Source organism: Barbatula barbatula (assembly GCF_947034865.1).
Source record: "Barbatula barbatula genome assembly, chromosome: 20".
Taxonomy (NCBI): Eukaryota; Metazoa; Chordata; class Actinopteri; order Cypriniformes; family Nemacheilidae; genus Barbatula; species Barbatula barbatula.
Window position 1 is genome coordinate 14,561,967 of NC_136783.1, and position 288,358 is coordinate 14,850,324.

At 38.7% G+C, this 288,358-nt stretch overlaps 13 protein-coding genes across 25 annotated transcripts; 6 read left to right on the top strand and 7 right to left on the bottom strand.

Annotated features, from left to right (window-relative positions):
* Positions 1-25,272: 25,272 nt before the first annotated feature.
* Positions 25,273-36,915, bottom strand: prdm2b (PR domain containing 2, with ZNF domain b). The gene is made up of 8 exons (XM_079483109.1): positions 36,733-36,915; positions 34,742-34,862; positions 33,962-34,065; positions 33,697-33,849; positions 33,008-33,134; positions 30,880-30,984; positions 25,746-30,325; positions 25,273-25,547 (listed from the first exon to the last, which is right to left on the bottom strand). Exons 2-8 carry the CDS (start codon positions 34,854-34,856, stop codon positions 25,524-25,526), a joined length of 5,208 nt encoding a protein of 1,735 aa, XP_079339235.1. The 5' UTR covers positions 34,857-34,862; positions 36,733-36,915; the 3' UTR covers positions 25,273-25,523.
* An 11,972-nt stretch (positions 36,916-48,887) lies between these two features.
* Positions 48,888-123,080, bottom strand: foxj3 (forkhead box J3). Its single transcript, XM_079483717.1, has 12 exons — positions 122,769-123,080; positions 92,711-93,158; positions 70,981-71,055; positions 66,289-66,372; positions 64,039-64,140; positions 59,902-60,030; positions 56,820-56,994; positions 54,504-54,887; positions 54,024-54,116; positions 53,076-53,264; positions 52,903-53,004; positions 48,888-52,760 (listed from the first exon to the last, which is right to left on the bottom strand). Exons 2-12 carry the CDS (start codon positions 93,029-93,031, stop codon positions 52,648-52,650), a joined length of 1,767 nt encoding a protein of 588 aa, XP_079339843.1. The 5' UTR covers positions 93,032-93,158; positions 122,769-123,080; the 3' UTR covers positions 48,888-52,647.
* Positions 123,081-123,659: 579 nt separating this feature from the next.
* ppcs (phosphopantothenoylcysteine synthetase) lies at positions 123,660-125,773 on the top strand. Its single transcript, XM_079482840.1, has 4 exons — positions 123,660-123,840; positions 124,145-124,677; positions 124,763-124,866; positions 124,953-125,773. Exons 2-4 carry the CDS (start codon positions 124,152-124,154, stop codon positions 125,271-125,273), a joined length of 951 nt encoding a protein of 316 aa, XP_079338966.1. The 5' UTR covers positions 123,660-123,840; positions 124,145-124,151; the 3' UTR covers positions 125,274-125,773.
* utp3 (UTP3 small subunit processome component) lies at positions 125,151-129,330 on the bottom strand. The gene is made up of 17 exons (XM_079482839.1): positions 129,203-129,330; positions 128,962-129,117; positions 128,603-128,690; positions 128,447-128,503; positions 128,301-128,357; positions 128,065-128,182; positions 127,815-127,883; positions 127,579-127,700; positions 127,329-127,481; positions 127,144-127,215; positions 126,949-126,989; positions 126,751-126,847; positions 126,537-126,659; positions 126,324-126,457; positions 126,188-126,242; positions 125,948-126,055; positions 125,151-125,870 (listed from the first exon to the last, which is right to left on the bottom strand). Exons 2-17 carry the CDS (start codon positions 128,976-128,978, stop codon positions 125,781-125,783), a joined length of 1,401 nt encoding a protein of 466 aa, XP_079338965.1. The 5' UTR covers positions 128,979-129,117; positions 129,203-129,330; the 3' UTR covers positions 125,151-125,780.
* Positions 129,331-130,570: 1,240 nt separating this feature from the next.
* Positions 130,571-144,832, top strand: cpne1 (copine I). 5 transcript variants are annotated; one of them, XM_079482624.1, is made up of 16 exons: positions 130,603-130,996; positions 140,038-140,169; positions 140,268-140,447; positions 140,605-140,679; positions 141,252-141,323; positions 141,518-141,601; positions 141,719-141,808; positions 142,134-142,229; positions 142,545-142,631; positions 142,804-142,863; positions 143,069-143,202; positions 143,410-143,464; positions 143,714-143,765; positions 143,845-143,978; positions 144,089-144,325; positions 144,436-144,832. In XM_079482624.1, exons 2-16 carry the CDS (start codon positions 140,038-140,040, stop codon positions 144,547-144,549), a joined length of 1,602 nt encoding a protein of 533 aa, XP_079338750.1. In that variant the 5' UTR covers positions 130,603-130,996; the 3' UTR covers positions 144,550-144,832. The 5 variants fall into 5 exon arrangements, with proteins under 5 accessions (XP_079338746.1, XP_079338750.1, XP_079338747.1 ...); XM_079482621.1 differs by lacking the exon at positions 142,134-142,229 and adding an exon at positions 142,305-142,403 and having other exon boundaries at positions 130,871-130,996; XM_079482623.1 differs by lacking the exon at positions 130,603-130,996 and adding an exon at positions 139,255-139,464.
* Positions 144,833-146,117: 1,285 nt separating this feature from the next.
* Positions 146,118-167,315, top strand: fer1l4 (fer-1 like family member 4). The gene is given in 47 exon segments (XM_079483874.1): positions 146,118-146,417; positions 146,873-146,928; positions 148,143-148,231; positions 148,396-148,495; positions 148,586-148,680; positions 148,807-148,848; positions 148,969-149,139; positions 149,279-149,339; positions 149,473-149,604; positions 149,696-149,758; positions 149,903-149,987; positions 150,236-150,398; positions 150,724-150,907; positions 151,547-151,733; positions 151,899-152,177; positions 152,330-152,433; positions 152,555-152,663; positions 152,762-152,951; positions 155,412-155,529; positions 155,531-155,536; positions 155,678-155,775; positions 156,065-156,152; positions 156,344-156,460; positions 156,558-156,710; positions 156,863-157,046; positions 157,188-157,312; positions 157,780-157,914; positions 158,129-158,302; positions 158,676-158,786; positions 159,004-159,165; positions 159,594-159,759; positions 159,936-160,048; positions 160,737-160,853; positions 160,938-160,977; positions 161,383-161,483; positions 161,602-161,736; positions 161,838-161,954; positions 162,242-162,369; positions 162,594-162,764; positions 163,099-163,253; positions 163,380-163,561; positions 164,070-164,155; positions 164,329-164,427; positions 164,912-165,153; positions 165,379-165,674; positions 165,782-165,882; positions 166,093-167,315. Coding segments are annotated over 47 exon segments (6,090 nt in total). The 5' UTR covers positions 146,118-146,338; the 3' UTR covers positions 166,274-167,315.
* A 1,031-nt stretch (positions 167,316-168,346) lies between these two features.
* unm_sa1614 (un-named sa1614) lies at positions 168,347-195,383 on the top strand. 4 transcript variants are annotated; one of them, XM_079483866.1, is made up of 29 exons: positions 168,443-168,752; positions 176,356-176,428; positions 176,707-176,852; positions 177,135-177,209; positions 177,554-177,603; positions 178,148-178,277; positions 178,440-178,525; positions 178,952-179,027; positions 180,301-180,387; positions 181,093-181,104; positions 181,501-181,601; positions 181,881-181,950; positions 182,658-182,745; positions 183,201-183,249; positions 184,072-184,235; positions 185,365-185,498; positions 185,716-185,807; positions 185,931-186,117; positions 187,693-187,778; positions 188,219-188,334; positions 188,970-189,037; positions 189,296-189,403; positions 189,704-189,941; positions 190,017-190,199; positions 190,603-190,663; positions 192,007-192,068; positions 192,159-192,340; positions 193,089-193,208; positions 194,151-195,383. In XM_079483866.1, the coding sequence occupies exons 1-29, from the start codon at positions 168,627-168,629 to the stop codon at positions 194,286-194,288; spliced, it is 3,108 nt and encodes a 1,035-aa protein (XP_079339992.1). In that variant the 5' UTR covers positions 168,443-168,626; the 3' UTR covers positions 194,289-195,383. The 4 variants fall into 4 exon arrangements, with proteins under 4 accessions (XP_079339995.1, XP_079339992.1, XP_079339994.1 ...); XM_079483868.1 differs by having other exon boundaries at positions 194,195-195,383; XM_079483869.1 differs by lacking the exon at positions 181,093-181,104 and having other exon boundaries at positions 168,347-168,752; positions 194,195-195,383.
* st3gal8 (ST3 beta-galactoside alpha-2,3-sialyltransferase 8) lies at positions 194,744-206,626 on the bottom strand. Of its 4 annotated transcripts, none has more exons than XM_079483870.1 (8): positions 206,482-206,593; positions 205,042-205,194; positions 199,780-200,448; positions 198,196-198,380; positions 197,924-198,103; positions 197,790-197,835; positions 197,599-197,718; positions 194,744-197,040 (listed from the first exon to the last, which is right to left on the bottom strand). In XM_079483870.1, exons 3-8 carry the CDS (start codon positions 200,260-200,262, stop codon positions 196,873-196,875), a joined length of 1,182 nt encoding a protein of 393 aa, XP_079339996.1. In that variant the 5' UTR covers positions 200,263-200,448; positions 205,042-205,194; positions 206,482-206,593; the 3' UTR covers positions 194,744-196,872. The 4 variants fall into 4 exon arrangements, with proteins under 4 accessions (XP_079339996.1, XP_079339998.1, XP_079339997.1 ...); XM_079483872.1 differs by having other exon boundaries at positions 205,042-205,292; positions 206,482-206,584; XM_079483871.1 differs by lacking the exon at positions 205,042-205,194 and having other exon boundaries at positions 206,482-206,626.
* Positions 206,627-210,230: 3,604 nt separating this feature from the next.
* Positions 210,231-211,743, top strand: dynlrb1 (dynein, light chain, roadblock-type 1). Its single transcript, XM_079483967.1, has 4 exons — positions 210,231-210,351; positions 210,696-210,771; positions 210,922-211,089; positions 211,280-211,743. The coding sequence occupies exons 1-4, from the start codon at positions 210,349-210,351 to the stop codon at positions 211,321-211,323; spliced, it is 291 nt and encodes a 96-aa protein (XP_079340093.1). The 5' UTR covers positions 210,231-210,348; the 3' UTR covers positions 211,324-211,743.
* A 929-nt stretch (positions 211,744-212,672) lies between these two features.
* map1lc3a (microtubule-associated protein 1 light chain 3 alpha) lies at positions 212,673-216,351 on the top strand. Its single transcript, XM_079483906.1, has 4 exons — positions 212,673-212,861; positions 213,801-213,856; positions 214,034-214,140; positions 214,752-216,351. The coding sequence occupies exons 1-4, from the start codon at positions 212,822-212,824 to the stop codon at positions 214,912-214,914; spliced, it is 366 nt and encodes a 121-aa protein (XP_079340032.1). The 5' UTR covers positions 212,673-212,821; the 3' UTR covers positions 214,915-216,351.
* A 331-nt stretch (positions 216,352-216,682) lies between these two features.
* efcc1 (EF-hand and coiled-coil domain containing 1) lies at positions 216,683-230,583 on the bottom strand. The gene is made up of 8 exons (XM_079483907.1): positions 229,741-230,583; positions 229,217-229,632; positions 219,630-219,778; positions 219,293-219,428; positions 219,028-219,196; positions 217,681-217,839; positions 217,339-217,408; positions 216,683-217,056 (listed from the first exon to the last, which is right to left on the bottom strand). The coding sequence occupies exons 1-8, from the start codon at positions 230,503-230,505 to the stop codon at positions 216,920-216,922; spliced, it is 2,001 nt and encodes a 666-aa protein (XP_079340033.1). The 5' UTR covers positions 230,506-230,583; the 3' UTR covers positions 216,683-216,919.
* Positions 230,584-238,184: 7,601 nt separating this feature from the next.
* Positions 238,185-245,801, bottom strand: acad9 (acyl-CoA dehydrogenase family, member 9). The gene is made up of 18 exons (XM_079483702.1): positions 245,342-245,801; positions 245,049-245,142; positions 244,715-244,816; positions 244,534-244,640; positions 244,361-244,461; positions 244,210-244,288; positions 243,953-244,127; positions 243,532-243,605; positions 243,382-243,457; positions 243,225-243,295; positions 243,018-243,137; positions 242,779-242,907; positions 242,289-242,368; positions 242,073-242,199; positions 241,724-241,801; positions 240,700-240,828; positions 239,702-239,774; positions 238,185-239,452 (listed from the first exon to the last, which is right to left on the bottom strand). The coding sequence occupies exons 1-18, from the start codon at positions 245,510-245,512 to the stop codon at positions 239,352-239,354; spliced, it is 1,887 nt and encodes a 628-aa protein (XP_079339828.1). The 5' UTR covers positions 245,513-245,801; the 3' UTR covers positions 238,185-239,351.
* A 3,467-nt stretch (positions 245,802-249,268) lies between these two features.
* iqsec1b (IQ motif and Sec7 domain ArfGEF 1b) lies at positions 249,269-270,538 on the bottom strand. Of its 3 annotated transcripts, none has more exons than XM_079482474.1 (14): positions 270,474-270,537; positions 265,287-265,560; positions 263,248-264,506; positions 261,755-261,916; positions 260,609-260,731; positions 259,885-260,051; positions 259,186-259,325; positions 257,780-257,809; positions 257,092-257,217; positions 256,594-256,693; positions 256,128-256,289; positions 255,196-255,372; positions 253,994-254,043; positions 249,269-251,964 (listed from the first exon to the last, which is right to left on the bottom strand). In XM_079482474.1, the coding sequence occupies exons 1-14, from the start codon at positions 270,530-270,532 to the stop codon at positions 251,416-251,418; spliced, it is 3,378 nt and encodes a 1,125-aa protein (XP_079338600.1). In that variant the 5' UTR covers positions 270,533-270,537; the 3' UTR covers positions 249,269-251,415. The 3 variants fall into 3 exon arrangements, with proteins under 3 accessions (XP_079338600.1, XP_079338601.1, XP_079338602.1); XM_079482475.1 differs by lacking the exon at positions 270,474-270,537 and adding an exon at positions 265,650-265,783; XM_079482476.1 differs by lacking the exon at positions 253,994-254,043 and having other exon boundaries at positions 250,799-251,964; positions 270,474-270,538.
* Positions 270,539-288,358: the final 17,820 nt, after the last annotated feature.

A 288,358-nucleotide genomic window follows, 5' to 3' on the forward strand; every position in this document is an offset into this window, starting at 1 on the left:
CTATACTAAACATATTAAATCCATATGAATAGTAGACAATCCTAGATTCAAATTTCACTATCCTCTGATCGTATATCTGATACTTTCAAAACAAAAGGATCAATAGATCAGAGCAGGAAGGAAAGAAAGAAAGAGAAGATTTTGAACACTATTATGTTCAAGGGAAGATCTGATGAGCGCTTTGATTCCTCTGTAGCAGCTGGTAGCATGAGGAGTCACTACGGGGCTCCGGCTGCCAGGGCAATTTGAGAGCTTTCCAACGACTTCACACTTCAAAAGTGAGGAGCAGAGTTAGATGAATGGATGTTTGGTGGCTTGCAGTTTTCGGAGTGCACCAGGGAACGCATTCAGCATCACCCTATTACCAAAGAAAAGCACAACCAAATCAAGCCAAAGACAAAACAGAACGGAAATAAGAATCAGCTAAACTACATTCAAAGAGAAAACATGATTCCGCAAACAAACACTGTAATCAAGATTTGGCAATTGAGATATTCACGCTAATTGCCAGCCTAGACATTTCTGACAGTTTTATAATTTCCAAGTCTTTGTTTTGCATATTATAACAGAATTCCACACCATTTGCATCTTTTCCCTCGCAAACCTGCAATTTTGTTGTTTACATCACGGTAATACATAGCTATGTTTGACAGCATGCAATCCGTTCCCTGAGTGCCTCTGATTGTACGGTCTCCAGAGAGGCAAATTGTGCGCGTCTGCACCTGCGTTTCTGCCACAAAGACAGTTAATGCATTTGCAGTTTGGACTTAATGAACAGGACGGGGGAAAATGAAGATAAGTACCACAGATTATACATGTGACATTCAAAGACTACTTTCACGAGTCGGGTTTTTTTAGCATGTGTTATCCATCTGTGACCGGTGACCACTTAGACCTCTGCACCTTAGGAATTAGCTTTGAGCGATAAAGCGAGAGAGAGGCAAGAAAACTTGAAAAAATGGCTGTCATATCGTAAGAGCTGTGATTTTCAAAAGCATGCACATTGGTTGGAATCGTTCAAGGAAAATTTGGTCCTTTTCTAGTCATTAACAAAAGGGAAGCGGTAACAATTCAATTCAAGGGACAATCATTTTCACCACTAGAGGTAGCATAACAAAAGTGAAGCTTATTCCAATGCTGATGGAAAACATTTTCATGGAATGAAATACATCTTTACATCTTTATGCATTTGGCAGACGCTTTGGACAAATATATAGTATAATGCAATGTATCTATGTGCAATCCCCTTGGATCGAACCCACAACATTGGCATTGCTAGCGCCATTCTCTAACCACTGAGCTCCAGGAAAGCTGAAAAACACACTTTAAATAACCCAACAAAAAGACTTGAAAACAAGAACAAAGTGGTGTGCTAGATGCTGGTACTGCGCTTTTAATGACATTAATTCTTCTTCTTTCCTAGTTATGTTAGTGTTGTTGACTGTACTGCACAGATCAATTGCTGTGACATCACAGAATCGCAAGAAATTCGACAGTCCTGCTATCGAGGTTTTCTCGTGTTATCAATTAAAGGACTTACTTCATTAAAGGGGTTAAAAGTTCGGCTATGTGTCATTCCAAACCTGTATAGAGATTCAGTTGCAACAACAAAAACGTTATGTGGCCCCAACTTTACTTGCGGTAGACCTCTACAAAGAATCAAAAACTGTTGCATAGTTTTAATTTAACTTTATATAGTCAATCAATATACAATTAAATATGAAAACAAATTCATATTAATATAATTTAAATTGAAAATAAATTGATATATTAGAGCCAACAGACCGGAAGTTACCTTCGGGCCAGTGCGTGTGTCCGATAATACTTTCTATAATATTTTGATTTTGGACATTGTAAAAACGTGCCAGAATGGATTGTTGGAATGAACCACTCTTAAAGATTATGTAGTCAAGAAATTCAATAACTTTAGGCAAGAAGTCTCTCTAACTTCATTCACAATCTATAACCTCAGACTTCTCCAAAGCAAAGTAAAGCAAGTCAGCAGTTACTGCACTGCTCGGCCTGTTTCCATTTCCCCAGCCTGTCAGGGGGCTCCACTGAGGCCTCCTCAACCACACCGACTTACGCCCGATTCACACATACTCCTTATGCAGTGTGTAGAGCACCGCATATGCAGTGCAGATCCGTCATGCAACATTGTGCTTCTACATACTACGTTTGTAGCATGCTGGCGCTCCACGTCTTCTGTGTGATTTAGTCAACCATGGGTATTTCCGATATATGATTAGTCGAAAAAATCGTTTTTAAAAAGTCATTGTGATTCTGTTTTATGTTTAGTGGTTGATATTCACCGTAAACTTCCATGATGTATCCAAATTCTAGAACATCACTTTGAATTTAGTGTAGGACAACACAGATATAAAATCAAAAACCTTTTCAGGACTAAACACAATAGCTGAAAACAACGTACTATTTAAATGATATTTTATCTGTAGTTTTGATGTCAGGAGGGTACTTCAAACGCCTTGATGCTTACATGAAGTTATATTAAGCCTGTCCTATTAAAAGGCGGGTGTGTGTCCTGTGCACCTTACTGCTGATTGGCTACAAGGTTCTTTCGGCACTCGGTCCGACTTTGTCTAAACAAGCGTAATTCGGAAATCGGACACTTAAAGGAGTTTTAAAATAACTTACCATCCATTCCAGTGGCTGATGAAACTGCTTCCCATGCCTTTTCTTTACTGTCCTGTCATAAATCACTTTGAATATTTCTACCTCAATAATTATGCGTGTCATCCATCACGCTGCCGTCTTGCACTTTCTGGACCACATGCTTGTCACTATCTGCATAGGAGCACCTTCCTCACACAATATAAACACTGTAGAATATTTGTACTACACGACATTTCAAACGGCTTTTATTGCTTGATTAAACAAATAACAAAAATGGTAGTTAACTTCATTTATATGCATTTAAGTTCAAGAAGTTCTCTAACTTCAAGGCGGACCCTCTTCTCTCAACAGGTAGTGGTCTAGCTTTGGTTGAAACTAGTAACTTTGTATTAGCACCTATTGCACTATTGCTCTTTGTATGACATATCGCTTATTGCTCCCCGAACTCTTTGTAAGTCGCTTTGGATAAAAGCGTCTGCTAAATGTAAACTACTGCATTTCTGTGTCAATTCGTGTTCATTTTGAGCATGATAGGTGTGCTATCACTATAAAACACTCTATGAGTAAACGATCGCTGCACTGATGTTCCTCATCTGCACCGGACGGACCGCATCGCATCCGCATGCTGTGTGAATGATCTAATCGGTTAACATGGGCGAGTGAAAAAATACGCACCGCATACATACTACACTGTACAACGGGCTGCTTTTACTTTGAGAGAAACAGGGTGCTGGTACTGTAAGTCCCTCCACAAAGCCTCTAATCAGTGGCATACACAAACTGCATTCCCTCCAGAGCCCTCTGGCTCTTACACACCACAGCCTTGACCGTTGAATGCAACCGCGCTGTCATAAACATTTACTATGCTCAGGCAGAATTAAAGAGAAGGAATAGGCATTAAAAAGTTTGTGTCAGCAGTTGTGCGCTTTGAAACCTTTTGCAAAGCAGATCTAAATAATGACATTGCCTAAAAGTCAACAACATTACATCTGATTTGACAATCTTGAATAAGTCCATCGTGGCAGCAGCTGTCCATGTGACGCAGACAAAGAAATCTGATGAGAGGAAGTATTTTCACAGAGCGAACGTAAGGTTTTCTAAATGTGTCCTTATCATTTCGGGTACATTAGGAGGTTTGCTGAGTCTTAAGTAAAGTTGCACAGCTTTCAAGATTCATACAACCAACTTTAAATTGAATTTTCTTGATGTTTCCCTCTCCGCATTTAGCCCTTCCGGCTCTCTGAATTTCTGTGCATGAATTGTTTCCATGAGCCTGAGATTTCTGCTTATTAGATTTTATGCTTCTGACCACACATTTGATAAAAATTCCCAACACAAACTCAAATATTTCTTAATATAACAAATATGACGTAATTTAATGGCTTGTGCATAACCTTATAGAAAACAAACGTTTTAAAATCTTGTTGGCAAGATCTGTCTGGTGTAATTTTGCATGGGTCTGTGTAGCTGGAGGAGACAGACTGAGTTTTTTACAATGTAAATGTATATATTAGCATATAGACGACCTTAAAGCTCAAAGATATAGACTAAAACCAGCAAAACTTTAAAACACAGTTTTGAACTGTAACACAACAAAATAAAACTATACGATCTATAAGCCACTTAGTCTCAAATTTATGAACGAATCATCCCTGGCTTATGGCTTTAAACAAATTCCCTGCATGGGACATTTCTGTAGCCTCATGCTTGCGACTTCCAGTAATTGTGTTGATAATTATTAAAGCAGAAAAAACAAGCTCTTCCCGATAAGACCGCAGAGGGCCCTGCTAGCTCCTCTATCAACAATAATACAAGCAGATAAGTAAACTTCATCTTTATACCCCACAAAATTCAAAGAATTACAATGGCCGCTGTAATCAAAATTCAAATGAGTGTGGGGAAAACTCCCTACATCAATAAATGAAAGTTTAACTTAAGACCGTCTCAGCACCGGTTTCCATGGTGACAAAGCAGCCCTTCTTGGCTCTCAGATCAATGGTAATGTCACACATGCCGCGAGGCTTTGCTCTTATCAGTAAGAGAGCCTTTTCCCATGGCTGTTCTCCAAAGATTGCTTGACTGCTTAATGCTGAGAATTATACAGAACGTTACGTTATTTGAAGGGACAGTGTGTGTCATAAACAACTTTCATCATTGTGCGCGATTAGACAAACATGGAATTCTGCATCCTCCAAAACCTTCTTCTTTCTACATTCTTCTCGTTCCTATTTTTAGAGGATAATTGCTGTTCTTCTAAGGTAGATGACTGAATGTGCGCTAAACAACAGAAAAGTGAGAAGACCTAGCTAATGTAATGACTTTAACTAGTGTTATTAAAGGGACAACACTCCCAGAATAAAACTTCTGCCATCATTTATACACCCTTGAATTGTTCTAAATCTGTATACATTTCTTGGTTCTGATGAACAAAGAGAAAGATATTTGGAAGAATGCTAGTAACCAAACAGTTCTTGGCGACTATTGACAACCATAGTAGAAAAAATTATTAGTCAAAAGTGCCCCAGAACGGTTTGCTTTCCTACATTCTTCCAAATATCCTTTTTTGTGTTCAACAGAACAAAGCAATGTAGAGAGCTATTTTTCCTACTATGTTATCCAATTAAATAAACTGTGAAAAATATTTATTAAATGAATTTAACTAAATAAATAAAAATACAGGAAAAGGTACGGTCGCATTTTATGAAAAATGCTATTTTGATTTCTTTTACAATTACACTTTAACAAAAAATCTATACAAACAACTAAACACCACATAAACTAAAGTAGGAAGCTATAACGTTTTTAAATAAGTCTCCTTTAGAAAGCAATAATGTTTTAATGCAGTTGTTTAATTAGCATTAATTATTATGGAAATTTAAGAGGAAAGAGAGACACAAATAAATGAGGCAGTCTGCAGTGTTTTTGTAATGAAGTAACATTTAACAAATGTCAAGCAATCAACTCTGAAGACCTGCAGCTCAGGTACTTTAACCAGAGACTGAAACATTAGTATCAAGGCCATAGACAATTACTCTCTACCTGTCAGACCAGAGCATGAATGCACTTAGACCAAGTTACCTCATCTTTTTTTCGCTGACCCACTCTTCAAAGCAGATTAACCCCACGGAGCAAACTAAATGTGTGGGATTTTGTAACCGGCGTTGGAGGACACAAAGGCCGATACTGTAGTTTTGATTTCTCTACATTAAAGCTTTCCAATTTGGACCTTTAGATCCTGATATGTTTTTCTATATGAATTAGCATCTGCTTAGATCTTATGGCCTTTGAAAGCAAACACATCCTGACATTTTGTCAAGGCAACAAATCACTGTTGACTTTTGTCAGAGTTCACTGTAAGGTTTATTTGAAAAGAGAATTCCGTGGCTTATATTTCCCATCTTTCTGGGAACTTCAAAGGAGGAATGTCTGGTATGTCAAGAATCCCAAAGAAGGGAAATGTTTCACAGAATCAAGCATGGCCGAGCAAAAACGAAACGCAACATCAAAGATCATTGCAAATCAGCAATTGTGAATATTTTTGGGATCTAATCAACAAAAGATGAAATGAAGATGAATGAATGTGTCAAAATAGCTGAAATGAAATCAGAACTTGGCACATTTTCTCTCACTCAGCACTCTGTCATTATTCAAACACAGTAGGAGGCAACAGTTATACAGCATTTGGATGAGAAGGAGGGGTTTATAATTTGGTAAACCGGAGTTTCCAAAATTACAATACTGCCCCCTTATGGCTCTTAAAGGGTGTAGCAAGACAGGTATGTACATGGAGGAATGAAATGCATCACCACTCGATGAAGAAAACAAATGTTGAATAATTGTTAAAACTGAAGGTAAAACCAACCCTAATTGCACAAGTAAAATAGATATTTAACACAGGTGTACAGGTGTTCAAGTGTTGCCATAACCCCACCCCCCCTTATTCATGTTTTGTCATCATTCTGGCAAAGGCTACTGAACAGAACACTAGCACACTGCTTACTATGGTGTATACTGTGTGCTGTTCATACTGCCTACTATTTTTAAAAGGAATTTTTTTTTTAAAAAGTCATTATTTTAATTACAAAGTTTATTTTATACAGTATGGGTAGTTGACTAACCGTAAATCTATCCTATGGTTTGGGTTTGACAGGACACATTTAGAAAACACACTACTAATAATGTATTATTTTATGTAATTTATTATATTACACGGGGATAAGAGATATTTTCATTGTAATTCGTTTTAGCTCGATTTTTGCTTTCCCACCGTAAGACACATTTACAGTTTATTTGGCAACTAACCATATGAAAAAGTAAAACAAGTGTAAGCCACTGCATTGCGCTATAGAGTTTCCTAATATTTTTGTAACATACATTTTTTTACATTCAGTTCAGTATATACTGAAGCCAACATTAATGATGATCTCTCCTATCAAAGCTGACCTTCAACGGTCTCATTTTAAGGCTGACAGTCGTTGTATACAATATTTGACACCAGTGCTTTATAATAAACTTAACCTCGGTTTCTCTACCACCACGAGTAAATCAAATATAAACTCCACGTTGTCCCTAATCCAGCGGTATCCCCCTAGAAGCAGACGCTCTGCCCTCCTCAGGTGAATTCTTTGATCAGTCTGCCACCTAGTGAGACTTCAAGCAGTACAGCCTCTCTTTAGACACTTTCTTGCTGAATTTAAGCCTGTGGAAAAACAGATTCCAATACAAGCCCTGACAACGCTTTTGAAGATAAAAGCCTCCTCTGACCCTTTGATAACCAGCCCAGGGCTTACAGTGGGCTAACAAGATGCCTTTGAATCGCATTAGACATATTCCCCTTTCCCCATATGCCCTATTAGAGAGAAAAAGAAACCGAGAATTAAATTGACACCACAGCATCAATTACACTCGTAATGAAGCATGTAACAATAGGGCAGATAAGCAGCTGTGCGCTCTCGTGTCGGACAGGCCGTTTGCCTAATCATCCATATTGATCCAAATAAACAAGAGTCAGAGTGCATTTGCATACAAACGGAAACACGGCGACATCTGCTTAACTGGAGTCAAACGCCGGAAATCTTGCTGCTGGAGGAAGATCATTATTTTTCAGCAATACTAAGTGACACAAATAAAGTTTAAATAGGTCTTGTCATGGGGATTTTTGAATATAAAGTGCAAAGCCAAACCTCAAATACGCGCTGACATTCCGTTCACACCGAGACGTGGCAGCGAAACTGAATTAAGGTTTGATATAGCGGAATACTCGACACACAAAAGTTATTTATGAGATTCGAGCTGCGCTTGGCTTTAACATATACAGAACGTGAAAATTAAAGAGCATCTGACAAAAAAGTATACAGTGTTGACTGCTAAATGAATTTAAATGCAAATGCAAGGAGGCCTATATACGCCCGTCTCGGGGAATGCTTCGAATGAGGATGAGGAACGATCGCAAGGCAATTTCAGTTTGTACATGCGAGGCAAAGATAAATAAGCCGAGGTAGAGGCGTCCCTGAAGGAGATTAGCAGTGCCACGCTGCGTGTCGATTTTTAATGCCTCGATGATGCGCCTTTGGAATAAAAAGACTACAGGGGGAACCTGTGACAGGGCTTGAGCCAATTAAGGGTGTTTGTGTGCGAATGCCAGCGCCTGTCATATTCAGAAGAGGAAAGTGGGTCAGCACTTCTCAACAGCTTCCAAAAAAGAATGCAAGCTTCAAAACTTTTCCTGACAAATAAGATCTCACGAAGCGACACGGAATAACCTTGTTTTTGTTTTGGGGGTTAAATGTGTAACCTGTGCATTATACACAGTGTGATGTGTTCCCCAAATTATTATTATAATATTTCGAAATTATGTTTTTATGTTTTAACCTTTCTGGATTATATCGTCTACTGTGCAACTGCAATATTTGCAGTATACAGCACAAACATTTTTAAGCAAAGTATACTTAAGTAAAAAATCATTTTTTCCATGTTCGTAATAATTTTACTTGAACATTTATCTTTATTTTCTAAAGTAAAAATATTGTATACTTTTTTTTCTTGTGGCTTTATTTTTACAGCTCATCCCCATAAGGTGAGACACTCTATGAGCATCACTCTTTCAGTACAAAGAACCATTCCTGTCATCTAGTAAGTAAGAGTCAAGCAGACCACATATTTAAACCGCAGCTAAATAAATATTGACATTATTTTTAGCCCAATTTGAGTTTTATAAGCTGTTCTACAATACTGTCTGGTTGAGAAATACAAAATTTGCCAAATTCTATGCCTTTCCACGTTATACAGTAAATTAGGTTTTTATGCCCATCCATGCCCCTAGGACCCTACTTACAGCATCTTTAAACAAGAATAAGTATTGAATGACAGAAAACTTTTCAAACGGACAGATCTGTGCTGTATTTCAATTAAATCATCTGTGGACTTTGTGGCATCCATCCACAACCACTCTGCAAAGTCACGAGAGCGCGAAATGAAAGCAGTCTGGTGCAAGGGTTGGGTTAAGGAACACTGCTTCCTTGATTTGCATAATTCATCTACAACAACAGACAATACATGAAAACAAACAACGTTATAAGAGTGCACAGCTGCTTCCTAATGAATTAGTTTGAGTAAGACTCAAGTTATTTCAGTCCACACATCAGACCTCTCTACTTAAAGTGCAAGAAGAGTTCTCAGTTACGTGATGGGTGGTTCACCCATCCTGCAAAAAACCTAGCCCTGCATTAATTAATCTCCCATCTCATTTTCCTTCTGTCTGGTTGCTGAATATGACCTCATCTTCCTGTTATTCAACAGGACAGAGAGAAGACAAAAGAGATTTATGTAGAGTGCCAAGGGTCGGTTATCCTGTTCCATAAATATGACATGAGGAATCTATAGGGTACCCGTACTATGGATTGTGATCGTTTCTCTCCATCCATATCTGAGAAATGCTGATTTGAAAGCTGGGCTATTGCCCAGAGTTTACCGTATGTCAAAATCAAAATGTTACTGCCATGTTGAGTCAACAGTCTAACAAGCCATTAAAACACCTCGATTGGCACTTTAAAATACTTTCACCAGCTTTAAATACAAACACAACAAGTAAGCAATTGTGGTTTTTACTTAAATATAGAAAGACTGTGGTTCTTCAACTTGAACGGACCAACCCAACACATTATTAGTGCCTGAACAGTTAGCATAAGTTTGGGGCTGGCCAGACTGTTTGACCAAACAATGGAAGACAGTGTTATCTAATTCAGAGTTTCAGAGAAATTAAGAGCATCAAAATAGTCATAGACAAAACAGTAAGATTTTTAAACATTATTTATGTTATTATAAAGCTAAATATATTTTCATTCTGTTATTCGTTGTTATGTTGTGTTACTCTGGGACCCGAGTACATCATTTTGTTCCTTGCATGTGCTGGAATGGCAAGAACCTTATACGACATCTGAATTCACCTGTGATTGTTGTAATGATTTGAAATAAGTGCGGCAGCTCTCTCAAATGTCTAAATCAAGTATCGCCAGGAGGGATTGCAAAGTGTGACTGACTACTAACACGCTTTAGTCTATTACATGTCATCCAGCAAAGCCAACGCGCTGCTGATATCAGAACTCATATGCAGCATCCCGGTTTTCTTTCATCTCGCTTAAAATAAACCCCTTTTGTAATACCTTTCGATCCCCGCGTGTCAACACAAGTTGAATTGTTAGCTAATATCAGCCATTTTGAAAGCAAATGACACAAACACTCCTCCTTGGGCAAAAGATGAAGGAGAACAGGACAAGAAAAAGCTTAAGACTCGAGTCAAATGAAAGTCAAAGCGCATAACATTCAACACATTTTTCTTAATACATCTCGAAAGGGCAGACGGAACATTTCACACGTCGTCTTTAATATGTCCCAGTTATACCGGCTCTGCCAATCCTGTTTGACGAAGAGAAAAACATGTCTACCCTAGTTGATGTCAAGAGTCTCATCACTATTGAATGGTAAAATGTTACATTTTAATATTATAGTCACGTCTTGCACACAGATGGAGAGCTGTGTGTCTAACTGTGAAAACTATAATAACAGCGTTAAGTAAGCAGCCTCTCTACATGATAAAAGACGACAAAAACTGCAAATGTGCATTCTTTTAGCAAACCAGAATACAAGCACTCGATGGAAAAGTACAACAAGCATGCAACCTTAAAAAGGTTCAAGCAAAGTGGCAAACAATATCATGTTAATGTCAATCATTGATGTGCAAAGGTCATTTCACTTTCACGATAAATTGCTATATTTCTTTTATATATTCCAACACTGCATTTATAGACACACACACATATATACAGATATAAAACTCTTGACATTCAGACTATAATAAAGTTGTGTTTAAATCCAAATAGGCTGCAAGTGATTAAAAGGACTCTTCATGTAGAGGACAGAGCAGAATAATCTCCTGTTGCAGAAGTAAAAAAATTATGCTTGGCTACTTAAGCATGAAAGATTAATCTCATAACAATACCATTCCTATAAAGCTGTAGTACAGCAGTTCCCGTACAAAAAGAGTCCAATTGTTTGTGAATGAAAAATTCAGAAAGGTGTGATATTGACCTTTCACAAAACCTAGTAAGAAAGACACGCGAGTTTAAAGGATCTGATATATTAAACAAGACTTCAAGTTACATAATGAATAAGAACTGTGGATTTAATCCCACATTCCGGATTTTCGAAATAAATAAATTAAAACTTGCCACAGACATATAATATGATCCCTTTGAAGTGGTTTCAGAAGAAAACAAATTTGCATGCAGGAAGTTCTTAGCTGCTCAAGTCTTGCCAGCTGCCTCTGTCAAAATATATTCCCTCTGATATAAATACAAATTCAGAGAAGTACAAAACATTGTGTGTAGGGACTGATATCCAAAAGCAATTTTACGGCTCCCATGTAACCTGTCAATCGGATAAAACTAGCATGCCAACTGTTAGACTATCCTACATTTACACCTGATGATAAACAGCATCCGGCAAATCCACTGCATATGTATTGGCATATAATATTTAGATTTCTTCCTTATAGAGAGTCTGCAGGGAGAAGGCTGTGCGTACTTCATGCAGTTTAGAGAGAGTTGCATCACTTTTCTTATTAAGAGTGAAATAGGTCAGAAATCTTCCAACTCCAAAGCTCAAATTCAAACAAAACTGGCCCCTGCTTAAAATTCACGAGAACACTTTAATAAACCCGCTCTGCCTGTTCTGCTCGAAGCCTTTTCTGCACTAACAGTTGCGTTGCTACTTAAGGCTTGTTTCTTTTTAACAGACTTCACAGCTTTACACAATTTTTTTGCTTTTAAGATAACTCTTGAAATGAATGTTTATGCCATTCAGTCAGCAAATTTTCACTGGCATAACCGGCCACCTCACAAGACATGGCCACATTACTCTTTACACTTTACTGGAAGGAAACTGACATGATGTCTAGCTATTGCTGTTGCTTTCTGAGAGATTCAATAACAAGGATTAAAATTAAACTCTGAAATTAACCCTCTATGGAACCTGATGGATTGATAACGGAGTCCTGTGAGAGACATATAAAGACTCCAGTCTATAAAGATTTGTCAGATACAACCAAAATCAACTTTTGCAGTTTCAACTCTTCACCACTTCCTGCTTCAAATAATGCTAATACATTTACATTAACATGTAGTCATTTTTTATCCAAAGCGACTTACAGATGAGGAAACATCGGAAGCAATTATAACAGCATAGGCAACAAAATACATAAGTGCATCAAACTAGTCCATTAAAGCCTAGCACAGTATAAAAAGCTAAGAATAGTGAGGTTAGAAGTTTTTTTTTATTATAAAGAAGGAAAGGGAAGAGAAGAGAATTAGGAAAAATCAATCAGTGACGTGTTGAAGGAAGAGATGCGTTTTTAGGCGTTTTTTAAAGATGGCAACCGAGTCTGCTGATCTTGTAGCAGCTGGTAGATCATTCCACCAATGTGGAACAGATCCAGAGAAGGTACGGGAGAGTGACTTTTTTCCTTTTTGGGATGGTACCACTAGTCGTTGTTTCTTTGCAGACCGCAGTGATCTGGCAGGAACATAGATCTGCATTAGCGAGTGGAGATACGATGGTGCAGATCCGGTGTTGGTCTTGTAGGCCAGGAGCATAGCTTTGAACTTTATGCGGGCGGCAACAGGGAGCCAGTGTAACCTGATGAAGAGCGGAGTTACATGCGCTCTCTTCGGTTCATTGAAGAGGTTTGATTGTGCAAGCAGGAAGTCCAGCCAGAAGCGCATTGCAATAATCCAGTTTGGACAGGACAAGAGCCTGGACTAGGACTCAAGTAGAGTTGAGTGTCGTCGGCATAGCAGTGATAGGAGAAGCCATGCTTCTGAATGACCGAGCCGAGGGATGTCATGTAAATGGAGAAGAGTAGCGGTCCAAGCCCTGAGCCCTGTGGCACCCCCGTGTTGACCTGTTGGGACGCGGAGACCTCATCTCTCCAGGATACTCTGAATGACCTACCCGACAGGTAGGACTCAAACCATTGCAACGCCATTCCAGAGACACCCATAGCACTGAGAGAAGCCAGGAGGATGTGATTATTGACAGTGTCAAAGGCAGCAGACAGATCCAGTAGGATGAGCACAGATGACATGGATGATGCTTTTGCCAGTCTCAGGGCTTCGATGACTGAGAGAAGTGCAGTCTCTATGGAATGACCGGTCTTGAACCCAGACTGATTGCTGTCTAGGAGGTTGTTTTGCATGAGAAAGGAGGAGAGCTGGTTGAACACAACTCGCTCCAGGGCTTTGGCGATGAAGGGAAGAAGGGAGACAGGCCTGTAGTTTTCTAGCAGTGTAGGGTCCAGGGTGGGTTTCTTTAGAAGCGGTGTGATGCGGGCCTCTTTGAACGCTGTGGGAAATGTCCCAGTGGTGAGCAAAGAGTTGATGATGTGGGTCAGAGCAGGCACAACCGTTGGAGAGATGGCCTGGAGGAGATGGGTGGGGATGGGATCCAGTGGGCAGGTGAAGGGAGGAGAAAAGGTGGGGAGCACACACGTGTCAGGGATGTGGGCGGGTTCGACAGGTGGTGGCGTAGAGAACTGGCTGCTGATGGCAGTAGTTTTCTTTACGAAGAACGATGCAAAATCAGCAGCTGTTAACTCCGATGAAGGTGTGGGAGCAGGCGGACAGAGAAGAGCAGAGAAGGTTTTGAAGAGCGTTCGAGAGTCCGGAGAGTTGCAGATCCTCGAGTGGTTGTAATCTGTTTTTGCAGAGGTGACATCTACAGAGAAAGAAGAGAGAAGAGATTGGTAGAGAGAGAGGTCTGCAGGGTCTTTTGACTTGTGCCATTTTCTCTCAGCTGACCGGAGGCTGGCGCGAATTTCACGCAGTACATCCGATAACCAGGGAGCCGATGGGGATGCACGGGCTGGTCCAGATGCAAGAGGGCATAGGTTGTCCAAGCACGATGAAAGCGTGGAACACAGAGTGTCTGTGGCATTGTCTGTATTCAAAAGAGAGAGCTCATCAGAGGGGGGAGTGCAGAGAAGACAGCAGAGGAAAAACAGGAGGGAGGGAGAGAGAGACCGCAGGTTGCGTCGGAAGGTGACCATCGGTAAGACATCTGCGATATCCGGAGCAGTGAGGTCGAGGTCGAGGGTGACGAAGAAGTGATCAGACGTGTGCAGCGGGGTGACCTGAGAGTGATGAGTGGAGCAGTACCTTGTGAAGATCAGATCTAGATGGTTTCCAGACTTGTGGGTTGCTGATGTGGAAACCTGCTCGAGGAGAAATGATGCGGTCAGGTTGACGAAGTCAGCAGCCTGTGGCTTTCCAATGTGGATGTTGAAGTCACCTAGTACCACCAGGGGAGTACCATCCTCAGGGAAGGATGAAAGAAGCACATCCAGCTCCTCCAAGAAATGTCCAAGCTGACCTGGGGGACGATATATAACTACAAAATGACTTTTAACAGGGTGGGTGATAGTAACAGCATGAAACTCGAAGGAGCTGTTGTCACACATGGGTGTTAGCTGATTGAATTTCCAGTCTTTGGGGATGAGTAGACCGGTGCCTCCACCCCTTCCTGTGATGCGAGGGCTGTGGGAGAAAGTGTGGTTATGGGAGAGGGCAGCGGGAGTGGCAGAGTCCTCTGGTTTGATCCATGTTTCTGTAAGTGCTACAATGGAAAGACCAGAATGTTTAACAAAAGCTGTAATGAAATCAGCTTTGTTCACAGCAGATTGGCAGTTCCACAATCCTATTGGGAAAGTAGAAGGGGCAGTTGCTAGCAGTGATACATTGTGAAGATTATTAGCATTGCGTCGCCTTCGGCATGCGGCAGATGATTTATGTGTTGTGATAACAGAAAGGATTTTAAAACACATATTTAAGAGAAGCAGAAAGAAACTGCCGCGGTGGGTAGACGCTTTTTAAATATGCGCCTAATTACTTAAATTCAACAGGCCCCGCCCTCAGATGACACGCGCACACAAAGCAAACAAATTAAACTAGCCCAAGAACGAACGAAGGAACGATACTACACGCGGTTTCACCACGTGACAGAGCGGAAGTAAATACAAAGCGCTTTCTCAGTTTAACACAGTACTAAAACTCAACAAGACACAATTTAAATACACTTACACAGTTCTGTACGCTTCTGCTGCTAAATTGCTTCTCCTGAAGCAATAGAAATGATACAGTACATTCTGCTGAAGTATGGTGAACAGCAAGTGCGCTTATTAAAGTGACGGTCTGCAAGCATCTAATGTTCCTTGAAAACATGCTTGAAAACATATGGGTGGCATAATTATAGATTAATAGGACAGCAACTCCACTCTGCTTTATTTTGCGTCTATGTGCAATGTGGAGTTTAGCGACATCTAGTGGTAAGGTTGCGAATCTCATCAAATGGCTCAGTCCACCACTCCCTTTTAAAGCAATATGGTGGCTGACACAGCACAAAGATGTTGCAACGTCTTCGCTTCTTTGCCGAGAGAGATACCGTATGTACAAAATCCACTCTGTAGAGTCTTTTTTTCCGTTTAGGGATGCTGTAGAAACAACAAGGCGAATTCCATGGAAGGGATGCTGTATGTAGAACAAAATAGCTCATTCTAAGGTAATGAAAAAATGATGTAAGGTCTTTATCCACCTCTGAAGGGATAGTTATGTATATTATATTTCATTTCGATCAATGGATACAAGAATTATACACTGGACCTTTAATGTAATTATTTAATATTGCAACATAATCCTATTCAGATAGTATAACAGCTTCATTCATTTATTCTGAATTTTCATATACTTTTTGGGGGCTCTATAGCAATTTTGCTTTCCAGTGTATCCGGAGATTTCTGATAATGCTGTGTCAGCAAGAACGGAGTCCTTTAGCACAGGTTCATGACTTCTCTCTGTAGGGACACAGACTAGCCCTCTCATTATTAGTGACATTAGAAACTTCTAGACAATTCTGCTGATGCTATTCTTCCTCCACTGCCATACTACCTTTTTAACACTGGGCCAGTGATGCAGAAAGGTGACTTACTCTTAGTCGCTGCACAGCCGTAGACACTCTGCGTCTACGGCTTCCTCGTGTCATGCCGGGGAATGTACGAATGTACGATTACAATTCCGTGATATCTTTTGAACTGTATGATATATCGGCACCAAATTACAGTCCCAAACGTACTCTTAAGTTTCAAGAAAGCGCCAAAAGATATTATGCTTGAATTGCCTATAACCCTTGAACGCTGCTGGGTCAAGCACGCCAACTGAGTGGCAAACAAATCCGGGGGCAAGAGGTCGCTTGTTCGAACCTTGTGTTGTGGATATACATTTCATTTGGCAAGTATATAAACAAACGGAATGTAATGTCATTTTAGTAACTTAATCAAATAAAGTGAAGTGCGATGTATGTAGTGCAACTTAAAGTGGTTTATGATAAATGTAAACATATACAAACAGAAACAAGGAAAGTACAATATGACATTCTTTCATTGTCACTTCTGACATCTGTTCCTCCTATACACTGTATTTCTGCTACTTTGGCTCTGGGCTTGGCCCCGGTGGTACTGCTTGCAGTTCTTGTTATTACATTTATTGTTCAGATATGTGCAAAACCCATTCACACAAATAAAGAGTGACTAATAAAAAGGATTTATAGCAAACAAAATGTGGAGATACAAGGTTTCAGAAGCAATAAGTCATAAGCTTTTTTGTTTTAATTTTATGGCTATTCAGGAATTAATTATGGGAAAATACAGATGTGCTTTCTCGGCTGTCTTTTGAATTGTTAATTTACTGTGACTAATAAACAAAATAAAAGCATAAAAATTAACATGCCAAATTATTTCATTGCCACAAATGAAAGTTGAATTATAAGTCTGGTGTACATAAACTATTACAAACATTGCTGGATTAAGTACAAGAACAGCTCTGTGAATAGTGGAAAACTACTCGGGTGAACTGAGAAATTCAATGAGAATTATTTATAACTGGCCTACAGTAAAGCAGAGAAAAATATAAAATAAAGAGAAAATGAACAAAAATCTCAAAATGTGTGTTCTATTAATTACCCATCTGGCCCAATAACGTAAGCTTTCTCAACAAAGATTGATATGTCTTAAATCACAACTAATAAAATGAATTAATCTGCCTATCATGTAATAAATTTTGGTCTGGCGCATGATCATGCATTCACTTTTATGCTGTTCTTTTATAACCAATCACATTTTAGATGGATTGACAGCCCCCAGTTTGTGTTTATACATATAGGATAAGCCTGTCAACATCATGGCTCATTTCCACAGAGAGCATTCCTTATTCAAACAACAAGAATAATGCAGTGGGAAAGGAGATCCTTACATCCTGAAACCGTGAGACACAGTTGGCTCTGTGGGTAGATACTGGTGCCATACTGTGCTATCAGTAACATCTGTACACAAGATCTCACCCGTACTCACTGCACTAGCCAGCCACGACCGTTACGTCAGCCAAAACAGTCTGTGTGCCGTCGGCTGAGTGCACAGACTTGGATCTCAGCCATGCTCATGCATACCCCATTTAAACACCATCACAGAACATAAAAGTGTTGGCTCGCCGTGCCAATGAAATCTATGCTGCAGCTGATTTTGCGTTGCTTGAAGACACACACAGGCTCCAGGGCACTTTGATCCGTGTTAAAACAAAACATTTTCAAGGCGAAAGAGCATCGAAATACACCACCACTACCTCCCGCAGGAAGCCTTTTCTTAAATAAGAATTTCCTTTTTTATTTGCATGAAAGAAATGAAAGATTCCCAAACCAGTTCATTGTTTATATAGGCAGAAACTTCAGAAAAATCCACGTCCAGCCTATTCACAGGGAATGACAAATCAGAATGTTTGAGAATACAAAATCTCATTATTATGGATGATCCAGAACGCAAGACATTCAAAGCAAAGAGAGAGAGACGGTGTGTGCGTATGATGGTAATACAGTATTTCGGCGCTGTTGAGAGTCTGATATACGAGGAGTCTCATCTACAGGCACTTCAGAAACACAAATTCAGTAAAGAGGCTTGCAAAAGTCCAAAGCCACACGCAGAATATTAATCCCGGCAATGTCACAAACGCTACAGACACTAAAACATTCATGCATACCAAACACAGGAGCTACACTAATGACTTCACTGATATAAGCCAAACAAAAGGCATTATTTATACATGGTTTTCTTCTATTTCTGTAGAGAAAACAGAGACGTTGTCATCCGAGCAAATCCCACTCCTCGCTCTTCCAGGGTCAGGAATGAAAGAGGGCTTTAGTTCTGAAAGTGCCCCAGACATTAAAACTGTGAGGGCATATAGGGCCTCCGTAGTGAATTACAGTTATTTTTATTTCATATATTTCTATGCTATTTTAGCTCTACATAATTAAAGGTATAGTGTCTCTTCAGACTCTGCAGCTGACAGACCCTGAAGCTGACAGATCTGTATTCACCATCTTAGATATAGCTGTTATAAAATCATTTTGGATAGGGAAAAACTCAGCTTAAACATCATGAAGAGTATTGAAATCACATTTCATATTTCTAAGCAATTGGCATATATTTCTATAATAATTATGACCTCATAAACATACATTTGCCCTTGAAAAAAAAACGAATTGTCCTACTAATAAAAATGTTAATTTCTTCTAATAAGAATGGTAATTTCTGACATGGACACTGCCCCTTTTCATTAGGTTTTAAAGTGACTTAGTGCATTCAAGCTATAAGTTCAACGTGTAAGGTTATCAACGTGTATTCAAAACTATGACCTTGCCATTAGCAACATGCTCTACACACAAAGTTACACGACCTACCGGAACTACAGTACACATTGCCGATAAAGCAATATTTCACTCCTACCTTAAATCAACTTTTCCTGTAAACAAGCAATATTAAGTTACTCTGGGTAAAGACAAACCTGAAATTATATTTTGATTTAGGTGCAATTCACTCATCCCAACATAATTTAATGACATTTCCACACAAATAAACTGAGAATCATGTTGTGTATTTAATAGTTGGAAGTAAGCTCGACGCAATTTACATCATGAAGCCAACGTCCTTGGGTGTCATCTACACATATGCATGCCATTTCACACTACCCAACAAATACATTACACTGAACAAAAAAAGCAGTTTGTCTTAGACAGCATTAAAGTTTTGTTGCCGCTTTTAAGCCCATCGCTTTTTGCCTTATCGTGTCTAGGATACAATTGCTATGCACTTTTCATGATGATACGGAAGCACGGCATCGCTCTTCAAACTGACATTAACATGCAGAGAAATTGAATTAAACATCCAATTAAAATCCGCTTGGATTGTCATTACCAGCAGTACGTCTGCCATTTACAAACTGCTGTTTGAATAACAGAGATTTTCTCAGAGCCTCCATTTAATTCAATTTAAGCTGGAAGTTTTAAAATGTGGTTTAGAAGCGTGACATAAGCCACACAAAACGATGCAAGTCACAGGTACTGCCAAAAGCATTCTGGAAATCTGAAATCTGGAAAACTGATTTTTAGGGTGATTTATTAAAAACATGAAAAACAAGAATATGGGGACAAGAAAATGGGGACAGAGCATTTTTAGTTCATATTTTAATAAAATAAGGTTACGTAAATAAGGTTGGCATGCTCTTTGTTCCGCGAAATCTGTGGTTCGTCTATATAAAGACCAGAACAGAACATAGTTCGGAAATATCTTAGTACGTTTTTAGAGACCGCCGCCACATGATCCATGTAAGATATCTTTAAATGCAGAAGTACGGTGTGTGAGACACAAGTTTACAAACCAGCATGATTCAGTTGCTCTATTTATAGAATCTTTTTTCTTCCCTTTCTCGTTTTTAAATAGATAAATGCATAATTCATCAATGCTCAGAAGTACAATATTTATGAAGCTGTCAATGAATTCTTTTCCCAATTTCACCAGTGAGCTTCTCCATAACAACGCACTTTGAAAAACCATGAAAACGTTCATGTTTTTATACTACACCCGGCCCTCGTGACTGACTTATTAAGATCACATCCACAAGCAAGGAAAAATACACACCAGCCGTCACATTTCTTGTCTGTGTGCAGCTCATTAGAGGGTTGAAGCGGCAGGAAACACAGGCTGCTTCTCTCTCTGCATGCTGGGTGCTTAAGAGATGATGATCTGCAGTGGACCACGGGCTCACCAGCGGAGCTTTCACGGAACGTAAGCAAGCACTCAGCCAGGGCCAGTTCATTTCATTTTTTCTGCCTTAGGGCCTGACGGACAACTGTACACTACGTTTTGACATTCTGCAGAAATAACCTTGCAAAATGTCAGGTTTGTCATAAAAACACAAGCGGCATTTACATCTTGCTGACTAAAAACAGACCCAGATAAGAGACTAAAAGGATCTTTATCTAAAATACTTCACAACTATATCAAAAAATCATCAATCCCCTGGGTTGGTCCATATAACATACTTACTAGCTTGCATTAGTTGCCCTTGGCGACCGAATACCTGGGAGAAGGTGGTGGGAGTACAGGTGAGTGTGTCCTCCATAGCTGGGATGTCCCACTGGACTAGACGGATCACTCCGTGAGCTGCACGTCAGAACCGTCGGGCAGAAAAGCAATGGCACTTCAGTCTTCTTTGAAAACCAGCAGGACACTGGAGCAACGTTGCAGCTGTTTAAGAATAGCACAGAGGTTTGGGATGAGAAATAGCCACACACAACATGCAAGGTAATGAGGGAGTGCGTCTGTGTGTGCTCTAGGGAGAGCGAGAGCGTACGCGCGGATAGAAAGCACGAAGCGGGATAATAAGAGCAATGATGTCTTGCCTTTCCAGCTGCTCTGTGATCATGTGTTGAGGTTGCGCGTCGCTGGCAGCTCTGCCTGCATTCTTGTCCAGTCTCAGAGAGTTGTGTGGAAGCTTAAGGGCTGAAGCTGAAAGCAGGTCCGGGTCTATGGCACACTGTCCTGCTGAGTGAGAAAGCTTTGGTCCCCCAGACTCAGGGCGGACTGCCGTTTGTTATGCTCTTATCCGATGTGCGTGCACTCTTCTCTCCTCCCTCTGCCTGAGCTCTACCCCTCCCTTTCATTGCTCTCTCTTCTCTCTCTCTCTCTTCTCATTTTAACTTGATACGTTTCGTAAGAGGAGCTGCTGCAGGGAAGAGATTTTTGCAACTCTTGCAGCTCTACTTTTAATTCCTCTTGCTTTGGAGGAGAGAGAGGAGGATGGAGAAAAAGTTTTTAGATAACTCAACTAAGGGTGGTCAAGGGGATTTACAACCATGGGTTTATTAAGGCCAAGTAAGGGAATCGGTCAATAAATGTACGTTCCTTTATATACAGTAAGATTGAATATCGCGTGTATCATTGACACAGTACATTTGAATGTGGTAAAGTGAATATGATTTTAGAACTAGGGCAGTCACATCCTTACAATGACCCTGTTTCACCTCTAGGTGGTGCGGCACACTCTCATATCGACTGTACTACATAATAAAAGCGTGATCGAATTTTTTTAATAAATTGCTAAAGGATTTGAACATGATCAAATTAAAGCCTATAAAAAGCATACGCATATTTTAAAAAGTTTGTATTTTTGGTACATGGTTTTATTAACCGCATTTAAACTTTGAAGTAAACCTGGTCCAGCAAAAACACGGCTACTAATATACTTTTACTATGATAAAATCACAAAGAAAGTGCTTAGATAAATATGGCAACATTTACATGTTAAAATTACAAATTATATTACAATTCAAATCAAATATTACAATGAATACTATTATTTTGGCTGTTCTGTCAGCTTTTATAACGTTTTATACGTTTTTTTGGACCAGTACAAATCAAACCATGGCAAAATAAAACGGAGATCAAACCTCTTTTGAAAGCACGGGCCACTTCGGAGGCTCCACAAAACCCACCGGAATCGTGTCACTTCTGTACGGGTGTATACATCTGAAGAAAAACTGATGGATTCTTAAACGTACATTTTCATGTGATCTAACCTATATGGAGGTAAATCAGCTGACACGGCAGCCATATTGGGAAGCTGCAGCTCCTCATCAAATGGGGAAATCCCTGGACTCAAAAACACTTCAATATAACATTTTAAATCACCAATGCACTATTAATGAGGAAAACCAAGCACAAAAACCTCAGTTTTTTTGCAACAAAAATGACGCTACAAACGTATAACGTTATAACCGCAACGTCAGCTGATGGCGTCACGTTAATTGAGTGTTTAATTGAGTTAGTTTGAGTTGTGACACGATGGCGCTTCCAAGTTTCACAGCTGTAAAGTGACAGACGACACATGCGCAAAGTGTCTGGAGCATTAAATCATCGCTTCAGTCTCACCAAAGCTTTCCGAACGCAAACAAGAGAGACATGCAGATGTCAACTGGGAAGAATAACGTAGAGATGCTCCTCTGTCAAAACAGATCTAGCTTTCTCCTCAGAGGAGTGAGGTTCTCTCCATCTTCACTGTTATTATGTTTCCCAACACGAGATAACATGTATAGATCATTTTACCCAGTATAAAAAGCAACAATATTCACAGTGCTATCTTTTCACACAGAGAATAACTTTGCTGCGATAAATAAAGCAATATAATATAAGTCAGAGAGCGCTTGAAATCGTCTTAATATATTTGAAGGGATAGTTGAAAATGATCAACAAAATGTTTGATTTGGTATCAAGTATCAATTTCCCTGCAGCTTGTATGAGTGTATACAAGCTATTCGTGAATATAGTTTTCATTTTCAATGTAAAAAATATTTTCAAATATTATAAATAAATAAATGTTTCTTAGTCATGAATATAAAGAGATTCTCAACCCGAACAAAATGCGCATAAAGATGTAAAAGTGTGTTTGAATGACCTTGACAGTCATGATGGCATACAATACTCCTACGTCACAAAAACAAAATGGCACTGGCTTGTTTTACAAATAACTTTTATCCTTTTAAAATATGTGATGGCACACCACATGTTTGATGATCAAGTGATGTGATGAATGCTTTAATCAGTTTAAAAGTCAAACTCCTTGTGCTTAATGTGTATATCTTAGCTTCATTTAGCATCTCATGTAGTACAGAGAGCAGCTTGGAAGCTGGACGAGGATGCATTTTTATTACTAGAGCTATGCCATCTTGCACAGCAATCGGGATTAAGTGTGGTGATATTTCATGCTGTCAGGGTGAGCATAGCATTGTGCATCTCTTCTCTCCCAAACACAGCATGGAGGAACTATAAACCACACCATTGGCCCACGGAGGAACCATAAAGAACTGTGGCATTGAGAAAGCGTAAACAAGATGTACTTTCCCCGTTACACAAAGATCTATCCTGTGTATTGGCACATAACTCTACACAGTATTCAATTTTTTCATTAGAAAATTGTCACGCCAGACACATAGGAAGGTAACTTACAGCTTCAGAAGTATTTAGACAGATTTTGCTATCAAAGAGACATCTATTCTTTTTGTTGGTTTGTTAAAGATGACTTTCTGAAAGAAACAATACAAAACAACACAGCCATCTGGTCCTGCTGGAGAGATCAAGCTTTCAATAGAAACAGTACAGTATAACAAGTCAGGTGGTTGCATTCTTAAATAACACTGGAAGTCATTTTTTAACGTGCAAGGTAAGCATTGGAAATAGCAGCCTGTGGATATTTTACCTTTATATATGGAATCAAACATAAATATTGCTAATTTATTTCTTTATATAATTGTTGCATCATTTCTAGACCTATTCTGAAGCAAATAATGTCAAACTAAAATCATACTGTATCTACGTGAAGAAAAAAACTATTTAATATATCATTGAGAACAATGCATTTTACATTTGTGAGGATTATCACAAAACACCGTCAACATTGCATTCTCAAAAATATATCAATGCAGGACAGCAAAGATATACTGCAAAATGAAAATCTGGAAAAAGTTCTTTTTCGAGCGCCTTGCTTAAAAAACATTTCAAGCATAAGGATCTTGTTCAGACCTCTGATCTGTCCAGGTTGTGAAGTGGAAATGACAGACAGAGACAGGCTTGGGAGTGAAGATCACACTGTCCAAAAGCAGAAAACGCATCAGTTCAAAGCTTGCCAGGAGGTAGACCACTAAAGATTTCAAGAAGTCCAGTTAGATGTTCTATTAAAGCGTAAGCCTCGTCCATTTTATAAAAATGAGAAACAATAAAAACAGGATGTTTGTGTAATGCGGTGGGTGAAGAGACACAAGCTGTGTGCTTATAACAGCTACAAGGCAAAAACGGACAAATTATATTTAAAAAAATGACACATTAACAGTCTTAATAGGCTGGAAGCAAACTTTGGAAGGTGGTTGTCACTTAACGTATCAGTGAAAATTAATGCTAGTTTTACATATTTTTCAAGCAGGTGTCATCACAATGTAAAATGGCTTCACATCACTTTTGGATATTCATAAAAGGCAAATTAGCCTAAATAAAGTGCTTTTAATTAATAACGAGCAACCTGATCATTCAGATTACTAATATGCTAACAATGTGGGTATTATTCATGGACTTACAACTGTTTCAATTCATTTCCATGCCAGTGCAGAAGAAAAATTCTTCATTCGCAGTTGTAGGTTTAGTGTCATTTTAATGGCAAGCAGCCCTGCTGTAAATGCTGAAGATTAAAAACATTGAGGAAAGAAATCGAAAAAGGCTTAAGATTTTGGCTGGTTCAGGTGAAGTTAGAACACCTAACAGCAAACAATTCTCCTGCTCACTCTGACTGTATCAAACAGCTCAATTCATTGACTATAACAAAACAACAACAAAGTAAAACAGAAAAGCCTCTCAAATGATGAGAGCCTTAAGATAAACAAACCCTGTGGAGGATTGCATTTACTTAAATATACATATATATATATATATATATATATATATATACTCTTCTTCAAATAATTTCTCTCAGTAAAAGAGGAGCAGGTCAAAACGGAGTCTAGACTTGGAAAAAGAAGATCAATCCGATCATACTGTGTACGGAGCACATGCATTAGGAGGCCGCTGGATAACCTTACAGATGAAAAACAGCCCATCTAAAAAAAGAGCATCTGGTAAATGATTGCCTCTTGCAACACCTTACAAAACCAAAAGGTCAACATTTATAAATCATAAAATATGTTTGATATAGATTTATTATTAATCATATTTTTTCATCCATTTTGGGGTTCCACATCCAAAGGCTTGTTTACAAAAGTGCACCAAGAAGATACTTCCAAGGGGCCAAAAGTATGTCAAAGGAAAGAACTCCCAGTCCCCAACCGAACATTCAGGCCCTGATCAAGATATTCAAATTTTGTTGAATACACTCCCCCGTCCAGACAATGACACGCAATCCTTTAAAGGATGTTGGTTTCTACCTAGCCAACTTCAAAGACTCCTGAAATAAACAAAATGTATAAATTATAAAATTGAACATGTTAGCAACATACACCTATACCGTTTAACATTCATAAGTGCATTAGCTATGCATTAACTTAAAATATTTATTTATTACATTTTATTTGTCTATACATTATAAAATTCAAACAAATAAAAAAATATGACATGTAGTTTGTTTCACAAAACATTATATTACCTCAGACAGTTCTGGCTCATGGTTTAAGGGCTCTTCAGTCTTCACTTCCACAGGAGCTGAAGCACTAGCCATCTGGGTGCTACGTGTGACCGGCCCACCCATCCTCTCCCGTGACCTCACCGAAAAACGATCCTCCTTCTTAGACTGTGTTGTTTTCACTACAGCCTCTTTCTTCACAGCAACATCTTTGGGTCCCCGTAGCATTTTTGACTGTGGTCGTGTCAAAGTGTCATCAGTAGGTACAGAGGTTATGGATGTTTGTGGGTCGTTGCTCTTTTTGCCTTTTTTAATTTGGGGGGCAGTGGCATCTGCGTTCAATGCTGGCCTCTTGGTGCGTACCTGAGGCGATTTTCCTTTATTTGCAGGTTTAGCGTCACTTTCAACAGGCTCTGAGCTCTGTGCTCTTGTCTTCCCTAAGGTCTTAGTGCCCGGACCAGATCCTGTCTCTTGTTTGATTTCAGAGTCAGTGGCTCTACTCCGGAGATTCATGTTTTTATCTTGAGGTGTCAGTGCTCCTTTTTTCAACTTCTTGGGAATGGGTCTCTGTGGACAGCTGCATGCGATGTGCTTATTGAGGCTGGCTGGGTACGTAAACTCTCGGCTACAGTATGGGCACATATGAACTTTGTGGGTCTCCTCTTGCTTGACCTGGGTTGTTGATTTCATTGCAGAAGCAGCAGACTTGTTCTTCTGAAATATAGCTTTCTGGACCAACTGGTTTTTCTTCTTGTTCAAGGCTGTTAACTTTGATTTGGAGGAGATGTCTTGGTTGAAGTTAAGCCTTTTCGGCTGACCCATCCTGCGGAAGGCATTCTGTCCAGCAGCAGCTATTGTGGTAGAAGGCACACCGTTGGGAGACTGCTTTACGATCTGTTTGAGAGGTATAGGATTCTTTTTCGGGGTGTAACGCTTTTTATCACTAGCATTAGCACAGACTAATATATGTTTGTGGAGCTCGGGCATGTTGTCAAAGCCGTTTCCACATTTTGTGCACCGAATTGCAGTGCTAAAAGTTTGTGGGATGTTGTGTGTAGTGAAATGAGTTGCTGAAGCAACCGAACCATCAGGTGAATGGTTGTGATAAGGGAACGGCGGAGGCTTAAAGCTGGGGTAGTGCTGATTGATTCCAAGCCGTACATCTGGACCTTTCGGTTTACCGGCCTCAGATGCCATAATCTTTATTGTAGTGTACAGTTCCTCTGTCGGGTCCTCGTGGCCATTTTCTTTGTCTCCCGTCATCCTAGTGTCACTATTGCTTTGCTCCTCAGAAGAATCCTGATAGGGGGCACCAGCAGTTGAGTCAGCAATGGTGTCACTGGACATTTTCTCCAAATTTGCCTGAGCAGGATCGGTGTAGTTCTGAGGTCTGAGCTTGCCATTTTCAACGGCAGTGTGAGTGCAAGCCTGACTCGGATGTAGGTCGCTTTGATGTTGATGGAGATTGCAGAGGAAGGCAAACTCCTTTGAGCAAACAGAGCAGATGTAAATTCTCCCAACCCCGTGAAGAGAGGAACGATGCTCGAGAAGAGCGGTAGCGTTCCCGAATAACTGCACGCAAAACTCACACTTAAAAGGCCACTCAGATGCATGTTCTATTATGTGGCCACTGAGGTCTTTAATGGAGCGGAATGGCTCTTTGCAGACGTTACACACAAAACTTTTGATGAATGTCTCTTTCTCAGGGGTTTCAAGTTCTTCACAACTTGAGTTTCTAGCAGGAGTTCCAGGTGATGCAGAAACTCTGTTGTCGTTCTCTGCAACATCATCCGGCTCCTCTTTTATCCCTGCATCCTCTTCGACTAAATTATAATCTATTATTGTTTTCTGAGTGGATTGCATTTCAGGGGGTGAGAGTGATTTCTTTTTAGGGGTTGATTGTACGGTAGAATGAGAAGACTTTGATTTGGGTCGCCCTTCTGTTTTAATATCGAGGTCATGAGGCAAAGTTCCTTCACAGGAACGACTTTGGCTGGTTTCACAGGCAGTATCCCGCTCAGAGTTAGAACAACATGCTTCATCTGCATTTTTTAACAACTGAGGTTTAGTATCATGGGTTGAGCCCTCGAGTAGTGTTTGAGACTTTGAGGAGGATTCTGCTTTACAATGTCTTTTCGTATCCTGAGGTGATCCACAAATGGCAGTGTCTAACTGCTCAGCAGTTTGGTCCAATTCATTGGGATTTAATGCATCGTGGTGTGTGTCTGTTAAGTTGGCTGTATCCGAACCTTCCTCTGAACTGTGGTCAACAGCCTTGGGGGACAACATAGGGAACGGGGAAAGTGATGCAGTGTCTGACATCTGTACATGATGTGAGGAGAATGGTAGAGGAGAAGGGACAGAGGGTAGGACAGGTGGAGGTGGTGTTGATGATGCTACACTAGAAGATGAAGGAGAAGATGGATTAATAGTCATAGGGGTCAATGAGGGAGGAGAGGTGGATTCACAAGCGAGGTGCTCTGAACCGGGACTAGACGGCTCCATGCCCGTGGCACTCTCCGAAGGCGAAAGAGCATCAGGGCTTTCGAGAGTGTTTGAGCTCTCTTCCTGCTCCCCAGGGGAGCTTAAACCAGCATATTCATTCATCAGCACTTTCTCTAAAATGCTGGTGTTGGGTTTCTTCCTCTTTACATGTGGCAGGATGGCTGAGCTTGTTTTCCCCTCATCAACAACACTTTTACGACTCATACTTAAGTCTAGTACAGACTCTCCGGTACTTTTGCTTGCAGTACTGTCTGTTTTACTAAAGGAATTGGAAAGGTCAAGCGGTTGCTGATTACACGAATTTCCACCACTTCTTGAAGGAGAACAGTCATTTCCGGTTAGGTTCATGGCATCACCATGACCTTGGCTGGATGGACTCCAGGCATTGGACACGCAATGGCTTTCGATCTTTGGCACCTTCAGTGAACAAGAAACCCCGGTTGTGTTGCTTATACTGTCGTTTCTTTGCGAAGGGCTATTCTGTACGGTAGTGGGAGGTGAGGCGGTTCTTCTTTTAAATCGCCCTTGAACAGCAGGCAGTGAAGTTACAGTAAGTGGGGTGGTCAATCTATGGCTATCTGCAACGAGACCTATGGCTGGTTTTTGACCATCTGGAGCTTGCAGCAGTTGTTTAAGTTTTGGAGAAAGATAAACCGTTTTTTCTTTTGGAAAAGCTAGCGTGTCTGTTGACTGGGGGAAAATGTTTCCAACCAGCAAAGGGGATTGAGAGGAAGGTGAAGAGAGGGAGGAAGATGACGACCCAGCTTCTGGCTCCACTTTGACAGTCGGCAGCAACGGCGGCGTAGCCGTTCGTCTTCTAGAAACTGATTGAGCTGCACACGAAACGTCTTTCACTGGACAAGTCCGCATTTCAACTTTAAGGGCTTGACGAATTGGTTTAGGATTTATAATGAGAGCATCAAGGCCAAACAATGCTGCAGTTCTTGAATCGACCTCTATGACCTCACAGTTGCTTACTGTGCTCGTGGACTGGATCTTTCCATCTATATAATGGCTGAGATTTTCAGAAATATTGTTCGAGATGTCAACCATATAATCCTCCTTCTCGCCTTCATCTTCTGTATCCACACTGGGCACATAAACAGGTGGTGGACTGGCACTTGGCGACTCTTCCTGAACCGCAACAGACTGACTTTGTTGATGCTGCTGTTGGGAAGAGCCATCCGGCATAAGCATGCCTTTTTTCCTAACACCTTTCGGCATAAGGTGCCGCTCATGGATTCTGCGCTGGTGCCTGCGCATGTTGGTGTGTGTGCTGAATGCTTTGTTACAGTACTTGCAACGGTGAAGCTCTTTTGACTCTCCGCTTTCATCCACTACAAAAGGCCGGTACGAATCAGCACCAGGATCTTTTTTCAGACTGTCAGAGCTTTGGTGAGGTGGACCGTTCTGCGGACTCATAACAGTCGCTTGGCTTGGAGAGGAGACGCTGCTGGAGGTAGCAGAATCATTGGGTGCGGAGGGACTGTGGAGAAACGCTGTTCCAGTAAGTGATCCTGGCCTATTTAAAGTTTTACTTCCATTCTCATGCCTTCGTTCATGTCTACGCCTGCCTACCTGAGAGCCAAAGGGCTTGGTACAGTACCTGCACTTAAAAGTATGTGTTTGATGGTTAGAAGTAGTGTGAATGTGAGCGTGGCGCTCTAGACCCTGTTTGGTGGAGAAATGACGTTCGCAGTGCTGACAGGGGTACGTTCCTCCCTGGGCGTCCTCTTCGAATTCCCCTTCTGCTTCTAACTCAGGATTCGCTAAAGAAGAGCCACACTCGGTGTCACAAAGTGGACTCTCAGAGTCATCTTCTGCAAGGCTGCCAGTCTCCACTTGCAGGTCAGACTTTTCATTGCCATCAACTGACTCTGCTTCAGAGGGGCGATGAGGGCTCTTATTTAACTTCTGCAGTTGTCCTCCATGTCCTTCAGCCGCTGTATTTTCCTCATCCAGTTCCTCTGTCTGATCCATTTCTGTTGTTGGAGCATCAGACAGGGCTCGATTTTGCTCTTCTGTGGAGGATGACTGGGAAGGTGGATTGTCCTGTTGTAACTCGGAGGGTGACACTGTTCTTTCCTCGCCATTAAGCCCTGGACAACAAGAAATGTATACTTATTTAAAATACAGTATGCTATTTTCTGATTGTAAAGGCTGCTTAAAGGGATAGTTCGCCCAGAAATGAAAATTCTGTAATCATTTATTCACCTTCTGGTTATTTACCAACATTCTTTAAAATATATTTGTTGTGTTCTGCAGAAGAAAGTAAGTCATACTCATAATGGCTATGGAAGTATGACTTACTTTCTTCTACAAAAGAAGATATTTTAAAGAATGTTGGTAACCGAACAACGGCAGTACCCACTGGCATTGGTTTTATGCCCATACAACAAAAGTGAATGGGTATCGCCATTGTTCAGTTACCCCAGTCTTCAGAAGTCATACAGGTTTGAAACAACAAGAGGAAATTTCATAATATTTATTTTGGGGTGAACTATCCCTTTAAACGACAAGCCGAGCAGTGAAGCTGATGATTTTTATCTGTAACTGTCTTATGTTCCACTACGAATGTGATCTATAATAAATATAAAATGGAGGATGAACAGATACTTATGAACAAAATAAAACCCCACCAGAGGGTTCTTACCTTCTTCTGAGTCCCGCATTTCTGTGATTGAGGATTCTGTAGCACTTGGATCACAGAATCCACCCAAATCAGCCAGTCTGTTTTTATCCAAAAGCTTCCTCCTTGCTAGAAAAATGCATCAGAAGATTCTGAGTTAAGAGACCACTTTTAACTATAACGTCAACCAAAAGCTATCATTGTGGAGATCTAAAGTAAACATTTCCTGTCAGACTTTTAAAGTAGTCGTAACTGCTACCAACAGAACACTCTAAAACACCTTTTACATTTACTAGAATAAAGAGCTCCACCTGCACGATCCCAAACAAAAGTAGTATGTCATGACCTTCTTTTTCAAGCTTGTTTTTCACCACAAAACCAGAATGACTGCTATGGTGAGAGCAGGATTGTGCATGAAATAAGAATTTAAAAAGTACCATGCTTACTTCAGAATCGCTCTATATCCATGCCCACAATATCTATACTTGTTAAATGCTAAAAATGTAGTGATTTTAGTGAATATAAGTAATACGTTTAAAACAACAGCATAAAATTAACCTTATAATAAATTTGATGCAAGTTCATCTCTTTGCGCAGATTACAGGGATAACATCTTTACGTGTTAAAGGCGGCAATAAAATAGCTATCAGATGCTGTCCTTCTGACAAGGTCATCTAGAAGCATCTTATAAAACTTGATTCATAAACAGACAAATGCTACTAACTAGGTCTCCTAAGCACACACATTGACATCCTTTTTCTCTTCTAGTAATCCATTCCATTTATGTACTCACTGTTGTGAGTTCATTTTTACTTGTCAATATTTTTGAATGTGCATTGACTTTGTATTGATATCCACAAACAATCATACCTTTAATGCATGCAAAGACATTTGCTAAAAATGATTTTCACGAAGACTATTTAGATTTTGCTTTCTAAAAACATGAAGCAACTTAGACAAAATATAAATTTATAGGAGTTTAGTAGTACAAGAGATCACCCTGCCAAGACCTTGCCTCTCACAAGGTGAAAACAGACAAATGGTTCAGACAGAAGGAAACCTCAAAAAAGGTCAGAGCTTTTCCAAAAGAAATCCTTGTCACCGTTTAAACAAGCACCGTCTGTATTAAGCTTAAACTTTCATATACTAACATCCATTCGAAGTGAAAAGCATAGCGACAGTCAGAAAATCAAACTGCTTTTTCCCAACAACCTTTAATCAACCTTAAGATTCAGACTAAATGATCCTTTCTATGTCATATTCTTCTGTTTTAAGAATACATGACAGCAAACTATGGATTCAACATTTAAATATTTCTAGCTCTTATGTATAAGCCATATTCCAAAAAATGCACATAACTTTGTGGTATTCTCATTAAACGAAAATGTTTTTAGAAACTGAGAAAGTGTGAGGTGTCCTGTCGTTGTTACATTTGTTCAGAAAACTTTTCAGATCAGATGCACCCACTTAAAATGGATTACAAATTCCCAAAGTGCATACAAAGATCAAAGGATTTATTTCACGAGTCAACTGACAATTGAATAAAATGGGTTATGTACCAATGCACAGCACAAAAGACGGGACTTTCATATTTGAGACTTTATAAGTGAGACTGTTTATTACACGTCTCGAGTCTCATTCAAACTCCTTTACGAGGAGGGTCTGGAAGGTCATTTCTGTCAGACATGGGCTGTGGCTCAAAACCGACCTAGGCAGCGTTATAGGTGCATCGTGGGCTCGATCGAATCGATTGTTGCGAATCGAGCTGTCAGACGCCCCTAAGATGCTTAAAAATGCAGTCTAGTTGGGCATCTTACTGTATTTTAAGACGCAGCCTCACTGTGAGGCGACTAAGTGACCTGTCCATCAACATGAGCGAAACTGCGCTATATTTTTTACTGTTTTACTATTCAACAAATGGATTTACAACTCAGCATAAAACACACAACCCCATCGTGCGCCATGATTTCTTCTTTATCAATAACCTGCGTTTGAAATATGCGATTAGCCAGGTGGCTAACTAGCGACTTCGAGCTAACGACGACTGCGAACACGTCCAAATAGCTTAAACATAGATTTTCGGATATAAAGTAGATACTTATACAGACACAACGCTCAATGCGAGCAAAGGAAGACACCGTTTTAATACTACCTCGCTTCGCTCTGGGCGAACTCTTCTTGTTCAGACTGCTAGTCCTTTCTTCCTCTAATGCAGCTGCTATCTCAGGATTGTCTTCCCCATTGTACCACACGAGAAGTTCTTCGTCCGGTCCGATTGGCTGACAGGAAGGACACGGACCAATAAGAGTCCATCTTTTTGGTATGCCATAAGAGGAAATATTATCTAGGCCTTGACGCTGTGGCAGGCATTAAGGGAAAGACCCTCATAACAAATAGGAGAGAGCTTATACAAATAAATAAAAAATGTTTTTAGCCGTCAGTTTACATTACGTTCTTATTCATATTAAATAAAATGTATGTAACAGAAGTAATCTGCATAGTTCTATGAGAAAGTCTTAGGATACAAAATCCACATTTAAAATGTATGAAAGTGATTTCATTAAGTTAGATAAAATACATTTTATTTTACTCGTACGGTTACAAAAGCACTCCTAGCGGAGAATAACCACACATTTGAAGTGTTGTGTAAATATCCCAAATACATTCGGGGTCACGGTAATCATATTTTAGGTATCCGTACATTTTTAAACATACAGGTCTCAATGTGCCCCAACCCATTTTTATTCAATACATGCGTTTAGCGTTCTGTTTTCCATGTTAAATTACACAACCAATCTAATTCTAATCCAATGCATTTTATCTACATAAAATGTGTCCTACCCTTAACACTTTGTAGTAAATTGCTCTGTTGATTTCCAGAGGAAAAAGGTTTTGTTCTTGAGAGGAGTGCGCCCAGTTCACATACCGCAGCCAGTTTCCTTTCATTGGATCTGTGGCATCTACACACATCCACCCCCAGGCTGGAAAATACACCTGGTGATGGTCAAATAATGTGATTTAATTATAGACTAAATAAATGTTATGCTCATCAGTAAATTGAGGCCTGAAACTGCAGTAAATGTTTTATGGGATTTTTTTGACAAACCTCCCACATGTAAACATTGCTGGTTACTTGAGATCTCTTCTTTCGTTCTCCTACAAATGGTCCAAACCGTTTACCTTTAGGTATTAGTCTTGATGCCCAGACACCTGTAAAAAGTTTCATGTAAAAAGACAGCAACAGCATGTCAAGAGAAATTTTATGTAAAGCACATGGATTTAAAACATGGTGGTGACAAAGTGGAGACACTCAGAGTTTCTTGTGGTATGTGGTAAAATGCATTATGTATATAATAAATGCATTATAAATATTAAAGATTTTCAAGTTTCCATAGTTTTTTTTTTTAATGCCCCTTTCAAGTGATTACAAAAGGTGAAGTTGGCTGAAAGCGGAGTAGTTTGCATCTCTGTAAATGAAACTAACACTTTGTGATAACCACAGACAGTGTCCTGTATTAAACATTTATCTGTTTTTAGGGCACCACCAAAGTATGTTTAACTGCTGCAAAATAAGCCTGTAGTTCCAATGGCAACTCTTAGTTCTTTAGGACCGTAAACCTGACCAATTAAACCAGCAGACAACAGTGAATATTATTTGAAAGTAAAAACACAATTAGTAAGGTACACCATAAAATGTATAAGAAATTGCACCTTTTTATGCAAGGAAACCAACTTTATATTTTGCCATCAGAGTTACAAATACATTTAATACTACAAATGTTAACAATTCTCTTGAATGCAGTTTAAAAGTCATTTCATACCTAATTCAATAGATTCATATACAAATATTTTACATGTGATTATTTCACAATGTCATCCTACTCACCAATACGATTTGGGTTGACAGCTGATGGTCCCAGCCTCATGCTGTTCGGCAGACCTCTCCACACACGAGCTGGGATGTCATTCAACGTTTCATATGCTCCTCCAGGCAAAGCCATTACGACCTTAATAAATAAACAAACACTTATTTTACAAAGTATTTTTTTGTAGCCACCCAGTGCTCATGATACCTGCTGTTCCAGCAGAGATATTCATTTTTTTAACCAATTCCCAAAGCAAGATTTTTAATCCCGCCATACCTTAGGATTTCACACGTGACTGAATTTTGGGTCTCCTAAGACCTTACTTACTTCATGAAATCTATAAAACGGAAAAATAGGAGCTGCATTTTTAATAAAGGACCAGATAAGAAATCCTCCACGTTTAAAACGCAGGAAGGGACTTGTTTAATCTCAAAGACAGAGAGAATGGAATGACTGTGGTTCAGCGTGCTGTGGTTCATGCATTGGCTTTTCTCAGCCAATGCATAATGCTAGTCAGAGGCAAGACGGATAACAGCCACTTCTCATTACTTGAGTTTATTGGTAGTGACAGTGTCTTATTACCAGGGGCCTCACTATCATTACAAGCTATGTGTCATGAACCCAGCATTACGCCAAACCCCAAGGTTAAACAAACCACCTGTGAGAAACCCATTCGAAAAACGCTAAATAATTCAGCCAAGCACACAGTCATGTGTGATCCATTTTATTATTATGGGTCTTCAGAGATTTTTTGGTCTAAGAATGGTGCAATAACAGAAGCTGGCAGGACGGGAAGTAAAACACCATCATCAGGTTTGGATGACAGGTACTGAAAATGAGGGGAAATTGACAGGGGATCTCTGACGTGACGCATTACGTAAGTCTGCAGGTCAGACTTCTCAGCTTCCGCTGCCTTACACATGGGCGCACACGTATACATAAAACAGAAAGTCAGTGAAAACAAGCTTCGGAAATTAAATAAAACATCAAAATTCTGACTGCTCGTCTTTAGGGTTTTGTCATAGATGCATGTTTGCTGATAAAAGTAAACCATTACACTTGGATCCAATTGAATAAATAGGTTAAAAAATAGGTTTCATTTACAAAAGCTTACACAGAGCAAAAAAAGAAGGCTTCATCTTGGTCCGTAGTCTTTCCATTCAATTACTATAGTGATTAAAAATTCATATGTACAAAATGACTTGGCTCCTCTATATAGCTGTGTGGATTAACTCTAACATGGACATTTTTTTAACCACCTTTAAAAATATGACTTGACATCAGTGTGTTCTTAAAGTTCACCGGAGCAATTTCATCTCCTCATCTCCACTTTTCCTTTGCATTTCATCTCAACACCCCCACTTTTCCTTTGCTGTACGGAGTTGTGCGTCTTCGTTTTCAAGATCTCATTTTGAACTGTACGTTAAATGTGTAATAATACGATAAATAAAAGCAAAAGATGAATGAGAAATTGAAGTTTTCACAGTTCTTATATTCAGCACTCGCATATTTACGCATGCGTTGTGATGTACTGGAAATAGGCTACTCATATACACACGTGATAAACAACTTAAGAAACGAAAAATAAAACGTAAAGCACGTGTGCTTTTTATATGCAAAGCAACTCTCAAATACATTTAAAACGGGACTAAAATGAGTGTCATGGACGATGTTAATTCGTGAAATAACCCGGTTAAGTGGTTTATTCATGCAGGGCTGTTTGAAGCAAACAAACACGCATCGCGCTCAAAAACACACGCGCATGATTTGATGTACAGAATGTTCTAGAAGAAATCAAAAAGTTACACAATGTCTCCGAGCTCTTACTTGAGAAGAGATGAGAGCCGGCAGGACAAACCCATTTTATTATTATCATCAATCCGGCCACTCACTCAAAGTGCCATGCGACGCAACTCTTTCGTCCGAGCAAGGTGCTTCCGAGCCATTCAGTGATGCGAAGCAAATGGGTGGAATGAAATAAAACGTGAGCAGGTTTTCATGAAACACTTACCTGTTGTTTTCACCGGCACTGTGCAGTTTTGGGTCTACCTGCTTTCCAGTGTGCTGAAAATGGCGGATGAACACTGGAGCTTCCCAATGTAACTGGACGGTCAGGTCGCAGATTTGACCGCGGTCAAGCCAGCCGCAGTTCGAAAATACACGGTCAAGCCAGCCGCAGTTTGATTAATTATGCGCGCATACTTCGTAAACTACGGTAATTTCTAGAAACACCGCTTTTAAAGCTTTATTTAAATGCGGATCGTCTGTGTGTCTCCTCAATATTATATATTGCGTTTTACGTTTAGAATTTCCGTAATTGAAGAACATTTTTATCAGAATGTTTGCTTATGCATGTTGTGAAAGCAATGTCTCCGTCTGCAACTTTTGTTTAACAGTTACTGTTACTGATATTTCCATCAAATAAAACGGGTTAAAATTGTTTTACCTGTAGCCTACTCCTGTGAAATTATTTTTTTAATGTGTATCCTATAGTAAATGTGTTGTAAGTGTCTAAATGATTAGCTACAAAATGCAAATACATTATTTTAATACAGTAACATGAATTTGTACAAGTTTAACTGTGTAATGGCTTTTGAAAGCGTATTATAGCGTTTTGAAAAACCATGCTTTCATACTATAATGACTTATAACTAATGGTAATGGTTTACTGTAGCATTTGGGAGAAATTGTCATTTATCCAATTTAAATGCCTATAGAAACATGATTTCCAATAAGTTTCACAAACGGATGGTCGGATCCTGTAGGGGGCATCCCATACTATATGCACACCATATATGGACTTATTTTACTGTGCCGTTTGGGAGAAATAGTCATTTTTCCACTTTAAATGCCTATAGAAAAATGATTTCAAATAAGTTTCACAAACGGATGGTCGGATCCTGTAGGGGGCATCCCACACTATATGCACACCATATATGGACTTATTTTACTGTGCCGTTTGGGAGAAATAGTCATTTTTCCACTTTAAATGCCTATAGAAAAATGATTTCAAATAAGTTTCACAAACGGATGGTCTCTTCCTGTAGGGGGCATCCCACACTATATATACACCATAAATGGACTAATTTTACTGTAGCATTTCAGAGAAATTGTCATTTTTCCACTTTAAATGCCTATAGAAACATGATTTCCAATAAGTTTCACAAACGGATGGTCTCTTCCTGTAGGGGGCATCCCACACTATATATACACCATAAATGGACTAATTTTACTGTAGCATTTCAGAGAAATTGTCATTTTTCCACTTTAAATGCCTATAGAAACATGATTTCCAATAAGTTTCACAAACGGATGGTCTCTTCCTCTAGGGGGCATCCCACACTATATATACACCATAAATGGACTAATTTTACTGTAGCATTTCAGAGAAATTGTCATTTTTCCACTTTAAATGCCTATAGAAACATGATTTCCAATAAGTTTCACAAACGGATGGTCGGATCCTGTAGGGGGCATCCCATACTATATGCACACCATATATGGACTAATTTTACTGTAGCATTTCAGAGATATTGTCATTTTTCCACTTTAAATGCCTATAGAAACATGAATTCCAATAAGTTTCACAAACGGATGGTCGGATCCTGTAGGGGGCATCCCACACTATATATACACCATATATGGACTCATTTTACTGTAGGATTTCGGAGAAATTGTCATTTTTCCACTTTAAATGCCTATAGAAACATGATTTCCAATAAGTTTCACAAACGGATGGTCGGATCCTGTAGGGGGCATCCCATACTATATGCACACCATATATGGACTAATTTTACTGTAGCATTTCAGAGATATTGTCATTTTTCCTCTTTAAATGCCTATAGAAACATGAATTCCAATAAGTTTCACAAACGGATGGTCGGATCCTGTAGGGGGCATCCCACACTATATATACACCATATATGGACTCATTTTACTGTAGGATTTCGGAGAAATTGTCATTTTTCCACTTTAAATGCCTATAGAAACATGATTTCTAATAAGTTTCACAAACAGATGGTCTCTTCCTCTAGGGGGCATCCCACACTATATATACACCATATATGGACTTATTTTACTGTGGCATTTCAGAGAAATTGTCATTTTTCCACTTTAAATGCCTATAGAAACATGATTTCCAATAAGTTTCACAAACGGATGGTCGGATCCTGTAGGGGGCATCCCATACTATATGCACACCATATATGGACTAATTTTACCGTAGCATTTCAGAGATATTGTCATTTTTCCTCTTTAAATGCCTATAGAAACATGAATTCCAATAAGTTTCACAAACGGATGGTCGGATCCTGTAGGGGGCATCCCACACTATATGCACACCATATATGGACTAATTTTACTGTGGCATTTGGGAGAAATTGTCATTTTTCCACTTTAAATGCCTATAGAAACATGATTTCTAATAAGTTTCACAAACGGATGGTCGGATCCTGTAGGGGGCATCCCCCAGTATATGCACACCATATATGGACTAATTTTACTGTAGCATTTGGGAGAAATTGTCATTTTTCCACTTTAAATGCCTATAGAAACATGATTTCCAATAAGTTTCACAAACGGATGGTCGGACTCTGTAGGGGGCATCCCATACTATATGCACACCATATATGGACTCATTTTACTGTAGCATTTGGGAGAAATTGCGATTTCCCCCATTTAAATGCCTATAGAAACATGATTTCTAATAAGTTTCACAAACGGATGGTCTCTTCCTCTAGGGGGCATCCCACACTATATATACACCATATATGGACTTATTTTACTGTGGCATTTGGGAGAAATTGTCATTTTTCCACTTTAAATGCCTATAGAAACATGATTTCTAATAAGTTTCACAAACGGATGGTCGGACTCTGTAGGGGGCATCCCATACTATATGCACACCATATATGGACTCATTTTACTGTAGCATTTGGGAGAAATGGCGATTTTCCCAATTTAAATGCCTATGGAAACATGATTTCTAATAAGTTTCACAAACGGATGGTCGGTTCCTGTAGGGGGCATCCCACACTATATGCACACCATATATGGCGTCATTTTACTGTAGCATTTGGGAGAAATTGTAGTTTCTACACTTTAAATGCCTATAGAAACATGATTTCTAATAAGTTTCACAAACGGATGGTCTCTTCCTGTAGGGGGCATCCCACAGTATATGCACACCATATATGGACTCATTCTACTGTAGCATTTTGGAGAAATGGTCATTTTTCCACCTTAAATGCCCATAGAAACATGATTTCTAATAAGTTTCACAAACGGATGGTCGGACTCTGTTGGGGGCATCCCACACTATATGCACACCATATATGGACTCATTTTACTGTAGCATTTCGGAGAAATTGTCATTTTTCCTCTTTAAATGCCTATAGAAACATGATTTCTAATAAGTTTCACAAACGGATGGTCGGACTCTGTAGGGGGCATCCCACACTATATACACAACATATATGGACTCATTTTACTGTAGCATATGGGAGAAATTGCGATTTCCCCAATTTAAATGCCTATAGAAACATGATTTCTAATAAGTTTCACAAACAGATGGTCTCTTCCTGTAGGGGGCATTCCACACAATATGCACAAATAATTATTATTGTGACATTTTTTTTCAGCCCGTAACTAGTCGTAACAAATCGTCTAGCTTATTGAGGAATGGTGAGCTATGACTTTTATAAGCGATCAGGCGTAGGGGGTATGATAGGGGGGCAAAAACTCGACCCAAAAATCCCATTGACTTAACTTTACGACAAATTTCGGCGGGTCGTAGCTCCGAGCGAGAATTTCGTTGAGAAACATGCTGGTAACGACATTTGAAGAGGCTGGCAGGCCCTTTAAGAACATACCTCACAATGGGGTGTAAGTTGCACCCCTGGGGTGTAGGAGCCCCCCCAAAAAGCCCCACTGACTATAATGGATGCCCATATAAGGAGTTAAAATGTCCCGCATGATATAACTTAGCAGTACCAGGCAACGAATCAGCATCCCAGGAACTTCAAAAAGATATGAAGCCACGCCCATAGTAGCCATTTACATGGACTTAGCAACCGATCCTATAGACTTCCATTATAAATGGCCCACATTGATATCTTGTCCACACAGTGTCGTAGAGACAAGGGGGTGGTCTCATTTGACTCAGGCATTCAATTGGTCTGTCACAGGATCATTGTGGAGCTTTTAAGCCACGCCCATTGCAACCAAATAGGTTTACTTATTTTACAAGATGTATATCTCTGCATCAGAACATCGTAGAGACATGGGAGTTGGTTAATTTCAGTTATACCTCAGAGTTTTATAAATTGTTTAATGCCAAGCCACGCCCATGGCAACCAAACAGCTTAGCTTAGCAACTGTTAGGGCCAATAGCAAAACCTTCATCTTTGCATCAGAACATCGTAGAGACATGGGGGTTGGCTGTTTCACAAGTGGTTTGAATGGTCATCCCCCTAGCCCAACACCAGCATTTTGCCACATTAGCACCACTTTACAATTTCTTCAGAGAATGTACCTTTCAGTTTATAATTAATGTGTCTATAACTTTTGAAGCAGAAAAATGACAATTTTGGCCATCCGTTTTTAAAACTTATTAGAAATCGTGTTTCTATAGGCATTTAAAGTGGAAAAATGACCATTTCTCCCAAATGTTACAGTAAAATGAGTCCATATATGGTGTGCATATAGTATGGGATGCCCCCTACAGAGTCCGACCATCCGTTTGTGAAACTTATTAGAAATCATGTTTCTATAGGCATTTAAATTGGAAAAATGATAATTTCTCCCAAATGTTACAGTAAAATGAGTCCATATATGGTGTGCATATACTGTGGGATGCCCCCTACAGGATCCGACCATCCGTTTGTGAAACTTATTGGAAATCATGTTTCTATAGGCATTTAGAGTGGAAAAATGACAATTTCTCCCAAATGCCACAGTAAAATAAGTCCATATATGGTGTATATATAGTGTGGGATGCCCCCTAGAGGAAGAGACCATCCGTTTGTGAAACTTATTGGAAATCATGTTTCTATAGGCATTTAAAGTGGAAAAATGACAATTTCTCCCAAATGCTACAGTAAAATTAGTCCATATATGGTGTGCATATACTGGGGGATGCCCCCTACAGGATCCGACCATCCGTTTGTGAAACTTATTAGAAATCATGTTTCTATAGGCATTTAAAGTGGAAAAATGACAATTTCTCCCAAATGCCACAGTAAAATAAGTCCATATATGGTGTATATATAGTGTGGGATGCCCCCTAGAGGAAGAGACCATCCGTTTGTGAAACTTATTAGAAATCATGTTTCTATAGGCATTTAAAGTGGAAAAATGACAATTTCTCCCAAACGCCACAGTAAAATTAGTCCATATATGGTGTGCATATAGTGTGGCATGCCCCCTACAGGATCCGACCATCCGTTTGTGAAACTTATTGGAAATCATGTTTCTATAGGCATTTAAAGTGGAAAAATGACAATTTCTCCCAAATGCCACAGTAAAATTAGTCCATATATGGTGTGCATATAGTGTGGCATGCCCCCTACAGGATCCGACCATCCGTTTGTGAAACTTATTGGAATTCATGTTTCTATAGGCATTTAAAGAGGAAAAATGACAATATCTCTGAAATGCTACAGTAAAATTAGTCCATATATGGTGTGCATATAGTATGGGATGCCCCCTACAGGATCCGACCATCCGTTTGTGAAACTTATTGGAAATCATGTTTCTATAGGCATTTAAAGTGGAAAAATGACAATTTCTCCCAAATGCCACAGTAAAATTAGTCCATATATGGTGTGCATATAGTGTGGGATGCCCCCTACAGGATCCGACCATCCGTTTGTGAAACTTATTGGAATTCATGTTTCTATAGGCATTTAAAGAGGAAAAATGACAATATCTCTGAAATGCTACGGTAAAATTAGTCCATATATGGTGTGCATATAGTATGGGATGCCCCCTACAGGATCCGACCATCCGTTTGTGAAACTTATTGGAAATCATGTTTCTATAGGCATTTAAAGTGGAAAAATGACAATTTCTCTGAAATGCCACAGTAAAATAAGTCCATATATGGTGTATATATAGTGTGGGATGCCCCCTAGAGGAAGAGACCATCCGTTTGTGAAACTTATTAGAAATCATGTTTCTATAGGCATTTAAAGTGGAAAAATGACAATTTCTCCGAAATCCTACAGTAAAATGAGTCCATATATGGTGTATATATAGTGTGGGATGCCCCCTACAGGATCCGACCATCCGTTTGTGAAACTTATTGGAATTCATGTTTCTATAGGCATTTAAAGAGGAAAAATGACAATATCTCTGAAATGCTACAGTAAAATTAGTCCATATATGGTGTGCATATAGTATGGGATGCCCCCTACAGGATCCGACCATCCGTTTGTGAAACTTATTGGAAATCATGTTTCTATAGGCATTTAAAGTGGAAAAATGACAATTTCTCCCAAATGCCACAGTAAAATAAGTCCATATATGGTGTATATATAGTGTGGGATGCCCCCTAGAGGAAGAGACCATCCGTTTGTGAAACTTATTAGAAATCATGTTTCTATAGGCATTTAAATGGGGGAAATCGCAATTTCTCCCAAATGCTACAGTAAAATGAGTCCATATATGGTGTGCATATAGTATGGGATGCCCCCTACAGAGTCCGACCATCCGTTTGTGAAACTTATTGGAAATCATGTTTCTATAGGCATTTAAAGTGGAAAAATGACAATTTCTCCCAAATGCTACAGTAAAATTAGTCCATATATGGTGTGCATATACTGGGGGATGCCCCCTACAGGATCCGACCATCCGTTTGTGAAACTTATTAGAAATCATGTTTCTATAGGCATTTAAAGTGGAAAAATGACAATTTCTCCCAAATGCCACAGTAAAATTAGTCCATATATGGTGTGCATATAGTGTGGGATGCCCCCTACAGGATCCGACCATCCGTTTGTGAAACTTATTGGAATTCATGTTTCTATAGGCATTTAAAGAGGAAAAATGACAATATCTCTGAAATGCTACGGTAAAATTAGTCCATATATGGTGTGCATATAGTATGGGATGCCCCCTACAGGATCCGACCATCCGTTTGTGAAACTTATTGGAAATCATGTTTCTATAGGCATTTAAAGTGGAAAAATGACAATTTCTCTGAAATGCCACAGTAAAATAAGTCCATATATGGTGTATATATAGTGTGGGATGCCCCCTAGAGGAAGAGACCATCTGTTTGTGAAACTTATTAGAAATCATGTTTCTATAGGCATTTAAAGTGGAAAAATGACAATTTCTCCGAAATCCTACAGTAAAATGAGTCCATATATGGTGTATATATAGTGTGGGATGCCCCCTACAGGATCCGACCATCCGTTTGTGAAACTTATTGGAATTCATGTTTCTATAGGCATTTAAAGAGGAAAAATGACAATATCTCTGAAATGCTACAGTAAAATTAGTCCATATATGGTGTGCATATAGTATGGGATGCCCCCTACAGGATCCGACCATCCGTTTGTGAAACTTATTGGAAATCATGTTTCTATAGGCATTTAAAGTGGAAAAATGACAATTTCTCCGAAATCCTACAGTAAAATGAGTCCATATATGGTGTATATATAGTGTGGGATGCCCCCTACAGGATCCGACCATCCGTTTGTGAAACTTATTGGAATTCATGTTTCTATAGGCATTTAAAGTGGAAAAATGACAATATCTCTGAAATGCTACAGTAAAATTAGTCCATATATGGTGTGCATATAGTATGGGATGCCCCCTACAGGATCCGACCATCCGTTTGTGAAACTTATTGGAAATCATGTTTCTATAGGCATTTAAAGTGGAAAAATGACAATTTCTCTGAAATGCTACAGTAAAATTAGTCCATTTATGGTGTATATATAGTGTGGGATGCCCCCTAGAGGAAGAGACCATCCGTTTGTGAAACTTATTGGAAATCATGTTTCTATAGGCATTTAAAGTGGAAAAATGACAATTTCTCTGAAATGCTACAGTAAAATTAGTCCATTTATGGTGTATATATAGTGTGGGATGCCCCCTACAGGAAGAGACCATCCGTTTGTGAAACTTATTGGAAATCATGTTTCTATAGGCATTTAAAGTGGAAAAATGACAATTTCTCTGAAATGCTACAGTAAAATTAGTCCATTTATGGTGTATATATAGTGTGGGATGCCCCCTACAGGAAGAGACCATCCGTTTGTGAAACTTATTTGAAATCATTTTTCTATAGGCATTTAAAGTGGAAAAATGACTATTTCTCCCAAACGGCACAGTAAAATAAGTCCATATATGGTGTGCATATAGTGTGGGATGCCCCCTACAGGATCCGACCATCCGTTTGTGAAACTTATTTGAAATCATTTTTCTATAGGCATTTAAAGTGGAAAAATGACTATTTCTCCCAAACGGCACAGTAAAATAAGTCCATATATGGTGTGCATATAGTATGGGATGCCCCCTACAGGATCCGACCATCCGTTTGTGAAACTTATTGGAAATCATGTTTCTATAGGCATTTAAATTGGATAAATGACAATTTCTCCCAAATGCTACAGTAAACCATTACCATTAGTTATAAGTCATTATAGTATGAAAGCATGGTTTTTCAAAACGCTATAATACGCTTTCAAAAGCCATTACACAGTTAAACTTGTACAAATTCATGTTACTGTATTAAAATAATGTATTTGCATTTTGTAGCTAATCATTTAGACACTTACAACACATTTACTATAGGATACACATTAAAAAAATAATTTCACAGGAGTAGGCTACAGGTAAAACAATTTTAACCCGTTTTATTTGATGGAAATATCAGTAACAGTAACTGTTAAACAAAAGTTGCAGACGGAGACATTGCTTTCACAACATGCATAAGCAAACATTCTGATAAAAATGTTCTTCAATTACGGAAATTCTAAACGTAAAACGCAATATATAATATTGAGGAGACACACAGACGATCCGCATTTAAATAAAGCTTTAAAAGCGGTGTTTCTAGAAATTACCGTAGTTTACGAAGTATGCGCGCATAATTAATCAAACTGCGGCTGGCTTGACCGTGTATTTTCGAACTGCGGCTGGCTTGACCGCGGTCAGATTTGGGAGAGGCATAAAAAGCGTAACGGTGGGCCATCGGTGCAAGTGGGCTGGCGAAGCTTGGACCGTCGAAAATCACATTGTTGAATGGGCCATGTTGGTCCAAAAATGTGAACATAATTTAACTAATATGTTCTTTTTTTGTACTTTGTGTAGACTGTAACTGTAAGTGATGCATTATTGATAGACCGTGTGACCATATTCAATGGGACTTTGGGCACTGTGCAATATGACTACCTTTTTGATATTGAAATAAGCATTAAAACTGCTAAAGAAAGCAATTTTAGCTTATTTAATAAATAAATAAAAAAACGAAATAGATTATGACAATTGCTTTTAGTTCTTATTATAGACCCGACCTTTTTTAAATGTCCACATTCTTGCAGTTTGGCTAAACAAAGAATATATTCAATTCTGAAACCATCTTGTACTGGACATAAGTTATGTTTATAATTTAACTCGGATCAGACTATATTTTTAGGTTAATATGCAATTAAACATTTAATTGGTGCAGCATTTAAAAGGTTATAGAAATGTTTTAGATACCGGTGTAGTATGAAGAAGTTTCTCTTTGTAAAGCATTATAGCCACTAATGCCATTTATAAAATGAAATGTAATGTCAATTCATTGGTTTTCCTAAACTGTGCATTTTTTATTATTAATACATGATAACAGTATTAACCTTTTCTAGAGTCAATCATTTCGGATGCTAAAATTAGTAACAATATAGTTTTCTCAAGCGGTCTAAATGTTTGCTGTAATTTAAGTTAAAGGCCACTAGAGGGCAGTCCTGGTTTCAGTACTTGAACTGGGTTTTATTATGTAGTTCCTTTCATTTTAGCTCCAGACGAATATTTTTGCAGGTATTTCGGCACATCACTTATAGGTTAACACACTACACGAAGTCATAACATCTCATCTAACTTGACTGTTTAATAAATGTTTTTTATAAATTACCTGCACACCGCTTGAGTCATATCCTTTTTCTTTATTCTGCAGTGCATATGGATCTTTTTTGGGGTGATCATCACATTAACAGTTCAATGGTAACAATGGTCACATTAACAGTTCAATCCACCTCATGTGTGTGGAAACATTTGTCTCTCAGGATATGTACACAAGCTTTTTCACAAGCCTATGTTGTACGGTTCTATCTTCTATTAACAATACAAGAAAGATTAACATTACCACACTAAGCAGTGACTAACAATGATTTTACAAATCCCATATCTTTTACAAAATTATTTGTAAAATAATTTGTATTTTACAAATTATGATCTCAAGCATTCCATAATATGACAGAGCTGCAATGACCTGGTTGATGAATAGTACACATCCATTCATATGCATGCAAAGCACAGACTTTTAACAAAGACACATATTTGCAGTCAAGGAGAAATATGGAGAGTTTGCATTTTATGTTTATTGACAGTTTGCATCTTTTACATGTTGGATCAGTAAAATAACTTCCTCTGTTTGGTCAGTTGCAATAAAAAAAATCCTCTGTTTGGTTTAGTCAGTGCATCTCACTTCTAAAAAGAAAAAGTTATCTAAAAGAAAACATTTTGATTTAACGAGAGTAATTTAATGAAGTTTAAAAAAGTTTTAGTGACAACCTATCCTCTTATCTGACATAATTAAAGTGCTTAACTTTCCTTTTAATACCATCTTTACAACATGATACGATGCCTTGACCCTCAATTGTTGGGGATGGGATTATGATGTTTATTATGATGATTATGATGAATTATAATGGAAAACAATACAGCACCCTGAAGATCTTTGATAACTAAAACCCAAAGCACACTTAAGACATAAGATAACATTCAAGGCATAAAGCATGTGGCACCAATGAATTGCATTACAAATAAAAACTGGTTATCAGTTTGTAAAATATAAATAAAGTCCTTAGAAAAGTTTTCACTTTTAACAGTGTAATATTGTTTGCATTATCCTATATACAACTCTGCACCAGTTCCATTTGACACCATAAAGCTAAAATGTATTAGCATTTAGTTATGTAATATTTGGTCTAAGTTTGTGCAACATTTAGGATCATGAATTTTTAAAAATAGAGCACAAAGAAATGGACCCCTGGGCTTCCGCTGAAGAAGCCCCTTAAAAAGCATTATACAGTATTTGCAAAGGTTACAGGTTATTTAGAAGCACAATGTTTTTCCAGAAAAGCTGAACGGTATGTGTACAGTATGCATGACTGTACCAGACCCAAAGACCCAGCACTGTAAAATCAAATACATTCCCTAAATAACACTTTATACCTGTAAAATATGTGGTTTATGATTTCATTGGTAAGCATTCTTGACGAAAGTAAATATTTCCATAATGGCTTTTTTTATTAAATGAGCTTATTAATTATCAACCTGCTGTTGGCCAACATTTGCAAAAATGATTTCTGCCAGAATCTGGAAGGGTTTTTATTTTGGAGTTTTTAATAAAAGGATTTAGAGGATATAGCTTGAATGAGCTTTAGTTACGAGAAATAGGTTGCCAAGTTAGCGACAGCACCAGTTTGCAAAATTTGAAATAGGTCGGTGAAGTACCAAGGGACTGTGTGCGCACGTCAGGAAGAAACGGAGATTACAAACACTTCCGATTTCAAAGCAGCGTGGTGCCAGAAAACATAAGTGTAGTGAAATGCTAACTTTTAGGGGGCTTCAAACACAGCAGCGGCTCGGGTAAAAAGTGCAAAAAGTTCACAATTTGAGGAACATCGATAGCGGTCTTATCATCAGAAGTATAATATACATAGCTGTCTTCAGATGTGTATAAAGACCTTACATAATGAAGCGTTATGTAATATATATATATAGATCATATTCATATTTATTTTGATTTATGATAGGAAAAAACAAGCCTGTGAAGTACAGAAGTTTTTAATGAATTGTCGTTTACCTTACAAATAATTTTCTGAATATTTTAGTGGACATAGATTGAAAAAAAGTTGTCTGCGAAATAAATTTCACAAAGCACGAAAGATTCCACAGTGAAGTTAACATATTTTATTTCTTTAAGTGCCATTCATGCATATCAGGGGAAATGGGGTATTGACAATCCTAATGACACTTCAGAGTTATTTTACAGCACTAAAACCAATACAAAGAGAAGCCGTGTCATCTTATCGGACAGCAAAAGTAATAAACCGTGCAATAACAAAAAGGACAAAACGGGGAAAATAAAGGAAACAACAAATACAAGTAATGACCAGGACAAAATCAAACGGAAAACAAAGATTAAAATAGAATATAAACATTGAAACACTGAATGTTGAACCATAGTACAGGTAAAAGGTAGTGTCACACAAAAAGCCAACGCATTTTCATCACATATATACAATATAGATATATACATACTGTGTCACCCTTGGATTAGACAATAACAAAATACTCTGTATTCATCTCCCTCTTTTCTTTCACAGGTGAAACCGAGCCCTTGCCTTGACCCCTCACCACCCCAGAGGAAAAAGGACAATTGAAAAGACACATATTTACAATAAGCACAACAACACACCAACAATGAATAAAATAGGCTCCAAATACCAGAACTTGTTGGCAGTTTTCTCCCGCAAATGTAACAAGGCTTCTCAAACCTTCCTGTCATTACAGTAATCTCTCTGGCAGATGCATCTCCACTTTATTTGTATTTTTCTTTTCTTTTTTTGTTTTGTTTTACGAAAACCGAGTCGAACAGTTAAAACTTTCACACAACACTAACACAAAATCAAAGGAGCAATGTTTCCTTTTTTTCATTTTTGAGAAAAAGAGAGAGAGAGAGAACATCTAATCATCACCTGTCCACACTCACATTCTCTCCCGTAAGCTTTCCGTTCAGTCCGATCCATCAGACTTACTTTTCCCTTCAACTGGGAAGGACGCCCATTACCTGCGACCTTATATATTACAAAATCGAGCTTTCTCTCTTTGGCAAACAAGAGATCCAAACACATCACTACCACAAATAGATTGGCAATACATACAAAATATTTTCAACTTAAAACGGACAGTCCTTCTGAGGTCAACATCGAGACAAACCATGATAAAGGGTGTACACCACAGTATGCAATCAAAGTTCACACTGAGGATGGGCTCAACATGCGCTTGGCGGCGGCGAGCGAGCGGACACTTTGAGATCCTGCTTCGGTTAATGAACCACATGAGCGCTTGTGCTTCTTAATTCTTTTTAGTGCACGTATGACCGGTCTGAAAGCTATTCGTATGACAAACACTGAGGCTAGTTTAACAAGGCATGTGAACACTTGAACAGCATTCAAGTCACACAAAAAAAAGAGAAAACAAGGAAAATGTAGGGAGCTCAAAACACAATGTGTACGGCATAACAAACACAAACAGATGCAAATCTAGACAATGAACTATTGGTGTGGGGTGAAGTGGAAAACAGTTCTGTAATCTTTTTCTCTGTTGTAGGCAATGTGAGCAGACTCACAGATTCAGCATCACTGCATACTGAATGAACATACATTGAAAAACAGATTTTTAAGGGTTAGGTAAGGATTCGACTTTGCAAACTTAAATCCCATCAGCTTCTTTGTTTCTTGGTTATGTATGGATTCGTTTTATAGCTATGTAACACAGTACATAAAGAGATGAAAAGTAAACAAAAAAAAGATAACCAGAAAAAACTGACTGGGTTCCTTAACTGTGAAAATCTTAAACCGGCCACAAAGCATCAAATCATATTTGTCCTTATGAAACAATAATGCACAGTATTATTTGTAATTATAAGCCTTTGACATTTGATTTAGTTTTTTTGTCACCCTCGCATTTTAAATGACTATTCGAAGGACATCGATGACATTAAGGTTTTGCGATCTATTCATGCCCAAGAAACCAATACATGTCAAAGACCTCTAGAAATACTTTTTTAATACTGAAACAAAAGAAAAAAAATGATTGTCGTTAGATCATTTTACTGCACTTTACCGAGTCAAATCTGTCAGCACATACACGTGCATAAATAATTCAACAAAAGCGCAAGTATGATGAATGAAAAGCGTAAACATTCGAAAACAGATCCACTATTTCCCCATTCGACTGCACTCTATGGCTTTAAATTGACATTTTTAAATCATCTTGATAATTTCCCAAATCCGACCTACTCAAAGTGCTCATCTCAGCGATATATACCCTGACAAAGGTAAATGTCTGGATCTATTCTGGGACACTCTAGTCTAGATCTTCAACAATTGTGCATTGGTTTTGTGCTCTTTAAAAGAGATGATTGTGATCACGGATAGCCCTAAATAAATTACATTGCACAAAACACCTAAGGATCCTCTATAAACCATTATAAAGGGCATTCGAGTATGCTTGAATACGTTTCTTGTAATAGAGCAGATTTTGTTAAAACTAAAGACTGCAGATACAGTACAATCCCCTGGAGCAAGCATTCGACTATCTTTTTCAAGAGCATTATACAATAGATCTTCTCTGGTTCCTGCCATCCTATGACATCACTATTCTGGATTGACTAAGCATACGTTTTTTTTTATTACAAGAACTAGTGGACTAAACAAATGTTGGGTTGTACTGTAGTTCAAAATTAGGTTATTAGTGTATTATCTAATCATCATTTACTTTCTATTAGCATTACGCTACACCCTGAACTCACAGTCCGAAACCGCTAAACCTCTCTTCTTAAAAGTTTGTGTCTGTGCAGCAATGAGCAAGCGCTCGAGTTTATGCTAAGCAAAATAACACATAAAAATTCAGTGACATGTGTCCTGAGGGCATTAAATGAAGTGCAGTCCAATCGGGAGACTATCGGAGTCGATTCATTAAAAAGAAAACATACTGAAAGGTGAATAGACAAAAAACGAAAATGAGGATTGTACATGCAAACGTAAACTAATGATAGAGAAACTGCTAATAGTGAGGTTTGGATCGATATCACTTCCTGTATGCTTCCAGACTCACCTAAAACTAGTAAGTGACAAAAACATGATACACTTCAGACAGCAAAGATACACGAGTACAAATACTGCAGGTAATGTGGTTTACACGTCTTGTTATGAGCCATACAAAATTCTAATCTGTAAGAATCAGATTCAGATGCCTGGCGACTTTTCTACATATTACAGTGTGTAGGGTCTGAGGAGCAAAATTTTACGGACAACCGGTGCTGTCTCACCCATCAGAGCGACCGCCTAACGTCCTTACTCGAAGACAGACTACGTCACCTGCACGGTCGTCCCTCTTCCAAAAAAGTGCCCTGCATCTCGAACGAACTTTCAAAACACAAATGAGAGAGCCGATCTTGTCTGATAGGCAGTCGAGGCCTGAGTAAGTCATCACGAGAGGGGAGAACAAGCCGGACATATCACTCGAAAAATCACAGAACAACAGTTGAAGAGCAGGGGAGAGCTTGGCAATCGAGTGGGCTCGCAGAAAGGCTGTGGGTGGGGAGACATTTCGACATAAAAATGAAACACTTGCCCTTCGGACAAGTATAAAAGCGATCACTTAACCGTCCTAGTAAATGTGATTGTCTTCAAAGTAATAGATTTTTTTCGTTTTGTTTCATAAAAACACCAGGAACACAGGAGTCTCTTTCAGGTCATACAGAGCAAAACCTGCACTGTTCAAGTGTCCCGTTCCAATCTGCCTTCTGTCACGGGCGTGCAGACGCGCCAGGTCCAGCCCTCTCGCACTGTAACACAAACACTCTGCTTCCATCCGCTCTTCACTCGTTTGTCTGCAACACTCTTGGCGTTCGGGGACTGGGTTACACGATCGAGTCCCAGTCAAAGTCGTCCTGGATGTCGTCGGCGGGCATGCGACGCATCTGGAAGTTTCCGGCAGGCATCATGTGCTGCTGGTTCATCTGAGCGTGATGGCCTGAGTGGCAGAACAGAGCGAAACTGTCACTACGTGGAAACGTCTCGAAAGGGATGCTAATGAATCACCAAGTGTTTAACACAATTGATTGCAGCAAGTAGCAATTCATCTGTCTCTAAGAGTGAGGAAAAGAGGGACGGACCTGTCATAGTAGGTCCAGCGCTGCTCATGGGGGGCATGTGTGGATAGCCCGGTGGACCCATCATAGAACTCATGCTCTGTCTCGTATCCATGTACATGTTTCCTGAAAAACAGACTGTGTTACGACGGATCTAATCGCAGCTGTGGGTTAACAGGACGGCTGAATCCACTCACCTGCATTGATGTGTGGACTGGGCTTGTTTGGATGCATGGAGCCATGGCACACCGGGGGCTGCACTGCCCCCTGTGGCTGGATTCCAGTGCGAGCAAAGAACTGATTGATGGAGGAGCAGAGGTCTGCCATCTGAGTGGGCTCGAGGGACCAGTTATTCAGCTCAGCCTGCCTCATGCTCTCTTTCAAACCTTCGGAAAAATGAGACACAAGATAATTTATTCGGTTGGTGGAGCCGATTTCACGAAACTGAAAGAAAAAAGCATGCCTGTTGTTTTAAATGAAAAGCACCGGAGTGACCTACACGGAATGGCAGGAAATTGCTAGTCGTTGGATTTTATAAATAACATTTTGTTTTGGTATTTAATTAAAACACATGCCATTTGATAGCACGGTTCGCTACACCGCGACTCAGTAAGCGTGAGGAATTAGGCAATTAAACTTTAAACAATGGCCTTTATTTAGGAAGCTAGATTAAAGACAGGTCTTTATGTATTCATTTAATTAGATTTATTTTTTTATTTTACAATTAATCATTTTAAGTTAAAACCAAAAAATATTGAAATATTGTAAGTGTGTCTTAATAAATTAATATCCATAATAAATGAATAAATATCCATGATTCAAATAATCAAGTAAATGTACTATATAGAAGAAAATGTTTGTATATTAAAAGTGAGGCTAGACTGCGAAACATTATAAGTTTTGCTTTAAAATAAAAAAATCACTTTACGAGTAATTTCAACTTCCTATTTACAATTTTGACCAGTCTGGAGTTGCTGTAACTTACAAAAATAAGCTAAATTGCTACACTTATTATGAGTTGGAGTTTTTTTTTTTTTTTTAAATGACACAAAGCAAAAAAAGGTTACAGTGTAATTACAGTGTAGTACCAAACTGTACATAACTGTTCGACATACAGCATACCAACATAAAACTGTAGACAATACCTTGAAAAGGTGACAGGTCCACATCAGCCCAGTTGTAGCTGCTGGCAATGCGGCAGCTTTTTTTCAGTGCATCCAGGTTGGGGTACCAGTCACCTGGAAGACCAGGTGAAAACAGTGATACATTACAGTCAAAACAATGTTGCATTAGGCCACATCAGACAGCACATCCACAGTACAGTTCCTGCCGGAGCCAGCAGGGGGAGCCATGGCCCTCTGGTTCATGCCTGTAGGGTTGCAGCTCTGAATTGTGGTGCATTTGCTTTGTTCTCATTAGAGGCAGCGGTATAAATCAACCTGTGATTTACTGCTGACTGCTCCAAAGTTGCCATTCATTTTTTAATCTAAAATAAATGACTGTTAGAAGAGGCCTGAATAAATCGGCCTGTCAGTGTTGAGGGAAGTATGCGGAGACAGAGGATTTGAGAGAGGAAGCGCGAAGAAAAAGAACTAGACCAAATCATGGCAGATGCAGATTCTTACCGGTGTTGCACTGCATCTGTTGCTGGGCAGGATGGGGCTGATGGGACAGATTCTGGTGTTGGTGTTGCTGCTGTTGCTGACCGTGGGCCTGGTGCTGGCCGTGCTGGCTGTGTTGGGGATGTTGGCTGTGCTGCGGGTGCTGGCTGTGCTGGGTGTGCGAGCCATGCTGGGAGAGGTGCTGTCCGTGGGGGGAGTTGTGGGAGGAATGAGGGGGGTGGGAAAGAGGCACCTGGCTACCGCTGTTGGGGATGCTGTTGGGGTGAGAGTTAGTGATGCTGTTCTGGTTGTTGTGAGGGTGGCTGCTGATGGTGCTGCTGGGGGAGTGTTGGTAAGAGCAGGAGGTGTGGGTCTGCTGAGAGGACTCCGACGGCATGCCCATCAGACCTGTGAGGATCAAACAGATAGTGCGCGTCACACAGCTTGTTAAAATTTGTAATATGCAACCCATTTACTACAACTACAACTTAAAAGCCTAAAACTGTGTTTCTGGATCTATTTATTTTAATAGTATTAGTATTATTTTATTAAAGTTTGTACCTAGCACCTTATTGTAATTCCACCTTATTATTTGTTGTTATTGTAGTATGTTTTTTGTGTGTGATGCCTTGGCAATATTGTAAATACCCAGAATTATGCCAATAAAGTACCTTTTAATTTTAAATTAAATTAACTCCACATCAAATTGTATTGGTTGCCTGGTTATTTAGGTTTGTAGTTGACCTTGTACCAACTAGCCCCACCCAGACCAAAAACTCAGACCTAAATCCCACTTCTTGTGCATATTAAACATCAAACATGGACAAGAAGAGACTGATTATTGAGGTGTAGAATGAAAAATTCCTTAAGGTCTAAAAGGAATTATGAAAAGGATATAACATAGTAAATCAAGTATTACACATTGGCAATCCCATGCAAATGTCAACATTAAGATGAAAACAAATCCTGATAGGGCTGATGTCAAAATTGGGTGGTTTAAAGCTTTTTTTGTGGGTTTTTAAAGTATGGTTTTCATAGTCATGTAAGTGAATTGTCACATCCATAACTTTCATCATAAATATGAAACATGTGCATCCTTTTTTGTCATTTTCCTCTTTTAAAATAGAAAACTTGTGCACAGACAGATCTTTTTTTGATGTCTGGACTCTATTAGTAAAAAAAAAGGATGGTTTATATATTGCAAACACATTCTCTGAAGATGTATATTTCAAGTTTTGACTGAAAAACGCTGCAATTGCCCATTTAATAAAAATATGAAATGTTATGTTTTAAAATCTTTATTGCTAGGACATTATATTCTAAATTAAAGGTCAAGGCTTTATAAACCACAGTTTTACAGATAAAAGTGACAGAAATACCGAAACTAATTGAAATAAACCTGTCCCGATTCCTCTCTTAACTTCCCATTTGTGTAGCGATTGTTTCAAACTAGTTTCTAAAAACGCCTGACAAGCCTCCAACATCTGCACACTCAATAGAAATAATTGAAGCGTGTGTCTGGCGGTCTTAAGAGGCCCTGTCCATCATGGCGCTGGCGCTGTAAAGCTATTCCGGTGGAGAGCTTTTAAAGCAGACGGCGGGCCTCACATCGCCGCAATCGCCAGAGAGCACTCATCGATGGGGTGACAGGGGTGCATCTCTTATCAGCAGGGAAAGTCTATTGTCCAACCATGGGAGAGCAGAGAAAAAGCAATTAGCCAGCAGCCCCCCTGAATAATAATGCGAGTTCATTACCTATTATCAAAGCCAGTGAATTAGCTCAGTGTCTCCAGCAGTGGGGTGTGAAATCCTCTTGCCGGCTTTATTTGCTCATTTTAATTGCTCGAGCTTGTCTGACTAAGAGATTTCACTTTTATGCACATAAAAAGCCAACAACGTTCAGCTAATGAAACATAGATGATAGATTAAAGAAGTTCACTTTGGAAACCTTTACATCAAAAGCGCTTGAGTCGCACGACTGGGTTAGACGCGGAGGTGTGACGTTGCGCCTGTCAAATGCTTTTTGTACATCAGTCAATCAGATTACAAACAGGCATTCATTTCGAAGACGGGAAAGCCTGCCGTGAACTAAATCCAGCAATGTGAATGTTCCCGACCGTGACGTATTTCATACCGTTAACGCTTTCCAGTCACCTTTCTTAGTAGACGAACTGTTCAACGTGACCTGAAGAATGAAGTTGAATATGCTTGGAAAACCCGATGGTGACAAATATTCCAACGTTATTTGACTACAAACCATATAAAGTAAATACAATTATTAGCTATTTTTGTTTCAAACAAAGATGGCGAAACAACCGATTGCAACTTGCAAAAACTCACCCTGTGTGTTGTAGGACTGCTCGAACACACTCTTGTAAAGGCTGCGGAAGGAGGCACTAAGATCTTCGAAGTCCGAGAAGAGCAGCTGCTTGTCGCGGTCCGGTATGCTGTACTGGCCCTGCGGGGCCTGCTGCAAGCTCATGGACTGGGATACCGGCTCTGGATGAGTAGTCACCTGAAAGACAGGACAGAAGGACGATCAAAATATTACGAAAGACAGAAATTGGCATTGCCACTCTTTAACAGGCGGCACAGCTCAGTTCAGCCCAGCCCAGGCCGAGTGACCGGCAGATTAGAGCTCAGATAGAACATGACAGCACTGACTACAGCACTCAGCATCACAGCACAGGAAATGAAGTGCCTTGCACACCGCAGGAGCGGGCAGCACAAGCCTTCCGTATTCTTGACCGCTTATTTATGAGCCCAGCTGAAGCTGTACATAACCACACAGCCATGATCAAAACAGACGTGTCTCCAGAGAGACTCTGAAGTTGTTTTTTACAGCAATTTATTTTGTAATTAAAGGCTTGGCAAAACTAACTGAGTGATACGGCTGAAATCGACAGCGAGATCATAAAAGATTGCCTGCAATAACAATATGTACAAACGGGCATTGATTCATACAACAAAATGAATCAAATGATTTATATCTTTCCAAGAATATATTTTGTTATCCAACACTATAGTTTTCCAGGTTTACTGTGGCTTAAACGTTACCATCAATTAAATTCTAAGTGTGAGACTCGAAAGGGAAGCAGCGTAATGTTTTGAATCTGCAGAAATGCCTTTCATGCCCAGAATGACTGATTCATTGAACGGCTCCCAAGGCCTCCATAATGCCGAGCATATTTGTGGCTTACACAAGGACAGAGGCTGTGCCATCTTGAGCTCGAGACAACAGTGTTATACACACTGGAGAGGCAGGCAAAACGGAGTCATCTGCCACTCCTGCGAAGTCGAATTCTAGCTGTCGGTGAAAACTGGTGAGGGCAAATTTATGGATCTGAAAACGTTGCAAAGCTAATGCAAACAAGTACTGAGGTGCGAGAATTCTTAGCCACTCGCCACTTGTTCCAACAGTGTCAGACTCAATAACTGATTATAACTTTATTAAATTCTTTTTTTATTTTTACTTTATTAAGTTCATTTTTGTATCTATAATCACATACACACACATGAATACAGATTTAGGAAATACTTACATCTATTTATATTTAACAATCATTTAAATAGTATTAAAATCGTAATTTTTATATTTTTTATTAAATGTTTACATGTATGTGTTTATAAATAGAAAATGATTATGCTCAGTACACAGATGTGTACTATGTAGGGCTATCAAACGATTCATGCTACTAAACTTAGCAAAATAAAGGTTTTTGTATACATGAAATATGTGTGTGTACTGTGTATAATAATTATGTATATAATAAAACACACACATCCATGTATGATTTTAAGAAATATATACATTTATATATTCAATATATAAATATATATATATATACAATATAAATTATATATAACTATAAAAATGTATGAACATGTGTAAATATATATATGTATGTCTTTTTATATACATAATTATTATATACAGTATACAAACATATTTTATGTCAACAAAAGCAATTAATCAGTCGACAGCACTAATACTATCTAAACACATTTCAGTACCTAAAAACTTTTATTCTGGATGTGGGAACAAAACGGGAAGTGCTTCTGGACCAGTGTTGTTTACATCTTGCAAAATAGGCTATATATAGTAGTTTTTTAAGTCTGCTTCAAGCTAATAACTTCTAATTCAAAAGTCATATGTTTATGATTTTAACTTCGACTAACTATGGCATGCTTATTATTGTTGAAGACAACAAATATTTTTTACTATGGATTTATTGTCCTTAAAAAAATAGCAGTGTTGCCACTCCACAGCGATGCAGGACTCGCTGGTTACCGCTGTTTAAAGAGGCTCCAAAAGCAAAGACATGAAGTCACCTGCTCGCATGTGACATTATCAGCAGACAGTACTAATTGCACCCAAGAAATATGTGCAGCTGGAGTGAGATGACACGCTGTGCATCACTGTAACGACGGCCGCATGTAATCTGGTTAAATTCAAACAGATCTCAGTGTTTGTATCAGCTGGACTAGAGAAAGACAGAGTAGAATAGACAGACAGAGAAAGAGAGAGAGAGAGAGAGAGCACTGTCTGGCCTGCTGAAGTGAATCTATCAGTGTCTGTGCGGGATCAATGCTGAGAGCCTGGAGCGAGGTGCATGCAGGGTTCTGGGGGACCACAACAAAGAGGCAGCATCTCTGGTGGGAGGACATCAGAAGCAGCGTCTCTCTTTAGCAGCGCTCCAGCGGTATGAGCACTGCCTTTCATTTCCTTAACCCCTGCGTCAGCACGCTCCCATGCACAGACCTCCGCACACCAGCATTCTGACAATCGCATTCTGGATTCTCATAAACTGAGCTCCAGAAAAAGACTGGGTAAATAAAGAGTCCTCCCCAGGTTCTGGAGAGGTTAAAAGGAATACTTCTCCCGAAATGCAAACATTCTGTCGTTATTTACTTATTCTGTAGAAGACAAGCAGGGAAATGTGCTGATGGCCCATTTCCATGCTATTTAATGAATGGGCTATTTATGCCTTTCCAAAGGGGCACGAAAGCATTATATGACTGCTGTCCATTTCCAATACAATGCTATCATATGGGGCTGTTAAACGATTAATACAAAAAATATTATGTATTTATAACCAAACACACATGCACAAATATCTGCATTAAACTACAGCCACGGAAACTATTAAAAGACCATTTCATTTTTAAAAGACCATTTTTTAAAAATGTACTATCTATAGGTATGCGTTCTGTGAACTACTAACAATATTTTATAATGGAAATATTGTATTTATTTGCTGAAAATTAAAAACGGAGGGAAACATGTCAAAATAACAGAAAAGATGATCTGTATTTTTCAGATTAAAAATTCACTATAAAAATGTTCTCCGAAATGGTCTCTTAATCTTTTCGTACGGCAGCAGGTGATGGAAAGTTTGAGTGGCAGTGAATGTGATCTTACCGGTGTGTAGCTGTGCACGCTGCCCACACTGTTGAGATTAACAGAGGCCAGACTCTGGTCAGATAGACTATTGTTAAGGCTGCTTCGAGGGCTGTCACTCCCATCCTGGTCAGGGTTGTACAATGCCACCTGGAAATCAAATGAAAGTGAAAGTGACCTATTTGTCAAATATGGTGACCCATACCCAAAATGTGACCTCTGCATTTAACCCAGCAAGTCGTGAACACACGTAAACCCAGAGCAGTGGGCAGCTATCACTGCAGCGCCCGGGGAGCAAGTAGGGGTAAGGTGCCTTGCTCAAGGGCACCTCAGTCGTTACCCGCCGGCCCTGAGAATCGAACAGACTACCTTCTGGTCACAAGCCAGAATCTCTAACCATTAGGCCACGACTGCCCAAGTAAAGAAGGAAATAGTATTCCAAAAGTTAGCCTGACATACGACAATTAAACAGAGTTGGGGTACAAACAAATACAAGCTGTCTGGTTTCAGAGGTCTGATGGAAATGAACAGGCTCAGAGACGATGTGTTTTTATATAAACCATAATAAAAACCATAGACTTCAGCTCGATGAAACCGGAAGTCACATCCACAATTGCATACAAAAATGTGTAATTCTCCAAGACTCTGAATTCTCATCTCTTTTAATAATTCCTCTGGTAAGGAAGTAAAGAACTGTAGGAAAGCAAGGTCAGCATTAATGTGCAGTGCCCCACGCCATGTCTCATATGGAGGGAACATGGCTGTTGGCCAGCAAGATGATCTGCAGTCTTGGATGGCCGAAAGGCCGAGCGCTCTCCTTCAGTAAAGGTCATGCTGCTGGCAGCGTCAGGCCCATCAACTTGCAGAGCTTAAATTGGTTTGGGACTGCTCACAAAGGTTCCCAATGCTACAGAGACCCTGACCTTTCTATGCACGCCAATGAATGCGCAGTTTTCCACGGCGGATAACCTCCACTTCAAAACGATAATCCCAATTATCATTTGAAAAGCTGAACTGCAAATATGTGCTGGCTGCAAAACGAGAATAAATAAGGCATCGAAGGGACGGTAAGGGAATAAATATAATGAGCTCCTGGGAGAATAGTCCTACATTGAGTTCGGCGTGGTAGAAAAGGATGAATGGAATCGCAACAATGCTGGCTGAGAAAGTATCGTACGCCCCGCGTCTTGGCAGGCACGATGTAGTGTTAAAACCCTGCAACAAGTCTCAACGTTCACCTGCTTGAGCGAGACAAACCGGGCTGTGGGTATATTAGGTCATACAGGGTTTTTGTTGTGGCGGCGAATGCTTGTCAGCCCCCTTGACTCAAGACGACAGCAGAGAGAAAGACACATTACGGCTCACGGTCTCTTACAGAGAATTGTCATTCAAGCAGAATAAATGTTTCCCAATCCTATTATTCCCTGTTCATCAAAAGAGTCGAGCATAGCAGTTGCCAGAGCTGCACTGGATTGAGGCGAGATGGGGGGTTAATGTCATGGAATGATTTGCATATTACCGCTTTTCATCTTTACAGCTTTCGTTGGGGCTGGGAAACAACACGTCAATATGTGCAACTATGACACTGGACGACTATGGGGGTTCAGACATGTTGAAAATTGTATCATAAACAATCAAAACCTATTGCGAAGAGCAAGTCTAAATGTTATGTGTAATTAAGTCATAAAAGAGGCTTTTAGTCACGAGCCTTTCACCACAAATCTATTTTTATTCCCTCTATCCATAAAGTGAATCCGCAACAAACCGCGGTTTGTTCAATGCCCGAAACGTAGACGCCTACATACTAACACAGCGTACATGTTTGAACGCACACACATGCAGTGTGAAACTGACACGCAGAGAGAAGGTAAGGGGTGAACAAATCCATTGCAAATACTCCTGTGTGTTTGCTGCGGGTGGAAAAGGAGGGCTATATTTAGCCGTGAATTAAAGTCAAAAGCCAGTGGAGTCTTTCATACAGGAGACTAATCTGCAACATGAGACAAGGATTATGAAATCAAAGAGAAATCCACCCAGGTGTCTTTAACAATGATTTACACTGGAAAGAAAGAATTTTTTATTATAATAAACAGGATCAAAATAAAATGTGTCTTTTAAATTATTTTTGAAATAAAGAAAGAATTAATAATTAAAACAAACAAAAAAACAAATAAATAAATAAAATGATTAATAAAAATAAAAGGTATTACAATGACTTGGAGAAGGAATTTAAAGAAGGAAAGAAACAAACAAAAAAGAAAGAAGAAAAGAAAACTATTAATACAAATTATTAAAATAAGAATGATTTACACCAAACTATTTAAATAAATAAATAATAAAAAATAAAAGGTGTCCTACAACGATTTACACCAAAAGCAATTTAAATAAACGAACAAACAAACTAATACAATTATTAATACAAATTATTAAAAATAAAAGGTGTTTAACAAAGATTTACACTAAAAGCCATTTAAAAGAAAAGATAGAAAAAATAAAATAAGCTAAATCCACTTATATATTCTTAATAGTCAGTATTATTTTGAAGAAATTACATGCAACTTTCTCCTTTCAATAAAAAACATGCAAGCCTTGAAAAATCTTGTGTGAATCAAGTCTAGCTTCAAAATGACAGTGTTGCATGATCATGATCATACAGTTAAGAGTGTGCTGAATAACCAGGCTTTCCTGCTGCATGATAGACAGCACTTGCCGCTTTCCCATTGGCTTGCTCTGGCAGGCGGGAAAGTCTAAGAAAAAGGGAATTCCTGTGGTTTGGCATGATGCGCTCGAGGGGCGTCACCTGTGCTGTTTACAGGGCCCACACGAAGAAACGGCATCTCCAAGGAGCCACCTAACACGGCCCTCTTGTTTTCGTCTTCTACATGTCTGGTTTCAAGTTCATTAGTTTCGAAGAGGAGGGCAAAGAAAACAAGCGCTCACGGGATAACCTTGAAATCCCACGATGGGTGGATTTTTTACATTCTTCCCATATGAATCAGTCATACCTTATACTTGAAGACATGACATTGTTTTGCTGCGTGAGATGCTTTGAATGTGGAGCAGCGCTTTGAGGTGTTTTTAAAGTGTAACGATAACGCAATCAATAAAAAGTGCCCTGGATTTATAGTTTATTGTGTTGATATTATAATGTACAAGTCAATAATAAATGTACAGATTATATTAGAGTGTTTAAAATAAATTTCAGGTTGGATGTTTCCATAGACTGCGGTTGCAAATATAGGCAAGCATTAGATTTTGGAACAGAGCCGTTACGAGGCCGCTCAATTTCAACAAATCCAACAATTCCTCACCAATCTGATTTTCAAATCTGCTCATACTGTATTCCAGCCAAATGAGCCGATCACAAAAGTTAAGTATAATTCAACCCAACTGACAAAACTACGAACAAAATTAATTCCCCAAACCCCCTTACATCCCCCCTCGATCCACAAAATGCATAATATAAAATCGTATTGGTTTAATGCCTGAAGTAAATTAATAACTGATGCTGTTGGGTTTTTTAAAAGCACTCCAGAGACAAAGCGGCTCGCACCAGGCCAAGAGCAGAACGCTTGAGGTTAAAAAGCCTATTTAAATTTCAGAGTGTTTTGCCTCATTCCTTTTTACATACTACTCCGTGAAGTCATGCCACGGAGGGCGAGTTACAGGAGCGGGTTATTCCGTACGCTCCGCCTGAAAACATAAAGCAGGTAATGAAACCGCTGAACAAACTCGCAAGCTCTTGTGCAGATTGTGTTGTAAGTGTTTACCGCCGCAAAACAAGACGCTTAAGACATAAAAACCAACCACAAACCCAAACCACATTACAAGACGATAAATGCTGTATCATCTTTCTCTATTTGTAGTACCAAACCTCATATTTATTTTTGTGTGTGCTCTTTCCAAACATTTGGAATAAGGGAATTAAGAGATTTACAATTAACTCCATATTCACATAATGCCAACCGAACAGAACAAAATCCTTGCATGGGGATGCTCTAATGTAGCCTCCATTTAAACAAAGGCATCACATGTCAGTCCGATTGTGTCATGCATGTATGTAGTCATGCCAGGACAAATATAACATAAAATGGGCATATAGGCCTGTGGTGTCAGCTGCTATTTGAGACCCTTGTGGAGTTGGAGATTGAACTCTACCTTGTTAGTCACAGTGTTGATTGCCAGCGTTGGAGAGGCATTCCCAGAGATGATGCAGTCCATTCCCAAGTTATCCGACTCCAGGCTGTACGGTGTTGATGCCTGCAGAAAAACAAGGCACGTTCAGCCACCACGCAGAATCGAGATGAGCAATCTGAAGTGACTTTGATTTCTACATATTCAAATGGATTTGATGTTACTTTGCGAGCGCATGTTTAAGAGCAACGGCGGCGAGTGTTTATCAACAACAAAGGAGCAACACCTTTTATTTAGGTCAAAATTTGAGGCAGTCTGGGAAGAGATGAGCCGGAGCGAGGAACGGCTCCCCCGTGCTCTCTCTGCACTTGCATGGGTGAAGATAACTTTGCCCGCCTGTCTCCCAAAACTGCTTATTGTAAGAGGATTGCCTGGCAACAATGTGATTTTTAATTTGTGATAAACATAAATGAGATTTAGCTAAATCACAATTTTTAATGTCAAAGAATTTCTAAGAAGACAGCAGGATGAGAGAAGATGAGAGAAAGAGAGAGAGAGAGAGAGCTAATGTCTAATGCAATGTGCTTTAATAGCGAGCTTGCGCACGTCGCAAAGACAGTTCCCTGTTATTTCTCATGCAGCAGGATCAGGTTGGGAGAGAATGGGTCTAATTGGAGGGTTTTGATATGAGTGAAGTAAGTGTCAGTGTGAAAAATGTTTGTGTGTAGCCCGAGGGCAAGAGCTGTGTGCCGAGGCAATAAGCCTCTCGCTGGAGCGTTGCAATTATAAATGACACTGGTCTAACTGCCTGGCCATACAAAAAACGCACAACACCAACACAAATCACTAGCACATCATGGTGGGGAAAGATCCCACATCATATATCACAGGTATTTTTAAGCTTTAGCATCGCGATGCTTCCGTAGCACCAGTACACCGGGCAACCTAAATAAGTATGTATGTTCCCTGGAAATCAAACCCATGACCTTTACGCAATGCTCTTATAAATTGAGCTTTTGGTGTTCCTCACAAGCCCTGTCTTTGTTCATATGGCCTCCAGTCATATATTCATGTCTTTATATATGGTTGCATATCTGCAATCTCTGCCCCTGATATGACTATAGGTGAATCTTATCGGTTGGTCTTCCTCCGACCCACAACACACGGATGGACAAAATGACGCAAGGAGACCGGCGTTGAGCGCAGCCGTGTTGTATATTCCGGTGAGCGCCGCTCATAAATAATGGAAGGAAAAAGCTCTGGCTGAAAATAACCAGTGCAGAGGTTCGGCATTAATTGATGCTTGCTAAAAAATGACTGCAGAACGCAATATACGTAAATGCTGCCTGGGGCACAGTTTATTAATAAGCTGGACCCCCTCTACAAGATAAACCCAGGAACACCGAGAATGACGGTTATATATAAAGATATGAGCATGCAATCATTAAACCTGCACGTGTGAGGCGGTAAAGCGCAGACTCAGACACGGAACAAAGCCGCGGTCTCGGCTCAGGAAATATAACATCCAGTCTCATTCCCTTTCTATCACCACAATAATCCTGTGTTTTCACATATTTCCGGCCTCGTGAAGCAACAACGAGAGCATCTTTCTCTCCCATAAAATAGTGTTTCTCACAGATTTCTGCTTTACAGTGGGGAGCCATAACGGATCCAGACTAAATACTAGACAAAAACAATACTATCTTTGGTTAATAATGTTTTTAATTAAATCGCATTGCAACAAAAGTTTCCCTTTAAATGTTTATTTTTAATTACATATTGTCACATAATATTCCAGTCTGTGAGATAAAGAGAGACTGACCACCTAACTTGACCGATTCAAACCATTACTGCTTGCACAACTCTCTATGAAAACCAGCACTTAAGAGCCATTTGTCTGTAAATCGAACTGGCCACACTTTTTGTTTTTGTGTGCAACCGCTAAATGCAACACAGCAGAAACGTGTAGTCTATTTAATGCTTTCTGATATTTTGAATAAACCGGAAAACAAGTCGATATTTTACACAGATTGAGCAATGATGCAGAAAACACATTTAACGGTAACTTATATGCTTTAAACAACCCCAACGTCAAGTGAAGTGATGGAGCGTATGAGTGACATTGAGTTGAACTGAACGAGTGAAACACCTACTGTGTTGAGTTCTTTGATCACTCTCGGATTCAGAGTAATGAGCTCGCTTCGGCCAAAGAAAGTGTGAACGTATGAAAACTAATCACAAGGGGGTCTGCGAGCACACACACAGAACACTCACCCGCTCTCCAGACCGTGGCCTCTTCTTGGGCCGTGTGGGCAGCGTGTCCTCCTTTGGATTTGTGTCAATTGCCCAATATGAACCCTAGAAAGGGGAGAAAAAGCAATGTCTTAAAATAGTGCATTTATTATGTCCATTCAATAAAACATGATATAGATGAATGTTTAAAAAGTCACAGCTGTTGTTATAAACTCCAAAAATGTACACAAGGCAGCTCAGGAAGCTACATAACTGTCAGTTTCATAAGATTTCAGATAACATTCTCTAGAGAAACCTTTTTGTAATCAGACACTGCGGTGCTCTCAGTGCATTCGCCGTCAATCACGCAGCACTTTTAGTTCATCAAAGTTTCACACAGATCGCATCTGTATGCCCGTCACGTCAGTCAGAACCTATATGTTGAGATGTGAAGAAGTTGGTTCTTTCGCTACCCCCATTTCTTTCTCTTGCTCTCTCCCGCTTCGCAATCCTCCTGAGCCTTGGCAGAGGCAGGTAAAATGTTAAGACCCTCCTGAAGCCCCTCTTCCTCAGCTGTGGGTTTATCGATTGCTCCTGTTCAGGGCTGGACACAGAGGTGTTGGATTTCTGGTCAGGTCTGTGCTCTGATAATCAGGCAGAAAATAGCACACCTTGGTTTGGGGCTGCCGGTATCCAGGCACCCAAGACCCTGGCTGAATAATTTATCTTTGCATTCTTCCTGTTTAATTTATTTTTCAATAGTGCTGCTCTTCCCAGAAGCTGAAGGCAACTCTGGCTCCCAAGCCAAAAAGAAAAAGAAATTAACCCCCGGGCTTGGGCTTGATTTTAAAAGATACTTTTTTCTGAGGGATAAGATCTCAATTGTCCAGAGAGTATGCGATCAGGACCTTTAAAATTACTTGTGCACATCTTGTGAAAAAACCTAAGCAAGAGGAATACTTGAAATCGCCGAAGGATTTGTCTAGACCACATGCAGCATGTTTTCCTCAAAAGATTCAGCCTCCAAATACATTGATGAAATGATGTAAATCTCTGCATTTAAACAGCAATACAGCAAAGGTTATAAGTCATTGCAATAACCAAACATCCAATGTTTTTCACACCTTAACGAAGTTTTTCTCAGCTTCCCACACGGTTGTTACAGCAATTTTTCTTAAGTTATATGACAGCTACAAAATAATCCAACCAATCACAGAGCTTATTTCCTTATCACTTCTTGCTTTAAAAAGCAATTTTTTTACTGCACACTAAACCTGTCCTGATGAAAAGATGGGGCATCATTAACATTAATCAATTGCTAAACTAATCAATTAGCCATTCAGATTATATGATTTATGAATGTTGATCACTTTTGAGCAGTCAACCGAACTCGTCATTACCGCCATTAATGAATCCCTACAACTTTGAATAGGGGTCTACGGGCTCATCTTAAAGGGCACAGGACAATTATGAAAGCTATTAATCCCACGTCTGTCAAACCTACAATAATTTCCCATTTTAGCTATATCTTATTGGAACTGGATCAACACACAAGGCAACAATCAAAACATCGTAGTTCAAACAATTTCACCTTTGACCTCCAAACAATGAATAAACATGACATGGAATAGTGCGTATCTATAAACTGTGTCCAAGACATATCATACAAATTAGAGGCAAATGGTCATACTACCTGTAAATACATCAAGTACTTTTTCACCATAGGTTGACTATATAAATATTACATTTCTATTCCATGACACTATCTGCAGCACTTCTCATATGAAGGTAAAAGTGCCAAATGCACTTGTGTTGGGAGGTGCAAGGAAACCTTGATGCAAGTCGTTCTTGTTGGCTGCAAGACAACCATCTCTCTATAAATTCTATTGTATCATAAGTATAATTACATACAGTCACAAATATTACGGTTGTATTGTTTAAGGGAATATGAACTTGTTTTCCTGCAGTATTTTAGGTCTGAAAAAATACAGTGCATCTTTTCTATTATTTGACCTGTTTCCCCAGTTTACATTTTCTATAAATAAATGGGCAATTCTTTGAAAATGTCAACCTTAAAATGAAAAACCTTTTTTTAACCAAAGGTTTTTTACTATACTCACAGCACATATATTAACATTTGGTGGTTTTAATACCCACGTGATGTCTCTACTCAAGTTTTGATCGCATGTTTTTTTCTAAATCAGTTAAGTGCCATTTTCAGGATTGTCACATCCATAACGGTACATATAAAAATGTACTTTATTATGTTCTATAAAGAGTCATCTCGTCTCCATTTGTTGGGTATAATCGCTTCAGGTTTGCACATTTTTACTCACAGAAATCCTACAAAGTTTGTCGTCTCCCAAAAATAGTGTCCCTTTTTGACACATCCATAACGTTTATTTACCCATTTAAAATTGATGTTTAAACTATAACAACAACGGTTTAGTAAAATGTAAACAAATGGTTCAATATATGGGTAACAAACACATTCTCGCTTGAATTTCCCAAATAAAAAAATAACTTTTATTTGGGATCTGGGAATACTGTTGGCACCTGACGGAATGAAACAGAAATTACCATTTTACTTTCACATGGCTATGAAGAGTAAATTCAGAAAAACTTTTTTTAATAGGTTCTCTTTTTTTTCCCCACAGCTGTATGTTACAGATGTAACATGATAAATGAAGATAAGCTCATCGCCAACGAATCATTTCACCGACACCTAAAACACATTTACGCAATGCATTTAAGCATCATAAACTACTATTTAAAGCGGAAAAATATCACACTGTACACAGAGTACGATCTCGTCATCGACGCATTAACAATGAAAGACAGCTGAAGGTGACAGAGAGACCGCCGGACGTCATTTAAATTAAATTGACCTGCAAACAACTTAAAAACTGTCAATGCAAAAAACTGTTAGCGTTCCTTTTAATTAGCATAAAAGTCTTGGAAACGTGAAAGCCCTTGGGAAGGGAGTATCTGTAGGCTGCAACACAATCCCTTGAGAGGTAGCAACATTTCAAGAAATGTATGTAAGGAGAGTAGATAAATCGAAAATATTTGACATTATAATAAGGTTATAATAATGTCAGGGCTGATACATATCTTGTTTAGATTATGAACTCAACGTTTTAAAGTCTTAAATGTAACAGACAGAAAATGAAAATACTCCTTCACATAACTTGCATTTCCAAACAAATTTGAGAAATGAGTGGTGCTTGCCTGTGAAAAGCTGTTAAGTCAATGCTTGACCCAAGCCGAAAGAGCCTACATACGTGTACAATCTTCATTTCCCTTGATATAGCTCAGGTCACTCCTTCAATATAAATCTAATGGATTTTTAATCACACTGCAGATGAAAATCATCTGTCGGATTGCCAGCAAAGCACAATGCACACATCTCAAAATGCAGGATTCAATGCATCATTCAAGGCCACTGTGTGTTGCAGGGCAGAAATATTCAAAAATGTAATTATTGTCATTTCTATTAATATTAATATTTTTAATAAAATTTTCAATCAATTACTTAGTTACAGTGTAACACAATATAAACTATGCGCTGCTTGAACATGAGAGCAATGTTGCAAACACGGCAGCCTCATTCTAAAAGAAACATTTATGACCCGGCTTACAGTGTGGTCTCTAAACTAGACATAAGACATACTGCCCTACTCAGACCTCCCTGACTAGAACCTCCATGAGTCCACTCAAAGGTGAGTCTGATTGCATCTTGCTCGGAGCTGTTGGGGCACAGACGTAAGGGGAACAATCTTTCTGAGAAACATGCCTCAGTTCCTATCTCCCGCAAACAGCAGAGTCCATATTCCCGCCACATTACAATATTGATGGAACATATCAAGAGACCCCTGCGCAGCTTTGAAGCTCCTCTTCCAGGGGGAGGGCTGCGTGGAAGAAGGCAAATTCCAAATTGAACATTAGAGATGCAAGCATGTTGGCCGCGCATTCGCAACAGAATCCATCCAGCGATAGATTATTTTGTATTTAGTGGAGCAGATCCCAGGAGTGTCAATATCAGAGGATTACAGCAAAACATGAAATTAGCATTCAGTCCCATTCCCCTGCATGCCTCTGCTCTTCTCTTTATGTCACACTGCGTGAGTGAGTGTGTGTGTGTCTCTGTGTGTGAACGCATTCGCACAAGATGGCTGAGGATACAAAGAAAAATGGAAGTGTTCTGTGGTGGTGCTATATGGAAAAGAAGGTTAACCGAGGGCCTGATGGTACATAGAGCTGATGTTGCATTGATTGATTGTTTGTATTGTGTATATTTCAGAATAAAAAAATGTATACGTTCATTTTTATATGTATTTATTCTCCAGCCTTCCGGTCAAAACTTGGTCAGCCTGGGATGTGTTTGTTTGCAGAAGGTGCAGACTCGTCCGTTTTGTTGTGAAGAACCACTGGTCGCCTGCAAGCTGCATGCCGACTAAGGGGAAACAGGTGTTGGTCTTCCCCTCTTGCGGTGTAAGTGCTGGGCTGAAGTGCTTTCTCCTCCACCCGAGAGAGCTCCGGAGAGCACTTTTAATACGTTAGCACAAGTGCTCGCTCTCATCTATTTTCACAAGGATGCGTATGCATTTTTTAACGGCCGAAGCTGCCAACACTGTCTGCTAGCAGCCTTTTTGTATTTAGCCGATGTACAAAACGAGCATTTCTGAATAAAACAGCACTACATGAGGAGGAAACAGAGATGGAAAAGCTTACCTTTCCTGGGTCATCTTTGGAGCGAGGCACTTTGAGAAAACACTTGTTCAACGAGAGATTGTGCCGTATTGAGTTCTGCAGGAGGAAAAAGAGACAGAGGTGCGTTTAGGTTGCTTAGAAGTTAATGAGACTCCAGAAAGCACAACGATCTTATATTACACAACAACACACAGGAGCACCAAAAAACCTAATTTACATGCAGCCTATACTGTGCTGTCAGACAGCGGCGTAGCAATAGTGAGCGTGTGGAGTCCCTGCAAATAACAGAATATGAATAAAACACTGGGGTGTTATAGCACAGATCCTGCGTCATCTTTCCGCCACTATGCAAAGCAACCGGGCTGGAGAAATATATTAAAGAGATTCATCTTGCTGAAGACGACAGCCACAAGAGGCAGGAAGATTAGGACCACCAAAATATTGAGATTCCGAAACTCAATAATAAAAATCCCTGACTCGACAATTGTTAACTATGGAGCGCTGTTTCATAACTTGGGTGATTCCTAGAAATGTCTGAATGCAAATTTGCAGTTGTTTTGTTTCAAATACTTCACATCAGCCCAACGCCAGAGCTCAAACGCCAACAATAGCCTAATGTAAACGAAAAATCTAGTTTTTGTAACTGTTGTAACAATTGTAACTGATTCTCAGGGGGAAATAAATTATGCAAATTATTTTTTTTAATGTACACAATTCTTTCACAAGCTAAGGTAATTTTTCAACATGTGAGGCATAAAGCACAGAAAGCTGTCTTAAACAGAGATCGTGCCTTTATACTTGCTGTGTTCCAGCTGAAGTTCAGCCAGCCTCTTGGCTTAAGGTGCAATAAACGCACCGGTTTTTAGATCATTTGAACAAATTGTATTGACAGATGGCTGCGATACAATAGCTCTGGGATCTTCGCGTGAGCTGCTGCGATGTGGCATGAGACTGTGACGGTGGGAGGCGACCGCATCGTCACGAGAATGTCACAATCTATGTTAATATGTGATGAATTTGTGTGTGAAAGATCTAGCGCACAACATCTAATGAGGCCGGTGATGGGTCATTTCCTGCGGGCGGTAAGAGGTTGAAGCAGGATCGTGTTGGATGTTTCACAGCAGACCATGGGGAACAGCAGGTCAAGGTAAGGTAGTCTCCAACTACGTTAGCAGTAACCGGAGCTATTAGAGCCAATAAAGGTGAGATCTGGTGGACAGCTTAACTTATATTGCAGGGAATTTAACCCTGTCAGCGCACGCAGCTTTATGCTTTTATAGAGGTTTACAGACCACAGCTGATAACTCACGAACAGATAGGCGGGACAGAACAGTTAACTTAACCCAGAGATGAACCCTACGGCCTCGACATCTATCCACAGACTCCAATCTTGTAGGACATTAAAACTTTAGCAGCCACAGCGGCTCTGTGCAATGGAACACACGGGGAGCCGATGGTTTGGTCTCGCCCTGGAAAGGTACAAACACAATGAAAACCACTTGAAAATGTTGTCTGCTTGACTGCTTGATAAATCTGGGTACAGAGTATCTGATCATATTAGTAATATTAATAAACAAAATAAATGTAAGTAAATAAATAACTAAATACTGTAACTTAAAAACGTAAGCCAATTGAAAAATGACCAGGGCTTTAATAGGAAAGATGTTTATGACACCACCGGACCATGGATACTTTATATCAAGCTGGGTGACGATTTAAGCGAACATGCGCGTGAAATGGAAACTTTCTATCTCTAGCTCTCACTCTCTCACTTTTGTCTGTCACTGCCCAAACAACCCCCCCCCTCTCTGCTGGGGGCCGCAGGGTTCACGGCTAGCTCAGCAGGGTTCCTGCAGACAGACACCACTAATAAGCACTACCGCACCAGTCCAGTCTGTCTCCAGATCTCTATCAGGGGAACTAACCAGGAGAGCCGCAGGGCCAGCTGCCTTTCTGACACACTGAGTCCGAGTGTGTCTGTGAGAGAGAAAAGGGAATGACCGAGAGAAAGTAGGGATGTGACAGCTTGGGTGTGTATAAACAGACACTGGATGGATCAAACGGATCCTGTGGAGTAGAGCCTACCAAACCCAAATCGCATTATAAACATTGGCAAGACTTATAATTGCAACATGAAAAGTAATATGAAATGGAATCTGACCGAGTTTTAAATGTTCCATGTCTTATCGTGCACAATTCAACGTTTTTCCAAAAAGGGGAAAAGTTTGCCTTTAGAGATTTTCATTAAAATGTAATAACTTGCACTGCCTCTGAAATGACTTTCTTGTTCTGCTGATATCTCACAGCCCGTATGCGTTATTGGTTAATGTTAACCAAAGTAAGGGTAATGCAACCATTCTAAAATGTTGGCAAATGTTATCATGGTTATTTAATGCTGCCTAATGCTAATGTTTTAGAGATTACGGCAATAACAGTGAATTATGATGGCTATGAAAAAGAAACCTAACGAATGGGATGCTCTCGAGAGGGAGGCAAGCAATCTTTCCACAATCCCAACAAACTCCCAATCAGGTCTAGCTCAGTATGGCTACTTTTCACAACCCAATCACTTCTGGTAGATAACATCCTCTAATCAGCCATTTAAGAGATGCCTGTTAGTACACATACACACACACACACTGAATATGTTATGCTTAACGGCATAGTTCAAAACACAAGTGATGAGGAGTGATGAAGAGGAGGAAAGCAATTGGGGTGAGAACGTTAAGAGGGTCAGACACAGAGCACTGTGTGAGCGTTTGTCCATTACCGCCTTTGTAGACCACAATGTAGCTGGAACCCACAGCAGGATCCCTTCTTTCATAACCCCCTGTAGAAACCACGCTCTCTGACAGTCGGAGCACCCATCCGCCCACTCAGCCCACTCTCTCGCCCACCTCTATGCATACGACAGGCAGGCAAAATTGGGTCAGGCTGACCTCCTCGTCCCGAGTATCAAGTGCTCAGCGTGAGTCAAAGGGACAGGCCATGTCGCAGCGGAGTTCTTCATCAAGAATGTTCCGAGGTACCCCGCCTGCTCAACCCAGGGAGTCCAGGTTACAGCACAACCATGCCATCACTGCCAACAAATCCATCCTGACATCTTCACTGGGGGGTTGACCTCAACTGATGATGATTTGATTAAAACCTGATCCGCATTCTAACATTTGAACGACTTGATGTAAACAGTCTCAATCTGACAAAACAAAAAGAGCATCTCATTGGTGCTACACTATTATTATTAACAGCTATTATAAAGACAGTAGAAAGATTCAACATTGAAACATTTGTGTGGTTACTCTGGACGCACAGTTCCCTTGTAATTGAGTTCTTAAAAGAAGTACTAAATAATATGAGCTGTTTTTTTCTCTAAATGGAGTGTTTCATAAAAAGGTTGGAGGAAGGAGGAGAAAATGTGAGCTGTTCAAAAGTCACATCCACTTGAGGGGTGTTGTGGGTGGTTGTTAGCACTTTTCTATGTGGTTTGTAAGAGTGTGCTGAGTAGTTGCGATCACAACAGCTCAACTCCAAGTCCAATATTTGTAATATTATTCATAATAGCTAATGTTAGTGCTGGTCCAGACACCAGAATATAGAAATGCTATTGGTTGAGTTATGTGCCAACATATAACACTTAATTTATTTTGATCTATTGACAGAAATGCAATATAACATCCATAACTATGTCTTCAGAGGTGTAAAAGGCCTTTCATAATGAAGCATTATGCTTTATTTCCTTAGACATTTCTATCTACTTACACCACCCTTTGTATGGAATTTGCCATGTTGTTTCTACAGTAGCCCTAAATGGACAAACTGCTCTGAAGAGCGCTTTTCGTAAATATGTTATCTCCTTCGAAAAAGAAGTGAAAACATGATGACATCTTAGTTCTGTGTCAGCCACCGTAGTGCTTCGAAAAGTAATGGGTAAGTGGTGGAGTGAGCCGCTGGTTGCAATTTGCAACCTCGCTGCAAGATGCCGCTAGGTTAAATACACTGGACCTTTAAAGAGATAACTCAAAAATAAAATCTGTAATCATTTATTCACCCTCATGTCATACAAAACCTGTGCATGACTGTTTCATCTTTGGAACCCAAAAGAAGATATTTTGAAAAATGTCTCAGTGGTTTTGTGTCCATAGAAGTCAATGGGAACCAATGATCTAGTTTTCAACACTGTGTTGCAGGGTCCTTTGATGGACAGAATACCGCTCAAGCGCAACGCATCTAGTAATCTGTGGTAAACCATACCCATGACCCTTTATTTCTTACAGTAAAATCCTTGTTAAATTAACACAAAGGCACAAAGCAAAGAACAACAATTAGCACATTCAGAGTCTACAGAAACATGCCTGCCAAAGTAACTGCATCAACAACAGCATTAACATTTGACTGACAACCTTTCATTGGAGACTAAAAGGGATAGTTTGCCAAAAAATTAGAAATCTTTTATGATGTTCAAAACAGTAAAACTAGATCATTGATTCCCATTGACTTCTATGGACACAAAAATACTGAGACATTTTTCAAAATATCTTCTTTTGGGTTTAATCTTTTAAACATTCATGCTCAGGTTTTGTATGACATGAGGGTGAATAAATGATTACATATTACAGAAACATGCCTGCCAAAGTAACCGCATCAACAACAGCATTAACATTTGATAGACAACCTTTTATTGGAGACTTAACCTAGCATCTGCTCACTGTCTTAGTCACATTGCAGTTGGTTGTTTTGTGTCTTGTGTGACTTAAGCATGAACTGCTAATTTGAGGGCATGTGTCCAGCCAGCAGACAAAATAATTTTCAGCACAAAGCTGCTATTATATTTATTATGCAAGTGGTGTGGAAAATAAGAGGGTTGATGGAGAGAGAAGCACAACACTCAGGTACTGAGCAGAACGAAGGACACTTTGCCATGAAACATATTCTGGAATTCCCAGCATTCCACCTTCGAGACTGTCATTTTTGCCTTGTACCTAAGCCCACTCATACCACATCATATTTTATATCCTCTCTCACCTAAGCATTGAATATCTCTGACAAATGGGCATTTTCTGCAAGCCGCATTGGGTTTACTCACCCACTGCAGTTTCTGACAAACCTTCTGCAAACACACAGACGTACGCAGGCATTTCTTAAGCTTGCAGTATCTCTACACAGTTTAGGGAATGTAACACGTTGGCAGGGTCTATTTGTAGTGGCCGTGGGAAGATGCCCCGACTGGCTTTTCATGTACATGGTGAGCGAATGGACCTTAGAGAAGCATACTGTACCATCCGGCTCGAAAACCCAAAATCTGAAAATAATCCCCATTTTTGACTGGCAGCCCATGTGACTGATGGGTGTTAATGGATGGAGTAAAGTTTTAATCCACTTAGAGCGTGGACAATCCCTAACCTTAGGCCATGGTGAGGTTTGAGGACAGCATGACAATGTGCGAGAGAGGCTGGAGCTGATAAGGTGGTATGAGGATGAGCATCATACTGTAGCTGTAACTGTACCTGCCCTGTTTACATCTGTCTTGAGAGGTCTGATCATAGTCACACAAACACGCACGTAAAAGCATTGAATTATAAATATACATTTTGCAATGGTTTATAATTTTACTTTATTTGCACTGAAAACCCTGTGTTTCTAAAATAATGTTGATTGATATTTTGAACCTCAGATGGTAACTGAACCTCAGATATGTTGGTATCATAACTGGGTGGATATTTTCGTTTTAAAGCCACATACACACAAAAAGATTTTAAACTTTCTGCTTTATTTTAATGGATGATGAAGCACATGGCACTTTTACCCAGGAGGTATCAAGCCACAGCTCAGACTTTCCACTAGAAATGCATTTTGGTCACATGCATTTCTGAATTCCTCCAAATGTGGTGGCTCTTTTAGAAATGTATTTCTGCTTTTATTTAACAAACGTTATTCTTCATTTAAATGGTTATCCTTTAAGAACGCACAAGCCAAGCAAAACTGCATTTGTAACTTCAGCTTCCAGACATACAGCCCACAACTGACAAGCCATGGACGACTAGTTGAACTTTTTCTACGTCTTTTCAAGGACTTCAAAGGTATTTGATCTCTTTTCTCTTGGCATCTAGTAGCAATGTGTTGGCATGCATCGGTTTCAAGCTCATTCATTCTCTGATCTTTACTCGCTTATATGTTGTTTTAATAAAACATGAAGCCTTTGTGAGACGCAGCAAAAACGCATGCCAAGGTGAACAACCGCGATAAACATAAAGAGCCCCATTAAACGGCGCAATCCCAATAAGTCGCAGTGAGAACGAGAAGCAGCGTGGTCAATACCAGCTTGATGTAATGCTGTTTGTGGTGTTACTCGCTGAGGTATTGCAATAATTAAAATGTGCAGATCCCATACAAAATAATATAACACCGTGGGGAACGGACTAATTCTGCGTTTAAATTAAACTCATCTTTCATGTAAAGTATGTTAATTTATGAGACTAATAATACATGGATACAGTGTTAGGTGAGCTCCAAACAGAATCTAGGCTAAACAATGAAGTCACCACTGGTTCTTTAACATAGGGATGCTCCGATCCACCTTTTTTGCTTCCGATACCGATTCCGATACCTGAGATTCAGTATCGGCCGATACCGAGTACCGATCCGATACTAAGGTAAAAATTTTAAAGTGCACAATTACTTAATAAACTATGTGCATTGCTGTGCAAGACATCAGGCTCGACTTAACATAAATTTCCTGACCCCGTAAAACAAAATAACAAACTAATGATTCACAAATTTAGTAAATAGTTTATTAAACCAGCACCGGTGCAAAACAAATGAAAAATAAAACAAAAGTGTTCACTATCTTTGGACAAAAGACATTCAAAATTAAAGTGCAAATTAAGCAGCTGAATATAACAACAGCTTCACTAGCTTGATAAACGGGTATAAATAAATGGAAACAAAATCTCTTAATAATTTTTAAGAAAGTGCAAAAATAATTAAAAAGTCAATTCGCAAAAAAGCTGCTGAAATAGAGCAAAAAAGTACTAGCTTTACTGCTTTAGATATTCAAAATAACATGAATCAGATCTTTTTAATGCTTTAGTCACTAAAGCAAAGTCCACTTAACTAAACTAAAGTTTAGTGAAAATAAAATTTAACATCCAACACAGAAACAGATGAATAAAACACTAGCTTCCCTAGCTGAGTAAAACTGCACATGTTTGTTGCATTTAACGTGGCATTTTGTGGCACAAAATTCTCATCCAACCAGTCCGCGGTTAAACTTAAAAGCGACACAGGGGACACGTCGCAGCTCCAGATATCTGTTGTAAAACTCACCTCATTGACATCTTTAATTTTTTCGGATATGTGTTTGCTTTTTGACTTTTCGGTACAGTTCAAGGTAGAGTTAAATATTTACGCTTCGGCGTGTCGTACTGCGGCTCCAGGTGGTTTATAAGGAGTCTGAAGCCATTATTCGCAACGACGGACAGCGGTTGCCCATCCATAACAATGAAAGCGGTGGAACTTATTGGCGTAGCTGTTGTAAAATAACTCCAAATGACAGATATTTTGGCTCGCTCCATGCTGTTCGCTGCTATATGTTCACTTGTTCACGTGCACTACGTACAGAGCACGTTGCTAGCGTATGATGTCGCACGTTGCTAGCGTATGATGTCACACGTTGCTAGCGTATGATGTCGCACGTTGCGCAAAGCACAGCCGCCCACGAGAGTGTTTAAGCGCCGGTGTCTCCATGAACTTTTACATCGTCTAGCACAAATTTTATGTCAGATCGGGTATCGGTGACAAATTGCACCGATACCCGATCTAGAATTTTATTACGTATCGACGCCGATACCCGATACGAATATCGGATCGGAGCATCCCTACTTTAACATACTTGAAAAATGCTACCTTGAGCAAAGAAATCTGTTTACAGTTGAAGAGATATTGAGGAGATCAAATATCAAGAGAAGTTCCCTTCTTTCACAAACGTATAGCCAAATGCAAATAAAAGAAATAAATTGCCTCGATACAACATCTTCAAGAATCCTAAGGGCTTGCTGCATGATCCTCTTTTCAAAGACTAATATATATATATATATATTTTTTTTTTACGTGGCCATGACAGTCTTTCAAATGGTCTTCCTCTTGTACACAAAAGCATAGTTGTGGCATGATCTAACCCACTTACTCTCCAAGTTTTTGCAAACCAAACTGTGAAAAGTTTTCAATAGAAACCCAAACATTAGTGTCCTACTGTGTGGTCAGGGTTCAAAAAGAGACAAGAGATGACCATTCATTCAGAACGTTACGCTGGCTTTGTCACCCAAGGTGCTTTTAAACCTGAAGACAGTGCTATTTCATGTGACCTGACCCTTTCTAGCGATTTCAAAGCCCTCTGTATCATTTCCTGCATCTTTTCAAGGCTGCAGTATTTAGTACCTCAGATGAGAGCCGGAGAGCCCAATTTAAAACAGCAGCCATTTACCATGGTTTCTAAATGCTGGTGGGATTAATTCTGAATTCTGAACAACGGGTCAAAAATACTAATAAAAGATACAAGGAGTTTTAATCAACGTCCTGTAAAGCTCTCCTTTTTCGGAAGGCACACTCTTACATCAGTGTTAAGACCTTAACAAACAGCCAAAGAGGTTTTTTCTGAATTTTCAATCAACCTTGGAGAATGGTAAAATCCACTGAATACGGCGCTGCTGTCCTATAGCTCTGGATAAGAGAGAAGACATTCAGAGGATTGAATTTCTCCGTCCTTCATAGTTTCGGCTAGTCAAAACGAAAGAAAATCTTCAACGGTATATCAACTATGGCTTGAGCCTGAAATGTGTCACTTGGGAACACAATATAAAACAACATATGTATAAAAAAATCTTTCATTATAAATAAATAATAATAAATAAATGAGACGATGTGTATGATATGATTTCATCATATTCAGTTTCAGCAGTTTAAGGCCTACAGGCATGCCAGATTAACACAATCCTGTCGCATCTCTATTAAATGTGCTATGGCAAAAGAAAAATCTAAACCAATCAGAACCACGTGCAAAAGCATCATATCCAATTGACCAGCTGTCAAGTTTAATCTCTATCCTACTGTTGTTTGACTTATAATAATATTCCTGCTCTGCATCCACTCTTGTGGATCTACTAAAACCATTGTTGTAGGTAAACTGTATGCAATCATTTTTTAGGAAGCACGGTCACCAAATATAACTGTATTATTTTGACAAAATTTAAGAAACCCCCCCATGAGAACTGGAAAGTAAAAGCCTTTTTAGTATGCGAGATGATAAAACTGATAGGAACAAGTTTAATTATTCAACTTATTTAACATGCATTCTGATTTCCCATCATTCTTAAAACTATTCTCTGCTGTAAACAAATACTATTTCACCATGCTCACTAGGATACAATTAATCTATCAAGTTTTGACAGAATCTGCACAGAAATGTTGTTATAATACACACAAACAAACATCTGTACATTAAATTTTGTTTCAATTAAGTACATTTGAGCAACTGCAGAAACTGCAGCTGGTGTACTAAGAAAAACATAAAGGGGAAGATGCGAGAGGTGAGAAATGTCTATAGCATTCAAAAATGTCTCCACACAAACAAGCATAAAACAAAATGCATTAAGCACAAGCCATCTAATGCGAGTTATCTGGTAACTCTGAGCCGTCTGCTGTATAAAACATAAAAGCCATTGTGTATCAGTCGCGTAAACATCGAGAACGTCTCACTGAGGGAGACGAAAAACTTGCCACTTATGTGTGGCATAGCTGCATGCGCCATTAAAGAAAGCTCTCTGCCCCGCTCTCCTCACAGGATCTGCAGAAGGTTATGAAAGATTGGAAGCAAAGAGATATCTCCCGGTTTACCCTCCCTGAAAGCCTTCGTGTGCTCTCAGTTCCAGATGAGCGATCTGATGAGAGCCATTTGTCAGACCCTCCTCTTAATTATCAGCCGGCTCAGAGCGGCATCCTGGAGCAGTCACTGACAATGGCACTTTAGGGCCTTATTCAGCACTGCCTCAAAACTGCTGTCAGACAGAGACATGGGGGGAGAAATCTGCATCGGTGACAGTTAAGTGAGCGCTCCTGTGGCCTGAATTAGTTTAAAAATGTCATGAGTTTTAAAACACACATTCCTCTATTCTATTATAGCCGTTTAAGATAAAATTGACTTTTCCCCCACATCTTTGATTCTGTGACACATGGATCGTTGGGTAGAAAAAATTATTTAAATGCTATAATTTAGGTCCATGCCAACAGATAAAACACAGGGTTATAGGAGTTGCGTGGGAGAGATCCCTTTATAATCAGGGCTAAGAGCAAGACAATTTGAAGACAGTTAGGCAGAGTGGAGAAAATATTAATGCTAGGGGAAATATATATTTGTACTTAGCTTCCAACAGTGTTTAAAACTGCAAGGGGTCAGAAAACAGACGGACCAAAGAGAAGCAAATGTGCGTTTAAGGTGCTCTAAGGGTTGTTTACTATTCCTCATTTGCTATTTAATTTTTTTTATTACACTTTTACTATATAGCAAAAATTTTATGTATAATAATTAAATAACCTTATGCTCTCAACATAAGACACAGGATAATTTTAGTTTCATTTAAGGAACAGGGATTGCAGTTTAATAGCTCTCATAAAGGCCGCCAGCAGCTTGTACATTTGCGGAGAGTGCTAAAATAAAGTGAAATAATATTTGGATACCACTAAGAATTTTAACACTTACTATGAACATTTAAAATGTAACTAAACGAAGAACCTGCCATTCACAAGGGGACCAATGACCACGGTTCTCGTTTCTCATTTTGGAAAGAGATTACCAGTAAATTAGTTCTTTAAAGTGGCCGTATCTCAGACAGGTTCTGTATATCTCATGTTAATCTTGAGTACTTACAGAATACCATCGAACCCTTCAAATATCTGCAGAGTCTTTTATAAAAGACAAATACATCTGTACGATTATTTTCGAAAAAATATGACGGTGTTGGGGGGGGGGCGAGTCGGGGCGGAACTAAAGCATTTGGGCACACATTGCCAAGAAAACCCTGATTCACGGGTCTGTACGGTGCTGCAAGCGAGCCACAAATGGACAGATCAGCGTGTGTCTACCCGTGCACCGAGAGGCGTGGGTAACCCACCACGCGTGATCGTGACAGGGAATTGCAACGCTTTCCCTAGAAAGAGGAATTCCTGGTAGGCACGGGTCACAAGCCTGCGTCGATTAAGTCCCTGCCCTTTGAACACACCGACAGTCGCTAGTGCTGATCGGATGGTTCAGCGAGATCAGCAAATCGGCCTTGCCAGGGCTCCTCGCGGAGAAAGTTAACTCACTTACCGCATGCTGTTCATGTCCGGTATCTTTTAGCTCTGGGACCACCGATCCATTTATTAGTTTCAAACGATCTCCAAATCCAGCATTATATCTACCATTTAAATATCCTTCATCATTCAAATGCAGCGAACAAACTGAACTGAACAAAGCTGAACTTCACGAACATAGTGCTCTCTCTCTCTCTCTCTCTCTCTCTCTCAAGAACACAAGTTAAAGTGACTTGTGCGCAAGAATTGTCCAATTAGGGACCAAGAAAAGTTGTTACGTTACGATTGCTTTTTTACTTTACACTAGTTAAAGATTATTTAACCTTCAAACTTTTCTAGTATATTTTTTATTCACCAAACATATCATAGATGTTTTTCCGAGCAACCCATCAAAAATGTCTTAATAGCCAAATGTCTAACAGGTCTCAAGACAAAGCATTCAGACAATAGTCGGATTCAAACAATATGCTTTTGTACCTATAATTTACACATTGATGTACATCGATGTTTTGCTAATAGCAATAAGTGAATGATCCCGACAGAAAGACAGTATTGTAGAGTATTTTAACTGAGAGCAGCAAGCAGCTGAAGAAGTTTAACCAGAGGAAATGATTTTTCTATAATTTATAGGCCTACATTTTATTATCGACCAATACCGACAACACTAAAAATGACAATTTATCGCCCGATTCCGATATGGCCGATAATTTATCATGCATCCCTACTTTATATTAATGAACGCTTCATTATGTAAGGTCTTTAAACACCTCTGAAGACTTAGTTATATATAATATATTGCGTTTCTGTCAATAGATCCTAGAAGTACACATTGGACCTTTAAACGTCTGCTTCTATTTGATCAGATTTTATTGTTCCTTTATAAAAAATGTAAAAACGAAAACAAATAATTTAAAGAGTTTATATTTGAAGACAATGTGTCAATTTAATACAGTCACAAAAGTATGACAATACTACACACATTTAACTCCAGCATGCTTCAAACGCAAGAAAAACCCTCATATAATCACTGGTGCTCCAAATTCTCACATTTAACAAAATGAGAGCCAGCCTGAATACGGTGGGGTCACCGACAAACAGTGAGTTTGGAACGACTGCTGTAGACGAGTGGCTGATGAAGCACTGACAGAAGAGCGTCCTCAGCACCGCTAGCAAACGCACCTATCATCACCACTGCAACCGGGAGAGCTGCCATTAATATTACAGGTGCTTAAAGATCCATCCAGTCAATAATCGCTATTACAGCCAATGGAGCTCATGAGGGGACCAGAGGTGACTATCTACTTACCATATGCGAGCTGGGCTGTGTATGAACACTTCATTGTACTAGTGTTCTATAATGGGCATGGGAGGATCCATGGAAACGCACCTGTAAAGTCAATGCCGACAATTAAGCTCTTTGAAAACAAAATTGATCTACTAGATGCTTTGACTGTGGTGCACTGCGCGCTTTCAAGATACTCAAACGCAAGAGTTTTTGCCAAGTGAAAGGAAACTCCGCATTCATCTGTGACTGGTGACAGAAGACTCCCTCACACAACAGAGGCAGTCGATCAATCAACAGAAGCACACGCAGACGTACTGAAGAGGGTGCCGAGGGTGGACAGGGACCCGTCTTTTACACCTTTTTTTCATCTGAAACTCATACGCCGGCTTTCCCTTCAGGCACTGTTCTCCTTTAAACAGCAGTTGCCCAGATGACAAAGCATATTCTTTGTGATTTGACAAAGAGGGAGGGGGCCTTCCCATTTGTATTCAACTTAACACGGATCTAAAAGTCGCAACCCTTCTATAGACTCCATTAGCAAAGTTAATGTAAAACTGTCAAGCACGACGACCCATAAATAATACATTGCTGAGGTGAGGAGAGGCCGGGTACCCTTCTGCTCTCCGTCATCCCTCTAGTCAGACACTCCAGCCCTCTACAAGGCCACATTAATTGTCTAATTCAGAGGCAATTAGTTGGCAGTGAGAGGTTGTGGCCTTGCAGCCAGCTGGCCCTGATAAGGACAGAGGCAGGAGGGGCGGCAACCAGCTCTCGCTTTCTCTCGCTCTTCATCCACGACCAGCTTGTCTGACCAGTCTCTTCACAGCCCACGTCACCTTGAAAAGAAAGAAGGTTCTGCCAACGCAGCCTAGTTGTACATGTAATGAAGACTACAAAGCACTATATATCATTTACCCTCTCCAAAGCATTTTAGACTGTAAATTAAAAAGATGAAAATGGATAGAGAGAGCCGACACTGATAAATAGGCAATCATGAGTGAGAAATTAATGTGCCATACTTGTGACCTGCAATTATACAGAGTGATGCAAGGATGCTCGAGATTTGCCTGCCAATAGGTATTGGAAAGGAGAAGATATCTTTGCTTTCTGGCATCTCATCCATCACTGGTTGAGCTCCACTGCTAGGAGACTGTGTGGACGTGGTAATGACGTGGTGCCCGTGGATATGTGGCCTAATGGTTAGAGTGTTGGGCTTGTGATGAGAAGGTTGCAGGTTCTAATCTCAGTGCCAGCAGGTCATGGCTGAAGGGCCCTTGAGCAAGGCACCTTACCCATGATTGCTCTGCAGTAATGCGCCACTGTAAAAAACTGCTTGTAAGTCGCTTTGGATAAAAGCGTCTGCCAAATGAATAAATGTAAATGTAATAATACCAGATATGTGAAGTGCATTCTCTAATCTCAAAATGATTACAGAAATTGGGTTTGGGCAAAAATAAATAAATAATCAGAAGATGCGCACTGCTTTGAAGAACCGATCTCATCATTTCTGCAGTATCCTAGTGCGGGAGGGGGGGATGGGGGTATGGGATCAAAAAGGAGCCTGGCCAAACTAATTAGACCTCAAAGTCCTGGCCTTCCCAGCTACCAGCACAGACAAACCAAAGTCACCCAAAAGCCAAATAGTAAAAGCATGGAGATCAATGGCATGTTCGATGTGGGGAGCTCTATGTGATGTCGCCGGGCTTGGTGCCATATCCTTAGTGACACCACACACATGGTGCCACTCTGTCTGCAGATCCTGCCTGTTAAAACCATGTCAGATGGGCATAAAATGAAATGAAACATTTCTACCGTGGCACATTTCCTATTGTTAGGACTCAATGTGAAAAAGATGGAAACTGGCACAGTCTTTCACAAAAGGAACACAGATCTGCAGGGACACGAGACAGCTTCAATTATGAATACAATTAATTAACCCAAAACAATGACCAGAAGGTCTAGAAGAGAGGAGAATCCAAATGCATAATTCATGGAAGCCTAAGACGAAAAATACAGGGCTTTTCAAAGTGAACCGCGCAACCATTTATAAAAATTATGATTTCATTTTTTCTTAATACAGTGCCAGAGGTAGAGACAGTCCAAGTCCTGCTCAAGCAGATTTCATAGGGTAGATTCTGAGATAAAGGCGGATTCCAAAGACCCAATTCTATTTATAGCATGTGCAAATTCATCATGGCTCAGCGCCTCTCTCTTGGGGCCAAATCACAGCAGTGATGAGAGGCCATGTTCAGGTCATCCCAGACTCAATTAATAAAGAGACGGGCATCCTCGCCAGAATAAGGGAAAGCTGCTGACTCGTTTAAAGGGTGGCATGATAACCGAGCTGAAGTTAGGGGGCTTACAGAGAAAGCAAAAGCAAGTCTCTTAAACGCAAGACGGCAATTAACTGATGGTGGGGAGGAGGGGAAAGTGTGTATGCAGAGAGAAAGTCAAAAGCAAGAAAAACTGCTGAAAAGGTACATTATAAGTATATTATAATGTAAAGTACAGTATAAGTATAAGTGCTATTTTATTAATGTAAATCATGACACATTGTTGCAAACATACAGTTCCATTTAGTTTTTTAAAGTTAAAACATGCAATTATTGAGAAAAAATTATTTTAACATTCAGATTCAGTAAAAATATGTAGAACATTCTGCCATCTGCGTTAAATATATTAACGTGTAAATTTGATAACAAATGAATAATTTAAGTCATACAGGTTTGAAATGACAAGATGGTGAGTAAATGATGACAGAATTGTAATTTTTGGGTGAACTAATACTTACTAATAGAAAAAAGTGCTTTTCAATGTATAGTCGCTGTGCAGCAGTAAGGATCCAGTACGTGTTTTATAAATAAAAGCACAAACAAAAAGTGGGAAATGTGAACAAACTATACAACCCAGTGGTACAAATAAGCTTTATGGACAAAACATCATTCCCAACTCTAAAAAGAAAAAAAATAAGTCTGCAACAAAGGAAGATGTTATTTTCTCTACGTGAACTACAGATGTAACTAATTTAGTTACATCTGTAGAGATTTCATGAGTTTACAGTTTAACTTACTGTGTAGACTGCAAAACAATAACTGAAAATAATCTGTTTAGACAGGACCCAATCCCTATATTGTCATCATATCTGTCAGATCTACCAAAAAGCACAATTTATAGGCGGTAACGATCTCAGATCTGGAAAAGACGTGCATCTAATCTTTGTCACTTTTAGGTCTTCAAACACATTCAAAGTTGCGCAAGAACTTGAATTACTTTACACCTTTTAAATATCTGATTGAAAGGTGACTGCTAATGAACCTGCAGTCAGGCTAAAAGGTCTGACATTTTATCTAGGTTCATCAACTATTAAATGCTCCATGTCAGGTATCAACTTTGTGTAACCTGCCTCATTATGACCGTTGTTGGGGGTTGAATAAATCAATAAAGGACAAATGATTGAGTCTGGAGATGTGAAGTCTATGCCTATGTGCACCTACTGCTATTTATATCTGTAAAAGACTACTTACTAAACATAGCAGTTTTAGGGTCACAAAAACATGATTAGACACGACGGTAAAAATTATCATTAAAACAAACTGCATTTGATTTTGTGTTTTAAAAAGATAATATACTGGACCGCATTCAGGGCTGACAGCTGAAACTAGTCAGCTAATTGGTGTTAAAGGAATAGTTAAGTAAATGAGGAATAGGTCAATTATAACAATTAAACATTTTTGGGTTATAAACATATCCAAACAGTATCTTAGAATGCAATTTATAACGTAAAATAGTTAAAATAGCTTTCATACAGCAGCAAGGAGCATGATGCAAAAATATTTTAAGTTAAAAACTAGAACTTGAAACTGACTGGTTGAGTAGTCTTAACTAGCCAAAAAAACACACTTAAAAATTCATTTAAAATGTTTACAAAAGTAAAAAAGAAAAGATCAACGGTTAAAATCAAGAGATAGAACAAGAGAATGATCTAAGTTAGTCTCTTCCTCCGGCGCTGCCAAAGTAAACTCCTGAGCTGTGCGAGGTGTAGCAAGTGCCCTTCCTGCCAGCTCCACCTGGTGAGTCGCTACGCTTTCTGCCCACCTACTCTAAGTGAGCGGCGGGGTATGAGTGGGATGGGGCAAGGTGAGGCTGGTGGGCGGGTGACCAGGCAGGAGCTTCCTGACACTAGAGCCAGACACACAGCAGGATCGAACTGGCTTGTGCATGAATCACCACCACCACTCCCACCACCAACACAGCCACTTCTGCTGCCACAATTAAAAACAGAGAAAGAGAGAGACTGCTGGCCTAAAAATATATTATAGAAAGCTGGCATAATAATTATTTCTGAATAATTTTGTAACTCTAATGTGCTGTACGATGCAACCATATTTTTAGTGGCTGGCAAGCACACACACATTATCAATATGTATCTAAGCATCTAAATAATTTAATATCAGTCAGTCATTTATGAAATGCTCAACTGCGTGATGATCCTGCCTGGAGGATTAAACTCAGAATCGGAGTGCACTGAAGCAATTTTACGTCTTAATATTCTCACCTTATACGCCAAGCTTGAGCTGAGAGATATGGAAAAGTGCAATATTCTTACCTGTGCATGTACATTTAAATAAAGCCAAGGAAAACTGGGATTTGGGCCATTTAGTTACTTAGGAGATAGTGTTCCCCCGCTCGCAAGCAAATAACGCCCTGGGGGTGAAGCGGACTCCCAAATCACTTATTAGAAAAACGGTCAATCGCTCCTGGCTTCCATTAGGTCGGCTGCCCAGCAGCGGTTGCAACCTTTGATCTGTTTAGGTTGGTGAGCATTTGCATTTCATAATGAGATCAAAGAAGCAAGGTCTAGACACACTTACAAGTGCCAAGAGCGTTTTTAAGCAGGGCAACATTCAAACTCGGCAACCGCACTTATCCATTTGCATGAGCCGAAACAGCTTTGGAAAAAGCGAGCAACGGTATTTGTGTGGAATTAAGCATTTGCACACTTTTCACCTCTTCAGGTATAGAAGTGCAGAATATCATGCCAGAAGCAACAGCAGAAATTCGAGAACAAACATTTCAGACGTATTTAAACTGGCTAAGAGTCGAGAACTACTCTGGATTTTCTTTGGCATCTGCTGCATGCAGGGGAAGATGCAGAGAATTCCTTTGGAGGTGTTTGCTCTTTTGAGACGAGCTGTCTGCGCAATAAAATCCCCAACCTGGAGTTTGAAAGTAGCTAGAACCATGACCTGAAAAGTAATCCTGCAATCTCCAGGAAGGATAGTTCGTAAATCATAAGGGAGCAATTAGGCTAGAATGTGCCAGAACCGCATTGTGTATTCTGAGGAGGAGCGCCGGCCGTGGCAAAGCCATCATAAGCAGACTGCTCTGTCAAATTTGTCACTGCCACACATTTTCAGAAAGCCTGAACAGATTACGTCTGCTCTGTGGCCGGATTACAAAACTGTTGTGTAAACAGAGATTGAAAATTCTCAGAGGATAACAAGGGCTTTCACATGGCCCGGGTCCTTAATAATCCTCTAACACCCATACATTTAATGCTTTTAAACTGAGGTTTAGCCTGTTTGCACTTTGCTGCAGCCTCAACGTAAGTGCTGTAGGGTCACACACTCGACTACAAACAGCACAGAGGATGCCAGGGGGACACTTTGGTCAGGTGGACCGCGATACTTTCAATTCATTAGAAGCAGCTCTGACCGGGGCCAACTAGTGTCAAACCCATATACTAAAAGACTGCCAGAGCACCTTGACAGCATTAAATGTCTCAGTGACAAATGGGTCTGATGGGGAATGGTAAGCTTATCTCAAGACAGAACAAATTCATCGTATTCACCCTTTGATAGGTTACACTCGTACACAGATTACCGGACACTGGATAAAAAAACGGTATAATTATGCAGTTAGGGCTTTCAGAAACAAAATAAGGATTAGGGATAATGCAATACTAACATTTCAGTAGTCAACACCAGTGACATTTCTACAATCATCTTTATAGAAGAAAAAACAGCTTGGAAGTTTCTCTTAATATCTCCTATGGGTTTCGAATCACACAAACAAGTAGCCTAGAGGACTTTTGACACCCCTGAATTATTTTTTTGTGGCAGAACGGTCCAAACCAACATTTTAAAAAATCAGTGCAGTGGCTACAGAATTGAAAAACACTCTGCAGTTCACTCGAAGTAGCAATCCTTTGATACAAATCAACTTTAAGAATTTGATATTTAATTAAGACCCCTCTGGGGCTGTGAATAACCATGGATTCGAGAAGTGATGTATTGAAACAACATCCATGTTGTATCTTTTCATTTAGCAATCCAAAACGTTGCTTTCCTGGAAGAAAAAACTCATAGTAACGGGTTCCATAATATTGCCGAGACCGTGTGTGCTAAAATTTATCTCAAGCTGCATATATCCGTCTGCCCTAATACTGCATTAATATTTTTTGACCTTGATGAATTATCTATTCTTATTGACAGCACTTATTGATATTTCTTAAAAGCGTTGGCTAATGGAGTTCTATTGAGATGACTAAATGAGTTGCCGCCGCCTGGATTAGCCCAGTCTCATCTCTCCGGCACAGCTAGAATTATCATAGAGAACAGACGTGTGCGTGCGCTGGGTCGTAAATTCCTAGCGCCGACATCTCAGGGGGGATGTGGAGAGATGGAGGGCGATGACTGCACACAGACCTACATTCACCCCTGCCACACTCGCTATATGTGCAAAAGCACAAATATAGCAGCGCGCGCTTTTGAGACAAAAAGATCTCTCTCTAAAACAACAGTCGACGGTGCGAGTGAGCTTCATGCTTTTCCCCTTATTAAAAGAGACGCCTGTATTGTCGTTATACAGTTCTTAACACAAACACAACTGATCTGTTTTCCTATATAAAAACTCTCTTGACTCTTCCACCCATGATATATGTTTATTTTGCTATATCCTGAGCATACACAAGCTGGGGATTGTCATTTTCTTCAGTCTTTTGGCCTGTGCAAGTTTTTAAAGTTCTCCAGCTAATCAGATGACAATAATTTAGAGCTATAAAAAAATATTGATTTTGGTCACATTTTAGATTTTCATAAAAAATAAATACATTGCCCTCCTAAATACATTGCCCTCGTCTCACGATCCCAACGCTCCAAGTCGTAATTAAACATCTGAAATGATCTTTATTTGTCTACATTTTCTAAAAGGTGCACAGCACATTCCTAAGCAAATCTTACAAGGACAGAGCTCTAGAAGTGGAAATTCAAAAGTGAGACTGTCTCTCATAACATAGCCTTTTCAATCACATGGGCGAATTGAATAATAAATATCACTTTGCGTTCCTCCCTTTCAGCAATGCTTTTCACAGGTGCAAAAATTACGTTTAGAACGTGTGATTCTGGTTGGCCCAAGGACCAAAAAAAACGATGCTGTTAGCTTGATTCTGGTTGGCCAAACAAATCCAGTTGCTGGACCAAAGACGTTTCAGACATTCGACGCCTAAGACCCCCCATGGAAAAATAACTTTTCGGATTTGCATGATTCACATAAATGAGCGATGTTTTTATTCAAACGGTGAACTTTGCCAAAAAGCGACTAGTTTGCAGGTATGTAATATACAGAATGCATATTTGGCCTCCTGTTATCTGACAGGCTGCTGGATCCTCAATATAATAGCTGTAACAATACATGCTACAGAGCAGGAATGTGACAATTAACATCCATCAGTGAGAACAGCAGTAGGTCTCCTCTTTGTACAAGGCTTCTGAAATAGGGCTACATTCCAGCAAAATGGAAAAGCCGTCTCCCAGTAAACGTGTCGGGGCAGCAACCTTGTGCTGCATTTTCAGGGAATTTTGTGAAAAACGCAGAAATCCATTTATGTTGTCAGTCCACAGTGCAAAATGTGTACTGTGGGAGAAAAAAGAAAGGCTGATGTCACAGCAGGCATTAAGGTGCCAGCAAGCAATTTCACGTACAGGCATCTTCCAGGTGTGAGAATAAAAAGGGACATCTAAAAGACCCAGATCAGTTCATTTTATGACAAATTTCTCAGTCTAAATGCACCACGCCACCTCGAAAACTCACCTCGCCGTCTGCAAATACAAATCTTTTTACTTTAAATTGCATTTTATTTCTAGAAAGAATACTCAGAGAAACATGATTACAAAAATACTACGCCACTATCCTGCTTTATAATACACAGTGTACAACATGATTTGTTGTTTTGATTATAGTTATTGTATAAAATCAAGTAAAAACGCATCTATCAACTAGGTGCAATCGCATCTAAGTGATTTTTAAACTTCCAAAATCATGTGTTGCCTTTGCATCTACACTAACATGAATATCTTTCACAGCCTAGCAAAAAGAGCTTGGTGGGTGTAAAAATATGCTCACAAACAGACATGCACGCACACAGCCACGGATGTGTATCGCACGGATATGAACCGCATACATCTTGTCCCTGCAATAAAGCTCTGCTACCGATTCTATTGCCAATAAATGTCAACTGATTGGAAAGCTCATTCTAATATCAATTTCCATCTCCGCTCTTTAAAAGGCAATCAGCATGGCTTCATCTCTGTATATCATATGCTCCTTGAGATGGTGACACAGCAATGGCTCTCTCCTACATAATGGACTTCTATCAAGGCATCTGGCATGAATAATACAAGCCATGAAAGGGGATTTTTTCTATGGCTTGTGTGGCTGGATCTGGCTCTGTGAATATCAACACACTTCCTTCTCATACTTGTGTTTTAAAAAGAGCCTTTATTTTCCTATGTCTTGAGAGACAAGACACTGTGTCAAATATTAATGGTCATAAACAGATCGCAAAATAGCGCCATGTGAGCAGGCGTTGCGGCTGCTTTGATATTTTCAAAATATTCCTCGGCAAGGAAAAAACCTTGACAGCATAAGAAATGAGAATAATTTCACACATTAACCTTGGCAGTCTCCTCTGACTAAATTCAGGGCTGATTCGGTACACTGATTGAATTTCAGTAGAGGGACGTCACTTGTGTGCATGCAAATGTCTCTGACGGGCAGAAAGCAAATAATGACAAATTAGCTGACGCTTACAGTCGCAGCGCCTTCTTAACGCTATGCCCTTACCTTCCACCCACTGCCAGCTTCTCTGTAATAAGGGAAATTGTCACAGATCCATTGGTAGATCTCACTAAGTGTCATTTTCTTCTTTGGCGAGCTGTTGATGGCGAACGTGATTAGGCTGGCGTAGCTGTACGGCGGTTTGCCATCCTTGTGCTGCTGCACCTCCTCCTGATCCAGTGTGGTGTTGGGATCTAGCAAGGCGCTCTTCTTAGCCATGCCCGGCCCGTGAGTGTTCTGGGCGTCTGCCTTCTGAATGGCCGCCCGCATGGTAAGCTGCGGCAGCCAGTCCATGGAAGTCAAACTGCTCTCCAGCTCCGACGTCATGGTGGCAGGTCGAGGGGCTCCCAAGTGGAGTGGCGCAAGGGGGCAGTGAAGGGGTGGCGATCTGTTGCGGTGAGAACGCAGGAGTTCCCTCAGATCAATGTTTTGTTGTTGTCACTCAAAACGGAACCTGCAGAGAAGAGCAACAGAAGGTATCATTATATTGCACAGTATTGTCAGCATATCAGCGATCGCCTCTGAAGCGTGCAGACCGTTTCGTAGTTAGAACCACTTCGGCAGGCACCGATGTCATTTTAATTAGCACGTTCAAGCGGGCAGCGTCTCTTTGGAGAGAAGCTCCAGACAGTAATCTGAATAGAAACGCAAACTAGTGCAAAAAAAAAAAAAACATTAAACTGGCCAAGCAGTCTGGCCCACCTCCGGCCTGCACACTGCAGCTGACTCACACTACTGTAATCTGAGCCGCAAACTGAGTAAATGCTGCGGAATTGTTTTCACAACTGCCAGCCAAATGGGGAAACCGTTCACAAGGAATTTCAATTTTCCCGAGGGCAGTACTTTAGGTCTCTCTACCCTTCCCCCTTTCTGTCTCGTCTCTGCCGAAAACGAGATCCACCGTCGACGTCAGTATCGCGCAGCGCTTTGAGTCTCATATCCCTCTCTGTGGCCTACACCCACAAACAACATTGCATTTTAGGCACACTGCCCTCTCCGGCTTAAAATAGTACCAGTAGCATGAGGCCCCTCCTATTGCATAGGTACACAGCCATGCGGATAAATCCAACCCTGCTCTATAGAAAGAGTCCTAACGTGAAAATGGCAACGAGAATGGAAAAAGGCACCAGGGAGGGTGTATCCCACAGATCATTCAGACAATCTTAGAATAAAAATACCTCCCCGGTTCTCACGGGACCCGAAAGAGACACCCTCATTGAAATTCCTCTACGATCGTGTAAAGCGAGCACGAGGCTCGGAAACCTGATAAATGAGATCTGTCTGTTGGGCCACTGTTATGAAACAAACTATTTTCTCATCATTCTGTCATTTCCATAAAGGCGAGTCGTGACCATTTAATTTAAAATATTTTTTTCCAGTGAAAATATTTGACCCACAAATTGTAAGTTAAAATCCTTGCACACTCCCTTCACGTGTAGGAAATGAACGCCTTGGTGTTTGTTAATTAAATTAAATCCATGCACGATGGACTACTCACTGTGTTTTATCCAACCTGATCGATTCATATACATATACTGCAGACGCAGGCATTGCTGACACACTGAAAGAGCTGCATGCATGCATGTTGCAAAAAGTTAAGCCAGGAAGACAGCAGTGATGGAAGCAAGATAAATGTAAAAGGTAAGGCGAGTAATCATGTACTGAAAAAATTGTATTGAATGTTCTGGAAGTTTCTTTGTAATAAACTCCCTGCCAGATGGATTATTTAAAAATATGCGTGGCGAGATCTCGCAGGAACACCATTTTGGTCGCATATGCTCCCTAAATTTGATCTGTGCAACCTCAAAATATATTTGGGAGGATATGTGCGAGTGCACATTTTGTTAGGGTGCAACCTGTTTTCATTACTGTACAGAACACGCTAATAACTGCACAAAGTATGTGCGTGCTGTGAGCTACAGTGACTGGCCCGGCCATTCATAGACAACGTTATTTTCCATCCCGCTGCGCTACTTTTCCACCGTTTTTCAATGTAAACGTGCAAGACAGACGAGTTTCAACATTTGTACGCATCTCTCACGTGCATGAGCACTAACATTTGCAGTGGTGTGAGCAGGGCATTGGTAGTGCACAGCCGCGCGGCTAAACAGCAACTGACTGTACCACAGGTTTCAACGCTTCTGCGCGTCACTTGCGTCTTTTGCAGCGCCTGGCGCATAAGCACTAGTGTTAACAGCGGTTCCCAGTGTGTTGGGAGTGTGAAATTAATACTGTACACCTCTGCTAACACGAGCACTGAGCAAAAGCATAGAGAGAAAACCTCTTTTCTAAAAGCAGCGCCTGTTACGAAAACAGAAAGCATCATTTTTGTTATAATTACTTGCCGATCAGGTGAGTTTGACAAAACATTTTGCAGTGTTTACATATTGTTTATTGCTGCATAATATAATGAATTGAAATACACATTCATTTGGTTCATAAAGGTCTTTTTAAAATGCCTAAATATTTGGATCTTGTGATTTTAAGGTGAATAAAAGACCTCGCATTGGGGTGTGAAGAGACACTTATCCCACGAGACATCTCTGTAAAAAAGATATATTGTATATATAAAATAGTGTATCAGGTTTAATTTGGAAAACTAAACCTGACTTTGGGTGTTAATATTCCAGGCAGCACAGCAGAACTTTTTTAAACACAAAAACTAAAATATTGATCATTCAAAACTACAAGTTCTAAAAGAATCTTAAAAAACAAGCAGCTATCATAGACAGCAATAAAATATCTCATAAAAACATCAAGACTTCAAAACAAAGTTTCATGGTTCTGAAAGTCAAAATGACAAACAGAAATGTAATCCTATAAAACACTGACGATCCTCATATTACTATTTATTATTATTTATTATAAAAAGCCTGATTAAATGTTCATTTGGAATAATATTTTAATATTCACAAGCCTACATAATAGCTCACAAGCAGTCCATGCATTTATTTTCACTTCACCATACAAGAAAGATATCTTTGAATTTATTGTCATCCAGAAGTCATTTCAGAGGAGTTCAGGCACTTGCTAGAGAGCTGCTGCCAATTTGACCGAATCATGTAGAGAATGCAAAGCTCCAAGGAGCTCTGCTGTGTTAATTACTGCACCTCTGCAGTGCCAGGCAGTAAAGTGCAGCCTGCATCAGCCCTCATTAACACTGGCACCTGTACAGAGGACTCCGTTACAGGCCCCAGTCTGTAGCAGCCCGGGCAAAAGAAGCATGCGTCGACTGGCGCGAAAAAAAGGGATGTGGCTGGCAGCCATACACACGTCCCCGGCCAGTTCAGTCTACTAACTGGTAAACCCTTGGGAGTCAATTTCAACGAATGCGTGACACTGATGGAGTAAGCGGCTATACTGCATTTGGAACAGAGAGAAGATTTCTGAAAAACAACGGCTTTGTCCTGTTTTTAATGAGTTTTGAGAGAAGTGATAGACTGTTTGTAAAAATTTGGGACTAAATTTGGGGTGTGTTGTGTGCATTAAAGTGCTGCAAAAATAACATGGAAACACTGTGGCCTGAAGCTTCTTTTAACATTGCTCTGTTGGTTGAGCATCCTGATATGGCTCAAACAATTTAAGACATTACAACCCGAAGACCTGAAATAGGTGTTTGGGGATCTTGTCCAAGATGACTTTTTTAGCTTAGAAATGACAAACTGCAGCTTAGAATGAATAAATATTCATATCTTTTCTAGAGGAACTATAACTGATCAGGCTTCGTGAAACTTGCTGTTTGACAAATTCTGTGATGTAATGCATGTGTGAAATTCTATTGCAAGTCATCAAACCTTTTATCCTCAAGGCAGGTTTTTATCAAAAGGCTTTGCTGAACCAATAAGTGGATTATTAACATAAAGTCCTGTTTTCTTATATACATCCTCTAATGGAACGCGTAAAAAAAATCAATGTTAAATGGCACAACTATGATCCTACAGTAATCGAATAATGACAATTACTCCAACAGCAATCTCCACAGCTCAATATGTAGCATTTGAAGCAAACGCGCTGATGAAACATCGCATTAATTGTTTTTGGCTCATCGTATGTTCACCAAAACACAGTTTCAACACGGTGAAGAACAAATAATTACATTGCAGAACAAATGCAAGCGTACTCATGTGTGTGCACGGTCATGTGGATTACTAAGCAGACTTGCGATGGAGAAGGCCCCATTGGGGGATGGTAACTTGGCTTTGGCAGAGGGGAATCACTCTCTATGTGCTTCTTCCACAGCGCCTGAAGACCTGGCACACCGCTTCACAACAACAACAGTGATGTAACCTAGTAACAAGCCCTTGGCTTTCTACTCCAAACGAAACTCCGGCCATGTCTCCCGTATCAACAACATTATTGCAGGGTGCAGAAAGGCTTGTGTTGTTTTAGCGTTCACGGGTGGGACTGAAAGGGAGGGGTGGGAAATGCTCTCACCTGCCCCGGAGTCGAAAGGAGATTCCTCATTTTCTCCAAGCCCTCTGGGCACCCATACCGGGTTATTTTTGCAAACAAGAATAACTAAAAGAGCAGCGGCACAACATTGCGCCCAAATGCCGAGTGCTGTAATTGTTCGTTGTGGCCAGCCAGCAAACTCATCTTCATTAAATGGAAAAGTAGGTAACAGCAACAGCTTTCAAATGTCAGTCTTTCCTCCCCATTAAAGGCTTAATGGTTGCATTGAAACCACCCCCAGGATGAGAGCATTAATAACCCAGTCGTTACTCGCATTTTTAGGATGTGTCAATTATCGCTTCGCTGCACGCTCACTGCCAGCCTAGCACATTGTTCGGCTTATTACAGCCTGCAGCGGATCAGAGCTTGTCACAGTGAGACTGCTGCTCAGCCCGGTCTGTCGGATGCCGGCGCTGATCCCAGGCCTGCTCGAGAAACTCCTTTAAGGCAGCGAGCACAGATGGGGAGATCTGATGCGTTCAGGGTTTGTGTCAAGTGCTGGAGGAGCCGTGTTCTAGTAACAAGGTTTGGCAGCTACACATTGGCCAGGGTGGTGTGTCCTCGGCGCGCCAGTCTCATTGCTTTACATGAGTGTAGATTCCCACCTCCCCAGCTCAGCCGTCTGCAGGGGCCGCATGCTTGTACTCCATAATTAATCTGCCAGTCACCGCAAAGTGCCACTCTAACTGCGGAGAAACGGAGAGCAGCACACATCCAAGAAGCTGATAATCATAAATGTGGCACTGTGTTAATAGTAGGTTAACGTAAAAGCCACAGGATTTTCAAAAGCCTTAGAGGGTCAGGAATGCGGAGACGAACGGACATTGAATTCCTGCTTAAAAATGTCACCCTGAAGCAGAAAAATAAGAATGTGAACGACAAAAGAGGTACGATGAACGATCTTTTCCTTTCTGACTGAACCGCACGTCAGCATCCAGCTGCAGGCATTGCGCTCATGCCCACTGAGAGAGCCGAGAAAATTCCTTACGGGCTAATCAGCTGCAGGATGTCACATGGGTTTAAAAGCAGAGACAACAGGCGCTGTAACCTCTGATGCAGATACACTCAAATAATTACTGAAAAGAGAGGAAGGAATTTGAATTTATGCAAGAGTAATTATGCCATTTGGGGATATTAGAGAGATTTTCTCAGCAGTCTGCCACCACTCGCAGTGCCTTTCAGAGGCGGGCGGCTAAGAGCTGCACACGCTGACAAACACAAGGCCTTTGGCTCATTGTGCAATCTGCGGGCCCTTACAAAATGACGCTCAGCATTCCAGTAATTCAATAAACCCTTCCAGTGAATTACAGGCCTGATCAGGAGGGGGATTGTCTCTGCGTCCCTAGGAGCTTGGCTGGGAGGTGCCCTTTGTGTACGGAGCTGTGATGCTGTCCTGACACCAACCATGCGAACCCAATTACACTGCTTTGTGAGCCCGCGGCCCCTGTATTAACACACACGTATTCTCCCCCGAGAAGCACAGACCAGTGCCAGGCTGGCAGACACTCGCCAGAGCCTACCGCTGAATCTCAAATACAGCACTTAAGGTTCTGGCAAAATAATCATTTGTCCCCTGCATTCTTGAAAGCTCCCTTTCTCATCAGAATTCCCTGTTTCTTTCCTTGCCAATTAAATGCTAAGCTCCTACCTTCTGCAGCGGGCGGCACAATGAAGCCTCAGAGCGGAGGCAGACAGAAGCTGAAAATCACTGGCATTATTAAAATGCAATACTGGTACAAATCAAGTTAGCATGTAGCATTCTATTTGACTGGTTGTGCTTCAAACGTGTTTTTTTTTGTTGCTGCAAAGCTATTCGATAAAGATGGTATTAACATCAAAGTTTAAATGGCTGGAGGAAGAAGGACTGTACATTCACCTGCCTAAAATCAGATGTTGCTTTTGCAAAATCTACTCAGATCTATATTGATCAGGGAAAAGGATATTTTATGAGCTGATTGGAAAAAATAAGACACACTATTCAGATACAAAAAGTAAATAAACCAATGGCTTCGGTTATGCCGCTTCAAGTTCTTCTCACGTAGGCCTAAAATTGTCAACACTTGGGATGACATTAACACTTGGGTTATAATTAAAACCGTTTTGCTTTTCAATCAATATCCAATCTCTCAGAAGTAATTAACAACATATTACAGAGTTTATTGCCTGGCAGAGCTGGCTGCTGCTGCATCATTAACTGTTAAAATGTGACTCCTTGACACCTACAGTCATTTTGCAGCTTTCACTGCAGTCACCCCCTCTCCTCTTGGTTGTCATTTCAGCACCCCCAAAAGGAAATGCTTACTTTCCACCGGGGGCAAATTCACATTAGTGCTCTCACAATGTCTGATTTAAGAAAGAAGTGACTGAGACAGAAGATTATGCACCTCTTACTCTCACTCTCTCTATGATAATGCACAGTGTTAAAAAGGACAAGCAGCTTCACCTCGATTTAACAATAAATCTTAAGGTATTTAAAAATTAAAAGCTAGTAATAATACAGACGTCAACTCAAGCTCTTGCAGAGACAAACGCTTTTATGAATTTGAGGTTGTGAGCATAGTGCGTAATATATCAAAGGGGGCTAATCCCTAAGGAAATGAAGAACTGAGACAGCATGACTCAGAGGGGGAATACCAGCGAGGGCTGATGAAAATATGGAATAAAGATGGTGACTTGAAACCAGTGATACAGCTGCAACACTGTCAATGAGGCACGCTCTGACGCAGTTTACTTTCTGCAAGACAACTACGTAAAAAAGGTTAATTACAGACCCGGAAGTTAACTGGTGTTAAATGTTGGCCTGCGTTTTCTGTTGACAAACAAAAATTTCCGTCCAAGCAAAGTATAAACCTGAGCTAATATAGGTATTTGAATTTCAATAATACTCAAAAAAGTAGTTTCACTTAAAATCATCTAGGGAAAACCCTTAAGGTTGCACCGATGACCAATTCAAAGTGCAACTTTGCAGCTGAAAAGCAACCACCCACTATAAAGACTAACCCTTTTCCCAGAATGATAATGCATCGGAATCTGTGGTTGCACAATGCAGCAGCACACTAGAGATTAGAGGATTATGTCACAGGTCAATGGTTTCATCTTTTGTTGATGTTCGAGCTTAACCATCGCTTCTCAAAGACTATGCAGAGACTATGAAGAGAATATTGCATGCTGCCAATATTCTACCGTCCCAAGGACCCTTCAAACATGCCATGGTTGAAGATTAAAAATAAATAAATGCATGTCACTCCATCTAATGAGTCATAGAGAAATTAAAGCAGGTGACAGGGAGATTGTAAACTTTACCAAGTGAAATTTGATTCCTGGTAAATTCTAATGATAAACATAGATACCTCATATAATAACACCTTATACAAAGCCTATGGAACAGGGTATTTTGTTTTACATGTGAAACCTGGGTTTTGAACAGGCAATGCTCAATGAAGAACTATTCAAAATATTTATTTAAATAGCTTTCAAGGGCAACTTTGATGTGCATGATGACTAAGATATCCACCCAACAATATACTCGATGGATGAGAGTATAAAGCCATCTGATTACTCATCAAGCTTATAGTGTTTAAATATAGTTTCTAAAGTCTTCTAGTGCAATTAAAAAGGAGGCGCCCTAAAGCCAAAAGAAAAGCATATAAACTTCACCATTGATTGGTGGAAGTGATTTTTATAAATATTTAGTGACTAAAAGGAACAGTTCACCTAAAAATTCTCTCATCATTTACTCACCCTCCAGATGTTCTAAATCTGTATAAATGTCTTTGTTGTGATGTACACAGAGAAAGATATATGGAAGACTGTTTGAAAGCAAACGGTTCTTGGCCACTATTGAGTACCATAGTAGGATATCTTTATACATTTCTTTGTTCTGTTGAACACAAAAAATATGTTTTGAACAATGTAGGAAAGCAAACCGTTCTGGGGCACTTTTGACTACCGTTGTAATAGCCCCACTATGGTAGTGAATGGTGGAACAATTTGGTTACAAGCATTCTTCCAAATATCTTTCTCTGTGTTCATCAGAACAAAGAATTTTATACAGTAAATAATGACAGAATACATTTTTTTGGGTTAACTGTCCCTTTAAGCTATTAATTTTTTTATCAGTTACAAAAATAACAGCGGACAACAGTAAAAGCAATACTGTAAACATTAAACACGAACTATGATTACAATAATAGGGGAAATTAAACTAAAACAATTGAATTGTTGTTAGCGAAAGCAAAACTTTTCGGCTGCTGTTGGCTCAAAGCTACGCTGAGGTTATGTTGACAAAAGCTCCCAACTGTCCAAAATAGAAAGGAGGGAAACAGAAACAACGTGAGCACTTTCCAAAATAGCTTTTTAGATCTGACGATCAAAACTAACATCACAACAGAATTTAAAAGTGATAATACAAATTTAAATGTGGCTGACTAATATATATTAATTCATTATAAGGGAAACCACATCAAAGACCATATATCCTTGACATCCCTACCTAGCCATCCCCTAATTAGGATGTTAAACGGTCCATCACGAGCTACAGGGGCAATGGGTGTATGTGCTCAGAGACGGCACCTTGCGGATTTGGGAGACTCCACATAAGGTCATGTTACACTACGGTTGGAGTGCCCACTCTTGCTTCTGGCTCTGCTATGGAGACATCCGAAGACTTTCACTCTGCAAGAGGAACGCGGCCATAAAACAGAAAAAATCTTCAGTGAAGGTGAGGGCTACCAAATGGTAAAGTATAGCTCTGTCTGGAAATTTTTGGTGCATGCTAAAAGCTCAGTAGTTATTTTTCTTTGGGAAAAACATTTGTTCACAAGGAAAATGTAATTTGCCAAATGACCGCAAGTGTCATTGATTTGTCTGTTTGGTGGTTTAATGGTCACAGCTGCAACAAAGCTGCTAAGTGTCACACTTCATTAATTCTTAAGCCTCCAAACCTTAAGTTGCACATAACACATAACGTTTCGATTTATCAGATATTTACTTAGCTTTATATTAATGAAATAATGGAAACCAGTTTAAATTCCTTAACAAATGAGATGGCGGAGGATAAAAGAATCAGAGACAGACACACCCCTCTCTCTCTCTCTCTCTCTCTGACACACACACAGAGATATCAACAGGATATTGTAAGGGCAGGATGCAGTAGCAGTGAGTCATTTCCTTTCACTAATTTGTGGCATGAATCTTAAACCTCAAAAAATCTCCAACCTCTTTTGTGGGATTAAACAGATGTTCACTAAAATATTTCATCAACACACTTCAGCTGACCTTGTCCTCCACAATGACTGAATGAATGAGCAGTATCGTAACGTTATCAGGTAAAACTGGTAAGCAGACATAGGATATGGCTTAGTGGAAGAGCATGGCGTTAACAACGCCAAGGTCGTGGGTTCGATGCCAGGGGATGGCACATACTTAGAAACAAATGTATAGAATAATGCAATGTAAGTCGCTCTGGATAAAAGCGTCTGCCAAATGCATGTACATTTACATTCTAAAAATGTCTGTTATCAGCCCTGCTGTGGAAAATGAAACCATTAACGTACCAGCCGGCATGGATTGGCAAGGAGTGGAACGATTAAGCAACGAGAACGATTCGGCGCCATGGTGGAAATGTGCACAGTGTCTCATATTGCTGCTGCCCTTCTGAAACCTTGTATCTCCATATTTTGTGACATTTATTTTTGCTATGAACCATTATTATAAGTCACCCTTTATGTTTGTCACTGGGTTTTGCAAATGTCTATACAATAAAACTTATTAAAAAGTGATGGTCAACACCCGAGATTTTTAAATCATTTCAAAAGAAGGGTAGTGTTTTTCCGTTTACCTGAAAAACATCAAATTTGGAAATTCAAGGTTTTGGAAGAACAACGATGATTGTTCAAGTTGAAATTCTGATAGAAAATAACCAGAAAAATATTCTAAGCATTAAGACAGACAAACTTGTTTAAATGGGGTGTAATATAGAGCTGCAACTAACGATTATTTTAATAATCGATTAATCTGTCGATTATTTGTTCGATTAATCGATGAATCGGATACAAATTTTTAAAAGCATTCATTTTCAACCCTTTATTGAAAAATAGAACTGACATTGCAAAACATATTTCAAAAGCTTTATTATTACTTATTATATTATTATTACAGCTGGCTGTGGTTTACATGATGCATTTCCCATCAAGAAGCCTCTCATGGTTTGCTGTTTTTTTCTGGAATTTTTTCGGGTCTCTCTGATGGTCTTTCCTCTACCTCCGCTCTGCTTTTTTAATTTATTTTTTCTCCGCTATGCTGCGCGGCGCGATCAACTTTTTTTAATCCTGTGACACACTAGATGCGTGGCGTGAGCGTCTCAGAAGCCTGGCGTGACCGTTTTTAAATCGGCTCCCATGTTAACAGGTTAGAGCTTGCACACTGCCTGCGTGAGACGAGCCGCACGGAAAACGCGTGCATGCTAGGAATTGAATCGACGCCTATTTTTCACGAGACACGCAAGCGTGTTGGAAGCGTTTCCAGGCAAAATAGAATAGGAAAAGATGTTTATATGTAATTTTGTACACGAATACATATTAATGAATGCCATTTTGATGTTTGAAAGCTAATCATCATTTATTTGAACGTATTTTCAAATTGAATTTCATTAAACCAACATCTACACATTACGGGGTTTACATGTCCACTGTAGAAAACATCAGGACTTAAATCATGTTTATAATGCATTTTTGGAGAAACAACAAGTGAATATTGAAATAAATTATACATTAATATTCCTATTAAGTATGAGATATTATTACTAAAATGTTGCAAATGAATACTCCAATTAACTACTTTTTTCCATAAAATCTTCCTCCAAGAAAATGCTTAGGCTATATCCAATGAAAAGATACATTGCATTGAATGGGAATATTAATTTATGTCCATCTTAAACACATATTGCATAAAGTAAACTCGTGCATCAATTGATTACGTTACATCTTTAATAACATATCTGAGAATCATCTTAATACGAATTGTGGTTCGTATTAAACCCCAAAATGTATTGGTGACTGAATTATTTTTGTTTTTTATGCTCTTAACAATGTGATTAAAAAAGGAAAAAAATATGACACACTACAATAACAACGTAGTCTAGTGTGTCATCTGAGTGACGGTCCAACATCAGGTAATAAAGCTACAAAACATTTGGAAATGTTATTTAAATAAACAGACAGCCTACTTACTCATTTTTCGGATTTTGGAAGGTGTAGGTTATGTGAAAAAAGTTTAAACTTGTCGTGAATACAAGACCCTTGTCTGTCGGCGGCCTCCCTCTATGTCACCTATAGCAGCAGTAGCGCGCCAGCGCCGCGTCAGGCACGGTGCTGGTGTGCAAAGATACAGAAAACACGACGCAGCCGCCACAGAGCTGACACGCAACAGAAACGCCACGCTCACGCCACTCAAACATGTGGCGCGCGTTATAGTCGCGCGATACAACGAATCGATAATGAAATTCGTTGCCAACGTTTTTAATAATCGATTTTTATCGATTTTATCGATTCGTTGTTGCAGCCCTAGTGTAATATATTTTCTAGTTCAAGCTCTCTCAAAACTTGACAAGCAACACCAATACACACCGGATTCAAGAAAACCTCTGGCATCCAAACACATCTCTTGGATTAAACTAAAGTTAATTAAGTCCAAAATGGCCTTACACAATTCGGCTGTTCTGGGGGAAATGCTGATGGCCTGTTAGTTAATTTACTAGCTCAAGAAGTAATAAACGCTTGGAAATCTCAGACTGAACTACTGCCATGTCTACGCCATGAAAACGGCAAAACAGCAGTCAAAGACACTTAGTGTGCCGATTTACTGTGAATCGATGCAAGAAGCTCATCAAACTGTGTCCTTAAATCCTCTGATTATTAAGGCATGCAAATGAAGTCTGATGTATTTCTCATTGATTTGGAAGATCATTTAGGTGAACCATCAGCACTGCTGCTGGCATGCAATTAAACCCTCTTTAAGATCACAAAACATGCCATGTTCAGCATTATTTCTGAAAGGATTATTCTGTTGGTCTTAAAACAAGCTGTTCGAATTTCCATACAGTGTAAATCCTAATGCAAATAATGTTCCAAAAAGCTTTACATTTGACATTTCATTTACATCAAGCGAACGGATTCAGCTGTGCTAGCTTAACACAAAAACAACCAAACTGGAACTTCGTAGCAGTTTACTTAAACCATTCTTTGCCAGCGTTGTTTATTCTAGTTTAATACTCAATTACCCAAACCATTAACAGCTTTCCCCTTGAGCACAGTAACACCATAAGAGAAACGCTAAGCGGGAAATCCAGTTAATTAATTAATACTTGAATTGAACGTGAATGAAATCCTGTTACCGACCATGTCTTTGTAGCCTTCCACATTTCCCCTTCATTCAATTTCACAAATCTGTCTGAAGCTCACCTTTCTGCTTCTAATTCTCAACCGCGTTTTTTCACCTATACGGAGCTCATTTCGCTGGATTTGCATGTCTGACACAGCGTAGCGTTAGTGGAGATAAATCAAAACTCCCAGTGGCTGCCTCTGCCAGGCTTCACTCATTTGACAGCGAGAGCTTCGGCACAGGGCCCAGACAGAGCAACAAAACAAGGTAAGATCTTAAAGAGGCCACAATTACTAAACCAATTCAACCTCTGTCTACAGCAATACAACCAGCAGTGTTTCCCACAGGATTTTGAGAGACTGTGTCGTTGATGAAGTCACACAATAATTAGCATATTTGTAACGTCATCATGTATGTTGTTCTAGTGTTAGCACTTGAAATCTGTTTCGCCAATCCTGTTTAACCAACAGTAAAAAATGTGACTGATTAATACTATCATTTAAACGATTTCAACAGGTTCCTCTCAGCCTTTATGGCTAGGGGAGTAACGATACTTTGTAGAACGATATTTTGCGTATTGCTGGGAGGTATACCGGTTCATGCCGAATACCGGTGTGTATTTGTTATTATATCAATTTCTAATATACCATATTACCGGCGTATGTAGCTTAAACAATGTGCTGAATGCGGCACTACTGTATCATCATTTTTCGATATAATCATGCCCTAAATGGTTGCATTTGGATGTTCGCGTGAGTGGTAACGTTACACATTCCCTTCATGTCGCAATGGTAGCGTGCACCGCGCGGCTGAACAGCAGACGACTGCAACACATGTGTAGCAATTGCAAGTTTGCATTATGTTATATTTAAAAAGCGAGCGTGTTCCCCTCATACCTGCTCCATATAAGCATATAACAATGCGTTTCTAGTTTTACTTGTTTCTCTGTATGATATGATGAGTTTTGACAGGATGATTTCATCAATTTCCTCTCACATGTCTAATTCAAGCCTTGTTTTATGATTTAAAATATGATTTCAGATAATGATGAAGCCATTGTAACTATGTAAAACACAGCAGACACAATGCATGTTTAAATTTTTTAAATTGTTACCATTTTGTATTCAACTATTCAGACAGATGGTATTAATTTTCGGGAGGCTGGATATTCTCTTGAAGTTTAGAGCACCAGTGCTAGCCATAGATGTGGTGCTACCAAGGAAAAAGTTAATTTCAAGCTTTTTTCTCTATATATTTACGTAAATAGTATGTATGCAAGTTACCTTTGCATGCTATTCGGTAGTTAAAGAAGTCTTAACTTTGCAGTTATAATAGGGGATTTTTTGATGTTTACATTGTGTAGTTAAGCTAAATTTGCCTAATTAAAAGGTTCTGTATTTTGACTGCAACTGTCATGCATCCTGATTCCTTCACTTCATCATGAGTGTCACCTCTTTATAAACAGCATCATTTTGTGGGATTGCTAACCTATATAATACTAGTGTGGCATTTTTCTACAATATTCTCTCACCACATGATAGTATAAAAGTCAATCAACTGCTGTATTTCCTCTCTCAATCAGTATAAAATGTGGTAAAAAAACCACCATGTACAGGAAACCGGTATAAATCTGGAAAATACAGTTATATTAATTTATTGTCTTACCGCCCAGCTCTATTTTTGCGTTGCAAAATTGTTACTATGCACATTGTATCGGGCATAACTACTGGTGCTCCTGACAGTAAACTACGCCATCTCACGAAAACGTTGTATTAAAAGTTTGCATGCTGTAGTAAAACGAAAATTAATACATAACCAGCTCTTGATGACAGTGCTTACATATTCTTATATGTTCTTTGACAGAAAAGCCCATCGTCTTGTCAGCTCACTTCACTATCCTCACATGGTGAATTAAATCTAACTCCTGCTGATGATCTTTGCTGCGACACTTGTTCCGCTTACGCTGAATGTAGCAGCCACGTTCAGATGTGCAGTCTGGTCTTTAACTAAACCAAGTGAATTATTACTAATTTATTAAAAATTCTTAATGTCTGTGGGGGTTGGTGCCGTGGTGGACAAGTGATGTAATCAGTTGGCGGGGGACACCATGCATCACCGGTGATGCAGACTATCACAGCAAGCCAACGCTGAGCGCTCGCCACTCTAAAATGAATTAAGTTGTTTTAAGTAGTAAAATAAAAATGTAAATAGGAATCATGAAAAATCGATTAATGTGAATAAATCAATATGGGAAACGGATAACACAATGATATGTTGTTATGAGTAGTAGCCTATCATTTTTGGGAGGTTTGTTCTGAAACTATGGCAGCACAAATTAGACTATGGCGGGCCCCCATAGTCTAATTAATGAATGGGCAAGACTGACCAGATATACCATGTGTTATCATAATCATCACATCAGAAGACAACGGAAGACAAGACAGATTTCTGGGCCTCATTTCGGTGCCACTTAAATGCTGACTGAGCCGTCGATTGAGACATTCGCCCTCATTCAACACATCTTATATAATGGTTAAACGGATCGCGAATGATCTGTGATCCGCATAACCCACAGATCGGAACACGCATGCCCCGTGGATTGATCATAATGAAAGATAGTTTTATCGCGCACTCTCTCTCCCGCCCTGCAACTCGGCGGGTTCAGCATTCATCACCTGGCACAGCCTTTAACTTCAACAAATAAGGCAAGTTTTAAAATGAAACTAACGTTAATTCCACATGCACATGACGCGTCTGTACTGCAAGTGATCACAATCAATCTGTTGTGCGTGTTTAAAATCAGTGAAGCGTGTGTTGCCCCCGTGCAATGGAGCTCAATCTCAACACAGTGACCCATTTGACAAGAAAGACAAGCGAGACGCAGCGGTGAAAGTGCTAAAACCTTATAGCACCTGTCAGTCTGATCTCTAGACATCAGTGTGTTAAGCTTTTTACTCAGACTGCATGTTTAGACATATAATTATTATTATTTTAAAAACAGACAGTATGTATAATGAATTGCACATAAAAATTTATAAAAATGTGCCTTAACCGGTATCGAAAAAAATAACTTCTGTAACTGCTTTAATGCATATTTTATATATTCTTTTTATATAGCAAATTTTAATATTTACACTTTTGCACTAATTTTTTTGTTATATAGATTTTTCATCATAATCCCACAAATGTGAAGAAACATTTAATTGTTGTTCAAAATGTAATTGAAGTAAGTCTACTTAACAGTAGCATTCAAGATGACAACTTAATCAAATATAAAAAATAAAACACTGCACTGTATAAAATAAATGATGCAATGACTCTAAATAAAGCTACAAAAGTTTCATTTTCTCTTAAATATTTGACAGATTTATAAGGTTACTGTCACTTTAACGCAAATTCTTTTTGATGCGGATATACAATTAAAACACAACAGACTGTGCTTATGTGAACCATTTGACTTAACAGTGTGTGTATTTGACAGTATAAGAACATACAAGACGTGAAATTTATGATTAGTAGGCCAACTGAGATCTCTGGAACAGCGATAACGTTACATATGCCATGTATGCTGTTGAATGGGGATGTGCAGACACATCGCAGCAAGAAGAATGTTTTACAGTGTTATGTATAATCTAAAGATCTCTCTGCAAAAGTAGAAATAAACGAATTTGTAATAAATCACTGACACGGTTTTAGTTTAATTGGTCGTGAAAGTGCTTGTAGAGCCATTCCTCTTGTTCTATGTTGCCGGTTCTGCTTCAGTTCTATGGCATACTGCAGCAAAGTGGAGAACTTTTGAACAGCAGCGTTTCAAGCACCAAAACAAGCAAAATTCTGGTATTGAACTGTTTGAAATATAACATGTACCGGTAAATTTCCAGAACCGGTTTACCTTGCAACCCTGCAATGTTACCACAACTTCATAGATAAACTTTGTTAGAGACATGTCTGCTGTTGAAACATTATTTCGAGCAAATAGAAAGAATGTTCAATAAAAGTAAAAGAAGAATTTAACAATTAGTATAAGATGACCAGCCATGCCGCATACAAAAGGATTCATGCCACTGAAGCAAATTCTTCAATTTTCTCAACTCCACATCAGCACATATTTCACATCACTCTGTGAGCAAGACCTTAACGCTGTTCTGCCCAAATTACAAGCTAGACTAAATCTTGTCCATCTCCAATCCATAGAAGAATGGATTCCTATGCCGTCTATTTCTCTGATCTGCTAGTTTCAGATGACTCACTTGGCAGAAGTCGCACATCATGTGGCAGGCAGCATGACTCACTCAGAACAGAGGATTTCTCCTTCAAGCTGCTGACCTGCCATTATCAGCCACCATTAGTATTGACATCTCAAGTGTCCAGCACTAAAAGGTTGTGTAGCTCTTCAAACATTGAGGCTATACAATTGATCAATACCAAACATGTTGGAGTATTAAGGTATTACTGATCACACTTTATAAGACTCTCCTGCAAACTTTTGAAAAAAATGATAAAGTGATTTACCAGCTGCATGGGAAAATAATCGACATTGAATACAATAATCTTAACTAACTGGACATTCAAATCATGCCATGCTTGCTACTAAATCGCTAATTAAAAAAAGACACCCGTTTATTTAAAGAGCTCCAAAGCTTGCATCATATATCAAAGTTTAAATAGCATTATCAAAATGACAAGCAAGTTGAGTAATGTGTCAGGGTTCTCATAAAATATCCCCCAATAAAGCAGCCATTGGAACAACACCGCTAGCCACTGTTTTCGGCCATTAGGCACCCTTTGAAAACTGTCTGCTACCCCCTACTGCACAGCGAGTTTTAAAAGCAATGTCCACTTGTGCATGTTAATTGGACAGTAAATTAAGACAGAGAAGTGGAGGTATCAACCATATTTAAAGACATCAGATTAAATGAATAAACATACTCCCTGCAGAGGGCATACTGGGGGTTGCTAGGAGATTGGACTGTGCAAGGCTGCTCGTGTCAGATGAAGCTGCAGGGTTCACAGCAAAATTACATCTCAAAAACACAGCATCTTGCAAATTGGGAAGAAGCTACATAAAATTCAATTCAGAACAAAACGTTAAATGGTGAGAAACAGCAATTACCTTATCAAAATAAAATCTTAAAAGGAAAGTCTTATAATTGCATTTAATTTGCAAACTATTTAAGTGATTTATTGTCATTTTACTAATTGCATCTGAGGTATAATGCAAGCGCAACCATCTAGTTAAAAAGGTAGAAGGCCTCAGGAAATCCCCTAGTATGACTTATGACTTTCCTTTTATAGTGACTTCTTGCTCATCAGAGAAAGTCAAAAGCTGAGGTGTCAAACTAAACATGCTTTTGAAAATCCAAAAACGAGAGAAAAAAACTGTAAAACAGGCCATTTTAATAGCGCAATGCAGCCTTTAATTCACCAGACAGACTGCAGTGTGTTCAATTATAGTGTCCTTTATCATTAGGTTCTTTAAGATGATGCTTATTTGGACACGGCTTATATGCATCTGCATGAAATAAAATTACCCTTTTTTACCCACTGTATTCTCCATCAAATAAAAAGGGAAAGCTCTTTCTGGCACTCCTTGAAGACATTAAAAGTAGGTCATTCAGTCTCTAGTGACTCACCAATTCTGGCAAGAAACCAACTAGCTCAGGTATAGAAATGGCAAGAACATTTTTGGCAAAGTTGTCATGCAATAGCAGTTTTTAAAGGTCCAGTGTGTAATCTTTGGGATGATCTATTGATAGAAATGCAATATAATATACATGATAGTCTTCAGAGGTGTATAAAGAGCTTAAACAATAAAGCGTAATGTTTTTATTAACTTAGAATGAGCCATTTCGATCTACATACACCACGGGTCCCCTTGCATGTAATTCACCATGTTCTGTAAGCCGTCATAGTGTTTTGAAATGGAGGGGAGGGGTGGAGTGAGCCGTTGATTGCAATTTGCAACTTTGCCGCTAGATATTACTGACTGGACCTTTAAAGTTTTTAAGTGTTTAAGTATGAAGACAGATTGCATATTAGTGATGGGTTAAAATTCTAACTGTAGATTGTCTTACCTTATGAGTGACTTCAATGTATATTTAATTACTGATGTATTTCAAATTTTAATTTAATATGTAGATTTTAAAGGATAGTTATCTTAAATCCTATTATCCTTTCTCTTTTCATTCAAATTCAAGTGGATTTAATTGTCATTTCAGGGCTCCAGACTAACTACCAGTGTCATTGGATTTGCAACACATGAATACGCATTTTAATATGTAATATTGGCTTTTCGTTATATTCTTCGTGACAGTAAAATAGAGATTGAGACCCTTAACCTGATACTAAACGCAACATTAGCTTACACCATTGAGCAAACCAAATGATCGTTGTCAGCTCTTTGCTGTAAGATTTCCCAAACTCTCTGGTATTCTTGTAGTTTTTTGTTTGGTTAGGGTTAACTTGATCTTCAAGGGAGTGGGAGGTGCCGTTCGAGGGGCTGGGCGCACCCTAAGGTAATGGTAGGGGAAACACTGTAAGTACAACATTTGGTTGCAAACGTAACACTAGCGTGCCGGTACTTCGGTACCTAAAAATAAAAAGGTTGGCGGTACCTAATTTTCATAAGACCCTGTAGCACCGAAGTACTTTTAATAGAGGCAATGAGACATGAGCGCGGCTCCGATCCACAAGTGATGCACACAGAAATACTTCATATTAAAGTCATACCATAAAGAAAACGAACAGACTTTTCTGGTGAAAGGAGGAAACATCCAGTTTTCTTTGAAGTTCCTGTGGTAAGTTTAATATTCTGTTAGCGTTTGCATTATGAATGTTGTATCAAATGTTAAGTTAAAGGTTACATTAAAATAAACGTCCCTGTTCGCGTGTTAATTTGTTAGCGCCAATGCTAATCCAGTCAAGTGTCCTTATTAGCCTTTAAAGCTTTTATAATCGTAATGGGGTAAAATAAATGGGATTACATGATGGGGTTCACGGTACCTATTTTATATAGGCCCATTCGAAATATATGTGCTAGAAAACAATATACTGTATGTATGACCAGCAATGTGTATGTCTTGGATATATAACTCTATTAGGTTTAAAAAGCCAAATTTAAAGTAAATGAATATACAGTTAATGTAAGTAATCTCGTGTATATGCTTTATAAAACCAGAGGTTTGTTCTAATATTGAATATGCATGTTTGTTCAGTCGGTTGTCTAACTGAAGTTTATTCTATTTGTCTTATACAGCAGCAGACTGAGGAGGATGTTCATCAGCATAAAAAACCTCAGTGAGCACACATCAATTTCAGCAACAATTAACTTGTATATTGCATGTATACAAAATGGCATTGCTTTTTATACATTTATATTTACACTGAGCTTTAATAATAAAATTGTGTTTCAATTAGCATGTACTGGTGTTTAGTACCGAAATTGGTACCGAGAACCGTGGAATTTTACTACTATTTGTACCGTGACAACACTAAGTGAGACAAATAAAACCTGTCTATGACTCTTTCTTCTGTTGAACACAAAAGATATTGAGAAATGTCCACGTGAATTGTAGTCAATGGGGGACAATTTTGTTCAACGTTCTTCAAACTACCTTTTTTTGTATTCTGCTGAAGAAAGAAAGTCATACAGGTTTGCAATGAGTGTATTACTAAAACAAAGAAAAACTGCATTTAACTATTTTAATTAACCTGCACCAATATTACAATATAACATAGTTACAAACAGCAATATTTACCATCATATTTCATTTGCAGAACATACATCATCATGTATATTCTATCCTATCATCTTACCCTTAGTGCACATCCTTACAAACAAATTCATATGAATAAAACATTTAACTGAATGAAATGAAGCCTGCAAAACTAAAAACGTATTCCCATGCTGAATTTTGGAATGCTGGCCCAGTTTCGCAGTTGGACTCTTCATTAAGTCGTCAGTAGTATTATAATCATCAGTAACAAAAATGAAAAAATTACCAGGTGCAGCCTTCTCCAGGCGCTCTAAGATTATCCTGGTCCAACTGCAGCCTCTGGCGGGGTCACTACAAGGGCTAGGATTCCAGCCGGCCTATTTAAGAGACGATGACTCAGCCGACCCAACCCAGTGTCAGTGGTGTCAGCCACCAAGGGATCTGGCATTCTAAAGATCCATTGATCAGTGCAGATCTTGTCCCGTTATTGACACACCAACACAGGGCCAATGGAATCCATGAAATCCTTTGGAGTCGAGCAGGATATGTGCCCCCTCCCCCACATCGAGTTAATTCAAACTGTGCAAAGGGAACAGTGATGTGTCCAAAGGAAATATGACTCATTTGAGTAATACGAGGCATTCTCCACAGAACTCTTGTTTGTTAAGTGAGAGGAGCCAGTTGAATCCAGCGGTGTGAGGAACGAGAGCTTTCCAAAGGGAGGGGCAATCACTTTTGGTGTCTGCCATGTCATCTTAAAGCTCCACTAACACCAACTCCACAGGGCACTTCTTTGGCCACATTCAAGGACTTTCTGAACCACGGTGACAGAATTATTTCCTTTAAACAGACCTGCAAACTAGGAAGAGGTGAAAAAGGTGACAGCCATACAGCGGTGGGGGATTGTCATTTTCTTTAGTCTTTTGGCCTGCAAAGAAATCACCAAAATATCTTCTCACTAAACTGGGAGAAATGCAAATCATTTCTATGGCTCTCCAAGTACACCCTTAAGACTTTATTTTCCAATCTCTTTTATTCCAAATATTCTTAAATATCTCCAAATGTAATATTTTGCAACAACACAGAAACCGCTGTCCACACATTTAAAATTATTTGGAATAAGAAGCACACAGAAACTTCTAAGATATTCCTTTAATTCTTTGTCCTTAACTAAATAGGAATTTTACTCGAATTAAATTGTTACTGCATGATAATATTAATAATGTAGAAAAAATCATGAGTATACGGCCTGTATTTTTAAGTGGGCTGCGTTCTTAACAAAACTTCACAAATGGAAACTGGACTGTTTATTGTACCCTGTCTGCAAGTTTTTTTATAAGCCTTAAATAAATCAATGTATCAAGACACTGTTACTGCTTTAAACAAAAAGATCCTTAAATTATTTATTGCTAGCCTAGCAAACATTTTGCTATATTTTTACCAAGCATCACAGTGCCATTTCCTTGATGCGGCTCTGAACAGTTGGATGCTATTCCCATTGAGAAAGTATTCATTCAACTGCAACTGACACACATTTGTTTCATGCATCGTTTCAGGAACTTGGGAAATCTTTAAGGAAAGCAGGGAATGAACACTAAATGTACTATTCAGATTTGCTTTAAATTGAGTTATAAACCACAATCAGCACATAATGCAACTGTAATGTAAATTTATTACTGCTTCATATTCTGAATTCTTCGAAGCAAGCAACGTCGCTGCTTCTGGTAACTCACCCAAAGAGATATTAAATTCTTACATTTGCATAATACAATGTCGAATTAAAGGCAAAACATTAAGAGGTAAAATCCTTTCAAAAACTTTGTAGATAAGACACTAGGTAAAATTAGACATTTAAGAGGCATCATACACTGAAAGGCAAAATTAAACATTTTCAATGCACTAAAATAATTAGTTTTACTAATAAGACAAATGTTCACATTAAAGCTTTGCCTACTCATACACTCAATATGGGAGAAATGACCCAGAACAAGTAGAGAACTGGCCAGAAAATGATCATGCATAAACCATGGAGAATTGTCCATCTTTAGCAAATTATTAGGGCTAGAAGTGCTTTTGTAACTACAGCCAAGTTTGCAGTAAGCTGAAGTAATTAAATTGGTTATTAAAAGGTATTAGGAGAGCTTCAGTATGATTACTTGGGCTGTGTAATTTAGGCAAAATCCTTTCCCTGCTCACAGCTACCAAATCTCTGCTGAACAAGAGCCTTTAGAGAGAACAAAATGAGACACACTGTATTTTGCAATGTTGCTATACTGTTTTAAAAGACTGAAACTTGACACACAAGGTCCTTCAATTCCACAGTGACACACCCTTGAAGACAAACCTATCTTGTCAAGGACAAATAGGCAATGCAGCAAGAAATTTCAATGCAGTCATATTAAAAGGAAGGAATTACACACAAAGGTGGATCCCCACACATTTCTCTGACGTGCATGTTGTGAACAGAGCGTGCTAGTGAAATAAGTAACATGCCATGGTTCGTGTGAGTGACTCCATTTAACATGCCAAACACCCTAAAATTCTACAGTACATTTCCTGTACTTGTAAAGGGGTTAGGTAATGAGGGTAGAAATCATTTGGTCCCTCGCGATTCGATTTAGAATCGATACTTGCACAATTAGCATATTTAAGATTAAAGATGTCATCTCGTCACGTTTATGACAATTGCCACATCATATGACAAAATCATCATACACATAAATTAAAAGAGCTGTTATTCTACCAATATAAGTGTATTAGTCCCGTGCAGAGTACCCAGTACGTCCGTCTGGCTAACAAACTGTGCATATTTACAGAAGTATGTTCATGTTCTTAAGTCTAAACGGTGACAGGATTTGGGAATCGCTATTTTGCACTTACTGACAAGTCAGCTGCGGCATAGTAGTCAGCAAAGGTATATTAAATTAAATGTGCTGTTTCTCATTGCCGCTCACTCATTGCACAAAGCAAATGCAGAGAAAGACCACCCTAAACATGTATTCTGTTTATCTTGCAGTTTAGTCCTAAAGGCTGGATTTATTTGGTTCTCTCTTTCTCTACTGCTCCGTGTTTGCGCGTGAATTGTGCACTCCAAAGGTCCGGGTGCTGCACCGCTCTTGTAGTTGACTTCCGCCTTATTTGTACCAAAGACCTCACGTTATCATATTTAGTAACGTTACAAAAAATATATTTTTACTGATACTGCTATCAGATTGCATCGATATTCATTGTGAATATTTTTTTTCTCCCAACCCTATTAGATAAACAGGTACAAATTTCCATACGGAACTACATGCTGCAATAGCCCAGTTTGAGACTATGAAAACTTGATCTGTAGGGCAGATAGCATGAACATGGTCTCCCGCCATGTAATTGAGGCAGATGACACATAATCTGTCTGCTGCACCACATATCTGGAGTTCCTGCTGTTGGATCAGCAACCACAGCACAGTATAGACCAACATCTGACAAAGTTCTCTGTACATGGGGAGACTGGGAGAGCACTGGCAATGAATTTCAGCATTAATAAAAAATGAAAGTGTAGTGCTTGAGTAGATCTGCGCTCCCCTTCCCAAGGGTGGGGGGGTAGTCTGAAAAACTCTGAACCAGTGCAGCATTCCCATATCCACCCATATCTAGTGAGGGCCTCTTTAAAAATTCATTAATTTACAGCAAAAATAGATTAAAGCACCCAGCTGAGCAAAACTCGAAATTTGGCTCCTGAATAACATTAATAATAAAACAGCTCCCAAAAGCCCCTGGGGTTTTGCCTGAAGAAACAGTATTGGCTCAGATTCACCTTATAGCACCTTGTGAATAGCACATTTTTAACGATTATCAAAATAATACGTTGTCATTCACCAGTATGAATTTCCTATTGTACTGCTGTTCATTATTTCAATTCATTTTCAATGTGACCGTAGCCTTGAAGCTGCAATGCCTATGTCTGGTGAACGTCCCAAAATGCCTGAAACTACTGTAATTGCTCTGGTCAGTGCTAAATGAGGTTCACTTAAGTGCAATTATCCCCCTGTGATCTTTCACATAAAGAGAGTTCTTTAACATGAAAAGTGGTCTTACACAATATGACTGCAAACAAGATTCAAATTGAAATCAGAGATGAATGGGTTCACAGCTCATCTGCATTCCGGTGATGAACAGCTTCGCTAATGAAGACTGAGCTACTTGACTCTCAGCACCACACAGCAAAGCTTCATATTGGATTGTAACAGTTACAAATAGACAAGACAAAGGAATAACTAAATAGTAAAAAAAAGCAATGTGATTAATGGTAATATTGTCACTTAAATTAACACTTTTCACCAGAATGTAAATAAATCAGTATTTAGCCAGTAACTATTCATTATTTTAACGTGAGCAATGAAACAGTGAATATATTTTGGCTCTAATTGTGTGCCTAAAAAGCAGCAAATAAATATGCAAAGGTTGGAGAACGTCACCGCAACAAGAAGCAATAATTTTTATACAGACATTTAATGTAATTAATTTGGGTGGAACGACGCAATTGTACTGTAAATACCACAGCTTGTGCAGTTACCTTGGGCATTGACCAAGTTGGGGAAGCAATGCAAGGAAAAGTTCACCTCAAAATTGTGTTCTTTTTTTTACTCACCCAAATGACGTTCAACATGTTAAGACCTCCCGGCAGAACACAAATAAAGATATGTCAGGTGATATCCGACATATTTCTAGGCCTCCTCGTAGACATCACGCACTGTATTCCCGAACAGTATAAGCCACTCATTAAAAATAAGCAAACTGTACTCAAGACTGCGAAAAAGTTAATTTATCTTACAACTTTTAAGTGTGTTTAATAGGGCTGAACTATACATCGAATTTGCATCGTCATCGCGCGATGAACACATCGCGACAGACAGCTTGACACGATGAATAAGGGAAAACAGTTTATTACACGGCCTAAGCGCATGTAATATACGTTTGACCTATCACTTTAGCCCTGAAGACATGGTTGGCACGTTCATGCTTTTTCCCGCACCAGAGCCCGATAAGGCAGCGTGGAATAAGCGCCCGCAGATCTCCGCAAGAAACTTCAGCGCTTTATTGACAAATATACAAACACAAGCCCATTACTATGATGCGCTGTTTAGTCTGAGGTCGAACAATGTGATATTTGTGTTTTTTAAAACGAAATGAAACACGGAGAAGTTCAGGGAACGTAATTTATCTGTCTATTACTTGAGACACCACTGGATCATTTAAAATCCGTTCAAAGTGAGAACAAACGATACGCAAATTCTCTTGTTAAGTTTTATTTGAAGTTATCTTTACATTGTGTTGTGAACATGCAAAAAAATTCTTTATTACAAACTAAAATCAGTGCAGAATTAACATGAAAAGTCTGCAGATTCCGTATGTACTCGCTTATGAGGAAAAACAACAAACTTTATGTGAGCAAAACCTATGAGGGGGAAGATGTACATAACAACAGGATAACAAAGTAGTTTCAAGTTCATATTATGTGGCTCTTAAAAAACTATTTGGCGCCTGTTTTTTTCTCCATAGTAGCCTATGGCTCCTTAATTGATTTTTTTTGTGGGGAGCCCTGGTGCATCCCTATAAGTAATATTTTTGTCTACATAAAAATACTGTAGTATACTATATACTTTATCCAGTGGGATAGGCTATTCGATGTTTAGGTTCGCAAAGAACCTATTAAAGCACTAAGACATGGGAACAGTATAGCTAACATTGACATTTGAATATTTATCGCAAGTCATATCGCCATCGCAATATTAAACAATGTTATCGCACATCGCAGCTTTTCCTCATATCGTGCAGCCCTAGTGTTTAACTATTTTGATATTTTGAGTTCCTGGGACACAAAAATAAGAAGTCGCTTAAAGGTCCAGTCAGTGAAATCTAGCGGCAAGGTTGCAAATTGCAACCACCGGCTCACTCCACCTCCCTTTTGAAACACTACGACGGCTGACAGAACATGGCGAAATTACATGCAAGGGGACCCAAGGTGTATGTAGATAGAAATAGCTCATTCTAAGGTAATAAAACATCAGACTTCATTGTGTATGTTGTTTATACACCTCTGAAGGCATAGCTATGTATATTATATTACATTTCTATCCATAGACCATCCCAAAAATGACACACTGGACCTTTAACTAAAAAATTCTTAATATCTTCTAATGACGTCAGAGCGATTCCCAGAATGCTTTGTGTGAAATGGATAATGGTAAATCTCAAAAATAAAGTGTTATTTTATGAATTTTTATCAAAATTACAATGGGAGGAGGCTTATACATGTTTAGTATTCTGTGGTAATGCCACAGATGTAATTGGTTGTTGTTCCTTCATGACAACATTGATAAGTGAAACTCAATTAAATGAAAAGTTACGTTTATTCAAATTTAAATATTTTGAGATTGCTATTCATATGTGATAAGTGTTCTTTACTCAAAATAATTGAGCTATCAAATTTTGAGTGTTGTGAACATGCGGAAAAGTGTCACTTACAAACTAAACTCAACATAATAATAACGTTACCAGCCCTTTCGTAATAATAAAACAAAGTACATAGCCTACTTTTTCTTACAGTATAATATATAAATATGGTCTTGATTGCACATGTCACATTAAGAGTAATCTGGTCTGGTGTATTCAGAGTTTAATCAGTCTTAGCTATAATCAATAACACTTCTCTGAACCAATTCTGCTGTCATCTGCCTTTATATACATAGACAGGAAGCATTTGAAGACTATTTGAACACATTTAAAATATCTTTATTTGTGTTCTGAAGAACGTCATGTGGGTGAGTAAAATAAAACTCAATTTAGATTTTGAGGGGAACTTTTCCTTTAAGCAGGCCTGCACCCCATTTACCAACAGGGGTCTGATAACTCCATCTCACGGACGGCCATTTGAATAATCGCTTCAACAAGGGGGAAAAATTAAAAGCCTCTCAGTGAGACAGGGTTGGGCAAAGGGCCACCTCTGAATTCCGAATGAGCAATTGGTATGCAAAAGGTGAGGGACTGTCTCTTCTTTGTCCATGTCAGTCTGCTAAATCTACACACGCTTTACTGATAATTCAATGTTATTACACCTCTTTTCAACATTAACTTAAATCTGTCTGATTGCGAAAAGGTAACAGACAAAAAATACTTGTTGAACATACACCGGTTTCACACAACACACATGCAAGAGCACAGATGTTTGTGCAGATACAGAGTTGCACAGCTGGAGAAAGGCTCAACTATCTAAATGTGGGACAAAATCTCATCAACCAATTCAGCAGAGGGGAAAAATAATCGCTAATGCCTCAGAAAACTCTGTAAATGGTGAAACAGTAAAGACAGCTCATTACGCAGTACACAGTATAGCTCTTTCTACATATAACAAATTAAAAAATTCAGCCATCAAAGATCTTAAGCGCCAAACAATGGCACATTTGGTGTGTAGCCCATGGCATCGTTTAGCGATGATAAAGTAGGTGGAATGCATAATACCAGCAGTTTCCAGGTGAGTTTAGATTTAGCGGCAGGATGCCCACTGAGGCCTAAAGGCAAGAAAGAGACGAGTCTGTATGCAATACTGCAGCGGAGGCCTCTTCAGATCCTGGCATGGGAACAGTTATGGTACGCTACAACAGATGCCATGCTTGTGTTCTTTAACAGCTCCCATTCCACCCCATTTAGCAAAGTACTAATGAACAGCATACAGCATAAGAGTAAAGAAAAAGCGAGTTAATGACCAATACCTTTCTAAAGACAAAACCTTAGTTAAACATTTTAATAAAGCTTTATTTTACAGAGTACATTGCTGCATAACTACAACTATTAACTGCTACAATAATAACAACATGAAAGCACAAGAAGCTGCACAAATCTCTATATATATAGATATACTGTATATAAGACTGTCCAATTATTTGTGTAAATAACTAATAACATTATATGTGTAACCAAAACTTCTTTCATGGTTTCTTTTAACCATTTTTCATTGTGATATTAGATTAAGGTGCAAAAAGCGTGCTGTACAATAAAAAATCTAAACCAAATGGTCGATCTTACCATTTTAAATACTGAAAAAGAGAGCAGTTTCAGCATAAGATCAACCAGGCATGTACTGACAGGCAACTGATGGATCATTTTCTGAATTCTGTGAGCTGACAACCCAAAGACAAACAAGTCTGGTGCTAACGTGAATCTTTCTCACTATTGTATTGCCACACTGACTGGGTGGGGAAAATATGTCGCGGGTAGTTCACATATGTCCATCATTCCATATTTTAAGCATGCTGTGCATAATTCAACACTCTCTATTCTTACTCTACCATTGAGTGAATGAAGATGGGGAAAATCCCATCGAAACTTTGGTTCCCAGTTTTAACAGGCAAATTTAAAATAACCTGCATGCAAAATACGAACAGACAAGCTGCATGTAGTTATTAACAACCTACATTGTGGTGGATTACATTAGTTAAACAACAAAACAGACAGTTACGGTTTGTTTATTCAGTAGCTAAAAGGGAAATCTAAATACCTGACAGACATCGGATCACATTCCAGCAGATAACAAGACATGGTCAAGTCTTAAATATACTAGATACCACAGCCAAGCTTGCCATCACATCTAGACATGACGTGTGCAAAATCTTGTAAATGTAACGTTAGCTCCATGCATATAACGCACGATTCTGATCATAACTCCATAAAGTTAGCATTATCCGTGACACATTACCACCTTAGATGCAATACCCCAGATTAAAACAGTTATCAGTGCTAACCTAATTCATTGAACATATTTAACAGGTGTTCCAAACCTTTACTTTATCATGCCATTTTGAAAAAGCTCAGTAATACTCAACGTATGTATATAACATGCAGTGTAACGTGGTGTCAATGCATCTAGCAGTGACTCCGCATTGAGTATTAATGACATTGTAAAGGTACCTCAAATTGGCCGGGATTCTTATTTGCAATGACATGCAGCTGCCGCGCGTCTGTTTGCAAAATATTAATAGATACGGCCTCCACCTCCAACTACTGTTACGTTAGTTGACAGGATCAAAAGTTGCTCGTTTGGCATTTCCCAGTCGAACAGTTCGCTACCATCTCGCTTTACTGACTAAGTTTCAGTGACAAATATTTCAAGATACGCACGCCATTGCCTGTCACAGAACCCACTAAACAGCAGACGAGCTAAAGTAAAACAGACTGCTAATTAGCCGCTAACTCTCACTACCTGTCTGACAAAATCGTATTCGCGGCTAGCTGCCTTGCTAACTAAACTTGTTCTCCTTGTGACAGTGGAGCCTACGCTGTCCCCACCTGCCCCCGACAGACCGCAGCAACAGCATACCACTGAAGGCCTGAGCGTGCGTCCCCCCACCCCTTCGTCAGAACTTCAGCGACACACAACTAACAGTAAAGTCGTCCATTTTTCGCGGGCCCTGACTTCAACTTCGCGAGGTCCATGTCGTAAGCTCACAACGTTCAGCCGCTCGTTCGCGCTCACTCACCCGGGCTCGTGTCAGCTGCTTGAGGCCAGTCCAGGTCTGTCAAAGTTAGCCGTGCCCTCCCCTTCCTTTTTTCGATCACGACTCCCTCTCTCTCCTCGAAATGAGAGTCAGCGCTCCGCGTTTGTCGTGGGTTTGAGACCCGCAATACCTTTACCGGTTAGTCCGTGGTGTCTCTAGCCTCTCCGCCTATCTCGTTCGTCTTTCTCTGTGAATAGCTAACATCCGGGCACTGAGCGGTCGCTACGCGGATCAAAAATCCGGAACTACTTTTGGGCAAGAGCCGGAGTACGCCCCACTGTACCAAGCTGCGACGGTGTTTGCAGCCTGTAAATAGTTCCTTTATTCACGCAGCGGAGCACATTTTGTGTCGCTAAGATTTGTATGTAATATTGTCACCATTATCACAATTATAAAGATAGATTATTAGGTTATTAAAACGAATGTGGTGTTGTTGAGACTTTTTCTTTGATTTTCTTTCTTTTTTAAATTATTGATAGTTCGGGAATGTGGAGTAACGTTACCGCAACACTAAATTTTTCCTCAGAGATCTCAATTACTTGACATCCTTGTTGCTTCCCACAACCATCTAATAACAGCTCGCCATTGCAGTATAATCGTTGTGCTGAATAATGGATTTGCAATAAAATAAAATAACTTTATATAAATAAATAACTATAGTTATTATAGTGACATAAATTATTATTACTTTTTTATATTATATCGCCCTTTGTTAAAAAGATGACTAAAAGTCAGCTATATGATTTTGTATAAACGGTTGGTGCCTCCTATATAACCTTTGTAATACTTCCAGCTATTTCCAATGGAAAATATTTTCAGATAAATATTAACTTTGAAAAAAACACACAAGAATTGTTGAACCTTTATTTTGACAGTCACGGAAGCTCTCTGAAACAGCCACCACTGCGCATGCGCACATTTCACACTGCTGTTTGTAGGAAGTGATATCTCTACTGTCACTTTCTCCGTCCAAGTTTATAAGGGTCATTCGCAAGTGTATTTCATTTTGCAACGTTTTATTTCCGGTGGTTTAATCCCCAGTGTGTGTGAGCAGGTAAACCCCTCGTTTTGTGTATATTTATTCACACCAACACGATAAGATAATCAGTGTAAAACTGGTTTAAGCGCATTTACCAAGTGTTGATATTGTTACCAATTGTTTCACAAGTAGTTGTAATTCCTATATTATGATAAAGCTTTGGTAACTATAGTGAACTTATTGCACTTTCGTAAAAGCAAATCTTCTCCATATACTTAATGGATCTTAGAATTGGTTCATGCATCTACATTTATTATGTAGGATCATGTGATGTGTAGCACATTTTACATTAAATGTGGACTTAACCTTTTACTTTCAGGTTTACAATGGCCCACTCTGACCCCTCAACTGTGGATGTGGGACTGTCTGAGGAGTTTGCAGTCCCATCTCATGTAGAGGAGGTCAGGAGGCTGATGGCCGAGTTTGCAGAGCGACATGGATCAGCCGGTCGCAGAGTAGTTCTTATCACATCAGGAGGGACTAAAGTTCCACTGGAATCCCGAACTGTACGTTTTTTAGACAACTTCAGCAGTGGCCGGCGAGGGGCGTCTTCTGCTGAGTACTTTCTGGGCTCTGGTTATGCAGTAATCTTTCTACACAGGCATCGTTCTCTCTATCCGTACTCTCGGTTGTACACGGGGGTCAATTTACTGGATGGTTTAAGATTACAGAGTGATAAGAAAGATGCCGGTCAGGTCCTGGTGGATCAGAAGGTACTTCCAAACATTGGAACGGTTCTCAAACGGTACCATGAAGTGAAAGCTTCAGGATTACTGCTGCCAGTGGAATTCAACACCTTATCGGAGTATCTTCATCTTCTCAAGGCTGCAGCTCAGGCATTGAGTTCCATAGGTAAAGGAAGCATGTCAATTTTCGGTTGTTTGCTTACTTCACTCGTGCATTTGTACACATTTATACTCTTTTTTTTTTCTCTTAGGGTCCAAGGCTATGTTTTATTTGGCTGCTGCAGTCTCTGATTTTTACATACCAGCATCTGAAATGCCTGAACACAAAATTCAGTCCTCTAATGGACCACTGCAGGTGCGTATAAAATAATGATGTGCTATGCTCTAATAACTTTTAAGTGCTTAATGTTATGTTGTTCCTTGTTTGTTTATACTCAATAGATAAGCATGAAGATGGTTCCCAAGATGCTCTCCCCATTGGTAAAGGACTGGGCACCTCAGGCTTTTGTCATCTCTTTCAAGCTGGAAACAGATCCATCCATCCTCTTGGAGAGAGCGCGTCGTGCCTTAGACACTTACAGGCACCAGGCAGTGGTTGCTAACGTTCTTGACACACGCCGTGGTTACGTGGTGGTTGTTACTAAGGACACACAACATGAGCTAGTCCTCACAGATGAGGAAGTGCAAAGGGATGTGGAAATTGAGGAAAAGATTGTCAGCAATCTGACTGCTGCACACATTCAATTTATGTCTCAAATATAAACTAAATGTAGTGATTTCTTATTTCAACTGCAATTGCTCTTTAAGACAGATGTGTGATTAGTTAATTTGTTATTGTGTAACAATTGTGATAAACCAGTGTAGTTCATTTCTGTTTGTCTACCCAGAAAATTTTTATTTGCATAAATTCTGTTTTACTCTTTTGTTGGCCTTAAACAGATTAAGCACGGGGGAGATGGCTTTAAGTTATCATACAAATATGAAACTCACAAAATGCATTAAGAGCTATTGAATATGTATAAAAATGAACAATACACAATCTTGCTAATAATTGTAAACATGTTAGTTCTTTTAACACCTTATTAAAAAAGTATACCAGTTTTGAAAAGCACATGTGTAACAAAATGTCTTTCTGCGTTTATACAATTTTTAATGGAACAGCTCTGCAGCTGTATAAAATATACATATTTGTTGGTTTCTGGAACAGTCTGCATTATCATCCATTTCAATATGAACTTCAAGCTTGGTTTAAGATCGTATACAGATTTATCATTTAAGTTTGACACTTCTCTTCACTCCAGCACGAATACCAGACATTTCTCCACTGTATCTCGTCTCCTCACGCCGGACCTCAACAACCTGAAACACATATTCTGTATTCAGTGTCTATTTCAAATACTTTGACCTCATTTCTAGACTTGAACACTGACACCCACCTGACCCTTCCTGCGAATCTTGGCACGTCTGAACTTTTCTCTGTGCTTGACTCTGGGATTGCGATTGAGCTTGTTCCTCTTGGGTGTAAGACCTTTGTTCTTGGACATCTTTAAACAAGAGATGCAAAATTTAATACGAGAGCATTGCCTATATTTGTTAGAATGTTGGTGGCATATTGGACAATCGTTAATGGACCTTAACCCAGTTAACAAAAACCGCCCAAAACAACAAAAAATCACCTGATAAGTGATCCCTCGTTTAGCATCTCCAACAACCTGCTCCACCTCCATCAATCTGAAAAAGCATCAAGTGACCGTTAGGTGTCTAATGCTCTTTTCATGACATACCTCAAGAGCTGAATGTTAGCTGACTCACCCATCCTCATACTGTGGCTCTTTCTTCTTCCTCTTGAGTTTCTGCCTCTCTGCCATGGCATTATAGAATCGCAGATTTGCTTCCTCGTCTGAGTCAGACGCCTCGGCTTCCTCCAGCTCAGCCTTTTCTGCCACCTTACACAATGATACATTACAATCAGCAAAATGAGTCAATGCCTAAACTAGCATAATTCTATAAGTCAAAAGTACTTACATCGGTTTTGATACATTTGCTGCCCATTGATCTTTTTGTGGTTCTGTCCTGCTGGTCCCATGAGAGAATCTGACGCAATTGGGGAGCGAGTCTAGCGTCTACCGTGCCTAGTTCATTTATTAGCTGTAATCGTGATAATGACAAACAAAATGTTACACAACATATGCTACCCACATCCGCTGATAAATTATTCAGTTAAAAAATATTTACTTACATTTCTGTAGGTCAGCAGTCTCTCAATCACAGGATGATTATGTGCTGGAATTCGCTTCGCTTTCAGAACCAAATAGAAACTAATGTTTGTGCAATAGCTGGAAAGAAGGAAAATTTCATATAAAATACAGAATCGTCTAATATGAATATATAGTGCAATCATAGTGTAACAGTATGCAAAATATTGAGTGATGCTTACTTAAGATAAAGCTGCTGTTTGGTAATAATATACTCTGCACCCTAAAGGATGAAAAGATTTTATAAAGCAACAAAAAGGTTTTAATTAAGCAACACATTCACACATACATAAGCATCCATATTAAAGTAATTACATACTAATAATCTAATTCACAGCTAAATACAAATATTTCTTACTCCTATAAATTTAACAGACCTTTCCAGGTGGAATCCGTCCATTTTTGACCATATCCACCAGGGGCTGAACCTCATCCTTTAACTCGGTAAGCTGTGGAAGCAAAGGCAATTTACATTTAGCAATATGACCGCACTGAGTCACTTAAAACACTTATAAATTCTTGAATGAAACCTAGTCATCCAAACAGTGCTTTAGACCTCTACCTTTGCTTTGAAATCCTGGATAAGCTCCAACAATTCTGGTGACTCTTTCTTAAGCAGTTTGATCTTTTCTTTCTGTGACATCGTCTTCAAGTCCTTAACAATCCTTTCCTCCGTTTCAACTGGCCTCTCTGCTTCAACCTCCGCTGTAAACTCCTAACAGACCACAGAAATAGTACACAGACTTATGAGTGCTCTATGACAAACATCTGAACTCTGCTGATGTCCTTAGAGCACTAAAGTAATGTAGAACCTCAAGCAGATTTAGATCATAGTCTTCTTCGCTCAGGTTGGCTGCCAATCTCCGTTGAATGTTTTGGGCCTCCTCTTCCTCTTCTTTATCTTCTGCCTCAATCTCTTGAAGAGATTTGCCCTCTGGAAAATGTACAAACCAAACATACTTTTATAGAAAGTGCAAACTATATATATATTTTATACAGATGTCAAATAATATGATATTTATATGTCCATCTTAACATATACGCTTACTCTTGGTGACATAGTCTGAATCATAGAATATCTTCTTTTTGTTTCCCCAAGCCATTTCATTTGGGAGATCTACAAGGATGAAAACAGGAGTGTCAGAAACAAAAAACAAATTGTATACATTGATAAAAGTAATAAATTAAGGTGTGTTAAGATGCATGTTTAACGTGTGTTATTTTCATTAGTTTGAAAAACAATGCCTGTTAAGTTACGCACTTATGTTGGGTTATGTTAGGTTATGTTAATACATTACCATCATATTTTTTCCCTTCAAGGTCACTTTCCATATCCGTTCCTTCTTCATCATTATCTTTTTGCTCTTCATCATCTTCTTCAGAAGACTCTTGAAGCGTCAAGGGCATGACTTCCTCCTAAAAGAAACAAATAACCATGCTCAATAAACAAAGCTGAAAAGCTTGCAGTGTTACCATTAACAAAGCTTTTTATACCAAATGCAACTTTTAATTCAACTGTTCTACAATTGCTTACCTCTTCATATTCATCCTCTTGATCGCTGTCTTCTTGAACCCCGCGAGCCAAAAGTTTCTATGGACCAGAACCAAAAGTCAAATATTTATTTACAGTGTCAAAGCAGCTAATACAAGAAGAACATGGAGAGGAAAATATCAACTTACTTTGATTTTTTCACTGTGGAATTCATCTATTTTATCCTCCACGTATTTTGAAGATTTCTGGTCAGAGGAACACAATGCAGGTGTTTATAATCAATAAGGAATAAGAACGCAAAATGCACACACACATAAGAAATGTTATCCCACAACCCAAGTCACCTTATCAGGAATAACTTCGTCCTTATAAGCGTCAGGGTCATCACTGTCATACTGCTGCTGTTTCTTTGCTCTAGGCCTTTTAACTGCCCTAAAAATAAAGACACAGTATATCAGTCAACACAACAGGCGTATTTGCAATATTGATACAAAGTATACAAATTATACATATATATATAAAACATTGCATTGATATACAATATTATTGCACAGTTTATATAATTTTTTTAATTATAATTTAGATGTTAATTCTCAGTATAGTGTGTTCGTTGAAAGAAAATATTAGAACGCTTAAAGGTCTGAATCAAACAACGTTGTCTATTGAGTGCCATTGTCAACCACGATATGGTGCATATATCTACCTTCGTGCTCGGACCATTTTGTCCCCGGATTTTAAATTATTTTTCTTTTAGATCGACACCGAACTGAATAAAAACAGATCAACAACTATCCGCGTGGACTTTCCATGCGTTTAGAACAGGAAGTAAACCGTTGTTGAGTTCTTCCGCTTTTGCGTACTGTCAAAGTAAAAGTCGAAAAATAATTCCTTTTTGGGAAAAATAAAGAAAGTCACAATATAATTGCAAGCAAATTTCCTCTTACAACACAGAATAAAATGAGGGATTGAGATGGGAAAAATCATTAAATTATGATGTCCACGGCTCCTGATGTATTTATGTGTGGAAACAGCTTTACTGAACGGCAAAAATAAACGTCACAAAATTTGTCCCGTTCACACCGCTGAGCATCACAACCAATCATAGAGAGCGCATGGACGTATTGACCAATCAGAAGTTTAGAAGAGTCACCGCGTAGAAGAGTTTTTATCTTTTATCTTGCAGTGCTGGTTTTTTATATTTGTGATGTGATCATAAGCCTTACAGGGATAGTTCACTCAAAAATGAAAATTCTGTCATCATTTACTCACATTCAGATTTTTCCAAACCTTTATTAATGTCTTTGTTTGGCTGAACACAATGGAATGTATTTGGAAGAATGTCAGTAACCAAACAGATCTCATCCCCCATTTACTGCCATAGTAGGGAAAATACATACTGTGGGAGTCAATGGGGATGAGATCTGTTTGTTTTTGTCTTTTTTATCATGTATGTTTAATGTATAACGTAGACTTTAAATTACGTAACATTATGTAATATTGGTGCAGATATGGCGCATTCGACCAGCATTAAACAGTAATAAGCCATGCATGTTGCTTCAGTTAAAAGATGTCTTTTGTTTGTGTTTATAATATTTTACTGTCTACTGTCTACAGCTTTTGATTATTCTTATAGGTTGAAATAACGGATTAAATATGAGTATTTGAAGGCAATGCATGTAAAAGACAATGCACATTTAATGCATTACCTAGCTTTGGCTATACCTAAAACTAAGAAACGTAAAAGATGTTTTTTATTATTCTAAATTCTCCTGCCATTTTCAGCTATGCTAAGACTACGTCTCTTAAAGATGAGCACTCTGGTTAACAATTCAGTATTGTTTTACACACACACACATTGACATACATGCTCAGGACAATTTCTACAATCTTTCTGTAGGCCTATGTGTACAGTACAGTATACATGTCTAAAAAAAGATACATTATTAAAAATATATAAAACTAATTATTTAATTTGGATTCATTTGTATATCGCTTATATACCAATTTGTACCATTTTAATTTGTGCTGGTTATTATAACAATGGTAAAATAGAACTGCTAGAAAACCTTGAGGGGCTGCTGCAGAAACCTCTACAGATATGATCTCACTCCAAACTTTTGATAAAACTTGAGAGCTCTGCATAAGTAACATATACATACAGACATAGACATTTACATAGCATTAGTAATTTAATCAATTTCTCTGTCCATCAGTTTACCGCTAGATGTCACGTTTTAGCTGTGTATGTGCGTCCAATCGGGCCATAGTAACTAGGGAAGTGTACTTCATCATGGCATGTTCGGCCAACGGCCATGTTAACACAAATATGCACAAACGCAGATGTGTACACTTCGTTCGAAGGACACTGCAAACAGCCCGCGAAATTAGGGTAGGGTACACCAACATCACTTCACATGACTCGAGGAGAAGTATAATCTTCCACGCACTGCAGACCACCCCAGAACTACAGAATTTTGCACCTCGTGCTAAGGGATTCGAATTAGGGATCAGTGAACACTACATAGGGACTTGTGGATTGGGACCAGCGTGGGCCCGAAACCGCCTACTAGACGTCACTACGGTGCGTTTAGCGGTTGCGCATACGCATCCTCATTTCAGTATCGACCAAACAGCTTCAGTATGAGCAGCTGGCGTTGAAGAACCGGAGGTGGAAGACGAAAACAGAAGGGCCACGTCTTTTTATTTAAAAAAAAGATATATTAAGACAAATAATTTCGGTAAGAATATACAGGGTACATCAATTCACACATTGTATTTTATATAGTGAAACACAAACATGTCGGCATTTGCAAAAATGCAATAAGAGGTTTAACATAGGTGACGCTAGGGCATTGTGTTGGCGTGCGAATTAGAGTTTTATTTAAATGGTTAATGTACAACAAGTCAGCCATTTCCTTCGGCACAAAGACAGTGTTATTTTCTATTGTTTGAGAATTGTTGGTATGTAAAATTGCGAGGTTAGCAGCGGGGTGTGTTCACAGTGGGCGATATCTGCCCATTTTCTCTGGCAAATACAGACGGCGCTTGCACGCCATTTTGTCATCTCGCTGGTTTGTAGTTTGAATGGCTGGTGACGATATGGCATGGTTGTTATTGTTAAACTATTCTCATATTGAGCTTTTCTTTCAGGTACGAATCGCAGTGCTTCGATCTGAAGCTTTTTTTGAACTTATGATAAACGGTTTATTTAGCTATATCGGGCTCGTTAATTGTATGGTTGTTTATGCAAAACCGAGCTGCAAAGACGGACCCAATGTGTTCTGGTTGCAGTGTTCATATCTGATACAGTGACAGGTTTGAGATCCCTGTAATGTTATGATTCAATATAATGACAACTCAAGAGTTTCTGCTGTATTTATTGTAACCTTTCGAAGCGTTTGATCTGTGCGGTTTGAAAACGTGTTGCTTGAATGGATATCTGTAAATAAAGGTAGTTTTGAATATAAGACCTTTTAGTCTTTTTTTAAGCTGGTCTACTGTTGTTGGCTTGTCACCCTGGTCTGTTATATGTTCTCGTTGTTAAATACCTCTGATCTGGCTGCCATATTTTTAATATGGCATTTAACTTATATGATAATTTGACTTGATCATCTGGATCTGCATGTAAGGTCGATTGAAACACAATTTATTTGGGTCCAAGATTAGCTGTCTTCCAGAGTTCGGCTACTTGGTTGGTTTTGTGGAGGTCATTCTTTTCTTTTTTTGGAAGAGAGGTTTCACAAGATTTATATAGTTATGGCATTGTGTGTTGGTGCATATCCAGAAACAGGATACTGAGGCTTTTCCATCTATTTTCTGCAGGTCTAGTGATGATAGATATTCTCTTTTGGAAATACTTGAGCTAGGCTAAAACTTAAGGTAGATGCTTTCTTCGAGGGATGTTATTGTGCTTTCATGTTGCTCACCACTTCACACATGATCAAATTTTACATCCTCACCCTATGGAAAGTTTGTTTTTCTGTATTTAAAAATGCCCTGACTTATTTTCTTTCTCCAATCTGTGTTTGAAAAGTTTTTTGTATTTTGAAATGATGCTATTGAATATTTTGTTTGCTTGGTTCAACATGAAATATATGAGATGCATGCGTTTTAAGAATTTTGTGTATGGCTTTTGCGAAGCAGTTGGACAAATGTCTGATGGGCACAAAACGATTCAATTTACTGTTGTGGGTGCTGTATCAAAATTTGTTAAACTAAACGAGCTGGGAGTTTGCTGGCACTGATTGGTTTTCTTTGAGATACTGGGTATGCTTATTTTAATTCTGTTTATATATTTTTGCCTCCATTTATTCTTTTTATTACAGTCGAGAATTGATTTTAAATGATTGCCGTCAGGATTCGCTTGGGTATCCTGTGCAACTTATAAGAAGCAGCACTTTTAATACAGGTAAGCTTTGGATGGGTCTTTGGAGATAGAAAAGTCTCTTATTATTAATACATTGATTTAGATTTTAGAAACACGCACAGAAGCTTTTTCCTAAATATTATAGTACAGTAGTACATTGACTGGATGGTTGATTTGTCATTGTTTTACATGACACATGTATTAAATGGTTTAAACTTCTATTTTAGGTTGTTGCTTGTTACATTGAGAAAATAGCATACAATAATACAAATAAATAATGTGAAAGATGTTTGTTAAAGGTTCCTCCGATCATAAAAAGGCAGACGGGACCAGATTTATATAATTGAATTGTCAAACTAATGGACATATTTCTAGTAGTTAATATTTAATCAGCTGAAAATTATGATTTCAATCTCTTTTTTAAGACTGCAAACCCTGTTGTCAGTACATAAACTTGTTTTAGTGGTCAATCTTCTGTCAGAGCTGGTTTCATTATGTTGTTGATCGCTTTTGAAGATGTAAACAACTCTTAGGTCCTGTTTCATTTTTTTAAAACGTTTGAAATAATACAACCAACAAATATATAACCTAATGTGATTTAACCATTTGTGTAATACTGCTTTAAATTATTGTTGTTCCAAAAAAACAAGTTTTTTGTTTAATTTAATTGCGTTTTCGTTTTTCTGAGCAAAACTAAATAATTATAATATTTCTATTGACATCATATCTATTTTGTAAATTTCTTTTGATGGGGACATCCTAACGCCTTTGACCAATATATGAGATGAAAATATAGCTAAAAGAAATCTGAAGTGCTTCTGGACCAGTGTTTACATCTTGCAAAGTGTCTTTACCATGTAAAAATGTCATATTTAAGTGGAAATTAAATTATCGCTGTCTGCGAAAGGTATTGTGCATTGTTGTTTGTTTTAGCAACTACAAGGCTGATAAACAACCTGATGAGTTTAGACCAAGGCAGAATCCCACTTTCATGTTGCTTTTTTGCTTACTATTTGTTCTGCTGTTGTCATATTTCTCAAATAATCATTGGTAAAATTATTTTTGGTCCTGCTTTACATTGCTCTCTTCTGATGTGTTTGCTGGTCCTATGTTCTTATGTTCTATTTTTAGCCTGACAGTCGCTGCCTTCTTTCATCTACAGGTGTGTGTTGTTGCACCTCAGCATGGCTGTGGTCATCCGTTTGCAGGGTCTTCCCATTGTGGCTGGGACCATGGACATACGCCATTTCTTCTCTGGATTGACCATCCCCGATGGTGGTGTACATATTGTAGGGGGCGAACACGGTGAGGCTTTTATCGTGTTCGCCACAGATGAAGATGCAAGGCTCGGAATGATGCGCACAGGGGGGGCAATCAAAGGTTCCAAGGTGTCTCTGTTACTGAGTAGCAAAACCGAAATGCAAAACATGATCGAGCTGAGCCGTAGGCGTTTTGAATCAGGAAGTGCCGATGTGGCCACAGGAAATGGGAGTAGGCCAGGTCCACCTGTCACCACTGGTGGAAGTGGAAGGGGCAACATGTCAACTACTTCGCAAGGTTTTAGTAATACGACTTCAACTACAGCCACTACAGCAGTCTCGGCACACGAGTCTGCCAGCAACAAGACTGTCCCTACCTTTTCAACCACTACCATGGGAAACATGCCCCCAAACTTTAATAGTTTCAGCAGCCCAAATCTTAGCTTGGGATCCACTATGACAACATCCATGTCATCTTTGAACTCTGTACCCCCTCCTATACCTCCCTTGCCCACCATGCCAACTTTGCCTCCAATGCCCCCCATGCCAGTACCACCGCCAGTATCCACATTGCCTCCAATACCGGCTGTTAATCCCCTAACGTCAGTGCCTCCCGTCCCTCCCATAGCACACATGCAACACATGTCCGCACTTCCTCCATTTAACCCAGGTGTCCCGCCCCCAGGTGGTTTAGCTGCCTCTGGTCAAATGTCTCTCGGAAATCCGATGTTCCTGAATCCCTTGAACCCTCTAAACCCCCTCAACCTTCAACCTCATTTGAAATCATCACAAACAAACCCAGATGAGTTGTATATTCATCTGCATGGCCTTCCTTTTTCAGTCATTGAAAATGAAGTTAGAGATTTTTTTCAGGGATTTGGGATTGAGTCTGTTAATTTGCTCAAAGACCACTTGGGAAGAAACAATGGCAGGGCATTGGTAAAGTTCTTCTCACCCCAAGATTCTTTTGAGGCATTGAAAAGGAATTCAGGAATAATAGGCCAAAGATTTGTTGAGATTTATCCTGCTACCGAGAGACAGTGGAGAGAAAGCGTACACACTGGCCCTGGTGAAGGAAGAGGTGATTTAGATTTTAGTAGACATCGTCGCAGAAGTGTTGGCTCGCCATCACCCTCTGGGCGTGAGAGAGCTAGGTCCCGGTCCCCCCATAAATTAGAATTCTGTGTATATTTGAAGGGACTCCCATATGAGGCAGAGAACAAGCAAATCTTTGAGTTTTTCAAAAACCTTGACATTGTTGAAGACAGCATTTACATTGCATATGGACCCAATGGCAGGGCCACCGGTGAGGGATTTTTGGAGTTCAGAAATGAAACGGACTACAAAACTGCCCTTGGATGCCACATGCAGTACATGGGTAGCCGGTTCATACAGGTGCACCCTATCACACAAAAAAACATGTATGAAAAGATAGACTCTATTCGCAAACGTATGCAGGGTTTCCAGGGCGATTACAAAAATAGCGCAGATGGGAAGAATGCCAAGATTTGTGCTCACATAACAAACATCCCCTATAATGTGACAAAAAAAGATGTCCGTTTGTTTCTTGATGGGATTCAGTTGGTTGAGGAAAGTCTAAAGGTGCTGGCTGATGCTAATGGTAATGGACTTGGCCAAGCTATTGTACAGTTTAAATCCGAGGAGGATGCACATAAAGCAGAGAGACTACACAGGCAAAAGTTAAACGGCAGAGATGCTTTTGTGCATTTGATAACTTGTGACCAGATGAAAGAGGTTGAGAGAAATCCACCTTCACAGTCTAAAAGAGGCCAGAAAGGGAATTCTTATGCCCATGCACATTCACAGGCACAGCCCCAAATTCCACATCCCCCTCATGCTTTTCCAGGTATGACAGGAGATGAGTTCAGTTTTCTCAGGAATGCCGTAGGAACCCTTGGCAATGGTCCCCCGTTTGCCAATCCTTTTGTAGCCCCAGGTAATGGCCTGGCAGGTCCGCCACCTTTGCCACCGCTTGGCGCACCCTTGGGAGATGTCTCGCTTGCTGTTCCCCCACCAATGGTCGGAGGACCTGTTCCTGTTTTAGAGCACCCTGGTTTCAGACCTGGTGTTAACGGTCTGCCTTCTGGCTTCATTGGCGCACCAGAGGCATTAAGGGGTATGCCACCTTTTGATAATGGATCTTCACATAAAGTGGTTGGCCAAAATCGTGGAGGGAGCCAAGGTCAGAGGCCAGCCTCTGAAAATCTTAGAGGGCCATCCAACGGTGGTCCAGGTAATTCTCGTCCTACTATTGTCAAAATTCAGAACATGCCCTTTACCGTCACCGTTGATGAGATCATTGATTTCTTTTATGGATATCAAGTGTTGCCTGGTTCTGTCTGTTTGCAATTCAATGAGAAAGGTTTGCCCACTGGGGAAGCAATGGTTGCTTTTGACTCCCATGATGAAGCAATGGCTGCTGTTATGGACCTGAATGATCGGCCGATTGGGGCGAGGAAAGTTAAGATCACTTTGGGATGAAAAACATTTTAGTCGTTGCCAAGGGTCTTTTCTTATGACACAGATTTCTGAATAATTACTTGCGCTAATGTTTTTATGCACAGAAAAAGAAACTGACAAGTATTCAATATTTTTTCTGTATGTATAAAAGATCGTAAAAGTTACACGAAGCATGAAACGATTGAGGACAGAGTTTCTTCTAAAATTCCTCTAAAGAGTTTGTAATAAAGCCAATCATGAGTTAGTTCCGATCTGAAAAGGCGCATCTTAGTGGTATGTTCAAGTAGCTATGCTGGACCATATTAGTTGGCAAGTATGCTTAAGAACTCCCAGAATTATTTGTTTTGTATTTCTGCTCAAGTTTGAACATTTTACTCATGTGATGTTTCATCTTGCCGCATTCACTCATTTCTTTCTGAGGTACAAACCAAGTGCTGCCAAGCATTTTGTCCGCACTTCAGTTTAAATGTTTGCTCTCTGCTAAAAGATGTTTTCCTCTGTCAATAAAATGCAAATGTCAGTGTCTTTATGAATATCTGTTGCTGTCACATCGGATTGCTTTAAAAGCCTGAGATGTCAAGCCAATACTTTTCTGTAAATTCTAAGCGGGTTTGTGAAGCAAATGCGGCATTGTAATGTTATGTATATGAAAGCATTTTAACTTTTTTTTGCCTTGCTCCCTTCACAATGTTTGCTGTGGTGTTTGATAATGGCTTTTCTCCTTTTCTTTGGATGTTTGATTTTTTTTAGTGTTCATGAATTGGATCAGTTGTTAGTTCATTTTGACTTTCCAGCGCTTGTTTTCCTTGTAAATATTTTACAGCTGATCTATTTTGTCAATAAAATGCCATTCCTGAAATAATGACACGTCAAGGTATTGTATTTTCTCCTGTCTTGGTATTTTTGTTTTGTTCACATATGAACAATAAAGTGTTTTGCTGTGACTTGTTTCCCATGTGAACTACACATTCCAAATATAACCCAGGGTTTCATGCCGGTTTTACTGCAGAGACGTGAACGCATCCTTGAGCAAAAAATTGATTATTAAGATTTGTTTCATGATGCTATGAAATTTGTGGTTAGGCTTACTTAGATTGTTGACTGTTTATGGATAAGATAGATGCACCTTCTTATGTAATGTTTTGTTACCACAGATAAACATCCCTCTTAAATGCTGCCTTTGAAGTGGGGATGTTGAGGAAACAAAATTATCTAGTAATGCTATAAGTTGGGTTTATGCTACACTAAATGGCACAAATCTATTGTGTTCTTAATTATAAAACATCCTGAATCAGCTATTCCGAGCATATGGATTTGAAACCAATACAATTGACACAATTGTGCAACATGGCTGTATGAAAATGCAGTGTCTGTCCATATGACAGATTAAAGGCATGCATTTTTTAATTTGGCTGTGTAAGAACTTTGTTCTGATAATGTTTTAGTATTGAAGAGGATACGCACTTTGCATGCGGACTGTGTGAGGGGTGTTTTGGCTATGACTTTTCTTTTAATGGCAAAGGTATATTACACTGTCCAGTTAATTTAGGAATGTGGATTTCACTCCAATCTTTTAGATTTCTGCCCTTCTCAATATATTTCTATCGGGTCAATTGAGGATTCCATTAAACGTTGTCATGTTTTGGATTTGCTTGCTCTGAAGCATACATTTGTGGAGTTTTTGTGGTGTTTGGCTAGAATTTCTGTACTGCTGAAATGTTTGATCTCAAAACGAGTGCATTTCCTGCCTTTCTCTGTTCTCAAGCTGTACTCAAGATTTGTTGACTAGCTTTCATTTATTCACTTGTGCCTTTTGATGCTGAGCCTTGATTCCTGGTTAACATGTTGATGTTCAGGTAAGTGCGAACTATTGACATAAGAAACTGCTGTAAATTGAGCTTTAACGCACCGAATGTATTAGCGTTTGCTCTTTTGAAAGAAATGTGTTGCGTGTGTTATCTGGGAATTGATTTTCATCATTAAGACGGGTGAAGTGCTTTCATACCAAGCATCGACTCGGTATTTCAGAGTACATTCCTGTTCACATCTGGCTGCTTGTTTCCGTTTTGGTCGAAATGTGTTCAGTATTCAACATGACAACTTTGAGCGTTATACCATTATATGCTGGTTTGCAACTGAAACGATGCACATTCAGAGGTTCTGTTTAGCTTAAGGGAACAGTTATAGTCTGTCTGGATGAGATTTGAAGCTGACGTTGAAGTGTTGAATCTAGCAAAGCATTGATTAAACGTTATAAAGAAATACAGTCGAATGCACATTTGTATTACGATGGCAGACCTACTAGCCATCAAAACGACCACAACAAAGACACAAATGTACCCTTTTCTATGACTTGGCCTAGTTGTGGAATCTGTTTCCATGGAAACATAGCGGCGAGGTAAACCGCGCTGTGGTTTTTAGTCGTATGAATGGCACACGACGGATGCTTCCTACCAGTCGAGACTAGTTACTGTGCAGTTACAGATCAACCGAGATCACGCCTCAAACATAAAGCATCTTGTTGTTCGCTGCATCCCTGGTCGTCTATGAATATAAAGTTAACCCACGTATAATAAAAACTGTTATATACTATGACGGTATGTTTCGTTTGCAAGGTAACGAATATATCCACTAAAATCACATGTACCTGTATTGTAAACATTTAGGTATTGTTCTGCACTCCCACGCCTAAAAATGTGGCCACACTGCTTTTGATAAAACGTTACAATTCCAGTTTTGTCTGCACTGATTTTGTATTCTCTCTTGGTTCGCACTGAGTGTCGTAATTTGTGGGCTTTCATAATATTGTGATCGTGTCTGTACTTCTATCGCCATGTGTGAAAGTGAACCTTGAATGGTTTTGTTGCACATGCTCTATGCGCTGCGGGGCTTGTTCAGTGACTGACAAGACTTTCGGCCAATGGAAGCGCAGTCCTGCCGGCGCTTCGACCAATAGCGTTGCACGTCGTGAGACGGTGTGAATGGCCGCCCTCTGCTCGTTTTAGATGACAAGAACGTGTCTGGGTGGAGTCGCGGACAGTCTTGTAGAGTTTCGACCGGACTCGTCGAGCATTTTATTACAGCGATAAAGTTTCTAAGGGTATGCTGCTCTTTTTTTTCATAGGAGGATTTGTAAGCTCATGTAGACACGGAATGCGCGTTTAGATTTGTTTCGCGCCGTTATGTAATGCAAAATGTGTGTTTTGACGCTTTTAAGGCGTGACCCTTGTGAAATAGCTCGTTTGAAATGCTGACATGATGGCCCCCGTTCACGGCATCTTCCTGAAAATATTGGCTTTTTGTATTTTAGAATAAGGGATTTTGTCAATTGGAGCATGCTTGATTCTAAAGCTGTGTGTTATTTTAATACTGTACTTTAACGTTACTGATCATTCGTTCTCGTGCTCTTTGCGTTTTTTCAGAAGCTTTCGTTTAAATGTATTTACATTCATGCATTTGGCTGATGGGTTTATTCAAAAGGACATATAATTTATATACATCTGTGTGTATACTTATTGGATTCGAATCCATACGTTTTTTGACTATTAACGCAATACAGGGAGACTCGGAAATCCACGTCATTACAATGTACACGCTTTATGAATTATTCTCTCACGTGCTTTTAATTTGAGGTCGAGCGGTTTTACAAGTTTGTGTCTGTTGTACTTTACAGATGGCCGTTCAGTGTGTGTCAAAAGTCGAGCTCTCCATCTCTTGCAATCATCTGCTGGATAAAGATGTTGGATCCAAGTCTGATCCACTCTGTGTTCTGCTGCAAAGTGTTGGGGAGGATCAATGGACAGAGGTACGCGAGCACACTCACACAATTCAACACAATACAATGCAAGTATCTGCATCATTATTTCGGGAATGACTCATTGCTGAATTGTTGGTTCTTTACAGGTGGACCGCACAGAGAGAGTGAAGAATTGCCAGGACCCTGATTTCTCCACAAAACTTCATCTTGACTACCACTTTGAGAAAGTGCAGAAACTAAAGTTTGGCATCTATGACATTGACAACAAATCCGTTGATCTCAAAGATGATGACTTCCTGGGAGGCTTCGAATGTACCCTTGGACAGGTGTGTTACATTTTTAACAGTGTTACATGACGTGAATTGTTTGTCCTGTTTTAGGATAAAAGCCTTTAGTTATTGCATTTATAATTCAGCAAGAAACTATCAAGGAGATTTTAATGTTAACAAAATATTTAACCTTATTTATGTTCTTTTGCCACAGATTGTGTCGAGTAGGAAGCTCACCAGACCCCTTCAGCTCAAACCAACAAAACCAGCCGGCAAAGGCACAATAACGGTGTGTGTGTGTCAATAGACATTCTTCTAATATTTATCCGTGACGAAAATGGTTAAGCAAATGTTTCATAGTCAAAAGACACCGTGCTCATTTATAATTTGCATGTTTTGTAACTCTTTATCTGTAGGCGACTTCTCGGATGAATTAAATTGAAATATAATTGCATTTAACCAATAATAATATGTGTATATGCAAACTGTTTAAGAGTTGGTGTTGTTAATTCATTTCTGAAAGCCATGCTTAACCAATGACGTAACCCAATGATATTTTATTTCTCTGACTGATGTGGTTAGAGACCCGTAAGTGTTTTTTCCGCGCAGCTTAGCCAATCAGAAGTCTTAATACGTTTGTCTTTTTGTGTCTCAGAGCACAGCTTAGCCAATCAGAAGTCTTAATACGTTTGTCTTTTTGTGTCTCAGAGCACAGTTTAGCCAATCAGAAGTCTTTATACGTTTGTCTTTTTGTGTCTCAGAGCACAGTTTAGCCAATCAGAAGTCTTAATACGTTTGTCTTTTTGTGTCTCAGAGCACAGCTTAGCCAATCAGAAGTCTTTATAAGTTTTTGTGTTTCAGATCACAGCTGAGGAAGTGAAGGACAACAGGGCTATTGTGCTGGAAATGGATGCCAAAAACTTGGATAAGAAGGCAAATATTCATCCCATATATAATTTGTATTTCTAGCTATAAAAATAGATGTGCGTATAGGGTTGAAATTTCACTGCTGCCTTTCGACTCAATTACCATATTCAGGTTTAAAGCCAGTTATGATACTGATCAGTTTTTGTACATTGTGTTTAACCAACAATTAGTCATATTCAGTCATTTATTCTCTTTTTCAGGATTTGTTTGGGAAATCTGATCCATTCCTGGAGTTTTTTAAACAGGATGAAGATGGGAAATGGCAGCTAGTGTACAGAACAGAGGTACTTGTCAACTCTCAATGTGCCAGTTATGTTCTGTTTGTGTGTGCAAAGCGGTGATATGTTCTCATTGCTGTTGCATGTGTTTGCTTTATGTTGTCCTTGTTTTGTTTCTGACAGGTCATCAAGAATAATTTGAATCCATCTTGGAAAAAGTTTACAGTCTCCTTGCATACATTCTGCAATAGTGACCTTAACAAACCAATCAAGGTAACGCATTGTAGTGTCTTTTTGGTATGGCAAATGTCATTTAACAAAAACATGATATATTCAGCTCAGTTCAGGATATACTAGTTTTGAAGTAGAGCTTTCAAACACAATAACAAATAGAAGTAAAGCATAATGTTTTTTTTTCAACTGCCTCATGTACTTCTAGTACTCATTTACTAGAATTGAAACCGTATCCTTTTTTTACCAAAGAAGCACATTAGCTTTAATGGCAGAAAAAGACTGTGAATGTATGCATAGTGGGAAATATACTTTTATTTGCTGCAGTTGTGCTAGTCTTTAGACTAAGACTTTGTCTCATTGCTAGGTTGTTTGTTACGATAAGGATGAAGACACAAGCTCAGACATGATAGGAGAGTTCACCTGCACCACCGCAAAACTAATGGAGGCTAAAGACAATGCGGTGAGCAGGATGCATATCTGTCAGGCTTCCCTAAAAGTCTGTCTTTTTCTTTCTCTCTTTGGCCTTTTCTTGTAGGTTCAATGTTATGATTATGATAGCGATGGCTCTCATGATCTCATTGGTGTGTTTCAAACTAATGTGTCTGATATGCAGAAAGCAGTTCATGGCTCTCCGGTGAGACTCCCACCTACACTGTGTCCTCCCTTAGTGTTTAGAAAACAACCTTTTTTCTTCTCTTCATATAGATGTTTATTGTACTGCAGTCTTTTGAGCTGTATCCTGTTGTGAAAAGCTAATAGTGTATTGATGTTACAGGTTGAGTTTGACTGCATTCATCCAGACAAGCAAAAGAAGAAAAAGAATTATAAGAACTCTGGAGTTGTCAAGATTAAATATTGCAAGGTTTGATCTAACATTGTTTTCTTATCAAAAAGTTTAATAAAAAAAGTTTAACACATGCAAGAATCTTTATGAGCATCAGATTTGTGTTTAGAGAATAGAGTAACTGCTATATAAAAGAGTTTCACGCAGATTTAGTCTTTTTAATAATCACAATCCTAATATTCTCTTGCAGCTAGAGGCAACGTATTCATTTTTGGATTATGTGATGGGAGGTTGCCAAATAAACTTCACGGTAGGATCAGTTATGGTGCAATATTTGCTTCATATAGCAGGTGTTTTTTCCTGTAATTGTTTACATGTATTTTGTAGAAGGTTCATGACATTTGCAGAAATATTTCAATTGAACAGACGCTTTCCTATAAAGCAACCTACAAATAAGAACAAGACAAGCAGAAGCATTGGAAGAATGAGTAACTGTGAGAGTTTGTTGGTTTCAGGTGGGCATTGACTTCACTGGCTCTAATGGAGACCCCCGCTCTCCTGACTCTCTGCACTATCTCAGTCCTAATGGAGTGAACCAGTATCTGTCAGCCATCTGGTCTGTTGGTCAGGTAGTCCAAGACTATGACACGTAAGACATTTGTTGTATAGGTTGACTCCATTGACATGATATCCTTGGTGTTTTGGGGTTTGTCTTTGATTTTGACCAGCAGCAACAGCTACATACAGTTATGATGGTTCTTCGAAATTTACGTATAATTTGTAACATACCCATTTTTATCAGAAGATTGCAGTCATTTTCTTCTCGTTAACTTTTTTTAATTTTTTTGCTGGGCAGTGATAAACTTTTCCCAGCCTTTGGATTTGGTGCCCAAGTGCCTCCAGACTTCAAGGTTAGATGTTCTTATTTTCTTAAGTCAAACATTATTATAAGTAACTTTAAATTATTCAAAGAACGCTAAACTTAATTCAACCTTCCTTTTCTGATGACCTATACACAACCGGTACAGAAATAGCTTGTTAGGAATTGTTTTAGCAAACTCATTCTCATTATAAATTCCTCTGTTTAATTATATATTTTACTTTGGAAAGTGTCACAGAAGTTAAATGAGTTTTGAGAACAGCATTTTATAATTTCCTAGGTATCCCATGAGTTTGCATTGAACTTCAATCCCAGTAGTCCTTATTGTCAAGGTAAGAGTCGCAGCTTCAAAAAATTGAATTGAATTTTATTACATGACTTACATGTGCTTTGGTCTTTTATACCGTAAAGGAGTACAGGGCATTGTGGAAGCGTACCGTGCAGCTTTGCCCCTGGTCCGTCTCTATGGTCCCACCAACTTCTCCCCAATTATCAATCACGTGGCCCGTATTGCAGCCGGAGCAGCTCAGCAACCAAATGCAGCTGTGAGTGTACTGCCATTGCTCGCTCGCTCTGATGCGTTTAAAAGCCATTCTGATATGTTATCTGCTATAGGTTTTTCTACAAGTGAATGCTTAACTTCTCTTTCCATTAGCAATACTTTGTGCTGTTGATCATCACTGATGGAGAAATCACTGATATGGACCAGACCAGACAAGCCATTGTGAACAGCTCCAAACTGCCTATGTCCATAATCATTGTGGGTGTGGGAGAGGCAGACTTTAAAGCCATGGAGGTGTTGGATGGGGACAATGGAGCTCTCAAATCTTTGTCTGGTGAACCTGTGTCAAGAGATATTGTACAGTTTGTGCCCCTTAAACAGTTTGCCAATGTAAGAGCCACTTTAGTTTTGAAATTCTTTGAATTAAAGATAAGATTTGGTCTTATGAATATAGATACTTTAATATATGATAATAATGAAAATATTTATTTCTCTTTCAGGCACCCAAAGAAGCTCTGGCTCAGAGTGTTCTGGCTGAAGTGCCAAGTCAGCTTGTGTCATACTTTAAAATAAGAAACCTGGGTCCAGTCAACCCACCCGCACCAACCAAATAGACACAGGTTGGCAATAGGAGATATCTAAATAATATACAAATAGGTATAGAGTAGTCAGAATTATTATGGACCACCACTAGAGGGAGTCACAGCTCTCCATCAGTAGGACTGTTGAGCTGTTGCAAACTTGTCTTCCTATTTACACTTTGCTTTATAGATACTCTTTTATATATTTCATTATTACTTCTTTACGGCTTTGTAAATCGTATTCCCTTTATCATCAGTCTTGGATGTCATTTCTCATTTTGCTAAATTGCATAAACAATTTTCTTCCATCTGAAAATGAGTTATATTACTGTTCTTGGTAGATATATTTTTTTCTGTATGGTTACGTATATTTTTATATATTTTTGTTTATGATAGCGGTGCCTTAATTTCCATCAACTGTAGATTTGCAATCACTTTTAGCCTTTTGTGACAGATCATGGCACTTGCACAGCTTTTTTATGAAATGATATGCAATATAAATCTAAAATGCTGGTATATGCTTGGCACTTTCTGCTGTACAGTAGTCATCAGATTTGAGAATATGACTTAACAAACTCAGACCATATGCTGCCATAGAGTTACATGCTGCAATTAAATATTAGCTAGAAACTAACCAAAGACAACATTGCACGTCTTCACAGCAAACTGGATATTTAGGTGAAAGTAAAATATTACATAAAATATTAATGTTAGAGCTTATTGGGGGTATATTAAGACTTTGCACTATACCCATAACTACTTGGTATTTTCTTTATTTTGTAGTGCCAAGGGCTAAGAAATGAAGTAGAACATTGAATACGCATACTGTGCTACAGTAATAATGGCATTATCTTTATTTCAGCACTATAGAACCACCAAATCAAGTAATTGTTTGCCTTGCTATAATTCCTAAAATGTTTTGGCAATGAATGTGCACTGTGCCAACATGCATTTGAATTTACAATAGTTGTTTGAATAGAATTGATCTAACATATATGTCTACACATTAATTGCACAGCATATTACAGTAAAACTGCACTTTTGTTTCTCTATAGTGCTTTACGATTATATGTAATTGATATTAACTAATGATATATTATACAAGCATGCATATATACGCTTGAACTTGCCATATGAAATCTTGAGCGGTCATTATCTTTTTTTAAATCCTGTGTTTTACATTGATTTGAAGGGACCTTGAATGTTACTATATTTCAGTTTTTTTCCATGCTGTTGTTTTTCCTCTTAAATGAATCATGAATTATTGATTTTTACTTTAGGCAACAAAATATTATGCATTTCTGTTGCTCAATTACACTGCTTTTTAACCACCGTGAAGACATTCTCAATAAAATTGCCTTTTCAACACATTATTTTTTAAGCGTTTGAAATGAATGCATGTGCCATCTGTCATACAGTTATTAAAGTGAAGGGGTATTTTAAATATTTGGACCAATACTTGGCTTTCTTTAAGGTTTTAGAGTTTGAGTTTTACCTGGCTGAACTATGTCTGCGTTCACTAAAAGTTCACCTGTTTGTTATTATCATATGCAAACAGTACAATGAAACTCCCCTGGTGCCTGGGGAGTGCTCACTCCTTCAGACATTCTTTCACATTATCTTGAGCTGTTAGGATCATACTGGTTGCCGGGTGTATTAAAAGCTAAATGTTTTATGGATACCTTAAAGATTTTGTGGATGTATGTCTAGTGATCATTTCTCTCAAGTATTGGGATAATATCCTATTCATGTTTTAACAATGATGACCAATTGGAACCACATTTAACACGGTGGATTACAGGACACAGTACAGCTCTTTACCATGTCTATAACTGTCATTTTAAAGAGGATATATAACCTGCCAGGAAAATATGACCGGAAAGTGGAATTGTCTTTTAGAGGTAAGCAGTTATTCAGCTAAACATATTACTATTAGTGTGTAAACTTATTACTGGTGATAATGTTTCTTCATGATATAATTTTCAAGTTTTATAAAAAAGCTTCTAAAATTGACATATTTTGTCAGTGCTTTTTTTGCATGTGTTAGTTGACAAACTAACTAAATCATCAAGTGTCCTATGGTGTGACAGCAACATTTAGAAAACAAACTGTTAATATAACATTACATTATTCCTATATAAAATAGAGAGATTTATCTTCATTGTTAGCTTTTATTTACTAAATGTATGCCTTCACACCATAGGACAAATTTGCATATGAGTCCGTCAACTACCCGTACTCAGTCAAGGACTTTTTTCTGTTAAAATTGTATCAACAAATCTGTCATGTTTTTTTAGCACATTTATCCTACAACCTCATATGCTGTCCTTTTGTTTTATACCTTGTTTACATCTAGGTTTTACTCATAAAACCCGGATGTTAGAGTGTGAAAATATTGCCATCATTAATGAGGTAACGTCTTTGTCCCTATGTGTTGTTGACACTGAACCTCAGTTAGTTTTACTGCCTGCTGATGTTGGTTTGGGTTTGTTTATGTAGTCAAACCAGGATCCTGCTTTAAAAAGTATTATTGAGCTTTTAATTGTGGTTCCTTTAAAAAAAAGTGAAATCGTCAATAGATATGTTTCTATAGTGCAGAATGCATAGAAATATCAAAGAAATAATCTTGGATATGACCAGCTGAACCCTAAACAACAAGCAATTCTGCCTTCTCATAGAACAAAATTCTAGCTTCTCATCCTTCACAGAAAATTTGAATCAATGTTTGGCTGTGTTATTAGGGAGAGGATCACCAAAAAGACCACACCTTTTACAGTTAGTCATCACCGGAAGATCTGCCACCCAACATTACAACATTACAAAGCCGTGTAAACAGCCACCTATACAGTACAGGTTCAGAAACTAATACAATTTATATAGTTGTTAAGACAGAGGTCTGTAACAAGGTTATACTTTAACTTAAGCAAAACAAGTCAATGGTTGAAAAGAAACTGAGCAAAGAAAACAGTTTATAAAACATGCACTGATTGAAAAGAAGCAATCTAACACGAATAGACTAAAAATCATATTTGTTGCTTACAAACACAAATGTTAACATATACTTCTAATACAGTGATAAATACAAAAGCCGTACTATAAAATTATTATCTCAGTTACCTAAAAAAAATCTTTATGTTTTAACATCTGAGCTGAGTTTATTTAAAATAAACCCGACTATGTTATTTTTCAAGGGTAAGATCAAGAAGAACAAGTATTTATTATAACAACTTACCACCTTTCCCAGATATAGACAGTAGTAGCCAAAGATTATGCCCAACTTGTTATAATAGACATCTTAATATTTGTAATAAATACCATTAGTTTGTTGTTTTGTCTATTTTGTTATATAAATCTTACATTTAGATGGTTTATTGCAACCTAACCGGGCATTAAAAGCAAATCTTGTACAAATATCCCCACCAGACATCACTCTTGGCGCCTGTTATTTACCTTCGATGACTCACATCTTTTCAGATGTCTTTGCTTTCATGCTATAAAATAGACAAAACATCTATGACAAGATCAGTAATCATGAGAAAGTGTACAGATGAATGCAAATAAATATGTCTGCGTGAAATAAGTTGCTTAAGTTTCTATTTTTTGGCTCTTCTATTTTGTGACTCCAGCACTTCAGATGGCCTCACTATGGGAAAATAGAGAGAGATGAAGTGTTGTCTATCAGCGTGTACAACTGCAGTAAGGTGTTTAGCAACAGGTCAGCACTTGAATCAGCCTAAAGCAAACATTATATTTGAATTTACTTGAATATATTCGAGGTACTTCTAATATTCCATATTGGCTATTTGTGATCACTGTGTCGGGTCAAAAGGTTTACTGAGCCTTTATGATCAGATATGTTTGAAATGATGTATGATGCAGGTTGCTGGGAAAGATGGTGATCAGCCTGCAGCATGTAGTGGCTGTGGGTCAGATGCTCCTGCGTGAGCCCATAACAGACAGTCAACACAGCCTTACTGATGTGAGTGACTCCATCACAGCAAATACGGATTATTCAAACGTTCCTGCTGTTAAAAAGATTTAAGTAATATAGGGCGTATGTATTGTGTAGATCTACATTGAGCTGGAGGTGAAGTATCAGCCACTTCAGGGTGCTGCTGGAGGATGGGACAGTGAGGATTTCCTCAGGACAGAGGACAGTGACGAGTGAGACAGAAAATCTTTCGTATATCTCTTTATTCTATATATATTATTTTAAAACTTAAACCTGAACACAAATGTATTTATTTAATGAATTATCTTTAAGTCTGTATTATTCTTAAATGTTTTCAGCTCAGAGCTTGTCTACAGGAACACAGGTTTTCTCGACGCAAGGTACAAGACATCATATTCAATAGTTATTTTTAGACATTTTCATCTTAACAGCTTCATTTCATTTCTTTAGCTGATTAACATCTTCTGATCTTAATATTAAGTGATCTTTGTATTTCACAGCTCTTCAGATGGTCTGCGTCCTCTGCAGCTGGATCGGGAGACCAGGCGGATCGGTCGCGGCCTCATGAAAACTGATGATGAGAACGGAGATGAAGACGACGATGACTATGATGACGATTTTGATTTTTCAGACATGGAGTGTGCCAATGTGACATTTACTCCCATTCTGAGGTGTTTTAATTACCACCAGTACATTACATTGCAGTGTAATACAATACTATTTATTAAACAGTTTATCATGAGAATGACCCATCATCTGAGAATGTAAGAAGTGATACAATTTCTGAACCATGGTATGTTGTCTGTATAGTCGTTGCAGGTGTTTATCAAAGCATGAACTTGCTATCGCACCTAAGGTGAAGTCTTTCCAGGTAAACAATCTAAAAACAAAATGTTGAAAAACATGGCCATAAATCTCGCATGATAAGTGCTTCTTTACTGCCTTTATAGTTTTGCTTCGCACATCTTATTTCTAAGGTCCAATTTATATCCGTTTCTCTTCAGGTGAATGTAAATGTGATTGAGGCTCAGAAACTTGTAGGGGTGAACATCAACCCAGCTGTGTATGTGACTATCGGAGATGAGAAAAGGCACACAGCTACTCAGAAATCCACCAACTGTCCATTTTACAATGAGGTAACTGTCTAAATAGACCTCACAGCATAGATCTGGAGCTTTATGAATACCTCTCATGATTGTTCGTGTGTTTCCTATTTTTATTTTCAAGAATTTCATGTTTGAATTCCAAGAGACACAGAATGTGCTGTTTGATAAAGTCATTGAGATTTCTGTAAGTATTTATTGCTTGTCATCTTTAAAGACCATTACATGTGAAGAATTGTTTTGGATCTGGTCCTTTTTTGTTAATCTAGCCTAAAGTCATGATGAGACAGTATATTTGTAATCTAAAGTTTTTTTGTTGTTTGTATTTTAGGTGGTTCATAAGAAAGTTCTCGCATTTATGATGAAACACATTGGAACATTTAAGATAGACATCAGCACAGTCTATCAACAACCAGGTACTGTGACTCCAATAATAAATATACTATTAAATGAATAATAAAGACTTGTTCATTGCGAGCGTTGATGTATGCAGTCAAGTAAAGAATGTAAAAACTTCAACTTTATTGCTTTTGTAAAAGTTAATAACATTTCCCAGGACGTTTTAATGGTGATAATTAGCTCATGATTATAGGTCTGCTTGAAGACTTAGTGCTGCGTCATTGATCATTTTAAGTACTTAACACAGCGATATATCTCACTGCAGATCACCGTTTCTATCAGAAATGGGCTCCCTTAACTGACCCCAAAGACACCCGCTCGGGAATTAAAGGCTATGTGAAATGTACTGTCAGTGTGGTGATGAAGGGAGACCCCATGGGCATGGTCAGCCTGGCACCAGCTGGGAGCCAAAATGATGATATTGAAAAGTAAGAGCCTCACATATGGAAGAATATTTTTAACTTTTTACTGCTGATTCCCAGCAGTACAATATCCGATATTTACCTTTGCTAGGTGAATTTAAACCAAGGGTTGAGTTTGTCCGAAAAAGGGTACTGTGAAGGTACAATTTTGTTCCTCGATGAACAAAACATTTAACTGTAGCTTTACATACACACAATATATGTCCTTATGACAATGATGTACCCAAAAAGGTACAAACATTATGTTGTTAGAGGTACAAAAAGGACATTAAAAGGGAAAGTTCATCATTATTATCATATTTTGTACACATATTAATGTCCTTTTACGCAGGAACCTTCTTTTGCCAAAGAGGATGCCATCAGAACGTCCTTGGGCGAAGTTTCTCCTAAAGGTCTACAGAGCTGAAGGTCTACCCAGCATGAACTCTGGTTTCATGGGGAACTTCTCGAAGATGATGGGGGACAAGAAGGTCTTCCTTGATCCTTATGTTCAGATCACATTTGCTGGCCAACAGGTGCTTTCCTTTGTGCTTTCTAGTTTTGTTTTAAGCAGGTTGTGCAACACCACAGATTTCGAACAGGAAGAACTGACATTCCTAAAACCTTGCAAACAGTGTGTTTGTTTTTGATCAGTTATTCTCGAATGTGCACCTGTGTTTAAATAGTCAAATGCTCTTAACTAAAAGATTTGGTTCCTTGTAGTGCCATACTACAATAGGGCTCAACTATTTCATTTAAAAAAAATTGTTTTAACCGTCATTCAATGTGAAGTAACGCCATTGTCAGGTGAATTCTTATAGCCACAAATGCCAAACACACACACCCTGGCCGTGCTTCTGTTTGTTAAATGGGTAGAGGTGCTTTCAATATTTGATCTGCTCTCTGACTCTTGCCACACAGGCTATTGGCAAACATTTCAGCTCAGAATAATTTGTTATGATGTCAGCGCTTCTCTTATCTATGAACTGTTCAAAAGGCCCTAGAAGCCAAACCTCTTGTTTATTTCCAGGTTTCTGTTTTGTTAATGTAACCTAATGTTGGTACATTTGGTGGTATTATGATAACCATTAAATAAAAGAATATTTAAATGTTATCACATGAAGGATATTTGGTTACATAAATCATGTTTACAGTGTCATTATATTGTGTCATAGGGAGAGACGTCAGTAGAAAGCAACACTAACGCTCCCGAGTGGAATGAACAGATATCCTTCATTGAGCAGTTTCCTCCTCTTGCCGGACGAATCAAAATCCAGATCCTTGATGATGCTAACATTGGAGAAGTAGCCGTGGCAACACACTTCCTGGACCTTCTTCAAATCTCCAACCACAACCGAAATGGTTTATAACAATAAAATATAATAGAACGATAAACATTTTTTATTCATTTACTAACATCAATGTATTTTCATTTGCTGTGTGTCTCATATTTCTTAAGTTTTTGTTTAACTCCAAGCATTTTAAATCGTACCTCACTTTAGTCCCCATCTCTCCTCCATCCAACAGGATTCAATCCCACCTTTGGTCCAGCTTGGGTCAATCTGTACGGTTCTCCTCAAAACTCCACACTGAGGGACATCCATAGGGATCTTAATGAAGGGCTGAGCGAGGGCATCTTCTACAGGGGCAGAATGCTGCTCTCGCTGTCTGTGGAAGTTTATACTTCCCCCACAGCGGCAGTGACAGAGAATAAGGGAATTGCTAATGTCAAGAACGCCATGAGCAAACTTACTCTCAAACGCAAGAGCCGGAAGTCAAAAGAGAAGAAGAAGGCTGGCAAAGAAGGTGAAACATCCATATTGCTACAAGAAATATATTGACACCATCCTTCTACACTGCTTTTTTCCAACACAAATACTTATAATAATAAAATAAATATAAATATAGTGTATGCGTGTATTAGAGTTGGTCTTGCATGCTAATTGTAAACGGTGTAGCGGTGCAGAGTCAGAGTGGACCGGCTGAAGAATCTGAAGATATCAGCACTGAGGTACCGTCTGCTGTCACAGTGGAAGTGGAAGAAGTTCACCCTCTTCCTGATGTGAGTAAACACGTCTGTCTGGAACGGAAAAACCATAACAGCATATAACAAACTTTGATGTATTGTATTGCATGTATGTAGCTTCCTACGTTTAAGCTGTAACCTTTTTTATTTCCTGCAGAATTTCACAGGAGACAAAGATGAGTTTTTGTTGTTTGCCTCCTTCTTTGAGGCGACAATGATAGATCCTTCTATTGGCTCCAAACCTGTCACCTTTGAGCTCTCTATAGGTATAACTGAACTGTTTAATGCTTTATATGCAGGCAGTACATGCACACAGTAATGTTAGTTTGCAGTACAATGGCGACTCAGGTAGTGTACTTCACAGGGAACTATGGGAAAACTGCAGATATTGTGGTCAAGTCCAGCAAGAGTGCTAGTCAGGAGAATTTGGCTGATGACAGACAACCTCTGTTAGAATCAGAGGACGAGCTGGAGAAAGAAGAGGTACTGAATCCAAGCCTTCAAGGCAAATCTGTCACAGCTCCCAGAAGACCACAACCCACTGAATATGACAGGTGAATAAATATTTTTCTTGATGTACTCAAAAACTCATATTAATGGATGTATTTTCGTTACTTTAACGAAAATAATTTAACTAATTTCAACTTCATTTTCGAAGTTATAAAAAATGCACATACACTCCAAAAAATGTTGGGTTATTTGAACCCATTGTTTGGTTAAAAATGGACAAACCCAAAAGTTGGGTTATTAATGAACATATGCTGGGTTGTTTCAACCCATTTTTGGGTCAAATATAATCATATTCTGGGTTAATTATAGAATGGGTTCAGTATAGAGTGGACAAACCCAACCGTTTGGGTTCAATTAACCAAGAAAATGGTTGTGGGAATATATTTGACCCAACAGTTGGGTTTGACCATTTATGACCCAACAATGGGTTCAAATAACCCAACATTTAGAGTGTAATTTTTCAGTTTAATATGATCTAAATACAAGTGACAATATTATACAATATTGTTTTTATTAATTTTCTAACAACTACAAAGCCAGATGAGATTACAAATATAAAACATGCCTAGATGAAATACAAAAACAAGTTCAAATCATACAAAGAGAGGGACAAAAATCAGAACACAAACAAATTATAAAGGATTTGTTACAATCCTTAAATTCTGTTGTTGTGCAAATGTTGGAGGAAGATGCCTAAGAAAATTAGGAGACTTCGTTTCCTTGAGCCGTATTTTTTCAATATTTAAAACGGTGACCATCTCAGACAGCCATTTCTGAAAACATGGAGGAGCCGTTGCTTTTCAACCCCTTAATATAATTATCTTGGCCGTCACAATGGATACCCAGCACCCAGATTCAGAATAGACAAAGATGGCCAAAGAAAAATATCGTACCAGTAACTAAAGTTCTGAACAGAACCAAAAAGAATCAGATAACGTTTCCGCTGCACCCTGACATCGATCACAAATAGGACACAGTTTGATAAATCTTGTGGAGTTTGGTTTTGGAATAATGAAGCCTGTGTACAATTTTAAATTGAATAAATGGGAGTCTTGCATTGATAGAACAGCTGTGTATTCTCTCCAAGGTATCTGACAAAAGGTCAACAGATAGGTTAATACCAGCCTCCTTTTCCCAAGCAACCCTAATGTGATCAGAAGATGCGTTTGCTCAGAATACCGGGAGAGAAATTGTGAAACCATATGGAGTCTGGTGCTTGTCGTTCTAGGTTATAGAAACCACAATCCTCCTGCTGATTCCTATAAGAGAAAGCCTGTAGAACATAATGTCAAATCTGCAAGTAGCGAAAAAAATGAGAATGAGAAAGATGGAATCTTCTAAAAAGCTGCTGAAATAAAGAGAAATGACCATCTATGTGCAAATCATTAAATCTAGAAAGACCCTTATTGTTCCATGTTTGAAAGGTTCTTTCATTTAAAGTAGGTGTAACATTATTATTCTCTTTTCAATGTTAGATTTAAAGCTCTTTATTGCAGCCATACAAAATTAAGACGTCTTTTGGATCTTCAGGAATAACCAGTCCTAGATAAGTATAGTGACTGTGCACAATTTTAAAGGAGAGGGACTCTATATAGAGGAACGTATTAGGCAAATGACTGCCAATGGGGACAAATATGCTTTTCTTCCAGTTAATTGAATACCAAGAAAAAGAGCCAATAAATAAATGCATGTTTGCTCAAACGGATGGCCAACACTTTGGCAACAATATTCTGATCACATTTAAGCACTGTCTATATTTGGAGGGATCCGTGCCATCCCTATATTTTTTCAATAACAAACAAACGTCTGCCTCATAAAGCGAATCAGAGAACAATAAATTCTGAGAGGAATGATTTACCATTCTTAGCAGTAACAGGGCTATTATGTCTGCATAAGCTTTATAGAATTCAATACAGAACCTGTCCGGACCTGAAGCCTTACCATTTGGAAAAGACTTGATAGCCTTTAAAATCTCATCTAGAGTGAACTCTTGATCAAGCTCCTCTCTGGTAGCCTTAGTAACCTTTGGACTTTCAATCCTATAAAGGAAATCAGTAATATCTGATTCAGGCTCATTACATTATGAAGTAAAACATTTTTTATAAAATTCCTGAAAACAAACGTTCATTTCCTTTGGGTTTGCACCCGAAGCTGATTTAATCTGAAAAATTGCTCTGTTGGCCTGCATACTTCTTCAATTCTTATACTGCTGTGCGGCCTTCGAGAGCTTTTTGGAAGTCATTATTTCCATGGGCAATAATAAAAACCTTTACCACACTGCAGCAATCGCCAACCATTAAAGAACAAATAGTGTACTCGTATGTAGGGTAAACTGAGATATTGACGGGTATATTAAACAAAACCAGGAGGCATCTTGAGGAGACTCAAAAAGTGTGTCTACTCCATTAGCTGGACACTAGCCCCCCTCCCCATTAAAGGCAGCGTTTTACTAAAGTTTATTAAAAAGTAATAATTCATATGTCATCATTATTATTATCAACCAGATCATTCAGCTGCATTCCCCTCGTCCGGGAGAAGCCGTGTATCTACGTGTGGAGCTACTTTGAGGACCACACCTTCAGGTTTCACAACTGCAACTGGTTGTCCAAGATGGCTGACAGACTTGCAAGTGCTACATTGAATTATGCTACACTACAATTATTTCACTGCATTTACCTTTATACCCACTATTTCAACACTCGTTGAAATTTCCATGTTTTCTGAATAGAAATTCTGTGATTTGTGTTTTCCCTTTCATTTCTTTAAGGAGTATGGCACTGATGAGGTCGAGATGCTGTTGAAAAGACCCAGAAGCAAAGCTAAAGAGCGTTTTGTGGATGTTGTGCTTGAATTCTTCTCTACTTGCAAGTAGGGAACCATCGGTTGCACTTTATTGTACAGTATGTGCACCTATAGTGTACTTACTTACCTAAGATTGTACTGGGTAGTATAAGGTAACTATAAGTTTAGGTTTACGGTTGATGGTATTACCCAGTTATTATATTTAATGTAATACTGTAACAAGTACACAGTATATACATGGAAAACAGGACTGTAAAATAAAGTGCTACCGAACCATCTTTATGACTATAGCCCTATTAGCATCTATTTTTTATATTCCCTGGATAATACAAAACTCACTCTCGTTGACTTTTAGGCAGTATAGTACAAACTTAGACAGAAAGAGAAATTCTCGCCAAAACCACCTGGACAAGTGCCGTGTTCAGCTCATCAAACGTAACATTGTAAGTTAACCATACTATTATCAGACTATGGAAAATACATTTAATTATGTGGTTTCTGTATCCCGACTACTTAACCAAACTCATGGGTTCTTATCCCAGAAAACACAAACAAGTCAAATGTTTACCTGACTGCACAAAGTCACTTTGAATAACAACATCTGCCAAGTGAATTTATGTAAATGATTTCACAGGTTATGTTGGCCAAGCAGGCGCTCAGACTGAAGAAAAGAACCACAAGAAATACAGTAAAAGACAGGCTCACAGATCTCAGAAATATCACCAAGAGGGTCCGCTTCCTGGCACAAGAGGTAATGCTCAATATCAACCAGACCATCATTTACTATTCAGATCTATTTACAAGCTGAATCAATGTCAAGTCACATACTACATGTGCTGTCACCGTAGCCTCAGAGCACTCTGCCCGATGTGTTTCTGTGGATGATGAGTGGGGACAAACGAGTGGCCTACGCCAGGATCCCAGTGCACTCCATTCTCTTCTCACTAGTCGAGGAAGAGAAGGGTAAAGACTGCGGTAAAGTTGCTACCGTTTACATGAAGGTACCTTCACAACATTATTCTGCCTTAAACGTTTAAAATGAATTTATACAAAAATCTCATTACCAACGCAGTTCGGTTATATTTTAGAGCTTTACTAAAAACAATTGTATATTAAATATGAAGTACACTTTGTAATACTTTTCAATTGATAGACCCCCGGAGGGCCAGTGGGAGAAATCTTTGCCAAACTAGAGCTCTACCTGTGGCTTGGTATCACAAAGTATGCAAAGAACTGTGTCACCAGCCTTCCAGCCGATTTTAGAGCTGTTTACGAGGAGCCCACAGCTGGAGCATTGGTCCCCCGTAACATGCCTCCCATCAACTTAGCAGTGGAAGGTATTTCAGAAAATTCAATTTAATCTTTGACAGTCTCCATAATTTCTCCATGGCAGCTTTAAAAATTGATATATTTTCATTTGGATGACATTTGAATTCGTTATCATAGATATTACAATCCTTGTTTTGTCTTTTGTACAGACAGTCGCTATTTCCAGTTGCGCGCTCACATTTACCAAGCACGTGGCATCATCGCAGCGGATGATAACGGTCTGTCTGACCCCTTCGCCAAGGTCGTGTTCTCTACTCAGTGTCAGGTCACACGGGTGGGTATATTATATGTTATGTTATGTTATGTTATGTCATGTGATGTGATGTGATGTGATGTTATGTGATGTGATGTGATGTGATGGGATGTGATGTGATGTGATGTGATGTGATGTGATGTGATGTGATGTGATGATGTTGTGTTGTGTTGTGTTGTGTTGTGTTGTGTTGTGTTATGTTGTGTTATGTTATGTTGTGTTATGATGTTATGTTAGCTTTGATTTGATTATTTGATTTGATTTGATTTGATTTGATTTGATTTGATTTGATTTTATTTTATTTTATTTTATTTTATTTATTTTATTTTATTTTATTTTATTTTATTTTATTTTATTTTATTTTATTTTATTTTATTTTATTTTATTTTATTTTATTTTATTTTATTTTATTTTATTTTATTTTATTTTATTTTATTTTATTTATATGGCTGGGGGATTGTTAAAGAATGTGGTTTTAATGTTTTTAGATGATTGAAGAAACTCTGTCCCCCACCTGGTGTGAGTTACTGCTGTATGATCAGGTTCTAATGGAGGGCAGTAAGGACGACTTTAGGGAAGACCCACCTGTGGTCATCATCAACCTCTATGACTACAACAAACTAGTGAGACTTTCAATGTATTAATGTGACCTATGCTGTTTTGATTTCCCTTAATAATGTATTTTTCGAATGAAATATTCTCGAGAGACCGGGGCTAGTTGTCACAAAGTCTAGCAATAAGTTTTAACGTCAAGTCCAATTAACGAATGTTTTTTTTTTGCAGTTGTCCATAAAACACTGAATATTTATTAAATTATTTGAATTAATATGTTCGCAGGGTAGTCCGCAATCCCTCGGCCGTGCATATGCAAAACCAGAGCTGAAGTTTGTAGAGGAGCCGTATAAGAAGCCTCAGCTACAGTTTTTTGAGATCACAAAAGGCAAAAGCAAAGCTGGTGAAATCCTGGCTGCTCTTGAGTTAATCGAGCTGGATTACTCAAGCTTTGGAGAGGTGAGTGCCCTGGTTTAGCAGAGGTTTGAGAGCTCAACCAACACATATAACTGAACAATCTCAATAGTAGTGAATTTTGAACTCTATTCAATGTTTGTGGTTTATAGTTTATCAGATTTTATATGTCTATAGTTGAATACATTTGCTTTCAAACCTATATATCGTCACTGTCGTTCTGAAACCTTGAATACACTTTTAAAAATCTCATTAAATACTGTGTTGACAAGCACTTTTTAATAGTTTTTACTGGTTTGATATTTGCAAAACTCATTGACAAAATGAGTGAGTCATCATAATGATTTGGCAAAAAAATGTAATAATGAAATGTAAAAATGTAACAAGGTTTCTTTTTGTGTCTAATGAATCCATCCAGCCAGCTCTGCCATTAGATGTTGACCCCAAGGAACTCAAGTATACTGAAGAAGACCACCGTTATATAATTCCTGAAGGAGTTCGACCTGTACTGAAGAAATACAGAATAGAGGTACAAGGAAAGAACCATGAACGGATACAAACTGAATCAAAATCAAGAGTTTTATTCCACATCAACATTTGATGTTCTTAAGTCCTCAAAGACGAATTGATTTTTTGCAAAACATTTCTGTTCATGAATTGCAGTACTTTGTGACCTGTGACATTTTTTGCCAGTTGGTTTTGTATGAGCCTGCAGTGTTTTAAATGAAAGTGTTTGTGGGATGTAGGTGTTGTACTGGGGTCTGAGGAATCTGAAACGGGTCAACCTGTTTGAAGTTGAACGTCCTCAAGTGAGGATGGAGTGTGCTGGCCAGATGATAGAGTCAGAGGAAATTCAGAGCTACAAGCTAAACCCTAACTTCAATGATGTGGTGAAACACTTTGATGTCGTAAGACTCCCCTTTTTTCAATTAATAGCAAACTTTAAGAACAAATACAAGCTTTGATCACATTTCAGAATAACTCTAAGGTCAGCTGGTGAGATCCTGGCTGTTTTTTAGAATGATTTATTGCACATACACATGTTTTAATGTTTTTATTTGTGTTTTAAGACTGAACTGATAAAAACATTGTGTTGTTGTATAAATGTTCAAAATCTTTTTGTATATATGGTTTTGTAATAGGCTACAAATCAATGTATACATTTTCATACAAGTTTATGAACACTTTTTGGGAAGACTCTTTTTCTTTCATAATGTGTTGTGTGTTGTATCAAAAAAGACACTAAACCGTTTATATTGTAAACATTGTCGAAACAAGTTTTCTTGTGTTATAAAACAAAACTGCATGTTTTCTTTGACATTTTTTGTTTCCTCAGGAGCTTCCAGAACTTGTCTACCTTCATCCTCCTCTCACTATCTTCGTAATAGAGCAGAGGGCATTTGGGAGGCTGGTCCTTGTGGGAACACACGTGGTTCAAAACCTTGTGCAGTTTGGTCCTAAAGACAAAGACGAGTGGAAGGAGGAGGAAGAAGAGCCAGAGGGTATGAAACTTGCTCAAATGTTTCTTAGGGCAAAATCAAAAAGGCACAGAAAAACATCTCCTACCCTGATATCTGCCTTTAAAACTATTTTATTTAGAAAGTGCCATGTCTCTTCATAATGCTGATGTTGCAATGGTGAAAAATAGCTATTCTTTAACCTCCTCTAATATTTTCAGAGAAAAAGCCGCCCAAAAAGACCACCCCTCTAACCACAGTGATCACCATGGATCTGGGAGGGCTTCCTCTTAAGGACACCAAAATTCCCATCAACCCAATGAATTTTGTCACTGTAAGATTCCCTTTTCATTATTCTTAGTTTCAAAGAATGATCATTTTCTACAAATGTCTGCTCACCATGTCTAAAGTGGTTTTAAAATTATATCCTCCACACCAGTTATCAGATGTTGTACACAGCTGCGCTCATCCAGGCTGGGTGGGATGGCAATAGTTGGCTATTTCGGGACATTTGAAATAGCTCCTAACGAGTACTTGGCGCACATGTTATTTTATTTACCATACGTGCCCTGTAGTTATTAAATGTGAGAGCCTTTGAACCCATTAACCTGTTGATTCTGGGGATCTGCTGGCTGGTAGAATGTCCTGTGACAGTTTGAGCTTCTGCTGATATATCACTCAGATTAATTGGGCAGTCACTGCATAGCCGAGACCCCCGCTGATATCCAAATGAGATGCTTTCAATCATAAGAATGTGTGTGTGTGTGCTTTCAAATCTGTGTTTGTGTTCAATGTGTGCATAGCTTTTTAATTAACCAGCATATTTACTTCACATACATTTGCCATCTCTATATATCATTGCAGTAGACATAAATTCAAGAAATATTTTGTTAATTATTTTGTCTTCATAGTTTTAGACCATTTGTCTGTAGTTCATAGACTTATTCACTGTATTTGTATCATCTGTGTCTGTATTTCCCTCTAAACATGAAAAAATGCATTTGCAAAAACTAAACTTTCAGGCTCCAATGAAAAAAGTGAAGAAAAAAGAGGAGGAGTTAGAGGAGGAGGAGCCAGAAAAGGAGGAGCTTGATTGGTGGTCTAAGTATTACGCGTCACTGGCTGAACTTGAAAAACAGGTGATTGTTTTTATAGATTATTTTAAAGAACTAGATTTGTGTGATATATTGTTTTACTCTATATTTTCAATGCTCATTTTTCAGGAGGATAAAGATGATGACATGGACAATGCCGAAGATGGAGGTATTCTAAATATTTGCATGATTTTGTGACAATATCCTCCCCCCTAAACCACACAAATTAAAATTCTATAAATTGCCACCAAAATGAATCCTGTGGCCCATCAAAGTCTCGCTGTATTCATAGTTAATCTAAAAAATCGTCCTTATGTAAGTGCATGTGGTTGTTGGTGTCTGCTAAAATGCTTGGAAAATTCAAGTAAGTTCTGAGAAATGGTCAAGCATTTTTTACAGATGTCATTAGTTTTTAGCCTTCCCAATGTGAAACCTTTCTGCGTGTTTTGTGTAGACTAAACGTCAGGTTAGTTTTTGGGGTCACATTTTGTGAACTGCATGTTCAGCTAGATTGCACAGGACACAAGTGTAGCCAAATCTCTCTGATCCCATAATTTAATGTCACATTATACAGACGGAGGACCCCTGACCATATCTGCACTGGAGGTAGAAGAAGACACTACCATTGAGATAGAGCTACCTCCTCCAAAGAGAAAGAAGATTGCCACATTAAAGGTCCTCCAAATTCTTCACATTTCTATATATAAAAACATTTTAGGTGTTTTTTAGTAACTGTAATAACATCTCTATAATTTAAAGTTTTATATCTTTTGTTTTGTCTTTGATTCCCTAGTTGTACAAGTCTGAGTTGGAAAATGATTACAGTCAGTTCGAGGACTGGTTGCACATATTTCCAATTTACAAAGGCAAATCAAGTGCTGACGACGAAGAGGAGGATGAGAGTACGAGATATATGGGCAAATATAAGGTAAGATGAGCGATTTGTGAGGCTCTTTGATTTACATTTTGATGACATGTACGAAAAACATGGAGGATTTTAGGTTAAACCAGAGCTGTACTTCATTTCAGGGGTCGTTTCTAATATACCCCCTCGCTCCTGAAGATGAAGATGCAGAGTGTCAGATCACTAATGGCCTACCAAAAAATTCACCCATTAAAGTCCTTGTGAGGGTGTATGTAGTGAAAGTGAGTATTTTTTTAAGAGCACACTTTTAAATTAAAATGTAAGTTTCAACACATTTCATTACTTGCATAGTACAAATAACACTTTATTATAATATCACAGTTATTATAATACAATATATCTTTACTTTACTTTACTTTACTTTACTTTACTTTACTTTACTTTACTTTACTTTACTTTACTTTACTTTACTTTACTTTACTTTACTTTACTTTACTTTACTTTACTTTACTTTACTTTACTTTACTTTACTTTACTTTACTTTACTGTTTTCTTTATAAACTCCAAGGCAACTAACCTGGCCCCTACAGACCCCAATGGAAAGGCAGATCCTTATGTAGTGGTGAAGGTCGGCCAACAGCAAATCGACAGCAAAGAACGCTACATTCCCAAACAACTCAACCCAGTGTTTGGAGAGTGAGTGCAGTCCAATTCTTTGGGGAAAGGGTTGGTCCATTTTTGACCCAACATATTGGAACGTTGGAACGGGACGCATTAGATGTAAAACTGGAAATGTCGTTCAGATTAATTTCATATAGACTAATCAAAGTAAAAAAAATCAAAGTAAAAAAAGGTATTAAGTTATGACATAGCTGATTCACTCTCTTAATAAAACAAACTCCACTTCAATCTCTCTGCAGAGTGTTTGAATTGACCGTGTCCTTTCCTCTGGAGACCGAGCTCACACTGTACATCTTTGATCATGATCTGGTGGGCTCTGATGACTTGATCGGCGAAACCCGCGTGGACCTGGAAAACCGGTTCTTCAGCCGCCATCGTGCTGGCTGCGGTCTGGCCCTTCATTATGACAAGTGGGTGTCCCTCTGTATGGTGAAAATTATGATGATGGCTGTGGAGATAATAATCATAATAAATGTGATGAGTTTTATTGCCATTACTGCCTTCATCACTAACATCTCTGATGTGTAAAGCATTATTGACATGCTCGGTTTGTTTGAGCCCTTTGTTAATTGTTTGCATCTGCTATACCGTATTAGAACAACAGAATACAGTTTTTTTCTTTTTAGCAACCATGTCGATTTCATGTAAGGTATTGTTTTCGAAATATTTAAGAGTCCCAATGAGTCCCCAATGGCCTGATCTTTCCTACAAGTATAACTATATTAGACTGTCTTGTGATTTTAGGGATGGCTATAACCAATGGAGAGATGCCAAAAAACCCACTGCAATTTTATCTGAGTTCTGCCGGAAAAATGGGATTCCATCTCCAGAGTATCGGGAGTCAGAAATAAAAGTTCTGAACAAGATTTTTAAAATTCCCAATGAGGCTTTTCCAGAAGGTAATTTATACATTTACGGCCTAATTTAGTCAACAGGTTAGGAAAATATCTGACTATTATGGAGACACCTGACAAGCTTTTTGCTATAATCAGGATGTATCTGTTTATTAAAATGAAACTTTGCAGAGTTGCTGAAGAAGAATAAGAAGACAGAGGAAGACTTTGAAGAGTTGGATGAGCACAAAGCTCTGAGTGTTCTCCAGCGGTGGGGAGAAATGAGAGAGTTTTGTGAGGGAGCGTGTCCTCTTGTGCTCGAGCATGTGGAGGTCCGATCACTGCTCAGCGCGGAGAAGCCAGGTCTTCCTCAGGTCAGACTGTTGTGCTCATAAAACTACGTTGCTTTTATTTTAGGTTACTTTTTCATAGCCCAGGAGATTTTATGAAGTTCTCGACTATTGAGATTGAGAATGAAGTTCTTTGTCTCATTTTTTCTCCAAAACAGTTTTAGGAGAAAGATCTAAGACAGTTGTTACCTACTTTCTGGGACTTCATTGACTACTTTCATTTTTGGGTGGTCTATCCCTTTAAGCAAAAGTTCTCAATTTAGTTTTTCTCCAATTAAACGTATTGATGTTTAGGAGAAATTTAGAAATTGGTGAAAAAACCCCTTTTTCAAATATGAGTTTACAAAAAAGCGTTTATCCTGAAGTCTCCACAAGTGCATGTGATGTATGACATATCGCTTTATTGCTCCCTGCTCCCTGAACTATCTGTAAAAAGTCGCTTCGTATAAATGCGTGTGCTAAATGACTAAATGTAAATGTAAAGTGTATAGTTGCAGAATGTTATATATTCACTATATCTATATTCTGACAGGGTTACGTTCACATGTGGATTGATATGTTTCCTGTGGATGTACCTCCACCACCACCTGTTAATATCAAGCCTAGACTTCCAGTGAGGTAATGAAAAGATCTAAATCTCTCAATAAATGCTATTACATTTAACCAATATATTTTTGCAACTTTGCTGTGACATTTGAAGTCATGTTCAAAGGACAAACTATATCATGAAGATTCTAACATAGAGAATGCAGGGTTTTAAAGAATACTCCAGTTATGGTTTAATTTTCCAGTTACGAGTTGCGTTTGATCATTTGGAACACTGATGATGTTGTACTGGATGATGTCAATCCTTTCACTGGAGAACCATCAAGTGACATCTATGTTAAAAGGTCAGAAAACACATCAGCATACGCTAATAAAACTTGTTAGACAAACAGTAAAAATTTTATATTAAAAGGTAAAGTTCACCCAAAAATAACAATTCTTTCATCATTTACTCACCCTTAGTTCTAAATCTGTATAAATGTTTTTGTTCTGCTGAACACAAGGGAAGAATGTCAGTGATCAACCAGATCTCATTCCGCATTTACTGCCATAGTAGGGAAAACAAATACTATAGTCAATGAGGGATGAGATCTTTTGGTTTCTGGCATTCTTCCAAATATCTTCCTTTGTGTTTACCAGAACAAATACATTATGTAAATGATGACAGAAATTAAATTTTGGGGTAAACTGTCCCTTCAAAAACAAATCACAATAGTGTTTTATACACACTGTAACTACATGCTGTCCAACATCATAATTCCATGTGTTTTAATATGATATTATATAAAAATAACATACACATATTTGTATAAATGTTTTAATTCCCAGTTGGATTAAAGGTCTGGATGGTGAGAAACAAGAGACAGATGTGCACTTTAATTCCCTAACCGGAGAGGGCAACTTCAACTGGCGCTTTGTGTTTCACTTTGACTATCTCCCCACGGAGAAGGAGATCTGCTACAAGAAGAAAGAGTCCCTGTTCGCTATAGACGAGACTGAGTTTCGCCAGCCAGCTGTTCTGGTGCTGCAGGTCTGGGATTATGACCGCATCGGTTCCAACGATTTCCTGGGTTAGTAGTTCTTAGTACTGGTCAAGGGTTGAGTGGTCATTTTGCAACCAGCCAAGTTCCTCTTTAGCTGACATTAGAGTACAGAGAAATGAAATGTTGTGTACAAACTTGACACATACTTCGAAACAAATGTATATAATGCAATGTAATGCCAAATGCATAAATGTAAATGTCATTTGATGATTTCATTTCCTTTTGATTTTCCCTTATGCTTGGCTTCTTTAGGTTCCATCGAGTTGCGTCTCAATGATATGGTCCGTGCATCAAAATCATCAGAGCAATGCAGTGTCCAAATGGCCAAAGACAAGGCCGGTCCTCGCTTCTCCATTTTCCGCAGCAAGAGGATGAAAGGCTGGTGGCCGCTCATCAAACTGAAGAGCCAGGAGGACATTGAGAGGGAGGAGAGAGAGGCAGAACAGGAGAAGAAAAACAAAAAGAAGAAAAAGAAATCTAAGCGTAATAAAATGAAACTTGAAGATCTGCAGTTTGTTGACAGTAGTGGAAACACATTTCTGTTAATGGTAAACAGACTTTTATAGCACACCAACAAAGACTAAACTGAGTGTGCTAACACAATTGTTTACATTGTACCTGTCGACTCATATTTTTTCTTTTGTGTGGTCTGAAGGGTAAAGTTGAGGCAGAGTTCCATCTAGTGACAACTGAGGAAGCCGAGAAGAGTCCTGTGGGGAAAGCACGTAAGGAACCTGAACCACTGGAAAAACCAAAGTAAGGCACTCAAAATATATTCAGTCTTTTAATGTGTACCCCAAAAACATTTAGATTCTTTGTTGAGTTTACATTTAAGCTTTTTAAGTTATTCCGGGGAAAAAATTATAACAAAGTTTATAAACAATTACTTATCTGTATTTTATAGTCTAGTATACTTTTGCATATAACAATGTATTCTTTTTTTATCTATGCTCCTTTCTCTTTAAGCCGTCCCAAGACGTCTTTCAACTGGTTTGTGAACCCCTTGAAGACCTTTGTGTACTTCATATGGAAGAAGTACAAGAAGTACATCATTGCTTTGGTCATTCTGGCTATTCTGGCAATCTTCCTTGTCCTCATTCTCTACACCATGCCAGACCACATCAGCCAACTTATTGTCAGCGGATGAGAAAATGGAAACGCACACAATTCAAACAACTGACAATTGTACAGGTTTTCAGGACAAATAATAAAGGTCGGAGTGTATATAAGATCTTAAAAATACAAGCAAGTCTGTGATAGTTAATGTAATATGATTATTTTCCAATCATGCTGCTGATTTTTATTATATTGATTTTATTATTGTTGTAATATATTCTTGTTTTTAAAATGAATATTGATATTGAACCATGTCTTGAGAAAACAATTGCATATATTATAATTGTATCTATCAGCATTCCCTGAAAAGAAACTTGAAGCAGGGCATTAGAAGTAAAAACAGAAACAAATATTGACTTATCGTATTCAGAAAAAAATACATCTAGACGGCCAAGCCTTCTCATACCATATTTCAAAAATATTTCTAAATGTCAATTTTAGAGGTTATTATCTGCAAGGGAAGAGAATGTGAAAAGACATGAGGTAGATTTATCAGTTTCAGACACACAGGGATTTAGATGTTTAATGTTCATGATAGATTACTGTTCATGAGAGCCACATGGATAAAGATTGGATAAATGGAATGACATCCAGACGGGTTACAGCAAGCTTCCATGAGACCGCAGGTTCATGCGAGACAACTAATTTGTCACAGAAACTAAAATGAATTCACATTTATAACAGATATTTTCAGAAATGCTAAATGAATTAAGTGTGTCTAATTGTGTATTTTGTCTAGAAAATCTCATGCTATTGTTTGACATTTTTACCTGCCTGGTAAAACAACTGTCCATTTAGAAAAGTAAATAATAAAATAAAATGTTAATGAGGGAAATTATGTGTTATGCTCCTAAATACAGGACTAATTTATGATGTATTCCATTGCTTTACAGTCAAATGTAAACATTATTGTATAACATTTAGCACCACATTACTATCATCTGATCTGGTTAAACTCATATTAGTTCAGTCAATAAATACAGCAGATTGTAGAATTGAATGGTTTTGCATCATCATAAATGTTTTATGTATTGACAATATGTAATTAAATGAAACATCATATGATCAATATCACTGAAATGTCATATCTTTCTAATCTGTGCTTAAGACAGCTATAGAAAATCAAATGGCTTCAATTACAATGATTTATTATCGTCTCACCCAACACCATAATGTAATACCTTTATGTAATTGTTGTGAGCTATATATTTATTAATATGGTTTATTGGTTCCCATCAATCAACATCTCACCATTACGACCCAACGCATTACCAGTAAATGCCCACATCACTATAGTTTCCATTAAAACCAATACAATACCCATTATAGCCATTAAATCCATATAAATTAGTATTGTTTTTCTCCCAACAGGGTAACAATTCAGATTAACACATCTATGAACTGCTAATGCTAATTTTCTCAGCGCATGACACCATGTAGATAGTCCGTATTTATGTCGTGTTCAAGTTGAACATACCCATGAATGAACAGCCTGGTCATGTGCAGCAATGGTCACATGGCTCTCTGCTGGGTTGTTTTGGGCTGTCTTATGGTCTTGGGGAGTGGAGAGTGGAGAGCCTACGGCTGATGGAGTGAAACTCTAATCAGAGGTGACAGCTGGAAAGGTGACATCCAGTTTTCATTAATATTGTGCTGTGCCATGCTCTTTTAGCCCAAAAGACAGGCAATGCATGGCTACAGCATCTCTGCTGAACAAGTTTTATGTTCTGTCTTGTAGGATAAAGAAGTTTGTATATATGCGTTTCCACAGGTGAATGAAACAGTTAAGTCTACTGCGATTAATATTTCTTTCCTTTTTAAAAATATTTGAATAGTCTTAAAACGTATTGTTTTTATATGTAGGCCTGTTCTATTCACGTTCTGAGTTTCTTTAATTATTATTTGTTCAATGAATCCCCCATGACGTCACTTTGCTATATGTAGTAGCCTACATTTAGTTCAAGATTATGAATTTGACCACCCACGCATATTTATCTGTTCTATAAATAGAACTGAATGTGTGTTTTGACAGCCTTCACCACCACCGGACAAACGTCGACCACAGAAGTCGCTTATAATAGTTTCCCCAACCCACTCTATCGATGTGCTTTGTGAGTTACATGGTCAAACTGCGCATGCGTCCATCGAGCGCCTGCCTCCAGCTCAACCCTCGCCTGTTTCCTCTTTATGCGCTTTCACCACTACAGCCAAACATGGGTTTCTGTCGGTGACAAATAACACTGCCTCACTTTACTTACATGCTGTGTCAACTTTCCAGACAGATAAGACATAAGCAGCTTCGTCTCCAACGCATTATCCTTTTAATGGGCTCTGCGTGAAATATATTTTCTTTGTAAAAAGCATTTGATTATTTTCTCTCCAAAATGCCTGAGTTCATATCAGTGGATGACTTTATCGCGGAGACCATGGAGGACTACAGCTCCCCGACTACTTCATCCTTCTACGCCAAAATGTCAAGTTGCAGAAATACCGCCCACAATATCGAGGAGGTATGAAATTACACATTTTATGTCCTTAAATACTTCCCAACTGTCTTTGACAACTGTAAGTGTGATGAATGATCAGAAGGCGTGCTCTTCTGTCCCGTCTAACATCAGGAGCGGGTCATATTAAAATGCGTTTGATTCTGTGATATATATTCCTTTGTTTAATTTTATAGCTGAATATTTCATTTAATATGTAGGTTTCCATATTTGACTCTGCACCCCTTGATCCAGCAGTGGTAGAGCAGATACTGATGCTCTTTGTCTTGTTGAATCCATTGAGCTGTGCGCATCCTATTTCCAAAATACAAACACCGCGTTTGCGTTTTCAATGCCGCGTGAATTAAAGTATTATTAATTATTCTCTTTAAATCACCAGATTGCTTTAAAACTATATAACATTTATAGTGCAAACGCAAATCTGGTGTTTGGGGGTATAGCCTACTGTACTCTGCTATAGGGGGCTGTTGTGTAAAGCCCAAGAGGGATCGTTCATTTTGTTTCTGATGTGTTAACTAAAGCTACATTTCGTCGTCAGTTAAATAAAATCAGGCAGTTTTTAGTCATCTTATATTAATGCGTTTCACAATTTACTTCTTCTTTTGCCGCTTCCTCAAAGATCTTGTGATTCCTTGTTAACTGTGCGTCAATACGAGCGTCTGCTGTATGTGCACCTGCTTATCACTCTATCTGTTCTCTCCATCAACAAACTACGCATTGGTTTTGGATGATTGGATCTTGTGGAGCTCACAAACCAGTCAACGAACACGAGAGTGAAGCTGGACATGTTTTAGGATCAGCATCCTTTGTTGTTACACTGCTATCAATCATTGCGTTCTTATTTTAGGGTCAGAGTTATGACTGACATGCTGTTTTGGGTACAACAAAGGATTCCGACACAGGAAATACCTTAATATGATGCTGTTTATGTTATATTTCAGTGCTAAGTGTGTTGCTTGGAAGAGTAAGAAGGCAAACGTTAAGCAAATACGCATTTTTCACGTTGAGCTGGGAAATGTGTCGCGCAATACATAACCGAAAGCGAGCCAAGCACGCGTTGCGCTGCGCGTCGGATATGCGCTCACATCCTATACGTTGTTTGAGAATTTTATCAATATTTAAAAATAGTGTTAGCCCTGAAGCTGGGCTTATATTATAAATAATAAAAATATGAACAATTTCGAGAGATCGTCGAGAAAAATGCGGTCCAGTCTTTTTATTCACTCACCAAAAGATATTGACACCCTCAGATTGCACCAATTTGGAGTGTACAGCCGGCCATCAAGTCGGTAACAATTGGATGATGATTGCTCTAGTAATAGTGACAGTGGAATGTGACGTAACCATGGTGATGACCTGGGCTACGCAATACACAGCCGTACAAATTGAACGGTGCGCATCATTACATGCTTGATTGTTTGGGTCACGTGTAACAGGATTGAAGTCTGAATATCTTCTGAGCTCATGCACAGCCTCAGGGGTTTTCCGGACAATGGTGGAAGAAGAGGTCTGAGTGGATGTCTTTTCTCTAAACCCATTTAGAGTCGACATTCCCTACTGTAGCCTAATCGTAACTCCAGGCTTTAAAAACCTTATGTCTGATCTCAGATCAGACCTCATTAATGAAGTACACCACTGCTTAATCTGCTTTGAAGCCATTGAAACAAATCCCACAGTTTGGGTAACCCCCTCTAAAAACCATGTCTCGGTGTATGGGGGTGAGAAATAAGATGTGTCTTCGACAGTATGGCTTTAGGTGTTTGCTTGACCCACTCTTGGCATAGAGCTGGTCCGACCAGTCTTCGTTCAGTTTATCTTTTATATGCCTTGCACTTTTTACATTTAGGAGGATACATTGATTATACATCTAGAGGGACGAATTGCAAATACTGTAGATGTTCTTTGTTTTATTCTGTTGACCTTAATGCGGATAATGGGATCTCACCTAACAGAGTGCATGTTTGGGTCACGTGACTTGATGACAAAGGGCGAACCGGAGAGATTTCCCTGGACAATTGTGATGAGGGTTCAATACACACTGGCTATTCTCTTTTCAGCAGAGAACATGGTGCTGGCATGTTCCCATTAAAATGTTCTCAGTGTATGTTGTTGAAAGTAAATTGAAACTAGGGGCAATTTTGGATTAGCAGAGGCACGGGAGAGGAATAATGAAAGATAATTGGAGTGCTAGAATAATCTGCTTCACCAATAAGGGCAGGCGAGGCTGTTGTGTCACGACTTGTTTTTTATGTTGTCGTGAATCACAGAGGAAGAACCCAATTGCAGGCAGCGACAATGAAGGGGTAAACAGAAGCTTTATTATAAAGCACAAAACAAACATCCACGAGGGGGAAAAACTCTAACCAAACTTGATACAAAAACTGAAAACAAAGACTTCCCACAAGGGGGGCAAAAAGAAACAACTAGGACTAACAAACAAGGAACTTGAACTATACAAACAAGAACATGACTGGGACCAGGGCAGGAAACATGACCAAGAAACAGGTACAGCATACAAGTATAACGAACGAGCACAAGACAATAGACAAGAGGGCATTATATAGGGAGACTAACAAAGGAGATAACAATGGGCAGGTGTGGGTACTGAAACACTCAGGGAAGGTTAACGAGACAGAAGGGCGGGAAACACTGACGAGACACGAGAAAGCACATGGCAAGTCAGAATCAAAACAAAGCCATGTCTTTCTCACACAAAACCTAAGGCTATGCCATGACTCCGCTGCAAGACTAAGAATAAGCATGACATGATGGCGGAATCATGACATATGTACAGTGATGTAGGTATATTCATTCGCCCGGGGAATGGAGACACCTGATATTGCTATTGACCTCATTCCAGAACATTTGTTGAAAGAATTAAAAAACAAAGCCTTAGGGTTTTTTTCCTGAGGTTGTAGTCTTTTAAAACAGTTCAATTGTTTGTTTGTAGTATTGACCTTGCTCTGCGTGACTTTGTTTCCCCAAAGACCCAATTAATTCCATTACTGTTAATGGCCATAGCACGTATTGCTTTCAAAACCAGTTCAATCCACTCAGGTTGTAAATTCCCAAATGTAAACGCAGTATTAGAAGGCTTACATTTTTCATCGCGACTACAATAACAAATCCGAAGGAAAACAAGGGATGTACTGACATGCAAATTCTGTCAGATTTCTCCCTAAATCCAAAGGTAAAAAGTACACAACTGCTTTTATTTTAAAAGAGTAATTGCGGAAAACAAGGTAACCTTTAGTTTTTTTCATGTACCAAGCTAGTTGAATATTCTTTTCATTTGAAACTTATAATGTATAATGTTTTTTTAATAAACAAATTATAAATGTTCTTCCAGTGCAACCCAGAAAAGTGTTCATCATAGCCACAAGTCTAACACGTCTCAAGACAGAAAGCATTCAAACAGCAATCTGCTTCAATCAGTATGCTTTTGTTCCTATAATTTACACATAGATAAATATATGTGCCTACATCAAAAATGTTTTGCTAATAGCAGGAAGTAAACAATCATGACTGAAAGACAGTGCTTTATTGGTTCTTATTGGACCTCAAACTATTGTCTTTTCTACACTTGCTTTGCCTCTTCAAATTATATTCCCCTGAGTTTCTGGAGCAGGAAACTACATTTTCGCTCAATAAACGGTTGTGCCGCCTTTTAAACCATCTGTTGTCCGTTTTACTTTACTCTCCTCACAGTTAACAGGTATCACTATAAGAATGTGAATTCTGCAATGGTAGTGTGTGGTATCACAATTTCAGTTCTTGCAACCGAAATGAGGCCTGCTAGTACATATAAATCATCAATGTTAAACTGTTTTAGTGGGCTCAATTGGGAGATAAACATACAAAAATTATGCTTATCTATTATAAAATATCTGAAACTAGCCTTGATGCTGATGCTGATGCTGTCGTGATATTCAGCTTTTATGTGTCATTTGAAGATGCAGCATGTCTGTTGTGGTGAAAGACTAAATACAGCGACTTTTGAACTTTCAGGTTTTACTCACTGTTATCTCTCTAGGAAAAAGTTTAATTGTATCTGTTTTAAGGGTTTAGATGAAAGCAGGAGATGGAGCAACTGCTGCCTTGGATAAAATCTATATTTTTACATTTCATGATGACTTGAAATTGAAACTGGTTCACCCAAAATGAAACTTCGTCGTTGTTTACTCGCTCATGCATCGCTCATACCGCGGAACGCATCTGAACAAGGGGGGGCCATAATTTCAAATCACGCGGAGGGGTGGGGGCGCATATGCATTGAAACAGACAATATTAGTGATATTAAATAATGTTGCGGAGCACTTTATTTTATTCCGACACCACACAGTCACATCTACAGTACACACATGATGAACACGCACACATGCTTCCTCAGATGAACCCCTCTGATCCCACTCTAACATTCACACACAACAGGCCAAGCCTATTTACACATAAACGCACAGATGAAACTATAGCAAACACATAAAGTACATCCAGTCCACAACCACAACTCATCTTGCTGCCTTGAATCTAAATCAACATCAACATCATAGTCATTATCATCACAAGTCAAGACATTATTATCAGATTGATGTGCAGAGCCGCACAGACACACACACACACAAAACAAGTAAAGTTTTCCGCTCGTGTCACACAATGTCAGCCAGTTAAAATCGTTAAACCACTGATATTGAACTCGATCTTGCTCGTTGTGAAGACCCAGTCCCCTGTACCTTTTTGGTCTTCATAAGAACAGCAGGGTTTTGTGAGATCCCCCCGCAGCACTCACTTGTACAGTGGCTGTCGGTAGCTTGGCTTGAAGTCTGTTGTTGAGGCCACAGTGGAAGCTGGAGTAGTTTGCTAATTTTGTTTTGCCAGTTTATTTGTAAAACATCTGACATTGACTTCTCTCTTCATTGTCGCAGCCTGGTAATGCCGCCAGCGGTTAAATAGGTGCCCGCCGTTAGCTCGCGAAGACGCTCACACATGACAGACCTAGTAACTACGTCGGCGTAACGTCGTAGTTAATAAACAATGCACACTAATTTCAAATCAAAATGCAGCAGTCAGTGTGAGTTTTTTTATGGGCAGCAGTTGGTGAGAGTGAGTGAAGCTGTGTGGTGACTAGTATTGTTTGGCTCGTAAAAACACGGCTACAACTTAGGCTTTTATTCATATAAGATAGTTTGTCAGAGTACAAAAGTTGCCCGGGCCGTGGCCCCCCTGGCCCCCCCAGTTCCGCGGTCTATGGTTGTATGATCTTCTTGAAATACAAAATATCAGAAAACCCTTTCTTTTTAATTACTGTGAATGGGGTCTGGGTCTTTAAGTTTTTCATACAATAACGTTTTATTTCAAATATGATTTCATATTCATGTACAAACAACATATTTTTAAATAGTAGATGGCGTGGGATTCCCTTAGGAACTATCAAGTAAACCAAGCAACATTTTGTTCACAACCTCATAAACCCATCGCTTCCAATGTGACCAAAATCTGTGCCTGTTTATCACTGCTGTTACTATATATTCTAGAGGAATTTAACAATTAGCTTTTTCATGAAATTGTACTGCATACAAAGGGCACACTAAAAAGCCAAACATAGCTGCTGCTGTAGGAACAAAAGATCTGTTGGCTGTGCTGAGTACAGAATTCTTCTCGCTCTGCCTAGTCAGGGGAATGGGAAAATTAGCCTTGAATGTGGTTCCAGGTGAAAACAACGCGGTTAAAATGTTGTTGACCCTGCGTAACAGTGATGACTGAGAAGTGCCTTTATTATTATTTAAGTGACAGGCACTGACTTTTCTGATATCAATAAACAAAGACAAGCATCTAAATGTCCCCATTTTCACAAGGATAGAAATGCATATTTGTAATAAACAATGTAAAATTGGTTTTTGGACAGTAAACCTTCTCAAATAACTCAAAATATTCTCAGTATAATACATAAGCAGTTCTGTTTTGCTTCACTGATGTCTTGCTTCAGCGACAGTTGACTCTTGCTCATCATCTGATAGTTTTACATCATAACCGTCATGTCTCTTAATAGTTCTGCATAAGAACTTCATTGGGAGCTCTTAACAGTGAATTACATTTGCCTCCTCACACAGTCATGTGTGACACCAATGAATACTAAATTGCTTATAACTCATTTAGAAAATTAAAACACCTAAGACACAAGTATCACAGACACAGATGTTGTCGACAGGAAGAAGTCTCCATGGAAACAGGACTTTATATTTGATAAAGTTGATTTTATCAAGGTTAAATCGAACAAAGTGTCAGTGTTGGTGTTATGTCATTGTTAATAAGTGCACAAAAACAGAACATATCGTCTGGTCCTTCTGAAAACTCAGAATTCGCTGTTTTTCAAGATTTTTTATTTATTTATAATACTGTGCTGTCTGAAAAGACAGAACTTTTTATTGGTCAGATATTTGCAAAACCTAGTGACAAATATAAAGGGTGACTAATAATTATTATTTATGTCTGAATTTTTATAATAAATCTCTAGATAAGAATTTTTTCTTATTTCTTTTGTAATATAAGTATTTGTCTATTATTCACAACAGGAAGAGCATAAAATCTTAAATTGCCGTCCATTACAGTCTTTGAAATTTATCACAGAGTGTCAACATATGACCCATTGTTGTCCATAATAGAGTGTTCAGTTTGATCCGCAGTGGCAGATACATGGCAGTTGATGTCAAACTGGTGCAAACATATTAATCCGCTTTGTCAATGGGTCATTGGGGGGAAACCCTCAAGGCTATAACCCAAATGCTAATTTTTAGTTAATAACAATCCTTCGGAGCTTCATACAAATGTTATTATGCTAAATCACCTGTGGTTAAAAGATAAGAGCAGCGGGCTGATGGGATGTGAACCGAGGAAGTGTTTATGGCCCTCCGTTCTGCACCCAGAGGAACAAACTGTTTATCCAGAGCAAAGGGACAGATAATTGGAACAGACATGCACAGGAAATGCTGTTTCCTATTAAAACTGGATAGAAACTAGGCATCCATTGACTTTCATGGCAGTTCGTTTTCCAGTGGGCACTAGATAAACGGTTTGGGGATGTCATGTCCCTGTATTGCAACTTTTATTTCATTATTTTAACAGCACGGAGTCCGTTGTGCCAAACCATGCAAACCACTCTGAATCACAAAGAACGATGCACCATGGTCTCAGCTGGCAGACTGTAAACAAGAATCTATGAAGCTGTTAATTAAATTTTCTCATTTGACGGTTCTTGTTTGTTTGGATAAACACAACCATCAAACGTCATGCTTCAGTTGTTTCAGTCTGGAGAATAAAAACTGTTGCACAATGAATGTCACTAGCTTACATTGTACAACGAGCTGCATTCAGTACAAAAATAGATAATTCGTGCAGCTTATTTAAAAAGTCATGTTTTAATAAAGAGTAAAAGATGTGAATCCTCCCGTAAGCTTTGGTGATTACATAATCAATTGTTTCAACTGGTGCTCATGAAAACGAAAATGTCTTTGTGTGAGGAGCCGTTGTGTTGAACGATGTGCTTTGCTTTAAACAACGACGTAATATTTAACCAAATGATATTATCACTCGTTTCTTTTTCTCTCTCTCTAAGGCTTTAGACTCTGACCGCACGATTCTGCAGAAAATGAAGAAAACTACCAAAGCAAAGCACCTCTCTGGACAAGGTATCTTTAATGCTCTCTTTAATGGTGATGTTTTAGATTTGCATTGCTTAGGTAGATTGTAAGCAGCATTTCTGCTTGCGTTTTTGATTGACAGTTTATGCAAAGCATTTCCTGCAGCTCAGCTGTGAATATGAATTAAATAAAAGCAGATGCCCCCTATGAGACCACAACCCATCAACTCCTTCCTCTGTTGAATTCTGCGTGCCGAATGTGATGTTAGTCAAATGCTCATTTTCTGGGATGTTCACGGTTTCTGCTACATTTCTGTCTCCCTCCAGACCACATATCACATTTTGAGTCATACATCAATTCCATGGAGAAGTTGGCTGTGAATTTCCGCAGCAATGGAGAACTGGAAGTGGCCTCTGCCTTTAATAAGTTCGCAGAATTCTCCAAAGAACTGCTGACTCCGATGAAGAATTTGGTGAGGCGTATGTGGCATGAGGGGAGGGAGTTCTATTAGTATACTTGGCTTGTGTAAAATCCCCCAAAAAGCTTTTAGTATTAGTCACGTTGTAGTTTTACAAGATAGGCCTTGTCTGCAAACAACTTGGCATTCTTGCCTAAAGGTTGTCTCGGTTCCCTGTCCATGTCCTAATCCTTGCCCAGCATGATCTTATTACATTAGTTTATAGCAAAACAAGTGTTTGATGTGGTTGTGTGTGCTCGCTCACATTGTTGTTTTTATACTATTTTTCATGAACAGTTGAATAGTATGTTGCATAACATCAACTTCTTCCTGGACTCGCTTGTAAAAGGGGATCTGAAAGAGGTCAAAGGGGTAAGTTCTAGATGTCATAATATCATGGGTGGGTCTGTAATGCATCTATGGTTATAAAATGTCAACAAAAAAACTGTCAGAATCGATTTTATTTTTGATGGTGTTGGCAGAATATCTTTAGCTTCAGTCTTTTCCTCCACTTTATGAAATGCATATTTAAGTCTTTTGGCAGATTATTAAGGATGCTTTTGTAGATGCATTGTTGCGGTATGTTATCGCAGAGTGCAACATGGTTTGGTCTATTACACAGATTACACATTTAACACAAGAAGGAGTGTTTAATGTAACCAGATGGCAATGAGACAGCATGTCTTTATTCTGTGTTTGTCTGCTTTTCTCATTAGGACCTGAAGAAGCCATTTGATAAGGCGTGGAGAGATTATGAAAATAAATTGTGAGTGGTTTTTTAAAGCTGACATTTGCTTTTGTGTGTATTACTCTACCCAGTTTTGACACACACTGTGCAAGAACTTCAGAAACAGACCTAAACAATGGAAAACACTTTATTTCTGCTCTTTGTCATAGAAACAGTAATATGCATGTGTGTGTGCATGTGTATGTGTGTGTATTACACGCAAAACATTTTAGAAACAGCATAGGATTTATTTTCTTTAAACCTCCCACATTGTCTGTTACTCTTACTTGTTTTCATATAGACTTCTGCTTAATTTCAGTTTTTTTTATTCACATGTTTATAAAAAGCCTTGGTGTCATTGACCTAAATGCCACTAACTGATACAAAAAAAATCATTTCGGTGACCTTAGACTTCTTCCTGTATCTTTATTTTGTTTTTGTAATTTCTGTTCTTCATTTTTTTTTCTCATAAACGTCCCGTTTCACTTCTTGTGATTTTACCCTTAAAAACCCTTTGTTCATGATGAGTATAACTGTTTGCTTTACTGACACAGTAAAAAAGCTGTCACTCTGACCCCTTCAGCACTAAAATCGAGAAGGAGAAGAGGGAGTTAGCGAAGCAGTATGGTATGGTGCGGACGGAGGTGAGCGGAGGAGAGATTGCAGAGGAGATGGAGAAAGAGCGGCGGATGTTCCAGCTTCAGATGTGTGAGGTAAGATCCGCCCACATTTGTGTAAAAACACAGAGGACGTCAGACCTACAATACAATCATTAAGCAATGTTGAAGGATAAAAACCCCAGTTTGATTCATTTTCTATTCAAAATGATTATGTAGTTTAGATTTGTTAAAAACATTTTCCATATTTTCAAACAGTACCTTATCAAAGTAAACGAAATTAAGACCAAGAAAGGAGTAGACCTGCTACAAAACCTCATCAAACACTACCACTCTCAATGCAAGTAAGTCAACAAAAATTGTCCACACATTCTATAAAGGTCCCTGGAGATCCCCGAAAAAGCAAAATAATCAGCCCACAAGAACAGAGCTGTCTGATGGCATGAACCATGCCACGGCAAAATGCACAAAGTCAGCTACGTGAAACGAAATCTCAAGTTTGGCAGCACACCTGTGTCTACAGTACTTCCTGCCATCAGTGTTAAATGCTGTTAAATGCGTCTGCGGTGTGACTGATTATCTTGCTTTATAGTGGCATCTCTCCTCCGTCCCTCCACACTCAAGTGTCACGCTGTGTTGAGTGTGACTGGAACTCGAGAGGGTGATAAGCCATTGCAAATGAGAGAGAAAAGCGAGTAAAAACGATGACGCCTTGACTGTTGATGCTCTCATGTTGTGGGGTTTGTAATGAAATGGGTTTCTACTCTCAGTTTCTTTCAGGAGTGTCTGGCTGCTACGGAGAAGCTCAAGCAGTACATCGATGCCCTTACGGGACAGCTGAATTCCGTGAGTTATTCTGTGCTTTGTGTACATTATTGCACAAAGAATGTGGGGACATAAAGACAATGAGCCACAATCACTTGAATCAATTACATTCTATTTCGAAGATTTTTCCTTTTGGATTATTTATCATTTTAATCTTGTTCCATTTTAGTCAACTGACATTTCATATGGTAATTCAAAGTAGTCAGGGAGAAATGAGGAAAGGTCACTATGCATAAAAAAAGAATTGAAATATAAATATAAATGTGACCCAGTCAAAAGCAATCATTTTTATTAAGTAACGACAATTAATGATTTTGATTTCATCCATTGATTTCACTATGATTTCGATTTTTGTCATGGCCCGGGGATAGTTCACCCTCACCTTCACCATTTACTCACCTTCGAGTTGTTTCAAATCTGTATACATTTCTTTGTTCTTATGAACACAGAGAAAGATATTTAGAAGAATGTCAGTAACAAAACAGTTCTAGGACCCCATTGACTACCATGGTAGGAACGATCACTTTATATGTATTTCTTCTGTTAAACACAAAAGAAGATGTTTGTAAGAATTTGTAAATCATTTTGACTTGCATTGTCATTTTTCATACTATGGTAGTCAATGGTGGCCAAGAACTGTTTGATTACAAACATTCTTCCAGATATATCAACCAAACAAAGAAAATTATTCAGGTTTGGAACAACTAGAGATTGAGTAATTCATGACAGAATTGTCACTTTTTGGGTAATCCATCCCTTAAAACACATTAAAGTTACATTTTCAATAAATGCTCTACATTATGTTAGATCATTTTATGTGGAAAACATAGAAAATAGTTTGGAAAATAGTTTAGAAATATCTACATTTCCTTGATAAAAACAAAAGTAATTTAAATAGCAAATAAGACAACTAAATGAAATTTGTCTTACCCTGTTGGCAAGATTATCTTGTTTTAGGCGTGATCCAACCAAATTTTGTGATTATTTAAAATACTAATAGATCCATAATCACATTGAGCATTTCCAGCATCCGCCGCTCTTCTTTTCACCCCTACATACAATCAGTAAGGAAATCAGCAGCTTAAGGGTTTTCTAACACCAAATCTCAGTTAAAGACAATTTAGCGGTTGATAAAGCAGATGCTCGGTTCAGCTGCAGCGATGCTGTGAATGACAGACAGCTTAATGAAAGATGCATTGTCTCGCCCAAAGCCCAAGTCATCACTAGTGGAATGTGTGTGGGACATGTTTGGAGCAATTAAATAGGGTGTTTGTGCACGTGTGGGTTTATACAGATCAAACACAAGCAGGACGAAGAGAAAAGACGCCTCTGTTTGCTTCGAGATCAGCTCAGACCTGCTCTGCAGCCTGACTTTAAAGAGGTAAAGAACAACACCCGTTTCACTGTTCGCTCGCGCTTAATTTGCACACACTATTCTGTCTGCTTTTAGCTTTGCTGCGAATATCTCATGCCTGCTGTCACCTCTCACACTCCAAGCTGCTCGGCTAAACAACTCTAAACCATTGTATCTTCCTTTTCATATGACCTCAAATTGTATGGTATAGTTTTATTGTTTATTGTCACAGTAAAGTTAGCTGATGTTAGCTAATGCATTTACTAATGTCAACTAAAAGCACCTTGTGTTACCCAAAATTGCATGTTTGTCATGTTTTGCTTTAATTTGCAACATCCGCACGTAAAAAACATATACAACAAAATGTACGTTCTTTATGTTATATTTGTAAAACCTATAACAGTAAAATTACACATTTTTAAAGTGTACATTTAAAGTATTTGACTTGGCTTCATATATTGTGTCGGACTACAGTGTGTTTAACCCACAGCAGCTTTTTCCTGTTTTAAAGGGTATCAAGCACTTTATATAGGAGTGTATGGCAGTGTACGTTACGTCAGGGCAATGATCAGATAGGGTCTTGTGGAGTTATTTGTTAGTCCTATTCAAGTTTTTATTGGGATTACTGTACACTTTTTTAGTTAATGTAATTTTTTTGAATTGCCTGAAACGACTTTGAAGATCCGCTTTTAACATAATTGTCTTTCTAAATGCTTCACCGACAACAACAAGCAATCGAGGAGAGTAAGTAGAGATCTCAATTGGGATGTAATGTTACTGAGCTCATTAATTACCCATTAACACTTGCATGTGTACCGTCACCTCGCATGTGCTCCACAACCCATGTTAGTTGCAAAAATGACTTGATGTGCAATACAGTGTGACTTTCTCTTGAAATACAACAATTTGTTGAGCATATCTGAGTCTGTTTGTCTTTCTGAAAGCTCATATTAATGTTGGGCCCAATGCATGAATGAGATGCTTCCACTGTTCTTTCCCTTTATATATTAACCCCCCTAAGTGTCAGATGGGACTTCCCCTTACTATTAACACTTCATGGTGGTGATATCCTCTACCCTGCATGATACACAAAGAAACAACATGTATGTACTACAATAAGTTATGTATGGTTTTGTGCAGGATTCTCTAACCAGACAGGCTGTATACAGCATGCACCAGCTTCAAGGCAACAAGCAGTATGGTACTGAGAAATCAGGCTGTCTGTACAAGAGGAGTGATGGGTAAATGAATTATTACTGTTGTGGTTTTTGCACAGGGATGCATACGGTCCTCATGTTGTTGTAATATCTGATCCCGGACATCTGAGTTTAAGTAGGGCATCCTTCAAACGTGATGTTTAATTCAGTCGTTCATTAAGATATTCCTGATAAATCCTTTTGGCAGCCTATCGTTTCAAATGATGCAAGCATGATGGGAAATCATGTTAATGGACTGTACAGCTGTGTCGATAGAAAGGAAAATGATGTGTGTGTTGTGCTCTCTTTTTTTTACTCTGATAGGTTGAGGAAGATGTGGCAGAAGAGGAAATGTACCGTGCAGAACTGCTATCTCACCATCGCTCATGGAACTGTGAGTGCGGACTCTTAGCAAATTTAGCAGACCACAAATGGTTTTGTATTCTGTGGTTATGCTTTGATATCAAAACTTGAAAAAGATATTCTCAGAGGATGTATTTATAACAAATTTATTGAATCATCTGTTTGTGTTTTACTAAACCCCTGATAATAGAATCCAGACATCACCATGCACAGGTTACTATGGTAAAGGATACTGTACGTAGGAGCTAATTTAAATGTGTAACAAATTACATTTTTACAGCAATGTTTATAAAGAGAAATGTAATGCTTACTTTAAATGCGAAACTAAAAAAGCCAGCAGATGGCGGCATTTTCTTTGAGCAGGTGAATCATTCAACCAATTGCTTCAAACGATTGTTTATTTGAGAATGAATCATTATCTCAAAACAATTACACATTTCAGGAGAGAAACAATTCACTTACCTGACAATGGAAAACTATGCTTTAAAAGCAAAACTTTAAAAACATTAAGAGGCTTCACATTGGCATTTAAACAACCAAATTGACAGCTGACCCATCAGTACGGTGAAAACCATCCTTAAAACGTCACTTTTTATCTTAAGGTTGACAAGGTTAGTGTGCAAGAAACTAAATGATGTGAAGATTTTTTTGGAAGGTCAATTTTTTAAATCAGTGATTTCACACCTTGAATGACTTCCAAACATGTCCCTTTGGATAAAACACTCGTCTCTATTGCAGCCTAATAAACCACCGGCTAAGCTGAACCTCCTCACCTGCCAAATCAAACCCAGTTTGGAAGACAAGAAATGCTTTGACCTCATCTCACGTGAGTAAACCACACACTGTCACATACACTCTTATATTCACCATCTTAATATGATATAATGGCAATAATAACCAAAGGAACATCTCAGGATCTTCAAGCAGTATACAGTACCAGCTTCAGTCGATTGCGTCATCGTATCTGTGTGTATCCAATCCATCATTCTAGCCTCAGGTCTCTAATGCCTTTGTTATGTTATATAACCGTGATGACACAGTTTTACCCCTACATTCGTTTTTATGACTAAAGGCAGGTGATTCTACAAACAGGGCTGTTTTGAAATGCACAATGGAGTGTTTGTGCTTGGCCACAAATTGTTTGTTCTTTTTCTTGCCTCTGGTATTTAATAACAGATCTCAAACCTGTTTTATGTCTACTGATTGTTTGCTGGTTACACATGAGCCGGTGACAGCAGAGAATAAATAATGTGACGTTTGCTATGTTTCTTTTTACTTTAGATAACCGCACTTACCACTTTCTGGCAGACGACGAGTCTGATTGTTTGGCGTAAGTGTTTCTTTCGTTAATTCCACAGAATTAAATTCTCAAAATCCAACTTGCTCCTATTAGCTCTTAAGACTCCTATTGGACACAAAATAGTTAACCTGTTATTCGCCGTCATGTTGTTTAAAACCTGTACTTGACTCTTTCTTCTGTGGAACACGAAAGAAGATATTTTGAAAAATGTCTTGGTGGTTTTGTGTCCATATAATGGAAGTCAATAGGAACCAGTGTAGCTTGGTTACCAACATTCTTCAAAACATTTCAAGAACACATTCTCTCACACACTATCCCGATATGACCTTTCCATCTTGATTTGACTAGTTCTCACTTCTTTATATAGCTGTGATGTAGCTGTCTGTATTATGAACAAAGTGTTTTCCTGTGCAAGATCAAGGCTTTCCATTCCATCTTCAGATAAATGTCACAGGTAAAAAGGGGCAGGTGACAAGATTATTGATAGCACAATATACACCTCACCTTTTCAGAAATGCATTTAATAGGGCGTATTCACTATTCCAGCAAACTAAATAAAGCCTATATTGGTACATATGAGGTAGAGAAAGTTGGCTGATTGACGTGCTTAAGGGGAAGACATTGGGCATATGCCACAGCGGTGTTTACCGAATCTCCCGAGCAATGACTGAGGGCAACTTCTCATTAACTGCAGATGTACTCGATTCTAACCTATGAGAGCAGGAACATTATTAGTCACAGATGACTTTTTAATGCATGGTACAGCTTTTAGCTGCACTGGAGCAAAAGATCTGAATCATCTTGTCGCCCTCTAACGTTTGTTTTTTGGTATTGCACCTTACTAAAATTCAGGTGGATATCAGTGCTCACAAACAGTAAGCAAGAAGCTCTTAATGTGGCTTTGGATGAGGGAAGACCAAGTGGAGAAAACAGTGTTGAGGATCTCACACGAGCCATTACTGAAGATATTTGCCGCATGCCTGGAAACAATGTTTGCTGCGACTGTCGGGCACCAGGTACATAAAAGTACTAAAGTAGTAGTGTTTTGGACAACTATTCATGAAAAAGCATCCCATTTTTTATAATTACCCTTGAAAAACCCTTGGGGGTATGTATTCAGTTGTTTAAGCAATTCTTAAACTTCCAAAATTTGTACCCAAATCCTTTATTTATTTTCATTTTTGCAATTGCTTATCAAAAATATATGTACAGTATTTATGTAATCAATGTAAACTTCAATATTAATTCCAATGGTTTTACAAATACCTTTATGAACCTGATTTTTTTGGCCTTGTTCTAGTAGGACTTAGCAGTGTTCAATTGGTTTCTATCTGCCAGATAATAAATAGAATACAACACATTACCAGCAGAGACTTATTATAACTATTAAATGCATAAGAACAGGGGTTTTTAACCTTTTTGACTCCAAGACCCCCCACTGTATATCTCTCCCGCTCATAAAAACTCAACATTTCTACCCAGTAAAATATTTCAGAGCTTGATATTAACTGGAAAAGTGTTTATTCAATATAAAAATGGACAAAAAATCCGAAATATCTTGGTTTTTAGTTTTTTTCATTTCAATAATAATTTTGTCTAATTTTACATTGTCAGTCATCCTGACCTGAGGCGCTCTAAGAATACACCCCCTCTTTCCCTATCCCCCAACCCCCCCAGTTAAGAAACACTGCATTTCAATTCCTGTGATGGTTTCTATTGTTTTTCTTCGTCAGTGTATCCTGCATGCTTTTTTGTCCCGTGCCTGTCCTTTCTCTTTAAGCAGCTGTCTTTAAATCTAATTTAATTCAATTAAAACCCACAGAGCCTTAATGATTTCAGTTCAGATTAACCCGAGCCGCAGCTTGTGTCTTCATTACATTCCTAAAGCATTCTGACTCATTCCATTAACTGAAAATCACAAAGGGCCGGGTTCAAACCGGTCTGATCGTACCATAACCTTCTAAAGGCCCTTAATTGGTCATTAGTTAGATATAGAAAATAATATTTTACACAAACTGGGTTTACAGGGCAAACTAATCATATTTAATCTAATAAGAGCACAAAAGCTTTCAATAGGTTTATTTAATAAAGCTCCATTTATTTATTGATAAATCATTGACTGATAACAGAATAATATATGTTTAGATCCGTCTTGGATCTCCATAAACCTGGGAATCCTGACATGCATCGAGTGCTCAGGGATCCACCGGGAGATGGGTGTGCATTATTCACGCATTCAGTCACTTGCTCTGGACAAACTGGGCACTTCGGAATTGCTGGTAATGTTTTACAATTAACAACAATATTGAGATTAGGAGAATTATATAATACATGCACTGTTTACTGAAAATATCTCATAATATCCTAAATTTGTCATAAATTATATTCGTAAATCAAAAATAGTTTTTTTTATTTTTAATATCACACCAACGGTTTCCTACGGTGTTAACCGTCAACCACAGATTTATGGCTGTATTTCTTTCATTTGCTCTTTAGTTGGCAAGATACGTGGGAAATTCAGGTTTTAATGATATTGCGGAGGCCAATCTTCCCAATCCTTCTGTAAAGCCGTCAGCAGACAGTGACATGTGAGTGATGATCTGCCATCTTGTTCTGTAAAGTGCCAGATAATGGTGGTTTGGTTATGCAAATGTAGTTACTTGTAGTAACTTGTGTTGTGTGTGTGTCTGTGTGTGCACGTGTCTGTGCAGGGCTGTACGTAAAGACTTCATACTCTCAAAGTATATGGAATGGCAGTTTGCTCAGCGTACTGGCGGCTCACCAGAAACGAAACGTAAATGTCTCCAGGATGCTGTGCGCTGTCGAGATGTTTTCAGGCTGTTACAACTGCACACTGAGAGAACAGACCTCAGTCAACCACTTCCATGCCCCCTACAGGTCAAAACAAACATACATGTCACGTTTTACATTTTGTCATTTAGCAGAAGCTTTTATCCAAAGTGACTAACAAATGAGGTAAACAATGGAACCAAATGGAACAACATAAGGACAACAACAAGCATAAGCATAAGTAAAACTGGTCTCATAGCCTACCACAGTATAGAAAGCTACGTTTTTTTAAGGATAGAAAGAGTAGAAAAGAGATATAAGTCTGAACTAATCGATCAGGTGTTGACGGAAGAGATCTGTTTTCAGCCGATTCGTAAAGATGGCTACAGAATCTGCTGATTTTGTAGTATCGGGCAGATCATTCCACAAATGTGGTACAGATCCAGAGAAGATGCTTCAGAGTGTTTTTTTCCGTTTTTGGGATGGCACTACAAGACATCCTTCGTTTGCAGAGCGTAGGGATCTGGCGGGTACATAAGTCTGTATTAGCGAGTGAAGATATGGGGTGTAGGTCAAGAGCAGAGCTTTGAATTTGATGCGAGCGACTATAGGTAGCCAATGTAACTTAATGAAGAGAGGAGTGAGAGCTTTTTTGGTTCATTGTAGAATAGTCTTGCCGCTGCAGTCTGGATCATCTTTAGAGGTTTGGTTGCGCAAGTCCAGCTAGTAACGTATTGCAATAGGATTTTCGTAGCATGCTTGGACAGGAATTTTCCTAATGTTGTAGAGGATGCCTGAGTGGTGCTGTCAACATGATCCGTGAAGTTTAGCTGAACATCTCCCAGGTTTCTGCCCATTCTGGAAGGTGTGATGGTTGATGAGCCCACTTGAATGGAGAGGTTGTGATGAATATGTGGATCGGCCAGGATTACAAGCAGTTCTGATCGACAGGAGGATGTGGTTGTTAACGGTGTCAAAGGCAGCAGATAGATACAGTAGGATGAGTACAGAGGAGTTAGAGGCTGCTCTTGCCAGTCTCAGGACTTCAATGACCGAGAGCAGCGCAGTCTTGTTGGAATGACCGCTCTAAAAACCAGACGGGTTGCTCTCCAGAAGTTCGGAGGAGAGCTGTTTAAACACAACACACTTAAGAGTTTTGGCAGTGAAGGAGAGATACCACTCTGTAGTTATCTAACAGTGCAGCATTAACATGGGTTTCTTCAGTAGCGGGGTAATATGGGCCTCTTTGAAGACTGTGGGGAATATACCAGTGGTGAGAGAGTAATTTTTGGTATGATGTATTGACAGAAATGCAATATAATAAATATATACATAAATATGTCATAAGTGTATAAAGACCTTACATAATGAAGCGTTATGTTTTATCATCTTACAGTGAGCTATTTCTATCTACATACACCGGGGATCCCCTTACATGGAATTCCCCATTGTGTTTCTACATATCCCTAAAAGGAATAAGTTGCTCTACAAAGCACATTTCGTAATACATTATCTCCTTCGGCAAAGAATGAAAACGTAGCCACGTCTTAGTTCTGGCTTTGAAGGCCGGGGGAGGGAGCCGTTGGTTGCAATTTCCAGCCTCACCACTAGATGCCGCTAAATGTACATAAACTTTTACATACACTGGACCTTTAATGACTGAATGGCCTCTTTCTAAAACAGGAAAAGGGGGAGTCTGCACTACACCTAGCCGTCCTGTTGGTTGACAGGACATCGCTGCACGTGGCTGACTTCCTGTTCCACAATTGGTAAGTTCAATTATAAGCATATCAGTATTCTGAAAACCTTGAAGCAATTGATTTTCGGTAAGTCTTATTAAATCAGTTTATTTAAAAATTTAGATTGTGTACTGAGGTAATACAAAGTCTGTGTCATGCATACAACCAACATACAATTTTAAAGTCGATGCTAAGGTCAGAATTCTTGATCGTGGGATGGAGGTGATGGAGAACATCCAACCATCATGGATGAACATTTAGCATCTGGAACCTTTCAGAGGCGGTTAAAATGCTACTCTGGGACATCAGACTCAGCTGGCTCCAGAGTTATAACTGCTTTCCTTAAGGTTTTGTGTGGCTTTGAGAGCCCGAAAGAGAGAATGAGAGCTGGAGAGCTATGAATCTAACTTTAGTAACAGACACAGATGTATATGATCTTCCTTTTCTTTTTCTCCTGTCTTCTGTTTCAGTAATAATCTGGATGCACAGACTGTGAAGGGAAATACGGCTTTACATTACTGCTGTCAGCACAATAAAACCGAGTGCCTTAAACTTCTGCTCCGAGCCAAGGCCAACACACATATCAGTGAGTCACGATCAACTCCAAAACTAAAAAATCAGTTATTAAAATATAGTTAACAAATATAAATCAATAACTGCCTAAACAACTTAACCAAGATACTGTAAGTAACCAAGACAATTAAAAAAAATTTTAAATCCATTAATAAATACATTTTTAACCTTCACAATATTTTGTCACAAGACAATTTAATGATTTGACGTTAATTACGTTACTCCATAAATGTTTTGGTTTTTATTGCTAAATAAGCTCAAAATATTTCTTGTTTTTGTACTTGTTTTTTAATTGATATATATAAATATTATACATTAATACAATAGATAATATGATGTCATTTATTATAAAACTATTTGTGTTCAGGTGAGAAAAAAGTCAGTCATCAGTGATGACGAGTGATATGATCATAATGATTATCATAATGTTATCAAATTATGATCATTTTCATCTTTCTGTGAACTAATCTCTAAACATAAGTGGTAATACTTAATATGTGTCATTATTAGTGTTTTATTTGTGATTGTTAAATGATCCTGTTCAGCCTTCTGACTGTCTGCTTGGCTGTAGATTAAACCGTCTTCAAGAGATGTTTATTACAAAGGAAAATGATGGTTGTGCTGATGATAATTGCTGTTCTGTGATAGAGAATGAGAATGGAGAGACGGGGCTGGACATGGCTCGCAGACTGAAGCACACACTGTGTGAGGAGCTGGTGAGTCCATTCAAAGCTCTTTCACTCTCAAAAAGGATGTGTTCATCATTAACACATTATTTTATGTGTCATTTTGTGTTGATTGTGTGGTAAATAAATTAAAAGGGACAACGCAAGGTTGAGTTAAAAATAACACAAAATGTGTTGTCCAGACATTTTTAAGACATTCTTATGGGTGTATTTAAATGTTTAAGTGTGTACGCTTTTTAACACACATTAAAATATCCATGCCCCAGTCATATGATGTGATGTGTGCAGATCCACCAATCACAGACCAACCAGTTCAACATGCACGTGCACGTGGAATATGAGTGGAGATTACGGCAGGATGACCTTTATGAGAGTGATGATGATCTTGATGAAAAGGTGACCACAGAACACTATACTTCTACTTTAATGGAAATTTAAAAATAATAATTCAGTCATCATTTATTCACTCTCATGTGGTTCAAAACCTGTATTTGACTCTTTCTTTTGTGAAACACAATAGAAGATATTTTGAGAAATGTGACATTTTGGTGTTGTGTCCATAGAATGGAAGTCAATAGGGGCTAAACAATATTCTTCAAAATATCTTCTTTTGTGTTCTACAGAATGAAGAAAATTATATGCACATCATACAATTTGTTTTGGGAGTTAAACAATGATGTTCCTTACGTTTTGTAGCTGGGTCCGGTGAAGAAGGAACGCTTAGGACGGCCGTTCAGCCTGTATCAGAGTAGCACCGCTTCTCAGGGACCTGGAGGAGGGGGGCTGTTTAATGTGGGTCGGAGGCTGGCAATGGCACGGGGAGACAATAGGCGCGAAGTGTACACCATTCCCAGCTCTCAAACCCGCAGCCTTGACAGTCCACCGCCACCGCCCCCTTCCTCACCCGCACCACCACTTCCACCCAGAGTCAGAGGTAAGTAATCTCTTCCCCATCTGTTCTCCTCACTTCTCATGATGGTTCTGTTTACTCTCCTCGTGTTTTTTCCAGCTCCAAATGTCCCCCCTCCTCCCCCTCCTTTGAGCTCACCTGACGACTGGTTGTCCCATGAAGTTAGCAGCAGTATGAAGCGAACCCCTCCTCCCCCCCTTATCATTCGACACAAGCGCACCTATTCTGAGCCTGCCCCTCAGGTGCCCCCCAGCCCCCACTCTACACGGCAAGGACCAACAGGTATGAACAAAGTCTGATGTGCCGTAGGGCGCTCTATGCCAGAGTCACAAACAAGATTCCCACAGTCATTGAAAACCTGATAAACAATATTTAGGACAGTTAGGGAAGTCATGGATATTTGATATGTTAGCATCATTTTCTAGTTCTGCAAAGCTTTAAAATGCAGAAACGAATGCAGACCTTCCGTGTGGAAACCCCAATTCTCCATTGGTCTCATAATGGTTTTAAGACAAGACGCAAGTGTTGTTATTGGGAAATAACTTACCTTGGAATATCTTGCCAATTGGAATCAAATATTGTACAGCGCTGTGCTATAAAATGGTTATAATAATCCAATACAAGCAGTCATGGGAAACCCTTAGTCAGATCATGAATGTAATGTTCTTTTATTTTCCTTATATAGATTACGGAGCACCTGCTCAGAGAAGCTTCGGTGGTCCAGATTCACCTTTCCAGAAGTGTGTGTAAGTGCTTGGGTTCCTTTTAGAGTCATAAATGCTGCCCCTTATTGGTTGTTTGCTAAAAACACACAAAACAACATGTTCGGTTCTAAAAAAAGCAATCATAAACGGATGCTTTTATCTAATAAGACGTTCAGGACACAAATTGTGTCATTACAAAATCTGTCATCACAAGTCCATCTGGAGCAGCCAAGCGGCAACATTCAGTTCTCTCTCGTGAAACCAACACGGAAGTGACTTAAACTGCAATTCATCCACTAGCTGCTAGTGACTGGCTACAAAACAATGCAAAATCTCATTGAGCCACATGTAAAAATTCCCGAATTTACAACAGAAATATGTTTACCGCCTGGTACATAAAATGATTTTGGTCTATATAGCTTTTTGCCCTTTATGACAAATGTGAAGGGTGATTTCTTTATAACACATCCGTTTAACTTAAATTAATCCTTTAAAATTTTTTCTAAATTAAGTGCATGGCCACTGCAGTGACAAGTGGTTTCAGCATGGGCTCCAACCACGTCCTACCTCTTTGTCCATTTTCAATTATCCGGGATCGACATGTGGTGACACGCTGCTAAAATGGCGACGGGATGCACCGCCCACTTTAGGCTTCAAAAAAGCTCCTCAGAAACCTCAGAGTGATGACAAGGACTCTATGTCAATGTTTTATAGCGTCTATCGGAGAAACCTGAGGTCAAGTGCATTACTTCATATGGCAAGGTCCCTTTAATGCATTAATTCACCCAAAATGTTTTATTCTGTCATCATTTAATCACCCTCTTGTCATTTCAATGACTTGCGTTCTTCCACAGAACACAAAAGAAGATATTTTTAAGAATGCAAGTAAATGGGGACCAGTTAACAACTTTATTAAAAATATTCTTTTGTGTTCTGCAGAATAAAGAAAGTTAAAATAGTGTAAAATGACAAACAGGCGTCAGTCAACTCAGCATCCGTATCCATAATGGCAGCATTTGTATATGTAAAGCTCCTATGTAGTCTACTTTAATGGGGAAAGATCCAAGTCTCCAGATTATGGCTAAAATAACGGTCATTCATAATTCTTGAACAATGACAATAAAGAATTGTTCTATTCATATAAGCAAAATATAACAATAAAAGAATACCAAAAACAACATAATTCATGCTAAACGCTGTATTTGTAGGCTAGTTTTGTTTATAAATTGTGCATTAGCATTTATCTGTAAAAATAAACCTGGGCGCAAGGTTAAGGGTTAAAGTTAATTTTATTATTTAAAGTATATACAATACCAGTACTATACAATACAGATTTATGGTTTATATTCTTGATTGCTTTATAATGATCATCATGACTTTTTCAGCTCAGGGTCTCCTAAATACTCCGCCTCTGCTCTCAACTCCTTATCTGAGCTGCCAGAACGAGGTTGTTGCTTTCTTTCTTTCTTAGATATCTTTTCATTTTGTTTATTTGGTTATGCTGTTTCGCCATAACTGCTGTAATCTCTCTCACCAGGCTTTCGAGCAGATGGGGAGAGCAGCTCCTCCCACTTCCTGTACCAAAGCCCACAGTATATAAGCAGCGCTGGGCGGCACACTCCAGCTCTCTCTCCCACATCCCCACACTCATTCAGTTTTGAGTCTAACGGAAGCTCTGCCACCTATGCTGTTCCTCATGCAAAGCCCAGGAAATCTCTGGTGAGAGTACCGTAGTCCACTCATGAGGATTACTAGGGTTGCTTCATTTAAGTAGAAAAGTAGAAGCTTCCTCTTACCGACTGCGAGTGGAGGTTTATTATTCTCCATTTTTTAGCTGAAGTCAGCGTCACCGGAAAACAACACCAATCAAGCAGTCATGTCAACAATATCCTGTGCTTGGCGGTCTTTAGACGTGGGGCCTGGCATTTAATATTTAAGGAGACATGACAAATTACCCCATAAACAGACAAAATCAATTATTCTAAAACTATTAATTCACGAAATTTACCATATCCATTGCATGAATTTAATCACATTGGTCATTATCATTGTTACTCAAATAAAAATATCTGAGAGACCCCCAAAGTCAATTTTTTTTTCTTCAGGGGGTCCTTAATGCCAACCCTCCTTCAATTCGAGCTCTGGTCTCATTACTCTCATGGGTCTGAGTGAAACAATTCTCACCTTTTGATTTAATAGATGGCTACAAAAAACAATACTTCCTTTGCTCAGCAGCTTCGCCAGCCAAGCTTTGAATATCTATGTGCATGCATACTCATGCTGGTGCAAACAAGAGAATGTGAAAGAATGTTATTTTGATCAAATTGCCGATGGCTGTTGGAAAGAGAGACTGTGATAAAGGCAATGTGTTTCTTGCGATTGGGGTTAAAAAAAAGTATGACAGTTAATCAAATGTAAAATTTCACAATGTCATGTTTTTTTTCTGTTTCTCGCCTGTGGCGTTTAGAAGTCGAAGCTTAGACGTGTGAAAGCCATGTACGACTGTGTGGCGGATCATCATGATGAACTCACCTTCAATGAGGGCGAGGTACTTGTGGTATTAGAAGAGGAAGATGCTGATTGGTGGGTGAGTAAAGTTTCTCGTACACAAAGTATAACTTAAAAACCTATTCTGACATTCATTTTAAGGGAGGGCCTTCTGTATTTTTTTTAACAATCGTAAGTTAATATACGATTCACATCATACAAATTAACCACCTTGTAAAATAGGCATAGGGCCATATCATCAGGTTGGAAAATTCGGAGTTGTGTAAATATGGGACTATATACTGTCAAAAAAGCTAATATACAGAAATATTGATTTAAATTAATCTATCATTTACTCACCTTAAATGTCATTACAAACCTATAGGACTTTCTCTCCTCTGCAGAACACAAAACTAAATATTTTGAAGAAAGTTGGAAACCAAACAACCCAACCCTGGAGACATTTCTCAAAATATTTAGTGGACATTACATACAAATATTTGCCCGCAAAATGACACAACTTACCAATCACATGTTTTATAGCCTAGATAACTTCATTTTATTACTGCAAGTACAGTAAATCCAACAATTTTTTTGGGTGAGGTTTTAGTTGTTGCAGTCCCTTAAGTTTCAAGTTACTTTCAAAACCCGCTGGCATAAATGATTTGAATGACCTGGGAAAGGTTCAAGTCGGTTTTAATGAGGTAGCAGCAAGGTTCCTGTTAGCCTTTGACAGAGCCGTACTGTGACTGCAGATGTGTTCAAAAATCTCATGAGAACGGATGGAAACAATTAGAGCAATGCATTCTCGGTCCATACATCTCCACTGTGCTTATCTGATATCCTACAGACACGTTTGTACAGGAAGCCTTAAAATGATCCACATATTCATAACTTAAGTTTTATTTTTGAAAAATCTGCCCTTTACTTCATTTGTGTTTTTACCATATTTTCTCAACCATGCAACAAGTCCTGCTTTTTATACACATTAGCATGTGCTGTCCATTCCCCTTTTAACCAATTTCATGTTCTCCTTCTGAAGGCTTTTGATTACTTTACCCAGAGGTTATATTATCTCCCTTTCAGCATGGCTACATCGAGGGACAGCCTGACAAATCAGGCTTATTTCCAGCATCGTTTGTCTCATTGCTCTCCAAATGAAACCTGCCAAAGGAACTGAAATCAGCAAGGTTGACTCTACTGCCAAAGCACCCTGGAAGAGGGGGTCTCGAATCTACACGCAGAACCATCAGTAATGAACCATCATCTTAACAAAGCAGAGTTCACAGGCCCTTCAAGCAGAACAGCTTCATTGTTTGACCAGGCCCATCGCCATCCACTGAGGCTAAAAAAGTCAGCCTAAACTGAACCCGCCCAAAGATTCTCATTCTGTACTACTCTCAAGAAACAGCATGAGGTGCATTGGATGAAAAGTGAATTATCATTTGTGACTGGTTTGTAATTATATTATTTTTTTAAAGCCTGATATAAAAAGCGTAATGTTTTTATTTTATATTAACTTTCCAGTTAAGAAAATTAAAAACAGGGTAGTGACCAGGAATGAATGAATTCTGAATGTAATATGGTTACATCTCTACATGTATATACCTGTACTTCACATGCAGAAACAGGTTTAGATGTTTATGTAAGTGGTTTATTGCAAGACAGACCACAGATTAATCACAAAACACAAACTGTGAACATAGATGCTAACAAACATGTGCACACCAGCAATTTGGCCATTACAAGGGAATAAAACAACCACATTCAGCTGAACAATTTTTTAAAATGTGTACTTCCCCAAAAAAGTGCTTTGAGAATTGAGAACAACTCTGATCATGTGGTGCCCATTTAACATATTATCAAATTTTGTTTTGTCAAATGTAACCATAACCATACAAGTCTTTTGAGTTACTGCTTAGATAACCTGGACTCCAGAACTAACAGAGTCTGTTTTAAGTGGTCATCTATTTTTCTACTTACATTAGAGGACATTATATATACCTACTGTATTCAAAAAGATTTCAACGTTTGCTTGGTCTCCTGTTGCTGTCACAGAACTTGAACGGAAATGGTTAACGTGAGATATTTATGTATCGTGTGTCTCAATTTAATATAGGCTTATATGATTTTCTGCATTTTTATTTATGCAATAAATATCAATTTAAATTTTTAATAATGGAGTACTGGATACCCTAAACTGTTACATTTACATGTTTTAAGCTTTGGTTCTATTCTATTTAAGTAGAGGATTAAAGACAATTCTTTGTGTTTCAGTTATTTTCTATTCGTCATTCAGTTTTCCACAAACCTAAATCATACTTCTTGAATTTGATCGTGTTTTTTCTGGTACTCCCCAAAAAAAGTGTGAGATGTTGATTGACACAAAACCAAAATACTCTGAAGAACATACAATAACAGCGCTGCGTGTGTACGGTAACTCTTGGCAACAGACATCATCAAGTTTCAGCCCTGTCACAGTCCTTATAAAAGTTTACAATAATGCAAACATAGATATAAAAGGGAAAAACCACAGGACATTTACAACCAGACATTTCAACTATAAAAATGCAACGATTAGTTGTAATTTAAAGTCACGGGACGAGAAACATGAAAATGAATAGAAGATAATACAGCATAGACTATTTTCAGAACTGTAAATCACAAGGCATAGAAATAAATCTGACAAAAGTGTGTTATTATATGGGCGCCAGGAGGTCATTACAAGGCCACAGAGACCAGATGCCTCACTTTACGGCTTTGGTCTGAAGATATATAATAAAGACAATTATCAAACACCGTTCTTAAAAAATCATAATATATGTGAACAATCTGACGCTTAAATCGATATCACAGTCTAAGGTGACAAAAAAGATTTATCCAGCATGTGTTTTGGATCTTTTTAAATGCCAATATGGCTAAATTAATCGATAACGTTAAAGTCTTTCAAAAAGTCTTTCAAAAAGTCTTTCAAATATTAAAATGTGTGACAATTTAATTTGAAACGCAATATATCTAAAATAACATTTGTGAATGTAATTACTTAAAACATTATGCAAACAAAGTGGTGATTAAAAATTATTGCTCTTTTGATATTTTAGACAATATAACTGCAGTCTGCTATAAAATTCAAGGCTTTAAATTAAGTTTAAAGTCAACATTAAATCAATTTAACATATTTATAACCCATTTCTTCAGGTTAAATATCCGGTTTTACTTATACAGGCCACAGAAGTAAACTGTGACAGCTGTTTCATGTTTGATCTAAATAACACTGTGTCTACATAGCAAGCAAGTGATGTAAATGACTACATTGCTTGCATCTTCTGTCACTCGCTTCAAGTTTAGACGGTTTCAGCGGTTATAATAAAAGTGATCTAGCTTTGCACATTGTGCACTTAAAGTGTAAACACAGCAGAAGGCAAGTCAGTTTGGTCCAAACGAAAAGATAATACATAAAGCGGCTCAGATTAAACCATTTTGCTTACTGTTTGTCAACGTTCAATTCCTGATTAGGGAGGAAGGCAACATCCGGCTTCGCTCCATTAAATGTTTCTTTCCGTTAGGCACATTGAGTTAATTTTGTCAGAGAACAGAAGTTCATTTGGTCTTTAGAATACAGCTTCACGTCTGTGGGTTTGGTTCAGTGTGGTTCACAGTGGTCAATTAAGGTGGATGATCTGCATCTCTTTGGCTTCCATACCGCTGCTGTATATCACATGACTTCAAGCACCCTTTAGTCAATAAAGGGTACAATTATAGTCTCATGTGTACAGTTTGATTTTGCCCTCTGCGTAGAGCCTTTGGATGACCTTTGTCTCGTAATCTGCGTTGTGGACGCCTGTCTTTCGGAAGGCGCCGGCGTTTCTGTTGTTTTCCCAATAGTGGTGCCAGTTTCCGTATTTGTCTGCTCCATATCCAAACACGGACACCTGGAGAGATTAAACATCACAGTGGTTATCTTAAAAAAAGAAAAGTCTTGAGGGTGTCTCTCATGACACTTTCCTTACACGCTCCTTTCAAAATTAATTAGAATACTATAAAGACAAATTTGCTTTACTTAAAATGTTGGCAGATTTTTATGAATTCGTAAGATCTCATTCGTACATTTTAGTACGATTTACTTTCATTGCAGTGATGTTAGGGGCAGGCTTCAGTATTGTTTTTTTGTAGCAATCTTACGTTTTCACAATGTACGAATTCATACGAATAAGCCACCTCGTGAAAAAGTTATGAATTCCCGCGAGATCAGGTTGGACATTATTCACAGAACAACAGTCCATAGTTTATGCATTGAAGCGTAGTTGGAATTTTTAATGTCCCCGTTTTATGTGCCATCTATCTTCCGTTGTAGTTTATGCCTGAATATTGCTAACAAAACAGATAATGTTATTCAAACGTAATAAAGCAAAAAAATATAGCAAGGCACAGAATTGTGAAAATTGTGTTTGCTTTATATTTATAACTAGTATGTGAATAATTATACGCACCTCATCACAGATATGCAAAGCAAATATAAGGGCAATTATCCCAGTCGACGGGTATCTCCCATGATGATTTGTCCACTTGTCATGAACGTATTTAAAGAAGCCTGGATTTACAACTATTGCCTGGAACACACATAGGTTTACCATATGCATTTCTTTATGGATTTACAAGCTTTAGCTAGTTTAAACCTCACCTTATCTTTATCAGCTCTTACAAGTCTTTTCACTCTCATGTATGTCCTGTGTGAAATAAACAAGAACATTTTGTTCAAGAGTGAACGAGTTTAAATGTACACCACCACACAATGAAAGTTCGGCAGAGACCTACATTGTGATTTCGCCGGTGGAGAGTGCACTGGACAGCCACTGCATGTCTAACAGTTTGAAGGGAAGAAGGACGAGACGGACACCGAGGGGAAGATCGATGGCACTCTCCGGGTACATGAAATGATGGGTGGTCTGGTTCCCAACATCCCTTTCATAACCCTGCACTACAGCTTTATTCATTCTGTGATAAAACGACATTTGACATAATATATGTGAATAAAGGAAATTCTATAAGTCATATGCTATAAAGCAATGGCAAAATATGCAACATACCGAATAACAGTTGAATGAGAATCGATCAAAACTCCATGTTTGGACCCCAACAGGTTTCCTGAGTTGCCGACAACTGCACATTTCCGGCACTGGTTTGGCCGGGGAGTTTCTTCCGTTGGTGGAGAGATTACCTTAAACATGCTTTCTGAGACTTCCATGAGTGTCCCAGAAGATGACTGCAAAGACTGTGCAACAAAATAACAGCCTCAGCAATTTAACACTATCAGATTCACTTGAGAACATTTGTAAGCACTGAAATAAAAATCTGACAAAGTAAGGCATGTATCCTCACAATGGCCTGTCTGCATCTGGCATTATTTTACTACACTGCTGCTGTTGGCAAGTTATGCAAAGCCTTAAAAATATAATCCAACGTGCCATGTGAATATAAATGTAATACATTTGAGGCATTCCAGTTTCAGGCTTATCTGAGGGCATGCTCTGTGTGCCATTGCCTGCAAAAGCCTTTAATTAGGCTAAATTAAACCTGACTGAAAAACGTCTGGGCCGAATGGAGGTATATTCAGCCTGTTGGCCTTTCTTTACCCTTGTTCCCAAGGGAGAATTACTTTTTTGTTTAGGGAAACCAGATAATAAGTGCAGCTTGGGCTATCCACCGTGGTGAGGTTTCATGATGTTTGGCAGGCCGATTGTAAGTGAACTTGAGAAGGCTTGGAATGAACACACCAGCTGTTGTCATTCCCTGATGTGTGCGTGGGCCAAAAAGGGGAAATTATATCTGCAGCTAAAATACCTCACAAGCATGACTGAGAGCGAGTGAGTGATGACTTGCAAACAAATCTATCAGCAAACACCTTTATAACTAAATAAATGTAAGCTGATAAGATCATGTTACAAAAAAAGATAACACGTTTTGTTTATTTAAATAATAAGCTAATCAATGTCCAGTAGTGTTTCCCTTAGCATTTACATTTCTTCACTTTTCGGCTTGTTAACATGCTGTTACTGAAAGCGTGAGGCTGACTGTATACACCACTGTGTCATAAGAAATAGAATGAACAATATAAGATACACATCTGAGATTCAAAATGTTATTCCCTGAAAAAAAACCTATAAAAGTTATTTGTGACAATGTTAACTTTGTTGAATAAGATGAGGTTACATTGTCTTCCTCTGAAGCAAACTGTTCTTTTGAACTTTTTTCTCCTGGTCTTCAGTCATATTTAAATTTACAACATTGAAAAGGCACCAAAGTTCACCAAAAATGAAAACACTCACCCTCGAGTTGTTCCATATCTGAATACATCTTCTTTGTTCTGATGAACACGGAGAAAGATATTTGGAAGAATGCTTTAACCAAACTGTTCTTGGCCACCATTGACTACCAAAGTTATGAAATTACAATGGTAGTGCCCCAGAACAGTTTGGTTTCCCACATTCCTCAAAATATCTTCTTTTATGTTCAACAAATACAGAACAAAAAATTATACAGATTTGGTGAAGGTGAATAAATAATAACAGAATTATTTTTTTTGGGTGAACGGTTCCTTTAAATTTCCATAAACTTCAATAGTGGTTTTAGAATTTTGTCTCTGCTGAATTTCTTAAATGAATTAAACTCACCAGCCACCACTTGAGTGACACCGGATCGATGTCATTTTCCCTGCCGGTGAAGTAAGGTTGCTGTTTGTGGTCATAGTGTTGATCAAACCATTCTGACGCACCTGTGTCCGCTATACAAGACTTACAGCTACACAACTGAACTTGTCTTGACTCCAGAACAGGTAGCGTCTGGTTCTTCATTTGTATCCTGCTAGTAGGTGCTATTAAAGGCATGACACTGGTCTTCTGAAAATTGTGAACGGCAATCATGAAAAAAAAAATGGCACCTAGCAAAGCGCCTATGTAAAGTTTTCTCCTCATCATGGTTAAGACAACGGTTGGCTGATGTTCGGCCAGGAGAAAAGAAGATGGTTTTGAAGAAACAGTGCTGTAGCAGGAGGTGTCTTTTGACTCCACCCAATAAATAATGGTTTTAGGGTCAATAACAAACTGTTTTACAATGTAACATGGCCTCAAATGACAGGATCTGCAAACACAAATCATCCATTATCTGTTTGTTAATTGCATGTCCATTCCAGTAGGATTTTCAAACCCAAAAAAGCATCAGGCCACCGGTGAAAAAAACATGGCACGAACTGGGTGGAGGAGTCGTAAGGAGACTGTCCGTAGGCGTTCCTTACTCGTGTTTTGTTTGTTTTGAAGCTGTATGCCTGATTCTGCTTTTCACTCCTGAAAAACACACATCACAACATCTTAATGCTGATTTGATGTTCATCAAGATGTTAGTTTCAGCATACACTCTTAAAAATAAATGTACTTCACGGTGCCATAGAAGAACCTTTTTTGTCTAAATGGTTCCATAAAGAACCTTTAACATCCAAAGTACCTTTCTGTTTCACAAAATGTTCTTTGTGGCAAAAAAGGTTCAGATTATAAAAATGTAAGAGAGAGAGTGCTTAAGCAAAGTTTATAATGGTTATTGTTATGTTTCCATGTGAGCCTGGTTTGACACAGAACGATTACAAACGGTTCTCGGCTCTGAATTTTCGGCACGGTTGTCTAACTGAATCGAGCTACTGAATGCGCGCAGAGTCTCTTGTTTAACTTAGTGTGACGCGTTTGTGTGTACATTCTAAAAAACTTCTGTTATCAACCCTGCGGCTGAAAATGAAACCATGTACAAAGCAACAGGAACGATTCGGCGCGAGGGTGGAAAAGCGCTCAGAGAAGGTTCTTTGAAGAATCATTGACTGAAAGTGGAACCAAAAATCGCTGTTGAGTGCCTTTAAGCACCTTTATTTTTAAGAGTGTACAGTTTCCAAAACAACCTTAAACTTTAAATAACAAAATAAATAACAAATTAGCACTATTTGAGAAACATACTTTTAATGTTTTAATTCATAGTTGTAACTGCAAAGGTAAATCTTTAATAACAACTATATGAAAAATCAAAGATCCAGATTTAAGTTTTAAGAACATTTAGTACGCAAAAAATAGATCAGACATGACAAAAATAATCTTTTAGATTTAGTGAGATAATTCGGTGAAGTGATTCTTCAAACTGAATCCAACCATAAAATTGTGGTTCTTTGAGTCCTCTGAAAGAACTAGCTTATAAGAGTCATTTTTTGTCAATAGGACTGCACTATCGCTAGGACTGCACTATCACACATTTCAAGCATCTCATAGAAAGCAGAAAATACAGACACAACACTTGTTCCTGCTGAGACTGCAAGAGCTCAACCTGCCTCCCCACTAAAGAACTTCATAAATAAAAGTGCTGCGTTAAACCAATCGCGCTGATGCGCCCGCATGCGAAGCAGCTACACACGTCAAGCCTGCAGTAAATCCATCTTTAGATTGATGGCTGTCAAACTCAGCTACTCACACAATCCCCATCCAGAGCTCTGAATGTGACGCGGGTACTCGAAACGGGCTGATTGACAACCTCAACAAGTATCCTTGGAAAAAACAACTTTAAAAAAGCTGCATTGTGTCTTGCCACGGCCAAATTTACAGCGAAACCGAGCTGCTTTTGTATCCTAAATAAGAAACAGGAAGTGTTGCCAAGGCCCAGGACTTTTCTCCTCTGTTAGGGAGCTGTGTCTAGCGGAGCAGGGAGAAGCTGGTAATGGGGTGGGGGATGTGCCATCAGCTGACGTTCAGCTGATTTGGAAGAACCGTCTCTGCCTGCCAGACAGCTGTCTCACTACAGACCAAACAGGCCAGCGTGGCCAAAACCCACTATGTCAGCAAAGCGGCGGTACAAGCAAGTCCTCCCATTCATTATTCAAAGTGAACTATGCTAAAAAATTAACGCAAGGGACTTTAAATAACAAATGGAGGGAGGCACAATGAAATTAATCTGAAACACTCTCGTGCACTTAAGACACGAAACAAGCCGTTCATTCAGAAAAGTAATCGTAGGAATTAGAACGGCTTTGGGACTGCACTAAAAAGGGGCTAGCATAGACTTTGAATATATTTGGTTAAAGTCATAGTTGTTGTTTCCAAAGATACCTGAAATTTTCAGTGATAAAAATAACAAAGAATAGCAAGAAATTGTCCTGATATTCTGCAAACTGTGGTTAAACTCCAATTCTCCTGATTGTTTTTTTTGCACTTTTATTGAAAGTACGCTATTCTTTCTCATCCCAATTTACCGCCATACAAGTAGCAGCAGCTGTTGGTAGAGTTATTTGGCTAATGGAGCTAACACCAATGAGAAATAGCCCTGCCTGAACAAATTCATTTACATACCAATATGTTAAAACCCGCAGCCAATAAGACTCTTTCTAATTACTGAAACTAGAGACTCCGTGATGCCTGCCAAACTATTCAGATTTGATTGCTCATTGAAATGTGCCCTTTACTCAGACGGGACCCCCTTTCACAGGACTTTCTGCCCAAACGTATTGTGCATTGAGAGTACACAGTTGGATTTAGTTGGAAAAGCATTACATAACCATTTAAAGGTGTCTGCGTGAAGTTTTTGAAGGATCTATTGAGAGAAATGCAATATAATATACATAACTATGTCTTCAGAGGTGTATAAAGACCTTACACGATGAAGTGTTATGTTTTTATTACCTTAGAACGAGCAATTTCTATCTGGAATTCAACATATTGTTTCTGCAGTAGTCCTAAACGGACAAACCGCACTACAGAGCGGCGTAAATACGTTCTCTACTTCGGCAAAGAAGCGAAAACATTACGACATCTACATCAGTCGCCATAGTGGAGTGAGCTGTTTGTTGCAATTTGCAACCTCATCGCTAGATGCTGAAAAAATGCAATTCACTGGACCTTTCAGAAAAGGTTGTAAAGATAATTTCAGGATGGGGGGGGCAAATCTAACTAGATTTGTTGGCTTTCCGAAGACAACGCAAACCCCATAAATTATATTTTTCTATCATTTCTTTGAGGATAACCTTTGTTAAAGGAATGATTCATAGTATTAGTGTTGGCTTAGCAGACACCACTACAAACAGACACACACATCATTAACTAAAATCAAACACTTACCACAGGGATGGAAAATACCCTATCAACATCTATTGTAATTAGGGATGCACCGATACCACTTTTTAAGGATCGAGTACGAGTACCGATACTTTTTCCCTGGTACTTGCCGAAACCGACGCCTCTTGTACAGGTTTTTTTGTTTGTGGCAATTTTCTAAGAACAACACAATGAGACTAATGAACATATCAGCATCTTTATTTTTAACAACTTCAACTCATATTATGAAAAAATAAATCAATCTTTTGTGCTTATCAAAACTTTTGTCCAATAACCTCCAAAGGGCAAAACCAAGGACATAAGCATGCAGATTGCCATGCGTGGGTCGTCATCATTGATTTAGAAATATTTCCACACTGCTAAGCGCGAATGAAGCGTTAAGAGAGAGTGATTTACATGTTAAGTCAATGCAAAGACGCGATAGACCTACTTGCGGTGCGATTCACGCAGCGCGAATTGAGCGATCGCGTTATTCGTGCGAGTTGAAAAATCTGAACTTTGGCGAACATTCGTGCCGCGTTAACCAATCAGGAGCCTGCCCTAGTAGTGATGTGATTATGACATAGCGAGCGATGGCAGAAATCTGAAACAACAATGAAGGGCTGCGCCTCTGAAGGATCTGATGGATTTCGAAATGATTAGCATACGAGTACATGAGCTTGGTATCGGGTCCGATACCGATACTGGTATCGGTGCATCCCTAATTGTAATAACAAATGAAACGGGGTAAATGGCATGTAAACATTCACATTTACATGTTGGCATTTAGCATATGCGAATGTCTGAACCGACTTACAACAGTGAGGAAAACAATAAAGTGATTCATTATAGGGAGGCAATAGTACAATAAATATTGTAATGCAATTCCAGCATTATGGATGTGACATTTCTTATCAAAACTTGAAATACAGACTCTCAGAAAAAGATGTCTTCACTGCCAATATATCAAATCATCGGTTTTTTTCTAAACCCCTGTTGAGTGTTGACAGACTTTCAGACATCAGGAAAATACCGGTCTATGCAGAAGTATTCTACTTTAAAATGGGAAATAAATAAACATATAAAAAATTTACTCTTTTTAAAAGAATTGACAATTAAGGTGAATTTAAGAGGTTGAGTAAATTATGATTTTTGGGTGAACTATCCCTTTAAAATTATTAAACAAAAATCAGTAATCATCATTGCTGAAAAAAACTTGTTCCGACAGACTTTACACTGGACTCCAGCCAAAGCCTTCAAACATGCACAGGTGTGAGTGGCTTGTTTTGCTCAAAGCATGTTAAAGAGTCGAGTCATGTTAACACTAAAGTGAGAGTTTCAAGTGATGTCTGGAGTGGACTGCTGAAGGCAGCAGGGATGGATTACTGACCGCCCCAATGGGGCCAGTCCTCAGGCCCTAGGGTGCCCTGGGCTTCAAGGTTGCACCATCCAGTTTGGTCAGGAAAACCCGACAACAATGAAAACAAAAGTTTATCTATCTTCCTCCCTGAACTCTTTGAAAGTCGCTTTGGATAAAAGCGTCTGCTAATTGACTAAATGTAAATGTTATGTAAATCTATGTTTACTATATGGGTCCCATAACCTATATAGAAGGCTTTCGGGGATACCCTGTAAAATCAATGGCAACGTGTGTTTAAGTTGCCTTAACTTAACTAATTAAATGAATATTATTAAAAATTATTTTATTTATTAAATTACAGCACATTTAAATAGCTTTTTCTGATTCCTTTGCTTGATGATTTGATGTTTACAGACATGTGTCACAGGGGCATTTTCTTTATGTGATGCATTAATAAATACCTGTATGTTTTTAGTTAATTAAAGACGTGTGTTTCATACGTGGGAGGAGGCCCTTGGAGGTTACTGGCCCGGGGCCCTTGAAGTCATTATCCATCCCTGGAAGGCAGGGGGCTTTCCTGCGAAGTCTGAAGGTACGTTTCTGGGGTTGTACTCCTGACAAAAGCAGGGGTTAGAAAAACACCAGTACCCCTTCCCCCACGGCATCACTCCAAGCATAGCATTCTTATCACCAACTCTGATAGCCTGAACATCTTTCAGAATGCAAAACAAGAGGGCCTCTTATTTCCTTTCCTCAAAGAAACCTCACATTCAGTATGTGAACTCTAGAACTATTGGCCTAACAAACCAGCACTACCTTACTTACATTGCTGTGCTAGTTACTGAATTGCTCTGGTCAGTCAATACAAATATTGATTTAGAGATTTATAATTCATGGTGTTGATGTATTTGTTTTGATAGAAACGAGCACACCAACAAAACTGTTATATAGATCATATTGCACATAGAATGATCTTTGTCTCAACCAACTAATATACCATACAGAGAGAATGCGGAATACGTGTTATTGCAATGACAAACGATTTGACTACACTATCTATAACTGACTGAAGTCACACGATGATTGTACACTCTTGTCTTTACTATAATACATTTAAAAGACAGTATGAGTAAGAGTTAACATTGAAAACAATCATGTAGGAATTGTCTTACCAAACTATATACATTTGTATGCTACATGTTCAGTATATAACTGAGTATATAACGTTAAATAAATAACGAGTTTGACTACACTATCTACAACGATCACAACTAAAGTCACACAAGCGCAACAACAAGAAATATGTTAAAAATAAAAACATCGTTACACGCAGAGTGAGAACCCCTGTTGCATTCAGACCTAGTGAACTACATAGCAAGCATCGAACGGTCTATGTAATGGTTGAACCCGGACGCGATACCCCAAAATGCTATTTAGGAAGGTAGCTCGTTGGGTTTTGAGCCCTAGCCGTCAAAATACAAGATGTTACAAGTATCCGTGTTTACTTTAAAACCACCCCACGAAAGTCAAAACTTCGCTTACCGGAACCCTAATGTAACATCTTACGTTTAGCGTTAAATTGTGAGTTTTGCTGTCTCCATAAAGTCCAGTTCAAGTTTAATCTTCGAACTGGAAACGTGTGTCACTTCGCGTAACTCTTAATACATCTATAGATGGCTTTGAAGCGGACTTGGTTGTCTTTTCGTTGGCAAAAAGTATGGCTTACAAAAGAAACAGAGCGAAAGGAAGAACATAACTTTGCGCAACTCCGTTAACTCATTCGAGGCTCATGAATTTCTCCCGAGCGCATGTTTTTTAAAATGACTTGACAAAATTAAAAAGATGTATATTTGCTTCACATGCAGTCGACAACAAAAATGGTGCGAGTTTAAGCCACTTACCACCTTGTTCTCGTTTCGACACTGGGTGACTAATAGACGAGCACGAGCAGACCTCCGGGCTGAGGAGAAATGATGTAAAGCTTTTACGTCCTGCATGTGTGTGTGCGTGCGTGCGTGCGTACGTGCGCGCGCGCGCTTGTGTACTGGTATTCATCACTGTGTGGGGATTGTAATTACAGTAGATTTTGACATTGTGGGGAGATTTTTAGGTGCTCATGAGGGAAAACAGCGTATAAATCATACAGAATGATATTTATTGAAAATTAAAAAGTGCAGAAAGGTTTGTATGATTATTAGGGTTAGGTGTTGGGGTAGGGTTAAGGGGATAGAATATACCATAAGCCTGATATAAAATCAATGGAAGTCCATGGAAACCAGTGTGTGCGTGTACTTACAGGGCAATAACGCTTGTTAAACGTTCAGTTATCTAATAAGTGTAAACCCTGATTTAAATAGTTAATTAATATGACACTATAAACACTTTTCTGAAGTGATTCAGATCAAATTCACATCTCTTGTTTTTTGAAGACCGGCTTTCAGTGCATATCGTTTTCAATTAGACATACTTGTATTCCCTGTAGGAATATTAACCATGGTTTTATTATAGTTTTTTCGAAATGATTAGCATTTCCGTTACCATAGTTTAACTACAAATGGGTGGTTGACGGGCCAATATGCATATTTGTCCTATTATATAATAAATAGAAATAGTGATATATAAAACGATGTTATACATTTTCATTTCTAAATTTTGCTATGTCACACTACACGTGTATGATTTATTCGTCAACTACCCATATACAGTGTATAAACTATTTTTATTGAGGAATGACAAAGGCACATGTGGTTGTTTAGCTACCAATGAATTAATAAAACGATTTTTCAAAACTATATTTACTTTATATATTACTAGCTAGATAAATAGCTAGATACATATATTAGACACGTATATGTGTATATTACATGCAGTCTTCAAAAAACTGTGTAAGGACTTGTTATTCTGTTTTATTGTCAATATATTTGCTATGGTATGTATCCATTTGTTTGCTTCACACACTGTTACATACTGCATGTGGGCTGCAAAAGGAGCTACGGGAAATGTTTAGATGGAAATAAAATATGAAGGATATATAAAAAATCTAATAGTGCTTATTTTCACATTTGGCATATCCATCCTGTGTCTGCTTGTGTGGTACTCTAATAACTGTCCATTGCTTAGTCAATGCAGAGCAGTGTTTACTCAAAACAAATTAGCTTGACATTAATTGACGTGATAAAGGAGCACACTGTCCATAAACGTAGACAGACCTTGTGACCATGTTTTCAGCACTATCTGTCTCACAGTCTTATTTATACAGAAGGGCATGGTGTTCTAGGATTTCAACCATAGACAAATATTTGGGCAAAGAGCTGAGAAAAGAGTTGAATCCCCAAAAAACACAATGTTAAAAACATTAGCCAAACAGACTCACGATTGTAGTATTACCATGATTATGATTGTATTATAAACACAATTAACACACATTAAACAAACTATGTAGGCCTACAGTATATGATTTGCAAATCAGTGTAAAGACATTATTTGCATAGAAGTAAAAAAAAAACTTTTACTGAGAGCTGCTGCTGAAAGTCCCAGATGTGTGTGTATAATAAAATAAATGAATACACTAATAATTCCAAGGGATGATAAACGTTTTTTTGGCCAAGGACATGACAAGGAAGGACAATATGATAAGCAGCTGGGAACTAGTCTGAGATTCTTTGCATAGTATTTAGAAAGAAAAGAAGGAGCTGTTTAAACTTAATTTTGCAAAATATAGTCTGTCTGTTTGTTTGTTTTAGTTAATCCCCATACTTTTTGACTCGGGACACAAGATGGTAATGAAGAACAATATTAGAAGAGGTAGTATTAAGTAGTTAAGTTGTTTTTCATTAGTCTTTATTTGTCAGCTCTTCATTTGTGCTATTTGCAAAACAGCAGTTGTAACTGGAATCATGTTTCCTCACCCCCGTCAGTCAGAGACAGCCCCAATTGGGCAATAGCTGGTGCCTAGTCACATTTGACAACAGACAGAGATTTAATCATAGTTTTAAATTGTGAATGTTGGCACGATGGCTTGTCTCTAAAAATATGAACACTGGCTAAAGATATACCAAACTTTTTTATATGTCAACATGAAAGAGCGACGTTGCTGTTTGATTTTTATTTAGTTCGTTTTGCAATGTGCAGAAAAAACAACTTGTGATGGTACACAAAGCTGCTTGAAAGGGTTTCCCCCTAAGGGAACGTATATCTCTGCTAAGATATACATTTGAGCTCAAATGCTTCACTGATGAGTCTGTTCTATGTAAATTCATAACTGCTATAAAAGAGTGGATGCCTTTGCAGGTTATTTGCATTGAAATGACATTTGATACATTACCTTAGCAACATGCACAGCACAGCCGCAGGCATGATATTTGGATTTCATATTGTATTTTGTCTTTTTACATTCTTTCTCCTTCATATTATTTGTACTGCAGAACTGCTTTAACAGCTTAAGAGACTCTTATAGCTTGGGCTAGAAAGGTATTTAAATTTTCACTTGTGGCTTTTTTAACTACTGTATTGCAAAAAAGAAACTATGAACACGTTGGTAATACAGATAAAAAGTTCATTATTTTTTTAATTCAGTTTTGTTGAATTGTTGCTGCTCCCTTTCCCTGTCTTTAAACTGTGGTATCTGCTTTAAATTCCCACCCAATGTGAGGCCCGGTGCACCCTTTCCTTTCAACTTCATACATGTTACTGCACACATGGAACACGTCAAAGTTTCCATGTGTAGGCTATAATGGTAGGGCTGACCAAGCAGCATTCATTAAGTGGAAAACCTGAAGCAAAGTTTGGAAGGATGTCAAATCTCATAAATCCAGAGTGTGTCTGCTCATGTCTCTCAGCTCTCATTAGCTGAACTAAACCATTTTTACAGTCAACAGAACTGTAAGATACCTACAACTTTCATTTGGTTAGTCAAATAATATTTTACAGACACATTTCTAAAAAGTATACATTTTTGGACATTGGAAAATAAATCTAGATAAGGGAGGTTCGGCAAATATTTAAAGTTCAAAGTTCAGATAAAACATGTGCAAGGACTGTTATTGGTATATTTACTTTTAGTGTCATTTTAAATGTATAAAACATATTAGTCTATGCATGCACATATTTCTTAATACATTGTTATTTGCTGAATTAAGTTGCAAAGTCTATTCGACTGGTAACCAAACAACCAACTTGGTTGTAGCAATGACAGAAACCTTAACCCAGAAACCCACAGCTAAATGTTCCAGCATGTGCAAAATCAAATTATTTGCAGATTTGGTACAACACTTGCTTTTTTAATAAAATAAAATCATAAATACAGGAGACTTTTTTTTGTAAGCCTGAAGGTTGATTCATAGATGTATTGCTTTATTACTTTAACAGATTGTTCACTTTTGGTGCCTATAAAATATAGTTTATACATTTGTAGTATTTTTAGGTTAAAATAGTCATTTACATAGTCATACAAATGTAATTTTATTAATTCTCAGGGATCTGTAACAGTGCCAATATTTTAAATTTTTCATTGCTATACGCAGTTATGGTAATGGTTTGGGAATTAATTACTAAAATATGTAAAATACCAGGCTGTATTTTACATATATATGTAGTAAACATACGCATCTTTGTGCTACAATAAGATCAAACGGACTGTATTCATCCAGCCCAGCAGATGGCAGTGAATGGAACCGACTGTTCAAATACTACATCAGTGATACGCAACAGCTCTTGTTTTTCTAGCTTGCTGCGAGTCATAGTAACGAAAACAACAACTTTCCATCACGATGGCGAGTACATTTCTCATTTAATCATTTAATACACCAAATTATATGTTTAAGCGAAAATATACGTTTGCTAGCTCGTCCTGTTTAAGCTTTTTTGAAATTATATTGACAGGACAGACAGGGCGTTGTCATGGATTGGTTTTGGCCTTTGTTAGCTTACTTAGCTAATACATCGAATAATCTAATAAATAAGAGCACAAGTTATGTGCCTTTAATAACTGATGCGTGTAGGTATCACATATTAAAACTAACGTAGTAGGATACGATAAAGATAGAGGTGCATGCTCAATATAACGTCACGGGATTTACAGATGTGTATTTACCTGCTTGTATTTTATTGATAAAAGGCTGAAGTGGAAGAGACACTCAAGAGAATTCAATCACAGAAAGGAGTGCAAGGAATCATCATTGTTAATGCAGAAGGTATCCGTCACTAACAAAATTATTTGAAGCTGTAATTTCATTTCTTGTGGTTGATAAGGATGTCATTTGATTTAACAGCAGCAAGAAATTGATAAAAAACAAAAAGGTCTTTCTTCTGTCTGTAGTATTTCCTGTGCTCTGTTTTTATAGGCATCCCTATCAAAAGCACCCTTGATAACTCCAGTACAGTTCAGTATGCCGGGCATATCCAGCAGCTGCTCATGAAAGCACGGAGCGTAGTGAGGGACATTGATCCTCAAAATGATCTCACCTTTCTCAGGATTCGATCAAAGAAGAATGAGATCATGATTGCGCCAGGTAAAAAGAAATGCTTTTATCACAATCATGTAATACTTATTTTCAATGTACTATTAAGTTAGTGGAGATGTCAGATCATATGGCTTTGAACAAATCTTCTATACAATGACAATATGATGATAACATTCATATATAAATATTTATAACAACTTTGATGTTTATAATTAATTTCATTCTGTTCTCTTCACAGACAATGACTACTTCCTGATTGTCATTCAGAATCCCTCAGACTAGTTTTAAAAAGTATTTTTTTCCAAATAACAGCCAAAAGTGTTTTCTTTTGATTTGTTTCAGAAGTGGCAATTTCATAGTAACTAAAGGTTACAATGCAGGAGTTTGGTTTACTTTATTAGTAAATTATCCTGTCATTATAAATTATTGGTTTGTACTTTTCTTATCATTCCAACAACATGCACATTTGTTCTAACTTATTGTTTCTGATATATTCCCTTAATATTCAAGCTGTACTTCATCTATAAATTTCAATCCGAGACTATGAAATGCAGTATCTCTTTGTTAGTGCGGGAAAGAACAATAAACCCACGATGCATATCTTTTGTTGATTGACATACATTCTTTTCAATGCAGAGAAAATGTAAAACCAGAGTTAAGTACACTATTAATGTATGGTAAATAAAGTTAAAAGGAGGCATGAAAGTTGCGTTTGTGTTTTCTTTCACCATTTCACCTTCCTTATATATATATATATATATATATATATATATATACATATATATATATACATATACATATCAGAAAAACTACTTTTGGAACTTAAAAAAAATGTATGGAATTATTTTTTGTCCCTCATGAAATCCTTGGTTTATTGATAGTTGTGAGCCAGGCCAAAACAAAAAGCTTGCATGAAATAAAGCATACATGGTTGGACCACAATTTATTTGTTACTAATATTTGTTCATCCTTTTGTATAGTAGTATTTCATAGGCATTCTCCTGTGCTTTGACTCCGTACGGTCTTCATAATCTATTGAACTTTTTGCCATGCCTTTGCAAAAAATGAGCATACTTTTTACTACATCTTTAATAATATATTTGAGTATATTTAACCAACCATTCGAATGCTTAGACTCACTTTTCAGGAGTGAACATCATGAAGAGATGAGATGTCATTTGGAGTGGAAAGGTATATTTACGTTTTTTATGACGTATTACATTCCACATTAACAAAATAATTTATTATAAAAACATTACTTCGTTAAAAATATGAATTTAAAGTTTTAATTTCATTGTGATTGTAAGCCTCATGCAAATTGCCATGTACAGAAACAATAACCACAATGCACAATTTTAAAAGCTTTTACTCATTTCTAGGATGTGGGTAAGTAATCGATTGCCACTTATTTAAACCTTTCAAAGCATTAACAAAAAATATGTCAAATAAATCAGTACATAATATACGTTCAGTTAGTCAAAATGTCATTAAATATATAGCATATGTTGTATTATCATTAAAGTTGTATGAAAGGTTGCTAATGGTAGAATGTGGTCCCATGTTGACAATGTATTATGTATGTTTGTGCATTGGCACGTGTAAAGGTGCACTGTCTCTTTAAATTCTGCTCTGACATCACGAAGTCGCTTAATACATTGTCTCGAGCTGTTTTGCTTACAGTGAGTCAGGAGCTCGAAAAGCAACTAAGTCGACCGTTAATTTAACGTAAAACAACATATAAAAACTCTCAGCGATTTTAAGATCACATTTAACGTCAGTTATGCCATCCGACAGACCCTTCAAACAGAGACGGAGCTTTGGTAAGAAGAGTTTATATTCGAGCTGTGTCAACACAAGTCTGTTTGTTTATCAGGTTTGTTTTTGTGACTAGCCTGCTAGCAGCTGACAGACGCACTCGTTAAACTTTTCTCAAATGCTGTTAATTCTTATGAAAAGTCTTATAGTCACATTATTTCGAGATGTTTTATGAGTCTAAGATTGCCTTTGACAAAACTGGCGACTCAATAGCTAGTCAGAGTTAGCCTGCTCTCTGGCCTGTTGTTTAAATAACCGTTATAGCTGTTTGTTTTCACTGTTGATTTTTAAATTCTTTATTACTATCATTCAGAAAGACATATTCAAGTGGCAATTGAAGGTCATGCTTAAATGTTTACATGCGTGGGTTTGTTGCCCGTATTTGGACGCAATAAATACATTTGGGAAGTAATTTGGGATACAGCTGCTAGCTTTTATTGTCTTCTCTTTAAAAATGTCGATTTTATGTTAATATGTGGTCTTCATAACACAAGAGTGGATGGACAGTAGATCTGTTAGTGAAATTATAAATTATAATACTGTATGTAATTTGACCCCTTACAGTCCAAATTGGGCACAGGGCGTGTGAAGGGAGGAGCGTAAGATCATGGCGTAATCTTCATAAACATAAGAAACATAGATTTGGTAACGTTAATTTTCGAGGTCAGTTAGTTCTAGATATAGTCTTATATTTCTACAACCTTTGGCATTATGCATTATTTAATGACCTATTACATAGTTTAAATTAAACACGATACACTGACAGAGTGGAAATATGGAACCAGGGACTGTTTTACATACCGTTTAGTTAACTTAATAGGAATGTCAGCTTGACATTGTGAAATATGAAATATACACGATGCTTTAAAACCACAACCAGACGTTCTGAGTGATCCTAGATTAAGGATACATCGTTATGTTTTGTTTATCTTCATTGTTTTTAGCTGATCGCTGCAAGGAAGTGCAGCAGATTCGGGAGCAGCATCCTAATAAAATTCCGGTGAGCATCTATTCCCTCTTATGAACGTACCATTTTGCAATAAATGAATTAGGACAAAGTAAAGAGGAATCTTTATGCCGTCAAGATATTGCCCGCATATCTACTTTAGATTTATAGCCCTATGTATCAAATCGCAGACCTTTATATCGTAAAGAATGTGCCCATTTTTCCTCCAAGGTTATCATTGAGCGGTATAAGGGGGAGAAGCAGCTTCCTGTCTTGGACAAGACCAAGTTCCTTGTTCCTGACCATGTTAACATGAGCGAGCTGGTGAAGATAATCAGGTAGATCATTTTTTGTGGTTGTTGAAAGGTGAATTACACGTGTTTCAGCTGGTTTGTTTACTGGTCTGCTGGGTGTTTAGCGATAAGTGGGGGAGGAGAAAGCAGGGGTGTGCTAGTTTTGAATGTGTCCTGAAACAGTAGCCCCAATAGGGTACTCCTGTGAATGTATTCACAAATTTACACAGCTTTAACTTGAAAACTGTTCTTTCACAACACTAACATTTCTTATTCTTAACAAACACAAAGTCTAAAGGAAAAGTTGGAGCTGTGTTGCATTCCAAGCTTTTTACCACAGACTTAGATGACCAGACCAGGCAGCAGTACACTTTGTTTGGGCCTATTCTGACTAAAATGGTTTCTATCTATGGTTTTGTGTCATGTCTGCTTTATCATTTATAGTTCTGGTGATGGTCAGGGTTTAAATTAACTTCATGTCGATCTAAACTTAAAAGTCTAACTTTACACACCTAATGTACTTCTGCATTGTGCTAAAGCTGGAGTTGTAGTTGTTAGTGCGATTTCCATAATTGTATCTTTCATGACATTACATGCATTTGGTCTCATCATGTTTATTTTTTCTTCCGTTATAATAATGTAAAAAAATGTTGTAGGCGTAGACTGCAGCTCAACCCCACCCAGGCCTTTTTCCTACTTGTGAATCAGCACAGCATGGTCAGTGTGTCTACTTCCATTTCTGAGATCTACGAACAAGAGCAAGATGAAGATGGCTTTCTGTACATGGTTTACGCCTCCCAGGAGACCTTCGGTTGCTAAGCTCGCTGCTAGACCCTTGAGGGAGTGACGGCAAAGTGAGATAAATGGCAAGAGGAAGCAGGCTGACCCAAATGAACCCCTATTTTAAAAAATAAAACGGTTAATTTTACTTTATGAAACACTAAAGTGCAAATAGAAGCACTACTGTAAACACTTTTTGACCGATTGAACCATTTTTTAAAAACTTGGTTCAGTTGTGCTAAGGTTTGCACAGGTTTTACTTTGACCCCATCTGGATTTTTCCTCTGCCTTTTATTTCTTTTATTAGGTGTTATGTAAAAATTAGTAACATATGTTGCTGTAAATAGGTGAGTGTGTTTTTTCCCCTTTGTTTTAGAAGATTAATTTGCGGTAAGCTTGTCTGTTTGCTTGTACTGTATTACCTGTTACCAGACCTCAGTGGTACTAGTGTAAGATTGTAAAATCTTACTTCAGACTTCAATGCAAGTGAAAAATCTAAATGCAGAACAATTCAATTCTTTTTCCACAGTCATACCATACAGAATGTTTTGTGGTTCCCAAAACAAAACTGTAATAAGTGGCAACACATGATGTTCTATAAATGACTATAATAACTTAAATATTGAGCAGTTTCTAAAGCCTTTCAGTAGGTTTATTTGTGGCCTCCTGTGTTAAAGAGTGTGTGCCTCATTTACTGTTAAATACGAATAGGAAAAGCTTCATGGTTGTAGTGAATAAACACAATTATTTGTACTGTAAACACTGGAGCCAGAAGAACATTTGAAAAGTCTTCCTGGCACACAGTATTCTGCAGTCTGTCTAAATAACTTTTTGATTTAAATATTTTTTTGCACAATTAAAACATCCAAGAGGACAACTCCTAATTATAATGTTAATTATAGCAAATAATTATATTCTCATTTCAGATTTTACTGTCACCATACAAGATGTAGGCCTTCTGTCAAAGCGCAGATGAAGGGATTGTAAGGCACTACTTGCATGGTCTTCTCTCAACCTTTTTTATATTGATTTATGTTATGGATTTGTAAAAATTTCGTTATTTAAAGCGAAAAAAACCTTTTGAGATGTTGAGAAACAAAAACTGAAATATGTATGTTCATGTATGTCTGAAATGTGTGAAAACAAGTGTGTATAAATCATTGTATGAAATGATTCGGATGTGTTGTGATTTGTTTTCCTTATTACAAACATCAGGTGAGAAAGTGATACGATACAAATGCTGGGTAATCTAAACATTTCATTTCTTTCAGAACAAAAAAAAAGTAAAAGCAACAAAGTTCTGTCTAATGTGAGAGAGTTTCACAATGACAAATAAGATATACACTGCTGTCGTTTGTTTCATTCTTTAAAATGCAACAAAAATGCTATAGGAATCTGAAACACTGAAAGCTGTAAAATCGAAACATATGTTTCAGTATTTTAAACAAGTAAAGATGCATACATTCAGTCTTTCACAGCTAGGCTTTGTATTTGAGATATAATTAAGGAAAAATATTTATTTTGTCATGTTACTCTCCTCTTGAACTATAATATTTTATGAGGATTACGTATATATATATATATATATACCTGATTGATCTTCATCCAGGTCCCCCACTTGAAACAGTTCAATACTGCACAACTGTAGTGTGTCATGTATGCATGTATTCCAGAATAATACCAACCCGCAACTTGTTTCTTACAATGAAAAACTAGCTTTGTCGAGAGGACAAAATGAAACATTTCATTAAAATGATAAAGAGCTTAATGACGAAGTAAATAAATTTAAACACAGAAATCTCATTTTCCAAAGGCCATTTACATGACTGGTATGAAGTTCCTTTAATAAGTGTCCATAGCATTTCAGAATGGTTAGCACATGACAGCATATACATGAGCTGTTGGCTCAAGGGGATGGGGTCGACTCCACACCCCATCTTTTACCCTCATGCTCCTGTCTGCCTCCACTGTCCTATGGATTAATGTAAAATAGCCCCCCAAAAAGTGTCCATAGCATCCTTTGACCACTAGGTGACAGTAATTCCTAACAGGAGATGAGCAGTGAATTGGTGAGAGACTGGTGACTCTGTGCACTTTCTATATTCTCACCACCAGAGAGGATCTCACATGCAGCTAGCTCATGACAAAGAGCGTTGAGCACTTCTAAGATATGGGCTTTCCCTGCAAATCATACATAAGAGGTATTTGTTAGACAATTGGGATCCAATTTCTGAGGTCAACAATCAACTTGAATATAAAAATTGTAAAAGATGATGTTAAAATAAGGAACAAAAATAAAAAGGAACGATATCTCACACGGATGACATTTCATTTAGGATGGTGCACATTCCTGAACATTTTATTTTTTAACATTTTAAAACATAATTTATGTGCTTAATTCTGTTTTTTGATTTCCAGTTTAATAAGAAGAGGCTAAAGTACTGCAATAACTGTGGCTCTTACCATGTTGCGGATCACTGCAGGACTCCAACGTGCTGAGTAAAATCTTTCCCAAAGATCTTCTGGAGACATTCTACAACAAAAACATTAAACATGTTTCAATAATAACAATGACTATATTTTCTTATTTTCATTTATTTTTCTTAAGTCTCCCCATGCAGAATTCACCAGCACAAGTGTTATGTTTTGTTGTTTAAGAGTTCAGAGTGAATTTAAATCCATAACTACTGAATTGCAAGTGTGTTGTAGTTATTTGCTGGCAGCATTTCTTTCCCAAGCCAAAGAGCTCAACTCCAAAATGATGTTATCTCTGCTGATCTGACAGCTTTCTTTAACTAGACTGACCAGTTCTCGTAGCTGCTGCAGAAGCTGAAGCACATCCATCAGTTTCTCCTCCACCAGAGACAGTCGCACACGCTCTGTTTCCAGCATCTGCAGCTCCATGTGGAGCAGCTCTGTCTCCTCTGCCTTCTGTTGAAGCTCCTGGACCAGCGCGTCCCTCATCTGGCAGACAACACACAGCACTTACTACTGACCCTGAGCATATTTAAACAACTAAGTTTCAAAGCCTTTTCCCAACACACAAAGAATTTCAGGTTAGGAGAATTTCTGCCAGATGTGCCGATAGCCTATAATTCAGCTGAGACGCATCATTTCTCAGACAGAAATAGTTCAGATATGCTTATGTTTTTGGCCTGTCTGACCATATGTCTGCTGCATTCAGTCGTCATAAGGCTACCTCTAAACTGGTTATGCCTAGAACGTGCAGAACTTGTCTACACAGTTTATGTGATGGATTGTAGCTACAACTGCTCTATTCTCTTTACATGTAATTGGACGTGTAGTTGTGTGAGGCATGCTGGTTAATTCCTTCGGTTATTTCAGGGGAAGAGAGCTCATTGGCTGTTCATACAGGCACACACACTAGCACACATGCTGACAGATGCTGCTTGCTCGGGTGGGAGAGTGAGAGCTTCAACTCGCTGTGGCTTCTCTTTGAAGCCCTTCATTCTCATAACAACCACTCAGAGGACATGTGCCTTGTAATCTAATTTTACACCCTTGCACCCATGAATGAAGACAACACTGGTCAAGTGACGTAATGGAGTTTAAAGAGAAGGAACAGATATAGTTGTTTATTTGGGTGAACTGCGTGTTAAAATGTCTTATTATAAAGGGCATATATATGTATGCATTTAATTTTTGTAGAAACTATATCGTCACTCTACATCTATCTATTTCCTGATTTGTATTTTTTTTACCCAAATCAAATATCATATAATATCTTTACAAAAATATATGTATTAAAATATCAATCATTTAAAAAATATATTTTAATAAAATATGTATAAATATGAAATTTTATTTTAAACAACCATTATGTCAAATATCAAATATTTCCTGAATTTTATTTAACAATTGAAAATATATAAATATTACATACATATTTTAAATTAAATATATTTATTCAGAACCATTGAAATCTTTCTCAGCGCATTTAATTATGAAAATGTATAGATTGGCAATGTCAGGTGGAAACCTCGTATTTCTTACAATATAAACATATCTCTTATTTATTAAAAAAAGCTATGTATTAAAATAGCAAACATTTGTATAAAATATATAATTACATACATATTTGATATATGCTAGGGAACTCATTTCTTGAATGCTATTTCTACTCTCTAATACCTGGTCTTCTGTGTTTATCTCTGTCCTCCTGGCCTGACTCTCCTTCAGTTCCAGCTGTTTGTTGAGTCTCGTGACCTTCTCCAGCAGATCCAGCACAGCCGACTGACTCTCCTCCGTCCGGGAGTCCCCAAAATGAGACAACAGCTTCTTCACTGCTTTCTCATCGCACCTGAGAGCACCCAAACACATATAAACAAGTGTATTAGTGAAGTTTGCTCTGTTTCTATTCCATTGACTTACATGGTACATAAGAGGGTGATGGTACCTGTCTCCACAGCAGGACAGTCTGGTAAGTATTCTCTTCACCTCATCTACTTGTCTCTGCTGTTCTCCGGTCCATCTTTCTTCTTCTTCATCAGAGGCCGCCTGACCCTCCACTGAGCGGAAGAGCTGCTCCTCCACTACAAGCGTGTATAATGTAAATACAGTGCGTGTACACATAGCATATGTGATTTATAGGTTGAAAATATACAACATCCCCTAATTAATATTGTGAAAGGAATGTTCCATGAAAATCATTTAGGTAATGCAAATGTTAACTGTTTACATGTTGTTCATGAAAAGGTAAAGAAAAGGCTGAGTAATGTCAATATTTAGCTTACTGGTGTCGGGAAGAGTCTCTGCACGTCCCGTCGGCGAACGCCGATCTTGTTCTGCATCTAAGCAACAGTGTGCCTCTGCCGGGACGGGCCCGTTATACTCCCTGTCCTGTTTGTTGATGAATGGAATAGATGTTTTAGACCCCTCAGATCTGCAAAGAATATACAGGTCAGAGTAGATCAATTCTTTATGGGTATGCTGATTACAATGTAGAAATGTAACTGCACATCAAAGAACATATTAAAAGATTAAGCGTGTTATTTTTTACTGGCGTCACCAAACAAAACTGTATAAAATGTATTATGATTTTCATCCACAGGCACCAGTGTGCTTTTCATTTAGCTCTTGTAGATGTAATTGAAGTCAGGCATGGCGACATTAGAGCAAGATCCAAGAGCAAGAAGAACTAGTTTAACTAACAAAAGATGATAAAAACTATATATAACAAAACGTATTATACAACAAGCATGATTCCGAACATTACTACCACATGGCCGATATATTACCCTCAGAATCCTCACAGGCATTAAAGCTACATAGTATACATTTAAAATAAACATATTTTGATAATCTCCGGTTGCGTAAGACAGCTGTAACTGTAAGCAATCGATTACATTCCTGTCATTTCAAAGCAACCATTTTTCTGAGCCTCGCGACAGAAGAAATGCACCGGGGGCCTTCATGAATCAAAGTATAAATGTTTCCAGATGACAATGTCCTGCCTGCAGAAAAAAAGTACAGGCTGCAGAAATCCATTTGCACCAGCATGGCTCCCACAAAGTGAAAAGAAAAAAATCAAGCCGGGTGAACTCATGCATGTAACCTGCTGCCATGAGGAACCATTCAGTACAGAGCAGCCATAAATACAGCTTGCAGAATCATCCCTCGGTGCACCGCGCTTGGGGTTCAGAGCAACACGCATGCGTATAGTCAATATTTGGATCAGCATTGTCGGTCTAGGGGTGGGGGGGATGTTTGAGTCGGTCGGTTAAATGTGGGTTTCAGGGGTCTCTGATGACCTACAGCTGTCGAAGGGAAGAACCAGGGAGACCCTTAACAGACCTGTCAGGATTGCTGAAACTGTTTGACATTGGTATAGTATTATGGTCTGGCCATTGCAATGAAGCTCTTCCAAAGAGTTTAACCGACAGAGATGTTTGGAGTGTGAAGTGTACTGTAAAAAAAAGATGGCCATGTGCCTTTGTCATTGATATTCTTGTATATGGGATTAAAAAAGGTGTTTGGGACTAATCCTGTTGACAGGATCTTTTTTCTGTCACATCTTTATTTATTAACCTCATTCATAAAGAGAGGCGCTAGAAACACTGTGAGCAGTTAATGGAGCTTTCTAGACACCTGAATTCACTCCAGACACTTGGAAGGAATCTCACTGTTAGATCCAGCCGACATGTGCTTGACTCCTTTAAACACACTGTGAAACCCTTTGTAGAGTGCAATAGTTGATAAAGTTATAAAAAGAGGTTATAAAAAGTGGAAAGTATTAGAAAGGGAAGACATTTTTTCTTAATAAAATAGTTTTGCATAATTATGTACACTAGCACAACATGGTAAATAGTAAATGTTGGATTCAAACCCACACGCCCCCATGAATGGCAAACCTCAACATGCCACTGTCTGTGAGAATATGTACGCGTAGCATCTTATTTACACTACAGATGCTGTAACTTGCACTTCTGAGACCTGAAACACACAAAACTGGCTGTATGAAAAGAATATGCTAAAATGTTTTCCTACTGTGTACAGTAACAGCATTCAAAACACACAAAACAGAGGATATGTCTGGATAACAACAAACACAGAGACCAAGTTTGACAGAACAGCCATCTGGCACATATGAGCCCTCCAAGTGACTGTTAATGCCAATCTCTTTGATTCCATCTGCTGTCTTCCTAACATCCACCTTATCTAAAAGGGATAGTTGTGGGAAAAAAACATGAATTCACCCTCATGTCGTTTATGGAACACCAAATAACATATTTTGAGAAATGTCTTAGGGTTTGGATACCAACCTTCTTTCGTGTTCTGCGGATGAAAGTTTGTCATACTCATTTGGAATCACTTGAGGGTGAGTAAATGATGAAAATATATATATTTATTTTGGCGAACTTTATTACTCATTGAAAATCAACACAAGACATGGGAATGCGGCAGTATTTGTGAAAGGACCTTTTGGACCAGTGTTGTTGATGGAAAATGGTCTATAGTTATGTTCGAAATATTTTGAATCTGCTTTTATTTTTATATTTTTAGTTTCCATGTCATTTTTAATAAATTAGTCTAATTTTAGCTAATCTCATTTTTGTTAGAAGCTTTTCCCATTTATTATGTATTTGTTATATTGCTACATAAGTATAATTTCAGTTTTAATCTTAAACTTTATTTCAGTTTACTGCTAAGCAATAGGGCTGTGTATTGGCAAGTGCCTCCTGATACGATACATATCACGATAGATGGGACACGATACAATATATTGCTATGTATTTCGATACGATATGGTTTGCGATATATTGCAATACTTTAAATAGAAAATGTTAAAAGTAGTGCTAGAAATACAACATGCTGTGCACCACCTGGGGTTTTCGGTAAGGATAAGTGTAAAAACATCCCTTTACTCTGCAGAGTGGCCATGATGTGCGATGCATGGACCTCTAGATCAGAGATTTGGGTAACCAAACTGTGGATTGCGCCCCTCACGTGGGTAGCACAGGGGAATAAAGTGGGTCACGCAAGACACTTGGCTGTGTTGGTGCATAACAGTTCAAAAGATATACATGGCGGTATAAAACCCCAAGTTCATCAATGCTATAAATGCGCTGGTGTCACATCCGTGAAAGCACAATTACTGTCATAGATACTTTTTGCAATAACATTTTCATATAATGCACTGCAGTAGCCAAGTGACTTGGTGGGTCATGACTTGCGAAGCTTACAAACAGAATTTACTCATTACTCCATGACTTATTTTTAAAACTAAATACACCCATACATCAGCTCAGAGAGCTCGACGATTTCTTATATTTGTTGCCATGCTCGCTTCCATTTACTTATGGCCATATGTGTATGACAAGATTTAAAAAAAATTACCGATAGTAAAGTTATCACTATTGATAAACTATCAGAAAAAAATATTGTGATTTTTGTAAAGCCCTAGTAAGCAACATTTCAAATTTTATAATATTTAGGCCAATATTTTATAAGATTGCAATTAACATAAATGTTTTGGTTTTACATTTAGTAAACTACAGTATAATAACCTTGCTTACAAGCAATCACTTGGAGGGCTCTTTTGACATGAACCATTAACCAACTGGCTACTGAAGCAACCAACAGTGCCCTAACAACCAACCAAAACACCTTAGCAACCACAAAGTGCTTCACTAAAAATCACTCATGAACATATTAAGAACCACAAATGTTTTTCCCGGGCAACCACCACAAGACCCTAGCATCATGAGTTTCTGTTTGGCTTGCAGTATTAAAATAATACTTCCTGTTTATTTGGTCAGATAGGTAAAATACAACACGTACTCGTCATGTTTTAAAAACATTCTTGCATGCTTTCTTACACTTTTGAATTTTTGTCAATTTTGAGCAAGTTACAAAACAAAACCAGATGCAGAACAGAATTTTGGCAAACTCTGTATCTCATTAGTCTGTGTATCACTTGAGGATTTTGGCTGCCCATCTCTCTAGGGCAAGAGGCCCCGAACAGCTCTCGGGACTGCAGCCATACTCTATTTTGGTGGTCAAGCTGCTAACAATAGGTTTCTGTATCTTGTGACTATATTTATACTGGACCGGAGTGATGTACTAACATGGGGCGAGCCCAGCTGTTTGTGGTTTAGACATGCACTTCCTGTGTTTATTACAGCAGGATCTGAACCCCCAGACCCTTGCTTCCACCCAGTTCCATTTAGGAGTATTTCAATGGAACGAAAGCTTGAAGAAAACTCAGAGGGATGAGTCAATAACACATGTAACACAACCACTAAAAGACAAACATAAAATCTTAAACTAAATAAGATTAAGTGTGCCACAGTGCTGTGAGGTACTTGATAAATGCTGATAAAGAAATCGTTTTATCTTGAGACTAGAAAGCAGATGTCCACAATTAAGATTCGGGGAACACAGTAACATGATATCTGGTTAAGTAAGAGTAGAAACTAAGCTGAGATGGAACATGTGTGCACGAATGGATGCGCAGACATTGCTGATTCTTTCATTTTGGTCTGAAGGCTCGGGTTTGGGAAATCACCTGAATTTAGGGGTGTCTGGGACCTTGAGATTCAGAACGAAACCAGACTGTAATTAATCAGAGCCGGAAATCTTTGTTATCATTAGAGCAGACCCTGTAAACAGAGCTTTGAAACTTGGGGCATGCGACGTGTTTACACTACTTCACAAGTCATAAACATGAAGTGCAGCAAGGCTGGAGAACATTTTTAATAGATTTATAGGATTAGATCTCATATATTTGATGGTTCTGTTATTATTTACTCACCCTTGATTACAATAAATAAAGACTAAAGCTTTCAAGACTTGCTTAGGATGAAAACGCCCTATTACCATTATATTGATTAAAGGTCTAACTGCTAAAATGTCATCACTCTATGGTGTATTTGCATCTAGAAAGGCTTAAAGGGATAGTTCACCCTGAATTGAAATTGATTTACTCTCATGTGCTTCCAAACTTGTATGACCTTTTTCTACAGAACACAAAAAAGATACATTAATTACCAAACCACATTAGACCTCATTGACTTCCGTTGTTTGGATGAAACCACTGGGACATTTCTCAAAATATCTTTGTGTTCCACAGAAGAAAGAGTCATATACAGCTTTTAAAATGACAGAATTTCTATTTGTGTCTTCACAATATTTTAATCTTTGCTTTCCACACAACAAATATGCCTAGTAAATGATCAAATAATGTTCCTAAATAAAGCCACATTTTTAATAAAACGTCTGACTTTCTCACACAAAATTCTATCTATTCACAAGAATTTATCCTTCGTGAAGCAAGAAGTTACACAAACTACATAAGGTTTTTGAAGACCGTTTCTCCCACAAGTTAGTAAGGTATGCGGTTTATTAGTGCTGAGGTCTGCAGAGCCTAAGTATCTGCTGCCCAAGGGTGGGAGGAGAAGGGAAATGCTCCAAACTGAAAAAGTACCGATGTGAGGCAGCTTTGAAGCCTTCAAGAGTAACAAAACACCAAAAAAGCGTTCAAGGTCTCTGGACTTTTTCGGGAGTTCCCGGAGAGAAAAGCTTACGATCTTGCAATCTTTCCGAGGTCTCATCACGTCGACATTTCTATACCCTCTTCAGACATAATAAAGAGAATGTTGAAGCAACCGCTCATTACATCTGTCCAGCCTTGTTATTATGTGCTGAAGTACAGCAGATTCCCAGGACACATTTCGCGCAGGCTGGCCACGTGGCAGCTGAAATAATAGTCATCAGAATAATAACTTATTTTTTAGCGGTTAAACGGGCTAACATTTAACATGTCAGTCTGTGTGATGTGAGCATTTGTGAATATATCAGCGCAGACTGATGATAAATGCGAAGCTTTACCTGGTGTGAATAGAGGGACATAAAGCACGTCTGAGCGATAAATAGAGTAGGATGGTGGAAATTCATCCCCGCTGAACAAACAGCTGAGTGTTTGCCTCTTCCTCCAGATGGCGGCTCCTTGGCCCCCCTTTCTTTTTTCCTCTTCCACCGTCTGTCTCTTTTGTCCTCTGGTCTGCCTCGATATGCTTCTCTGGGGTCTCTTGCTGAGGGCTCCAGTCCATCTTGGACATGGAGGGAGAGGAAAACGCCTCCAGGCAAGATAGAACACGTATGGTGTGTTTTTCATGGAAATGAACTGAACAGATCAGGTCTGTTCTCACCACATCCCCGTGAGACCTGAACCGCATATAAACCTCCCTGTGCTTTCTCTTTCTTTTTGAGGGCCTGCGAGAGGCCTTCAGGAAACCTTATGCAATATCTGTTAGATCTTCTCTTGAACCTTCTCCTTGGCTGACTGAGAGAGTCTAATATAACCGGAAATGGCTCATAAAAAGCTGTATCTCAAGGGCCTTGCATTTCACATAAATTATTTTCCTGAATGTTTGAAAAGGACGGATATGTATATGTAATCTCGAACACATAAAAAGCGCAGCTGAAATCCATAGTTCTGTGACAGGGGAAATTTGTCATGCTTCACTTCCTAGATCTTTTCCACAACATTAGTGAAGTCATTACAACAAAACCACACAATACTGTCTTGCATTGAATGAAAGGAAATTGTACAATAGGTCTTTAAGATTTGTGATGAAACAGATTTGGACATGATCAAAGAAAGAGACTTGAAATTCAACAGTAATACATTCGTTGAAGACCACCACTATACAAAAATGTATGAACTTAGTCTATATGTGTGTATATGGACATGTATATTTTTCCAATTTCACGATTACACTTTTTTAAGAAATAAAGAGAAGAATATGTTTCTTAACTTAAACATTTAACATACACGCTAGTTTATATTAACGTAATCAGGTGTGTGTCACATATTCAGAAAACAGTGCTTTTTATAGTATTTTTAATTAAGTTATAAATTATATGAAAAAACTAATTTTATAATATTTTGTTATATGTTGTATGGGTGCATGTATGTGACATTAGTGATTATCTGTGAAATTCATACATCAACATCTGATATGTTACATAAATGTCACTTAAATATATTTCCATACATACAAATTTACAGACTTATCAGTGGCAACAATTAAACAAATGTTAAGTAACTTCCGGTACACCTCTGCAAAGAATCATACAATGTTAAGTAGTTTTAATTTAATTTAAAACAATTAATATAGTATAAAATATTAATATAAATTAATGTTATTATAAATGTGTTAAAAAAATAATTTTTATATTATAGCCAAACACAGAATGGATGGCGTGTGCATCCAAATGTAAATAAAACCTTTAAAATTATTGATAATTTTCATGCTAGATGTCAGGTTGGGGAACTGGAAATGAGCTATAAATTGTGCAATTATTAGAAGTACTGCATTAAGACCCAAACAAAGAGCAGATGAAAAATCGCGAGCAGACACACCTCTCTCTTCAGATAAAAGGCATTGCTCTCAATGTGAAAGGGTCACTCCATGACCTGCGGAGCATGACCGCTGTCCTCTTCGCCCACCGGCAGCTGCATCAAAAGCCAACCTCCAATGTTTTTGTTTTAAGACAGCTGTGTGCCCATTGGACTCATTCTGGGGTCTTTTCAGCACTTGGCCATGGGCGTTCGGGCCTCAAAGGAACACCCTGTTCAGATCTGTCACAAACCAGCCGGGATCTGTCCACGTGGCTGGGGCACAATGCGTGTTTATTATTCTCCCCAAAAGGGGCAACCCAACCCCCAGTCTCCCCTGCACCCTAAGCCTGATCCCAATTCATAAATGTTTAATGAGGTATATACCCTTTCATTCTGTTATCAGAGAGTGACACACCAGGAAAGATTTGATTTTGCTTGACAACATCATCTGATCTCACTGCACGGCTGTTAGGATATACTCATTTTTCTACCAGATTCCTAATAGTGTAAAGAAAAGATAAAAACGTATGTCTAGTCGTAAGGCCTGTTACTAGTAAAACAGAACCACAGCCCGAGGAGTTTATTTACACCTTATAAAATCTACAAGAAAGGCAAAGTCTCAGTATCTTAACCCATTCTTAAGAATCACAAACATTTGGTACGGTAGTTTACCCTAAAAACAAACAGCAACTTGTTTTTAAACATTTTTAAGTAGCATGCCAGAGATCTTTGAACTTGAGGTGAGGGTGGCAAAAATTGTTGCTAGGAAACAGGCAGGGAGCATTCATCCATTATTCTGTAACGCGGGGAAACTGTTTGAAGATAGATGGGAACTTTCAATCCGTTTAGGTCAAGCCTTTTCGAGCTGAATGGAGCTCTACCCAAATGTGGCAGTTCTATTGTGATCTGGAATGAATTATTTGGCTTAAGAGCATCAATGGAGGGGCCATGGAAGGGCTTTCTGGTAAAGCCCACCACAGACATCTTATAGATTAGTACGGCATGAAGGGAAAAAATGAATGTTTATAAAAAGTGTCAATGTGCCTCTGTCAGTAAGGGACCACCTCTTGTGATGGACTGGATGCAAGGCCTGCAGCTACCTTCATTAATACATTATTTACGTTCAGTTCTGTCTTATTGTCTGTATTTCATTGTAAATTTCAAATTCCAACTTAATAGGCAACAGCATCGGATGCTTTGTGTTGTTTTTCTTCTAGACTTTTTATTGGAACTGTCTGACCCATTGTTGGAAAAAATGGCAGTAAAAAACGACTTATGTAAAACACTTTATTTTATGAGTCAGCTTTGAAATAAATGTAGGCCTAATAAAAGTAATGAATCTTCCACTAATGAGGAAAACATGTCCCTCACTTGTGTTTTAAACGTGCAAAATAACAACACAACACAAAAGTGTTGCTGATTTATAATCCTATTTATTAACAAACAAACCCAACATTCATCTGGATTTCCAATGCTAGCCCTAAATTACTGTTTAAAAAATATGTAAACAATGAGGATGTTAAGTTTAACAGCTTCTAAAAAGTAAATTAAACGGTTATGCACAAGGAAAGTTCAATGACAGCCTAGGAGAAAAACCCAAACTATCTCAAAATAAACGGCTTCCAGTAGTAGTTGTGCATAATTTCACCTAACCAAAATGTGAGCCCATTTGCCACACACGTTGACAACTAATGAACCCAAACAAAACAAGGTCTGCACTCAAAAAGCAGGACCACATCAAGCCAACTAAAATAAGATGCACGTTGGCACACTTCTGCACAAACGGGGCCAACAAGTAATGTGGGAGCCATTTTACCCCAGAGAAATCTAAAAGTACTATAAGACAGATTATTTAAAGATACATTATGTAATTAGAGACTGTTTAGTTCCAGAATCGAGTCTGAGATAGGTAAAAATAATACACTAGCCTCAGAATTAACACATTTCTCAAAGTTATAGCTGCAGAGACTGTGCTTTAATCTTATTAAGGCAATTGTATGATCCTGAAAAACCATACAAAGTGTCTTCCCAAATCGAAAATAGATATTTAGACGGACATTTAATTGATCATAGTGGAGAAATGTATCGCAAAATAGCAACAACACCAAACATATACGTGCAGTGCTTCTGGGTGATCTCTGTATAGCACATTTCAAACTGTAGGAAACAACAGCCACAGTCAATTTAAATACCTGCCAAATGCTTAAGTTTTGACCGAGTCTTACATACTTAAAACACCAAATCTCCCTAAAACAGGTGCCAAACTTTGGTAAATGAGAAGAAAGTCTTTTAAACGCTTCATGATTGCTGATGTAAGCATCAAAATGTAAAAACAGATTACCTCACCATGTCAAACATCTGTGGGAAAGATCCCCGAGTAGGCCTACTGCATGTAACAGTAAATTAATAAAAAACAAGCAAACACTTCTCTTCTTTGTGTTGCTTACAAAGCACCACTCAAAGTGTCAAACTCACCTGTAAAACAGAAGCTCCATCTCCAGCTGTTGAACATGTCTCTGAAGAACAGGTACATGACTGGCTTTGTTCTCCAGCTCTTTGACTTTCTTGAGACCGCTGAGCACGGCTTGCCGGGCCTCCTCCACCCTCTTCCTCATCTCCACCTGCTCTTTCTTTAGAGTCCTGTTACATTCCTCCAGCGCCAGCGCAGTTTTGCGTGACACATGCAGTTCTTGCTCCAGCTTCTGGTTGAAGAACATGGCCTCTTCGATCTGGCCGTCCCGGGAACTCCGGATGAAATCCATCTCTCTCAAGAAACTCTGGATGTCCTTTAGGTTCCCAGCAGCGTTGGGCTTCTGCGCCACTCGCCTTTGGTGGGCAATGAAACATCCACCCTCTGGTTTGTGTTTAGAGTGACTTTTCCACAACCCCACCTATGGTATATGGATAATATGCTTAGTAAAAAACGTTTTGATGCTTCAATCGTTGAATTGATCAAACCACATATAAAATCACACATAACATCAGCATTATAAACATACCTGTAAAGCCAAGGATCGAGCATCACTGCTTTGAAGTGCCGCGCGCATATCCTCCACCAGCTCCCTGAGACTTGCATTTTCCTCTTCAAGTTTGCTTATCCTATCCTCGGCCTCCTCAAGTGCCACGATGTCCTCATAACACGCTCTGGTGCACGATCCGAGCTGCTTACAGCCCGATGCGTGTCTGTCCTCAACGGGGGACGAACACTCTTCGCTTTCTCGCTTGTTATTGGTACCCAACGACAGCAGTTTCCCACGGCGTCTTAACGGGCTCCGGAGTCTTATCTGCGTCTCTATATGCTCGCTCTCCTTCCCAACTAACAACCTCCCGTTCTCATACTGGCACCCGGCTTTGGTGCTAAAATAGCCGCAAAGTTTTGCGTGAAATTGTCTGAAGGTGAATTCTTTGGGTAGGTTATCCAATATCCCCGCGCACTCTTCCAGATCGCGCTCCTTGCTCAGTCCCAAAATCTCGCAAAGGATGCTAAAATCCTCGGCGGGTATTTTTCCATCTCCCTGACAGTCCAGGTGATGGAAAATCTCTTGCAGGTATTGATCCAGCCCGGTTGCGAGGACTATAATTTCGTTTTCCACTCCACGGTCCAGTCCGTAGTGATACGCCAGAGTGCTCACTATCCATTGTGTCCTGCGCGCGGGTCGGCTGTATGGATCGCATGCGTCCGGCTTTTCCATGCTTTTTTCCTCACAAGAATTCCATTTATATAGTCTGAATGGATTAATGGATTCAACAGATCCGCCAAGCATACAAACAGTAAACCCAAGTTTATTTCATATGAACACCAGACCGCCCCGCTCTTGCAGTAGATTCTCTCACCGAGCGCTGTGGGGGAGTTGCTGTAGAGGGAGTACGGCCCACAAATCCTAACTGCAAAGGGGAAAAAAACTTTTGAAAAGTTAGCAATTTGGGGACTCAGAAAAGGGCTTGTCAAAAATGCAAGATTCAGACATATCGAAATATGGTATTATAGCCTAACCAAAACATAAATTGACCATTTCAAACTATTTTCTATTTCAAGGTACTTTATTGGCACGACTGAGTGTTCTTAAAATATAGCCAAAGCATTGAACATATAAAAAAAGACAAACATTAGAGAAAAATTTAAATAATGTGCTGAATAGGGATACATATAGAATGAAATATAGTATAAACAAATGAAATATGGAAAATAAAATATCTATATAACAGGATTCAGGCAGAAACATGAATGGAATAAAAGTAAACAGTTTATGTGCATTGATTGTAACAGATTGAGTAAAACAAGCACAATTTTCAAAACAAGTACAATTGAGATGAAAGGATGACTTTCTCTGTTCTCAAAGCTAAACGCGATATGGCAACTGCAAGAGGGAGAATTCATCCTTCGGTGGAAGTTTGACTTTATTAAGGAGCGTCGTATAGCAAGTTTAGTCAATAACGTCTCTCGACCCTAATGACATTTTCTTGAGTAAAAGCTTTGAAGAAACAGCGGAGTCGAGGCCATTGTGTGAGTGCTGCTCACTGTAGTTAGTGTTTCACGAGCCGCATGTCATTTCCTACTTCAGTGTGTTCACGCGACGTTGTCAAGGCGACGCAAGGCATTCCTTATAACAAAAGACAACACTAGCTAGAAAGCTAAGCGAGAAATTTGGCATTTTTTCAGTGTTATTGCGATCATTTGGAGAAAATTGAGTTGTAGGTAGAACTCTGAAAAAACTGCATTTCTGGTAAGTTTGATGTTTAACTTTCTAGAAGAGCAGAGTGAATCATTGTTTAAATAAAATGCTCGTGATTTGTGGTTTCCTCAAGCATCAGTGTACATTAAAAATATGTATACGACTACTTTATTTTGGTAATGCAAATATCATGCCAATATCTTCCAGGCCAAGCATATCTGGACCGCAATGGAGTGTTACGACTTATCCGAGATTCAGAATACTGATGGCAACTGCTTTCTCAATGATCTATCTACACCGCTTACAGACAGTGAACCTGAGAGTGACAACGAGGATCCTGATATGGGAATATCATTGACCAGCCCTCTGATGGAACAAAGTGACTCTAGTTATAGTGTAACCTGTACAGTCAACATCGCAGTGGCTCTACTTAAAGGTACAGTATAGCCTTTATTAGAGAGCACATTATTTTATCCTCATTATGTTTCACGTAAAACCTGAAATTACACGATTTTATTCTTTTATTAAGTAGGTGCGGAATCTTTAAGTGTGTCTGACAAAGAGAAAAAGGGGCAAGAGAAAGAACCATCCAATCAGGTGGTGGAGGATCCAAGAGCGGAGGGCTATTACTGTATTGAGTACAATATGCTTCCAGATGACCCCGAGCCTACCAAAGTGGATCTAGTGATGTTTGGCTTGGCTGCTAAAGTCTACATGACAAATGAAACCAAGGTAAATTATGTGTAGATTCGTTTGAATACAGTGTTTTGTATACTGAAAGTTTCTGTAAGTCTACTTTGTCCTTGATAACCAAACAGGTGTTGGTGTCAATCGATGGTAATGAATTATGCATAATGTTTTGCATTACTGATGCAATGAAAGCTGGTTAAGGGAATCAGGTAATAATGACCCTCCCCCCACAGATTCTATCATGTGCCTTGCTGTTCAAAGTGAACACTGTTTCTATCACTAACAAGGTATAAATAATTTGAGAATAATGTCCCATTTTAATATATTATGATGAAATCATTTGTTTTACATTCTGACAAGGTGCTGAAACCATGGCAGGAAGGAAACCAGGTGTGGGTGGGATGGTCTCAGACCTTCAAACGGAATGTGACCAAAGAGCTTCTAATCAAAATGGCCTCCCATAAAATCACAGTAAAAGTGTGGGACAACAAAGATAAAATATCCTTCAGAGCCAGGAATGACAGACCTAAAGGATTCAGATTACCACAAGAGAGGTCTGGAGAAGATCCAGATGAAATGGGTACGGTCTTCCTTTAGAAATCACAATTTGAATCAGTTTGTGTCAAATCTAGCATTGAAGTTTGAAATTTGTGATAAAAAAATTCTCACCAATACCTTTAAAGTTGGCATCGAGAAGATGGTTTGTAAGCTGAGAGCAATCTATGAGAAGGAGAACCGAAGGACATCTATGAAACACCACACATGTCCAGCTGCAAATGACTGTAAGAAACATTCTCTACCACTATGGACCTACCAGCCATGTTTTTTCTATCATCTAAAAGATTCATGATTTTATGCTAAATGTGTAAGATATAAGCTATACAATATGAATATCATTATTACCAAGTTTTACATCATTATGACACTTGATTAGCCCCTGAGGCTCACATTATATGTTTGTCTTAATTCAGTCCCTATTATGCATGGTTTGGATGAAGTAGCAAGGAAGATGCTCTTCCAAAAACCAACGATGGAGTTCCTAGACGTCACAAAACCAAAGGAGGCTGCTTCACTGGAGCTCAGTTTAGTTTCCCTCCTTGCAGGTATCAATGTATACATCCTCACATATAAATTTACATTACCTTTGAGATGTACTGTAGGGGGTTTGCAACAAGGCCCTATAATTGGCTTATAATGGTGGTTCTATCTGCACAAATAAATGTTATCCCCTAAAAACCCCATAAGCAACCAAACTACCAAGTAATCTTTCATAATAATTGTCCAAATCTATAAATTTTCTGAGTGAATGTTACGGTTATGTTATACATACGTACGTTTAGCAGCTATTTTGGGGCTATTTCCCTTGTCTGCGCGCTGTGGGGTGGAGCTGTGTATGGGGCTTCCCTGCAGGGTCTGTGTTACAAAGCCTCTAATTGGCTGTGGAATGGCACCAGCCAAAGCTGAGCGAACGCTACTTCAGCTTTTGATTTGTCTCGTTCAGACCCCCAGCAGGAGCACATGATGAAAGCCTTCGTCTGGGAAATATTTTAGCTTCCAAGCCAGACAGATCAAATGTAGCTACTTTTATTGCAGGATCAGCATTTACAGGGAGGTATTATGTATATGTATGCATAAAAATCCAGTGTGTCATTTATTGGAGGGCCTATTGACAGAAATGGAATATGATATACATAACTGTCATCAGAGGTGTATAAAGACCTTGCATAATGAAGCGTTAAGTTTTTATAACCTTAGAATGAGATTTTTTCTATGTACAGACACCATGGGTCCTCTTTCATGGAATGTGCCATTTTCTTTCGACAGTATCCCTAAACGAACAAACTGCTCTACGGAGCACGTACCACAAATACGCTATCCCGTTTGGCAAAGAAGTAAAAATGTGAGGACATCTCAGTTCAGTGTCAGCCACCGTAGTGCTTCGAAAGGGAGGGGTGGAGTGAACCATTTTTTGCAATTCACTCCGCTAGATTTTTTTAATTTCATTTTCACTTTAAAGGTCTGAAATTACTTTTCTGAAAAAAATAAATAAGAATTTAAAACACTTTTATATGGGTGACTAACCCTTACCTAACCCTAAAACCAAATAATGAAGAAAAAGCAGCCAATAACACCCAAGAATGGATTGGGAACCCCTTGAATCACACACACAGAACGCATAAACTGACCAATCAGAATCAGTGTTGTGAAAGAAATATAATATTGTGTCTTTTAACCGTAATGTACTTTGTATGTTAGGGTCTATGATACTCACTGACTGTCTGGAACATTGTTCTGGAGAAGTGAATGAGGGATTCTTCAACATCACTTTGGATCAGCCTCTCATGTCAAAAGAGCTGAAAGCTGAACTCAACCCTCTGGTCATCACTATCTTGTCTGCTTTATCTTTACCATCCTCCCCAGTTCCCTTTCATAAACTTAAGGTAGAAAGTTATTACAACCATGTGTGTTTTTAGTTTAGCTTTGTATCCCGTCATAAATGTCACAATAAGGGTCTCATTAAACATATTTTTTCTTTTATCAGGAGAAATGTCTTCCTGTGTACTGCCTGTACAAGTTCCACAACATGCCTCTTTACAGAACCAAAGGCCATGATCACAGTGCTGACATCTACTTCAAAGATATGAATGTTATTTTTACTGGCCTGTTGAGCTCTGGACAGCTGTGTGAGTTTCTTAGAGGTCCACCTCTGGAGATCGAAGTCCATGATCGGGATAGAAAATTTGAAAAACCCTACAGGCCTCCAGCTGTGTTTAACCCAAGTAATTTCAGACTAGACAGTGTGGATCTAGGTATCACTAAACGGACTGAGCACAAACTCCATGATCCATATGGCCTAGCAAAACTAGATCTTTCAGATCTCTTAGCAGGATGCAGATATTTGAAGATGAAATTGCCCATTGGGTATTCAAATTGTGCAATAGATGAACTGGAGACAACAACGTTTCAGAGAAGTTCTTTTGAAGTTCCTTTAGATACCCCTATGCCAATGGGTAATTATATACAAGCTGACTCTTATCTAAAAGTTCAGGTGGAGATAGCATATCCCATAAATCCTGGCAGTGCCAAGAGCGAAGATTGCCCTTTTGGTCGCATCATTTACATTTTTAAGTATAGCAATGCTCCGGTGTTAGCCCAACTGACATCTGCAATCCTACAAGTCAACTCAGAAGCTTTACAAGTAGACTGTTATCCAGAGGAAACAATTGAGCGAGTCCTTTCTGGTCATAAAATAAGTGCCAAAGACAGAGAGAACAAAACCCACAATGTTCTTACTGGATTTCATATGATGGATAAAGCTCGACACCTTTTTGTACTGGAAGGATTGCTGGATCAAGCAATCAAAATTCTGTGGACTCAAGTGCCAATGAAGTAAGAAAGTCATAATTTAAAATGCTTTCCACATGTGCACTAAAACTCACCAAACGTACAGCAGAATTTCCGAAAATCATACTCAGTGCTCTGATCTTTTCCAGGTTGGATGGAGATGAGGAGGAACAGGTGACTGTGCTGTATAACTCAGACCTGAGTTTCTCCGAGCGGCTCTATGACACGCTTGATCTGGGTCTTAGTCCGATTTACCTCCTGAAGCCACTTGAGATCCTCATGGGTGAACCTCTGCTGTTTATCAGAAATATGGTTCCCTATGGTTGCCTAGAAGCAATTAAACGGTAATTTCACATGGAATGCATCTAGTCTTTGGCGTCTGGTATGGTTCTTGCTCTGTAGGAGAAAGGCATAGTTCAAACAAATATATTTTGAAGATTGTTGATAATGGAACGGCAGTACCCATTCACTTCTATGGTACGAACACAAAACCAATGCAAGTAAAGGGGGAGTTTTTCGGTTACCAACATTCTTCAAAACATCAAAGTAATGACAGAATTGTCATTTTTGGGCGAACTATCCCTTTAAAAAACAGATTAGCAAAGTATTTTTTGACAACAATTACATCAGGGTAGCAAGTAGTTGTGTACTTCAATGAATAAAACAAAACACTAAGTTAAAATACTGTAAAAGCTTTTGTCGTATTTGCAAAATCTGGAGAATTAATAGAGAATCAAGTAGCTTTTTTAACATTTTAGAATAAGCCAACTCTGCCATGCCAAGAAGCTTTCAGAGGCAGTACACCACAACCTTTTCCCATCAGCCGACATGGTTATCAGTTTAAGCAAGCAGTTTGGATTGGTTCTCGGGAGAGGACAGTTAAAGCTGGTGATGGAGACTCCAAAACCTCAGGATATCCCTGAAGATCAAAATATCAAAAAGAGAACTCGCTCACCTCTTGATAACGTCAACAAGGAATATTTCCAGTGGAAAAAGCAACAGGGGAATAATGTGAAAGACATCATTCAGGTGAATCAACTTTAATGCTGGTAAAACATTAGGTCTTTTGAAAAGGATTCGAAAAGTCATTTACTGCATGTAATAATGTGTTTCAGGCAAATATTGAAGAAGTACATAGAGCGAGCACTGAGTTACAAAAATCAAAGCCTATTAGGCTTGTGGACAATGGTGATGATGGACAACCTGGACAACATTCACACAATGTTCAAAGCATGGACTCAGCCCAGCGTAACAAACAACTTCTCAGAGACATGGTAAATGTTACACAGAAATATAAAATGCCTGTTGTATAAGTGGGGAAATATATCATGCAATCATTGGCCGTCATACATACACTACTTAGTTGAGTACAACATATATACATGGCACTCTACATAAAAATATATAAACTATTTCTTCTCTCCTCAGTTTTCCATTTGCATTCCTTTCACTTACCCTGGCTTCAAGAGCAGTATTGAATCTAACCAGCACCCAAAACGCCCCGATGATGCTCGAATAGACGAACTCCGAAAGGTGCCGTTGCGGTCACATCATACCCGTTACCCCCATCTGTGTCATGTTTCCCTCTCACTGTAATGTCAACTCTATGGGCATTCCTAAGTGCTTAAGCAAGAAGATTGAGTTTTACTGATGTTTACCTATCGTGCCCACTTCTTTACAGACCCCCTGAGCTTAAGGGGGTATTTAGTTGCATGTATGGTGACAGGTCTAATGCTGATGGAGTCACGGCTTGCATTGTGTTATCTAAAAGCATGTGCTTGCCTGAAATTGATTGATCTGCTTTTCAAAATCCATAATTGATTGCGCAAAACATGAGCGTAGCCCCCAAAAATGCAAACCCCATGTGCATAACAGAAGATTGATGTTATCATTAGCCATTTAGCAACTGAATGTGGTATAAACAAGTTTTCAACAGCGCTAATTTGTTAAGATAAGTTGTCTTTAGTTTGTGTTGAATGTCCATTCTTTTGGTCCACTCCCACCGCAGCCCTGGAGAGAAAACATTCTCCATAGGAGCAAACTCAAGCCGACTCTTTCCAGATCCAGACTGCCGTGGATCCAGAGACATCAGGATTTTGAACTTTATTCCAAGTCACAGTTTGTGTTTGGACCAGAGTTCCCCTTGAGCATCCATTTGGCTGGTAATGTTGTCTTAGAATTTCAAGTAGGAGAAATCGGACCATGTTGACTTATGCTGTCATTATTTACTCACACTCTTGTCATTTCAAACCTGTATGACTTTCTTTTTTCTGCAGAAAAGAAGCTATGTTGAAACAAAATGTTGGTAATCGAACAGCGACAGTACCCATTGACTTGCATTGGTTTTGCGTCCATACGATAGAAAGAAATGGGTATGGCCATTGTTTGGTTACCAACATCCTTTAAAATATCTTCTTGTGTTCTGCGGAAGTCAGTCATACTAGTTTGAAATGACAATAATGTGTGAGAATAATGACAGAATTCATTTTTGGGTGAACTATCCCTTTAAGAATTTGTTAACTGTGTTTATTTACCATCTATGTGCATTCTATTATTTGAATACTGAAAGAGAAAAAAATCTATCCTTATGATAAACCGTGTCACCATCCTTTATTTTTTAATATATTTATATATATATATATATTTCTTTAGGAGAGACTCTACACGAGGAGCTGCTACAGGCGGAACATGCTCAGTATAACAGGTGGATAAGCAAGTTGCTGCTAGATGAAACTGCTAAAGCAAGCGGAAGATTTCCCAAGTTTATTTGTCACACGAAAAGAGCAGACCTGGATAAACTAGAAGACATACTTAAGGACAAGCCCATGAAATATTCTCTGAGGAGACCAGGAATGATCTTAAAGGTATCTAATCCATGATAACCAAAATGGTTTAGAAATCCATAGACACTCGTGATACAAATCTGTATGCCCTCAAACCATTTAGGATTGTAATATGAGAGACTTAATCTCCTTTTTTTCCTCAGCCTATTCCAGTTACATCTGTGGTCCAGTGTACGGATCCAGCCGACTCAGTTGAGAGAGAAGCCAATATTCCATTTGCTGCTGGACCCTTTCAGAACCACAGTCTGTGTTGGGACAAAAACGCTATCCCAAGACACACATCCCACTTCAGCAAGTATCATTTCAGGTTGTATCATCTGTTTTTTCGATAGTCAATTCTAGGGTAAATTATTTTACCAGAACTTGCAAAGTCAAAGCAAACCACCCAGACTCTTAGGGCACAGATTCTATGCAAGTATTTGAAACTTGCAAAAAAAGCCTGCTAAATGAATATACATTATGTAAATATCTAAATGGCTAGTGGAATACAAGGTAATAACACAATGAAATACGTAGATCTGACATAAATTTTGGGTTTCAGAGGTTACTGGAGGCCACATTCCTTTCTGCACAAGCGAGGTGCTTTGCCACTTACAGATGAGGAAAGAACAAATTCCACCCAGAAACCTGCTGATACCCCAGAGACCCGTATGATAACAGCCCACTTCAAACACAACAAAAAAAACATCACAGAAATGAGGACCAACAAAGACTTCACTTTACACGTGCATTAAAACTTTGCTTTACAATTTCACTTTAATGTTGTTAAACAACACTAAGCAGCACTTAGGTGGCACAGTTTGAATGCATGGCATTGAAAGTGCATATTATTGCTATACAAAGAACAAAAAACACAGAGAAAAATGTCTACACATCAATGTTAGACTCAATATTTAAAAAAGTTTCAATAAAGCAATATGTGAAAAATACAGTTTTAAGCTAACCTTTCAACAGAGATAAGAGCAGGTTAAACTCAGACGCCCCAAGGTGAATGAACGAGACGGGAAGAAGTGTTTTGTCATCCGATCGTAATGCAAGACAACCAGGTGATGTCGCGATTCAATAAGTTCTGTCCAGAGGATGTGAGCAGATATACGCCCTATTTGCCAGCACCTCCTGGGCAATCTTCTTTATACTGGCATCGTTGTTCTCCGGGGAATCTGAAAAGCACCCCAAATCCATTCACTAAATGACATCTGAACACATGCTCTGATCTAATCCATACAATTGACTTGAGTTATTAGGTGGGGCGTAATTGAAACAGTATGAGGAGTGCATGCAAGTGTTGGTGACTGACTTATGGTTTGTTATGTTGCGGAGGAAATTCTTCGCCATGTGCAAGCGCTTTGTCCTGCTATGCAATAAAATGATGGGGGCTGGTGCCAATTATAGCTGTACGTTTTACTCACTTTTTTGAAGCTGAGTCATCAAGTAGTTGTTCTTGAAATAGGCGTCCTTGCAGAAAGTGTTGGCTAGCAGCACCTGAAAAGCCAGTGTGTTTTAAATGAGTTGCCCATTTACATGAACAATTAAGCAAAGAAAACTAACATGCAAGCACATTTTCTTCATGATAAAGGTTTTGCTGCCATATTTTACGCTGACCTAAGAGGTGGTATTTGACAAAAGGGGAATCGACAGAAATATTTACAAAATCAATAAAGGTACTTTTATTAGGATGTATAACCTCATATAACTTTGTTATGAGTTCCATTAAAGGCAAAGTGCAAGCAAGCAACACAGTCACAGCATGAGAAGTCATTAAATTGTTTCCGTCAATTGTTTCTCTCATGCGAAATCAAAACAGTGCAATTAAACACTAAGTGTTGGTGATATAAATGATTGAAATACTACCGCCTAGACATTAAAATCTGACTTGTCATTGCAACATCTACAAACACAAACAAATTGTTTACATTAAGCCAACGATTGGCGACTCACAACTGAGAATCTTCTTTGCTTTGGTTTGTTTTGAAAGGGACCTTGTGACATCAGTTAAGAATTAAAGGAACAGTTCACCTAAAAATGAAAGTTCCATATCCTTTACTCACTCTCAAGTTGTTCCAAATCTGTGTAAATTTCTTTGTTCTGACAGAGAAAGATATTTGGAAGAATGCTTGTAACCAAACCATTGACTACCACAGTAGGAAAATTTGCTTTATAAATGTCTTTGTTCTGTTGAACAAAAAATAAGATATTTTGAAGAATGTATGAAAGCAAATCGTTCTGGGGCACTATTGACTATCATTGTAATATCTTTCTTTTATGTTCATCAGATCAAATAAATGTATACAGATTGAAAACTCAAAGGAGTAAAGTAAAGGATTAAATGATGAGAATTTTTTATTTTGAGTGAACTGTTCCTTTATAAGCGAGTTGAGTCATCTTATCTACTATAGAGAGCTATTACCTCGTGGTCATGGTTGCGCAGCCCGATGCTGATGGAGCGAGTGGCGCGGGATAGGACAGCCGTCATGGCGTAGAGGTTAATCAGCACGTCTGCAACCTTTTTAAGAGCCAGCTGCTCGTCAACAATTGTCTGAAACAGATCAATTTACAACACACTGGTAACCCTTAACTGTTATTTAAAATGTTAAAATAATAAGAAATAAGTAAAAACTTTTTAGTCTAGCTGTGATGTGCATATACAATTTTTATAATGATAAACATCACGATTTTCCACTGTGTCCATATCTAAAACTTAACAACAATTCATCTATATAATAAAAAATAGGACAAAACAAGGCCGTCCTGACAGTTAAGTGCATAAAAACACAACCATATCCTGTGCCTGCCTTCATACAGTTCATATTACACACTGCATGCAGGCAAAACGCTGTGGCGGGGGGGATGGGGGTTATTCTCTTAAACGTTTCCTGCAAATGAGAATGAATGAAGATGAAATGTGGTGCACTGGAACAAAAAAGTAGTGCGTGGAAACCTGAAACGTTTCCAGCCGTCTCTCCAGTGACTACAGTCTGATTACAATAGCATGACCACACAGACGTTCATTGAGAAAAGGACAGCGAAGTCCAGCTGTCTCATATGAGCACTACCTCAGCCTGACAGGAAAGCGGGGACCTGAGAGAAGGTCCCAGCAGCGCTCAAGGGCCCACGCTAATTACCCCGCACGTTACTATAGCAACCAGGAAAAGATTTGAAAAAACAAGCGCCTTGCACTCCAGCATTTTAAACGCACAGTGATATTTCATGTTCTTGCAGCAAATAACTCAAACAAAACAAAAGTGAGAGCAAAAGTGAGATTGATGGGGATACAAATGAGGAAAATATAGAATTTTATTCAGACAAAAAGGGTGTAATTTGGTTTGGCGTCTCCAGGGACGGCAAGACCGATAGCCATATTTTCAGTATTTCATGTAATTTACAAAATTGCTTCGTGCAATTTATAAACTTGTTTCGTGCAATTGTTTTACCTTTCCGTATCGATATAGCAAGCTTTCCACAGTAGTTCCAAAAAGTATAGCGTTCCCCTCAAACATTTTGGCGCTCTCCTGCGGGACAGAGATGACATCATTACTGGGCTCAATTACCCGCCCACACAGTTTAAAGGCCGAGATCAGAGGGAAAGATTCTGCGTGATGAAATGTTACTGGCAGAAGAACCAGACGAGATGGGCTGTGATGTGAAACCTTTTATAAGACTTACTGTGTCGTGCCTGCAGTGCTGTATTATAACCCTGACATGCACTCGTTTTACAGCCAATGAGTTCTTTTTACTTTATATTATTATTTGATTACAATCAAAGTACAATCAGTTCTGTACCGCCAGACTGGGGTGAACTACACCGTCTTTGCCGGTCAGTCCAAAGTCCACCGTCTTCATCACGGAGTCCTTCAACTTCTTCCCCAGGATCTCAAACACCACGCCCACATTGCCCTTTTTCATTTCCCTAAATATGGTACATTTCCACAATGTGTTGTTAACCTTGAAGTTAAGGACCATGAGAAAGTACGGTGTATAAATAAATGTCTTACATACTTTATTTTTGCTGTTAATATTTTGCCAGCGTACTGCATTCCTGTGAGCGCGATGTACATCCTCAAAATCTCATTAGTCCCCTGAAGAAAGAAACAAGAGAGAATACGCAATAAGTCACATAGAACTCATTTTAAGAGATACCCAAAAACACAAATTCCGTCATCATTTATTCACCCTCATGTTGTTTAAAACCTGTTTATGACTCTTTCGTCTGTACGACACAAAAGAAGATATTTTGAGAAATGTCCCAGTGGTTTTGTGTTCATACAATAGAAGTCAATGTTGTTTGGTTATTAACATTCTGCAAAATTTCTTCTTTCGTGATCTGCAGAAGGAAGTCATACAAGTCTGAAATGACATCAGAAAAGGGTTTTTTTGAGTGGGCTATCCATCTAATAACCTTCTTTCTGGGATGCGGGAGCCCCCTGGTGGTCAAACATTTGCAATCGTTGTATTTTTTTCACCATCTTTAATAACTAAATACATTTACCTCAAATATCTGAAGGATGCGGGAGTCCCTGAGGTAGCGCTCATACGGGTAGTTCTTTGTAAAGCCCAGCCCTCCTAACACTTGCAGAGCTTCACTCACACAGATCCAGGTGCCCTCAGAACTGAAGATCTGGAAAATAACAGCTGAGGGTCATTTGATGTCTCCAAATATGATATTTCAGCCTTCAATAGCAGTTTCAAATGTGGTGACAACTTTGTGTGCAGAAAAGGTTTGATCACCTTGACTATGGCAGCCTCCACAGAACAGTCAGGAACTCCAGGTCGATCCATCATTCCAGCAGTGAGATAGGCCATACTCTCCATCACAAAGACATTGAGAGCCATGGTAGCAAACTTGTCCTGTATCACCGCAAAATATAACCATGTGCTAAATATTCATTATCAATTTACCCCAATTCCACCAACCCAACAATATTTAACATGTACCTGAATCATTCCAAACTCAGCAAGGCTCTTGTTAAATTGTTTCCTTGTGCCGGCATATTCTGAGGTCAACTCTGGAATAAAAAGCCAATGTTTATGTAAATATAAGATCAGTAATAATAATGGACTGTAGCACAGCATGAATCCCGTGTGTTCTCACCAATCAGTTTCTTGATCATTCCCGCACCAGCACTGCCCATGCTGAAGCGTCCATTATTAAGAATGTTCATTGCTACCTAAAGAGACCACACCCATGTCACACGTCATTGCGACAACATGTCAGTTCATGATAACACTGTGTGAGAATCACCTTAAAGCCGCCACCAACTTCACCAATCACATTCTCGATTGGCACCTTGGTGTCTTCAAATGAGATTTCACAGGCTGAGAAGAAAAAGCATACAATGAATTTATCTATAATAAGTACTTATTACAGCAGTAAATGTTATGAAAACTCAGTTGTGTTGTCCCACAAAGGAAGCATTGGGATTGAAGATTAAATGTCTAAGATTTAATTACATACACAGCATAGCAACAGAGCAGATTTAGTGCTAGATCGTTTTATTAAAACTCTTAATAATGCTATAGAAATGTTACCTTTAAATGTAAATAACTAAAAATATATACTTAAATGTTTGATATTTAAATAAAACTGGTCAATTTCGTTTTTGTATTGTTTCTTTTTACAATGTGTATGTGTATCCAACCTTTGTGCCAATGTACAAACTCACTATTTGAGCCTCTGATGCCGAGCTTGTCCTCAGGCTTGCCACTGGTGATGCCACCAAAATTTCTTTCCACAATAAAAGCGGTGATCTTATCTTTCTTTTGACCGTCTTTATCAATGACCTCATTTCTGGCAAACACGGTCATGATGTCAGCCCAACCTCCATTTGAAATCCAGAACTAGGGATGAACAAAAAATATTTATTTTAAGTACAAAGGTGTGTACTAAAGGCAAACACATTACAATCACTGATGGGGTCACCTTTGTGCCGTTGATCAGATAGTGTTTTCCATCTTCTGTCAGGGTGGCACGTGTCTGAATAGATGCAGCATCACTGCCACTAACACACAGATTAATAAATATACTTGAGATCTCGCCATAATTTTAGTCTGGTAGAACTGCTATACAGTACCTTCCCGGTTCCGTGAGGCAAAATGCTGCAATGTGTTCTCCTGTTGCTAGTTTGGGCAGGTATTTATTTTTCTGCTCGTCATTTCCAGCAATCAAAATACCCTAAAACAGAGACAATGTTGTTCAAGTAGTCCTTGCAATACATTTACAACAGTGAAAGACATGCTGGGTCACCTTAAGGCCAATGGCCTGATGTGCAGCGAGAGTGACTGCAATAGCTGCATCCAAAGATGTGATTTCTCCTAACCTGGCATACATTGTGTTGGACAGGCCCAGGCCGCCTGGAGAAAGGCAAGCGTATTAAACACACTGACTTGCTTGTATTACTGTACGTCATGTAAAGGGGTTGTCTAACCATATTCTTCAGGTATCTGGATGCCAAACAGTCCGAGTTCCTTTAGCCCGTTCAAAGTCTCAGGAGGAATGACAGCATCGTGGTCGATCTTCTTAGAATCAACTAGAGGAGAAGTTTGCATGAGGACATTTTAAGAAATAACAAAAAAAGACATTTTAACGGTGTTAATAAGAACCAGTAACATTCAAGTTTAAATGAGATAAAGTATTTAACAAAAAAAGTAGAGGCTTGCAAACTTTTGGAATTTAATATTATTATCAGCAAGAACACTTTAATTCAAAACATTAAAACAAGATTATAACACGGTCAAGTTTAATGGGCCAATGGAACTCACCTTCTTCATTGAAAAACTTCTCAACCGGCTGGACAAGCTGGTTAATCTCCTCTAGTTCTTCAATACTTATTTCTGGATAAGGAAACACTTCCGCCTACAGTGGAGCATTACAAAATAACATTGATAAAGCCACTCAATTCTCATAGATTTGCTTTAAAGTTTCATAGCGTTATCCTTAAAATAGCATAACAATCAACAACTGCAGTATTTTAAGGTTGGTTAAGATTGTATATATGCAAATAACACTCTAATTCATCAACAAAACCCTTTATTCTTTATCTTGTTGGCAGTACCTTGTTTACTTTGCCCAGAAACAGATCTTTGGCATATACCAAACTCCTCGCACTGGATCTAATGCAGCGCTTTTGTAGACATTCCGCACCAACGTGTCCTACTCGTGCAACGACCCAATTTCTTCCGAACTTGACTGATTTCGACAAAACAAATAGTTTATTCAGATTCATCTTCACTGTATAAACTCACCTTGACCACACGGAGACCAGCTGAACACCTTTCACCCGTTTTTGTCGCCTTTTGATGACGACAAAGTCTATTTGTGAGCGCGGTTCAACTTCTGTCCAGCAGGTGTCAGTGTTTTACGCTATGACATAAATTGCTCTTCGCGTCTGCATGAGGACCAGTTACTAAACTGATAAAAACTTCGGGACATTTTTATATTCACTCATATGATCAAATATTAGACGATAAGATATCAATTAATATTCAGACGGCCCTGATGTCCTTCCTGTCGACAATAAGAATGAAACTCAAGCTGTTCTATTTATAGATAGACAGTCTGTCTCATTACTTCGCATCGGCCTATCGACTGTAATAGATGTGATGCATACATAACAACAACTTTAAGAGTCAATAGATGACGTTATCATTACTAGGCTACGTTTTATTTTCAAAACATCATTATGAAACAATTCTGGTCCTTGATTCTCATTGTGCCTTGTTCTAAGCCACTGTAAATACCCAAAACATACAGCCGACCGCATATGGGCATAGACTGCACCACTGTATGTTGCTGCGTATGATTTGCATGGCAACCTCTTTGTTGTTTCAGTTTTTACATTGTTTGGCGGAGGAATACGGGCGTTTTCACACATGTGGATCGATGCCGGGGGTTAAAGCGCTAAAATATCGCAGTTTATTTTGTTTCGGTTCGCATTCACAAGGCAATCTTTCCAATGATGTAAGTCACGTGCGAGTAAACTCTCCTTCGATTGGTCGAGAGTGCATATGTTATTTTCAAAGGTGGGGTCATCCGACAGGACAGACAGCAGCCACTCTGCATTTTTCTGGCTTGTTTGGTTACTTCTGTTATATTACTTCATTATTTTGAGCAGGAATCAAAACGGTCCTTTAATTCCCCGTCTTACGAAGCGCATCTCCGTTTATATTGTTTACGGAGCTCCTTTGCCTTCGGGCGGCACTGTTCAAGCGACCGATTCAATCCCGTTTGTTTTAAACGCTCGCTAAACACTTAATAGATCAATAATAACATTTCAGTGTTTTTCTGAGATCTGGAGAGCTGTTCGGCAACGTGTTCGTCTAACCAAATTTCAATAAAACACCTTCTTGCCTTCTCCAAGTGGGCCCACGTTTCACACACGTAATTACCCATCATACATTGTGATACAGTCTGGTCCGTTGGGTCGGATGGCTTTAATACGTCTATCGAACCGCTCCAGAGTTCGTTTGCAAACAACCTTGTTCATTGTTTTCGGGGCAGATCCTAGCGCGATTGCCGTGTTCACATATGGCTAAACTAACCGAACCAAGAGAGAAAATGCATCAGGTTCCGAAACAAACCCGTTTTGGGCTCGTTTTCAGGGGTCCGAGCTTGAGTGCGGTTGTTCCCGGCGTCCCCCGCAGCGTTGGTTTGGTTTGGTTTCACACGCAACTTGATTCTGTCGAATACTGGTGCGTTTGCGTTCGTCTTACGTCCTCAAGAATGTGCATGACAGAAAACAGAACACGGATTAATAAACTGTGTTTTTATTCATTTGGTGCTATTATGGGCAGCAGAGTAAATTCATTTTGGTTTACTGTATGCGCATCCCGTGCTATTTTGAGGATTGCCATTGACCTGCTGCTCTCATTACGCTCGCAACGCAGAAATACGGCGCAGGCTCACTCTTGCTCGAATCCAATGTGTATCATCAACACTATCCTCTCTTACGTGTGTTTTACTAAAGGAAGTTCATCATAAGCAGCTTAAACCCATGCACAGGTCACTTTCCTCATTAAGTGCGCACCCGGGTCCGTTTTGCGCTCATATTAATGCGAAACGCGCCACAGTTCGACAGCAACCGCACTCAGACCACCAACACCTAGTCTCGGGTTCACTTTACCGCTTTCACATTAGCGAATTTTAATGCGAACCGTGCCCTGTTCCGAACTAAACCTCAAGTGTGAAAGCCCCCTACATTAGGCTACACTTCTTACTTTGCCCCTTAGCGGTTATAAATTCACTGTAAACCATGGCTTGGTTGGGCTCATTGCTTTATTTTGTGTGGTGATTTTTCTAACCACAGTAAATCTTGACAGTCAATAAACAGTCTATCCTTAAATAACGTAATGGTATACAGGTATCTCTTTGGTTTTCCAAAGTATTTATTTCTAGCAAGTATAATTATACTAAAAACTTTAGGCCATCAGAGCTTTAGGTTTAAACGTGTCCTGGGTCATTTTATAAGGCATACTGATGAGAAAATACAGAATGATTTCAGATAAAGCAGACTTAAAACTGATAAAACTGACATTATGTTTACGATTAAAGTACTGACAAACGCTTTTGCTGGCATTGCATCAACCTCTGATGTCTCTGAAAGTGCCAACGCTTTAAAAAAAACCTCAGTACAAGTTTGCAATAAATGCAGCATGATCTTGTTGCCAATAAAGCAGAGTGTGCGGGAAATCATTTTAAAAATCCACTGAACACGCTATTCAAATATCTGACAACTGTTCATCCAGACATATTCAAAACGAACTAAAGCAACTTTTAACTATTCTTTAAAGCAGAACAGTACAAGTTAAGAATATTACAGTATATCGCTTTATTTCATATTCCGAACATGGTCACAGTTAAACATCAATAGGGTCTCACCATCTACTTAGAAACAGAATGCATATTAAAACCATAGTGTCTCCTCTCCGTGTTTGGTAATTTTAAAAACATGAGATTGTATGCGTGGATGCACATGAATGATGCTGTGAGTCATGTAACAGTCGACTTAAGAAAATCTACATCTGGAAGCAGAAGCAGTGTCATCTGAATGGATGGAAAAACACTACACCAGCAATGTAATGGCAGACCACAAACTAAAGATATTTCTACAGATTATGTACAGGTCAATCCCAAAACCCCACCCTTATATGTTCCCTTTGTCATCCAGGTTAGATTTCTTTAGATATGCATTTTTTTCTATTATCTTTTTGATATATACAGCGACACAGAAACCAATAGGGTAATGATTTTTTAGGAGGGATAAACAAGTGATATACATGCTGAGGTGCAGTGGCACAGCATAAAGCGTAACAGCAAGCCAAAACAATAAAAATCAAACAAACAAAAGATGACAGAGAACAGAACATTAAAAGAAAGCACAGGTTTTCATTTTAAATAAGCACAGGTTTTCATTCTAAAATTAATTTCAACCAAAGGTGCTAAAGGTGGCAGCTGCATGCAAAGCTTTGACTGAACTGTCCTGTAATGTACAAAGCTGATGCGCCACAATACATTTACAATACACGGCATTGAATTGAAATCATTAAAATATTCAACAAAAGAGGACAAAGCATTTAAAAGACATGTTCTATGTTGCAGAATGGTTTATTTGAAGACGTTGAGTCTAAAATGGCTTTGAGTGATCGCGTTCATACACAGAGATGGGATAATCCATTTGGTTTAATGCTGTACTGTACAAATTACTGACCTTCATGCATTTTAAGAATGGGCCAGATGTACAGAGCTCTATTCTGATAATGATTTACACACATATTTATGTCATATAATCTCTTAGCATATGTTATATGGATGTCTTCCACTGGTATTTAGTTACAACTGGTCTAATGGCTAATATTTTGTTTGCTAAAATATCTGTCTAACTTAAACCCCAGATAAACAACATATGATAATACAAAGCCGAGGTTACCGGTTTAAAACTATTTGCGTACAAAACGGGATAAAGAATTTGAATTGGAACAGAGTTGAATGAAGAGAAGTCTACAGATTTTAATAGGTTTATCATCACTCATTTAACAACAGTCAACTGTAACACTGATAATATCTCTGGAAATATGCAATATCTAGAGAATATTTTTTTACAATATAACGTTACATGCAAGAGTACTTAAGTGACATTCCTGCCTGCAGGTTGCAGGTTTAGAGACCAGGGAGAACAAGGTGTAGGTGGGGGTGAGAAACAATACGGGGTAAGACGTGTAAGAAATATGATATAACAAAAACAAACAAACAAGCTAAAAAAAAAAAAGAACCGCTTGGTCGCATTTCTGAATTTACAAAACCGAAACATACATATTGCACATGATTAGTTAAAAAAGGAACAGATCAAAAACAAACATGAAAGAAATAACGCACAGCAAATGTCATAACCGCTGACATTGGTCTCATAATCGAGAGCGTTCATTTGAACCAGTTTTCTGTACATTAGGTCATTATTTACAAGGACAAGTGCTGTTCAGAGCTCTGTGCTTGAGTTAAAAGAGTGTCGACACAAAACTACATCGAATAACAGCTCCTTCGCCATTGATCTACTTACAGTATAAAACAAGTCAAAAATTCAACCGAGAAAGGGGATATGCGTGAAAAACAAGTCCAAATCTGTTCTGAATGAGAAAACATCCATCCAGCCCACTGCTACATATTATTTGCAGTACATTATATTAGATTACATTACATTAGCTGTGTTTCCAAGCATGTGAAAGGCATTCTCATACGAGAACAGAACAAACATGTATCAAATCGAATTCAGTTTGTGTTAACACTCCAGTTTCAAAAAGAATAGAACATAAAGTGAAATGAAGAGGGCACACTCAGTCTGCAGAGGAAAACACAACATCTTAACACAAACTTGAAACAAACCTTTGAAATATGGGGAATTAGATCAGCATTGAAGTGCAGCCTGCTATATCTCGCTATTCTGGAAAACAAAACACTACCCATATACTAAACGTGTTGTTTTTTTCCAAAATAGCCTTCTCGATCAAACCGGCTCTACCATAAACATCTTCAAATGTACATTAATATTGTTTATTCATCTCTAAAAAAATAGTTAAAAAAATAAAACCATGTTGCAGCAGTGGCCAGGACCGTCGAGTCGAAGCCATGGAGGATCCATGGGAAAGCTTACTAATTTCCCTTCGCTCCACCCGCCCCTTCCCTGTGATTGGTTTGCGCTACGTAGATCCCTTAGGAGGCGAAGAGAACACAGCTGTCCCGGACCTGGACATTCCACAGTTTCATTCCAGAATCTTTTCCTCAAAGGCAACCAATAAATTCCACTCAATGTATTGAGATCTATTGAGTTCATTATATGTGGAAACTAGCAACTCCTACTTCAAGAGTATATAGAGAATACTGAGATATTAGCTGAGCCTTGGGACCGTTTTTCTATAACGATAATAGTAATAATAATAATAATAATAGCTGATAAGTAGTATTATTATTATTTTAAAAATACTATATGCACAACATACACAATTAAAGCAAATCTTTTTTTGATAACTCAGTCACTGCTTTTTAATAATTGGCACATTATAGTCCCCTATAACTATATCACAGAAATGTGTGGTCTACAGCTACATTAAATACTGGAACACCACTTGTGACTGACCTCCATCGTGACTTGTCGCAAACCATGGCTTTTCTAGGCAAAAGAAAAACATTCTAGCAAAAACATCATTTCTGCGAAACTAATAAGCAGGCTATTTGATAATGCATTTTAGAAGTACAAGGAAACAGTTGCCACGGTCTTGCGTATGCTCTTGCTCGACTGCCGTCTCTTGTCCAAAGTGTCCAAAGAGGGCAGAAAATCTCTAGATCGAGCCTAAAATAAGCAGCAACTTTGGGAGTCTAGAGTTCGAGCGACTGTGATGATTGGAGTTCTAGCAGCCCCACGAGAGAAGGCCAGTGCTACACAGTGCGGCTTCCCCTTCCGAAAGAGAAATGGGGCCTTGACGAAATAAAAGAGAGTCCATTCTGGTTCCCGGCTTATGTCCTGGTAGGCAGCAAGAATCTGCAACTTACAATCTTCAGTACGCTAACTAAAAAAGGCCCACAGTCTGCCGCCAGGCGCCCTGCCAAAATAAAGTCCCAGAGGAGTTTTTGGAGAGATGCTCAAACCACAGTGCTGATGCCGCTGTGTTTGGGCTTGGTACCGCTGGGCGCCGGAGGTGGTGCCGTAGGCTGGCTGTGGTGGTGAGGGGCATGCTGGGAGTGAGAAGGGTGCGATGGGTGAGAAGGGTGCGGCCCGTGAGAGCCGTGCGAGTGGCTGTGAGATGAAGAGGAGCCGGATGGGGGGTGGTACTGGTGCGGTGGGTGTTGAAGGTGCGCCGGTGGGTGGTAGTGATGGTGGTGGTGATAGGGTGGGGGATTCTGCATTTGGCAAAACTGAGGGTGGTGCGGGTGCATCTGGGCCTGGGTCTCGGTGACTGAGACGCCATCACGGGCCGTGTGGTGCAGGTTGGAAGGGTGTGGGGTGTGAGAGATGAGTGTCGGGTGGGAGACGTGGGAAGATTGTTGAGCCAGAGAGGGGGATTTGCCCCGCTTGGTGCCGAAAATGGATCCTAGGAGAGAGGAGGAGTTGGGGATGGACTGCTGGCGAGAGGGGCAGTCACGGCTGGAAGTGGCTCGGTGCCGTATGTGAGGGCTGCTAATGATGGACCCCTGTGGAGGACGAGGGAGGGAGAAAAAACTGAAGTTAAACATGAGATGTGAACAGATCCCAGATGCTTTAATAAGACCTCCACATTTCCTGTTATATTAGACTGCAAACGCTATTATTTAAATGGTTCTCTTCATAAAAACATTTGATATAGGATGATTTTTATAACATTTGGCTCAGTTAATGATCCCTGAATGTTTGCATTTTTCAACCAGTTCTGTCTGTAAGTCATTACACAAAGTCCAGAGATGTTCTGTGATGTCACCTTTTAAAATGTAAAATGAAATGAGAATTAAAATTATGATGCGTTTAATTGAGAGTCATATCATAACTGGGTGGTTGTTCATGTACAGTAAATATATATTTTAAACAGAAAATGTATAGTTAATGCAAATTCAAAACATTGAAGCATAATTTGAAGCATTAAATATGCTATTAAAAAGAAGTTATATTTTTATATTGTACAATTGCTAAGACAATAGTTGGCCGAAATTATTTTTTTTATGCTTTTACTTTTAATACTTAAAGAATCAATAGCAAAAAATTATAACGTGGAAGGAATAATGGAACAAGAATGCTATATTTAGTTTTTTCTTTACAATTTCCATTATTATTAAAATATGTTTTACATCAGTAAGTACAGACCCGGTCAAAAGTGATGTCGAACTTTGGTTGATTGATATTTCTGCATTTTATTCAAATATGTTATTAAAAACCTATCCATGTTGCATAGTTGAACTTGGGATATAAACTGATGCATAGTTTTAATTCCAATTTTCATAACATATGTGCAAACTTTAAAAGTCAGCTCAGTAGAATGGCTACAAAATATAACAACAAGAAAGGATCAACAAATATTAAAACAGATAAAACTTTTTATGTTTGCTTTATTCTATGTGAGTGTTTCAATAAAACCCATATTCCCTGATATATTGTAGTCTGGTTTTTGTTGCCGCATGTTTGTCCAATAAATACCTTAAACGTTTAGTGTTTTGTCCATTTTGTACCATACACCTCGTATTTTAATGGTGTAATCGCACACGAGGGAGCAAAAATAAAGCTAAAATTGTACAAACGTAACCCCTAGGACATCACTTTTAGCCACTACTGCATACTGTTGTAAAGCAGCAAATAGCATTCACAATAAAAGTCACAAAAATGTATTGTCGCTGTTACAAAACAACATTACAAAATTAGTGTTTCAAAACAAGGACATTCCAATGAAGCAATGCATCATGACAACCCATAAGCAGCTAATGCAAATGAAAAAGGAAATCCCTGAAAGCCATGCATCACATGCAAAAGCTGAAACAGGCAAGATTGAGTTAGTGTTTAGTGAAGTGAGCATATGAGCCCCTCTGAGCGGACTGTCAGTCAAACTGGTGTACATGATAATCCGTAATGATTCGATTCAGTTATGAAAATGGAAGAAAATCCCATGTCTGTTCAGCCATCATCTTTGCTATCCTCCCTCATGTATACAATGCATATCAGCAAACAAACGGGGAATAATTCTGTAGCATTCCAGAAGTAATGGGGTTTGGGCTGGTCTCGCACACTTTTAAGTGCCCTAAAGCGACGCTCATTGTTTATCAGCATCAGCCAAGTAAAACCAAACGCCACTGGGATGAAGTTGAAAACAACTGACAAAATAAAAAGACAAGCAGCCCACAGGATGTGACATAAGATGTTTGGATTAGTTGAATCATGCTGGCTAAATTGAACGGTGGAGATGTTATGATATGTGATTTAAGCCATGGGGGTGGAATTCCCCATCATTCCACATAAGCTCCACAAGAACAAGCAGTCCATGCATGCAGGGTGGCCTTGCTTATTCCAAAAACAACACCACACACAAATATACAGCTGAAACGACCAAGCAAAGAAGCAACCGAAATGATGATAGAAAGACCAGAGAAATCAAAACAGCTTCATAACGTAAATAAAGAGTTTCAGTTTCAAAGTGCAACATTTGTCACTCAGAACAGCAGTCTGTTTGTTGGTCCTTGCGTTCTATACCACAGTACTTACTTCCATATTGCTGTCTAGAGATCCTGCGCTGCTTCGGCGCCCCCGTTTGCCTGAGCGAGACATTCAATATGATAGATTAGAGCACGCTCTAACAGTTTGATATATAGAGGCGTATAGATCCTGCCTGCCTACAGGGGGAGCTATGGAGACAAGTACGCAAGAAAGCAATACTACTGTTAAAATAAAGTGGGGGAGATCCAAGTGGGCAGCCAGGGAGCTTTTGAGGGCCGAAGGATGGGGTATGGATGGAGCTAAAAGCACAAGCTACGGTGTCTTGAATTGAATGGGTTCTGATGTCATAATCTTTAGACTTTAAAAGCAAAAAAGCAAACAATAAAAATAGTTTTGGTTTAATGGAGATATACAAATGCGACAGCTGAGACTGTCAGTGGTATATAAGTAATAAGTACGAATGAGAATGTTAGCAGTGCTGTTACATACTGTATTAGCATAAGAATAAATGGGACATGTAGTTTTAAAGCCACAAAAAACAGAATTTTTTTCCTCTACATCAACAACAAATATGAAACTGACTGTTTCAAAATCGTACCCGACAGCTCAACTTATAAATCATTATTTTAAGTTTATTGTTGCATATACGAATAAGGCAATGCTACAATTTTCAACTTTTATATGTTTGCCCAGAAATTTGCTTTCTGTACTGATTTCTGCTCATTTTTAACACCCCAAAAATACTGATATCAGCTTTAAGCCCTTATTGAAAGACACTGGCAGATGCCACACGTATTTTTAAGTCTCATCTCACAAGTTCACACACACAGTGTCTAGTGCACACAGGCTCAGCAGCCAGCTTCACTGAATTTAATTCACACTAACAGAGCGTGGATACACTGCCAACTGCTTGTTTAAACCAAGACGTCGTGTGAGGTCACGCTTCTCGCTAGGCATTTTGACTGTGTGGGCGACTAACATGTTTATGGCTCGAAACAACATGCTAAACAGGGCGAGAAATCACAGCTTGTAAATTGTGTGATGGTTCAATTACCATGTGGGGAAAACAGCTTAATGTTTGTCAGGGTGCGACTAGCTTCATAAACCAGGGTGAGGGACACTGATATATAATTGAAACTACAAACATCAATTTAAAGCTAGCGTTCAGCGCTCTACTGTGAAAAGTTAAGGATTGTCTGGACACAAAGCGCTCTGAAACAGCTCTCGTCTTATGTGGTCTGTAATCTCACCTGCATCTGAGAGATCACGTAAGGAGCTGCTAAGAGCGCTTCTCTTGAGACCCTCGCCCATGGCATAACTGTCATCCAGACTGGTGCGGCTTAGATTCCCATTTCCTGTTTCTTTCTTCAGACCTGAGCTCTGGGAAATGCTGGGCCGGACGACTCCTTTCTGTTTCTCAAGTTCAGCTGTATAAAATGATAGAAGACTTCACCGATAATGTAATTTCATTTAGTACACTCATGGCTTCATACTGCTTCAAAACGCATGCGACATGGTGTGTCGTACGAAGCGCTGTCACTCTATTCGCTAGGTCAAAGTGCCTTTGATCTTATTTGATGTTCCCAAAGACATTTTGACATTTTTTTGAGACACAAACTTTACATCAAATGCAAAAAACCCCAGTGCACCATAATTTTAAGTGCACCTTATTTTAAATAATTAAAAATTAAAAACATCAGCATTTGACCAAATATTAAAGGGACAGTTCAATAAAAAATAATAGAAATTCTTCATTGACTCACCCTCGAGTTGTTCGAAATCTGTATACAATATCTTGTTCGGAGGAACAAAGAGAAAGATATTTGGAAGAATAACGAACAGTTCTTGGCCACCGTCGACGTCCATAGTTGGAATAATTACAATGGTAGTCAAAAGTGTCCCAATTTGCTTGGGAAAAAAAACATTCTTCAAAATATCTTCTTTTGTGTTCAACAGAACAAAGAAACTATGGTAGTCATTGGTGGCCAAGAACTGTTTGGTTTCAAGCATCGTTCCAAATATCTTTCTCTTTTCTTCTGAATAAAGAAATTTATAAAGATATCAACTTGAGGGTGAATAAATGAAAACACTGTTTTGAGTGAACGGTTCCTTTAAGTCTTAAATTACAAGAGTTGCTGCTTTTACTTATTTTGAAAGACTGTAGGTGACTGTAGATGCTTACATTCTATCCTGTACTTTTCCATCTCCTGCACCTCTGCGATGGACTCCCGGAGGTCGTCTGTAAACTTTTTGCGGTCTTGTGGGTTAGGGGCGTTAAAGTTAACAAGAACCTTAATGTCTGCGCCCGGCAGAGCAGAAGTGAGACGCACTCCATTGGGGTAATCTGAAAAGCACCAGAGGAATATTTCAAGACCGGCTACAGACGTGCCCTTTTCAAAATGATGCGCAGATCAATATTCTCAGATTTCATAATTGCTCACGACAGATATTTTAATATTTTCATGTGAAAACGCGGCGTTATACACGACAGTTTGAGAATCAATTTGTTTTCAATCAAAAGCAAAAGCATTTTTGTATCCCTTGACACCTGTTTCATGCTGCATTTTCAAATGAGTTGCAAGCTTTTTGATGAAATGAAAACATGGGCCAGAAAGAGGGGTCTCAGTCTCATCATTAAGGTCACTTACATTGGTTTTCAAACAGAAGCACCTGCATTCCGTACAGAGAGAAGGACTGCCTGAAGCTGTACGTCACAGAGTTCTTCTTCTTCTGGAAAATCTTGGTGACCTGAACCAAAAGCGTGACACATTAGGCCCCATCTGTTCCTGATTATCCTTAGCTTTCCTCTTTAAGCCTTTGAAAAAGCCGAGTAACACTTTTACCAGTGGATACATGATGTACAGTTGACCTAGAACTGCACTGTATGTTTCCTTGTTGACCATAACATAACCATAACAACAAAAAGTGTGTAATGAAAGTTGGTTTCATCCTATTGTCTCTTATGTCTGTTCTTATGGTTACTGATAATCTGACAAAGCCAATTTTTAGAGGTGAAAATGTGTAGAATTCTGTTGAAGGCATTTACTTTAAATGGCAGCTGAAAGCATGATTACAATTTTACCAACAAATTCAATAAACAAACAGTCTTGGGACAATTTTTGTGTATGGTTGAAATGCTTTCTTACCACAAGGAGGTCATTGAAAAGAAAAATCTCTCTCTGGTGGAGACCCAGCTTCTGGGGTTTGTTGGGGTCCGGCACTTCAAACAGCCGGCAGTAACATACTAACCTGCGATGTGGCAGGGACAGTACCTGTATATGGGCCAATAAAAACTGATTAAATCTTTTACACAATGATGTTTAGCAGTTCTGCACAGTCATAAGAAAAACCCAAAAACCCAAACCTAGTCTATAAGTGATACTTTGGCTGTTTGAAGCACACTAGCATCCTACAATTGCTACATTATATAGTATATAGACAGTATGTAAATCTTTGGTATGCATATCATTTTTACTTATAGTCATTTCAGCAAACATTTTGAAGTAATAAGACCAAACAAGGTTGTGCTGTTGACAATAACATTTAATCAACACAACAATGTTGTTTTTGATGACATTAGTCAATGCTTTAGCTAACATAAACTAACAATGAACAATAGTTCTACATAATGTATTCATCTTGGTTCATGTCAATTTTAGCATTTACTAATACATTTTTACATGTGTAAATGTTAATATCAGTAAATGCACTGATATACATTTTTTATCACAAATAGAAAAAAACTATTGATTATTAGACAAAACCTACAGATCACATCTAAAAACCGTGAAACTGAAAGCAATCAAAAACGTAAATAGTGAACATGAAACTCACACATCCAAGGCCGTGGTGAAGAGACCCGATCTGAAAGACAGAAAAAATAAGAGAACAATAAGAATAGAATATAACAAGAAGACCGGAGGCTTTAAGGTCAATGAGTGGTCTCTTTCTCTCTCCCTGTCATCAAGACCCCCCAAACTGCCTGTCACGATGCAAGCTGTGAACTTGTGCTGTGTGTATTGGGTGAGAATGGAGGTTAATGAGGAGCCAACCTGCTGCTGCATGAAACTGTCATAGAAAGTCTCGGGCCATTTTGAAAAACATAATTACAGCACCCGGGACAGGGCATCTGCAGGCGGGCGGCTCAGACCCAGCGGCCTTCTATCTCAGCTCCACAGGAGATCTCTATTATGTCCTTTTCAAAGATGTGCCAGAGATACATCAGGGAGGTTTGTCTGGCACCAAGTCATGTGTGCCGTTTCCATTAGAGCTTAAATGTTAATTATTTCAGCTCAGAAAACCCACAGTACCTTTCAACAGCGAGACAGGAAAGGTTCATTACGAAAGGTGTTTAGTTAGTTTAGCCTTGAGGGAGACTAGCGTCTTTTATTTTAGACGGCTGCTGTTTGTTGTACTGGTTTGGGTGGATTATAAATCAAAATTTATTTGGTCAAAATACAGTCTATTTTGAGTACTGCGTCGAAACCTCTGGAAGACATCAAAATTGTCAACATCGAACATAATCTGCCAAAGATATTTCCTGCATGGTTTCATTGAATAAAACAAAGAACTCCCCCGTCTAACATAATTTTGCACTTTATAATATAGCGATAACGTTTCAGAGCAGGTGAAATCTTTGGGTAAATCTGAAGTCCTCTGTGAAAAAGATAATCTAATTCAACACTGCGGAGCATCACACAACCTTTCCCACGACTTATCATGAGGCCGCACACATGCACAGACAGCGCAGTCAGGTACCGTGAAGGCCTGGAGATAATAAGTATTAGATTTGTCATGAAGAATGAGAACATCTTGTAGATAAGGAGTCGTCTTGGATTCTAAATGTCATGATCCTCTTGAGATTTATAAAAGCGTAGCCTGCCCATACTGCAACTGACAGAGCGATACGGCCCTTAGATGTTCAATGCGTATTGTGGCAATAACTGTCTTGGTAAACAAACAATGGGTGAAGGTAAAAACATGGTTAAACAATGTCCTTCAATTATTTTAAGCCACCCGACCATGAAACATAATTTCCACAACTGCGGTCAATCTGAGGTCACAACAAGATGAATAGCAAAGCAAAGACAATGCAATGATAGTGATGCGGACTAATGGATAAAGATCTAAGATTTTGCCCTCGAAGTTCCTGACCCCATGTTTCTCCAGGAGGGTAACACACGTCATTTTAGATAGATCAATTTAAGTAGAGGGTGATAATCTGCATCAATGACACTTACCGGCTTTTTGCCAACGATGAGTTTCTCTACCTTCTGCACTTGGGAAACGTGGTCTTCGTTAGTCTTAAGCTCTCGTTTTCGGATTCGCTCGTAGATGCCCACAAGCATCTCACGTGGGATGTCTTCTCCATCATCAACCCCTGTGCAAAACAAGTTAGAGAAACATACAGAGGGTTATGTAAATTGTAATTGAATTATTATATGATATGCATGATATACATATTAATCACATATGACATGATATATGATATATTATACTGTATGATATGATAATATAACATTATTTATTATGAATCATTATATATACATCCATCTCATATCTCCTCATATCTCATATCTCCATATTTTGAGGTTTTAGTTTTTTGTCATAACGCATTATTTTTAGCAACCCTTTTGTGTTTGTCACTGGGTATTGCAAAAAAATCGAACCATTAAAAAGAATTTAAAAAATCATTGTCAACTTTGAAAATTTGGATATACAAGGTAACGAAAGGACTGCGACAATATATAAATATTCAAGAATTCAAGAGTGTGAGCTAAATATGTATCCAAAGTGGTAATTTATCACTTTGAAACACTAAGTTCATTTACATCAAATTCAAGCATCCGTCGTTTCTAATATGACAAATACCTCTGAATTCCTTTAAAAACAAGTTGAAAATGAAGTTTGTAAAGAATGAGACCATTCATCTAACTCACCACGAAGATTCTTTACAAAGTCTTCCAGCTTCATCTTCCTCTCTGGCTTGACGTTGGGGCTGTACATGTCTGTGTTGAGCAGTATAATGGCAAACGCCAGGATAAAGATGGTATCTGGATTCCTAAACTGACGTACCACCCCTGGGTTACAGATGCAGTAGCGCTGACTGAACCGAAAGAAATGACGAAAGACAGAAATGAACAAAGCTGCAGAGCGGTTCAGCAGAAGACAAAATCAATAGCTGCTCAAGTGAGTAATCGGTTTTAGATGCGCTACCTGTTCCACGGCAGAAACGGGTAAAAGCGCTACTGTGCTAAAGAGCTATGTTCTTTCAGATAACACTTCAATGAGCTTAAACTGTTCATTTGGAAAGAATATATCTGGCTAAAAGTTGAGCTATAACAATATTTTTTTTTAAACAGCTAACGGCAGCGAGCAGACAACTGTTGAAGCAATGTTCGTATGCATTAAAAACGCTTCTTGAGTGCCGATCGAACAATCAGTTCTCTACGGGCTGAGTAAGCGATTACGTTTGTGTTGTTTAGTCTAATGAAAGCCAAGCTTAGCTGCTCACTTGAAATAAACACAGGAAAAAATAACTGAACATCTATAAAAACGCAGCCATTGATCAAATTTCATTGTGTAACCCCCAAGCTTATCTCAACGCTGCTTCTCTTTTGTACGGAATCAAAGGAGGGAGGTACAAATGAATAGTTATATCACCTGAAGGCTTCAATGAGCCGTTCCACCTTCTGCGCTTCTCCTTGTACCCGGATATGAGCCTGGAATTTTCTCAAGGCTTCGTCAAGCTCCATTCCGGAGAAATCCATCTCGTCTACCACACAGCTGAAAAATGAAAGACAGATACAGTGGTTAGAGATTCAGATGACACGATATCACAAATATTTACCGTCCTTTTATTTATTGACCATATGTTTTTCTAAGACTGGATATATTTAGTACAAAAATAACTTAATTAAGTTGTTAAACATCTTATAGTCATCTTGTGTGTGTTTGGACTCTATCAGTTTATAAATCACAACCAAGAGGTATTCAGAGCTCTTTGATGGCTGTGTGCTCCAGGGCTGTTGAGAGAGCATTTGATCAAACTTGTCGAGATTTACTGATTTCTAGGAAGTGCCTTTGAAAAAGTGCTTGTCAGACAGAGATGAACACAGCCTGCATGACTTTATCTGACCCATTATCTTGACAGATTCAAAGGAAGGACGAGTTAAATTAACTTAACACTAAGAATAAATTAATTCACTCACAGGCACGTGAACCATACATATGATGCCCATGACAGCAAAATCTGATCCTGTATCAATCCCAGCACAAGAGTGTTGGAGAGAGACCAAAGGAGACTCTAACAACTAAAGTATATGCTCGTGGTTACAACTTAAAAGATTCAGTTTTCGACACAATGGACTTTGATGTTTTCCACCTTTGATCCTAAATGTATTCAAAGACAGAAAAGCTTGAAAGGTTTAGACATGCTGGTCAGTTTGTGTGGAACACAAGCTTCAGCAATATTGCCTGAGTTGCACTTAAAGGGATAGTTCACCCAAAAAGCACAAACTCTGTCATATTATATTCACTCTCATGTCATTCAAAACTTTTTTAAAAGTCAGCTCAATATAAAATCAATAAAATAAACATCTATAGGAGCCAATGTTGTTTGGTTGCCAATGTTCTTTAAAATATCTTCTTTTGTGTTCTGAAGAAGATAGAAGGGCAATAAAGAAGTTTGGAAATACACGAGGGTGAGTAAATGATGAAAGAATATTGATGAAAGTGTATTTTGTTATGTGCGCGTAGCAATATATCCAACGTGTTCAAATAAACATATAAACAAATACATATACATACTCAAGAACATCTCTGTTGAACTGCTTCTGTCTGTTTCCCAGGAACTCTCCAATCATCTGCCGGCTGAGCCCCTTCCTCTGTAACAGGAAATGAGCGACACCCACAGGTGTGTCTGGTACAAATCCTCGTTCAATTAGATACTGGATGCCTTTCTCTGGCTTCCTGGAGACAATACACAAAGAAAGACGTTTAAAAAGAGTATGAAGGAACAAAATATGACCAAGGAGTCATTCTTTCATTTGTGACTGGACAGTTACCACATAAGTTTAAACGAATTTAACAGTCCAGTTCAAATCCACAGTCATCCAAGATTAGAGGGTCCCAGTTTAAGCAAAACTTTATATTAATAAACACGTTCAACCACACACGTATTAGCAAAGCAATATGCTCTTATTGTTCCCGGAACAAGCACCTTAATCCATTCGAGAAATCAAATCTGATTTGAAGGACTTCATAAAAATGCATGCTCACGGATAATCTCTCCACTATTGCAAGGCGCTAATAAATGAATTGACGTTGTTTGTTTAAAGTATATAGAGGTACATCGATGACGATTGTTGTGGCTTTACAGGGACGCTTTTATTCCTTTTCTCGGTCCTCAATGAAATGATCAGCAACCCAACACAACTAATGACGCTCTCATCACGCTCGTAATTGTCTGATCACTTATCAAATTTGGCGCGCCGAGTGACAATCAAACAAACAGCATCAAATGCACGCACACAGGCACTCAATGAATACATCTTAGATCCAAATTTATAATGAATGTTTGGAAGTGGAAAACACACAGCTATTGAACAATGCGTGCTTGGGTTGAGATGATAATTGAAAAAGCATTAGCTCCCAGCATTGTTCGCACGCTGTGATCTTTTGCAGCTATTAGCACTGCTCTGATTGGTGCTAATGAAAATCATCACTCGAAGCAACTCAAACACTTCAAATATGTCAGTGATGCGGTGTGAAAGCGAATTGGGTAGCATGGATGAGTGATTTTGAAAAAAGGTGTGACATTGTTCCCTTTTAGATCAAAATATGGCTGCATTATTGCTAATGCTAATTCATAATGTTGTTGCAAACAAAAACGATTCATCTATGTTCCAAACCCACTTGTCCTTATGCACGGCAAGATTTAAGGTAATAAGAATGTTATGTGTTTGGAGTATTTAATATACATTTAAAATGATATGGACAACAGTTGAAAAGACAAATGTTTTATGAAAAGGGTGAATGTGAGCGTAAGGATTCATCATAAATGGAAATAAAATCAAAAAGTGGGTTATACATCACTGTCACACATAGATGTGCTGTCTTCAAAATCTGGAACAATGATCTTCATACTAATGTTTTGAAATCGGGCAAATATCAATTATTTAATACATCTTGTGTTATTTCAAATGTGAAAATGAAGATAGATAAGAGCAGGAAATGGAAAACATGAAGTTGAAGGGACTGGATCTAATGACAAAAATTTTACATTTATAAGTTTCACCTACTTGTTAAAAAGGTTCAGGCCAATGCGGTAGTGCCTCTTCCTAATGATGTCATTGCTGAACGCCGGCGAGTCCCAGCTGTTGCGTGTCTCCTTGTGATACGTTTGCTTGCTAAGCGTCTGTTCTCTAAGACTATCCCTGGATGATTCTGAACTACAGTTAATTGTGTCATTGGAATTGGAAGTACTGTTTACGCTGTCATTATCCCCATCTGAGAAATCAGACTCGGACTTGCTTTGTCGGTTTGCAGTGCCGTTGATTGCCAGGTGGCTCTCCAGTTGCCGCGGCCGATGCCGAGGGGCGTCATCATCTCTTGAGGGTCCTCGTGGTGGGAGCGCGTGAGAAGGTAAGTGTTTGGGGCTGCCCTGCTGACTGGCGATATTCCGATCGTAGGCGTTCTGCCTCTTGAGCGAGCTTCGGTCAGAGCGGTCGCTGAGTTCAACTGAGCTATCGCTGGGAGGTTCAATAGTCAGGAGGGGTAGGTGGTCTATCCTCAGTCTCTGCTCTTGACACTCTAGAGACGGGGTACTGCGGCAGCTAGTGTCTGTGTCGCCTTTTTCGTCTTTGTGACTTGGAGGCCAATAGTCCTGCGGGGAGGTCAATGAACGTAGACGGAGGTCGGATTCTGTGCTAGAAGGTCTGTCGACTGATTGTGACAAAGGAAGAGGAGGAGAAAGCTCTTCTTCATCTATATAAAGCGTCACATCACTGTAGGAGGCGGTCATCTCATCTCGCTTACGATGATCGCTGCTGTGGGAAGGTTTGACCTGGTACGTAACCTCTTGCTCTAAGTCCGCATGACCCATGCTTGACTCGGGCTGACTCTCATCTCCATGTAGGCTGCGACAGTTTAAAGCGTCATCTATGGACTCTGCCAGTGACTTTACTTGCCGAGAAAAAACGTCTTCCAGCTCTGTGATGGCGTCTGTGAAATCACTCTGGACTGTAGAAGACTTCATGTTGGCGGGGACTATTTCTCCCCGCTCTGACTGCACCAAAGCCCCTCGTTTGGAACCGTCATCGGTAAGAGACACCTGCTTCCCCTCAAAGTACGAACTGTGGACTTTTTCAGGTCCTTCAAAGGAAAACTGCATTCTCATATTGGACAAAACTATGCGTCTGGACATACGGTTCTCTGACATAGAACTCCTGAGGCGCTCAAAGTTCTTGTTCATCTGATATTGGCGGAAGGCAGTCTGGATTGTGCGTGCAGCATGTCGGGTTATAAAACGCCCTCCATACTTGCGCTCCAGCATCTCCACCTGTGGAAATACACAAAGATAATGCACCACTTTTAGTGACAACAGCAAACTGTAGCCAAACATGTCAATGGTTCCCTCCTTTTGGCTTACAGAATTAATTGGCTAGACTTGGATAGCATTTTGGATAGCACTCTTCCAAGATACAATATACAAAAAAAGGAAAGGCACATTAATAAAAAACAGAACTTGTTTTTTGCCAGGTAGGACAATTGAAGCTCACCATTACCATTTCATACCTTATAAAGGCATTGTGGACAGAATGTCTTCAGCATGGTACCAAAGTCATCAGTCGTAACCTACTGCCATGCAAAAGCAAACTCAAGTCCTTTTGTCCTAAAGAAGGCAGAACTAATCACATTTCTCAGCTCTGTAGGAACTCTTGAACATTGTTTGGTGAGCAGCACGCCTCTGGATACAACCACAGCCAGAGCTCTGAATATGAACTACTGTCCCAGATTGAGTTATGAATCCCATTTTCCAAATCCTACAAGGCTCTCATTGATCTCAGATAAGCCTTTGAGTGTATTGATTTGCAGCATATGATTGCAGTAACTTATGAACGCAAGCAACTTTAGGGAATTACCGTTCACCCAGCTAAAACAAACAAGATTTATTTACAAAGACGTTTGAGTTAAACCATAGTCTAGCTAAATTATGGATAAAAAAGCTAATGGACATATCAATACACAATAAACTCCCAGGCAAAATGCTTCACATTTGGATCAAATTGGAAGGGATTTGATGATTTCTTAGTATTACAAAGATCCTAAGGAACTCTACCTGTTTGTCTTGGAGGTCGGTGGAGAGCTCATAGCTCTCAGATAGTGAGCGGGAGCGTTTGATGGCTTCCTCCTCTGCCTGTTTACGAAGGATGGACTGGGAATGCTGGAGTTTGGGTCGCCGTGGACGCTGCCGTACCTCGTGAGCATACAACGGTGGACCGTCAAAGTGCTCACCACTAATGATGGCACTGCGGGTCACCGGCCCTCGTATGTACCCACCACTGTTCTCCAGAGAGTGTCCCACCTCACCACCCGGAGTCTCACCTTCCACACTGTACAGAGAAAGACAAAGCAAGTTTAAGTAAGCATTTCAGAGAATAAACAAATACATATTGACAACCAAACAGAGCAATACACCTACACAGTCTAGGCTATGGGGAAAATTTGTAATAGTAACTATTTCCAGGTGATGGTAGAGGCAGTCAAATTTGTTTGTACACCAAGGAAGAGATACTGATAAATAAATAGAAGAAAATACACATATCAAAGTTCACGTTAGTTCTTATCGTCCACTCCCACAATTCTGTGCGTGTGGTTACAAGCTGCACTTTGAACCGGGCAAGGTATAAAAGCAAAACACTCCGTTTATAGTAACACACGGTGGTATGATGCATCTTGTTCAAGACAGAAATGTAAATGAACAAATACGTAGACGTAAACAATATTTTCTACAGACAAAATGCAATGGATACATTTATCACAAAGTCTAAAGCACCATTATATTACCACTACAAAGAAAACCCCAGAGGAAATAAATGAAACCAGGCCAAACCAAAGAGAATAAAAAGCATAACTCCTACCTGAGGTTTCCCTGCTACCACAAATTACTTTTGTTGCTTAAGGCAATGGCATAAAGAAAAGCGTTTCACTTTAGTAAACAGAACAAAACACAATCACACTTCCTCCACGCCTCTGTCCAATGTGATTGCTTGGAAAGATCAAAGTACATTATAAGGTTTTTGATTAGAATGCATTATCAGTTGCATCTGTGAGAAAAATGATGAGGAAAGAAATGTTCCTGGGAATGCAAGGTCTGAAATGAAAATGATTGGGTGTCGTTCAAGCCTAAATGTCTAGCTAAGCCCTAGATTCAGATTGGTTGATAGGAATTGTTCCAAAGATGCTGATTTTAGGATACAAATCATGGTTAGCGTCAGGACAATCCTGAAGAAAAACGTGTTTGTAACTTTCTACCTCTGCCTCTATCTTTTCTACCGCTACCTAAGAACTTCCTTCTTTTAATAAAATGAAATAGATTACAGTATAAGTGTGCAGTATTGGAGAGATGAAAACACTGATTGTTCTTTGAATATGTTCTGTATGGGGAAGTAAGATATAACTACGCCAGAGCACTTGATACTTTGCAGGTGTATCAAATCTCAGAAAAAAAACAATAAGAGAGCTCGGTGTAGTTTGACTTTAGAGCCACGAGCAATATCCTCAGGGGTATGCTCTATTGAACTGATGAAACCCCAATACAGTGCTGGAGATAATGCTGTGATGTCAACATCAAAAGACATACAGACAACATTCCTGAGAGATGTCAGGTTGACGGTGCACAAGACTGTTCTCACACCTCTTGACAGGTCTGCATTCATCTGTTGCTTTTGTAAAAAATGCTTTGAAATGAGGTTACAGAATCCTCAGAGTCACAGATCGTGGTTTTATAATCATGACCCCCAACCTGATGAAAAAGGATAGTTTGCTGGTTCTAATGGTCTCCTAGCCTAGTCAGGCCCAACTGTTGACTGGTTTTGGCTAGGCCAGCTTAAAGGGACATTTCACTATAATTTTGTTAGTTTACGCACCCTCATGTCACTCCAAAGCTGTATGCCTTTCATCAAACATTGATGCCCATTTAATGGATACAACACCACTGAGACATTTCTCAAAATGTATTCTTTCAGTAGAAGGAGATTTTGAACTACATGATGGCAAATAAATGACAGAATTTTGGGGTGAACTGCCCCTCAGTTAAGACCAGTTAGGACAAATTAATTTGTCCTAACTGTGATATTTTCGTGTTATTAGGTCCAGCAGTCATTGTGTGGGAGTTTGGAGGGACTGTGAAAACTATTCACACACGTTTCATACTCCAGTCCCGCCTGTTTTATGATCACGCTAAGCACACTGGAAAGTCTCCGAGTGGCAACCTCAAGACCCGACCCATACAAATAAAGTACAACTGCTGCTCTGAAGCTAGTACTAATAAAGCAATAAGAGAAATAAGTTATATATAGATACAAAGGTTAATACAGTGGCCTCGTATCATGAGCACGCACATATAAACACATACCGCCCATCAAACCACAGTGTTGGGTATTAAAGATTAACATCTCTAGTGATATTTGATTGTATTATATGATAACATAAAGCAAGGCAAATTGTAATTCAAGTTATGAATTTGGCAGGTAATTTTCTCATTTCAGCACTGAGGCCATCAGATTCAAATAACGTCTGTCGTCTGATGCCTGTTGTCTCGTGAAAGAGGTCTCAGAAGGTCCATCGAAAGGGCCAGCAAAAAAATTTTTCATTTCGCCGCTTTATGCCTCTAGAGAAACCCACAAAATTCTGACACTCTCAAAACCATGATAGATGAAAGTGTCTGAACAAAAGTAGCCATTACTGTAACAACGAGCAATGTGAAGTCTGGTAAAGGTGCTGGATGACTTGCTTATGAATGGTTTCAATGAAAAATACAAGAAAACTATTTGTAAATGTTCAGAGATCATTAAAGCTATGTGGAAAGCTGAACAATCGGGACACATTGCTCCATTTCACAACCTAAACACGGTGGACAAAATGCTCAGGGTTGTTTCATTAAGTTCAAACTACAAGGAGGGATAAAGCTGAATGACTGGCAGTGAAGCTCTTATTTTAATTTTCTGCCTCATGTTATTTTATAAGACCATGAACGTAGCAGCAAATTGAATTTAATGAGGAAGAAAGCCTGCTTTAACTGAGGCAAGATCTGCACGCTGGTGTTGAAAACACTAATTAGAATTGGGTTCATTGAAATAAAGGACACATGATGGCTTCTGTTTTAGTGTCTCATGATTCAACACTATTTTATGTTGTTGCGTTCAATGAGTTAGGATCAATACATACATCTTACATAAATGGTGCCATCAATTGGGGAAGGCCCTATAAACACAACCTTAATAATTCACAGAAGTTACGTTTTGTTTTAGATATAAAGCCCAATAACATGAATTCTGTAACCGCACAATTGGCATGCATTGAAATTGGTTGAGAAATGTTGCAATTTTCAGAAAAACACAATACCCTGCTCAATTGTATATGTTTATAGGGCAGTCTTGCACCTTGCAGCAACAGGCCAAAGCACCCAATGCGAAGTGTACAGTAGGTATGTCTATGCCAGTCCATTTATAAAAAAAGTCACCTAAATATAAACAGGCCATACAGGGTTGAAATAACATAAGCAAACAATCACAAAATTTCCCCTATCTGGGTGGATTTTCCCTTAACAAAAGTTCAGTATCTAACAAACACCACAAATGTATTAAACCGTACATATATAAATGACTGATCTGAATCATTCAAGCAATATGTGGAGGCAACTAAGGATCCGTAATTTTTGAATTCATAACTCAACACAGCTAGAAAAGTAACAGTGCTGACGCTTGCTAGAAGTAAAATTATGGCAAATGCTCAAGTTTTTATATACGATTTACCAGCACAGTCTCAGTCCGTCAGCAGGTAATTTAGCTTTTTGGATGACTTTACGTTGTGTGTGTCGTCTTCTTCAACGTCCCTCCGTGCTTTTACTACTCTAAGGTTCCACTGATGCTTCTTGACATAGTTGATTTGGTGAACGTTTTCAATTCAAGTCAAACGTCACACGTAAAGGTGGATTGTGGGATTGACAAAGGCACTGGAAAGACGTGCTCACACAGCCAGCTGTCTTGTGGGAAGTACTGGGTGGACTTTTCCCACTGCATCAGAAATGCACATTTGTTATGTTTGACTCCACACACCAGAATTATAACGAATGGTAGTATTGTATATTGTATATATTGTATATTCCTTATTTATTATCAAACTTCAAAATCACTTGGGTACATCATGCAGGCGATTTTCTGAGCAATTTATTATTAAATGCGTTAACAACATGGCAGTGAGATAAATCAGTCTCCAGACCACCGGGACGCCCCCGAGACGTCCAGTCCAAGCCTGCCCTCACATGACTTGTTTAGCAGTTTCTCTATGCTGGTGATTAATTCCCAGTTTGAGAGCATTTAAGGACCAGTCTCCATTTACAAGTGTGGCACGCTGCATGAATGCAGCCCTGTTGATGACTGGGAACATAGAGCACTCATTGTTTCAATAAAACTTGATTTACTTACATCAAGCTTTTTCTGGTATTAGATTAATTTCATTGTCGATATTATACATAATGTTAACACTGGGCTCTGTCTGAATGATTTTGAAGATCAAATGATGTTGTTGGCTGTGCCACATTGGCTCCTTTCCATGACCGAGCTGAGGACCACAGACAAAGTTCAAAAGAAAAATGCAGATGACACACTGTTGCAAACGCACATCGAATCATTCATTCATTTACATTTACGAGAGACAAATGAGATAGCGTTATGTCAAGGAGCTAAACGATTATTGTAGAATACAGAGCCATGTGGGTATTCATTCATAGGCAATAAAACTCTAAAAACTCTAAATACTGACATAAAGGGGTTTATTTATGTAAAAGCTTAAATAATTAAATAATAATTAAAATAACTAGATGCTTAAACTTTGATGAAAGAATAAAACAATATAAAATATGAAAGCAACATAAAAACACTAAAATGTGATTAAAACGCGCACGGAACACTTTTATATCAAATAAATGGACTTTGAAAAATTGAATAAAAATGACGTAAAGCATACAATGAACAAAGATGTCACAGCTGGAAGCAAAAGTGTGTGGAGAGTCACAATGGAAGGGTTTACGCAATACTGGAAGATCCCCCATAATTCAAAGCAGGTAAAAGAAACAAAGAACCCCTGAGTTGGAACTCACTGCTTCTCTCTCAAAACATTTGTGATCTTAAAAAAACACCCAGATACAACGCTACACCCTATCCCAATTCATAGCAGAACACACTAGGGAAACATTCAAAGCAGTTTCTATACATTCTTAAATGCACATACACACAAAGCTTACCAGCTCCCCAGTTCCAGCAAAGACTGGCTCCTGTCCGAAGCGCAGTGCAAACACCACATGTTGATCTCTGATCCCTCCAAACATCAACATCTCCTTGGCCTGCGGCTGGCCATCTCCTTGCCAGGCAAAGCCTTCTCATAGGAAAAAAAAGAGCCTTGCCTTAACTCCGTCTACAGACCACTAAATCCTCACCCTGTCTCTTGCGCGCGCCTCTGCGCTCTCTTCCTCTTTCCCTACTCGCTTAGACTTTCTGGATGGGGTGCTCTGAGGGGTGTACGGCATGCAGCGGCGGAGTGGGGAAGGGGAGGGAATTCCACAGTCCGGAAAACGAATTACATGATGTGATGGCGGGAATATAAACGACAAGCCTGACCCAAAGAGGAGGGAATGGGCCGGCCCGCAGTGTCTGGATTGGAGCTCTGGGATGAGGTGGAAAAATGAACATCCAGGGAGTAGCACAGTCTGGGACAAATAAGCATAGGCTGGAAAGCCATGAAAAGCAAGAGAATGGGAAGCCCCTTTGGAATGATAAAGGATGTGGGTCTAAAAATAGCCAGATTTTAAGATGAACTAATACCGAGGAAGTTCTCCTCTCTCTCTCTCTCTCTCGCTCTCTCTAGGGTTTCAATGGCTGCAGTAACATGAGCTCATAGTGTAACAGACATGCTCCAGACGAAACGTAAAAGTGCAGCCAGAAAGCGGTTTGTTACTTTATTCTGTCAACGGGTGCACATCAACCCTGCCAGTTTACACACCCATGATGTCCGTCTTTAAAACACATCTTCAGTAAATCACAGCTCAGCCTTCTAATTTGCGAGTCTTAATGATGCGGTAGCAGATTCCGTATGACTTCAATGTAAAAAGCCTCATTGTGAAACACCTAAAACCTTCCGAAGCTCTGGAAAATGGCAAACACGCTGTCCAGTTGACGCCTTTTCACAGACAGGGCTCTGTTGCTAGCAAAAAGGTCTACAAAAACACACACTCACGTCCTTATTTATAACTAACACTACATCTTTCCCTCGTTTTTTCTACTCTCCTGTCCTTACATAAAGAGGGCGGCCTGGCTTACGCATTTCCTCTCTGACATCATTACCTAAACAATGGGCGTCGCTCAGGCAAAGCCCAGATGCTATCACCCGCCTAAAAATGTATTGCAGGGTTTGCATACAAGTTTGTGCCCATTTCAAAAATAACCTTTGAGGTGGACACGGGAGTATTTTAGGAGTCAACAACACGAGAAAAACAACACGAATAGCTCACAGATGCTGCTGATGATGCTTGTGACATTTTGGAAGTTGGTGTCTAACAGTTGAAAGGTGATGCTGTTCACTCATTAAAGTAAAAGCTCAAAGCTTTTTTCCTCTGTTCCTGATTCTCTTCCTGAACTAAGACTCCCTGCAGGAACACTAAAACAGGTTTCAAATTGGACCAAAGGGGTCCAGACAGCCAGATCAACATCTGTTCTTGTGTGGTTCTGTAGCCTCAAGATGTACATGTGCTCTTTGTCAAAGATCTTCAGCTTTGGTTTTGAAGTGCAAAGCAGGAGTGAAAGAACAACTGAACAGGAAGCTGAAATGCTAATCTCTGTGCTTACATTTAACACGGTAAAATGGCCTAATGTAAGCTTAAATTTATTTTTATACATTCAGTTTTCTATCGAATACCTTAAATGTGCTGTGTGTAATTTTTGGATGGGTCTATTGACAGAAATGCAAGATGAAGTGTTAATATAAAGACCTTACATAATGAAGCGTTATGTTTTTATTACTTTAGAATGAGCTATATACAACGTGGGCCCCCTTACATGGAATTCACCATGTTGTTTCTACAGTAGCCCTAAACGGACAAACTGCTCTACAGAGCGTGTTTTGAATATAAGTTATCTCCTCTGGCCAAGAAGCGAAAATGTGAAGACATCTTTGTTCTGTGTCAGCCGCCTTAGTGCTTCCACAGGGAGGGGGAGCGGTGCATTGAGCCATTAGCAATTTGCAACCTTACTGTGAGATGGTAAATTTCATACACTGAACCTTTAATTGAAGTAAATGTTCAATCCTAAAAAATAATTGCAAACGTTACTAGTATTAAATAAATTCTGTTTATGACAATTTCTCTACCCCCCATCTTCATTTATCACTTTCAGCTGCCTTTTAAAACGGCTAATTGTTGACCTTGTTCAGCACAAATGGTTAAAATGATGCTATTGGAGAAAAGGGACATCAAGTGAGTCAGATGAGTCATGTATTCAATAACCATGAATCATAGTGGCTCACTTCCAATATTCAGATCCTCCTCGGCTTCAATTGAGCTGTGACCATGATGAACCCATGCTCAAACAGCACAAAATAAAATCACAAAACTGTTTGGTAAGATTTAAAAATGTCCATTTCACAATTTTGTGACTTATACAAAGCGGGAGATCACAGAAACGTTGTGCTTTCAGAGCAACCTGACAGGGTTCATTACAGAGGTCCTTAAATCTTTTAATGCTAAAAGGCTCTAGGAGCAATAAAATCTTTCCTGCTTGTCAGAGTGAAGCTTCAAGGAAAGTAGTGAGACAAATTTATTCTCTCGGTTCACATATCTATAGGGCTGTTAGCGGCTAAGACACCACACTGGCCATGTATAAAGTCTATATTTATAAGTCATTATATACATGTACTGTATATATAAACACACACATAGATATTTTAAAGTATTTTAGTAGACCTACCAAAATACAAGTTTACATACACACAGTTCAGGCCTCAAGACTTAACCCGCACCAACTATCGATCTGTTTGACTGTTTTCTATACCTGTTTTAAAGCCCTGAGGAAGGATTCGCTATTTACTCTCGCCACTTCCAACAAGCTGTCGCTTATTCTTTCATTGCTATTCTCGGCGTGCGGTTTGAGCCGACACACAACTGAGCATTTGGTGAACTCGAGAGACAGGCGACAGAGCCAGTGTGTCTGGTGTCACTCCAGGTCTGATTTCATTCTCATCTCAATAGCACTCCTGTGAACAAATCCAGATGAATATGGAAATGACACATAAGGGAGCTTGGCTGCATTTCGTTCCTGTAAGGTCTCCATTTATTCCTAGGAAACAAAACCTTGTGAATCTGCGGCTCAAGTGTGAATTCAATTATGATTATACTGAGGTCACCAAAAGGTAAACTGGGATGGTAATTGCGTCTGTCTGGAAAAACCTCATTGTTGGAATCTGCAGTCACACTTATCCGCAGTGTGTAATGCTGAATGGATTTGGTCTTTTATGGGGTAAAATTACAGTTATTCACAGTATGGATAAAATCAGCAGAGGAAAAATGCTTAAAGAATTTCTTTTTGTTTCAAAGAGTTTTTTTCATAAAGTTTCTTAATGTTAAGAGAGAGAGACATAAAGAGACTATGAACAGAGACTAGTGTTTGCAGGTTAAAGCCACACTGTAATCTATACAGCAACAAAACAATAATAACAATGACAAAATACTCCAGAATTATTTGAATTACCATCCTAAGGCACTTATCGTGGGTTTACAATCCACTTCACCACTATTTTACGTACACATAATTATATGCCAACCCAGCTCTGAGACAAAGACACATACATCATTTGAGCATGTTTGCCTGGAGGTCCGATGTAATTTAGTCACCATTAAATCACTAAGGTAAGTGCTTCTTGTTTTCGAACCCGATCAAACAATCTGAAAAACAACTAGTCTTCCCGTCTGAGTGCTGGACCAGTAAAATTACAGGCTCAGTTTATCAGTAAACGGTTTGTGCTCTCACAGCAAATGTGTTGAATACACTTTAAAGATCCCATTGTACATTTTTTTAGGATCTATTGGAGAAATGCAATATAATATACATAAATATGTCTTCAGAGGTGTATAAAGACCATTTATAATGAAGCGTTGTGTTATTATATCCTTAGAATGAGCAATTTCTATCTACATACACCGCGGGTCCCCTTGTTTCTACAGTAGATCTAAATGGACAAACTGCTCTACAGAGCGCGTCTCGTAAATACATTATCTGGTTCGACAAAGAAGTGAAAACGTGACGACATTTTAGTTCTGTGTCAGCCACCGTAGTGCTTCGAAGGGAGGGGGGAGTGGAGTGAGCCGTTGGTTGCGATTCGGAACCATACCACTAGATGCTGCAAAATCTCATACACTGGACCTTTAATTAGACTTCTAAGTGTGCAGACTGTGCACGTTTGTTTAACAGAGTCATAAATAAGATTTCCCATCAAGCAAAATCTTTGCCCAGATAAAGGCGGTACAAGTGCTTCCTGATTGACGGATAATCATTTCCTGTTTAGTCTGTAAAATTCACAAATTTTATGATCTTTGAGTGTATTGGGACAATCAAACACGAAAGTGCCTGAAGAGATGGCTTTGGTTGGGGGTACATTGACCTCTGTTTATACATCCTGTCCCCACCCCCAACATATAGGAACTGCACCACCATGGGCTTATAGAAAACCCAGCGTTTGGCTTCTCTCATCGCTCTTTAATCCCTCATGTGAGGGATCCTGCCCACGTGTGACCCTCCAGCACGGCTGTCCCGCTTTGCAAAAGATTAAGTGAGCCACAGTCAGTTATAAACAGTGTTTCGGCCGATGCAAAGTGACCACTGCTGCTTCACTAAAACAGCTTCCCTATGGAGGAAATGGGTTGTTTTTATAGGTCAGTCATGGTCAGATGGTTTTTACGGGCTGTGCTCTTCTACTTACTCCTCTACTGAAATAGTCTCATTTACTTCTCCGCGTATTCCAGTGGCGATAATGGAGCAAAAGCGGCCTGCGTCAATTGCGATGACGTTGGAGGTTACATTAACTCGTGGCGGGACGTTGAGCACCATACTGTCGCAGCGCATGAAAATATCAAAACAACTTTCTATGATTTCAGCTTATCTCTATTGAGCTCTGGCGAGTAATGCCGCACATATCCTATTTTGTGTTTTTTAAGCTCCTGGCACCAATAGAGCTTGGGGGGATGGCTGCTAGTGCGTTCAATGCAGTGTTTTGTTTTTCTTGTTTGATTAGGAAATACAATGCTGTATAAATATTGCTGTGTTAAAAACTGCATTACCTTTACGCAGTGTCATTCAGGAAAAGGTTATATATATATATACACAATATATATATGCTTCAATATATGCATTATTTGCTTAGTTTTGTAATATCTCAGAGGAAGTATTTGGAAACCATGCATGCACAAAAAGCTCATTTCTAATTAAGAAACTGTTATTAAACAAAAATAATTGCGCAAGCCATTTCATTATATGGTGGTGGTGTAACTAAGAACCATTTACGGTTAATTCTACTCTGTTACTTGTTTAGAAAGCAACAGGAAATTGGAGTGTTTAATCTTCCTAAACTGTGTCCTTTCAACGTAGCTTGAGGCAAATGTGAATCAAAACACAAAGCTGTTCTGCAAGTCGAACACAAACACACAAACAAATAAGCCAGGCAGTCTGGTAGACGCGCTTAGACATTATCAGCCCCCAGACGTTCCCTCACATCCAAAATGACCGCTGAGACCGAGTCTAAATAAACAGTTTGGCAGATGTGTCATGTGTCATAAAGAAGCGCCATCTAGAGCTGAAGATCTGAAATGCAGCTGTCAAAACTCACTGCTACAGATTGCCTCAGGGCTGACAGGCATCTGACAATGGGCGGTGTGAGACTTCATTCAGCTGTCTGATAAATGACCCTCACACTGCCGTCTTGTGAGCAGATAAAAGGAGACGACAGTGAGAAGACGTTGTCTGTGTAGAGTGCCATGCAGTTCGAGTTTCACGCATGGACAGAGATGGTTCATGTTAATGTTAAAACAAACCGAATTTGTATAATAATATACAGTAGCAGCCATTTCTTACAATACTGGTTTTATACAGTAACATTCAATAAATGTGCAAATGTAAAGAAGTCTACAGTGTAAAGTCTACTGCAAAAATTTGAGTGACTGCTTTTTGAGCTGTATAACCTTTAAGTACTACAAAAGTGCAGTTCAACTGTGAAAGCACATAAAATAAATCGCAATTGATTGGATCATTTCATTAAAGGTTTTTGTTTTGTTGACAGAAAAGTTATTAAAATCACTGATATTTATTAATTATTGATTACTCATTATTAAGTATGTGGGAAGTTGACTTTTGTACTCTACATGTGTCCTATGGTGTGAAATGGCACAATTTAGAAAACAAACTGTTAATAACATATTATTTTATATTATTAATTATAAATTAGCCTTATAATAAGCCTTTGACACATAAAACCCCCAAATGATGACATGAACAATCACAGTGTTTCCAACATTTCAGTCATTTCCATGTAATTTGCAACTACATGTCAACATTCCCTAAACCCTTAAACTAAAAAAAGTAAAAATTTCAATGCCTTTTTTAATGAAAAATTGCAGCGTTTATCGTAAAAAGTTTATCAATGTAGGTCACGATCGAACCTTCCAGTTCACTAAATCTAATGAGAGTTAACTGACATGTAGATGAAATTGAAAATGAGTTAACATGTAGTTGCAGTATAATGTCCAAAGTGGACTTTCAAAATAGAGGCACTGTAAATTCACATTTTAGTTTCATTACAGCGTGTGTTTTTGTCTTTTATGGCGCAGACATTGATAAGCAGTGTCCCATCTCATCACCGTGAAAGACAAGTTGGCTGTACAAGAACATCTGACATATTCAGATCACAGGCTTCATCCTTTCCCCATCCAAGATTCAATGTCGTTTTATTAACTCACGGGCTACAAAACAGCACCTACTCAAACACAATATGATACTGTGAACTTTATACAGAAAATATTTCAAAAAGTGAGAATTACTTCCAATTTGCATAATGTTTCATTGCCATATAAAGGATTTAACTAAAAGGACCACTTGCATAATGGTCAATTTAAAGGAGAATGCACTGTAATGTAAGGTAATGGACACAGAGGGCACACAAATCATGTGGCAAAAACTGTCAAATCTCAGAATATTAAAGGTGTTTAACATACCATCTCAAGGTAAACACTTCCAAGAAGCTGTTAGCCGCTCAGAATAATGAGATAGTGTCAGCTGTCAAAACACAACTGAACACTTCCGTTCCTCGCTTCTGGTCTCATAATGGAGGTCATCATGAAAGTATAAGAATCACTTCAGTACTTTTGCATTATAAAATCCTTTCCCTTCGGCGTAAGATACACACGCAGGCTATTAAAAGAAGACCTCCCAATGCTGCGTCTGCTTTAGTCACGCTGTTAACATCACACCAGGTATGAAGGCGGTGTCTCTACTGACTGTCCTTTTATGTGGTAAAGGGGAAGTACAGAGAATAAGTCGAGGTTTAGGGTAAAGGAAGGGAGTGGTGCGTGTGACATGCTGACTGCTATCTCTGAATTCTCAAAAACAGAGTGAATGTAAAAGAAGTGTTATGACAAATCACATGATAAATGATTTTCATGCGTTGTTTTCTATGATACTTAATGTTATTAGACAAGTACATACTAGCTTAAAGATTCCAAAGAGGCAAATAGGATTTATGATAAATGTGTTTAGCAAAATTATATGAAAAATAATTATATGAAGAAATATTTTTATTTATTTGATTAATTTTATCAGTGACAATAAGTAAAAAAAAAATGAGTTTTTAATACATATTTTATGGGGATTGTTCAATTAATCTGAGCTCTTTTCAAAACCCATTTTAATTTGATCTAAATCATGTTTTTAAATACAAAAAAAGAAGACAAGCGACTAGTAAATCACTCTACGTTCATACAAAGGAGACGACACCACATATATCCTTAAATAATGCCTTACGTCAGAACAGGAGAAATTCATACGGCCATCCATTCCAGAACAATCCCGGGATTCATAATATGTGGCGGATCAAGTGATGGATTTCACTCGCAAAAGTGGGATGTTTTACACAAGGACCTTTGTGAAAACTTCAAGGCAGATGTCAAAGCCATTTTCTCTCAGTGCATAAGAATGCTGTATGAAATTCGATAAGAGCTGGAATGTTTTCAATACGAGCGCTTGGAAAGATTTGGCTTTTGAGGTGTGTATTTGCAAAGCTAACAGTCTACTTGCACATTGTGTGCTAAAATGCCTCATGAAACTTCCTTTTTTTTGTTAAGCAAGGGTTTCCACATGCTGTATGATACCATCTTTACACAATGTTTCCATGGTGATCAAACACCCCATCAAAATACTTCCTAATGATTACTACAGTAACATTATAATACATCCCATTCAAATAACGGACACTTATAACTAAAAGAACAATTTATCATTATGTATTACGTTATTTAAAAAATTTTCAATAGTGGGACCGTTCAACCTTTGTTGAATGTTATTTTAGCAACGTAGAGGAAAGCTGGCAAAGGCACTATTAAAACCCAATCTTGAAATCAGAAAAAGGCCCAGTATGGAGATGACCATTAGGTTTTATTTGTCTCCAGCAGACAAGTTAATCTGCAATTTCAAGGTCAAGGCACAACAAAACAACAATTTGTGTCAGCTATTTAGATCATGAATACAAATGAAATTCCATTACATCCAGTGAAGCTTTCCACTATAACCATAAGACTGAAGAGGTTAGGATAAATCAAGCGATGCACTTGAATGCAAATACACAGTCAAGGAATGACTGAATTATACATCAGAATCGCGGAAATAGCTAGTCAGAATAACGTTGTGCATAATACAGTATTTAGGCAGCTTCCCAAAACTATCAAAACTGGTGAACAAACAGGGTACGAGTTCAGCTGGAAAAATCTGTAAATGGAAAAATGCTGGCGATGAGAACATCAATGTTTTAAACTATATGTTGGTATTACTGGCAAAACGGTTTGTTTTGTGTGCCAGTAGTACATTCTTGTAAACTATAATAGCCTTATAAATAAAAACGTTGAGCACGGCAACATGCAATAAAAATGGTTCACAAATGCCATAAATTCAATCCTAGTTGACTTCAGTATCCTGCTGTGGTGGTCTCGGGCAACAATCTGCAATTACACAAATATTGCAGCACATCTGGGAGCTGTGGAGAGTAACCTATACAAGAGGCATTCAGCAGACATGAACAACCTTCAATGCATACCAAATACAGACATTTGACAGAACACAGCTGCTCTGATGGTTTCATCATAAACAAACAGTACTGTGCATGCGCACTTTTGTGACCCCCACCTTAACTTCCGCTACACATTCACAAACAATAGAGTGCCTGTAGTTTATTTCTGATAACAATCAAAAGAAACCGAGAAGAACAGTTACTTGGCTAAACTTGTATCTCCAATATTTTGAATTTAGACTGCGATACCAAGCTCAAACGCTAGATGTCAATGTACCATACGGTTTGTTTAAATGCGACCAAACTGCAGGACCCATTCAACAAATGGTTTATTTAATAAAATGAACATACAACAAAATTCTTATACAATAAAACATATATAAATTAATATGAACATAAAATAAAATAAAACTAATTATTAGACACTTGCCAAACACAAATCTGAAGTTAACTAGAGGTCAGGCTCGCGCGAATGAAACGGTCTATAAACTACCCCATAAAAGTCAATAAAACCACTACATACCTATTTATAAAATCATACCAAAACCATCTAGTCCATAACCTTACAAATGTAAATGTACTTCTTACACAATTTAGGTGACACTTCTGTAATTTACTTTTGATTCAATAATGTTTCTAATCAGTTAGGGATAGCCGAATCACTATTACTTGCTAATAGTCAGCAAATACTGAACGGAAATACTGAATGGTTCTGTTCATATCTTTCGTGATTATTACATAAATCCTGTAAATAAATCTCAAGAGCAAAGTCAGGCTTGATATCCCCCCCCCATGTTGACAGTACATTATCACACCACAGAACCAGCTGCCAAATAAGACTACATTTACATAAATCGGTGTGACACGCCTATGATGATAACCGTGCAAGGACGGAAGGAGAAAAAGGCAAACAGAAAAATGCATTTCAAAATAATGTCAATGAGATGGAACAATTATACGCTGTACCTATAAAGTATTAATCTTATGAGATTTATTTGATAGAAATCACATTGAAAAACCCTGCGAACACAAAGTATAAAATTTGTTTTTACCTAGTGTGAAATTTGTTTCATAGTGATCATCAAATCATACAAAATGTACAAGAATTGAAAAGAAAAAAACGTTTAATTCCCGCACATAACCCTGCCCCTAACAGTCAATGGCGTGAAAGCAACCACCTTCAAACATGCACAAATGAGATCGTACAAATTCATTGGAATTAGTCACACCACAAAATAATTACTAACTGCCGTGAGATTGTGTTGAAAAAGCAGTTCAAAAGATTTTAAGAGAAGATGACACGCTGAGATGATGTGTCCTATCAGAGCTGACGTAACTGGCAAGCCGCAACACTGCTTCTGTTTGACCCTCCCTTCCCTCAAGCTGTCAGATCTATCTCCTTATCTTCATACGTAAGGTCATGCATGCTGGCACATGAACACCCCTTCACACACACCCTACAGTCAAACATCTGCAGTTCTTACTGTACAAAAAAATTGAGCTTCATGCACTTAAAGGGACAGTTCACCAAATTTTTTTTATTCTGTCATCATTTACTCAAGTTGTTCCAAAACTGTATATATTCCTTTGTTTTGATGTACACGGAGTAAGATATTTGGAAGAACCATGGTAGGAAAAATGACAATGGTAGTCATAAGTGCCCAGAGAACTGTTTGCTTTCCTACATTCTTCAAAATATGTTCTTTTGTGTTCAACAGAACAAAGAAATGTATCAAGTAATTCTTTCCTACTATGGTAGTCAATGGGGTCCAAGAACTGTTGCGTTACAAGCATTCTTTAATAAATCTTTTATAAAGATTTGGAACAACTCGAAGGTGAGTAAATGAAGACAAAATGGTTTTCCCTTTAAAATCACCTGGCTGTGAATTATCAGATGCATTTGTTAAACATATCTATAAAAAGTTATATTTGCAGGGAGGAAGTGAGGTCACATCTAAACGTCGCTTCAGCCCACTTCATTCCATTCTCCTGTTCACAAACAGCCCACCAATGAGATGTTTCCACTGGAATGTTGCTTTCCGGTAAATAAATAAGAAAAACAAGACTAATTTTTATTTCCATATGCCTTTATTTTGACTTTGTTGAAAGACGGCCAGATAGCGATTAACAATTCCTGCTTACCCCAAATCCAAACACGTCTAAATCAACCTACACCTTGTTTTTATGACAAACACTGGCAATGGTTGCATTCCTCTCTCCCTCAGATTCCTGAGAACTTCAACTGCCAGACAACAACCAAGCAGCTATTACCACAGAGCACGCTGCAAACTTACTGAACATACCACAACGAATTTGACTGAACTTTACACATCTCCTTACACAGTGTTTCGGTAAATGCTAAAAGTTCAACGACTGTTTGCTTGGGATTGCAGATGTTATTCTACTGCAACATCCCAACAGTGTGGTATTGTTGAGATGATAAAGATAACAAGCTTTGCTCTTCTAAAACAGGGTGAGCTGCATAACATTGCTGCTGTACAGTTATATAAACAAACAATTTTCCAGCAGGACTCATAGAGCTTGTGATTATTATGGAATGTTTGACATGGGCATGGAAAATGAATCAGTTTTGACCAGACAGGTGGCTCAAATAACCACTAAGGGAGGAAAATATGTTTTCCACTGAGACAAATGTACGTCGTCTACTTTAGGAACGAATCTGGTGAATTCAAACAAATCAACATTTTTCATTTTGTACATCTTGGATTGAATTAAGTGGTTCTTGACTCAAACAAGCGTATGATATATATATATATATATATATATATATATACACACACACACGCCATACAGGGATAGTTCACTCACCCTTGTGTCTTTTTAAACCTGTATGGGTTTGTTTCTTCTGCAGAACACAAAATGTTGGTCTCCGAACAACGACGGTACCCATTGACTTGCATTGGTTTTGTGTCCAAACAGTAGAAGTGAATACGAGCCGCCTTAGGTTGGTAACAGATGATTTATTGATAACAAACTATTAATTTTTGGGTCAACTATCCCTTTAAATCTTCCATGTAATACGTGGTAAATATCATATCCCTGTTTTCTCTTTGCTCCATCTTTAGAAGCTCCCCATATGATACAATGACACAGCACATTTGAAAAAGAACGAACAAGATTTAGCTTCTAACGGAACCAGACCAGCGTTGCAATATTTCATGGCCAATGACTCGAATGTATGTTCAGAATACTAATTCAGGGACAAGTTCTGCTGCAATGGCAGGGCTGTTCAAATTTGGATGCTTCAAACAGACCCAAGGCTCCTTTTAGCTCCAATTATTTTGACCGGAGAAGAAAGACATGGGTTGATTACCTCAATCTTCAAAGTTTTATTAATTTATTAAATTAGATATTTAAGGCACCAAGGCAGCTGCGTTGTGAGCAGAATGCCAACAAATCTATCCATTCAAACATTTGCACATTTGGCAACAGCTGTAGAATATATAAAGCTTTGAAAAATCCCTCTGACATGACATGCACTTCAAGTCAAGCATTGCAACATCCGTCTTTAAGTTATTATTTGGCTATATGATAGAAGTCAACGGTACTAGGATTATTGGCAGCTTTCCATATGATGCTCAACACCGTAATGACTGGTGACATATTTGATACGGTTTTATCTCTGGATCAGTGATCATAATACGGAATAATAGTGATTTGAACCAGATGTCACCGTACCTGGAAACCATCAACAACCTCAATCTGTGGGTAACCATCTCTGTCACATATCCAAACGGCCACCATAGACAAATCAACATCCCGTCTCCCTAGCCGCCGCTGGAGATGTTTGACAGAAATAGGCTTGTTTTGTTTTGGTCCTGTTAATCCCTCTAGGACACCAACTATAATACCAGAAAGATCTCGAAAGGGAGGCTAGTCAATGTCAAAACCACCAGCACATCAGGGCCCGGAGAGACGATTCAGACCAAACAACTGTCAAGATCCGTTCTGATGGCAACAGCCCAAAAAAACAGCGAGGCCTGTGGTCATTCGTATCACACCATCATAACGCTATGAGTAATCTTCATGTTTTCTTGTGTTGTTTGTAGTGAAGACAAGTGCAATCTTGAGAAATGGTCTGAAATAGAGTTGATGAGTCATGCAGGGCTGGAAGACTAAACAAATGAGAAGCATAACAGCAGAATTGCTTTGAGGTTGCAGTTTAGAGTAACAGTCAGATACCGACAAAACATTATTGTGTGCAATTCATGAATAATATACTAACAAACCAAAAGACTCAATAAAACAGCTATATAGTTTTACTGCATCATTACTTTATATAGTCTATACCCACACGTTCACATATTCCACGTCCATGACGTCTCTATAACATCTGTAAATCCAAATATAGTTTAGCTGATGAAGCGCAAATACACAATCAGCTCACCACAAAAAACATTGCTGCATTATCTGATACCAAGCAGCTTAATGCTGCATTATCTTCCCCTAAACAAAAAAGCCACGTCCCAAGGACACCACAGGAGCCAAAACACTTACAGGACATCCCCAGAAGAAACCGGGGACAAAAGGACAAAACAACACGCTGAGACATATCCACAAAACAAACGCCTTGCTATATATAACTCCTGATGGTGAACAGGACGTAAACAGTGAGAAATGCTGTTAGTATAGGAACGTAATGCTTCCATTCATTCCCGCATTTAATTTCTGTAATGGGACAGAGGACTGCAATGTGTTTGCATCAGGCGTTTCACTGTCATGAACCTAATGGACGTAACAATCGAGCAGCGATCAATGATCACCGCTCTACACAGGAATCATGATTCTCCTGCTCCATCAGCAAAGCGGCAAAGTTACGGCAAGAATATCAAGTGCGTCAAAAAGTGTGGGTTTTTGGTCCCTCCAAAGTTTGATAAAGTAAGCAAACAACCCTGTATCCTCAAGCTGGTCTGCATGAGTCAGGGTGACATCAGACTACAGAAGCGAGAGAGAGAAATAGCTGCATGCCTTCACAGCTGCTGCAGTCATTTCTGCTAGACACCTGCGTACTGCTCAAACACACACACACACACACACACACACACACCTACCTCTCACTCCATCCTCAGACCGGCTTAACACAAAACGTGCAGACAGCAGCATCCAGAACTTCAAATCTGCAGAGAATGGACTCAGCCGTCCCTGACCACGTTAAAGCTTGCTGCGGCTGCTGGTGACACTACAGACCTGAATCCTCTGCCCTCCACTTAGCATGACGATGCACTCCAATGGGCCGTCAACCTCCCTTCCCCAGTCTCCTCTCCGTCGCACGCCCTCTCATTTTTCTCTCTCCACGTCACTCTCTCTCTCTCGGTTCCTCTGAACCCCTCCCCCTGCACTCAACTGTTTCTCATCTGCGTGTGTCCATCCCTCCCTCTCTCACCCTCTCCGTCTTTCACCCTCAGCGTGTTGTGTGTTGAAGGTGGTGTGTCTGTGCTTCAGCCCTGTGCTTCCTGTTTCTCTGTTTTTTACTGTGCTGCAAGGTCACTGCTTTTTCCACAGTTTAAAAAGGTCATTTGGGCAGATAGAAAACCAGAAATATAAAAAAAGAATAGAGAGAGAGGGTCAATGACTCTTTTATAGTTTTTATTATTGTGTTCATTGCGTTTCATCATTTATTCACCCTCATGTTGATAAAATCTGTAAGAAAAAAATAAATTTTGAAAAATGTTTTCAAAAATTCTTCAAAATTTAAGAAACGATCCCTTTATTTTCTTTGCATTTGAAATATTTCACATATATTTCAACCCATTTTGTATTTAACCTTAGTTTATATTTTTCTGTGTCACCCAAAAAATTTAAACTCCTCTTATCTGCTCTTGGTCAAACCCCAGACACATGCACAAGATTAAATAACTACAAAATTAAACCATTCAGCTTTAAATTTGGTTGTCATGACAATCACCCATAGATTAAAAGATTAAAAAATCAGCTTAAACTTGGACCTTTGACAAAACATAACAGATATTGCACGGGAACCCAGTTCTATGATATTAACCTGATCTACTTTTAATTTAATATTGAATATGTGCTCCTGACTTACTGTCTCGCCTTTAGACGGCAGCTGGCATGTAGCGGCATCAATATCCCAAAAGCGTCCCAGAAAAACAAACGTGTCTTTAGAGACTGACCTCGACAAGAGGTCCGAACCGCAGAGCGTTCCTGGAATCTGTAGCAAGCAAGTTTCGTGTGCTTGTTAATCAACGTCCAATGCAAACTCTCTTTCACTGTATAGAAGGGGATTTAACCTTAATGGGATTCTGGCAGGTGGTGTCCATGTTTAGCTCATGTTCAGCTTTTGCTTTTAAAAAAGGCACAGCACCACCACACCCACTTGACCCAATTTACGGGACTTCCGTGTCAAGCAGAATGACACCTGGCCTTTGATCTGCCAATGCCAACTGACTCCAGAACTGTCTTCTGATAATGATTTAAAGATGCTCGATAAACCAGAGCTGGAGTCTTGAGTAAGCAGACTTGCCATTCTGCCAATCTCACAAAATGTATGGTCTGATGGGGACTCCATCTTAAATGCAAGCATCTGATTCACTCAGTATACACTGAAGAAGTGTAATGGAAGCAAAGTACTTTTTATAATCCGAGAACTATTTAAAGTGACTTCTTGGAGAAAATAAAATGTAAAAAAACAGTATTCAATTATATCTTCAACCCTGAATTCCACTGTATTTCACTGCAACTTTGAAAAACCCATGTCAGCCAACTGCCCCATGATTTTATGTCTAAATATAGCGTTTGACATAGCTTTGCATTATCAATCATCATACAAGTGGTTTTAGGCAAAGGTCTCCCCTGGGACATTCATACACAATTAGAAATAGGTAACAGCTGGAAGGGTGTAGACTAGAGGATTTGGGAATTGTAGGACCCCTCAACACACAGAAGAAATTTGTTATTGGTTGAGAGGAATTTGCAGTTGTAAAAAAGGTTTGCAATAATTTAAAAACTGTCATGGCCCAAACTTACACCACTGATCAAGACAAATGGTGTTATTATGTCTGGTCCAGTCCGGGGAGCTCATACAAACAGACTGCAATTCCGTTTGTTGCCACTTCACTTCAAAGCACTCCACAGAGAGTGTGAACACTGCTGAGAGGAGCTTGTCTCACATCCAGTCTGTTGCCTCATTGTTATTATTCAGAAAATAGAGTGTGTATAAATGCATTAACAACCATAAATATTTGTTTTTTACATTTCTGCATTTTACAATATAACTTTAAAATAACGTTATTATTGAGTTATAGGGGTTCATTGTAATCGATTGTTAACAAACAATAAACAAAAGTAATGGCAGAAAAGTATGTTACCTCTCTTCAGGTTGAGAGTCTGGGAGTCATCTACGAGAGTACTCTCTCTTTCACCTACCATGTTAATAATGTTACCCGGTCTGCTTACTTTCACCTTCGAAACATTAACCGTTTACGTTCTTTCCTTCACTCCACAGCCATTCTCGTTCATAGTCTAGTCACTTCTCGCTTAGACTATTGTAATTCCCTTTTGTTTCGTCCTTCCGCATTAAACCCACCATAAGTTACAACTGGTTCAAAACTTAGATGCCCGTATCACCACTCGCAACCCCTCTATCCATCACATCACACATATTTTACGACAGCCTCATTGGCTACCCATCACTTATCGTATCAACTACAAAATACTTCTTCTTACTTTTAAAGCTATCCATAAACTAAAAAATGCATATCTTCTCCTCCATATTGACACACATGCTTGCACTCTCAGATCCTCTTCCTCTATCCATCCCTCTCTTCCTCCTGTATATCTTGTTACTAGGGAGAGCAGAGCTTTCAGTCGCTCTGCTCCCAAGCTTTGGAATTCTCTCCCTTCTGAGCAATGTGATATTGACCCTCTATCACATTTTAAATCTAAACTTAAAACCCATTTGTTAAGCATAGCATACTCCCTTATGTACAAATACAATTATAATTGTATTGTGTTTTTAACTGTATTGTATTTGACTGTCTAAATTGTTGTTGTTTTGTAGTGTACGGTGACCGTGAGTGTTAAGGAAGGCTACCATAAATAAAATGTAGTATTATAATTATTAAATACACATACATGTTCTCCTGGAGAACATTTCTAATGATGACCATAAGTAAGAGATTTTCGAACTGATGGAAGTTATTTTTAAAAATTAACATTTAGTTTGAATAATATAAAGAAATATCATCATTGTATGTATAATATATTTGTGATGAGAATATATATTACACTATATATTCTCATCACAAAGGTACTCCTTAGCAGGATAAGTAAAAAAACCTTTTATTAGTGAGCTATAACATCAGTTAAATGCGTGAAAAATGTGTATTTATTTTGACTGACCGAAACAACGCCAACCCCACCCAATCCTGTGTTTTATTCTGCGATATGTCACAACCCCAGGGAGGAGATAATGTGTGTTTGCTTTTAATAGGAGCAGTTAGTATGTGTCCTAAATTTCTCAGAGGTCAGAAAGCAGTGTGTGCAAGCGTTGTGTGGCTGAGCAGCTTCACAATGTTTAGACATTGTTTTTACATTTCTCAGCATCTGTTTGGCAACCAACTGCAGACGCAGCCAACTGAACAGACATAACAGTCTATTTTTGCACTGTTGAACATAGAACACGCTCACTTCCGTTACAGCCAGAAGGGGGCACCACAGTACACTCTACATGCCTGATCAACAATTGCAATGCAATCAAATCATTACTGTCCATGTTTAGGCCTGAGTAACACAGAAATCATTCTGGAAACTGAAAATCATGACAGATTTTCATTGTTT

What these genes read in the sequence shown, in the direction of transcription:
- prdm2b (XM_079483109.1), bottom strand. Translation starts at nt 34,856, where the DNA reads ATGGCTTTGCCTGGAGGAGCATATGAAACGTTGAATGACATCCCAGCT. An exon ending in TTTACTACAAAGTGTTAAGG is followed by an intron (nt 33,135 to 33,696) that starts GTAGGACACATT and finishes CCTTCCTGTCAG; the next exon opens with CCAATCGGACCGGACGAAGA. An exon ending in TTCGCCCAGAGCGAAGCGAG is followed by an intron (nt 30,985 to 33,007) that starts GTAGTATTAAAA and finishes GCATTTTTCTAG; the next exon opens with CAAGGAGGAAGCTTTTGGAT.
- foxj3 (XM_079483717.1), bottom strand. Translation starts at nt 93,031, where the DNA reads ATGACGTCGGAGCTGGAGAGCAGTTTGACTTCCATGGACTGGCTGCCG. An exon ending in GGCCACGGTCTGGAGAGCGG is followed by an intron (nt 64,141 to 66,288) that starts GTGAGTGTTCTG and finishes GTTTTTCTGCAG; the next exon opens with GCATCAACACCGTACAGCCT. An exon ending in GGACCTGTCACCTTTTCAAG is followed by an intron (nt 53,265 to 54,023) that starts GTATTGTCTACA and finishes ATTTTTCCGAAG; the next exon opens with GTTTGAAAGAGAGCATGAGG.
- ppcs (XM_079482840.1), top strand. Translation starts at nt 124,152, where the DNA reads ATGGCCCACTCTGACCCCTCAACTGTGGATGTGGGACTGTCTGAGGAG. An exon ending in TCAGGCATTGAGTTCCATAG is followed by an intron (nt 124,678 to 124,762) that starts GTAAAGGAAGCA and finishes TTTTTCTCTTAG; the next exon opens with GGTCCAAGGCTATGTTTTAT. An exon ending in CCTCTAATGGACCACTGCAG is followed by an intron (nt 124,867 to 124,952) that starts GTGCGTATAAAA and finishes TATACTCAATAG; the next exon opens with ATAAGCATGAAGATGGTTCC.
- utp3 (XM_079482839.1), bottom strand. An exon ending in AAGAGGATGAATATGAAGAG is followed by an intron (nt 128,183 to 128,300) that starts GTAAGCAATTGT and finishes TGTTTCTTTTAG; the next exon opens with GAGGAAGTCATGCCCTTGAC. An exon ending in AGATTCGCAGGAAGGGTCAG is followed by an intron (nt 125,871 to 125,947) that starts GTGGGTGTCAGT and finishes TATGTGTTTCAG; the next exon opens with GTTGTTGAGGTCCGGCGTGA.
- cpne1 (XM_079482620.1), top strand. Translation starts at nt 133,809, where the DNA reads ATGGCTGTGGTCATCCGTTTGCAGGGTCTTCCCATTGTGGCTGGGACC.
- unm_sa1614 (XM_079483866.1), top strand. Translation starts at nt 168,627, where the DNA reads ATGCCTGAGTTCATATCAGTGGATGACTTTATCGCGGAGACCATGGAG. An exon ending in ATCTGAAAGAGGTCAAAGGG is followed by an intron (nt 177,210 to 177,553) that starts GTAAGTTCTAGA and finishes TTTTCTCATTAG; the next exon opens with GACCTGAAGAAGCCATTTGA. An exon ending in ACACACTGTGTGAGGAGCTG is followed by an intron (nt 189,038 to 189,295) that starts GTGAGTCCATTC and finishes TGATGTGTGCAG; the next exon opens with ATCCACCAATCACAGACCAA.
- st3gal8 (XM_079483871.1), bottom strand. Translation starts at nt 200,262, where the DNA reads ATGATTTGTGTTTGCAGATCCTGTCATTTGAGGCCATGTTACATTGTA. An exon ending in TGTCACTCAAGTGGTGGCTG is followed by an intron (nt 198,381 to 199,779) that starts GTGAGTTTAATT and finishes TTTGTTGCACAG; the next exon opens with TCTTTGCAGTCATCTTCTGG. An exon ending in TCTCATTCAACTGTTATTCG is followed by an intron (nt 198,104 to 198,195) that starts GTATGTTGCATA and finishes GTTTTATCACAG; the next exon opens with AATGAATAAAGCTGTAGTGC.
- dynlrb1 (XM_079483967.1), top strand. An exon ending in CATCATTGTTAATGCAGAAG is followed by an intron (nt 210,772 to 210,921) that starts GTATCCGTCACT and finishes CTGTTTTTATAG; the next exon opens with GCATCCCTATCAAAAGCACC. An exon ending in TGAGATCATGATTGCGCCAG is followed by an intron (nt 211,090 to 211,279) that starts GTAAAAAGAAAT and finishes TTCTCTTCACAG; the next exon opens with ACAATGACTACTTCCTGATT.
- map1lc3a (XM_079483906.1), top strand. Translation starts at nt 212,822, where the DNA reads ATGCCATCCGACAGACCCTTCAAACAGAGACGGAGCTTTG. An exon ending in CAAACAGAGACGGAGCTTTG is followed by an intron (nt 212,862 to 213,800) that starts GTAAGAAGAGTT and finishes CATTGTTTTTAG; the next exon opens with CTGATCGCTGCAAGGAAGTG. An exon ending in AGCATCCTAATAAAATTCCG is followed by an intron (nt 213,857 to 214,033) that starts GTGAGCATCTAT and finishes TTTTCCTCCAAG; the next exon opens with GTTATCATTGAGCGGTATAA.
- efcc1 (XM_079483907.1), bottom strand. Translation starts at nt 230,505, where the DNA reads ATGCTTGGCGGATCTGTTGAATCCATTAATCCATTCAGACTATATAAA. An exon ending in AGAGACTCTTCCCGACACCA is followed by an intron (nt 219,429 to 219,629) that starts GTAAGCTAAATA and finishes ACACGCTTGTAG; the next exon opens with TGGAGGAGCAGCTCTTCCGC. An exon ending in CTGCAGTGATCCGCAACATG is followed by an intron (nt 217,057 to 217,338) that starts GTAAGAGCCACA and finishes TATGATTTGCAG; the next exon opens with GGAAAGCCCATATCTTAGAA.
- acad9 (XM_079483702.1), bottom strand. Translation starts at nt 245,512, where the DNA reads ATGAATCTGAATAAACTATTTGTTTTGTCGAAATCAGTCAAGTTCGGA. An exon ending in ATATTAACAGCAAAAATAAA is followed by an intron (nt 242,200 to 242,288) that starts GTATGTAAGACA and finishes TACCATATTTAG; the next exon opens with GGAAATGAAAAAGGGCAATG. An exon ending in TGCGCAACCATGACCACGAG is followed by an intron (nt 239,775 to 240,699) that starts GTAATAGCTCTC and finishes CTGGCTTTTCAG; the next exon opens with GTGCTGCTAGCCAACACTTT.
- iqsec1b (XM_079482474.1), bottom strand. Translation starts at nt 270,532, where the DNA reads ATGTGGTGTTTGCACTGCGCTTCGGACAGGAGCCAGTCTTTGCTGGAA. An exon ending in CGGCTCATTGAAGCCTTCAG is followed by an intron (nt 260,052 to 260,608) that starts GTGATATAACTA and finishes CTTTCGGTTCAG; the next exon opens with TCAGCGCTACTGCATCTGTA. An exon ending in ACGTGATCTCTCAGATGCAG is followed by an intron (nt 254,044 to 255,195) that starts GTGAGATTACAG and finishes TGTCTCGCTCAG; the next exon opens with GCAAACGGGGGCGCCGAAGC.